Raw genomic sequence first — 288,358 nt, 5'->3', positions numbered from 1 at the left:
TCAGAGCTCTATAAAATAATAAAACATGTTCTTCCCAACTTCTTCCTCAGCACTGCAATTCCATTTGTTCGTGAAAAAGCATGATGATAATCTTAGGTCATTTTCCAATACCTCTTAAGTAAGCCATTTAGAAAAATCAGCTTGGGAACAGTTTGCCATTTAATCGGTTTCTCTTTTCCGTGATGGTGTTACCGGTCATTGAAAACAGTCTCTCTGCTGGGACACAGATCGCTATAATGCTCAAGTATTGCCTAGCTAACGTGTAAAGCTATGCATACAAGGTATGCATGACGAATGATTTTTGATATTATCACTGTATTTACCGAAGTGAATTGAGAAATGAAAATTCAAATTTCGTAACTGTAGCATGCAAATATTGAAAGGGTCTGAAAAAGAATCAAATCGTAGCCAAAAGTATTAAATTAGATATAAATATCGATATATTGAGCACAAAATATCGGTATCGACAATATTTTGGACCTCCAAATATCGATGTCTATATATCGATATTTCCATATCAAAATATCGATATTTCCGATATATCGATATTCGTTTGCCATCTCTAATTACAGTAACATTATATATGTTGCTATTGCCGGTGGTGGTGATGATTACTGTTTTACGAGGAGCACGTTCTTGGCACCATCCTTTATTAAGACTCATCAAAAGGAAACTGGAAGTGGTCAGACACTTCGAAAAATGGAGGTGTCAACAAAATAAAGGTAAGACTCCCTAGGCCTCGTAAACCTAATACCGTCGGGATCGAAAGAGAACAAGAGTTGACCGAGAGAAGTCGGATACGAAAGATGAAAGTGAAGATCCTGGCACAAATAAGCGGAAACAATGCCAGACACCACTAGGGAATCCATGCTCCCAAGTTGAGAGACTCCGGTCGTTAGTGTTCGCTTATACTAACGAGTAAACTAATTTTGCCTAAGTTGTTGTTCGTTTGTTAACAAACCAGTTGAAGAATGAGCACGCTGTTCTACGGAAAGCGTTCGGAGGCTACAGTTGTACTGTTGCGACTGCTAAGCGTGCTTATCCATACCTGAGAACTGTTGTGGGCTGTAGTTTATTTATTTAGCCATTTTCACTATAATTGAGGCATTGACATGGAAAAGGTAGTAAGTCATAAAATGTGAATTATATAGGAGAAGCACAAATAATTTTCCAAACATTCTGAAGCAGATGTCACCGAAAATAAATAATATAAAACCAAGGAGTAATCCATTTATCGGTTTAACACACACATTTATGCTAATTATTATTCAGGCACAAATTTTGCGATAAAATACGTTGAGAAAAATCACTGTGTAATCAGTTTGTCAGCTGACGTGTATGTTTCAAGCGATATTTCACAATATATCTATATATATATATAATCCAAGAAATCCAGCATTGACAATAAGTCCTTTTTTTTGGGTTCGATGATGGTTAGTCCCCTTCCAAGTGGTTGTAAAGTCTATATGTTGTTGATCGTGTGATAGGGCCTTCCTCTTGCGAGGAGATTGTGCTCCTTCCAAAGTTCTAACTCGTTGAATGATTGCCTTGTCTTGACTGAGGGAAGTTCCGCTCTTGAAATCCATATCCAGCTCACAGTCCTATTTTTTCTACAATTTTCTTTACGTCGCGCCGATACAGATAGCGACGATGGGATAGGAAACGCCTAGGAGTGGGAAGGAAGGAAATAAATAATAATGTTATTTGCTTTACGTCCCACTAAGTACACTTTTACTGTTTTCAGAGACGCCGAGGTGCCGGAATGTAGTCCCGCAGAAGTTCTTTTACGTGCCAGTAAATCTACCGACACGAGGTTGACGTATTTGAGCACCTTTAAATACCACCGGACTGAGCCAGGATCGAACCTGCCAGGTTGGGGTCAGAAAACCAGCGCCTCAACCGTCAGAGCCACTCAGCCCGGCTGGGAAGGAAGGGGCCGTGGCCTTAATTAAGGTTGATCCCTAGCATTTTGCCTGGTGCGAAAATAGGAAACCACGGAAAACCATCTTCAGGGCTATCGACAGTGGGGTTCGAATCCACTATCTCCCAGATGCAAGCTCACATATGCGCGCCCCTACCTGCACGGCCACCTCGCCCGGTAGTGCTAATATTAAGGCGTTGAATATTTAAATATCACTTGCTTACCACGGCGAAGACATGAAATCCCCAGGCGTCATCATGATTACATGAAATGTTCGAAAATGTTTACCCTCTCTGATTATTTCTGCATTTTCTTCTGGAACCATTGTTGTCCACACGTAGTACTCTGTTTTTTTAAAACAAAGACCTAGTATGAACGTCATGTCAAGATTCTGGCAATAACGACTTATCATTTTGAATGGAATAGGTTTCGGAGGCATTCTGGCAACTGAAGTATAACGATAACGCACTATAATAGCAAAAAACAAGGTTTACACGCAGTTGAGTTTCAACAAACGGCAAAGGATACTCGATTCCACCAGAGGCACGGGCTGACTTACTGCCTTCTCCATGTCAAACCTTGTGGACAAAACACAGGTTACGTCTTGCACCAATTGTAGAAACTAATCTACCGTGCCAGCTGACTTGCTTTCTTTTCCATGCCATTGACATGAGCGTTTACAACGCTTTCCATGTAAAATCTAAATTACGATTCTCTTTTACTTAATACCTTTCCCATGTCATGGTACCATGTATTATATATATCAGGGTGCCCGCCAGCGCCGACTTTCTACTTATATGAATCCCGCATGCACTAATGATGAATGGGATGTCTAACACCAAATTTTCAAATTAAGAACTATTCCAGTCGAAATAAGCTCAAGGGTAAAAATGTCCATAAGTCGAATAAAAAATATTTATTCTTCTTTATTGTGTTATATTGCAATTGAGCCTTTTAGAGCAGTAATTACAATTCTTGCAACAAAGGCATTGTCCAGATGGAAGTCCCTGAAAAATTTTGCAAAGAAACCCTTGATCGCACCTCTTACACCGATCATCAAAGCGATGGCCTTAATGTTGTCAATTTCATGTTTTTACTTGTAGTAAAAATCGTTACGAATGGATTATAGATGGAGCATTTCTCGGTGTGAACATCTGGTGTTTGGTCTATTCTTATGGTTCGGTATGCAACAGTACCTGTTCTCGTCTCAGGTAGATGACTATCATGTTCATACGCCTCGTGCGGCCTGTTTTCGAAATTCCATGGACTTCTTCGTTAACAAGAAAAATCTTTCTCTCTTATAGCATCAGCAATGACAGATCTTGATGGGGTGAAATTTCCGTATATCCAAATATTCAATGAAAAAACTATTTAAACAATTCTATTAAAGTTTTCCATATGAATGAGGATCAGTACTGTGAGTAAGAACCAATAAACGTATGTAAAATAATTCATATATCTAATTTTTTCATTGAATATTTGGAGATTTTTTTAACTATCTCCTTCATCAAACTGACTCTTCGAGGATCCACAGTATCAGTGTGCAATATACATTATATGGAAAAATAATAATTATCGAGATACCTTCAGTAGCTCCTGAGAAAACGGGGATTTATTTTGAAAAATGTAATTTTGAGAAAAATGATGTTAAAGTAAGAGTTCCATATAAACTAGCGAAATCATAATTTTACTTAAAAATCCTCCTAATTGGTAATCATCTTCTCCATCTTTATCACCAACTGCTTCTCTCCTTCTTTTGGATATGGCCTGTTTGGTCATGTTTGTTGCAGCTGTTGCAGCCTTCATAATTCTCTGTCTGTCCAACGCCCTGACATTGTTTACAGTATTGAAACCCGCTAACTAACTATGATTTTCCAATACTTGTAGTCTTGGAGTATATCCATAATTAAATGTAAGAACTGCATCATAGACACCCAACTGCAGTGTTTACAAACCCACAAATACATTTTTGGGATTCTAGACCATACAATGCTATTGAAAGATTCATTCGTGTTTTGAGTTTTTCCTTTCAAACACTTCTCTAGTAACTCTGGGTGGGCTGGATCCTTATACAGGCTTGATGGCAAGTATAACAGATTTTGATATTGTATTTTTGTGTGTAAATAAACAGAATGCACCAGCTTCTTTGGCCTTCAGTTATTTACACCAGTTTGCAGCTACATCGTGCTGTACCCGTGGATATGTTCTATAATGCTGATTGCTTTTGTTCTTTCTCTTTTTAAACACACCTTCAAGCTTTATCATAGTGAAAACAACACAAAATGAGGAGCGCAATGTACAAATATAGAAACAAATCAAATACATTACCACTCGTTTACATTCAAACCAAAGCCATCTACAGTTTAAGCCGGAAGGTACGCTTGGCAAAGCTGTATCTGTCTGTCAAGTGGAGGCCGAGAGAAAAGGGGCGTGTCCGACTTTAAATGACTTCACCCATGTTCACTACATTTTGACTAACAAGGTGATTATGATAAATGGATACTCTTTGTAAAATGATACTAAAAGACACACGTCAGTAAATGTATTCACTGAAGTTAGAAATACAAATTTTACATGAATAAAAACAAAACACTTTAAGAACAGTACTCACAGGTTCAATTATTGTGGAGCGTTGCTAGCTTCCTCCGCTTAATATTTTTATCCTCACTGCTGACATAACTCCTGTTCTTCATCTGATTTCTATAATTATTTAACATGACATTGGAAAATGTAGACAATAAACGATCCATCAGGCCATTATTTTCACACCCACAATGACCACGTTCAAACCAGAACTATTGACTTTTCATATGTTCCTAAAGCAGCTCTGGATAGAGAGAAGAGACATTCTTTATTATTTTCACAATCCAGGTAGTCTTCCCTGTAGTCTTTACATACCAACAAGGTAAATATTCGTGTCACTGTTAAGCAGACACACACAAGGCAATCTGATGGCACCACTAACCCACCTCTCTGTAGTTCTTCAAAATGGGGGTCATCTCTTTCCTTACTCTGCTGGAGACCTAAACATGTATCACAACTTATCCTTCTGGATATTATTCTTACTGAATACCCAGAAATGTATATTAACCCTGGCATCTCAAAATACCCACCAAAGAATTCACATGATAAAATTGAGTCTAACTTGTTTATTACTTCCATGCTGGGCCTAATATCATTTGATGGAATCGGACATTTCTAATTGACTACAGCCAAATTGCACTTTTCCATACCACCACCACTGCAAGCTAGAACACCCTTAATCCTAATTTTCATCTCACTTACTAGGACTTAAATTGTAGTAAAATTGTAGTTACAACAACCACTAAGGTATCGGTACTGGCCAAACCTTCATTCTAAGTTATTATTTTGAAACTTCCCTAACAGTAAATGATTTGCTTTCACAGTTTCAAATAGAAAATTTTGAGTAACTCTTCTTCTTTTTAGTGTAAAGTTCGAATCTTTCCCTTAAAAATATAAGGTAGGACAAATAGTCTGTGCTTTCACTGCTTACCTAACGAAACTTAATGTGCTTGTCGAGCATTTTTAATACATTTATTTGTACACATTCAACACTAACACTACTAGCGGTGGATCGGGTATAATTTAATAAATATTCATTTAATTGAGACCACTTGGATATTTCATCATCAGCTAAACGTGTCGTTCCTTTTACCACACCTGATAACTATTAACGCAAACAGAGACATTCATAACTTGGTGAATTTTGAGTAAATGGCTTACATTTGGCAAATCATCCATCTTCTTGTTTTTAATACTAATCATTTCAAGTCTCCTGTCCTCAGGATCTATTCTTTTAACACTTTTCCATGAAAAATATTTTGGCAAATTCGGAAAAAATTAATTGGACATGCATCAGGAATAAGCTCATTAGGTTCAGGTGGTAGCACAGTTACGTTGCCTTTACTATCACAAATTGTATCCCCTGTTGAAAAACTTTAGTCCGTGGAATGTCTTATGCACAAGACTGAATCCTTACCAGGTTCCCCAATTATCCCGTTTAAAGTGACAAATCCACTTTTGTTTTAATTCCTCGTCTGAAGGAAACCTGAACGAGGTAACAAAATCTTATTTTTTTATGCTATACTTGCGACGACACAAATTCAGTCTGCGCCTTCAGTCCCAGTAACTACTTTTAGGCTTTTGGGAGGCACCAATATGTCAGGATTGTCCCCCGTAGGAGTTCCTTAACGTGCAATAAATCTACCGACACGAGGGTGACGTATATCAATCGATCAATCAATCACTACTGATCTGCATTTAGGGCAGTCGCCCAGGTGGCAGATTCCCTATCTGTGTTTCTCCTAGCCGTTTCTTAAATGATCGCAAAGAAATTGGAAAATAGGTGTGCAGTAAGGATGTAGAGGTCATACACGTTTCTGGTAAGACCCCAATTAGAGTATGGTTCCAGTGTATGGGACCCTCACCAGGAAAACTTGATTGGAGAACTGGAAAAATCTAAAGAAAGGCAGCTCGATTTCTTCTGGGTGATTCCCGATAAAATAGTAACGTTAAGAAAATGTTGCAAAATCTGGGTTGGAAAGACTTAGAAGAATGGAAACGAGCTGCTCTACTAAGTAGTATGTTGCGAGGTGTTAACGGAGAGATGGCATGGAATGTAGTTAGTAGACGAATCATTTTGAGTGTTGTGTTTAAAATAGAACATAATATAACATATTGTAATTAAACAATGCACATTGTAATAGACAAAAGTCTAACAATCCATAAAAAACATGATCTAAAAATCGTGACTATAGACATACTGCACTATTAAACATCATTCACTCCCTTGTAATATATTCTGTACTATTTTATGCTGTATCAACAAGAAATATATTTACACATCTTTACTTAGTTATATGGAGGTGCACAGGTGATCTGCGAGAATGGGGCCCTACCTATGATTAATTCTATAACTGATGATGACACATATACCTATTCCCGGAACCATCGGAATTAAGCTATGAAGGTTAAAATCACTGACCCGTGCATGAATCAAACTCGGGTCCCCTGGGACCAAAGACCTGAACGCTAGCCATTTAGCCATGGAGTCGGACAAGTAAACTCGTTTCCTCGTCCTGAGGTAGCACAGTTATTTTCAGGTATACCCCGAATGGAGGTGAGTTGCATGTACCATTTTGACCATATACCAGCCCTGCTGCTATTTTTTAATCTCTGGTAGTACCGGGGATCGAACTCAGGACATCGCGGATTGCAGCTTTTAATCCGTTACGCTACACAGGTGGACAGAATAATAATGCGAAGTTATAGCTGCGGACATTTTCATATCATATGCAGAAAATTACGAAATGAAATTCAACTTACGTTGCAAAATATAGAAAAATTAAGCTTACGTTTGATTAATAAATTATTAACGTCAATTTAATTAATTTTTCTGGACATTTTATGTTACACTCTATTTAACAAACGCCATTTAATTGCAGTACACAAAATGGCAATTTAATGACTGGTGTGGACATTTCTAATATAAGAGCTAAAGCATTTTAACATGGATATTATGTTTTCGGGTTGGAGGTCTATCTTGAATTAGGGCCATAAATTCAGCATAGACAATTTTATGTAGACAGAAAAGCAACACCGTGGTAAATAGGCAACCAGTGTTCGTCGTCTGTCTATACTAAGTCTTCGTCGTCTTCTTCCTCACGTTATTACCATGTACCAGAACTGTACTACTACTACTACTACTACTACTAAATTGTTTTCATTCTTCCCCCTGAAGGGGGAAGTGGGCCTCTTCTGCCTTCTATATAGCCTACAGTAGGTACACATGCTGCCGTGTTTACATGAATATGCCCCATGGCTGGGGGTCAACCGAAAATTTGTGTAATGTGGCAAAATGTGTGACTGAAGTGACGTCACATTAGTCATTGCCGAGGCCGACGGGAAGGACAGGCCGCGGCGCGCACGTCATACACTGAATGTCATGTGACTCGGCCGGTCTTACTGTAGAGAATGCATCCCATGCTCACGCGAGAGACCATCGTAGCGTGGTAAATAAAATACATTTCAGCGTACTAAAATAACAGTCCTGAACTACAGATTAAATGAAACATAGTTTCTCTTACTATCCTTGGTTGAACAAACACTAAAAATCTTACTGAGGTAAAGATATACACACTCAATAATATTAATGGTTAATGTACAAGTAATCCTATATTCGCAATAACATTTATGTAAGAAATATCTTATTGAATCCAGTGTGAAATGTAGGCCTATTGTAAGCTATTTACAAGTCTTATATTTGTTCCACTCCATACCTGGCTTCAGCATCATATCTAATACTTAAATTTTGTTACCTTCCTGGAAGTTGTCTTCGAACCACCCTATTCATTTAGAAATTAAATGAAATAGAGTGTATCTTACTAGCCTTGGTTGACAAAATCTAAAAAAAATTCTACAGTAAAGAGATACACACTCAGATAAGTCAAATGTTGCTAATGAAACTGGTTAATGTACAATTAAGCCTATATTTACAATAACATTCATGTAAGGAATGTCTTTGAATCAAGGGTGAAAGGTAGAACTATTGTAAGCTATTTACAAATCTTATATCAGTTCCACTCCATACCTGGCTTCAGCATCATTTCTAATACTTAAATTTTGCTACCTTCCTGGAAGTTATCTAGGCCTATTGTAAGCTATTTGCAGGTCTTGAATTTGTTCCACTCCATACCTGGCTTCAGCATCTTATCTAATACTTAAATTTTGCTACCTTCCTGGAAGTTGTCTTGGAACCACCCTATTCAATTAGAAATTCTAGCCTTGGTTGACAAAATCTAAAAATCTTATTGCAGTAAAGACATGCACACTCAGGTAAGTAAAATGTTGCTAATGAAAGTGGTTAATGAACAATTAAGCCTATATTTACAGTAACATTCACGTAAGGAATATCTTATTGAATCCAGGATCAAAGTTAGGCCTATTGAAAGCTATTTACAATCTGGTTTCAGCATCATATTTAATACTTAAATTATGCTCCCTTCCTGAAAGTTATCTTGGAACCACCTTATTCAGTTCGAAATTAAATGAAATAGAGTGTATCTTACTAGCCTTGGATGACAAAACTGAAAATCATACTGCAGTAAAGATATGCACACTCAGATAAATGTAATGTTGCTAATGCAACTGGCTAATGCACAATTAAGCCTATATTTACAATAACATTCATGTAAGGAATATCTCATTGAATCCAGAGTGAAAGGTAGGCCTCCATACCTCCATACCTGGCTTCAGCATCATATCTGATACTTAAATTTTCATTTTCACATATCTGTAATTAAATAGGATATTAAATTATTGCCTCGAAATCCTCAGCACTGGTGTTGTAATTTATCCAACTCGTGTACTGCAGCCCAACATTGCTGAATGATGTGAACAACGTTGGGGTTATATACACAATTTTGTAAATGAATACTTACACTTCCGCACACAACACTATGAATGTAAGGAACTGTTGCACAACAACAACATATTCACATAAACACAAAATCTCCGTTATTTCCTGCCATAATCCACAATAAACTAGCAATAACACCGCAAGAACACATGTAATAACCGGCTTCACTCTACCATAGCTGGGAATGGTCTTGTCACATGACTTTAACGGGCAATGGCCTGTATTTCTCGTCGGCCTCGAGTCATTACCGTAGGCCTTAGTCACTGATGTCCAGGCCTTACTCTAGCGAGCGCGCGAAAGCAATCAGCTGATATTTAGGGTGGAAACATGGTACGTGGGTTGGTTGAGTTGGTTGTGAAATTTTCGCTGCCCTGTTGAAATTTCAACGTTGGTCGCACATTTACTCAAAAATATAAGAGACTGAGTCGCCATCAATAGCATTTTAGAGTGTAAAGTGCTTAAATATGGAAGAACACTTTTGTGTGAGCGTGCATTCAGGAGAGCTTAGAGGTTTAGAAACTCGCTCTTCACTGTTTTAATTTTGTAGTTTAATTTTGTAGTGTGATATTCATAGTTTGAACGGACTCGCCTATCTGCGTCGTACTTAATCGTCCTGGTACATGATATCAGCAACAGAAATCTTCGCATATAAAAGAAAACTAAGATTAAAATTATTCCAAATTAATTTGGGACACATAATCCACAAGAATGCTTAGTTTAGGACTTTCTGATATCCCCAAAAGACATTGAAGCTAATATGAGCCCGATATCATAATCAAAGATGAAGATAGAACCTCACAACCACTAAAATGCATACGAGCTTTTACCTTAGCAATTTAAAATAAAATGACAAACACGAACATTGAGACACAACAAACAGCAACAATAAACAAATCATAAATATTCCACTGGATCTGAAATAAACACATAAAATCCACACTGGTCTTGAGGGATTGTTTGGGACATGTTTTTGATAAACAGGCGAACATTAAATTTGCCTAGTTCCTTCATATAAATTTACATATACTAAATATCTTACACTTCTATATACTAATTTTATCATTATTACATTTACATTTATATTACGTAACTCACAATGAAGTTTGGAAAAATAATAATGAATTTCAGCACACGTCTAACTTTACGTGAATATCGCCAAAAGAATAAACCACCATCACAAAAATCCACACCGTAATTCTAGGGCGAGGCCCAAAAATCGCCTACCATCTCACTATTCCAAACATTCATATCCATAAGCTATCCAGTGAAGCGAAATTCCTTGAATCTACACAACCAAACTATCACTTTAATAACGCCCAATATCTCCTCCCACAATGTTTCCGATTTAATGATAATTTATCGTCTCGTAATATATGAAATTTACTGAATAGAAATATGTTACAACAGTTAAATAACACCAACCGTGTATTCAGAATGCCCTTCTATCCTTGAGATCGCGTACTATAACATGCATTATGCTGACTTTATATAAATCGTCATTTGGACTTAACCACCAAGAGCTACAATCTTCTACATAATTTTTTTTTCACGGGGAGTTTTTGAATTGTAATCATAATGTTCGTCACAAAGCACTCTCTTCGAACCAACCTTCATCCGGTCAGCTGTTACGGATTGCTAATGGAATCTCAATACAGCCTGCCTCAGAAACATCACATTTAATATACAGCCTGTCTCAAAAATTCTTCGCAATTGAAAAATATAGTCTGTCACAAAAATTCATATTCATTGCCTATCACGGCGGTATTACTCATGAAATACAGGCTGCCCTTACCTTCAACATCTACACAACTATTCTCTCAACATACCATTCCGGCACAATCCATTCCTTCCTGTTTCAAAACTTTTCATACCTCAATACTCCCGTGACTAACAATTGTATAAGGATCTTCTTTCTTTCATTCATTTTATTACAACTTTCGGACCTCAAGAACACAATAACACACCGTGATTTCCTACATCACCGATATACACGATGTCACAAAAATTAACTTCCCACGAATAAATATAACTTTATCAGACTTCACTGGATTTCGAGACGAACGCAAATCTCACTCAACATTACTGTTAAATACAAATTTAACACCGAAAATTTTATCCGGCCGTTGTTATTATTATTAATATTATTATTATTATTATTATTATTATTATTATTATTATTATTATTATTTCGAGTAAAAATTTTCTGAATTCATACGATATTCGAAATTATTGCATTTACCAGGACTACATTATCGTTAACACCTTCCTAACTTTACTCAGTTTGAACAATATCTCAAAGAATGTTAACACATTATTCAAGCTTCGCATTTTACAGTTTCTCGACGTGAATTTTATTGCCCTGAAGAGTTTCACACGATGACCAGAAATGTAACACATTCGCCTGATCATTATTAAATATTAATTCGACACATGCACTGAAAATTTTATTGAGGTAAACAAATTAAAATCTACAACATTAATACAAATATAAACACAGACCTGTAACAGCAGTCATCTTGCAGATTCCGGCCACATTTAGCCAGCTGACCTCGTATTTAGCCGCTCATGGCTACAGGATACATCATCTTATATATATAACTTAAAAATACACAGATTTTACACTCGCTATTGATTAACACCGCAAATGACGCACTTCCTTCGCGTTTTTTAACATGCGACGGACTTGCCTCTCTACTGGCGACTGCGACTGTTTTCCCAGGACTCTGCTTTAGTCCACCCTAATAACCGGCCAGGTGTTGCAATAGATAACAAAATCAGACCGCTCTCTGACTAGCCTCCAGAATCCCTTTTACAATATCACACACACACAATGTAATACGAGAGGAAATCAGCTACGTATTTTAGACGGATATCACTATGCCTTCACAGTTTTCGTTGGCGGAAGCTCGGGAAAATTTATATCACCTTCCATTTAATACTCTACTTGAACCATTGACACGAATATGTAACTTAAGTTATTTTAAGAAATAAACCCTACACTTTCTTGTAGACGAGCGACGTGGGTTCCACCGTCCAGACCTTCAGATAGAAAGTGTAAATGTAGGTGGAGGGGATTTCTTTTATACCCTCTGGGAGTACGCCACTCCCACCATGAAGCTTGGTGGTGCAATCTGCTAAATCAACATCCACTGGATCAACTTTCTTGAAATTTATTCCACAAATTCAGACAGAATTATAATTCATTATGGTGTTAATTTTATATTTTTCCCATACTTTCAACGGGCGTAATAAATTTATTTCTGGCATTCAATTTCGCGGTCTTTCTTCAGAGATGACCTCGACACGTGTCGCAAATCCACGAGTAGGACGCCAACTTTTCTCCAGGCTTAATTGCATTTAAATTCACCCTGGAGATTCTATCTTCGCGTAATGTTTATTAATAATTTATATCCTTTATTCCTGGATTAACCATGTTGCCAAAATCTCTCGTTATGAAGGATTTTCCGATATTGATAAATTAGTCAGTACTCGATGTGAACCGAAGTATCCCGGCATTTCACGAGATGGTGGCTCGCTTTTCACGGTGAGTTCTGTTCCCACGGGAGAGCGAGACTCTTGAAATAAAACATGGCTACTCTCAAAAATGTTATTTGCAGCTGAAATAAATATCGGCAATTATTTTTCATCGTAGAATTATGGGTTCAGTGTAGTCCATCATGCTCCTGTCTGCTTGAGCGCTGGTTTGTAGGATCCTATATACGATCTCGTACCATGTGACCTTAATTATATTAGTAAACACTCGTATTAATACCAACTTCACACTTTACTCTTCACTGATAATAATAATAACACTAATCATTTACTCTCACATATCATTGGAAACATTACGATCGAAATATCACTTGGTGACCACGCCTACTAATGGATCTGACGTTACGCATAGATGAGTACTTACTTCCTACAACCTCACCTAGACGTTTGTCTACGCACTGTCTTCGCACGGAAGTACACATATCGACATTTAATTATAAAAAGGTAATGTTCTCTTACTTACGAAAACGACTCAGATAATGGACTTAGCTTGTCTTAAGGTGGTCTCGATATCTTCTCATCTCAGGTCATCTGAGATCAGGATCTCATCATCTGGTTCCTTCACGAGTGATCGGGTTCATCGTAGCTCCTCACAGCTGATTACTGGTCATCTGGGCTGATCAACATCGTATCGCCTCATCAAGGTCCAAGTAGCGTTGCCTTGCTTCTTTACAGGTTCATAGTGGAGTCTCGTATGTATGGAACAGAGCAACAACAAAATATGTGATTCATTGCAGTCATTCTTCAGTTAATATATCTCTTGGGAAGCTTAAATTGTGTAGGTTCTGTTATGGTACAGTTTAGTTCAATATGACAGCTTCAAATCGGCTAGGATAATTGCTAAGTGTTTATTCTGTTTGGAAAATGAATTTCGCTCCTGTATGTTTTTGTTAGTGCAAGTGCACTCGGCAGCTGATCAGTACGTATTCTTTTTACTATTGAGCGGTATCCGATAAATTTATATATGCTCTGCGTCAATTCGTGACGTATCTCTATTATAATCTGGGTAATCTCCTTTTTATTGTATTTTAAATTTCGCGCAGCGATTAGATCTTGATAATAGATGTTATGCGTGTAGCCGCGAATTATAGTTTCTTCTAAATTACGCTGTTTGCTTCAGATAAGTAGATTCTTTCAATCTAGTTCGATGGCTTCTTGCTGCTTCAAGGTCTGATTGCGTAATGAATGATGAGAATTTTTTTTTTATAATAATAGGTTTAAATAATGTCCATTTGTCATTCTTTTCCTGCGCCTTCTAGACATGGTTCTTTCCGTAACCAACCGATGAAAATAACTACATTTCCGTCCGTATTGACGTTAAATGCATTCACATTAACATCTTAATCTCTGGGACTCCATATTTGTTCCCACTTGCTCGCATAAAGAACTGTGAAACGTCACAATATATTTCTACCAAACTTCATATTTAAAATCCACCTTCCTTGGGTAGGTTTTAGGGCAAATATTGTTTCTAAATCACTGAATTTTCTGGGGTTTATACGAAACCGAAACCGTGATTTGGCACTCCTACGAAATATATACGACCAAACTTAATGGAATTCAACCAACGGTTAATGAAAATCAATTTATATTTTTCCCATATGCATCATTTCGATATGAGGATTAATAAGGGATATATGATTAACGGATCGTTTCTCATTCTAAGTTCGAGCGGACTTTTTTAAAGCTTTTTGGTCGATTTGTCTGTTCGTCGATTTATTGAGTTCTTATAACTGGGAAACTACTCTATATATTTGTATCAAACTTTATATCTCACCTTCAGTAGGTATTAGAGTCAATATTATTTCTAAAGCCCTGACTTGTTTGGGATTTTATAGGAAGTCGAAACAGTGATTTTTTACCCTCCCTCAAAATATACATGACCAACATCAACGTAAAACTACTAGCCTTAATCGAATCAATTTCTAAAAATGTTTTTCTCATGTGCACCTTTTAGATAGGAGGATAACAAGGGAAGTATCTTTATCGGACTCTTTTACAGGCTGTCATGTTATTTGTAGTTGCTTTAAATGGTCTAACTAATGAGCCGTTTTATTCTTTTCGATAGAAGAGATCATAAGAGAGGTAAATGAAATGGCGTATGGCTTTTAGTGCCGGGAGATACCAGGACGGGTTAAGCTCGCCAGGTGCAGGTCTTTCGATTAGACTCCCGTAGGCGACCTGCGGCTCGTGATGAGGATAAAATTATGATGAAGACAACACATACACCCAGCCCCTGTGCAAAGGAAATCAACCAATGATGGTTAAAATTCCCGACCCTGTCGGGAATCGAACCCGGGACCCCTATGACCAAAGGCCAGCACCCTAACCATTTAGCCATGGAGCCGGACTATACAAGAGGTGATCGTCAACGATTGGTTTCTTGAGTCTTCAGACACAGCGTCACTCCTGGTTTCAGATGAACAACAATGTGTAATCGAGAAATAGGGAGAATTACGCACAACTTCGGACCATATCGGACTATATCGTTCAATAAACTCTGTGACCTACTCCATTCCGTCACCACTCTGTTCAGCTTTATCGTACTTCACGTTACTGCCAGGTATAAGAATATCAGTTTAACATGTCGTGTTAAATGTTTGAATACAGGCATAAAACTTCGCATAAAATCATTAAGGTGTCATGAAATCGATTGCCAATTCACGTATTAAGAACGGGTACATATGCTAGTTCAGTATAAACCCGTAGATACATATGATTCAATTAAGCGCTATATATGCTCAAAAACGGTATTCTCTATATCTCGAAATTTCGATAACTCGACATAAAATTTAGCTCCCGAGGTGATTCGAGATATCGAAGTTCCACTGTATGTTATTGAAGCGGAACGAATGCTTATAATCTCCAAGTCCCACCCAAAGTGTGACGTCATCAGAGCTACAGTACGGCCTGAACATTACGAAGATAGTGCCTTGATCACTAAAGATGCTGCAGCTGTGGATTTGTGTAAATAGAGTGTGTTGAAATAGAAAGCATTTATCGCTAATAACGTCAGATTAGTCGTTATCGTACGTCTTGGTCGCCAAAGATGCTGCAGCTATCGTTATCAACATTTGAGCTTTTGAGTTCCAATAATTGAAAGAATATTCATGAACATTACTTTTTTCAAAGGAACTTTTTGTTTTTGTTTTAAACGAGTTTCCCCTTTCTTTGACTGTTTTGCCTGGGTCATGGCGGAACCCATTTCCGCGGTAACGTCACCGAAGGCAGCAGAATTTTTTTCATAATGCGTAACAGCCCAAGTAGAATATTGGTAAAGTGTATGGTACACTCACCAGGATTACTTGATTCAAGAACTGGAAAAATCCAAAGAAAAGCAACTCGATTTGTACTGGGTGATATCCGACGAAAGAGTAGCGTTACGAAAATGTTGCAAAGGTACAGACTTGGGAGAAAGGAGACGAGCTATTCGACTAAGTGGTATGTTGCGAGCTGTCAGTAGAGAAAGGAGACGAGCTTTCGACTACGTGATATGTTCCGAGTTGTCAGTGGAGAGATGGCGTGGAATAATATTAGTAGACGAATAAGTTTGAGTGGTGTTTTTAAAAGTAGGGAAGATTACAATATGAATATAAATTTGGAATTAAGAGGGCATACTGGGGCAAATATTCCGTTATAGGAAGGGGAGTTAGGGATTGGAATAATTTACTAAGGGATATGCTCAATAAGTTTCCAATTTCTTTGCCATCATTTAAGAAAAGGCCACCCGGGAGACTGCGCTAAATGCAGATCAGTAGTGATTGATTGATTCTTCCGAATATTTATGGCCATAAAATTGTGTGTTAAGTCAGTTATTATTTTGTTGTGTATAGCTCTTGATAGGTGGAGCTATCTTGTGACGTGACGTGGAATGTTGCGTGCTCGATCAGCTCCCATATTGTTGAACAAATATCATGATGCTACATATATATATTTGGATGTATGGGAAGTCTATACCTTCCCTGTGAGTGGCGTGAAAGATTGCATTATTCTTACCCACTGTTTGTGGTAAAAGGCTACTAAGAGGGGAACAATCAAAGAATCTTTACTAACTCTCTCGTCTTCTAAGCCCAGAAACATATCGTTGTTGAAGAAACCAAAACCTCGTATCCCACAATGCTCTTCCCATTCATTATTTTCCTTAATATTGGTCACACCTCCCAGCCACATATCGTTATGCAGTCCATCAGAACTATTTTCGTTGTGTTCATTTGCCTATGCTTTACTTTACCGTACTGTGGGAATCTATGTTTGCACGACGAATTAACTTACTCCAACAGTGTACTGTATTTAAGGTTCATTTTCCTTTACACGCTCGCATAGCAAAATTAACGTGACGAACATTGTACTGATGTACTGGATATCCATACGCGGCTGATGACGGGATCAGTCTTAAGGAAAACAATGGAAGAAGAACATTGTGAAATACGACGTTTGGTTCTTCACCGACGATATGCGTGATTCTATGTTTTGCCGAGTAGCGGAGAAATTTACATATATATTTCTGCAAAGGACATATAACCACTACAGAGAAATGTGGAATCATTATTTGACATGCAATCTTAAACGGAAGTGCCAAAGTGCATAGTGAATAAAAAACATATAAAGGACCTTGCATCGTTGCCAAAGAAGCAATACCTCGTATCTGCCAATGCTCTTCCTATCCATTATGTTCCTTAAGACAGGTCACGCCTCCCAGCCACATGTGGATAAGTTTAAACAGTCCATCAGAACAATTTTCCTTGTATTCATTTTCCTATGCTCACGTGCAAAGGAAAATGAACCTTACCGTACCGAACTGTAGGGATATATGCTTATGGTTTTGTTTTTAGAATTGGCTTTACATCTCATCGACACAGATAGGTCTTATGGCGACGATGGGATAGAAAAGGCCTAGGAATGGGAAGGAAGCGGCCGTGGCCTTAAGTAAGGTACAGACCGATGTATGTTTGTATGACGTATTTACTCACTCCTACAATATACTGTATATAAGGTTCATTTTTCTTTGTGCACAGGCATACCAAAATGAACGGAAATTGTTCTGATGGACTGTATATCCATACGGGGCTGGGAGGTGGAACCAGTCTTATTTTGCTAGTTGCTTTACGTCGCACCGACACAGATAGGTCTTATGGCGACGATGGGACAGGAAAGGGCTAGGAGTGGAAAGGAAGCGGCCGTGGCCTTAATTAAGGTACAGCCCCAGCATTTGCCTGGTGTGAAAATGGGAAACCACGGAAAACCATTTTCAGGGCTGCCGACAGTGGGGTTCGAACCTACTATCTCCCGAATACTGGATACTGGCCGCACTTAAGCGACTGCAGCTATCAAGCTTGGTGGGACCAGTCTTAAGGAAAATAATGAACAGAAAGAGCATTGTGAGATAAGAGATATTGCTACTTAGGGGTCGATGAAGTTCGTGCCCACGAGATGGCTACAAGTAAAACCTTGTTGATATGTCACTGAATTATCACAGACACTAGAAGATCACTCACCAAAATATTCAAATCGACGGTACCCGTACTTTACGTTCGAGTAGAAAATCCTCTTATCAATAATGCCTTTGTATCACATACATGAACTCCCAGTTAATTCCCCTCACATTTCATTTATAAAAGGTCTCGAATACTGAAAATGAAATGCTGTACGTGTAGCAGCCATAGCAACCCGATTTCCACCAAAAGGTAAATTGAGCACATCACACATATAAATAACTTCGCCCTTACTAAGTAAAAAAATACAATTAACATGGCCATATTTTCAATATCCGCACGTCAGTGTCATGGAAATGCATTTCAAACACATCAAGCAACGAGATAGATAGATATGTACACATATTTTTATTTTCTTCGAAGTGTGTCTAGTTGATTTTTGCTACACGAATGACATAAATGGCACGATAGATTCATAAACAGACAAGGTATTATATTCACAATATTGATAGTCTAAAAAGGCCTGTGTGTTTTATTACATATTTTGACAGTTTTCAAAATGAGTACTTCAATTTTTTTTTTACTATAAACTTTTGTCAGTTATATGACAGTAGAGTGTGACAGACAATTCTACGGAGAGTGTTGCCAATTTCCGGCCCCGTGATTGGCTGAAGCCTGAACCATATAAGCTCTCTCACTCTCACACCCTCATTTCTGTTCCCCTCTCTCTCTTTTCCTCTCTCGTTCGCGCTCCCCATTCTAAAGCGCATTATAAACTACTTATCAATGCCAAAAGTTGTGAAAAGGGAACTGATGTATATATATACAGAGAGAGAGCTACTCTAAATGTATAAACGTTTCCAAAGTAAATGGCTACGTGACCATTTCAATTCTAGTAACAATGAAAGTAACGTTATGTGTGATGTGATGATGAACAAATGTAAAAATATCAGGCGATATAAACTGAAGTCACTTTCGTTCACGTATATTTTCTACTGTGATCTACATTTAGTCTGCAGTATCGTAGAAAAGACCGGGAAACGGAGAAATAATAATAACGGAGAAATAATAATAATAATAATTATTATTATAAAGAGATTTGGGGTGATAAGAAGGCAAAAACAATCAGGTCAACGAACAAGTTCAAAAGCGCTCTTCGAATGGGCATAACGAAGAAAGAAAGAAAGAAAGAAAGAAAGAAAGAAAGAAAGAAAGAAAGAAAAAAAGAAAGAAGAAGAAGAAGAATAAAACTCGTGTCTTCGTCCTGTGAAGGTGCAACTCTTTCCAGGCACTTCCCCAAAGGAGGTGAGCTACATGGACCATTTTAACGACATACTAGCCCTCCTGCCATTCTTAGATTTCTGGCAGTACTGGGAATCAAACTCAGACCCCCGGGGATGGTAGCTAATAGTGAAGACCGTTAAGCATTTTAATTTGACGTCATCTGGGTGCTTGCTCGTCTATTCCTAAGTTCCGTTTTACTTCAAGCCTACTAGATGGCAGAGCAAAACGAATCTGTCTCGGACCCTAGGGCGGAGATTTTAATGAATTTTGTCGGGTAAACTCCAAATGTGTAGCAAGAGGTCTTTTAAATGGCGACATCGTACGGCATGGAGTGTCGAAACAACTTTAAAAATCCGACCACTTCTCCCGGGTTTGAACCCGCTATCTTGGGATCCGGAGGCAAAAATTCTACCGCTGATCCACAAAATGAGCTTTAATAATAATAACAATAATATTAAGAAAAATAATAATAACTTCCTCTGCGGTGTAGTGGTTAGTGTGACTAGCTGCCACCCCCGGAGGCCTGGGTTCGATTCTCGACTATGCCACAAAATTAAAGTGCTTTGAGGGCTGGAACGAGGTCCACTCAGCCTCGGGAGGTCAACTAAATAGAGGAGGGTTCGATTTCCATCTCATCCAGCCTCGAAGTGGTTTTCTATGGTTTCCCAATTCTCCTCTAGGCAAATGTCCGGATGATACCTAACTTAAGGCCACGGCCGCTTCCTTCCCTCTTCCTTGTCCATCCCTACCGATCTTACTATCCCCCCACAAGGCACCTGTTCAGTGTAGCAGATGAGGCGGCCTGGGCGAGGCACTGGTCCTCCTTCCCAGTTGTATCCCAACCCAAAGTCTCACGCTCCAGAACACTCCCCTTAAGCAATCTATAGACTGGTGATCCGACAACAATTTCTATAATCCAGTACAAATGTGTCTTATTTATTTATTTATTTATTTATTTATTTATTTATTTATTTATTTATTTATTTATTTATTTATTTATTTATTTATTTATTTATTTATTTATTTATTTATTTATTTATTTATTTATTTACTTACTTACTTATTAATCCGTTTACAAATTATTCGTCGGACTCGGCGAGGGATTCCATCTCTACCGCCTCAAGGGCAGTATTCTGGAGCGTGAGACTTTGGGTCGGGGCGATACAGCTGGGAGCAGGGCCAGTACCTCGTCCAGGCGGCCTCATCTGCTATGATGAACAGGGACCTTGTGGGGGACAGGAAGAATGGAAGAGATAAGCAAGGAAGAGGGAGGGAAGCGGTCGTGGCTCTAAGCTAGGTACCATTCGGGTATTTGCCTGGAGGAGAGGTGAGAAAACACGGAAAACCACTTCGAGGATGGCTGAGGTGGGAATCGAACCTCCCCCACCCTCTCTACTCAGCTGACCTTCCGAGGCTGAATGGATCCCGTTCCAGGCCTCATAACACTTTTTAAATTACGTAGGAGAGCCTGGAATCGAACCCGGCCCTCCGGGAGTGGCAGTTATTCACACTAACCACTACACGACAGAATTATTTACATTATTATTATTTAATATTTATTATTGAATTCATTATTTATTAATTATTATTTACATTATTATTATTTACAAAGAGAAATTGTTTACGCTTCGCGGAGATTTTGCTCTGCGTCTCCGGAAGAGAAAGCACATCTGTCTGAAAGACTTCTCTCACAACGACGGTTGGAACTTGACAATGCTTCACCGTTGATCATTGTAAGTGTTGCTCGCGATCGTCACTAGATGGCTCACTGTGTGCTATACTTAATAATAATATCAATGTTATTGGCTTTACATCCCACTAACTACTCTTTTACGGTTTTCAGAGACGCCGAGGAGCTCGAATTTAGTCCCGCAGGAGTTCTTTTACGTGCTGGTAAATCTACAGGCACGAGAATGACGTATTTGAGCACCTTCAAATACCACCGGACTGAGCCAGAATCGAACCTCCCAAGTTGGGGTCAGAGGCCCGCGCTACCCTTACGAGCCTTACGAGTAACTAGCGACGACGCAGCACAATCCCGAAAGATTATCATGTCTGTCAATACGCATCGTGAAAGGAAATATCTAAATATTGACAATGCAATATGTTTCTTTGGCTCGTAAACAAAACATTATGTTCATCTTTTGGTAGATGCAATAGCGCAAAGAAAAGCTTTTTTTTTTTTTTTTTTTGCTAGGGGCTTTACGTCGCACCGACACAGATAGCTCTTATGGCGACGATGGGATAGGAAAGGCCTAGGAGTTGGAAGGAAGCGGCCGTGGCCTTAATTAAGGTACAGCCCCAGCATTTGCCTGGTGTGAAAATGGGAAACCACGGAAAACCATCTTCAGGGCAGCCGACAATAGTGGGATTCGAACCTACTATCTCCCGGATGCAAGTTCACAGCCGCACGCCTCTACGCGCACGGCCAACTCGCCCGGTAAGAAAAGGTATAGAACAAAAGTTATACAGTAGGTGTAAAGCACCAACTCTTTGACGTCGGTGGATGCAGAGTGGGTCTCAGCCCATAAGTGACCATGCCTCGTCTGTGGTCCGACAGCTCTGCACTCCGACCGGCCAACCGAGCAGGGGAGGGGACGGCCATGGCTCCACCGTGGCTCTTCGCCTCTCTATTCAGGAGACGGAGAGGTAATGGTCCCCTGCCGTCGGCTGTCCTGAGAGTGGTTTTGCGTGGTTTTCCATTCTCCTGCACTAAGGCGAATGCCGGAACAATTCCTAGTGTAGGCCACGGCCACAAACCCTCTCATCTTCACCCCACATCTCATTCTCCGATACAAATCTCCTGGCCTGAGAGACGGCGTCACCTTCTGATAGGCCCCCATCCCCCTCAGGGGAGGAATGAACACATTTAGTAGTATTAGTCTTTCAATTAGACGAACTTATGTAATACTAGCAGAACGTAGCCTACCAGTCGTTGGGTTGGCGACGTCACCGACTTCTGTTTGTACCCTCGCCACTGATCTAGATACTCAACAGTAGCGTAGCCAGGATCGACCGATGGGAGTGGTGGTGTTGGTGGGGATTATAGCTACAAAATGACGATATAACATAATCTTACATTAAAATACAGAATAAGAACAATGTGATCAAAGTGAATAGTTTTATGGCGAATGATATGTTCAGATTACAATCTAAAATCCAATTTTCGAGGCTTCTTAGAAAATAGATTTAAGAGACCCATTGTGTTTACATTTTTTTCTCTGTGAATATTCAAAAAAGCCAACCCTTTAAGTCGACTTTCACTTGTTTGTTGTCAGAATCTGTTTATATTTTCATTTGTAAAAATTCCATGGGGATTACCCCCCATTAACGCCAGCTGTCTGCGCCCCTGACTACTAAATCATTGGAACCGGGCGAGTTGGCCGTGCGGTTAGGAGCGCGCGGCTGTGAGCTTGCATCCGGAAGATAGTGGGTTCGAATCCCACTGTCGGCAGCCTTGAAGATGGTTTTCCGTGGTTTCCCATTTTCACACCAAAAATGCTGGGGCTGTACCTTAATTAAGGCCACGGCCGCTTCCTTCCAACTCCTAGGCCTTTCCTATCCCATCGTCGCCATAAGGCTTAACTGTGACGGTGGGACGTAAAGCCACTAGTTAAAAAAAATGCTAAATCATTTGTTTTAATCTACAGCAACCTCTGCACACTCTGATGTCCAGTCTGTGAAGTACCAGGACCTACCAAGACCTGGCCAAACAACCGCTCGAACAACGCTCGGCAGGCGGATACTCTGGAACGCGTGCTAACGTGTGAACGTATAATTTCTTGGAGAACCATTACAGTTACAAAGAAAATGTTTTGGTAGAAAACTGATTTTCAAGTCATAAAGCTGGACTTAATTTTGCGATAGGACTAACCATTTCTCCATTACATTGGTATTTAGTGAATACACTACGCACAATTTTAGTAAATATCTACATATTAATGGCCGTCATAGTGAAAAAGTTAACAGGGCCTACTGCACATCCAGAATAGTCTTCTGTATGAAATGGATACCTGAGATATAACCAAACAAAACGTCCACCTCCGTAGCGTCACGATTAGTGCTATTACTTGCCGTCCTGGCAGGCCCCGGGTTCGACTCCCGATACTGCCAGAGATTTAAGAATGTCAGGAGGACTGGTATGTAGATGAAATGGTACATGCAGTTTACCTCCCTTGGAGGTGTGCCTGAAAAGAGCTGCACCACCTCGGAATGTGGACGCGAGTTCGTCCGGCTCCATGGCTAAATGGTTAGCATAATGGCCTTTGGCCCAGGCGGTCACGGATTCGATTCGCGACTGGGTCGCGGCTTTTAACTTCCATTGGTAAATTCCTCTTAGGGGCATTTTTGCTAATAATTTCGCAAGTAATACATTTTGAGATTAGCATTTTGAAACAAATCGTAATTATTCATTTGTTAGTTTCTTCTAAGAATGTGTGGGTAAAGTTTTATAAAAATCCCTGCAGCGGTTTAGACGGATTGTCATTTTGAAATGTAGACAGATGTCATTTCATTTTTACATACAGTTTGGATTTTTTCCTCTTAAACATTGTTTGTAGTAAGAAAACAAACTCTAATTTCACTTAAATCATAAATGTGGCATAATAATTTTAGCTAACTAAATGTAAACAGATGACAAAAGCAGGTCTCAAATTTCAAAGTTCTAGCTGTAGAGGTTATGAAAGTTGAAGGACATTTTACATTGGCAAGGTACGATATTCTAATCCGTATTAAAGTGCTACACTAAATTTATATAATTCATATACAAACTTCAAATTAAATTTTTGTTGTGCGTTGATTGAAAATTATACTACTGGATCATAGAAAATAAACAGACAAAGGATTAAAGACAAGCTTAACTTTACAAAAGGGGCTCATTGCCCACAACCCCTCCACCCTGGCCGTTTCCCGTTCCTGGTATTTTTTTAAATAACGTTAAGCTCGCTTGGCCAGACAACTCATTTCCTTTTAAAAACTGCGTTTTGCGACGGTTTCCGGACGTCCCTATTCCGATAGCTGCTGTACGTTCAATTCAGCTGAATGATTTGTTTTTTCAAGCGCTTTGAATTATCCCTATGATCAGCAGAAGTGGAAATAAACTTTATGTTGGCTAAACATTCATAGAAACAATGAAATGAAATAGATATATTTCTGATATATTTACCAGAAAGTAGTGACGAAAAGCACTTTAGCTTCTTATGTAACTTTCTCAGCAAGGAATTTTAGCAAATTGTCTGACAGTCGAAGATATAGAAAGTTCAGCTGTAAAATTATGCTAGTGGATCATAGAGAAAAAGGAAACAAGCCTAGCTTTACAAAAGGGACTCATTGCCCTTAACCCCTCCAACCCGGCCGTTTCCCGTTCCTGGTACATTTTTAGCACCCTGTACCGAAAATTATAAAGTCTTGATAATAAAAATTGTTACAGTGAGGGTAAAATAATTATCTCTCTCCCAGTGTTAAAACCAGATAGTATCTGGTTTTATCTGATTGGATAAGACTGTTCGGTTTTGCTCAAATACGTCGCCCTCGTGTCGGTAGATTTACCAACATTTAAACTAACTTCTGCGGGGAAAAATTATTCTTCGAAAATCGTGAAGATAGTGGAACTTTTTACGTTGTTACGCCCAACTCAGGATCATGTGAATTTATTTAACTGATGTGCTTTTCCTTTCTTTTTTTCAAAATCTCTCCATCTCCTTGAAAGTTTACTTGCGTTCTTCTATCAAGGCTTTTTGGTACTCATTTTGAGGCAGTCTTTAAACTGTTGTTTGTCGGCTAGTATTCCGAATGTAGATCTCTCCTGCAGAACTTCGCCTGTGATGCCGAACTCCTGGAAGTTTCATTCAGTGAGAATAGAGGCTAGAGAATTATTTTGGCCAGTCTCTCGTTGTTAATTCTAAGAAAGTGATCATAGAATTTCAATGGTCTTTTTGTTGTAAGTGTCTGAGATATTTTTCAGAATGCCAATATAGCTCACGAGATTTTCTTTTCAGTCAGATTCTCTCTATGTAGACTTGCCCGAAAATTTTCATCAGGACACTTCTTTCTTGATTCTCTATGCCTTCAATTAGTGATCTGCATCCAATAATCAAGGTTTCCGGTGTGTATAATGATTCAGGTTTGATTGCCGTTTTATAGTATTGCTTTCCTAAATGTTGTCTTTTTTGTTATGTCTGTTCCAGGTGTTTCTATAGGCTTTCTGTAATATTAGAGATTGTTTCTGTATCTACTTCACGATTTAATTCTGGAGGTTGAATGATTCTCCTAGGTAATTTAGTATTTGAGAAATACTGCCGAATTGAGTTGCCATAGTCTGTTCATCTACATTAGGTACCAAGAGGATCTTTCCATGTACTGAAGCTTTTCATATGAGATACTAGCTGATGTACCCGTGCTTCGCTACGGAATTCTACATTGTATACAGAATTCTAGGTTAGGTAGTGTACACGTTGTGAGCAAGATTGTATTATATTGTATAGTTCTTAACGTTATCCTAGAAACGCGACGGGAAGTCACCAAACGTCTTTTCTCATTTGAAGATAGGATTAGGGAATTTACATTGTAATGGTAGACCCGCTTGCCTACCATCAGTCACAATCAGGTTGGGAAGTTATCATTATAATGGCAGACACTCACTCTCCACCTTTTTTTTACATCCTCAGAAAGACTGTCATAGTGGTTTTCGTAAGTGAAATGAACATAGGTCATTACAAAGACGTCGGTAGAAATGGTGCGATTTAAAGCAATATGAAATACTCGATCAAATGAAAAACAACGCATTTTCTCACTTTTATCGAACAGTAGTACGCTGCCGATCTACCAGTCCAAAGTTCCAGAGCTGGAAAGACCAAGCCGCAGATACCCGTGATCCGTGAAAACTCTTCGCCTTTTCTCGGCGGGGGGTTGGGGGTCGAATAGTGGAGAGTCTCAGTGCAAATCTATGTCCTTTCACTAATCTGTTTCCTAGGAGTACCAGATGAGTCGGAAAAATCTCATTTCACTACACTGGCGGTGGAAAGATCTGACTTGGAGGCAAATTTTTCCTCCAAGCCAGAAGAGAAAGCCCCTGTTCGCTGCTAATCTATATATATAAAGTAGCTTGTCCTGACTGACTGACTGACTGACTGACTGATTCATCATCGCCGAGCCATAACTACTGGAAATAAAGAAATGAAATTTTGGGGATATATTCATATTAAGATGTAGGTGCTCGCTAAGAGAGGATTTTTGGATATTCCGTCGCTAAGGGGGTGAAAAGGGGGGGTGAAATTTTAAAATTAGTGTGTCTATATCTCAAAACTTTAAAAGTTTACAGATGTGAAAATTGGTATTTAGAATCTTCCTTAAAAATAAGGAAACACGTATTTTTTTGTTTTCAGAAAATCCCAATAGGAGGGGTGAAAAAGGGTGAAAAAGGGGTTGAATGCCTTTAATCAGGATACCGGTACTTATATCTCAGAAACTGAAGATATTACAGACCTCAAAATTGGTACTTTTAATCTCTTTCAAAAATAAAGAAACACGTATTTTTTTGTTCTTGGAAAATCCAATTAATGGGAGGGTGAAAAGGGGGTGAATTTTTAAAATGAGTGAATCTATATCTCCAAACATTTAAAGTTTGCAGATGTAAAAACTGGTATTTAGAATCTTCATTAAAAATAAAGAAACGCGTGTTTTTTTGTTTTCGGAAAATCGCAATAGGAGGAGTGAAAAGGGGTGGAAAAAGGGTTGAATGCCTTTAATGAGGCTACTTATATATCAGAAACTGAAGATATTACAGACCTGAAAATCGGTGTTTGAGATCTCCTTTAAAAAGAAAGAAACACGTATTTTTTTGTTTCTGGAAAATCCAATTAAGGGAGGAGGTGAAAAGGGGGTAATATTTTAAAATGAGTGTATCTATATCTCAAAACTTTTAAAGGTTATAGATGTGAAAATTGGTATTTAGAATTTCCTTTAAAAATAAAGAAACACGCATATTTTGTTTTCGGAAAATCCTAATAGGAAGGGTGGAAAAGGTTGAAGAAGGGGTCGAATGCCTTTCATGAGTCTACTTGTATTTCAGAACCTGAAGATATTACAGACCTGAAAATTGGTATTTGGGATCTACTTTAAAAGAAAAGAAACACGTATTTTTCGTTTTTGGAAAATCCAAATATTGGGGGGGTGAAAAGGGGGGGGGGGATTTTTTTAAAATGAGTGTGTCTACATCTTAACACTTTAAAATTTACAGATGTAAAAACTGGTAGTTAGAATCTCCTCTAAAAATAAAGGAACACGTATTTTTTTTGTTTCCTGTAAATCCCAATAGGAGGGGTGTAAAAGGGTGAAAAATGGGTTGAATGCCTTTAATGAGGATACATATATGTCAGAAACGAAACATATTACAGAACTGAAAATTTGTATATGGGATCTCCTTCAAAAATAAAGAAACACGTATTTTTTAGTTTTTGGAAAATCCAATTAATGGCGGTTAAACAGGAGTGACAAATTGGGGTGAATTTTTTGAAAGACTATATCTACAGAATATCTTGGAAACGTAAAATGTTACAGACATAAAAAGTGGGTGTTTGGAATCTCCTGTAAATGTAAAGAAACATAGGTGATTTGTTTTTGGAAACTCCACTTAAGGGGAACTCAAAGGGGGTGAAATTTAAAAATGAGAATTTTTATAGTATATCTAAGAAAACTTAACATGTTACAGAAGTGAAAAATGGTATTTTTTTATCTCTAATAAACATAAAGAAACGTGTATTTTTAGTTTTCGGAAATATCACTTGGGAGGAGGGGGGGTAAAAGTGACTGAAAATGGTGTTGAATTCTTTTAATTCGGCTACTGATATATCAAAAATGAAGATGTTACAGACGTGAAATTTGATATTTTCAATCTGCTTTAAAAGTAAAGAAACACGTATTCTCTTAAAATCCAATGAAGCGCGGGGGGAAGGGGTGAAAGAATTGAAACATTAATTGGCTTAATTGTATGAGAATACATACATCTAATAAAAACTAAAGGAACACGAATTTTTTGTTTCCTGTAAATCCCAATAGGAGGGGTGTAAAAGGGTAAAAAAATGGGTTGAATGCCTTTAATGAGGATACATATATGTCAGAAACGAAAGATATTACAGAACTGAAAATTCGTATTTGGATCTCCTTTAAAAACAAAGAAAAACGTGTTTTGGGCGGGAAACCATCTTGGAGGGCGGGAGTGTAAATGAGTTGAATTCCTTTCATGAGGACACATAAATCAAAAACTGAAGAAGTTAGAGTCATGATAATGGGTATTTAGAAGATCCTTTACTATTAAAGAAACAAGTATTTTTTGCGGGAAAGTTCACTTAGGGGGAGGGGGGGGAGTAGTGTGAAATGAAGTGAAAAAAGTAAATTACTTTTATGGGGATACTTATATCTCAAAACTGAAGGTAATAGACGTGAACATTGGTGTTTGGAATCCCCCTTAAACATAAAGAAACAAGCCTTCTTTTAATTTTTTTTGGGAGGGGGTGGCGGTAAATAAACTTAACGGCGGTGGGGTGTAGAAGGAGGTGAGATCAATTGATTTTACTCTTATTAATGTTCTTATAAGGATCCTCCGTTGCTCAGGCGGCACCGTGCCGGCCTCTCTTAGCTGGGTTCCGTGGTTCAAATCCCGGTCACTCAATGTGACATTCGTGCTGGACAAAACGGAGGCGGGACAGGTTTTCTCCGGATACTCCGGTTTTCCCTGTCATCAGTCATACGAGCAACACATAAGAGTAATAATAATAATAATAATAATAATAATAATAATAATAATAATAATGTTCCGGACCGTCGTCAAATGTGCGGACCGCGCTGGTAACGGCTCCTGGACGGGTAATGACCAAGAATGCAGTCCGGCCGCGGGTTCAGTGCCGCCAAGGCCCCCAATATGACACCACTCCGGATCTCCTGAAGGATTTTATCCATATTAAAAATGATTAAAGGAAAAGATGGCAAAGATTTACGGACCCAACTGACCAGGAGGAATACCTGAGCCTAGCCCGGGAAGTACGAAATCGATTGCTGGAAAGGAATATTGAAAAATGGGAGGAAACGTGCTGTAAAATAATAGAAAACGAGTCAGATCGCGAATTTCGGCGGATTATATATCTAAAACAATAAGCATTCAATTATAAATTTCAGTATAATACCGTAGCGAAGCACGGGTATCTTGCTAGTTTGGAATAAAATGAATGCAGAATTTAATAAAAGTGAAGAGGAAGTCGCTTTTCTTAAGAAGCGGCTCTTTTCAGGGTTGAATATTGAATTATTCAGTGAATTGTAGTGCTATAATTTGGAATAGGCCTAAATTGTAATTCTAGACCAGGTCATACTACTATTACTAAGTGAACCTCTGCCAAATGTGCACGCTGTTCATTCAAAACACCGCGTCCGAGTAGGGATCGAATAGCTGGAATACTATGATGAACCAGTGTATTACGTACCGGCAGTATCAGACAGTGTGTGATGCAGAGGAATGTCATGCTGAAGAAAAAAGTTTCCTAACCACCCAGCTATTTCCCGCCTATGTTCAATCAGGCTGTTATACTCGGTACGCAACAGTAATCCCATCTATTGGAGTTGAGTGGCAGCATAACAAACAAAGAACATCACAACAAACAATGGTCAAGGTAATGTTATTGTTGATCAATGTTATGCGCTTTCGATATTGTAGGCCTTCACATTTAGTTTTCTTCCGACTCTGATATACTACTCTTATCATAGTCGGTACAGTAAAACTGAATAAAACCTTAATGATCGGAAATTGTATTCTCTATAACTTTTGTTATGTAGTACTTTTCTATAGGACCAATAACAGAGGTAGGGTATTAAAAGATTAAATTTTAGTTGCTGCCCCTAAACTACAATTTAATCCAGGGTCAGTAAATTTTTTTATAGCTTAGGCTATAGTTTCTTCTTTCTCAACTCTATATACCGATTTTCATTAAATTCTGTTCACCCATTTTCCCGTGGCTCGCGTTGCTGCGGACTTGGCAACAAAAATCGAAATTCATGAATATCTCGGTTATCGTAACCGGTACGGTAAAAGTGTATACGATATAAATGGTCGGAAATTGAATTCTATGTAACTTAAGTTATGTAGTATTTATTGATAGGACCACTAATAATATAAATATTTGAGAATTGAATTTTAGGCCTTCCCCTAAACTACCATTTCACTCAGCGTGAATAAAATAATTTATAGCCTAGATTGTAGTGGCTCATCCCCCGACTTTACATACCGATTTTCATTAAGTTCTCTTTTGCCGTTTTCTCGTGATGCGTGTACATACATACATACAGACAGACAGACAGACAGACAGAAATTACGGAAAAGTAAAAAAATGCATTTCCTTGTTACTGTGGACATGACTGACACAGAAATACCAATATTTTCAAATTCTGAGCAATGTACAGACAAAACTCTTATTTTATATATATAAAGTTCGATGTTGATTGCAATTTCATGGAGTTTACCAATGGAGTGAGCTGTTTTTATCTATTGTTGGCTAATAATAATAATAATAATAATAATAATAATAATAATAATAATAATAATAATAATAATAATAAGCCATTTTCCTAATTTGGGGGGTCGACACTTTATGTGGACCCAATTTTACGGATTCCCTTCCTGCCGCCAACCGTATGTGAAGGAACGTATTCACTGTAGCGTGTATCTGTGGGTGGTGTGTTGAGTGAATATGAAGAGGTGTGTATTAACATCGCCTTCTGATACGCACTACACGCCTTTCCACTCCGGCTGAGAGCGTGAACATTGAATTAGTGCACAATTTCTCCAGTACTCGCATCTCAGCGCTGCTAGGATGTCGGTCGGTCGGCTGGCCAGCGCGCTGGCAGGTACTAATTTCTTCTTCTCCATGGTGTAAGGTCTTTACTAAAAGTGATGTCCTGACGTGTTTAGGAATGTGACACTGGTCAAAGGCTAGGAATAAGGATTGGTCTTGATTGATAGGGCAAGGAATCTGAGGCTTCAATACTTTTCCTTTGGATAGTTGTCTCACCATATTCACATTTGTCTTGTGGTTGTCTGTAATCAATCTTAAAATTTACGAAACCAATAATTTCAACCTGTTTGACTGACAGTGTGAGATTGTACACTTCAACACCAGACAGCCTCTTCGAAAAGAAATAGGCAACTGGAAGTTTTTAAAAGGTTGATAGTCGCCATAAGACCTATCTCTGTCGGTGCGATGTAAAACCAATAGCAAAAAAAAAGTTGATATGCCACATGTAAGGTAGCATAATAAACTATTGGCTTTCGATTGAAATGGACATACCGCTAGAAATGTATACTTTTCGACTAGCCTCGACATGTGTTGATGTATCCACATGGCCAAAAAATGTGTCCAACCGCTTGTCATATAGCAACTGCTGCTTTATTGCCATTGCATCAATAATTAGGGAACACACTTTTTGGCCTCATTCATTCATTCATTTTCTATGATAAGTAGTTTTTTACGAGATCTGTCACTCCTGTTCGCACGATGTGTCTCCTAGGTAAAGACTCAATGTGCTTCTAGAAGGCAACTTGGATAAACGAGTTCGTGTGGAGAAATGTGATTTTTATGTAGTTTTCTGACAAACGGAGTGAGAGCTTGTGTAATTTAAAATTTGGTCCAATATGAATGAGGTCTTCGAGTCTTCAGGGTTGAGCTCATTGGTATTCATGATTGTTTTTAAATGAATATGATACTGATTGCTGAACTCGTCCATCTTCCCCTTCTCTATTTCCAAATCAGCTTCCAGTTTCTTTATTTTCTGATCGGCGCGCCAAAATATCAGCCCCAAACGGTCTTTTTATTTGTTGGCTTTAAAACACTTATTGGTTGTCTGCACTCCAATAGACTTACTGGCACTATCAGCCAGCTGGCATAACCATAGTTATCGTAAACATCTGATTCATAATGGAAATTCTCGTCTCCCTTCCTCCTCTTTCCAGTGTTTTGCCCTAGTTCATGCTTCTTTATTAGTCATCTTTCTAGTGTTGATTTTGAATTTGGCATCTTATGCTCGGGATAATCTTTAAATGCGGAAGAAACAGCATTGTGTTTCGATTTCCTTATTTTTAGTCCGGGAAGGTAATCTGCTTCATCAAAATGCAGACTACAAAGAAAGGATGTTCTGGATTGAAAATTTGGAACGAAACTATTCACTGACACGTTTTTCAGCCATTTCTGTCTTAGATCTGCATCACATAGGAATTCGTGAAACGAAATGCCTTTACTTTTCCCGCGTTGGCTCTTGCAATACGGCACAGCAATAAACCAATGCGTAAGTAATATGCCGGTACCTGCAAGTAAAAAAATATACTTTAATTAGAAGATTTCCAGTTTTCATTTAAAAAATATGCCGTACATGTTATTAAATTAATTCAAAATATTAGGTACAATGTGGCCTGTTTATTTTGCTGGGTCTTCGTTCTATCAAAGTAATAGTGGAGTGAATTAATCACTACCTTAAACGGGCATGCAATTTTAGATACACATGAACACAATGTACATATGTGTAGACTGCTATACGCACCGGTTCACTATTTCTGGAATTATGATAAATTCTCGTATATACCACTCAGAAGATAACTAACAATGCAGTATTCCACACACGCAATACGTACTGTTACAGTATAAAACACCAGCTCATTTCAACTTAAAACCACGGTTTCAGCTTTAAGCAACAGCTTTCTTAGATCTTATACACGCAGAGAGATGATATCATGCTAGCGCTCCTGCGGGAAATTGGGAAACCATCACGTGTTCGCTCGAAAGCACAGGAAGAGTGGATAGTGGAGAGGCGTGTAATGCAAAGCAGAATGCGATGGTATTAAGAAGAACACAAATACCCAGTCCCCGAGCAGAGAAATTAATCAGACGTGGCTAAAATCTCCCAACTGACCTTGAACCAAACCCGGGACCTGTGACTACTCAGCCATGGAGCTAAAATTATTATTATTTAACAATCAATCAATCAATCAATCAATCAATCAATCAATCAATCAATCAATCAATCAATCAGTCAATCAATCAGTAACCAATGATCTGCAGTTAGAGCTGTCACCCAGGTGGCAAATTCTCTATCAGTCGTTTACCAAGCTTTTTCTTAAACGTTTTCGAAGAACTTTGAAATTTATCGAACATTTCTCTTGATAATATATTCCAGTCCCTTACTCCTCGTCCTATAAATGAACATTTTGTCCAACCTGTCCTTTTGAATTCCAAATTTATCTTTGTATTATGATCTTTCCTGCTTTTGAAAGCTTCGCTGAAGCTTATTGCCATCTCTCCTCTGACAGGTCGAAACATATCACGTAGTCGAGCATCTCATCTGCTTACTCCCAAGTCTTCCCAGCCCACATTTTGCAACATTTTAGTAACACTACTCCTTAATCGAAAATCACCCATCACAAATCGAGCTGCTTTTTTTGGGGGGGGGGGGATCCTTTCCAGTTCTCGTATCAAGTAGTCCTGGTGAGGGTCCGAGATCTGTAACCTTTCTTAACAACCTCGTTGATATGGTTACCCCGATGAAGTTCATTCCTTACATTAACACCTGGTCAAGTAAGAGTGACATAAAAATGGTAGCGTTAAACTGTAGAAGTATGGTAAAGAAAGAAATAGAATTTAGTAATTTGATAGACATGCCTATACATTTACCAGCCATTGTAACAGGAATTGAGTTATGTCTATCACAATCCAAGGAGAGGAAATCGAAACTATGAGATTTGCCGATTATATTGTTATTTTATCTGAGACTGCAGAAGATCTCGTGAAGCTGCTGAATGGTATGGACGAAGTCTTGGGTAAGGAGTACAAGATGAAAATAAGTAAGTCCAAAATAAAAGTAGTGGAGTGCAGTCGAACGAAGGCAGGTGATGCAGGAAATATTAGATTAGGAAATGAAGTCTTAAAGGAAGTAGATGATTATTGTTACCTGGCTAGTAAAATAACTAACGATGGCCGAAGTAACGAGGACATAAAACGCAGACTAGCACAAGCAAGGAAGAGCTTTTTTAAGAAAAGAAATTTGCTCACTTCAAACATTGATGTACGAATTAGAAATGTGTTTCTGACGACTTTCATCTGAAGCGTAGCATTGTATGGAAGTGAAACATGGACGATAACGAGCTCAGAAAGAAAGAGAATAGGAGCTTTTGAAATGTGGTGTTACAGAAGAATGCTGAAGGTGAGATGGATAGATCGAATCACGATGAGGAGATACTGAATCGAATTGGTGAGAGGAGATCGATTTGGCTAAATTTGACGAGAATAAGATATACAATGATAGGACACATCTTAAGACACCCAAGACTTGTTCAGTTGGTTTTTGAAGGAAGTGTAGACGGTAAGAACGGTAGGGGTAGACCAAGGTATGAATATGACAAGCAGATTAGAGCAGATATAGGATGCAATAGTTACGTAGAAGTGAATCAGTCTATGGATTGATGACTCAAACAACAACAACAACAACGCCTAATATTATTTATTCCGTAGTCTGCATGACATATCTGAATCTTGTTCTCAACTTTCGAAATTTGCAGCTACCAACGCATTGTACCTTTAGCATAATTTTGAGTTTGAGGTCGATTATACAACTCATTCTTGTAGTAGGTTAAATTTCTTTAGGAGCAAGGAATTTGCTTGGCATAGTGTCGGTGAATTCAGCCAACTATAAGAACTCTATGGATACTAAAATGTTGTTACTCATCCACAGCATCATTTATGGTGCACACAATACGTTGTAACAATCATTTAAAGCGGGTGTTGAAGGGTCCGATTTGGTTGCTATAGCGACTCTCTCTCGTCGACAAAAGAACTCTAATAAATTACCTGTTGCTGGTGACACGTCGTGGGTCGAACAGAACGGTAGCAGCCACCTAAGAATATTTCGAGTTAATGTTGTGTGACTCTATTAACCACTGTCTAACTTTGCAAAAATGTTTGCTTCTAACTGATTTATGAGGTGCTTTGAGGTTTCTCAAAGTAGATTTTAATTCAACGAGGAATTTTGCCTTTTCAGCATCTCCCTCACTGCAACTGACCCTGCGTATTCAATTGTCATCGAAATGACCGTATGGAGTCTGAACAGCAGTGAAAGGTGCTGCCATGCAGCTGTGACAAATAGAAACGTCTTCATTATAGCATACCAATTGAATAGTCCCCGAGTGCTTGACCGCTGTTGGAAAGGGGATGTTTGTGAAATGTACCACACTAAATGAAGGCAGTGTGGTGGGAATTTCAGTGTGTTCTCATGTGGAGAGGAAATAGACGTTCTTTTCTTCAACTCTCTTTATGTTACTTATTTAAGAAATCGTTCCTGAAGGAATGGAATGTAAAACTCGTGATTGATGATGCGAGGTGAAGAGCAATATCTTCATACGACGTCACATGTAGATAACAGTGAGTCACTTATCACATCACTAGTTTTATAGCTAAATACGTTACAGCCTTCAGTATCAAGTGGCCGAGAAAGTGCGTTTCGAGTTGTATTTCATTTCAAAGGTGGCCATTTCAACTACTGAAGGGTGGAGTAAATATACTGTAAGCATTATGCCCAATAGTAATGTGTTTTCTTCTCGATAATAACAAGAACAAGGGAGCCTCCATGGCTCAGACGGCAGCGCGTCGGCCTCTCACCGCTGGATACCGCGGTTCAAATCCCGGTGACACCATGTGAGATTTGTGCTGGACAAAGCGGAGGCGGGACAGGTTTTTCTCCGAGTACTCCGGTTTTCCCTGTCATCTTTCATTCCAGCAACACTCTCCATTATAATTTCATAGCATTTATCATTCATTAATAAAAATCACCTTGGGAGTGGCGACCCCATTGTAATAACAGCCTATATATGTTTCATTCATTACATCCCTGACCCGGTCAATGACTGGAAAACAGGTTGTAGATTTCCATTTTCAATAACAAGAACAAGAAGAAGAAAAAGAAGATGCTTATGATGATGCTTGTTGTTTTAATGGGCCTAACATCGAAGGTCATCGGCCCAGAATAATAATAAGAAGAAGAGTCAACTAGGATTTCATTAAATGGTGGACATGATTGTGCATACTTTTGTACATCAAGATCTGAGGAAACGAAGAATTCCCCAAAGTTGCCCTTAGAATAATTCAAATAACACCAGGTATAATAATAATAATAATAATAATAATAATAATAATAATAATAATAATAATAATAATAATAATAATAATAATAATAATAGTCCGCCTCTGTGGTGTAGTGGTTAGCGTGATTAGCTGCCACGAAATTTGAAAAGTGGTACGAGGGCTGGAACGGGGTCCACTCGGCCTCGGGAGGTCAACTGAGTAGAAGTGGGTTCGATTCCCACCTCAGCCATCCTGGAAGTGGTTTTCCGTGGTTTCCCACTTCTCCTCCAGGCGAATGCCGGGATGGTACCTAGCTTAAGGCCACGGCCGCTTCCTTCCCTCTTCCTTGCCTATCCCATCCAATCTTCCCATCCCTCAACAAGGCCCCTGTTCAGCATAGCAAGTGAGGCCGCCTGGGCGAGGTACTGGTCATACTCCCCAGTTGTATCCCCCGACCAAGAGTCTGAAGCTGCAGGACACAGCCCTTGAGGCGGTAGAGGTGGGATCCCTCGCTAAGTCCGAGGGAAAAACCGAACCTGGAGGGTAAACAGAAGATGATGATGATGATGATGATGATAATAATACAGTAATATTAATAATGAATGATGATGCGAGGTGAAGAGCAAGGAGACGACCTATTCGACTAAGTGGTATGTTCCAAGCTGTCAGCGGAGAGATGGCGTGGAATGACATCAGTAGACGAATAAGTTTAAGTGGTGTTTTTAAAAGTAAGAAAGATGAAGATAAAGTTGGAATTCAAGAGGACGAATTGGGGCAAATATTCGTTTATAGGAAGGGGAGCTAGGGATTGGAATAACTTACCAAGGGAGATGTTCAATACATTTCCAATTTCTTTGCAATCATTTAAGAAAAGGCTAGGAAAATAATAGATAGGGAATCTGCCACTTGGGCGACTGCCCTAAATGCAGGTCAGTATTGATTGATTGATTGATTGATTGATTGATTGATTGATTGATTGATTGATTGATTGATTGATTGATTGATTGATTGATTGATTGATTGATTGATTGATTGATTGATTGATTGATTGATTGATTGATTGATTGATTGATTGATTGATCATGATACGACGTCACATGTAGATAACAGTGAGTCACTTATCCTATAAAATCACTAGTTTTATAGCTAAACACGCTACTGCCTTCAATATCAAGTGGCCATGAAAGTGCGTTCGAGTTGTTCTTCATTTTCAGTGTGGCCATTTCAACCATTTAAGGGTGGCCTACACTAACCACTACATCACAGAAAAGAAATTGTCAGCAGGAAACCTCCCGATTTCGCGTCGGTTGCTCTGCCAGTTAAGTTATGGTGGCTTTTTTATTTCTGTACTTAATATCGTCCGCCTCTGTGGTGTAGTGGTTAGTATGATTAGCTACCATCCCCGGAGACCTGGGGTTCGATTCCTGGCTCTGCCACGAAATTTGAAATGTGGTACGTGGTATGAGGGCTATAACGGGCTCCACTCGGCCTCGCGAGGTCAATTGAGTAGAGGGAGGGGGTTCGATTTCTTCCTCAGCCATCCTCGAAGTGGTTTTCCATGGTTTCCCACTTCTCCTCCTTGCAAATGCGGGGATGGTTGCTAACTTAAAGCCACGGCCGTTTCCTTCCATCTTCCTTGTCTATCCCTTCACATCTTCTCATCCCCCCGCAAGGCCCTTGTTCAGCATAGCGGGTGAGGCCGCCTGGGCGAGGTACTGGTCGTGCTCCCCAGTTGTAATCCCCGACCGAAAATCTCACGCTCCAGGACACTACACTTGAGGTGGTAGAGTTGGGATCCCTCTCTGAGTTCGAGGGACAAGCCAACCGTGGATGGTAAACGGATTTAGAAGAGGTAGAAGAAGAAGAAGAAAAACAATAGTAATAATAATAATAATAATAATAATAATAATAATAATAATAATAATAATAATAATAATAATAATAATAATAATAATGAAGTACACTAACCACTAGATTAAAGAACAAAAATGGTCAGCCGGAAACCGCCCGATTTCCCGTCGGTTGCTCTACCAGTCAAGCTATGGTGACCATTTTCTTTCTGTACTTAACATCGTCCAGCTATGTTGTATAGTGGTTAGTGTGATTAGCTGCCACTCTCGGAAGCCCGGGGTTCGATTCCCTCCTCAGCCATCCTCGAAGTGGTTTTCCGTGGTTTCCCACTTATCCTCCAGGCAAATGCCGGGATGGTACCTAACATAAGGCCAAGGCTACGTCCTTGCTAATTCCTCGCCCAATCCCTTTCAATCTTCCCGTCCCCCACAAGGCCCCTGTTCAGCATAACAAGTGAACCTGCCTGGCGAGGTACTGATCCTCGTCCACAGTTGTACACATGACCAAATGTCTCACGTTCCAGGACACTTCCCTTGAGGCGGTAGAGGTGGGATACGTCGGTGAGTACGGGGAAAAAATCAATCGCGGAGTGTAAACGGATTAATTAAACAATAATTTATATCGAAATAAAATTTCAGCCTATTAGATCGTGTTCAGTACATATAGTACATCTTGAAGAGATGTTAAGTACAGAATAAAAATGGCCAACCAGACAACAGTGCGATCCGAACCAACAACCTCCTGATTTCGCGTCGGTTGTTCTTGAGTTATGGTGGCCTAGGTTCTTGTCGTTCTATTGGAAAACATCCAAGCTACAGATCTGGCACTACTGCCATTAGACTTTAGAGTGCGTGCAAGACGCCCAAGTAAATGAATGTTGAATTTTCACGACCGCATTGTAATCGAAACAAACTTTCAACCTATGCTGGACAGGGGCCTGGTGGGGAATGAAAGGTTGGAAGGGAGAGGGAAGGAAGCGACCGTGGCCTTAAGTTAGGTACCAACCCGGCATACGCCTGGAGGGGAAGTGGGAAACCACGGAAAACCACTTCGAGAATGGGAGAGGAGGGAATCGAATACCCCCTCATCTCAGTAGACATCCCGAGGCTGAATGGACCCAATTCCAGCCCTCGTACCACTTTTCAAATTTCGTGGCAGAGCCGGGAATCGAGTCCGGGCCTCCGAGGGTGGCAACTAATCACACCAACAACTAGACCACAGAGTCGCACAATAATAATAATAATAATAATAATAATAATAATAATAATAATAATAATAATAATAATAATAATAATATATTTTTTAAGATTTTCGATGACACCGAGTTTTTTTTTTACTTACATATAGGTACACCGACACGAAACTGGCGTATTTAAGCACCTTGAAATACCACCGAACTGTGCTAGGATCCAACCGGCCATTTTGAACTCAGAAGGCCAGTGCTCTACCGTCTGAGCTACTCAGCCCGGCTACATATGTACATAAATACACATGCATGTATTTTTTCAGTACCATATTCGTAAAATTCCCAGTTAGTGGGATATCCAGGCTGTCGCTCTTTCCTGTGGTCGACCATTCAGACCCCGTGGCGGTTTGTGGGAAGCGGAAAACGGCGCTCAGCCAACGATAAACCAAACCAGTTCGTGTGATATGTGTACATATGCATTCTATAAAACAATTTCCCATCCCCTGTGCCGACATAGGAAGACTCCCTTTGGAGTATGACAAAGCCACTGAATAATCTCAAAAACGAAACTAGCGCCGTATAAATCTTCCGTGCAGACATCCCGTCCATTACCGAGAATAAACTTTCTCACAGATATAACTGTAGTGAAAGGTGATTGTCTGTGGAAGACGTATAAGATGAGATGTAAGTGAGCAGAAGGTAGAAAATTTGTCATAATAGGTGAATTATCTACAGGTTTCCTGAAACGTTGCCGGCCCCGTGGTGTAGGGGTAGCGTGCCTGTCTCTTACCCGGAGGCCCCGGGTTCGATTCCCGGCCAGGTGAGGGATTTTTACCTGGACCTGAGAGCTGGTTCGAGGTCCACTCAGCCTACGTGATTAGAATTGAGGAGCTATCTGAAGGTGATATGGCGGCCCCGGTCTAGAAAGCCAAGAATAACGGCCGAGAGGATTCGTCGTGCTGACCACACGACACCTCGTAATCTGCAGGCCTTCGGGCTGAGCAGCGGTCGCTTGGTCGGCCAAGACCCTTCAAGGGATGTAGTGCCATGGGGTTTGGTTTTTGGTTCCTGAAATGTTAGTATTTAAGTTCTATACACTCAAGAAGTTTATGAACTTAAAATTGTGACGGTACCTATATCATATTCACGCACTGTGTCATTATTATTATTATTATTATTATTATTATTATTATTATTATTATTATTATTATTATTATTATTGTTAGGGGGATTCCGTGGATCACAGATAGGTAAAAGAGGTGCGGGCTTGAATGGGTCTATCTACAATATCAAAGATTCATTTAAAACTTTGAAATAAAGGTTATATTTCTTTTCAGAAAATCAAACTTAACAACAGTGTATCAGGTACAGTGACAATTTTGACATAAAAATAGAAAATCCCAGAATAGGGAATTTAACACCTTTGGGCTTCAAGCCCCTAATTTACAAATTTACTATGTCGCCAATGTAGCGTTTACTTCGACACGAGATTCCAGAGCACTTTGCTTCAACTGTTAAAATTACGTCCTTCCAAAGGCCAAACACAATATTACATAAATACCAGAAAGTCAGACCATCAGTTCTCTACGCAGCAGAATGCCTATCCCTAACTTTAAAAAAAACCCGCTGAGAGCCCTGGAAGTGCGAGAACGGAAATTCCTGAGAAGAATAACAGGGCGAAGGATCCTACCAGTTGGAAGGCGATGGTACAAACCCAACAATGAGCTCTACCAGCATCAAGAAAACCTCATAGATGCCATCAGGAGAAAACGTCTGACTTTCTATGGACACCTATACAGAATGGATCCTAATAGATTATCCCGTAAGATCTTCAAGGTTGCTAACAAAGGCAAAGCTACTGGATTCCCCTGGACCAAAGAAGTGGACAAAGATCTTGCAGAGCTTAATATTAATCAAGCCGCCATTACTGACAGAAATGCATACCGTTTAATGGTCAAAACGAAACCTTTCCTAACATCCCTTACATCAGCTAGCCACAAAGGAGCCGGGAATTGGTCAGAGGAGCGCAGGAAAGAATTCGGCGAGAAAATGAAGGAATACTGGGCCAACAGGAAGGCTCAAGAGGCCACTAAGAACACAATCCAGTACGCTAAAAGGGGCAGACGACGACAGAAACACAGCTAGAACACAAGCACCGTGGTCCATAGAGGGCCTAAACGCAAAGAAAAAAAAATACCAGAAAAGAGCTCACAAGCTCTCCAAATTCAACCAAGGAGACTGCGCTCCCAATTTCATACAGCCCACTCAAGGCAACATTACACAAAAATCTTACAATTTCTGGCCTCTCTAGGCAGAACCTACAATTTACAATTTTGTACACAGAGGTATCTATTACCCAAACTACTGGGTTTTCGTGGAAATAAAAACAGGTTAAATTGCTGGCCCAAACACAAAATGTATGGAGGCGTACACTTATGCTCCTAGAAAACCAAGTATAAAACACTAATTGGGCTCGCGGCCCGATGATACAGAGGCTAATCCCAAGCTACTGAGGTGACTAGAATGAAAGGTTAATATAATGCTTTACAGAAAGAGGAACAGCTACAAAATCATAGCCACCTCGAGATAAATTGAAGGGGAGCTCAAGAGGGTAACGCACTTTCTATCCCGATTTACAGTTTAAAACTTTATGAAATTTTACATGAAAAGGAAGAAGTTTACATTTTAGAAATCAAACGGTTTAAATCCGGACACAACTTCTCATTTTTATTGGATAATCCAAAAGGTACAAGAAGCCTTTTATTGGCTAAAAAATAATTACAGAAAATTTCTGATTGGCCAGATTCGAAAGCTGGCGGAATGAGAACGAAGTGTTGCAAACCTTGAAATATTGAAATAAATGAAAGTTAGTTTAGCTGTGAAAACCTAGGAACACAAAACTTCTTTAAATCTACCTTGCACCAGAGTGCATTACCTCAGTTTTTTTAAATGATATTTATGGAGAAAAGTTCAAACTTCTTGACGTAAACCAAAACAAAACAAATAAATCCAGTCAGTTCAGGCAGCTTCAAAATCACACATCACTCAATTTTTCAGTGGTGACATCTTCTGGTCAATGTCCCAACTTCATGCATTAGTGGTTTCAAGTTTAGTTTGATAGATAGAGTTCCTTGAAGCGCTTATTTTAAATGTACGGAGTCTAGGTGTACCTACCGGTACAATTATTATTATTATTATTATTATTATTATTATTATTATTATTATTATTATTATTATTATTATTATTATTATTATTATTATTATTATTATTATTATTATTATTACTGTACCGGGCGGTACACCTCCACGCCGCTAATTTAAAAATTGCGCCAGTTGAAACTCCTCTGCTGGAGGAAGTCTGAACTTTATCTACGCTATTAATTCTTTACCTTCTCAGAAGATGTCACCACGTGGAAAATTTTGAGTTTTTGAACTGTGTCATTTTTGATGTGTTTTTGTTTCGCTTGAAGTAAGAAGTGTGAACTTTCTCTTCTAGAGGACACTACTGAAGATCAACAATAGTGCACCCTAGTGCGGAGTCAAAGAACTATTTTGTTGGAGAAATTTTTATTTCAAATGTTTGTTTCTTGTTAAATTTCTTTCTGTTATTGTTTAAGTTGGCTGTATACCCCTCTTTTCCCCCTTGTTTTAGATTTATCCAATCCCGAATTTCTTTTAGTAATTTCCGACCAATCCGATGTATCTTCCCCCAACTTGGATATGTTTCTGTACCCTAGCCAATAAAGTAATTGTGGGCGGGTGTTTTCATTCCCCTAACGCCTAGAACCTTCCGCGAGAGGATATAAACTGCTGATTTTTGGGTCTCTGCGCCACTTCTGTTCCATCTTTCAGTGTGTAAAGTACATAGCAGGGGGCGGGAAGCGCCTCTTTCCTCGGCAGCGGTCAACAACAAGGTAATGGCCGATTAATAACTTCTTTCTTTGCTAGCTCAGCAGTTTAACTCTCGGGGCGGGTTCGAAGCGTTCCACCATGTAACCTTTTCCTAAATGTAACTACTCTTTTCATATATTCTCTTTTAAAGCTACATACTGGGATAGAGAGTGCTAACCCTCTCGAGCTCCCACTCATATTGTTTTGAGGTGAACTTATTTTTCTCAACCTATTCTTCGTTAACGTAAAACAAATTATTCTCTTTTTAAGTCACCTCTTTAGTATGGGATTAGCCCTTGTATTTACGGCCTAGTGCCAAGTAGGTCTTAATCAAAGTGTATTAGGAGTGCAAGTTCGCCTCCTCTCAAATTGTTATTTTAGAGGTCATTTAATTAACCTCCTTTTCATTTAATAGACCTCAGTAGATTGGGTATTTTACCCCTGTGTTTACGTCCGTTGAGGACAGCTTGAAGGTGGAGTTTGGTGTGGCCTGGGAGAGGCTTAAATTTGAGAGCGAGTGGCTCTTTTGAAAATTGAGTATTGTATGCCTCGTGGAGGCTTTTCAGTGTAATTTGGAGCAAGGGCTCCTAGGCATGAATGGGGTTTTCTGCCCCTCTGTTGAAACTTGTGTCTGTGGGGTAAAACTGAGCAGATTGCCCTAGCATTGTGCAGTCAGGGCGCGAAGCCCAAATCCTGTAAATATTGTAACTACCCTGTGAACTTGCTACCTTGTACCTGCCATGCTTGTTATTTCTTTGTTTTGAAAAGAAAATATAACCTTGTTAAATTTTAAATTAATTTTACTCTTAGTAGCTTGAGACCTGTTCACCACCCCGCACCTTCTTTCACGCATAACTACCACAAAAACTCGGTAACAAGTGGTAGCAGAGCGTGGTTGAATGGGTCTCAATTTAGCCCCTTTTGACGGCTAAACATTGTTTGTTCCGAACCCTAACCATTTTTTCAGTTGCTGGAATTTTTGAGTTTTTCAAAATTGTTCTGTCATCATGCCCGGCCCTCGCGATGTTCTCCATCTTAACTATTTGCGCAAGGAGGAGTTGATTTACGAATTGACTATTAGAAATGTGCAATCTGGAGGCACGGTTGCAGTAGACACAAATAAGCTTAGAGAGTCCCTTGATTTGCCCATTTCCATCCCCACCTTGGGAGAGAAAGAAATTGACGACTCTCTTTCCACGATCACGGAGAATATTACTGGGCTAGCTTCTGTAGTTAGTTTTTTTGATGAAAATGATCCTTCTCCTAATCAAATTAAGCGTGTGCAAGCTAGGCTGTTTCATTTTTCAAATAGAGTTAATGATCTGTTGTCTCTAAAGTTGAATGACGTTCAGAAGAAGGAAGCTAGTACGCTGCTTGAAAATATGTCTGAATTATCTAGCAAGGTCACTCAATTGTTAACTGGGGAGGTTCCTCCCAAAACTGATCAACCCGTCACGGTGAATGTAGGGAGCGGGGAAGAGCCTCATAAGAGAGAAGTCAATAGGAAAACCATTGCTGCTCAAACAACCTCTGCCCCATTGGACGAGTCTGAACGCCGGAACTCATTAAATAATGTACGTTCTGAATTAACTACTTTGCCATTGAAACCTTTACCTACTATGTCACCCGGGTTTAGTAGCTTGCCTCATCCCTTGGCAATGTTGCTCAGAGGTATCTCTAAGTTTTCCGTTAATACCACCAGTGACGTAATTTCATTTTTAAGATTTCTAGTTGAATTTCAGGATCATGCCCTTGTTTTTTCTCTTTCTCCATGTCAAATTTTGCAAATTATCTATCCGTATGCTATTGGTATTCTCTCTGATAAAATCGTAAGAGCCATTGCAGAGCAATCATCTATTGAGGATTTTCATGCACACTTGCTTGCAAATTTTATTCCCGCCCGCGCGAGGTCATCTCTGATTCAGAAGTACTATTACCGTGTACAACGCTTGGATGAAAACTTGGCTGATTTCATACAGGACATTAAGTTTTATACTAGGGTGTTTGCTCTTCATTTTCCTGAAGATCAGATTGTACAGGCTATTGTAGAAGGCATTTCACCATCTTATAGGTCATACTTGTGTTTCGCGGCGTGCCCGCAAACTTTCTCTGAACTTGAAGCATTGGCCGTCTCAGCGGAAGGAGTTAGGTACGCCGATTCCTTGCGTGTGGCAAAAGAACCCCCTCCTTCGTTTAGTAATACTCGGCCTCCACCTCGCCGACCAGTCACACCCCGTAAATGTTATGCTTGTGGGTCGCCTGACCATCTGCGCAATAAGTGTCCACTGATCAAGTCTAGTAGGGCAAATAATGGAGCTGGGTCAGCACAAGGCTGTTTTAAATGTGAGGCTTTCTCACATATTGCCAAGAACTGCCCAAACTCGAATAGCACCCCTTCCTGCTCAACTTCTGGTGCAGATTCTACCTATGCCAATAATAATAAGTGACTAGTGGCTTCGGCTGAGTCGACTAGTCCATCTTCCCGAGACTCAGCCCCTGGTAAACAGGTTGTAAATTCAGGGAACGAGCAATTTTCAAATTTATCTTTTGAAGGTCGAAAAGAGTGTCTTAGGATTACGGCGGATTTCCCCGCACCTGTTCCTTTTCTTAAGATTGAGCTAAATAACGAGCCTATAACAGCTCTCTTAGATTCAGGCAGTGTTTGTTCGATTATTTCGGCTGAATGGTATTCTAAATTGAAATCTGTTTGTAAACTACCTGACTATGTCTCATCTCCTGTTCAATATGTTTCGGCTAATTCATCCCCATTAGAAATTCTAGGTTCCTTATTGGTCAAAATTCGTATTTTTAAATTCACATGGAAAGTTAAATTGTTTGTGGCCAAGCTCTTGTCTTGCCCCATTATATTGGGAGCGGACTTTATTTCTCACACTGGTCTTGTGCTCGATCTTCAGAGTAGGTCTTGCACTTTCAAATTTGCCTCTAATTGTAATATCCCTCTATTAAAGTGTAATTCTGTATCATGTTCATCTATTTCGCCTACCCAGGATGAGATGTCGTTAGACCTTAGACATCTACCTGAGGAGCAGGCTGATAGTATTCGTAAGCTGTGTCAGTCGTTTTCAGAGGTGTTCTCGGACACTCTTGGTGTTACTGACCTTATTGAATACAAAATTGAGGTCACTGATTCGATTCCTGTCCGTTTTCCACCGTATAGGCTATCTCCACCTAAAATGAAGGCTCTGAAAGAAATTATCGATCAGATGTTGAAGGATGGTATTATTAGGCCCTCTAAGTCGGCGAATTCTTCGCCTATTTTTCTAGTTCCGAAACCCCAAGGAGGCTTCAGGCCTGTCATTGATTATAGGGCTCTCAATCGGAAGGTGGTGTTGCAATCTGTGCCCCTTCCTGACCTTCATTCTTGTTTTTCATGGTTTCGTAAGGCCAAGTTCTTTACTATCTTGGACTTGAATCAGGCCTATAATCAAATTCCCCTTGCCGAAGAGTCTAAACATCTTACAGCGTTTGCCACGGACTGAAACTTATACGAATACAACCGCGTGCCTTTCGGGCTCCCCACGGGAGCAGCTGTACTCACTAGGCTACTAGATAGGGTCTTCTCCGACATCAAATTTGAGTACTTATATCACTACTTGGATGATGTCGTCGTATTTTCAGAGACTTTTGAGGAGCATCTAGATCATCTGCGAGAAGTTCTCGATCGCCTTCGTAAGGCTGGGTTTACTGTTAAGTTGCCCAAGGTTGCCTTTGCTAAGCCCTCTATGTCTTTCCTAGGGCACATTGTGTCACCTGATGGTGTAGCCATCGATCATTCTAGAACACAGGCCATCCGTGATTTTAAACCTCCCAAGGACATTAAAGGCATCGCCAGGTTTATTGGTATGGTGAATTTCTTCAGAAAGTTCATTCCTAACTTTGCTAATAGAGCGGCGCCCTTAAACCTTCTTCGTAGGAAAGGCATCCAATTCGAGTGGGGACCTTCTCAACAAGCCGCTTTTGAAGATCTTAAATTGGCTCTCTGTAATGCCCCTGTACTTGCTATGCCTGATTTCTCGAAGAAATTCATCGTCCAAACTGATGCGTCGTCGTCAGCAGTAGCTGCAGTCCTTCTTCAAGAGACTGAACTAGGGAGGCGACCCATCGCCTATGCATCTAGGACATTGTCGGCTCAAGAAGCCAAGTATTCCATATATGAGCTCGAAGGTTTGGCAGTCTTATTCGCCTTAGAGAAGTTCCGTCTCTATCTGGAACATGTTAAATTCGACCTGGAGACAGATAATCAAGCCTTAAGCTGGGTCTTAGGTAGGCCGCGTCGTACTGGTCGCATAGCCCGCTGGGCCATCCGTATTTCTGCCTTCCAATTCGATGTCAGGCATATCAGAGGTACTGAAAATGTTGTTGCTGATGGACTCAGTCGTATGTTTTCTAACGACGTCGAGACCCACGACCCGGTCGACAGTTCATCACCTCCCGAGTCCATACTATCTGGTGTTAATGCCATCTTAACAGATGCTCCCATGCTTTTTAGGGATATCGAGAAATACCAACATGAAGATCCGACGCTGGCTCCGATAATGAAAACCCTTTCTTCTGGGGAACATGTTGTCCCTTATGTTCTGAGGAATGGTGTTTTATGTTGCCCTTCGAGGCATGACAAGATGATGAAGGTTGTCGTTCCAGCTGTTCTTGTGCCTATGATCTTCAAGTACTATCATGAGACCCCATTAGGGGGGCATCTTGGAATCTTTAAAACTCGTGAAAAGATTCGTGAAAGGTTCATTTGGAAAGGTATGGACGGTGAAATCCGTGAACTAGTAAAGGCTTGTAAAACCTGTTTGATTAGTAAACCAACCATGTCCACCAAGGTAGGCCTTTTGTCTTCCCATCAAGCGTCGCGCCCCATGGAACGCCTGTACATTGATTATGTAGGACCCTTCCCCCAGTCAAAGGGTAATGCTAACAAGTTTATCTTTGTATGCGTAGATGGTTTTACCAGATTTTCTTGGTTATTTCCGACTAAGCTGGCTACCGCTCAGTCCACCATTACTTGCCTAAATTCTATTTTTGCTTCTTTTGGTCCGTGCCAATATATTGTGTCTGATAACGCTAAGGCGTTTACATCAAATCTTTTTCGTAAATTCTGTTTTGATTTATCCATCTCTCATGTAACTACTTCCGCTTATTACCCTCAACCATCTCTGGCTGAACGGGTTAATCGTAATCTCAGGTCCTCACTTATTGCCTATCATCATGAAGATCATTCCAGGTGGGACACGTCCCTGCATTGGTTAGCTTTTGCTTTGAATTCGGCGGTTTTGAATCACATAAATTTACTCCAGCCTCTTTAATGTTCAAATTTGTTCCCAACTCGCCGCTCTCTAACCTCTGGTCTCTGAGTGACATTCTACCCGAGGCAATAGATCCGGATAATATTAAAGATCTTTGGAAGAAGGCTAAAGCCAATCTTAAGGTATCTCATGAAAAGGTTAGGGAAAGGTATGATCGTGGACGGAGACCCACCCCTTTGAATGTAGGTGACCAGGTGATGGTCAAGAACTTTGTTCCCGCGGGCAAGCTTGTCCCCAGATTTCATGGGCCTTGTATCATTCTCGATTTTCTTACGCCAGTTACGTTGTTAGTAAGCAATCCAGCCACCGAGAGGATATTTAGGGTTCAACTGTCACAGGTGAAACCGGTGTAATTTCTGTGTTAACTTGCTTCATATTATTGTGAAAGGGGATATGAAGGTTATATTTTTTTTTTCAATTTCTAGGCATTCTGCCCCTTCTATAATATTTTGTTTTATATGTAAGCATTTGTGTGAAACCTCCCCCGATTTGTTAAACTGCCATCCTGTCCTTGCCTCGGCCATTACCACGCTCCCGTCTCCTGCTCCAATACACACTGTGGCTTGATTAGATTAAATGCCATGGATATTTGCACGCCGCTGGCCCCTCTACCTCTCCAACAAGACTGTGCCCTCAAAAAATGATGATGGTCCAACAATATTCTGCCGCCTAGCTTTAATGTTTCAGTGCCCCCGCAGCCGCGCGGCGCTGTGCCGCGACTGGGTTCGAGGACGGGCCCCCTCGGCCCCAGCGAGGACGACATGTGCACGGCGAGCCGGAGCTCTCCTCCCGGCCAAGGCTGATGTGCGGCGCACGACCTGCTACTTGCCCGCAGCCTGCATATGTTCACCGCGGGCGCGGCGTGTTTCAACACCACTGCTCCCCTCATAGTGCGGGTGAGCGGTATCTCAGGGTACTTGAGGGGTCCGAGCGGCCTCCTTTGGACGCAAGCTGCAACGGCCGGTCTGGCCATCCAACTTCATCAACATCAACTACATGAACAGTTACTATAAGCATTGACTACACTTGGGAATTCAACAGCAATATTTGGTGGACATTGCAAAATTTTTCATCACTTTTAAGTATTAAAAGTTTATCTTCAGAACTCAACTTCTACAAATATAAAGACTGTACTTCACCTGCAACAACAAAATTTTGAAACTGAATCAAACCAAATTAAGAAAGTCTTATAAATTTTTTTTTTGGCAATTAATCTCCATATCTACATCAAACTTGCACCTTGTTTTCAAACAATTTTATGTGTCACCCCTGGAGGAACCTTTGGGGGGGGGAGGTCTGTACCGGGCGGTACACCTCCACGCCGCTAATTTAAAAATTGCGCCAGTTGAAACTCCTCTGCTGGAGGAAGTCTGAACTTTATCTACGCTATTAATTCTTTACCTTCTCAGAAGATGTCACCACGTGGAAAATTTTGAGTTTTTGAACTGTGTCATTTTTGATGTGTTTTTGTTTCGCTTGAAGTAAGAAGTGTGAACTTTCTCTTCTAGAGGACACTACTGAAGATCAACAATAGTGCACCCTAGTGCGGAGTCAAAGAACTATTTTGTTGGAGAAATTTTTATTTCAAATGTTTGTTTCTTGTTAAATTTCTTTCTGTTATTGTTTAAGTTGGCTGTATACCCCTCTTTTCCCCCTTGTTTTAGATTTATCCAATCCCGAATTTCTTTTAGTAATTTCCGACCAATCCGATGTATCTTCCCCCAACTTGGATATGTTTCTGTACCCTAGCCAATAAAGTAATTGTGGGCGGGTGTTTTCATTCCCCTATCGCCTAGAACCTTCCGCGAGAGGATATAAACTGCTGATTTTTGGGTCTCTGCGCCACTTCTGTTCCATCTTTCAGTGTGTAAAGTACATAGCAGGGGGCGGGAAGCGCCTCTTTCCTCGGCAGCGGTCAACAACAAGGTAATGGCCGATTAATAACTTCTTTCTTTGCTAGCTCAGCAGTTTAACTCTCGGGGCGGGTTCGAAGCGTTCCACCATGTAACCTTTTCCTAAATGTAACTACTCTTTTCATATATTCTCTTTTAAAGCTACATACTGGGATAGAGAGTGCTAACCCTCTCGAGCTCCCACTCATATTGTTTTGAGGTGAACTTATTTTTCTCAACCTATTCTTCGTTAACGTAAAACAAATTATTCTCTTTTTAAGTCACCTCTTTAGTATGGGATTAGCCCTTGTATTTACGGCCTAGTGCCAAGTAGGTCTTAATCAAAGTGTATTAGGAGTGCAAGTTCGCCTCCTCTCAAATTGTTATTTTAGAGGTCATTTAATTAACCTCCTTTTCATTTAATAGACCTCAGTAGATTGGGTATTTTACCCCTGTGTTTACGTCCGTTGAGGACAGCTTGAAGGTGGAGTTTGGTGTGGCCTGGGAGAGGCTTAAATTTGAGAGCGAGTGGCTCTTTTGAAAATTGAGTATTGTATGCCTCGTGGAGGCTTTTCAGTGTAATTTGGAGCAAGGGCTCCTAGGCATGAATGGGGTTTTCTGCCCCTCTGTTGAAACTTGTGTCTGTGGGGTAAAACTGAGCAGATTGCCCTAGCATTGTGCAGTCAGGGCGCGAAGCCCAAATCCTGTAAATATTGTAACTACCCTGTGAACTTGCTACCTTGTACCTGCCATGCTTGTTATTTCTTTGTTTTGAAAAGAAAATATAACCTTGTTAAATTTTAAATTAATTTTACTCTTAGTAGCTTGAGACCTGTTCACCACCCCGCACCTTCTTTCACGCATAACTACCACAAAAACTCGGTAACAATTATTATTATTATTAATCATGTTGGTGTATTAAAATGAGAATATTTTGTATTTGCTTTAGAATATGCTGTACGTCGCACCGACACAGATAGGTCTTATGGCGACGATGGGATAGGAAAGGCCAAAAAGTGGGAAGGAAGCGGCCGTGGCCATAATTAAGGTACAGCCCCAGCATTTGCCTTGTGTGAAAATGGGAAACCACGGAAACCTTTTCTTTTTGCTATTTGCTTTACGTCGCACCGACACAGATAGGTCTTATGGCAAGGCATTTGCCTGGCGTGAAAATTGATGATGCATGATTCAGTCTCAGTGTGTATTTTGATCCGTCAGGCTACTTGATATAGTTCTCAGATACATATACCGTGATTGACATCGATACTTGTATCACGACAGATGTCAGTTTGTATCATGAGAAGATTCCACAGCCGAAATTCGGTGTTCAGAATAGAGCTTATCTCTTAACTGGGCGGGTAACTCTTGTAGGAAATTTTATTAATTCAACCAAAATCACTGAATGAAAGCGAAGATCTCATTGAGGCAGCGTGGGATAGAGATGGATTGCTCTAGAGGTTGCTAATCTCCAATAAATAATCAGTACTAAATAAAGATTATTCATTCTAAATTAAACTATAAATTAACCCTTTTTGACATGTATTCATTGCTAAATGTATTTCCAAGTTGAAGATACATTATCATAGAGCTTACCGCAGTGACGAATGCTTACTTGCCTCAGAGACATTCCTAAGCGCTATAACTGCAACTACACTACTTCCAGGTAGCGCGGGAATGCAGTTTAATCACTCAGAGTGACATCAGTGTTAAATTACCTGAAGCATCACCAATAAATTTATCTACAATTTTGTCATTAAAAAGAGGCCTTGGAATCTGAAGCCCGTGACCTGATGAGTGGAATAAAAATTGAACATCGCTGTATCTCTCATCAGCTTGCTGCAGAGGAAACCGCTATGAAGAACAATAGCGTATGTACGAGGCAATATTATCGCTGGTGGAGGAATGTACTGTATCACCATAAGTTAAAGCTGTTTGTTTGAATTTGTTACCACAGATTGCTCATACTTTGTAAGCTGTAAGAGGCTTCTTCTTCTTCCTGGCCTTCCTAATTAGTTGGGTTCGGCAGTAGATGTGAATATGGCCACGTTTTACAGCAGGATATCCTGACACCATGTAGAGAGATGTATTTGTCATTGCGGGTCTCAGTGGTGAGTGGTATTGTGATGATCTGTGTGTATACAAAAATAATGCCTATTAATATAAGCATAAACGCCCAGTCCCCGAACCAAAAAATGAACGAGACGCAGCTAAAGGAAACCCGGCCTGACCAGGAATTGAACTCGAGAGTGGTGTTGGTGGTTATCGTTTTAAGAGGTACTACTAGGCAACCATCCTCTATATAAGACTAATCAGAGATAAACAATGGAAGGGGTCCGACACTTCGAAAAATGACAAGGGCCACGAAGGGTGTGAAAATGAAAGACCTCATAGGCCTCGAGTGCTCTAATACAGTCAGGGTCGGAATGGAACAAGGGAGATCGGATAGGATAGATGAAAGTGAGGAGTCTGACACAAGTAAGTGGAAGCAATGCCAGGACTCAGCTGAGAGCCCCGTGGTCGCCAATCCACGCTCCCAAGTTAAGAGCCCTTGGGGCTTGAACTCGAGACCCTCTGAACCGAAGACCACTATGCGGGCCACCCACCCACGGAGTCGGATATAGGAGGATCTTGTCAGTGTCGAGACCATAATTAGAACATGTAATGCGATTCAATTTGCCAAATTTATAACATCTTGCGGATAAATGATTAGAGAATTCTCGTCCACACATACAGGATGTTCGGAAACAACGTGAACTGGCTATATGAGCGTTAGAGGGTTGGTCATACTGATAAATAATATTAAAGAAATAATGGGAAGTCTCGTACCGTCGTCATGTTATAAGCTGCTGAAGTTAGCCAATCTGATCACTTAGCGGGCAAATTCATATGGACTTTGTGAGGTGGTGTTACGAAATCTGCACATGGCTTAAGACCGGCTTTAGAGCCATGCTGAGAAATAAGCATCAAACACAAGGTAGCCTTCAGCCAGTGTCACCGTAGAGTAGTATAATTGGATGGTTCTGCGGCCTCCGCCTCCGCCCGCCTCCTCCTCCTCCTCCTCCTCCCGCGGGAAATTTGAATTTTGGCGGGAGATTTGAATTTTGGCGCGAGATTTGAATTGGTAAACAAAGCCACGTGCTTTTTGACAGACAACAACGCATCGCTAACCTCACTGCTGCCATCTTGACGGGCCTAAACCTCAGTGGTACCAACTTAACCTAACTAGCGTGAGGTAAACAAAGCCACGTGTTTTTGACAGCCACGTGCTTTTTGACAGACAACAACGCATCGCTAACCTCAGTACTGCCATCTTGACGGGCCTAAACCTTAGTGGTACCAACTTAACCTCACTAGCGTGAGGTAAACAAAGCCACGTGTTTTTTGACAGCCACGTGCTTTTTGACAGCTGTCATCCGCCATCTTTAATCCAGAGAGCACCGTGCTGCCCTCTTTATCGTAGTAGATGTAAATTCGTCACCTGTCATCCGCAGTGCTGCCATCTCGGCGGGCCTAAACCTTAGTGCTACCAACTTAACCTCACTAGCGTGAGATAAACAAATCCACGTGCTTTTTGACAGCTGTCATCCGCCATCCTTAGTCCATTGAGGACAGTGCTGCCCTCTTTAGCTACTTACCTTTGAAATGTGGTGGCGGATAATTTGAAAAATGCTTTTTGACAGCAGCCATCTTGCATCGCAAACCTCAGTGCTGCCCTCTTTAGCTAGATACCTGTGGTGGCAGACAATTCCACGTGACAGCAGCCATCTTTAATCAAGAGAGCACCGTGCTGCCCTCTATGTGGTGGCGGCAAATTGAAAAATTCCACGTGCTCTTGTTTGGAAACAAACTCACGTGCTTTTTTGACAGCTGTCATCTGCCATCTTTAATCTATAGAGCACAGTGCTGCCCTCTATGTGGTGGCGGCAAATTCCACGTGCTGTTGTTTGGAAACAAAGCCATGTGCAGCTGTCATCCGCCATCTTTAATCAACAGAGCACCGTGCTGCTATCATGCGGGCAATTTCATCACCTGTCATCCGCCATCTTTAATCCACAGAACACCGTGCTGCCCTCTTTATGGCTACTACCTTAAGCACGTAGTAGCGGGCAATTTGAAAAGTTCTGATAGCTATCATCCACCATCTTTAATGAAGAGAGCACCGTGCTGCCATCTTTAGCTAGATACCTTTGAAATGTGGTGGCGGCAAATTGAAAAATTCCACGTGCTCTTGTTTAGAAACAAACTCACGTGCTTTTTTGACAGCTACCATCCGCCATCTTTAATCAACAGAGCATAGTGCTGCCCTCTATGTGGTGGCGGCAAATTCCACGTGCTCTTGTTTGGAAACAAAGCCATGTGCAGCTGTCATCCGCCATCTTTGAGCACCGTGCTGCCCTCTTTATCGTAGTAGATGTAAATTCGTCACCTGTCATCCGCAGTGTTGCCATCTTTAGCTAGATACCTTTGAAATGTGGTGGTGGATAATTTAAAAAGAGAAATTCTACAGCAGCCTTCTCTCGACGCTAATTGCATAAGATGGCGGCTATACATGACTCCTTATGGGTGCTTACGCAAGATGGCTGCTATAAACAGACGCCCTTGGGATGCTTGCGCAAGATGGCAGTTATACATGGCTCATATGAGATGCCCTAGGGATGCTTGCTCAAGATAGCGACTGCTCTTATGGGACGGCTTAAGTGTCCTTGCACAAGATGGCTTGAGACGCCCTAAGGATGCTTGCGCAAGATGGCGGACACAAGATGGCGGCTATACACAACTCCTTATGAGACGCTTTAAGGGTGCTTGCGCAAGATGGTTGCTACTCTTATGAAGAAAGCTAGCTTAGAGGCTAACGTGTCGTGCTAGTGCGATTCATTAAATTTAGGGCTTAAATGCAAAATGTTAAATATATCGAAAACGGTGCACCGTAGAGCAAAACGGACAAAATTTTTCTGCCTAATACCTAGGTTCGCAGTATGAGGAACAAGAAAACCATAGTCTAATGATGGGATCAACGGTTCGGTTCCTACTTAGGCCCTTTGGCATTCGCTCTGTTTTAGCTTGTATTGAAGCAAGTATTCGTAACATGATCAGGTTTAACTATGGTAGAGAGTATAACGTGCCGTGCAGGTTCGATTCATTAAATTTGGGGCTTAAATGCAAAATGTTAAATATCTCGAAAACGGTGCATCGTAGAGCAAAACGGACAAAAATTTTCCGCCTAATACGTAGGTTCGTAGTATCAGGAACAAGAAAAAAACATAGTCTAATGATGAGATCAACGGTTCGATTCTTACTTAAGCCCTTTGGCATTGGCAGCTATCTATTTCTACAAATTGGTGGCTGCTCTTATGAGACACAAGATGGCTTGAGACGTCCTAGGGATGCTTACGCAAGATGGCGGACACAAAATGGTGACTATACATAGCTCCTTATGAGACAGCCTAGGGGTGCTCGCACAAGATGGCAGCTACTCTTATGAAGAAAGCTAGCTTAGAGGCTACTGCGCAAGATAACCGCTGCTGTTATGCATGTGGTGGAGGGCAATTTGAAATTCTATGTGCTTAATCAACAGAGCACCCTGCTACCCTCTTTAGCTGAAATGTGGTGGTGGATAATTTGAAAATTCTTTTGACAGCTATCATCTTTAAACAATGGCGATTATACATAGGCTGTTAAGGCCTTATCATTCTCCTCCTCCTCCTCCTCCTTCTCTACCTCCTCCTCCGCCTCTTATGTCAAGGCATAGCTTTATATCGAACAAGTTTAAACCTGCATCGCGAAGGCAAGCGTGTGCAGCGATAACATTATTATGCATGTTTAGCTGTACTCGATACGACATGTGATCAGAACATTGATTGATGCGTTCAGAAAACAAAATAAGTGATCAAGACTAGAATCGAACACTGTATTCAATACATCATGTGTTTAGAATATGTCTTCTTCTTGCTAGGGGCTTTACGTCGCACCGACACAGATAGGTCTTATGGCGACGATGGGATAGGAAAGGCCTAGGAGTTGGAAGGAAGCGGCCGTGGCCTTTATTAAGGTACAGCCCCAGCATTTGCCTGGTGTGAAAATGGGAAACCACGGAAAACCATTTTCAGGGCTGCCGATAGTGGGATTCGAACCTACTATCTCCCGGATGCAAGCTCACAGCCGCGCGCCTCTACACGCACGGCCAACTCGCCCGGTTAGAATATGTCAGGGGATACCCTTGTTCTAAGAAGATAAGATTGAAACATAACAAGACTAGAATAGAACACTGTAATCGATGTTGCTAACTTCAACATGTGATCAGAACATTGATTGATGTGTTCAGAACACAAAATAAGTGATCATGACTAGAATCGAACACTGTACTCGATACAACATGTGATCAGAACATTGATCGATGTGTTCAGAACACAAAATAAGTGATCAAGAATAGAATCGAACACTGTACTCAATACAACATGTGTTTAGAACATGTTAGGGGGTACCCTTGTTCTAAGAAGATCAGAATGAAACATAACAAGACTAGAATCGAACACTGTAATCGATGTTGTTAACCTCAACATATGATCAGAACATTATTTGATGTGTTCAGAGCAAAAGTACAATTTTGATGATTTGCTTAGTGTAAAATCAAAAACTATGGAAACTCACTGTGCACATATCGCATAGCTAACTCGCTCAGTAAGCAATATTGCAAAACTACAACTTCAATGATTTGCCTAGTGTAAAAATCAAAAAACACACTGTATCCATACTGCGCAGCTAACTCGCTCGGTAAACGATATAGCCAAAGTATAACTTCAAATTATTTACCTTCCATCATTCGTCTTGTGTTAAAATCAGTCGAACAAGTTATCGCATAAACATGTAACATGAAATATCAGTCAATCTGTTGGCATGGGTTACAAGCATGTAGCTTATGCGGGAAGTAAAATTAAACAGAACGCTAGTGCTATAAGAAATACTCTGCTTACATTTAAGTCCCTAGCTGTTGAACAAGTTATTACATAAATATGTAACATGAAATATCGGTTCGGAAACATATTGTTTCAAGGATGAAAGGACTCTTCCTCCTCCTTACCGCACATTCCTTGTAGGGCTAAGGGGCTAATGGGCTAAAGGGCTAATGGGCAAAAGGGCTAAAGGGCTAATGGGCTAAAGGGCTAAAGGGCTAAAGGGCTGAAGGAGCAACAACCTCATCGATCGCTATCAGCAAGAACGCTTGTACTTTGTTAAGTGTAGAAAATTAATCTTTATTTGTAAATGGTTTCATGTTCAGAACAAGGAATGGAACCTAGGGGTTACGTCTTACCTAATAAAATCCCCGAGGTGCGATGAGTTACGTTTTTCGAACTAGTGTTTGGAACACTGAACTTTTCAAGATGATAGCAGAGAGTTTAGCAATGTTCTGTTGTTGGATTATAAATTCCGCGCTACAACATGCATAAGGTGGCAGCCTTGAGGTTTACTGCCGTAAAGATGACAAGAGTGAGGTTAACAATGTTCCGTTGTTGGATTTTAAATTCCGCGCTATAACATGCATAAGGTGGCAGCCTTGAGGTTTACCGCCGTAAAGATGGTAGCAGTGAGGTTAGCGACGCTCTATTGTCCTTCAAAGTGAGGTTAGGGTTCGTCAAGAAGACAGCTGTCAAAAAAAGCACGTGGCTATGTTTACCAAACAAGAGCACGTGGTAAACATAGCCACGTGCGTTTTTTGACAGCTGTCTTCTTGACGAACCCTAACCTCACTTTGAAGGACAATAGAGCGTCGCTAACCTCACTGCAACCATCTTTACGGCGGTAAACCTCAAGGCTGCCACCTTATGCATGTTATAGCGCGGAATTTAATATCCAACAACGGAACATTGTTAACCTCACTCTTGTCATCTTTACGGCAGTAAACCTCAAGGCTGCCACCTTATGCATGTTGTAGCGCGGAATTTATAATCCAACAACAGAACATTGCTAAACTCTCTGCTATCATCTTGTAAAGTTCAGTGTTCCAAACACTAGTTCGAAAAACGTAACTCATCGCACCTCGGGGATTTTATTAGGTAAGACGTAACCCCTAGGTTCCATTCCTTGTTCTGAACATGAAACCATTTACAAATAAAGATTAATTTTCTACACTTAACAAAGTACAAGCGTTCTTGCTGATAGCGATCGATGAGGTTGTTGCTCCTTCAGCCCTTTAGCCCTTTAGCCCTTTAGCCCATTAGCCCTTTAGCCCTTTTGCCCATTATCCCTTTAGCCCATTAGCCCCTTAGCCCTACAAGGAATGTGCGGTAAGGAGGAGGAAGAGTCCTTTCATCCTTGAAACAATATGTTTCCGAACCGATATTTCATGTTACATATTTATGTAATAACTTGTTCAACAGCTAGGGACTTAAATGTAAGCAGAGTATTTCTTATAGCACTAGCGTTCTGTTTAATTTTACTTCCCGCATAAGCTACATGCTTGTAACCCATGCCAACAGATTGACTGATATTTCATGTTACATGTTTATGCGATAACTTGTTCGACTGATTTTAACACAAGACGAATGATGGAAGGTAAATAATTTGAAGTTATACTTTGGCTATATCGTTTACCGAGCGAGTTAGCTGCGCAGTATGGATACAGTGTGTTTTTTGATTTTTACACTAGGCAAATCATTGAAGTTGTAGTTTTACAATATTGCTTACTGAGCGAGTTAGCTATGCGATATGTGCACAGTGTGTTTCCATAGTTTTTGATTTTACACTAAGCAAATCATCAAAATTGTACTTTTGCTCTGAACACATCAAATAATGTTCTGATCATATGTTGAGGTTAACAACATCGATTACAGTGTTCGATTCTAGTCTTGTTATGTTTCATTCTGATCTTCTTAGAACAAGGGTACCCCCTAACATGTTCTAAACACATGTTGTATTGAGTACAGTGTTCGATTCTAGTCTTGATCACTTATTTTGTGTTCTGAACACATCGATCAATGTTCTGATCACATGTTGTATCGAGTACAGTGTTCGATTCTAGTCATGATCACTTATTTTGTGTTCTGAACACATCAATCAATGTTCTGATCACATGTTGAAGTTAGCAACATCGATTACAGTGTTCTATTCTAGTCTTGTTATGTTTCAATCTTATCTTCTTAGAACAAGGGTATCCCCTGACATATTCTAAACACATGATGTATTGAATACAGTGTTCGATTCTAGTCTTGATCACTTATTTTGTTTTCTGAACGCATCAATCAATGTTCTGATCACATGTCGTATCGAGTACAGCTAAACATGCATAATAATGTTATCGCTGCACACGCTTGCCTTCGCGATGCAGGTTTAAACTTGTTCGATATAAAGCTATGCCTTGACATAAGAGGCGGAGGAGGAGGTAGAGAAGGAGGAGGAGGAGGAGGAGAATGATAAGGCCTTAACAGCCTATGTATAATCGCCATTGTTTAAAGATGATAGCTGTCAAAAGAATTTTCAAATTATCCACCACCACATTTCAGCTAAAGAGGGTAGCAGGGTGCTCTGTTGATTAAGCACATAGAATTTCAAATTGCCCTCCACCACATGCATAACAGCAGCGGTTATCTTGCGCAGTAGCCTCTAAGCTAGCTTTCTTCATAAGAGTAGCTGCCATCTTGTGCGAGCACCCCTAGGCTGTCTCATAAGGAGCTATGTATAGTCACCATTTTGTGTCCGCCATCTTGCGTAAGCATCCCTAGGACGTCTCAAGCCATCTTGTGTCTCATAAGAGCAGCCACCAATTTGTAGAAATAGATAGCTGCCAATGCCAAAGGGCTTAAGTAAGAATCGAACCGTTGATCTCATCATTAGACTATGTTTTTTTCTTGTTCCTGATACTACGAACCTACGTATTAGGCGGAAAATTTTTGTCCGTTTTGCTCTACGATGCACCGTTTTCGAGATATTTAACATTTTGCATTTAAGCCCCAAATTTAATGAATCGAACCTGCACGGCACGTTATACTCTCTACCATAGTTAAACCTGATCATGTTACGAATACTTGCTTCAATACAAGCTAAAACAGAGCGAATGCCAAAGGGCCTAAGTAGGAACCGAACCGTTGATCCCATCATTAGACTATGGTTTTCTTGTTCCTCATACTGCGAACCTAGGTATTAGGCAGAAAAATTTTGTCCGTTTTGCTCTACGGTGCACCGTTTTCGATATATTTAACATTTTGCATTTAAGCCCTAAATTTAATGAATCGCACTAGCACGACACGTTAGCCTCTAAGCTAGCTTTCTTCATAAGAGTAGCAACCATCTTGCGCAAGCACCCTTAAAGCGTCTCATAAGGAGTTGTGTATAGCCGCCATCTTGTGTCCGCCATCTTGCGCAAGCATCCTTAGGGCGTCTCAAGCCATCTTGTGCAAGGACACTTAAGCCGTCCCATAAGAGCAGTCGCTATCTTGAGCAAGCATCCCTAGGGCATCTCATATGAGCCATGTATAACTGCCATCTTGCGCAAGCATCCCAAGGGCGTCTGTTTATAGCAGCCATCTTGCGTAAGCACCCATAAGGAGTCATGTATAGCCGCCATCTTATGCAATTAGCGTCGAGAGAAGGCTGCTGTAGAATTTCTCTTTTTAAATTATCCACCACCACATTTCAAAGGTATCTAGCTAAAGATGGCAACACTGCGGATGACAGGTGACGAATTTACATCTACTACGATAAAGAGGGCAGCACGGTGCTCAAAGATGGCGGATGACAGCTGCACATGGCTTTGTTTCCAAACAAGAGCACGTGGAATTTGCCGCCACCACATAGAGGGCAGCACTATGCTCTGTTGATTAAAGATGGCGGATGGTAGCTGTCAAAAAAGCACGTGAGTTTGTTTCTAAACAAGAGCACGTGGAATTTTTCAATTTGCCGCCACCACATTTCAAAGGTATCTAGCTAAAGATGGCAGCACGGTGCTCTCTTCATTAAAGATGGTGGATGATAGCTATCAGAACTTTTCAAATTGCCCGCTACTACGTGCTTAAGGTAGTAGCCATAAAGAGGGCAGCACGGTGTTCTGTGGATTAAAGATGGCGGATGACAGGTGATGAAATTGCCCGCATGATAGCAGCACGGTGCTCTGTTGATTAAAGATGGCGGATGACAGCTGCACATGGCTTTGTTTCCAAACAACAGCACGTGGAATTTGCCGCCACCACATAGAGGGCAGCACTGTGCTCTATAGATTAAAGATGGCAGATGACAGCTGTCAAAAAAGCACGTGAGTTTGTTTCCAAACAAGAGCACGTGGAATTTTTCAATTTGCCGCCACCACATAGAGGGCAGCACGGTGCTCTCTTGATTAAAGATGGCTGCTGTCACGTGGAATTGTCTGCCACCACAGGTATCTAGCTAAAGAGGGCAGCACTGAGGTTTGCGATGCAAGATGGCTGCTGTCAAAAAGCATTTTTCAAATTATCCGCCACCACATTTCAAAGGTAAGTAGCTAAAGAGGGCAGCACTGTCCTCAATGGACTAAGGATGGCGGATGACAGCTGTCAAAAAGCACGTGGATTTGTTTATCTCACGCTAGTGAGGTTAAGTTGGTAGCACTAAGGTTTAGGCCCGCCGAGATGGCAGCACTGCGGATGACAGGTGACGAATTTACATCTACTACGATAAAGAGGGCAGCACGGTGCTCTCTGGATTAAAGATGGCGGATGACAGCTGTCAAAAAGCACGTGGCTGTCAAAAAACACGTGGCTTTGTTTACCTCACGCTAGTGAGGTTAAGTTGGTACCACTAAGGTTTAGGCCCGTCAAGATGGCAGTACTGAGGTTAGCGATGCGTTGTTGTCTGTCAAAAAGCACGTGGCTGTCAAAAAACACGTGGCTTTGTTTACCTCACGCTAGTTAGGTTAAGTTGGTACCACTGAGGTTTAGGCCCGTCAAGATGGCAGCAGTGAGGTTAGCGATGCGTTGTTGTCTGTCAAAAAGCACGTGGCTTTGTTTACCAATTCAAATCTCGCGCCAAAATTCAAATCTCCCGTCCAAAATTCAAATTTCCCGCGGGAGGAGGAGGAGGAGGAGGAGGCGGGCGGAGGCGGAGGCCGCAGAACCATCCAATTATACTACTCCGTAGCGTACTTGCTTTGGCGTGATCCTGTCAGCTCGGAGGTCTGTATTCATATCCCTGCCCAGGCGAAGTTTTGTTTTTCGAATGGTGCTCTCACGCCGGTCTTCAGCTACGTTCAAATGTACTAACATCGCCTCGTAAAGCCCATTTGATTTCTCCCACGAAGTGATCTTGATTGGCTAACTTCAGCGGCTTATAAAATGACAACGGTACGAGAGAGATATCGAATTATTTTTTCAAATTATTCATCAGCACGACGAACCATCTAACGCTTATATATCCAGTTCACGTTGTTTCGGACCACTCTGTATATGACCTGTTGAATGGAAAGAGACTCAAAGTCGGCAATGGAAATTTTACAGCAAAGCTGAATAAAAATGTCTGGGGTGCAAAAAGTGCATTTCTATGTTTTGACTTGTTGCGCTAGTTATGGGTCTTCATAACAAGCTAAGTTACTCAGCAGTTCGACTCTTCACCACTCGATGTCATGAAAACTTTTCTACAATCTTTCTTCCTTTTTTCTTAATCTGGTTACCCTCCAGGGTTGGTTTTCCCTCGGACTCAGCGAGGAATCCCACCTCTATCTCCCCAAGGGCAGTGTTCTGGAGCGGAAGATTTTGGGTAGGGGGTACAACTGGCGAGGAGGACTAGCACCTCACCCAGGCGGCCTCACCTGCTATGCTCAACAGGGACCTTGTAGTGGGGATAGGAAGATAATAAGGAATATACAAGGAAGAGGGAAGGAAGCGGCCGTGGCCTTAAGTTAAGTACCATCCGGGTATTTGACTGGGGGAGAAATGGGAAACCACGGAAAACCACTTCGAGGATGGCTGAGGTGGGAATCGAACCCACCTCTACTCACTTGACCTCCCGATGCTGGGTGGACCCCGTTCCAGCCCTCGTACCACTTTTCAAATTTCGTGGCAGAGCCGGGAATCGAACCCGGGCCTCCGGGGGTGGCAATGAATCATATTAACTACTACACACACACGGCAGACTTTATACAATTGCTAAGTAAATTAGTGTCCGCCTCTGTGGTGTAGTGGTTAGCGTGATTAGCTGCCACCCCCGGAGGCCCGGGTTCGATTCCCGGCTCTGCCACGAAATTTGAAAAGTGGTACGAGGGCTGGAACGGGGTCCACTGAGCCTCGGGAGGTCAACTGAGTAGAGATGGGTTCGATTCCCACCTCAGCCATCCTAGAAGTGGTTTTCCGTGGTTTCCCACTTCTCCACCAGGCGAATGCCGGGATGGTACCTAACTTAAGGCCACGGCCGCTTCCTTCCCTCTTCCTTGCCTATCCCTTCCAATCTTCCCATCCCTCCACAAGGCCCCTGTTCAGCATAACAGGTGAGGCCGCCTGGGCGAGGTACTGGTCATACTCCCCAGTTGTATCCCCCGACCAAGAGTCTGAAGCTCCAGGACACTGCCCTTGAGGCGGTAGAGGTGGGATCCCTCGCTAAGTCCGAGGGAAGAACCGAACCTGGAGGGTAAACAGATGATGATGATGATGATGATGAAATTAGTGAAAGCTGTCAATGCGCTTCTCTCAATATACTATTTTCTTAATAGCAACAATCAATGATTAATATTATTAATTAATTAATTATTAATTAATAATTAATACATAGAAGTATGAAATTGTTTAAATGCTCAGTACCTTATGCCAATTTTAGAATCATAAAAACCTCAAAATGAAAATTCCCTTTCCGCGCAACGGGTCACATCTGGCAAGGATTTGAAAAGGTTCAACTCTCTTTTACTTCTTCCCTTTCCTTGGTGGTGCCCTGTGTGTGGTCACAAATGAAGATAAGACGTGTATCAGGCAGGCAGAAAAAATGATCACACGTCTCTGGAGAGCGACGGGCTGTAAGGTGAGACAGCGACTCACTTGTCGTCGATAACATCACCTTGTGTTCATGGTCATAAGAGAATGATGACGGTTGCCCAGCTGCTGTAAACACCAAGTAGAACACCTTTACACGTTTAACTAGCGAGAGTGTAAGAATAAAATTTACCGGTGTCAATTAAATCATTAACTGCCACATTGTTCCATGCAATTTAAACTGTTTCCTAGATTTCATAAAGCGTTTGTTAACGGGGAACACCAATACCAAATATGCAATTTGATTAACTGTTATATATCATAGTCCCCTAATGGGAGATCAGATTTAAAGTACCCCACACAGAGACAGTAAATTAGTTGTGTAAACAATAGCCTTTTTTTTCTTTTTTTTTTTTTTTTTGCTAGTTGCTTTACGTCGCACTGACACAGATAGGTCTTATAGCGACGATGGGACAGGAAAGGGCTAGGAGTGGGAAGGAAGCGGCCGTGGCCTTAATTAAGGTACAGACCCAGCATTTTCCTGGTGTGAAAATGGGAAACCACGGAAAACCATTTTCAGGGCTGCCGACAGTGGATTCGAACCTACTATCTCCCGAATACTGGATACTGGCCGCACTTACGCGACTGTAGCTATCGAGCTCGGTGAAAACAATAGGAGACACGTATTGACAAGTATCTCGGAGGAAGGCCCGGCATCTTTTGGCGAGAGTTGATATTTTGCTGAAATTTCGCGATTTTTTTAAAATATTTATCTTAAAAGTACAGGCAGTGATAAACACTAATTACGGGAGTATGACAGTAGCCTACATGCAAATTACTGTTTAACGTGCATTGTCGAATTATTATTATTATTATTATTATTATTATTATTATTATTATTATTATTGTCGTCCAACTCGTTGGCTGAATGGTCAGCGTACTAGTCTTGATTCAGAGGGTCCCGGGTTCGATTCCCGGCCGTGTCGGGAATTTTACCCTTCTTTGGTTAATTCCAATAGCCCGGGGGCTGGGTGTTTGTACTGTCCCCAACATCCCTGCAACTCACACACCGCCGGGCTGAGTGGCTCAGACGAATAAGGCGCTGGCCTTCTGACCCCAGCTTGACAGGTTCGATCCTGGCTCAGTCTGGTGGTATTTGAAGGTGCTCAAATACGTCAGCCTCGTATCGGTAGATTTACTGGCACGTAAAAGAACTCCTGCGTGACAAAATTCCGGCACCTCGGCGTCTCCGAAAACCGTAAAAGTAGTTAGTCGGACGTTAATCAAATAACATTGTTATCAACTCACACACCACACATAACACTATCCCCCACCACAATCACACGCAGTTACCTACACATGGCAGATGCCGCCCACCCTCATTGGAGGGTCTGACTTACAAGGGCACCACTTGAGTAGAAATATCCACACGGAATTGTATTATTATTATTATTATTATTATTATTATTATTATTATTATTATTATTATTATTATTATTATTATTATTATCCTGTCCGAAAAAAATTAATGCAATGACCGGCCGTCCGTGAAGGAAAGAAATTATGCAACTACAGCAGCGGAGACCTCAGGAAGAGGTTGCTCGTACGTTCACCATAAGGCGACTGATATCTGTCTGGAAAAATCTGTACACAGTACGTGGTCATGTGCACAATAAACCACAAGGTCGATCTCGAAAAACAACCGAGAGAATAGATAGGCAAATTAGAAGGCAATCAGTACCAGACCCTAGAAAGACAGCTCCACATATCACTGCTGATCTGAGGCAGAATTATGGAGTAGATGTCCGTGTATCTACTGTAAAATATAGGTTAAAAGATCAGAATTCGTTAGCTCATCGCCCTTGCAAGAAATACTTCATAAGTGCACGGAACAGAAAGAAGAGGCTTGCCTTTACCAAAGAGCACCGTAACTGGATACATGAGTGGTCTATGGGATTATGGAGTGACGAAAGCCAATGTAATAATGATGTCATCTGGTGGTATTCAATGTGTTCGTCACATTCGAAATACAAACGGTAGAAGCTACAATCCACGGTACGAGGTTCCTACTGTAAAACATGGGAATGGGAACGTCATGGTCTGGGGATTCTACTCCGCTAAGGGCGCATGTCCATTAGTGCGCTAAGATGGTATAATGAAGGGCCTGACTACGAGGATATTTTGGACAAGCATCTGCTACCATATGCTAGATACGTAAAATATGGTGTTTTTAGCATGATAATAACCCCAAACATCGATGTAAAACTGTAACAGATAATGTGCAAAATAAGAAGATAAAAGTTTTTCCATGGCCAAGTCAAAGTCAAGATTTTAAATCCAATAGAACACAAGTGGGAACTGCTGGGTACACGTGTAAGGACGGGATTACACACGAATAAAAAGGAGTTCTTTGACATTTTGAAATCTGAATGGGAAAATATCACTGCAGGCCAAATTAGTTCCCTTACTGCCTCCATGGCCTCCGTGGCGCAGGCGGCAGCACGCCGGCCTCTCACCACTGGGTTCCGTGGTTCAAATCCCGGTCATTCATGTAAGATTTGTGCTGGACAAAGTGGAGGCGGGGCAGGGTTTTCTCCGGGTACTCCGGTTTTCCTTTCTTCTTTCATTCCAGCAACACTCTCCAATTTCATTTCATCTGACAGTCCTTAATCATTGCCCCGGAGGAGTGGGACAGGCTTCGGTAGCCGGCAACAGTTCCTATCCTCGCCACTACAAGGGGGCTTCATTCATTCCATTCCTGAACCGGTTGAAACTGGAAGCAGGCTGTGGACTTCCTTGCTGCTTCCATGCCCGTGAGATGTGATGCTGTGATACAAGAAAAAGGCAATGCAACGAGATATTAGTTACCACGGTCAGAAAATGAACACTTACTTGATTTATTTGTCCAAAAATTCTTTGTCAAAACATTTATCAGCTTTGAAACACACAATTTAATTTTGTTACAAACATTATCCAGCCCACAAGAAGTCCGACTCCTTGGCTGAATGGTCAGCGTTGAGGCCTTCGGTTCTGAGGGTTCCGGGTTCGACTCCCGGCATTGTCGGGGATTTTAATCGGTTCTCATTAATTCTTCTGGCTCCGGGACTGAGTGTTTGTGTTTGTTCCAGCACTATTCTCTTCATATTCAGACAACACACTACAGAAATACGCTGTAGTGAACATATCCCTTCACATAGGGCTAGCGTCAAAAGGGGCATCTGGCCGTAAAACAGAATCAAATCCACATGTGCGACACAGTTCGCACTCGCGACCCCATAGGTGTGGTGAAAGCGGTAGAAGAGAAACAAGTAGAAGAATATTATACCACCAAAAGCTTAGTTTGTATTGATGTATCGTCGCTGCGCGAGCAAAACGTCGTAGTATCTCCCACTGCTCTTTCTATCCATTATTCTCCTTAAGTTTGGTCACACCTCCCAGCCACATATAGATATGCAGTCCATCAGAACAATTTTCGTTGTGTTCATTTTCTTATGCTTGTGTATAAAAGAAGGGTGTATTCTGCCCGAAAGCATGTTCGAACCTCCGCAGAGGTGTGGCCTGAGCCGGAGTTTGCGTACGGTAGGGTGGCCAGTTACTTACCGCTCCTCCATTCCCTTACCCCTCCACCAACAGTGCACGGCAACCCGTTCATATCTTGACCACGCCCAATGTTGCTTAACTTCGAAAATCTCACGGGATCCGGTGTTTCAACACGGCTACGGCCGTTGGCTGTATAAAGGAAAATGAACCTTAAATGTAGTATAATGGAGGAGTACGTTATTACATCATAGAAACACATGTTCCTACAGTGCGATACGGCGAGATTATTATTATTATTATTATTATTATTATTATTATTATTATTATTATTATTATTATTATTATTATTATTATTATTATTATTATTATATTGGTTTTACCTCCCACTAACTATTCTTCGGGTTTTCGGAGACGCCGAGGTGCCTGAATTTTGTCCCGCAGGAGTTCGTTTACGTGCCAGTAAATCTACCGACACGGGGCTGATGTATTTGAGCACCTTCAAATGCCACAGGACTGAGCCAGAATAGAACCTGTGAAGCTGGGGTCAGAAGCCCAGAGCCTCTACCGCCTGAGCCACTCAGCCCGGCTTATTATTATTATTATTATTATTATTATTATTATTATTATTATTATTATTATTATTATTATTTCTCGGAATACGTCATCGATATAACGTTTACGAGCAGCACGTGCACTGTAAAGTAAGGACAGCGACAGATATCTTGAGTATTACTTCGACAGAAGCTCAATTGTGTTGTCAAATGCTGCATAAAAGACTGACGAGTTGAAAATTCATCACCAGCCAGAAGTGCAGTCGGAAAATATTCATTTCTAAACGTTGTGACAACAGAGTTTATGCTTCCGTACGCTCTGTTCCCTTCATCTCCGGTGCGAGTTGTCTCTCCCCTGTGCCACGGGCCCCTCCATCCCCCGTAGTGCGTCTCGGCGCAGAGTCGATACGAATTAATAGACGAAGTTGAAAATGTTGTTCTGAACATCGACACAACAAATGTCAAGTAAATAGTTTTTAGTGGTTCCAAATGGCTATTGCCAGGGGTAGACTACTTTCAGGAAGAAAATATATTCTGGATATTTTACAGCTCTAGAAAGAGAATATAGAATACAGACGCCCTACTGTTACTTGTCTAGAAATCTATAACTCTCTGTAAGGTTATTAATACTCTAACCGTTCATCACTATGCCATAGGCATGTTAGGAGGTTTGGTCAATTAAATATGCCGTTTTCTGCGACATTCTGTGACATATAATGTAGTAATTAGCAGTCTACATGCCGAACCGGGATGTGATTTGCGATATCCCAGCCCGAAGGGAGCAGTTTTCTGCGCTGTAACGAGAAAAGGATAGCGCAGTACCGCTGAACCTTGAAATCGCGCTCTCTTTTCGTGTGAGCGAGATGAAAGGATGACGCTACGCGTGGAAATGCAGGTTATCGGAGAGTGGGCTGAGTTAAGGTGTGTTAACCCCTGAGAAATAAATGTCCTTTACTAATTCAACACCGCATTCATGGGCGCCACTTCACCATAATTTATAAAAAGAGGAAGAAGAAGAACACCTTCATCAGAAATAATTTTTTGGAAATTTATGAGTCAGGTCTCATTCGAACCGATGTATCGATGTATTTAAAGCTAATTGTTGATGCATATAAATGCAATACTTGAATAGTGGATCGTTAATGACGCTTGTCATACAGTGATGACTGCTGAAACCCGACAACGTGTGGAAAAAAATGGGAGATCTTGCGTGATGAACCATGACGCGTGATTTTCTAAAAGCACGCTTTTGAGATTGTGAATGACCCACTGATCGCTTTAGTTTTATATGCGATCAGTAGAAAGTAGAGGTCACAAGCTATAATTTGAGTGTTTTCACGTTGCTGAAAGATTTCGATTACCGGACCTTCAAATTCAGCAGGGGCATAATTTACCTCCCCCCTGATAATTTTGTCCGGAGGCTATAAGTAGAGCCAGGACCTAGATACAGTAGCCCATTGTCATTTGTGTACCTGCAGTACTAATTCGTTAGGAGTGAACTTGGATATCAGTTTATGAAGTGTTGTGTCATAGAAGAAAACCACATCAGTGCGATGTAAATATATCGCGGAATAAGCCGTGTGGTACCAGACAATGTACAGTAATGATGAATAGAAGTCTTATCTCAACATTCTACATTTAAAATAACAACAACAGTCAGTTGCGGCTCATGATGCAATAATCAATGAAAGGACAAATGCGTCAGGTTGTTTAGAGGTAGTGAGACAGTTAATTACCTCAGTAATTGGCAATAACCGATCCAAAGAATTTTACGAGTGAGTGACGTTCAGTAAAATTGAAGACTTATTCCTGACAAAATTAGCGTTTGCATACTCCATAGACATTCGTGGTGATAGACTGTGTGATTAATGGGGAAATGAACAGTGATTTCTACAAACTTGCCACTATTTTCATCAATCTATTTAAAGTTATGAGTGGTTTTTATCAACAGTAGACCCCTTTGAAAGTACATAAACAGTGTTTAATAACTGATTTCCCATTTTTCCTCTATGTTCGTGAGTGGTCGTCGAACCCGAGATCTGGAGCCTACAAGAATCGCGCCTAAGTGCCTGCAGTCATTTCTACAGGTAGCATCCAGAGACTCAACTAAGAAGACCACAGTTCGAGACATGGATCGTGGTAGTACGATGAGGAACCAAGGACTATCAAAGAGAAGACCACTCATCATGATGGAGTAAAAACCTAAGATGTACCTCGAGATGACGGCAAACCATACCCAGTATTTGATAATTACAATCCATTTGAATATATTAAACCACGAGATTTGCATGCCAGTAGCAATTTTTATTTTGTAAATATTAAAAATGTATGATTAACAATATTAAATGTAGGGAACACTATACGCGTGTGACTGGGAAAAGATTTATTATTTTAGTTAGGATTTTCAAGTGATTTAAGAATAATCATTGATATTTAGTAGGTTTATTTGCATGAATTATTATATCGATCCCATAAATTCTTAGTTTATATGAAGCACATATTTGGGAAGAATAGCGATTTAGCTCAACTTATTATAATTTCTTCGTAACGTTATTATCTGGTAAAGATTTTCATAGTAGTTTGAATATAAACTATGTGTTTGCTTCAAGGTGATTCAGGTATTATAAATCCCATATGATAATAGATGATCATTGAAGATGTCCCAAACCGAGGTATTTTGCGATTTATATAGATATGCGAGAAGAATGAAATAACCTGTAAGAATGGAGTCTTCTCTGTAAATTAATGGAACGGATTTGAAATGCGGTGATATGATATGGAAGGATGAAGCTGTAACATGTTATGCTGTTGGAATGATAAAGGATAACAATAATTATGGCTGTTTTGATATATTGAATTGGGCTGAATATATAGCCAAATAATGAATAATAAGAAGTAATGGCTCTCAAATGAATGCGTACCTGAGAACAAGCCGAGATGATATATAAAAGAAAGAAGGAAAGAAAGAAAGAAATAAATAAAGAAAGAAAGATAGAAAGAAAGAAAAAGAAAAAGAAAAAAAGAAAGAAATGACGAATTCAGTGTGTTTTTGTAGCCACGAAGCTGGACACACAGCTGTTGTCATGATTGACAGTTTTACTACGTGCGACTTAAGGTCGAGGAAGATTTTGTAGTTTCCCAGCAAAGCTTAAGGTTTACCAGCGAGATCCTTTTCATTCGCCAAAGCAGTCTCAATTCCATTCTAATGATACGTTATAAGTAATGCGGATAATTTTCTGATTTTGCGAAGGATAGATCCCTTCCCATGTTTATGCATTAAATTAGCTCGTGATTGGAGTTTTAAATTTTTTACCTTGGGAGCTGGAGTACTTGAGTTCGACCCATGTTGGAGCGAAGAATTTAACTAGATACTATGGCTTGGTTAAGCCATAATCTTCGAGATGTATTGTGTGATATCTGTTTGATATGTTTTTATGTAATGTGTTTATGTGTTTTATTATTTCCCAAAGTGTTCTGTGGTGATGGGTTCGATTCCAGCGTTGGCTGATTTTTCTTTGAGTATAATTTATTAGGTAAACCCAGGGTATGTGTTCAGTGTAAATATATAATTGTTGTGGTCAAATGGACCATATGTTTGATATACGGCGATGCAATCTCGTGTTTTAAGGGAAATGTACTTATGGGAATGAATACTTTCTACAATTATGATAATTAACCAAATGATTTGAGGTATGCCGAGGACAAACTACAACTATGAATAAACTACAAGGACACGAAAGCATACTATATATATAATTTTTGCACTATTCTTGACTGTTTCTTGTTCATGTGTTGTAGTATGGCAACATTTCGTGTGATTTTATCAGTATAATAAAAATGTTTAGCAAATAATATTTTAACGAAAATTCTTCTCATTTAATAATATTATTGTATTCCTCTCACATTATAGAATCCTACTTTCGTTATATTTTATGTAGTGCCTATTTTCCTTTTTCGAATATTCCATCGCCCGTATGCTTTATGAGTTGAGCCGGTGACGAAATGAAAGTAGGGAGGACGAGACTTTAAGCCTGATAAGTGACTTCCGGAGGTTCTCATCCAACTATTCCATCTATGTATCTGTTTGTGAAACCAAATTATGTAATAGTTGCCCTAAATTACCCAGTATGGGTACAATACCAAAGCAATTTGTCAAGGGAACGATGCTCCGTCAATATATTCACGCCTCATTAACTTAAAATAACAGTTGAGTTTTCCATGAACTGAGTTTTCTGTGAAAAGGAATCCCTTCCCAGTACATCGTGATATTAACTACATGATAACGAAGTTATTCCCTGTAAGTAACCATCATGTGCACCAACTTATATATTGAAAAAAATTGGGGCACAAAGGTCAAAAGTTGTTCCGTCAAAGTTGTTGCGGAGTCAAGTTGTGTGTGTCCTGAATATCCGTACTACAACGGAGCTAAATTTAAAACAGATAAGGAAATGTACTTATGGTCATGATATTGTATAGGCTTTTTGGGCTTATGCCATGTCAAGAAAATAAGGTGAAATTCTTTACGTTTCGCAGAGAACTGTGCTCTGCGTCATCAGAAGAAAAACTCGACTGTCCAGGAGAAAGACGTTTTAAACAATGACTTTTAAAATTTAGACGTTATAACAGAAGTGGAAATGGTACGTTCATTCGCCACCAGATGGTTCCCGGACTTGGCACAGAGCTGGCGTTGAAAGCGGAAGATGACCGAACCATCAGAATCAGTCTAAGAGGTTCACATGACATGTGTACGTAACATATGACACTGACAGGGGTATGACATTGACCCAAGCCTAGAATGAAACATCTGGCGATGAGGAACGTACGAATTTGGAAAGCACCGAGACGAAATAACAATAGTGAAGGGACAGGGAAGGGAACTACCTACGTAAATTCTTAATGGCTTGCAACCAGGTATTACTTAAATGATAGCCAGTGTCCCTGTTGAAATTGTTAGGATTTCTACGTATTTCCACAGATTCCCGTATAATCCTGGACCTGTAGTGTCTAATGTGGGTAAGAGCTCGAGCATCTTGGAACATGACATCATGACCCGACGATAAAGCGTGCTCAGCTATTGCCGATTTGTCTGGCTGGTTGAGACGAATATTACGTTCCTGTTCCTTGATAGTGGTACCAATGGATCGGCATGTTCGGCCTATGTATACCTTACTGCAAGTACAGGGAATTTCGTATACCCCAAGATGTAAAAGTGGGGACAATTTGTCCTTGGTTTTACTCAGACTGTGAGCAATTTTAGTGGCGGTGCCAAACACGGTTTTTGTATTGTGTTTGCGGAGGACCTTGGCAATTCGATCTGTGGTGTTGTGAATGTAAGGCAAGTAGGCAGTTCCCTTCACTTCTTCCTTCTGTGAGCTTTGCTTGGTCGTTTCTCTGGGATACAGGGTTCTATGAATCTGAAAATCGCTGTAACCATCACCCTTGAACGCGACTTTGAGCGTGTCCATCTCCACCTGGATATTTGATGCCACACAAATTCGTCTCGCCCTCTTGGCGAGTGTTGTGAGACTGCCTTGTTTTTGTGCTGTATGGTGGTGAGAATCTGCATGAAGATAGCGATTTATGTGGGTAGGTTTACGATAGACGGTATGTCCTAAGGAGCCGTCCAGTTTCTTTCTTAAAAGAACATCCAAGAAAGAAGGCATCCATCCGACTCCATCTCCATAGTGAATTTAATTGAAGGATTTTGCTGATTTAGGTGGTTCAAAAATAGATGAAGTTTCTCAGGACCTTCTGTCCGGACCACAAATGCATCATCAACACACCTCCACCATATCATAGGTTTGACGGGCGCCGAAGCAATAGCCTCCTCCTCAAAATGCTCCATAAAGAAATTAGCCACTACGGGTGGAAGTGGACTTCCCATAGCCACTCCATCCGTCTGTTCGTAAAAATTCCCACCCATCAAGAAATAGCTGGAAGTCATGCAGTGGTAAAATAGCTTAGTAAGTCCTCAGGGAACAGGTGTTCAATGAGAGACATGACCGAGTCAGGGGGCCCCGTCGTCCTGAAGGAACAAAACTGCAAAATGCAGAAAAACATTAATCCATTATGCATTTAGAAGAAATGCCAAACATTGAAGTTAAAGAAAAGTGATAAGTCACTTGAAAATGTTCTTACTAAACCAACTTTCAGGTTATAAAACAATTATGTCGTTAAGTTTGTTAACATACAAATCTACAATATAACACAAAAAGAAACTTTTCCAATTTTCTATAACTACGACTGCCATTACAAATCTGTCTGCCAACACTTCTTGTCCCATTAAACTAGAGTCTCACGAGGACGACGTAACGTAAGATCGCCTTGGATCAAGTTGTTGTTGGTTCCTTCTGAACATCTGTTTTGGGTGACGCATGTTTCAGCATCGGAATTCTTCTGCAACTTAAGGGTGTCACGAGATGACAATACATGGTGGAATTTTATTTTTGATTGTGGCAATTGCTGTTAACTTCTAATGAACACCATACCATGCTTTCTAATTATATTTCGCAACCTATCCAAAGCAACTGGTTTGGTTCAATTAAGGGCACATTCGGGGGCTGTTCCAATATCCGATAGGATAGTAGACTGGTGGATAACCTTAATTAAATGTAAATCTGGAATTATATTTGTTGAAGGTCAGATTTTCCGCGGATCGTGTGGATTAAATCTCAGTTATCGTTTGGATCAATGGTGCCCGATTTTCAGGCTTTATTCTAGTTTTTCTGCTTTTTGGTGTCCACGAATTTTATAATACCTTTTTATTCTCTGAAATATAATGTTAAACAATAATAAAAATATAACACTCACGTTATGCATTGTGACTGAGTTAAAACATGTTACAAACATTTTAAATGACTTTTCTGGCTAATTTAATAAATATTTTTGTCGTGATCTAATTTGATTAAGTATTTTAGTAAGCACATTTTTTGCTCCTCCTTTAAAGTAGTTAGGCTCTTTTCTGAACCCTATTGTTTGGTCGATGAAGTGACAGAAGAAAAAAAAAAACTCGCAACGACCCCAAGATTTAATAGTTCGATATTGCTCTACTGAAGCAGCCGAGGCAGACGACCAACGATGGAACGGTAAGGTCAAGGGTCCATTATAGTCGCCTTTTACGACAGGCAGGGGATACTCTGACAGTTATTCTACCGTCCCCACCCACAAGGGGCGACGATGGGATACAAAAGGGTTATGAGCGGGAAGAAAGCGGCCTTGGCATTATTTAAGGTACAGCTCCAGCGTTTGTCTGGTGTGAAAATGGGATAGCCTACAATTTTCAGAGCAGCCGACAGTGGGATTCGAATCCACTGTCTCCTAAATGCAAGGTCAAGCTGCGCGTCCCTAGCCACACGGCCAACTCGCTCGGTAGGGTTATTGTTAGCTGAGGTGTGCTCTGTCTCTCCTGCTGTATCTCGTCTCCGTTCATCTCCTGCAATTACAAAAGCTAACCTGTGAACGACAGGTTCACAACTGCTTTTCACCGCTAGAATTCGCATACTGATGGCTAAGATATCCTTTGTTAATAGAACAACATCTAGTTTCATACAGATTAAGTACATCAAAGTACCTTCAATTCATTTCGAATTAAACTTTTCTCTTCATATTCTAAAGCTGAAGTTTAAAGACTATTCCAATTATAGCGAGCATAAAATTGAATTTTAAGTGGCACTTGTGGAGACGTAATGAGGCTAGATTGCTCAAAGAATGGTATTAAAAGTCTAGCATGTTATAAAAAGATGTGAAGAGCTTTCGCGTTTCTAAACAAATTGATAATAAAATTACAGAAAGAGAGATCGTAAAACCGCAATATAGACCCTATTTACTGGTGGTTGGCAGGCTCACCCACATTCCACATCGTGAAAATTGTGCAGGTTTTAGTGTGAGAAACTGAAATATATGTACTAATGACAGAGATTCGCTCACACCAGATACAAAGATAATTAACTTCGTTTACATTAACGTCCAGTTTCATTTTTCGTTCCAGTGATAATAATAATAATAATAATAATAATAATAATAATAATAATAATAATAATAATAATAATAATAATAATAATAATAATAATAATAATAATAATGTCTCACTACAACGGAGCAATCGATTACTCGTTAGACTTGTGTTCTCTAGATGTCGGGTTAAGTTCCGGCTGAGAGAAATTTTACACAAATTTACACCTTCACATTCGTGTGATCTGTCATAACCGATAATTCGTCGCTGTTCGGGCAAACGGTCGCATCTCCCAATGCTCTTCCTCTCCATAATTTTCCTTAAGACTGATCACACCTCCTAGTCACATATCGTTATTTAGTCCATCAGAACAATATTCGGTGTGCTCATTTTCCTATGCTTACGTGTAAAGGAAAATGAACCTTACCGTACCGCACACTAGGAATGTATGTTTACATCACTTATGTACGTACTCCTACAGTATAATATACTTAAGGTTCATTTTGCTTTATACATTAACATACAGAAATGAATACAACGAAAATTGTTCTGATGGACTGCTTATCCATATATGGCTGGAAGGCGTGACCAGTCTTAAGGAAAATAATGGATAGGAAAAGCATTATAAGATATGACCTTTTGCCCGAATAGCGACGATTTTTTCTAAATTTCTTTGCCTTTATCATACGTTAATATGTACCGTAATTACACAAAATTTTAATCATTCAGTGACATATACTGCTGAAGTCCAGTTTGCTTTGTTTTAAAGGCTCAAACACTCTCTATTTTTCCATTATGTAACTCATCAATATTTTACAATCATATGCTGCAGTTACTTATCGGTTACTGGAACATTAACCACTTGAAACAGAGAGATAAAAGCCTACAAAAACATGCGTTCGAATTTTGAACTGTCTAGCGGGTTTATTATTTATTTATTAACATATTACTATATCACTAAAAATAATATTTACAATTATTTAAAATTACAAACTAATATCCAGGCCACGATTGTAGTTTATTTCTCCCTCCGTCATAACCAGGAACACTGTTGGATCGCCAGGGAGACCTCTCAGAGGATATTCTTGAACTACGTGGTGAAGAGTCTGCTTTTCATCACCACAGTCACAACTTGGAAAAGTTATTTTCTTCCACTTGTGCAGGAAATTGGTGCATCTGCCACTGACCAGATCTTGCGTAGCAATACAGAGCCAGGTGGCTCGATCGATATGCACGGCATCTTAAATTGTTCCGTCGTAGCATTGATCTATCGGGTAATTTGAAGCCAGTAGAAAACCTACTTCCTGATCTACATACATGTGTGGGCAGAGTTTCAGTGGGATAGAACTTCCTTTCCATTTACCGATACCTCGATTTCTTGAAGGATCGGATCACTTTTTCTTTCTCGTATGATTAAATAATGATAATGATGATGCTGCTTGTTGTTTAAAGGGACCTAACATAGAAAATGATAATAATAACCTTATTAATAATCTTATTGATTTTTCTTCTCATTGACTATTGCACGGTTTTCAGTGACGCTGAGGAGCACGGATTTTGTCCCGCAGATTTCTTTTACGTTCCATTAAATCTGCCATCACGAAGATGACGTCTGATTACAGTTAAACAGGGCTGGTTATGTACATCGCGTGTCAGACGGGAAACTGGTTCCGTTACGGTAGATTGTATAAAATAAAACAATAAAACAGCGCAGTGCAATGAGTGGCTGGGAAAACGCTATAACATAGCAGCCGTTTGATCGGACAATTCTGAGTAGCCTCTTAAAGCCAAAACGCTTCGCATTTGACACAGTCTACAGTTATATTTCACCTTAAATTAATAATAATTGGGCTGAGACTTGAGTGCGCTGGCTTTCTGAGTCCAAATTGATGGGAGGAGGGGGGAGGTTTCAATCCGAGTTTCCTTCTGCAGTATTGAAGGTGCTCAAATACGTCAGATTCGTGCAGTCGTTCCATCGCTCTATGTAAACGATTCAGTCCTTCATTAAAACGCCGGAAGAATGGCGTTTGCTGAGAAACAGCCTCAGCAAGCTATTAACCGAGTCAACAGATTGGCCCTGCAACATGGTCTTCGATTTTCAGAGACGAAAACTTCAGTTGTACACTTCTGCCGACGTCGGCTCGTGCATCCTGAACCAGAACTCCACTTGTGAAACAGTGCCTTACCAGCAAGGGACACCTGCAGATTCCTGGATCTCAATCTTGATAAGAAATTAACGTGGCAACCACACATCTGTCAGTTGAAGGTTGCCTGCATGGCGAAACTTAACATGCTTAAGTTTCTCTGCGGGACCTCCAGGAGGACTGAAGGTGCGATGCTGCTACGTTTTTACACGGCAACAGTTCTCCCCCGTATCGACTACGGTAGTGAGCTTATGGTTCAACATCAAGATTTACGTTCAACCTTTTAGATAGTGTTCCCCATAGTGAAGTTAGCCTGGCAACGAGAGCTTTTCGTACCAGCAACATTCCCAGCCTACACGCCGAAGTTAGAGTTTCATCTTTACGAATAAGGAGGCAGCAGTTACTCCTCACGTACGCTACCCAAAATTCGTGAAGTGCCGCATCCATATTATCAATGTTTCTTTAGTACCTAACACCATCGGAGGTACCAAAACCGGCCGAATACTACACAGCCAGTTGGGATTCGAATTAATAGCTTGTGTTCTGAGTTAGACGTGGCTATCGGTGGTTGTCTTAAGCATACTTCTAGCGAGGTACCTCCGTGGTTAGTTTCGCATCAAGATATACGGCTAGATCTACTCCATGACCCAAGGTGAACACGGATGCCTCTACTCATCGGAGGTATTTCCAGGACTTAGTTCACCAGTACCCGGCCTCAGGACATGTCTTCACGGATGGTTCTAAAATCGGAGCAAATGTGGATTTCCCTTTCGTCACCGACAATGTTAGCATGAAGATCTCGCTTCCCAGTGTCATTAGCGTGTAGACTGCGGTGCGTTCTGCCATCTTAGAAGCTCTGCAATTTGCGCTCGGTGACTTTCTCGTATGTACCGATTCATTAAGTTCTCTGCAGTCTATTGAAATCTCTTTCGTGCAATACCTACTCGTACAGCAGATTCTTGACCTTCTATTCAGGTTGTGTGATGCTGGCACCAGAATCACTTCGCGTGGTGCCCAAACCACGTTGGAATTGCGGGAATGAAGCTGCAAAAGGAGCGGTACTTTTACATCCTAGACCTGTGATTGTACCAGCTATGAATATTTGTTCTCAACCTCGTCGAACCATCGTGGCGTCCTAGGAATCAGAGTGTCTAGCTATCCGAACTCCTAATATTCTAAGCTGAGAGCAAATAAAAATGAACTACCGTGTAGCGGTCCTCTTTCTGGACTTCGCAGAGGGAGGCCGTAGTTTTGTATAGGCTAATTCATGGAATCTCTGTGTACTCTTACCTCCTAAAGAAGGAAGAACGCCGACTTCACCGTGGCGCGTATCCGCACACAGTGCGCTGATCACCACTGGCCTAAGACGGAACCTCGGCCTGCAGGAGACACTCAACTTCTACTAGCCGATGACGTGACTACTGCTGATCTCAACATTCACTTTATGTGTGAGAGTGGATTCATAAAGGCCATGTAAATTGTTAGTGTTCTTTTGCTTAAGGAACACAAGTTCCCTTTTGATGCGTTTGTGATCTTTTCGGCTTAATAAAACATTTATTTAAAATTTGTTTTCAAATTCTTCCGTTCGTTTTATTTGTATTTTATTTTCCACTTAATTTGTTCAGAGAGGATGATTGCCTAGTTGTACTTCCTCTTAAAACAAAATTCACCACGACCGTCACTACCAGCAAGTGATATTCCACGGGACAAAAGTGGCGTCTCCTAAAATCGTAACATTTAGATATGCATGGGTGGTATTATATTTTCAAAACAATAATCACCTTCAAGACGACCATCACCGCCACAACCTTCAACTCTTGTTGTTTTCTAGGCTACAATGATCACTGTTGTGGCTCCGAGGCTAAATGGTTTGCGTGCTGGCCTTTGGCCGAGAGGGTCCCGGGTTCGATTCCTAGCGGGGTCGAGGATTTTAACCTTCATTGGTAAATTTCAATGGATTGGGGGCTGCGCGCAGGTCGCCTGTACGGCGTCAACTCAAAAATCCTGCACCAGGACTCTTGGGACGCCACACGCCAATATTATTATTATTACTATCATGGCTCTTTTCTTCCAGTACACGAGAATCTAAATTTATGAGACAACGGGTCTTTTTCTTTTCTTCGACCTCCTTTAGTGACGAACTTAACGGTGCCACTCATACTGAATCACCAATCATTCTATCACTCAAACAAACAAAATGTTTGGTTACTTCACTTTTAAGGAGCTTCCGTGGCTCAGACGGCAGCGCGTCGGCCTCTCACCGCTGGATACCGTGGTTCAAATCCCTGTCACTCCATGTGAGATTTGTGCTGGACAAAGCGGAGGCGGTACAGGTTTTTCTCCGGGTACTCCGGTTTTCCCTGTCATCTTTCATTCCAGCAACACTCTCCATTCTCATTTCATACCGTCTATCAGTCATTAATAAATCACTTTGGGAGTGGCGACCCCATCGTACTAACAGCCTATATTTGCTTCATTCATTACATCCCTGACCCGGTCAATGACTGGAAAACAGGTTGTAGGTTTTCATTTTCACTTCACTTTAAAATAGAACGCTGATAGAATTGACAAAGGTCTCTGTGTGGATGTTTCTACTCTCTGCCATGAATATGCGATCACACTGGACAACCATTGTTTAATTTTTCTGCCTTTCGAAAAAACAGCGTAGATTACGATTGGTATGCAGGATGCAGTTTTAAATCAAAAACAGGAGGGGGAGGGAGAACAAAGCTAAAAAATAGAAGATATAAATATGCAAATTAATTCAAGCCTTCTCTAATGTTGGTGTTTCATATTAATGACAATGATGATGATAATCGCTCGGTATTGACACCCTATATTGTACTGCAGCAGCGTAATGGGGGTCGTAGGACTCGCATCAATTGTCATGTCCATTTTAAATGCAGAGATAAAAACAGGCTCGTTATATTAACATCAATAATGCGCAGTTTATTGTAGCAGTATAAGCAGACTTCTGTCTACTAAATTTAATTCTAATGAGGCAAGAGAATAAAAGTCAACCTGAGAACACATAAACACATGTCAAGATCAGATGCCCATGTTCATTAAAGCTGAGGTATACCGTGTTCATCTCTCTCCCATATTAACAATTACCGTGTTTAAAACTTGCTGAATTTTAATTTTTTAAGTCCATATAAATTATAGAATGTCAGAGTCGAGGTATATAACGCTATTTTACACATTATAAAGTGTATTTTTTATGATGTCAATTAAATGTTGGTGCTATTTTTGAAACGCCACACTAATTAGCATTTTATGTTTTTATTTCCAAAGTATTACTTCACATACACATTTTCCGCACAATTTATACAAACTGGGAAGTTATGATAACAAAGTCAAATCGGCAGTGATGACGTGGCTGTTAGCACAGGCCTTCGTTTCCCGATGAGTGTTTTTTTTTTGTGCTCTTTTTGTAGGTTCTGTATTTGTTCGTTTGCTCCTAAGTTTTGCGTTTTTCTTTTGTATTAACGTGAATAGATCTTATAAAACGGGATATCAGCTTGGAAAACCGAGTGAGTATTAATTCCGAATGCCATCAGCTGCCATACATGGCTTAGGCGTCACTGAAGAGGTAAATGAGGAGTGAGGTAGTTTCCCGTTGCTTTCCTCATCGAGCCGGAAGTAGCTATTATATATCAATATGCTGCATCGACTAATTTTAAAAAGGCAAGTCTTCTTTAACAAATGTATCCAAAGCGATATGTCTTTTCCTGATAAAGGAACGGTCATTTACTCCATATATACAGGTGAGGTGGTGGTGGTGGTGATTATTGTTTTAAGAGGAAGTACAACTAGGCACCCATCCTCTATATAATACTAATCAGAGGGAAAAATGGAAGGGATTCGACACTTCGAAACGTGAAGATATCGGCCAAAGAAAGACAAGGGCCTCGAAGGGCGTGAAAATGAAAGTCTCCCTAGCCCTCGCAAAGCTAATAGCGTCGGGGTCGGAAAAGAACAAGAGTTGACCAAGAGAGGTCGGGTAGGATAGATGAAAGTGAGGAGCCTGGCACAAGTAAGTGGAAGCAATGCTAGGACTCAGCTAAGGGCCCCGTGGTCATCAACCCACGCTCCGAAGTTCAGAGCCCCTGGGGCCCCTTTTAGTTGCCTCTTACGACAGGCAGGGGTTACCGTGGGTGTTATTCTACCGCCCCCACCCACAGGGGGAAAAGTGAGGAGCCTGACATAAGTAAGTGGAAGCAATGACAGGACTCAGGGAGGGCCCCGTGGTCGCCAACCCACGCTCCAAAGTTCAAAGCCCCTGGGGCCCCTTTTAGTCGCCGCTTATGACAGGCAGGTGGTGGTGGTTTTGATTATTGTTTTAAGAGGAAGTACAAGTAGGCAACCATCCTCTATATAAAGCTAATCAGAGGGAAAAAATGGAAGGGATCCGACACTTCGAAAAATGAAGATATCGGCCAAAGGAAGACAAGGGCCACGAAGGGCGTGAAAATTAAAGACTCCCTAGCCCTCGCAAACCTAATAGCGTCGGGGTCGGAAAAGAACAAGAGTTGACCAAGAGAGGTCCGATAAGACAGATGAAAGTGAGGACCCTGGCACAAGTAAGTGGAAGCAATGCCAGGACTCAGCTGAGGGCCCCGTGGTCGCCAACCCACGCTCCGAAGTTCAGAGCCCCTGGGGCGGAGAGGCGTGGCCCAACCAGGTGAAACATCCAACGAGGGACTGTACAAAAATATGGAAGAACTTTCGAAATAGATCGCTTCCAGCTGAATGGCTCACAACCATGTATGAGTGAATAAATGAGATTGTGCCTGCAGCCGAAAAGCTGAAAAGGCACGGTCAGAGTATGGATGATGCCTGCCAAACATATGATCCCTCTGGAACATCATGTCGCAGTGCAGCAGTGATATACAGATGGACACACAATGCGACCAGTAGCATCAGTAAGGGTAGGGTAGACAATGAAGGTAGCAAGAACCTCCAATATTTTGAAATCAAGCGAGTGTCAACTGAGAAACTCAATTCTATTTTGTGGCTCACAGCTGGAGAAATCCACTTTAAGATTTTTCCTCCTAACTCACAGGAATACACCTTTGCAAATATTTTAGAACCTATCCGTAATGAAAGGTGGAAAGTAGTGAAACAGTGTTCACTTCAATCAGTATTTGGTAAGAACTTGTATACATTTTACGAAGTGTTAAAAGTGACCAGGCAGAGTTACCCAGGATAATAAAATTAACAAACCGAAGAATATTGTTTTGTGACACGATATAGGAATGATGGTTGTTATTTTTCTGTTGTTTAACTGTATTATTTTAAATTGTCATGTAATTTGAGAAAATATTGTTAAAAATCTCCCGCGCCCACTTAAGTGCACGCACCAACACTATTCATAACAAGGATTGGCTGCATAAGGAATGACATTACTAGCATCGCTCATACCTCAGTCACTTTCGTGTTGTCGAAGCCAAGGGTGAGACTCGGACAGGTCTATGAAAGTAAGAAATTTGTTCCAGCTCATATCAGCACTGTAAGCACTAGATCTCGTCAGTAAAGCTACAGACAAAAAGTGGGAAGATTTTAAATTGACCACGCACAGCTGTGGCTGCTAATGTGTTTCATGATGATGATGATGATGATGATGATGATTATTGTGACATGATTTTGCCTCACGTGAGACTTAGGTAACACATCCGTGCATCTTGTAGCATGCTCCTGTGCCGTCTTATGTAGCTTACCCGAAACACCAGGCAAGATTTTTTTTTTGCCCTGGATTGGCAACACTCCAGAAAATTTAGGGTGGTACATACAGCGCCAGATCTTAAGACCTTGCACATCTTGCAGCACGCCCCTGTGCCGTCTTATATAGCTTACCCAAAACACCAGGAGAGATCTTCTTTCTTCTTCTTCTTTTTTTGCCCTGGATTGGACACACTCCAGAAAAATTAGGGTGGTACCTACAGCGCCAGATATTAAGACCTTGCCAGCCAGCTATGCAATGCCAAGTGTCATTCACTGTATGCCGGCTTTTCCTGAACTTAAATATCGTTTTCGAGCATTTATATAAAGCCGTTTTCCCGTGTTGTAATAAACAAACAGACATACAAAGACAAAAATGAAACCCCTTTGGGAAAAGCTAATGATAATGAATACGTCTTTCATAAATGGAACTCAAATATTGATAATGAACGATTTATTTGCAACATTTCACAGTGTATCTTTGGCGACCAAGGCCTACGTTCACGACTAATATGATGTCACTGACAGTACACTTTCTATTTCAACACACTCTATTTATACAAATCCACAGCCGCAGCATCTTTGGCGACCAAGACCTACGGTAAGGACTAACGTGACGTCACGTCCATCACACATTTTGTCACGTTACGTTCCACACATTTTCGAATAACTCCCAGCCATAAGATATATTCATCTCAAAATACAACTGAACCTACTCTCGATTGTTATAGAGGTGGTGGATTTTTTGCAATAGCCACAGTACGAGTAGTGTCCATAAGAACTGGTACATTCGCGATCACAAGAATTCCGGGTGGAAAAGGAAACAGATAACGTTTGGGCGAAGATTTTGGCAAACCCTGAGGATGAAGGAGAAGTAACCAAGCCAACGTCACATGTGTTCGTCTTCCAGGAGGTGTGGCTTGCGACGTTGCGCACTCGGGGTCACTCCCAACTCTATTTTTTCGGTAACTGATTAAGATGTTTCTATGGTTAAACATTTTGGCCATACTAGCTTTTCCTAACAAAGGAAAACAATTAATTAATTTAATTGTGATGAAGTGTGCACGATGTAATCCCACCCCATTTAATTGTTTGATCGGCTCTGAAAATAACTTCACAGGAACAGTTTTTGAAACACCCTTGCGTCTCTGACAATCATAATTATTTATTGCCAGGTTATATTTACTTTGGTTTTTGAGGATGGGAATTATTATTATTAGTAGTAGTAGTATTAGTAGTATAACTAGTAGTAGCAGTAGTAGTATTTAACAGGGCCTGTATTGACGAAAATAAGGGTCATTCTTTCTTGCAGTGGTTGAGCGCGATGCCATATGATAATGAAGTCATTAGCCGAGACCGCTAACATTTCAGTTAAACCTCGCACACTAGAATTACCAAGAAACTGGACAATTTGACCCTCAATGATTTGACATACACATTATGTCTGTTGCCTTGAAGGAGCCGTGTGGTTACTCCCTTCATTCCCCTCTCCCTGCATTGTCGAGCCAGTGGGACGTGTGGGCAGGCGGGGAAGTAAGTATCTTCCCCTCCGCGTGTGTTTCGTTCATGCTAGATATCCTTGTACTTCGTTTTCTCCACCTCCCTTCACTCTTCAGATGTGGGCATGTGTTAACGCGTCCAATGGATGTGACCAATGAGAGAGAAAGAGTGTGTAAGCAGGTAGTGGGTGGTTCTGAGGGCTGTACTGATTTCTCGCCTGAAAAGAATATTTCTGACCACGAGATACTAAAAATTTCGATTGCAAAAATGTATTTTTCATACGTCACGACCTTTAAACCACTTTTTAACGTGTTTTGGATACGAGATATGATATAAAATGTGTACTAAAATGCAGTATAAACGAGAAATCGATCATATGTTCAAATAAAATTTCATGGTATTACGCTAATAATGTTTGTTCTGGAAACGTAAATAGTGGAGTTAATACATCTTTGAAAAATTTGTACACTAGACCAATGTTCTGGAATGTGAAAGTAAGTCCTTTTACAAACCTTTAAAAATACAATTCAATTGTAACTGATAGAACACAATGTTTACGTAATGCCTATGATTGACTTAACAGTCTCACTGATTCGTGAACATGATCTTAGTTCATTTTGTATATTTTCTTTTTGTTATTCTGATTTTCCGTAGCCACTGTGGCTCAGGCGACAGCGCGCCAGACTCTCGCCGCTAAGTGCATTGGTTCAAAACTCTGTCACTGCCCGTAGGATTTGTGCTGGACAAAGCGGAGGCAGGACAGGTATTCTCCAAGTACTCCGTTTTCCCTGTCCTCTTCCATTCCAGCAAGACTCTCCAATATCATTTCACCTGTTAGTCATAAATCATTGCCCCAGAGGAGTGCGACAGGCTTTAGCAGCCAGCACAATTCCTATCCTCGCCGCTAGATGGGGGCTTCATTCATTCCATTCCCGACCCGGTAAAATGACTAGAAACAGGCTGAGGATTTTTATTTTCATTCTGATTTTCCATCACTGTAAATTCCTTCATTTTTCAAGTTATGCTTTAGCCTATATCAATTTAAAATTAATATACGGCTGTATTATACTTTATTATTTTATTCAATTTGTTTTACGTCGCACCGTCACACATAGGTCTTGTGGCGATAATGGAATAGGAAAGGTCTAGGAGTTGGAAAGAAGCGGCCGTGACCTTAATTAAGGTACAGCCCCAGCATTTGCCTGGTGTGAAAATGGGAAAACCGAGCTCGATAGCTGCAGTCGCTTAAGTGCGGCCAGTATCCAGTATTCGGGAGATAGTAGGTTCCAACCCCACTGTCGGCGGCCTTGAAGACGGTTTTCCGTGGTTTCCCATTTTCACACCATGCAAATGCTGGGGCTGTACCTTAATAAAGGCCACGGCCGCTTCCTTCCCATTCCTAGGCCTTTCCTGTCCCATCGTCGCCATAAGACCTATCTGTGTCGGCACGACGTAAAGCAACTAGCAAAAAAAAGGGGGGGGAACATGGAAAACCATCTTCAGGGCTGCCGACAGTGGCGTTCGAACCCACTATCTCCGGTATGCAAGCTCACAGCTGTGCGCCCCAAACCGCACGGCCAACTCGTCCGGTACTTTATTATTTTGTAATAACTCCATGCAAATGCTGTTTTAATTTCATATTAATAGTATCTAAAGATATTGCGTATTTATCAGAATTAACTAAAATTCAACTCTTACCTTCCACCCTCTACGAAGTGCTAAATGTACAAGTAATAATTTCGTGTGGCTATTTCCAGCCGGATGCAGCCCTTGCAAGGCAGACCCTCCGATGAAGGTGGGCGGCATTTGCCATGTGTAGGTAACTCCATGTTATTGTGGTGGAGGATAGTGTTATGTGTGGTGTGTGAGTTGCAGGGATGTTGGGGACAGCACAAACCCCAGTTACCGAACCAAGGGAATTAACCATTTAAGGTTAAAGACTCCGACCCGGCTCGGAATCGAACCCAGGACCCCTGTGGCCAAAGTCCAGCACACTAACCATTTAGCCATGGAGCCGGACAATGTACAAGTCAAATTGTAATGTTTCTCATTTCAAAACATTAAAAATAATATCCCTGCTAATATGAGGTACATACTGCACAGTGTGAGGTGAAGTATAGAGAATACACTTTATATATATATGGATAGCCTGCTTACACTCTGTTCCCTTCAACTTTCTCTAACCCTGAGGAACATTAACGAATTAGCAGTTGTCAGAGTGAGTGAAAACAATAACAAGAGGTCCGGATTAGAAGTGCGTGAAAGTGTAAGAGTGAGAGTGAAAGAGGAGATTAGAAGAGAGAGAGAGAAAGAGAGAAGCAGGAGTAGGAAGGGATATACTTTTTCTGTCGAGCATAATGAATGACCACATATCGTGCGCGGGTTTTATCTGCATACCTGCCTGAGCAAGCACTGGCAGATCCAGATGTAGTAATTATATAAAAGCAATAAAAATTATTTTAATATCTCCTGTTCCATTGAATGAAAAATTAATTGTAACCGTAAAACATTCCGCTTCAGCGTTTGTGATAGACAATCAGTATTTCGAACTTACTGCGATATATTCGGACACTAATTAGAAAAGAAGATAAGAATGCTTTCAGGCTTGAAACGATTAAGCATTCACTGATGGATTGATAATTAGGGACGATAGCCATTTGATGCCGAATATATCAGAACTGGACACAAACTAAGAGATATTCATATTTGATCTAAAATGAAGGAAGATTATTTTTTTAACAGACAAGTTACCTGAGGTTCCCTTGTGTGCGATTATTGCAAACGATGGGCTTAAATATATCCGGTAATAGCGGTAAAATCAATTAAAAAAGTGACCAACTTACGGAAGGCCAAACCGGAACTATGACCTGTCATTAATATCCATAATAATAATAATAATAATAATAATAATAATAATAATAATAATAATAATAATAATAATAATAATAATAATCACCTCATGGTCAACTTGGGATGACTTGGAAAGGCTTGGTCAAACGGCAGCGAAACCCTTCTAGACAGTAGTAAAGAATCACAGAAGGGGGGGGGGGGGACAGGAAATTAACTGTATTTAGAAGTAAATCGGTTGAACTCGAAGTAACGACCCCCTAGAGCAACGGGACAGGGAATCACTGGACAGGTGAAAGGAATATTATGAAAATCTTCTCAACGTAAAAGAAAGTCTTCCTGTTGACGCCGTGAACAACCGAGGTTATGGGGAATCGGGAAATGGTGTTTAGTAAAATTAAGCTTGAGAAAGTGGAAAGGATGGTAAACTCCGTTGCTACAAAGCAGAAAGAATAGATGAAATTAGGCCTGAAGTGATGAATTATATAGGGAAAGTAGGGATGAAATGGCTAAAGAGAATAATAACATTAGCAAGGAATGTTAGTAAGGTTTCTGACTGGACGAAAGCAGTTATTTCACCTATCCATGAGCAAGGAAACAGGACAGATTGCAATAGCTACGGAAAGTATTTCATTGATAGTATATCAGAAAACGTGGTCATTGGCATTTTTGAGGGTACGATCAGTGGTTGAGAGTAAGGTGGATGAAAACCAGTGTTTCTTCAGACAAAAGAGGGGCTGTCAGGTAACTGAAAAACGCTGATAGAGGAACAGTTACGTTTAAGTTTCGTAGATCCAGAGAAGGCATTTGACAGAGCACCGAGGGAAAAGACGTTAGCCGTACTGGGGGACTATGGGATCTAAAGCAATCAAAGGCGTGCATGTTGAAAATTTGGCTGCAGTGGGAACTGATGGTAGAATGAGTTCTTGGTTTAAGGGCCTTAACAGTAGTTAGACAAGATTGTAATCTTTCACCTATGCCGTTCATAGTTTACATGGATCATCTACTGAGAGGTATGAAGTTGCAGAGAGGGATTCAGTTAGGTAGGAATGTAGTAAGCATTTTCGCGTATGCCGACGACTTAGTCTTAATGGCACTCTGTGCTGAAGGCCTGTAATCTAATATCGTGGAACCTGTAAATAGGTGCAGTATGTATGGTATGAAAATTTGCATTTCCAAGACTATAGTGATATCTGTACCGAAGAAACTTAAGAGAAATGAATACCGGGTTGGGACTACAAAACTTAAACAGGTAGATAATTTCAATAATAATAATAATAATAATAATAATAATAATAATAATAATAATAATAATAATAATAATAATAATAATAATAATAATACCAGGGGTACACCTTCCCTTTCTATTTGTTTTGTGCTCCTTCTCTATTATGTTCACCCCTGATAGCAACCAAGAACTTTTGTAATGTTGAAAAGGTTTTCCCTCCGACGGTTGGATGGCTCTGAAGTCTAACATATATTTTGGGATGAAGTCTGGAGGGAAAAGCCTAAAACTAATTTGTGAGAAAGTTTGAATGTTGAAGATGGTAAAGCTATCGTTATGCTTATGTTGCATTTCGTGTTTCCAAAGTTGTCAATAATATCTCCGACGCCTCCTCTCATACTACCAGCCTATCATAAGCTAGAAAGTTAAATCATTCACGAATCATGGACCTGTTTTGTAATTTGTAGTTGTCCAATCGTATCTCTGAATTTTAAAGATCTAGATGTTCCCCCATTCTCCCTTTATAATATTAGCGTTTTTTGGGCTCCGGGTCTTATCTGGCTAGTATGGTAGTGTGTGCATCGTAAAGGAGGATTGAGAGAGGCTTCCTCGTGCGCTAAGGAGGCAGGGGTTACGGACTGAAGAAGGTTCAAACTAACGAGGTATGGCTGAATAAAAGTTAAATAAGTGACTGTTCTTGAGAGTGAATTGTGGGGAAGACTTGATATTTTAGGAATATGTGAAACAAGGGGGTCAGGAAACGGGGAAAACTGTTCAAACAGATTTAGAATAATTCACATTGGACGTGAAAAGTCGGGAATGAATGGAGGCCCTATTATCTTGCAATGAAAATGGTCTAATCATGTGATCAACATATATCATGCAAGTGGCAGATTGATAATGATCAAAGTGAAAGCCACTCCAGTTGATCTAGTGACCATTCAGGTATACTGCCTAACTTCTAACAGTTCCGACGAAGAGGTAGAGGTAAGTCTACGGGCAAATTGATAGCTTGTTGGAGCTCGTAGGGAATAAAGATAATGTGATCGTAATGGGTGATTTCAATGCCTGAAACGCTTGAAATATTCTGGTAAATACGGACTAGGGAACATGAACAAAAGAGGTCAGAGACTTTCAGAATTTTGTGAAAAACATGGCATGGTTATAAACAAACACATTCTTTGAAGTACCTGTCCAAAGAAGATACACGTATAAAGCACCTGGAGGTAATGCTCGAAATCATATTGATTACATTGAAGGTCAGACAGAGATATTGAAACCAGATTAAATCTAGTCCCAGCTATCCAGGACCTGATGTGGACAACGACCACAATCTCACTAGCCAAGTGTGACATTAAGCAAAAGAAGAATATGAAATTGATTCCGCTTAAATGGAACACGCAAAATTTAAAGAACACTGACGTACAGAAGGCATACACAATGAAAAATAATCAATTATCAGACGCTCTTCATGACAGCGCAAAATGGGAGGAAGTAAAGAATGGTATAACTGAGGCTGCTGACGAAGTGCTGGGAAGGAGACACTTACAACCAAGGAAGCTATGGATGGCTCACGTAATCATAAACCTTATTCGTGAAATGAATAAGAAGATGTGAATAGGGAATAAATAAAGGTACAAAGAAATCAGAAATCAGATCATAACAAAGTGTTGCAAAGTAAAGGGGAACTGGATGAAGGAGACAAGTGAGATTATAGAAAAGGACATGATCAGAGGACAAGTAGAAAAGGCATTTTTCAATATCTGAACCCTACAACACAAGCCAAAAAATCAGAAGCTACATAGTGAAAGATAAAATGGTTAACGTCCTGTTTAACAACGAATGAAGTTGTGATTGTTGGAAAGAATACATTGAAGACCTACACAAAGGAAATTATGTAAGTAATACAACCAGCTACATCGCAAAAGAACACGAGATCGACGAATGAAGAAAGGGTCCCTGAATCACATCTTTAGAACTTAATGCAGCATTACACAGTCTCCGGGAAAAGAAATCACCCGGTCCAGGTAACATTCCGGCAGAACTTCTGAAACACTCGGGTGACGATATGAAATGTTACAGTTTTCAGTGGGTATCATATTGTTATGAGAGTGGCATAGTCCCTCCTGACTTTTGTAAAAGCAGGAGTGTTGCAATACCGAAAAAGAGGAATGTCATGTACTGTTCAGATTATGGAACTATCACTCTCCTGTCTCAAGCTTCAAAAATACTGCTCAACATCATCAAGAACAGAATCAAAGGAAAGTTAGAACACTATATCGATAATGACCCGTTTAGATTTCGATCAGGGAGGGGTACTAGGGAAGCAGCTCTGGCATTACGTTTATTTCTGGAAAGAAGTACGCAATCTTCATCAGCTGAGAGAAAGCCCCTGACCGAGTCGACTGGAAACAGCGCTTCCTTACCATGAAATATGCAGGAATGGATTAGAAGGATAGATGCCCCATACTAGATGTATACAGAATGCAGAACACTGATTTTGAAATCAATGGGACAAAGCTAAATGACAAAACTGGAAGAGGAGTTAAGAAAGCATGTCCACCCTCTCCTTATCTCGTCAATATGTTCATCGAAGAATCCATCACAGTCATGAAGGAGAATACAGCTGGGAGCGAAATGAATGGCAAACAAATACATTTTATAAGATTTGCTGACTATATTGCCGTACTAGCAGAAACAGGAAAAAGTAGGAAGGGAAGGATCAACATACTACCAGGAAGTTTAGGCAAATGGAACCTCAAAATTAATGCAAGGAAAACAAAAACCATGACGATATGTAAGTCCAAGAAAACACTTATTACACACATCAAAATCGGCCCTGATAAAATTGAAAAAGTGAAGCTTTCACTACGTACGAACCCTAATCACGGGTGATAATCGGAGCATATCAGAAGTCACAAAATAGGATAGCAATGGCAAAGAGAGCCTTTCAAGATAAAAACATCTGCTGGCCAACAAACGTATACATATTCAAACTCGGAAGGCCTTTGAAAAAACCTTTGTACAGAGCGTGCGGTTGCGAAAACTGGACATAAGGAGAGCAGGAAAAGAAAATACTAGAGGCAATTGAAATGTGGATCTGTAGGAGAACGCAAAGGATAAGTTAGACCGAAATGAAGAGCAATACCGAAATCCTTAGACAGAAAGAAGAAAAGTGGAGTCTGGTAATTCAAATTGAAAAACGGAAAATAAAACGTATTGGTCACATTCTGTGGCATGAAGAGTTCCTTTGTAACATATTTGAAGGAGTCCGGCTCCATGGCTAAATGGTTAGCGTGCTGGCCTTTGGTCGCAGGAGTCCCGGGTTCGATTCCCGGTAGGGTCGGGTACTGGGTGTACGCGTCGTCTTCATCATCATTTCATCCTCATCACGACACGCAGGTCACCTATGGGTGTTAAATCGAAAGAGCTGCATCTGGCCAGCCGAACTTATCCTCGGACACTCCCGGCACTAAAATCTATACGACATTTCATTTCACCTTTGAAAGAAGAATTGTGGGGAAAAGAGGAAGAGGACGACCCAGAGTGCCTTATTTCAAGAAGCTGCTTCAGAGAATGAACTGCAAAACCTACGCCGAGTTGAAAAGACTGGCTTAAGATAGACATCTATTACTGTAGCGACAAGGCTTATCCTTTGGAATATGATGATGATTGTTACAAACACTGTTCGATATGACCTCCCAACTCAGCAACATCCGTAACACGGGATGGTCGACAGTTGTCCGCAGCATATCGTGAGAAATCCGAGCGACATGTTAGATCAGGAAGAGACCGCTTATGTCCCTGATAGACACGATCCTCAAAAGATATCCCCACAACCAGGAGTCACATGGTGTTTTTGCTGTGCAGTACTGAAATATGCTGAAATATGGAATATGCCCAGAGATGATGCGGTTGTTAATGAAGGATTCTCGCAGCAAAATATTTACCTGGCGGGCGACATGTGATGTTTCCCTATCTTGCATGGAAATAACGGTGTGGTCACAATTGCGTTCTTGCAAAGCTGGAATCACGTTGCACAGGGAGGCTTCTATAACGTACAGATGCCTCTGTACACCTAACAGACCTACGGGGGGTCATCTCCTCAAAGATAAACGGACTAAGAATGAAGGAGCTTATAAAACCACACGTCACTTAAACTGACCGCGGTGGGTGTTCCAGCAATAGCCGAGGAACTAACACAACGCAATTCCATCGGAAGAAAATTCTGACGTCAGAGTTACATAAAATCGCACGTTCTGGCTGGTTGCAGCGCCATATTTTCGCCTGGTGACAAGACTTGGAACTAATCATTTATTGTTTTCATAATTCAAGAGGGCATTTCTTAATTAGCATATCTACGAAATGTCACACTCCTACGATCATTAAAACCTGTGCTGTGCCGCGCTGAACACCGTGAACTTAATTGCGGTCACCTGGGACTATGAGTGTCATACTTTGGAGAATATTGACCATTGTATGATAGCACCGTACAAGTGTGAGGAAGAAGATAGTTGCCATGACTTGTGCTCCACCCTTCGTATCTATCTATCTATCTATCTATCTGCTCCGTTCTTTCATACCTTCCATCATTGTAGCCAGCAGATATTTGCACTGTGTTACGATTCGTGAACAATTCTACAGATTTGCACACACAAAAGTATTGGTATAACTGTTGCCTAGGAGATAAGTAAAGGCCTGTACATGCACGGGTTTTTTTTTTTTTTTTTTTTTTTTTTTTACTAAATTGACTGAGTAGCAGCAGTTCAAATAGCGCCGCTAGATGTCAGGTTATCCCTCCATTTCTCAGCACGATTCCAATTGGCATGACGAGAATAACTTGCACATAAAAGAACATTAAAAAGATAAAACATTGCGTTTTGAATAGAAAATTGATATTTTTATGACGAGAAATAAAATGTACCACCTAGTAATTCAAGAAGAGCTCATACGGTTAGGTAATATAATTGCAACGGGAAAGTTCACGCCCTAGTAAAAATGATAATACCCCATAGTATATTTTAAAACACTCCAGTATTAACATAGCCTACTTATGCCATGCAAATAGGATATATACCCTGAAAAAATGTTGGTATTGAATGCGGCTGTTTTTTTTTTTTGTTTTTTTTTTGCTAGGGGCTTTACGTCGCACCGACACAGATAGGTCTTATGGCGACGATGGGATAGGAAAGGCCTAGGAGTTGGAAGGAAGCGGCCGTGGCCTTAATTAAGGTACAGCCCCAGCATTTGCCTGGTGTGAAAATGGGAAACCACGGAAAACCATTTTCAGGGCTGCCGATAGTGGGATTCGAACCTACTATCTCCCCGATGCAAGCTCACAGTCGCGCGCCTCTACGCGCACGGCCAACTCGCCCGGTACCGGCTGTTTTAGTAGAGATGCTAAAGCACGTGCTTTAAAAATGTTCACTACATACTACTAATGTTGCCACATGAAATTTTTTTTCGTCATCCCGACGCGATATAATTTCGACCCATTTTTCTCGTAGTTCTACATTTTGCTCGTCAAAAGAAATTTCCTGAAGTTTAGATTTGCAGAATGGTACACAGAAATAAATCATTGTTTATCATGCGCAGTAAACATCCTGTGAATAGAGAACCTTGTATATTTTTCAATATGCACCAAACATTTTTCTTAATCATCATCATCATCATCATCATCATCATCATCTGTTTACCCTTCCAGGGTCGGCTTTTTCCCTCGGACACAGCGAGGGATCCCACCTCTACCGCCTCAAGGGCAGTGTCCTGGAGCTTCAGACTCTTGGTCAGGGATACAACTGGGGAGAATGACCAGTACCTCGCCCAGGCGATCTCACCTGCTATGCTGAACAGGGGCATTGTGGAGGAATGGGATGATTGGAAGGGATAGGCAAGGAAGAGGGAAGGAAGCGGCCGTGGCCTTATGTTAGGTACCATCCCGGCATTCGCCTGGAGCAGAAGTGGGAAACCACGGAAAACCACTTCCAGGATGGCTGAGGTGGGAATCGAACCCACCTCTACTCAGTTGACCTCCCGAGGCTGAGTGGACCCCGTTCCAGCCCTCTTACCGCATTTCAAATTTCATGGCAGAGCCGGGAATCGAACCCGGGCCTCCGGGGGTGGCAGTTAATCACGCTAACCACTACACCACAGAGGCGGACACATTTTCTTAATATTATGTTTAAATATAAACTATATACTCACCACAAGCTGAAGACACGAATCATCGCCTTGCATAATTCATGTCAAGGCCTATCTCACCTAAAACTTACTGGCTTAACTTTTTGCTCCACTGTTTAACACGAAGTCTAGCGGCGACTGGAACTAGAAAGTATTTCGCGCTGTTAAAACTGCCATGCGGAGGCCTCACCGTACCGCACTCTAGGAATGTATGTTTACACGACTTTACGCACTCGTACAGTATAATTTACTTACGGTTCATTTTCCTTTACACGCCAGCATACGAAAATTAACACAACGAAACTTGTTCTTAGACTGCCACAAGAATTCTTTTCCTTAAAAACTTAAATTAAAATTAATCCAAGAACTACTATTCCCAATTTTAGACTACTGTGATACAGTACTAGTCAATCTAAATGCTGAACAAGCTTTGAGACTTCAGCGAACACAAAACTCATGCATACGATATGCCTTCCAACTGCGACATGACACTCATGTTACACCATATTTCAAAACATTGGAATGGCTACGCATAAATGAACGAAGGAATTTTCACCTAATGACACTTGTTTACCAAGTGCTCTCGACGAACACTCCTACTTACCTCTCTTCTAATTTTCGTTTCCTTTCCTCATTCCATGAAATTAGTACCCGTACACACTTCAAGAAACACATTGCGAGAATGAGTACCAACTTCACTCCAGATGTAAACTACCAGGATTCAATCTTGTTGCAGCTACCTTCCACAAAACCTATGGCATCTCTACGCACATTCGAAATAATATTGAGCAAGTAAAAATTCTTGACATCAGCTCCGATAACATTTTCACCACCAGGATTAAAGTTGCAGACTTGGAAATAGTAAACATTTACAAACCACCATCTCAACCTTGGTGTAATGAAGCCATCAAGAATGTAAATCATCCGGCAGTCATTATGGGAGATTTCAACAGTAGGAATACTTTCTGGGGGTATGGAGATACTAATTCAGATGGTCTTGGTGTGTTATAATGGTCTGAAACAGAAGATGTTTTCCTTGTGTACGATGCAAAAGAGAGAGGCTCCTTTCACTCAGGAAGATGGAAGAAGGACACCAACCCAGACCTCTGTTTTGTTTCAAGGGACGAGCACGGAAGACCTTTACAATGCAGCAGGAAAGTACTGAACAATTTTCCCCGAAGTCAGCATAGACCAATTCTTCTAAAAATTGGCATTGAAGTCCCAATAATAAGATCAACACCTGTACCTCGCTGGAATTTTGAAAGAGCAAACTGGGAAGCGTTTACTAAGGAGTTGGATCACAATATCCAGTGGATTCCACCCAAACTGGACAACTATAAGCGATTTGTTAGTTTAACATGCTCCATAGCAAAGAAACACATTCCCAGAGGATTTAGAAAAGAATATATCCCCGGATGGAATAGAAGATGTGATGAGCTGTACAAAGAATACCAAATCAGCAACAGAACAGAAGTCGCTGATGAACTATTGCAAAGCCTAGATTCTGCCAGAAAAGATAAATGGAACTCATTGACAGCAAGCATGAATTTCCCACACTCAAGCAGAAAAGCATGGACTCTTCTTAGAAAACTTGGTAGTTGTACTCCCAAATATATTAATAAGAGTTTAGAGGTATCTCCAGTAGATGTAGCTAAAAGAATCATCAAACTGTCCAAAATACCAGAAAATGTCAATAAAGATGAATCAAAAAAACTCAAGAAAGAGCTAAAAACTAGGCTATCCTCGACTGAATCAACCCCCCAGTTCTCAGGGGAATTCACAACTTCAGAAATCTCAACAGCTCTAAAAGAAATAAAACCAGGCAAAGCAGCAGGAGTGGACGGGATATATCCAGAATTCCTGAAACATTGTGGACCTAGAACCATACACTGGTTACTTATGTTCTTTAATGACATCTTAAGAAATGGTAGGCTTCCATCTTTGCTTAAGAGAACTAAAATAGTTGCCGTTCTAAAGCCCGGAAAAAGTGGAGATAGTCCTGAAGATTATAGACCAATAGCACTCTTAAGTATTTGCTACAAGTTAATGGAGAGAATGATTTACAACAGAATCTCAACCACAGCCTTCCAACGCATACCAACCGAACAAGCAGGATTCCGACCTAACCGAAGCTGCTGTGACCAGGTCTTGGCACTCACCAGCCACATTGAGAATGGATTTCAAGACAAGAAGAAGACAATCGCTGTTTTTGTGGACTTGACATCAGCTTATGACACCGTATGGCGACAAGGGATGATTTTGAAATTCTTGAAGATCATTCCCTGTAAGAAACTTGCAACACTGCTGAACAATATGCTATGCAATAGAGCGTTCGAAATACATTTAAACGGCAATAAGAGTAAGCCCTATATACTAAACGATGGTTTACCCCAGGGATCAGTTCTTGCTCCTCTACTATTCAGCATCTATACTGCAGATCTTCCAGAAACTACTTCCAGGAAATTCATATATGCAGATGACATAGCTCTGGCTGCCCAATCGAGTCACTTCAAAACAGCAGAAATTACACTCACAAAGGATCTCCATAACCTGAACAAATATTTCAGTACTTGGCGACTCAAACCTAACTTGAAAAAAACTGAAGTAAGCTGCTTCCACCTAGACAACCAAAATGCCAACTATGTACCTCAAGTCGAATTCAAAGGCCAAAAACTTAAGTATAACCCATATTCAAAGTATCTGGGCGTCACAATGGACCGGACACTCTCATATAAGCAACATCTCTCTAACACTGCAGCCAAGATAAAAACAAGGAACAACATATTACACAAGCTCAGTGGAACAGGATGGGGAGCAAATGCGACAGTACTACGAACATCAGCTCTTGCCTTGATCTATCCAGTTGCAGAATGCTGCTGCCCTGTGTGGCTTAACAGTGTATATACTTCAGAAGTTGATACACAACTGAATGATACCATGAGGACAATATCAGGCACCATCAAATCGACACCCCTAAAATGGTTACCCGTTTTATCCAACATCCATCCCCCTCACATACGAAGAGAACTGGCTCTAGTAAGAGAATGGCAGAAATGTCGCAGTAACCCTCAACTGCCCTTACATCAGGACTGCAACCCTCAGAAACCGAAGAGATTAAAGTCCAGAAACCCATCATGGAAGTTAGGCGAGAAGCTCCTGGAAACACATTTTGATGCTGATGAAATCTGGCGCGAAGAATGGACCTCTTCAAATCCTGACCACCTGTGTTTAATCCTCCATCCTTGTAGAGCTCCTCCTGGTTTCAACTTACCGAGAAGGGAATGGACATCTCTAAACAGAATCAGAACAAACCATGAAAGGTGTAAATTCTGGCTTCACAAGTGGGGAAAATCTGAAGACCCATTCTGTGACTGTGATAATGTGCCTCAGACCATCCATCATGTTGTTATGGACTGCCCAAAAAGAAGATTCAATGGATCCATTAAAGAACTACATAGTGCCTCTACAGAAGCAGTGGACTGGCTGAAAAGTCTGGACATTAAGTTTTGAAGGCTGACTTGTAATCACATACTTATTTAAGAAATATGTATTTATATGTACTTATAATGTATCCTTGTTTTGCCATACGAAATAATAATAATAAGTACCCGTTCTGGTTCCTTACTTGAAATTCCACTAAGTCGAACGAATTCCTACAATCATTCCTTTTTAGTTACCACATCGAGACTCTGGAATACACTCCCAATGGACATTCGGCACCTTACTTCCTCTCATAAATTCAAATCTGCCTGCAGAAAGTTTTTCCTGGTAACATAAAACTGAGTTGTGTGAGTCATTGTGTGTATGTTGTGTGAATGGGTTTTCTTCAATTATTATTATTATTATTATTATTGTTATTATTATTATTATTATTATTATTATTATTATTATTAGTAGTAGTAGTAGTAGTAGTAGTAGTAGTAGTAGTAGTAATTATCACATTAATTGCTGTACTGATATGTAGGCCTAACTTACCGGTAGTCTTAGAATTATCTGTCTGTAATATTATTTCTTTTTAGAATTTCTGTCTTACTTTTATGTTTACATTTTTAAATTCTGTTTATAGTGGTTAAGTGTAAGAGAGGGCCGTGAGCCCTAACTTCGCCATAAATGTAAGTCAGGAATAAATAAATAAATAAATAAATAAATAAATAAATATGTGTTTGGGGGGCGTGACCAGTCTTACGGAAAATAATGGATAGGAAGAGCATTGTGAAATATGACCTTTTGCCCGAACAGTGACGAATTATTAACATGGACTCAAGGGCGCCCATGCCCGGGGCAAGGGTGGGGCGCCTTCCCCCCCACCTCCCCTAGCTCTCAGGTGAAGGCAAAAATCTAATGTAGTCAGGTGTTTTTCTTTCAAGAAAATGATTTAAAAGTCAGTATTACGTACAAGTCGTAGTACCGCCCCCCACCAACAGGCAGGGGATACCGTGGGTGTTATTCTACCACCAATCATCTTCCAAAATACTACATACCCCCAGGTCTAGCTCCCCCCCCCCTACAAACTGTCATATGGGCACCCATGCATGGACTAATAAAAGACTGACTCTAAACTTAACATGAAACGCGAATAAAATAGTGTTATTTCGAATTCGAGTTTCAAATATTACTTTGATCAATTTCATTCTTCTATTTTAGGTTATCAGACAATCGCATACAGTGTAAATAGCATAAGTAGGCCGAATTTGACCATAGATGTCCTCCTCAGCTGATCAGCGTAAACCAACTAGTCATCACCATAGCGAGGTCCGGTTCCATGGCTAAATGGTTAGCGTGCTGGCCTTTGGGCACAGGGGTCTCGGGTTCGATTTCTGGCAGGGTCGGGAATTTTAATCATCATTGGTTAATTTCGCTGGCATGGGGACTGGGTGTATGTGTTGTCTTCATCATCATTTTATCCTCATCACGATGCGCAGTCGCCTACGGGTGTCAAATCAAAACACCTGCACCTGGCGAGCAGAACCTATCCTCAGGTACTCCCAGCACTTAAAGCCATACGCCATTTCATTTCATCACCATAGCGAGAGGATGGGAATAAAAGTAACCACACACACACTGCGAGAATGCGTTGTGATTGGCCAGGTCGTATTATCGTAGACGCTTGTTTGCACACTGTGCAGTACTTGGTCACCCCTAAGTTAGTGTGTTAGTCGAATAAAATATTTTTAGAGAGGAGAGGATAAATAAGTTTGGTTCATCGTGGGTTTCAAGGAACAAGACTATTGCCTTGAATTATGCATCAACTATGAAATCATAATCCACTCGATGTGGTTTGTGTTAGAGTGTTAAAACTTGATCCCATATTTGTTTGGAGTAAACATTTGTGTAACTTAGTCTTGATAGAAACGAACACCGTGTGCGAGAGATTTTTGTTACTTAACTTCCAATTTAAAGTACGACAGAAGTCGTCATGTACTTCGACAAACCTTGTCTTATAAATTATCATAATGTCGATAATAAAACAGAATCAAGATTCTGGAATCCAAATTAGTTAAACAAGCCCAAGCTGCAGGAATAGAGCGATATTTCTTGGCGTGATGAAGCGGGCTTGGAAATCGGAACGGAATGTTAATAGTCAACAAGCTACCGTACTTCGCCTTCAGATGTCTCTGTGTGTACAGTCACCTCAGAACAAGACAAAATGAGAAATAATGTTAACTGTGGAAACGGCTCCAGATGGTATCGTGGTATTAATACGCCCAGAGGCTCGTTAAAATAATTGTAATGGGACAAATGCGATCAACAAAAAATAATAAAAGAAGAAAAGAAAGCAGATAAAACAAATCTCAGGGTAAAAAGATAAGCACAAGGAAAAAATACCAAAAAGTAGTTGTGGTACATTCAAGAAGGGGAGAGCAAGGGGCTACCAAACTAACTGAAGAAAAAATGTGGGAAAAAGGTAGATAGAAATCATTATTTAAAAGAAAGAACGACCGAGTTCAGTGTACTGAAGATAAGAGCCGAATGGAACAAGACGTTGGTTTCTTGAAGACATGTTCTCCACGTTGGCAGTACCGCAAGGAGGCTAGTAATATGTAATCAATTTGTCCGCTCCTTCAAGGTTGTTGGTGATTTATTTTTATTATTATTGTTACGGAGTTATCCGTGGAAGGCAGAGGTGAAAGAAGGTGCGGGCTGGAATGGGTCTAACTACAAGTCTTAAAGACTTAAATTTAAATAACGGTTATATTTTCAACAGATAACAACATTTAACAATTAACTAAGTGAAATAACAAAGAAAATCAGGTACAATGCAACTTTACGAAAGAAAGCACAAGTTACGGGGTCAATTTCTGGGCTATGAGCCCAAATTCGTCAATCCTTGAGCTCTCAGCTCACAACCACAAAATACCAAAGGGCAGAACGCCCCTAAATACATGGAGCACTAGCTCCCAGCAATCAAAATGTCACGCCTCCCCGAGGCACCTTTTCAAAATACCAGAAAGAGCTGATCCGCTCTCAATCTTTCAAGCCTATTAAAGGCAATAACAGACTATTACACTAAACTGCCATCAAGGCACAACTTATAAAGAAACAGGGGTATATCGTACCCAATCTACTGGGCCTTAGTGGCCAAATACAAGGTTAATTTCAATGGCCCAAAACGCAAAAGGAATGGAGGCGTGAATTAGCACTCCTAAATACACATTTTAAAACCTAAGAGGCACTAGGCTGATTACACAGGGGCTAATCCCAATCTATGGAGGTGACTAGTATACAAAATAAATTTAACACATTAAGAAGGAAGAGAAAAACTGTTACGAGAACATACTCACCTAAAATTCAGAATGAAGAGGAGCTCGAGAGGGTAAAGCACTCTCGATCCCTGATCTACAGTTGAATAATTTTGTAGTTTTTACATAGACTGAAAAGGGATTTACATTTTAAAGAGATGGGTTACATATGAAAGGTTTCGAACCTTCCCCGCGAGTTAAACTGCTGAGCTAGCAAAGAGGAAAGAAATATGTTAATCGGCCATTACCTTGTTGAAGAGCTGCTGCTCGAAGAAAGAGGCGCTACCCGCCCCCTGCTATGCTTCTATACACTAAGCAAGATGTTGCTGAAGTGGCGCGGAGACAAGAAAATCAGCAGTTTTTATACCCTCGCGGAGAATTCGAGACCTTTCATGAATGATTAAGACCCGCCCACAACGTTTATTGGTTAACAGCGAAAGTTACACACAAATCGATGAAGAAACACCTAATTGGTGGGAAATTAATTACAGAAATTTAGGATTGGTTAAATTCAAAACAGGCGGAAAGAAAGCTTAATATTGCCAACCCCCTAATGAAAGAACAAAATTTAGTAAAGACAAAACTTATGAATACCAAATTTCTCCAAGAAAGTTCATTCCCTCGCACCAGAGTGCATTATCATAGTTTTCTAGTAGAGACACCTGTTAGAGAATGTCCACACTTCTTGATCAACAAAAGCAAATCAAAAACACCAGTGACATCTTCTGATAAACGGGAGAGTTGATTCGGTTGTTACAGTTCAGGGTTTCTCCTGTAGAGGAGTTTCAATTGGCGCAAGATTAGAACTTGCGTCGTAGAGGTGTACCGCCCGGTACAATTATTATTGTTAGTAGTAGAAGAAGAAGAAGAATCCGGCCCGTGGTATAGGGGTAGCTTGCCTGGGGTTCGATTCCCTGCCAGGCCAGAGTTTTTAAAATCTGGATCTCAGGACTGGTTTGAGGTTCACTCAGCCTACGTGATTACAATGAGGAGCTATCTGACGGTGAGATGGCGGCCTCGGGTTAGAAAGCCAAGAACATCGGTCGAGAGGATTCAATGCGCTGACCACATGACACCTCATAATGTGCAGGCCTTCGGGCTGAGCTGCGGTCGCTTGGAAGGCCATGGCCCTTCTGGGCTGTTGAGCCATGGGGTTTGGTTTGGTTAGTAGTAGTAGTCGGATAACGACTAGGAAAACCGTAGTTACAGGGTGAGTGGGCCATGCGGTTAGGGGCGCGCAGCTGTGAGCTTACTTACGGGAGATAGTGGGTTCGAACCCCACTGTCGGCAGTCCTGAAGAGGATTTTCCGTGGTTTCCCATTTTCACACCAAGCATATGCTGGGGATGTACCTTAATTAAGGCCACGGCCCCTTCCTTCCCACTCGTAGGTCTTTTCTATCCCATCGTCGCCATAAGACAAATCTGTGTCTGTGTTTTAAAGCAAATTGTTAAAATAAAAAACTAGTTATATAATATTGGTGTATAGTATAGTATAGTATAGTATAGTATAGTATAGTATAGTATAGTATAGTATAGTATAGTATAGTATAGTATAGGAAAGTGTAAATTAGCAAAGCGTGTGTATCGATGTGTTTACAGGGTGTTTCAAATATACACGGCATAATTTCAGGGTTTCATTCGGCACAACCAGAGAAGAGAAAAGTGAATATATACAGTACATGGGTTCAGAAATGTGTACTTTCCCAGATGTAGGGTGTATGATTCTGTCGTAGGCTAGATCCTCAGGTGTCGAGGGCTATCTTGCATGTGCTGATGTATTCCGGTCATTACTTTTCATGAGGTGTTCAAAATACTCACCTCCTGCCATACTGCAGGCTTGTGCTCGCCGTCGTATTGAGTTTAGAACACGCTTGAATATGTTTGAAAGGATCTTACAGTTCTGCCTCTTACAGTTCTGCCATGAACTTTTGCTTCATCCTGCATAGCAGTCGCGTACACGAAAATCTTCGCATAATCGTACACAAAGAAGTCGATCGGGTTTAGATCAGGTGATTCTGGAGGCCAAGAGAGTGTTTATTTCAGGATCCATGTTTATATACATTATTTATTTCTTTGAATGAGAGGAATCCAACCCTGAAATTATGCTGTTTTTTAAACACCATGTATTAACACTTAGGGTGCATCTAAGCATCTGTAATAAATACTGGAGTTGATTGCTGGGGTCAAAACAATTAAAAATTGTCTTATGAACATATATCCTACAATATACTTTTATAGAGTTACATGAGATGGAGTTTCAGGGTGTAGATTGGCCATAGCACAGGAGATATTCAAAGTGTCCGTATTGAACAGCCTCAGTATTGACTGGCGAAGTCCAGCGAAGATACCTGGGTCCTGTCGAACAGCTGTACAGGCATTACTGATACGTCGCTTCAGGTCGTTGATGTCGTCAATCGAACTATCGTACATCACACATTACATGTGTCCCCATATATAAACGTCCAGCGGATTAAGGTCAGGAGACCGGGCAGGAAAATGTACTGGATCTCAACGCTCGATCCACCAGCTGGGAAGGTATTGTCTTAAACTGGATTACGTACAAACTGAAGTGCGCTGGATCCTCATCATTCATGAATCACATAGCGCTGCTAGGGGCACAGGCAGCGTGTTCCGTAAGGAGGTAAGGCATGCTGCTCTATTCAGTCGTTGATGTATGGGTCGATCAGTTGATCATGGATAAAACCACACCACACATTGTGTCCAAAACGCTATTGATGATTAGCGGCAAGCATACAATGGGGATTTTTAACCGGCAACATGTGTGTGTGTGTGTGTGTGTGTGTGTGTGTGTGTGTGTGTGTGTGTGTGTGTGTGTGTGTGTGTGTGTGTGTGTGTGTGTGTGTGTGTGTGCCATGCAACTTTGATGGCATCTCTTCCGAATGTGGCCTCGTCGGTGAATAAGATGTCAGTATGATAGTGGCCGTGTGTGACGCCTGTACTTCAGTACCAACAAATTGTAAAAACATATCGATGGTTTACTTCTAAAACCTCATATCTCGCAATTCTGTTCTTACCGCTTATATTTCTTAATAATGGTCACGCATTCTCGCCACATATTTATATGCAGTTCATGAGAATAATTTTCGTTGTGTTCATTATCCTATGCTAATGCATAAAGGAAAATAGACCTTACCATACCATACCATATAGTAGGGGTGATGTTTGCCCAGCGAATTTACGCACTTACACTATAATGCATGTACGGTTTATTTTCCTTTACACATTCGCACAGGAAAATGGACCCAACTAAAATTGTTCTGATGGGATGCATTTCCATAAGTGGCTGGGAGGCGTGACCAGTCTTAAGGGAAATAATGGTTAGGAAGGGCATTGGGAGATACGAGGTTTTAGAAGTAAGCCATCGATATGCTGTTAGCGACAATTTATTTTTGATCACAAGAATACCCCGTCCCATGGACGTTTGTTACAAATATTGAGATACATGCTGCATAACAGAATAATTTTCTCAATCAATCATTATTAACCAGCTCTCGGTCAGAGAATAGTTATGAGTAACATATGCAGCTAGTCATTTGAGAGTAATAAATAAGTTACAAGATTGTGAAGAACTGCAACATGACCTCGGTAATGTTGTGAAATGGACAGTACGCAATGGCATGTTGATAAACGGGGTTAAAAGTCAGATTGCCAGTTTCACAAATAGGAAAAGTCCTATCAGTTTTAATTACTGCGTTGATGGGGTGAAAGTTCCTTTTGAGGATCATTGTAAGTATCTAGGTGTTAATATAAGGAAAGATTTTCATTGGGGTAATCACATAAATGGGATTGTAAATAAAGGGTACAGATCTCTGCACATGGTTATGAGGGTGTTTAGGGGTTGTAGTATGAATGTAAAGGAGAGGGCATGTAAGTATCTGGTAAGACTCCAATTAGAGTATAGTTCCAGTGTATGGGACCCTCACCAGGATTACTTGATTCAAGAACTGGAAAAAATCCAAAGAAAAGCAGCTCGATTTTTTCTGGGTGATTTCCGACAAAAGAGTAGAGTTACAAAAATATTGCCAAGTTTGGGCTGGGAAGAATTGGGAGAAAGAAGACGAGCTGCTCGACTAAGTGGTATGTTGCGAGCTGTCAGCGGAGAGATGGCGTGGAATGACATTAGTAGACGAATATGTTTGAGTGGCGTCTTTAAAACTAGGAAAGATCACAATATGAAGATAAAGTTGGAATTTAAGAGGACAAATTGGGGCAAATATTCATTTATAGGAAGGGGAGTTAGGGATTGGAATAACTTACCAATGGAGATGTTCAATAAATTTACAATTTGAAATAATTTAAGAAAAGGCTAGGAAAACAACAGATAGGGAATCGTCTGTCACCTGTGCGACTGCTCTAAATGCAGATCAGTATTGATTGATTGAAAATAACAAGAAAATGTTTCATGAATAAAATATGTTATAAAGTTAAAAATATCCCCCCATCCTCCTCCTGTGAGTGGAGGTGAAAAAATACTTTTCGTTCCTGTCGAAAAGGTGACTAAAAGGGCACCCCTAGAGGGGCGAAATATTTTGTCCCAGGGGTTTTTTTTTCGTATACCAATAAATCTCCCGATAAGAGGCTGACATATCTGAGCACCTTCAAATACCATCCGACTGAGCCGAGACCGAATCCTCTAACTTGTCTGATAAATCCAGAGTGTTATCGTCTAAGCCAGTGAGCCCGGCCGTTGCCCGGGGAACCAACCTTGTAGATTTACGTGACTATTGATACCATGATCATAGACAAGTTACCTCCAGTTTTACATGGAGTGTGACCCACGGGGATGTGACTTGTAACTTCAACTATTCCTCTTGCAATGTCTTTGAGCTACATCTGATCGTCCTGAATAAGTTGTGACTCCGTAGGAGTTCGATTTTGAAGTGAGCTCTTCTCATCCGTACAGTTACTCGTTCATCATTCGCTGCTCATGGTCTAAGTCAACAGTCTGATGTGATCATTTTGCGAACCCCGACGATGGACACGCTACGAAATATTACTCCTTTCACTTATAGACCATCTTCTTATTCACAGGGAGAGGAATTCCACACCACCCAAAAATAAACTTTCCAACATTCTTCTCCGAACAAAGAATTTGAGTAGTTGCAGGCAGTAAAGGCGACTTGGGATCACGTAAAAGGATGTCGATTCGTTTCCCCGTCAGAAAGCAAAAAATGGTAGAATGGATATTTCTGCTTCTGGAGAGGTCTGATGTTCTCTCAGCCTGAGTATCAGGTTAATTCCTGGGGACGAAGGCAGCTGGACATGGAACAAACCATTCTATCTCGTTTAGAACGGAGGTTACAAATAGTGGAAGCCTTTACCTTTCACTCCTCCAGCGGCCTTCGCGTGTTTTTATTGCAGATGACGTTTATTGTTCTTAAGAGGAAGTGCAACTGGTCTACCATCCTCTACTAACATTAATAAGAGTAGAGAAAGGAAGAGGTCCAACACTTTGAAAGGGAAATGCTGCAAAGGCCTTGGAAACCTAACACCGTCAGTGTCAGAAAAGTACAAGAATTGTCTAAGGGTGGCAAAATTTGAAATTTGAAACTGAGGAGCTCGACACAAGTATGTGGAACCTATGTCAGACTGAACTAAAGGAAGCGTGGTCACCAAACCTCGCTCGCAATTTCAGAGACCCAGGTTCCCATTTTGGTCGCCTCTTACGAAAGACAGGGGATATCATGGATGCTATTTTACCGACCCCATCCAAACGGGGACAATAATTTTCATTAGTAGCTAATTGTGTGCGTGAAAATTCGACGCTCTGTGGCGCTTGCAACGATACCAACAACATCGTATTTTAGTTACAAGGACCATAAAGATCCCGAATTCTAAATTTACACATGGTGGAGACCAAAATGTCACGAAGACTCTTCAGAGACATTGATTCATCTTTAGTTACGGAGGTTCTGACATAGGGAGGTACAGCAGTAGTAGAGGTGACAGTGAAGTCCTTGAAAGTGCATTACCGAGCAAGTGACCGTGTGGTTTGAGTCACGTAGCTATCAGCTTGCATTTTGGAGATAGTGGTTTCGAATCCCACTGTCGGCAGCCCTGCAGATGGTTTTCCATGGTTTCCCATTTTTACACCAGGCTGTACCTAAATTAAGGTTACAGTCGGTTCCTTCCCGCTCCTATCGCATTGTCGGTGCGACATAAAGCAAACTCTGAGTTACGACCGAAATATTGTAAATTACGCAGAGGAGGAGATCGTTGAGAGGTTGATCGCTGCAGAAAGTTCTGAAACGGATGACTATGTCCAGAATGAAACAAGTGATATTATTATCCCCAAGTCAAACTTACTGAAACTAAAGGCCATCTAAATATTTTCATTAAATACGTTGAAGATAACGACGATGAAAACATATCTGTATATTACGAATATTTGAGGCATCTGCGTGAGTTAATTATTAAATAAATTAATGTCAAATGAAGGCAAAAAAAGATCAGCAGTTTCTTCAAACCAGTAAGCGTGTCAAGTGTGGTCAATGAAGGCGTGCCTTGATTTCTATGTTCTAATTCTGTACTGCACTATTTATTCTGCATTTTGTAGGGCCTAATACTGTATTGCATTATATCTTGTATACTAAATAACATTTGAATATTATAAATTAAAAAGTGTCTAAGTGGCAAAATTGAAAATTGTAGATTTTTCAGTTAAAAGGGTTCTACGTAACAACACAATACATGTGTAAAGGGCATGTAGCCAAAACCTCAAAGGAAGTAGTTTGTAGATCAACCTAAGGATGGAACTGCTTGTGTCAACAGGACTACATGTAATTAAAAAGTGTCCAAGTTCCACTTATTTTCATTAGATACAACAGCCTTCGTTGTGATCAGATAACTTTATACAGATTTCAGTTGATAACATCAGAGTGCAGATGGATGTTTGTGCCGAAAGAGTTAGAACCTTCGATCATATTTAGCTGACAGAACAATCTTATGCTGTTGTAGGCTAAATATGGTGTGAACTGATTTCAGCGGTAGGTAACTTTTTGAATACTGGATAGTTCAATACTTCTCAAGCTTTCATGTAAAATTGTAAACTAAAATCAGTGAGTTGCTTGTAAGGAAGTCATTTAATGATATTTCTACCCACAACATTGCAAAAACTAGAAAACGACGTCAAGATCTAGCAGCTAAGGAGAAACAGAAAATTGAGTGCATAAATCGTATCACAAGTGACAACAAAAGGGACTTGCAAAAAACGATCTCTTATTTGCCAGAAGAACTCGAACAATACAATTACACAATATCATGGTAAAGGTTCGCACTTTTGCGTGTACTAAAATTGTGTCTGTATCAAAATTACAAATATAATAATTTTGAGACAGTGATTAGTTTTAGGAACAGATCCATTCTTAATTTACAGTTTTCATGCATGTGTTTTTTTGCAGTGAAGTATGTTTTTTTAACATATGTACTTGCTTAATATGTTCCTGTGTATCTGATTTTATAAAAGTTTAGTGCTAATTTGTTTTAAAACATTACCACGTATTCATTTTTTATTCTTTTCTCTGATTTTATATTTTGGCACTTAGATTTCTTACATTTAAATTTAAATTTACACTTAAAATACTATACTCGTTCTTTTTACTTAACAGTGTTTAAATAGGTACCCTGGCTCATTTCATAAGTTATGTTGTTTAGTCTGGACTTCTATTAATTCGGACAACCAAGAGCCCCAATCAGCCAGGATTAATGAGGTACTACTGTATTATGCTGGATGTTAAAGATTTTGAGGATATACCAGAAATATTTCTTTACCCCTCTCAAACCCGTTCCTAAGACAGGTAATTTACATTTTACTTAAATAACTCTACTATATGTGATATCTCTTAGCACAGGCCAGAGTAAAGTGTAGCTTCCCCCGAAGTCCCAGTCTCATCCATGGCTGTGACAATATGGAAGCTGCTGGGGTATGGGTAGTGCTGAGTAATAGCATTCAGAGCACGACTAGTGCATCTGAGTGTTATGAAAGGTGTTGCTCATAGGATCAGTCGTGCTGCAATAGCACTTTCTGACCCAGTGAGTAAAGCAATGGCAAACTACCTCACTCCTCGTCTTGCCTAGTACGCCTCATTTTGGTGCTACCATTGGTTTTTGCGGTTTCCTTATAACCGCATAACCTTTGCTGGTGCTATTTGAGGATCCAACCAGCCTCTGGACTGATGACCTAACAGACAGATATGTGATACATGGTTCACACATATTCTTTTTATTACCAATTTCCATGGCCTGGTCACTTTCAAAGCTGGTCATTGGATCAAGTATCACTGCTGTTTATTCTTGTTAATCAAAATTGCCATTATTCAGGGTTCTCGATCTTCAGATAAACTGACGAACCCACTTTCACACTGGAGTGAAATGCTGGATTTTTGAAGCTTGACAAACTTCAACGCAATCTCCGTTTTCATTATGATGTTCTCAGTCGGCAACACAAATGCAGTTTTTTTCTTCAAAATAAACCCAATTTCTGGGTGGTAAAATGTCATCCCTTCTGGTAGATCCATTGAGAGGAAGGCTTTAGGTTTCACATGGCAGACCGCAGACTTGTTTGGACTTTATGAAGCGCGGATTTGAAGTGCAGTAATTGAGGATAGATTCCTCGTAAGAAAATAATATTAATTGAATTATGGGCTTTTTATTATTCGTATATGTCCTTTATCCCCAAGTCAGCAGACTGTGAAGCATTAAGACTCCTAGCACACAGTTTGAGCTACTTGCAGTTCAGCTCATTAGCATTCAGAGAAACGAGTGAAGCAACCATTTTAATTGACACCAGTTATCTATGTTGGGAAGTGGAATGTGCGGCAGAAACGGACTGTTGGCCTATAAATTCTTAAACGATTAGCTTGAAAATGAATAGGTTATTCTGTCAAGTAATTAGTTTTAAAATATACTCTAATTGACCAATTTCTAAAAGTTAGCAGTTGTGCTTTTCCTCAGCAATTTACTTAAGGTTGTGTAATCCATTTACATGGCTACCTAAATAACCACTTCAGTTTTACTGGATTATAACTTGCCTGCTCGCTCGACGAGCCAAAATAATGTAGTGTCTATTTACGATTTTTTGTTGTTGTTGTTGTAGGGAATCTACACATGTTCATCAACAAATCGTTCTTGAAAAAGTTAATGCAGTTGCGATCAACGGTTCTTTGTAAGGAAGAAGTCAGCTCCCGGACGAAAATATCATCATCATCTGATTTCACACCAAGTTTGCTGAACGGGAGTGAAGACTGGGCGGAAGAAGTAGACATGAGAGTAACGAGGAAGATTGTTGGTAAAACAGGTGGGAATAATGGCAGGGACTACTCGAAATGAGGAGATCAGGACTCTTATTATTATTATTATTATTATTATTATTATTATTATTATTATTATTATTATTATTATTATTATTGTACCAGGCGGTACACCTCCACGCAATTAATTTTAAAATGTGCGCCAATTGAAACTCCTCTGCTGGAGGAAGTCTGAACTTTATTGACGGTATTAATTTTCTACTTTCTCAGAAGATGTCACCACGTGGAAAAGTTTGAGTTTTTGAACTGTGTCATTTTTGATGTGTTTTTGTTTCACTTGTAGTTAGAAGTGTGAACTTTCTCTTCTAGAGGACACTACTGAAGATCAACAACGGTGCACTCTAGTGCGAAGTGAAAGAACTGTTTTTTGGAGAAAATTTAATTTCAAGAGTTCGTTCTTTGTTAAATTTCTTTCAGTCATTGTTTAAGTTGGCAATATTCACCCCTTCTTTCCCCTTGTGTTGAACCTAACCAATCCCGAATTTCTTAAATTAATTTCTATCCAATCAGATGTATCTTCCCCCAACTTGAATATGTTGCTGTGTCCTACCCAATAAAGTGTTTGTGGGAGGGTGTTTTCTTTCCCCTAACGCCTAGAAACTTCCGCGAGAGTATTTAAACTGCTGATTTTTGGGTCTCTCGGCCACTTCTGTTCCATCTTTCAGTGTGTTAAGTACATAGCAGGGGGCGGGAAGCGCCTCTTTCTTCGGCAGCGGTCAACAACAAGGTAATGGCCGATTAATAAATTCTTTCTTTGCTAGCTCAGCAGTTTAACTTTCGGGGCGGGTTCTAAGCGTTCCACTATGTAACCTTTTCCTAAAATGTAACTTCTCTTTTCATCTATTCTCTTGTAAAGCTACATACTGGGATAGAGAGTGCTAACCCTCTCGAGCTCCCACTCACATTGTCTTGAGGTGAACTTATTTTCTCAACCAATTCTTCCGTAACGTAATGTAAATTGTTATTTTCTTAAGTCACCTCTGTAGTATGGGATTAGCCCTTGCACTAACGGCCTAAGGCCAAGTAGGTCTTAAACAAAGTGTATTAGGAGTGCAAGTCCGCCTCCCCTCAAATTGTATTTTAGAGGTCATGTATTAACCTTCTTGTCATTTAATAGACCTCAGTAGGTTGGGTATTTTACCCCTGTGTATATGTCCTTTGAGGACAGCTTAAAGGTGGAGTTTTGGTGTGGCCTGGGAGAGGCTTAAATTTGAGAGCGAGTGGCTCTTTTGAAAATTGTATATTGTATGCCTCGAGGAGGCTTTTCAGTGTAATTTGGAGCAAGGGCTCCTAGGTATGAATGGGGTTTTCTGCCCCTCTGTTAAAATTGTGTTTGGGGTAAAACTGAGCTGATTGCCCAAGGATTATGTTTCTGACTTTTGAAGCCCCAAATGGGGTACCTATGTAAATGTATTTTTCAACCGTGTTTCGGCTACTAAGTACCTGTTCTATTTGTTGTTACCTAATTTTGCAAAGAAAATATAACCTTGTTAAATTTTAAAATTAATTTCACTTTAGTAGCTTGAGACCTATTCACCACCCAGCACCTTCTTTCATGCATAACTACCACCAAAACACGGTAACAATTATTATTATTATTATTATTGTTATTATTATTATTATTATTATTATTATTATTATTATTATTATTATTATTAGACTATGTTCATCTCTTGTCCCGTTCCTCTACGGGATCGGGTATGAGGTGGGATGAACCTGACGTGGCTGATTTTTATGACCGGATGCCCTTCCTGACGGCAACTATATCAGAGGAGTTGATGAGATGAGATGAACTGAATGACGTGCTGTATGATAGTAGGAAGGGAGAGAGTGAAATCCGGTGCCAGCACATAGCCTACTCCTGTCGAATAGCACCAAATTGTCTGCTCAAGATTTGACGTCCCTATCACCCGACGGACGAATCACGTCAGCAGCGTCATATCCCCTCACTCTTATGAGCACTGTGAAGAGGTTTGGAATTTAATCCCGGCTTTTAGCACGCAATCTAGTGATTAGAAATTGTATACTACCACCTCCCCTAACCTGCCGGCCAATATTCTGAAGCTGAAATTGTTTTCGAACAACGGAACTCGAACCGGCTACCCTCGGTGTCAGTCTGTTTAGACTTCAACGCCTTAACGATCATGGCCACCAGGCGGGCTCTTGCTGCTGCTACTACTACTACTACTACTACTACTACTACTACTATTATTATTATTATTATTATTATTATTATTATTATTATTATTATTATTATTATTATCTGTCTCCATGGCTAAATGGTTAGCGTGTTGGCCTTTGGTCCACATGGTCCCGGGTTAGATTCCTGGCCGGGTTGGGGATTTTAACCTTCCTTGGTTAATTCTAATAGCTCGGGAGCTGGGTGTATGTGTGCCGTCTTCATCATTAGAATTCATCATAAGTAGAGTTCCATCCTCATTGACATGCAGGTCGCTCATACGGCGTCATATCGAAAGACCTGCACCAGGCCACCTCGGAGGCCATATGCCATTATTATTATTTATATTATTATTATTATTATTATTATTATTATTATTATTATTATTATTATTATTATTATTATTATTATTATTATTATTATTATTATTATTGAAAATGAAAACCTACAACCTGCTGTCCAGTCATTGACTAGGTCAGGGATGTAATGAAGGAATCATATATCGGCTATTATTACGATGGGGTCGCCACTCCCAAAGTGATTTATTTATGACTGAGAGATGCTATGAAAAGAGAATGAAGAGTGTTGCTGGAATGAAAGATGACAGGGAAAAGCGGAGTACCCGGAGAAAAACCTGTCCCGCCTCCGCTTTGTCCAGCACAAATCTCACATGGAGTGACCGGGATTTGAATCACGGTATCCAACGGTGAGAGTCCGTCTGAGCCACAGAGGCTATTATTATTATTATTATTATTATTATTATTATTATTATTATTATTATTATTATTATTATTATTATTATTATTATTATTATTATTATTATTCTACCGCATTTCCTACATCCTGGTGGATTCACGGGTGCGGAGTGGACTTACGTATCAATTTGGCTCTGTTTTTCGGGCCGGATATCCTTCCTGACGAAAACCCTATGTGGAGGGATGTACTATATTCACTGTTACGAGTTTCTCTGGTGGATGGTAGTGTAGTGTAGTGTAGTGTAGTGTGTGTGTGTGTGTGTGTGTGTGCAGAGGAGAGTGTTGGGACAAATTAAACACCCCCACTCCGAGTCAGAGGAATTAAACAGGTGTGATTAAATCCAGAATTGAACCGAGACCCTCTGAATCGATGCCCTCGAAGCTGACCATTCAGCCTGACATGGGAAGGTAAAGGCTAAGTTAGGAAAAATATTGATGGATGAAAATGTACACATCAATCATCACAGATCTGTCCGGCTCCATCTCTAGATGGTTAGCGTGCTGGCCTTTTGGTCACAGGGGTCCCGGGTTCGATTCCCGGCAAGGTCGGGAATTTTAACCGTAATTGGTTCATTTCGCCGACACAGGGGCTGTGTGTATGTGTCATCTTCATCATCATTTCATCCTCATCAAGATGTGCAGGTCCTCTACGGGCATCAAAGCAAAAGACCTGCATCCGGCGAGCCGAACTTGTCCTCGGGCACTCCCGGCACTAAAAGTTATACGACAGTTCATCGCAGATCTGCGTTAAGGGCTGTCGCCCACATGGCAAATTCTCTATCAGTTGTTTACCTTTTAGGACCTCAACAGGGTTTGGAGAAATTGGTAGAAGAGGGAGAGGAAGAAGAATGATCTACTTTTGGAAAATTAAATCTCAAAATACTCTGGGATGCTTGTATGGCAATAAGTCCATAATCCATCATAAAGTTGAATGAAGATGATGTTCACTATGCTAATAACCCGAATTCATCAGCTTCGTTATATTTCCTTATCAAATTAAATTGTAAACAAAACATTCAAAAATCCAGGTAATAGTTCTATAGGACCTCCAATCTTCACGTGGAATTTGAACCGACAGGGCCATGTCTTTTCATTTCAAAAATTCCACATGTATTAACCAAGATTCGAATCGCGACCACTTTGTTAAGAATAGAGTGATGATATCACTTGACTATCGAAAAACTTTTATTCCATCATATGTTACTACTTGAGTAAAACGTAGTGTGCCAGTTTTCTAAAATTTCATTGAAACGGATTATACCTAACAGGTATATTTAAATTGTAGTCAGTGGTAGTACAGCTAGTTAAAACGCAGGTTCGTTTTCAAAGGCCGATCAAAGATTGAATGCGTATTCCTGATGAGAGTTTAGTTTGGCCTGTTTTAAATTGCATTCGACAGCCATATGTCAGCAACGACCGGACCATCTATCATGGGGGACAGTCAGGTCCGCACCCACCACCCAAGTAGCTCAACCAACCCATTCTGTTGAGCGAGGTCGTTTCTGCGTTATCTAACTTATCCCATTCAGACCAAGTATTCTCATTACTATGAACACAGATTTTTAAATATATTTTCAAGTACGTTATCTCAGTTTACAATTTGTATGAATGGATAGTCTCCGCTCCTGACACATCAGTTGAAGCAGTGTAGCTGACGAAGCATAGGATAAAGCAATCTCGAATTGTTGAGTTTTATTGGTAAACAAGTGCCTTTTCATATTTAGAATAGACTTGTGTGTGACGATGTACCTAGTGAACTATGTTCTTGCAAGATGTTTCTGGAGGGGTAAAGAAGTACCAGTTACACAGAAGTTACCAGGAATTAGACTAGGTAAAAATACGCTGCAATGAATTCAGTTGTGGAGTTTCAGCTATTGTAATACACCTAACTGTTGAAACTGATATTCTTGTAGTAGGAGCGTAGAGATATACAAGTGTAAATTTTAAGACTTCCTTAAATCTAAATGGAGTTTCTGGAAGGCACAAACATATAATAATATCAAGTTACATTAATATTGATTGACTTTCACATGTCTGGCTACTGGAAATGTTCTTAGGTATTGTTCTTTAATCTTAATCATTTAATTAGGGAAACCAAAGGGAGACAGAGAATCTCAGACTTTACTAGACTACTATAATAAAAAACCATCCCTGGAAAAATAAGCGGAAGTGTTCTAGCCGAGAACTTTACTTCAGATCATCGTGAACAAGAATTAGATATTTTTCATTCTCTTAAATCTAAAATAAGTAAGCAGGCAATAAGGGAATTCATGATAATATGTCTAAAAGTAATATTAATGAACTCCGTTATGTGAACTGGGATGACTTCTAAATTATAAAAGATGTTAACTCAGAATGGGAAGACTTCTGTTCGAATTTTTGTTCTGTAGGTACCTCAATAGAGCCTTTACAATAGAAGAAATAATTGTATTACCTAGTATTAATGAACATTGCTGTACCTACTATAAATTATCAACTTAATGGCTGATAAGAAAGCAAAATATGTTGGATGTTTTTGACTCTTACGAACAGATAGGCTGGAGGCTATACAAAGAAGTATAATATTATAATAATCCAATGAACTCAAAAAAAATATAAAGCACAGAACTATCAAAAGAAAATTTAAATTGGGACGTTTGTAAAATTGCCAGAGACGTGTCAAGACTTGCCAAGAGCAACAGCAACTTCCATAAAAAATATGTCTATTAAAGTAATTGATAATGTCATATATAATCCTCTGAAAGTAGTGGCTACATTCAATGAATATGTTATTAACTCTTCTCAAAATAGAGATAGTCGTGAAGTCAATGGTAATGATACAGATGTAAGTAGTTGCGTTGATATTATAAATAATTGTGTTATCAATAATATAGGTGTGGTAATTCCCTTCCATAAACCAATGAGAATCATAACAATAAAGCCAAACGAAGCTTTTTTCTACGATGAAATTTCACCAAGGGTCTTAAAGCAGTGTTTTGACAAAATTTAAAAATAACAGAGTTTATGAGAATGACTTAATTAATAAGAAGCGGTTTGATTTAAGAAAATGGTCATCAACTGTAAGTGCAGTTAATAGAGATTTTTGAAGAACTACTTGGTTCTCTCGAAGGAAATACATGTTCATTAGGAGTATTAATGGTCCTATCAAAATTATTTTACACCATGGATCACAGTACATAGCTATATAAGACAATTTACTTCATCAGAGGGATAACACTAGATGTATTAAAATTATCTATAAGGTCAAAAGTAAGTTTTTTTCATGATACAAATATTCATACCTCCTCTGATTAGGACCAAAATTTACACCAAGGCGTATAAGGCACTCGGATGGATCATAGAGGTGACTATATTGTCAAATTGGAATTTAAACTCCATGTTGCAAGGCGGAACAAAAACCAAAATCCATAAAATAGGCAAAATATCGAAATCGTTTTAGAAGGGCCGATAAAGATCGTTTCACGCCCCACACTGAGAGGAACAATACTCGGCGCGTTCCTGAGGCACCCCGAAAACAACATTTTAAGGCCTCAAATCAACCGTTTTAGAGATTTCCTTAGAATATGATCAAGGAATGGCCAGCCGTGAACATGGTAACGCCAACTCAAGATGCCCCATTCAACTTTCCCTCTATGTCTGTATGAAACAAGGCTGAAAAATGGTGGGGCTAACTTCAACAACTGTGTACTTTGCAGTGCCATATCTCGATGTCCACAAAAAAATGTGTCTTTAATTCTTCGAGACCTACTGTGACAGCTTACTTTACAGCTGAATTTTGCTCTATGTTACAATCTAGCAATTCATTCTCTATAAAATCAACCTCAATTCTATAAATAACTATGATTGCTTTCGGGTGCGGGTTACTTGCTTAAATCGTATGTACCATAGTTTTGTATTCCTCTTCGTTTCTTAATTCTAAAACGATGCTTTAATTACGTATTTTCTTGGCTCTGTTTATTCCAATCCGTAGATACTTCGGTTTATTCGTAGATTGAATCAATTGGAAAGTCTGCTCTAAGTATTTCCCTTTAACCTTATCATTAGGTGAAATCACAACTACATGCTTAGTAGTAGAAACTGTTGCTCGTTTATGTGATTTTACTACATCAGCGTAACGAAGCTTTCACAGTGACTGTAAACAAAGCTCAACAACAATCCCTGGAGGTCGCAGGTATTAATTTGGAAACTCCGTGTTTCCCTTGTGGTCCATTTTATGTAGCTTGCTTTAGGCTTGGATCTCAGAGGAATTTATTCGTTTACTCTCCTTACAGATTGACACGTAATACTGTTTATTCTACGGCACTGTAATAATAAGTTCGTAGTTATAAAAATTAACGAATCTACAGTATATAAATAAAAGAAAACCTACAACCTGTTTTCCAGTCATTGACCAGGTCAGGGATGTAATGAATGAATCATATATAGGCTATTAGTCCGATGGGGTCGCCACTCTCAAAGTGATTTATTAATGACTGATAGATGCCATGAAATGAGAATGGAGAGTGTTGCTGGAATGAAAGATGACAGGGAACACCCGGAGGAAAACCTGTCCCGCCTCCGCTTTGTCGAGCACAAATGTCACATGGAGGGACCGGGATTTGAACCACGGTACCCAGCGGTGAGAGGCCGACGCGCTGCCCTCTGAGCCACGGAGGCTCCATACAGTATATCAATAATTCGCAATAAATTCAAAAGTTACCAAACTGCAGAAAAAATGTAATTCAGTGTCTATTTGTAATGTAGTTTCAAGTGTTTGTTGATATGTTCCATTCCATTACCACATCAGTTCATTAGTATTATTTCAATACCTCTACACTTTGTAAGTGGGAATATTAATGAACAACATGATTCAATGCGGTCGGACCCTGCGGGAAATTGTTAGTATTTGAATAATAGATGAATATTAACAGAAATCATTTACTGAAAACAAATAATATTCTAAATTTCAAAGTAATTTCTTGCTGATAAAGGTGTACCACAAGGCTCTGTTCTTTTCTTTTTACTCTTCATACTGTATTAATGTTAGCTCTTGGCTTCAATCCGGTATAAGAATATCGGTCATTTCAACCAATCAACAGCTGTCAGTCACCATAATGTTACCAGTCTGCTGTTATCACTTTCATTTTATCGCACCTCGTGCGCTTGTTTTTATATAAACTAATCAGGCGAGCACACTGAAATGTCTTAATTAATACATTTGACCACAATCCGCGCAATCAATAGGACGTGTTATTCTGATGAAACCGACAGCTGACATATTGAGAGACTGCGGCCCAAATAACACTGATTTACAAGGGGTAGATATCTGACATGATGTTTACTGTTTCAGGGGCAGTTTTTCGTGCTGATTTCAAATCTAAAAACCGTTTTGGGTATCATGTCAGATTTCGAAGATAGTGACAAAGTTTTGTGTTTCATGGCGCAGCGTTCATTGAGAATTACTTTTTCATAGTTTTCCGTTATATTTCATGCCAATCCCAATATTTTCATTGTTTTTCCTTTATTGTCAGTGGCAGTGGGCATTATGGGGGCCATAGATTGCATAAATTACCCAGATCTGTTTTGTTACGTGTGCAGCTATGTGAAAAACAAATCCAATATGTGCCGTGTGGTGCATTTTCGCTAATCTTAGCTAAAGACATGTCCATTAGTTCTGCATGTAGCAATCAATGTTCTAGTGAATCTTCTGTCAACGAGTTGGTTTCCTTGATACAATGTTAAACATGTGTAAATGGTTGATGCCGTATATTTCAAAAACAGTGGGTGATAGATACAAATGGTTTGCATATTTTGAATCAGCATGTCTCAGTTGTCTTAGCACGCGTGTTGGATACCAAAAATATCCACCGAAAGTCATTTTCATATCCATGCTAATTGCCTTGTTCTCTATTGAGTACCTGTGTATGCGATTTTTTTTATATGTATGCACTTTTATTACCGTCACTCATTAAATTTTGTAGCTATTAGCTAAATAGTCAAAAATAAATATAACTCAAGCTTCAGATTCTTTCTAGATAAATTCTGGAGTGCTCGTTATACTACTGCAGGTAATATAGATAATTATATTATAATGGTTTCACTGTGTCATCTGAATTAATACTGGTTTAAGTCTGTTATTTCTATCTGTTACCGTATTTTTGTGGTAGGTAGAGGTGAAAGAAGGTGCGGGTGTGAACGGGTCTCAAACTACGAAATTAAAGTTAATGTAAAATTTAACAAGGTTATATTCTCTTTCCAAAATTCAGAAATAACACGAAAGACAGGTACAGAGTAGCAAGGCAATAAAAGTACAATTACAATATTTACAGGATTTGGGCTTCGAGCCCCGACCTCACAATTCTTGAGCAATTAGCCCAGTTTTACCCCAACACAAGTTTCAACAGAGGGGTGGAAAAACCCATTCATACCCAGGAGCACTTGCTCCAAATTACACAGTAAAGCCTGCTTGAGGCGCGCAGAAAACAAAATTTTCAAGAAAGAGCAACCCGCTCTCAAATTTTAAGCCTGTCAAAGGCCACACCTAATTCCACCTTCAAGCTGTCCTCTAAGGACATAAACACAGGGGTAAAATACCCAACCTACTGAGGCCTATTAAGTGAGAAAAGGTTAATTATATGGCCTCTAAAATACCAACTTGAGAGGAGGCGATCTGCACTCCTAATGCATTTGTTTTAAAACCTAATCTGGCTCTAGGCCACTAATGCAAGGGCTAATCCCATACTACAGAGGTGACTTTAGAAAAGAACAATTTACATTACATTAAGGAAGAATCGGTTGTGAGAAATAAGTTCACCTCAAAACAATATGAGTGGGAGCTCGAGAGGGTTAAGCACTCTCTATCCCAATATGTAGCTTAAAAGATAGAATAAATACAAGGTGTCTTTATATTTTAGGGAAAGTTACATGGTGGAAACGCTTCGGACCCGCCCCGAGAGTTAAACTGCTGAGCTAGCAAGAGAAGAAGTTATTAAATGGCCATTACCTGGTTGTTGAACTGCTGCCCGAAAAAAGAGGCGCTTCCCGCCCCCTGCTATGTACTTTACACACTGAAAGATGGTACTGAAGTGGCACCGAGACCCGAAAATCAGCAGTAATATACTCTCGCGGAAAGTTCGAGGCGTTTTTTAAATGAGCACACCCTCCCTCAAGGATTTTATTGGTTCACCAAGAAAACCCCTACACAATACGAAGAAGAAACATATTATTGGTGGAAAATTAATTCGAGAAATTCAGGATTGGCTAAATTCAAAACAAGGGGAAATAAAGGGGTATACAGCCAACTTAAACAATAACAGACAGAAATTTAACAAGAAACAAACTTTTGAAATAAAAATTTCTCCAAAAAACAGTTCTTTCACTTCGCACTAGGGTGCACCATTGTAGTTTTTCAGTAGTGTCCTCTAGAAGAGAAAGTTCACACTTCTTACTACAGGTAAAACAAAAGTACATCAAAAATGACCCAGTTCAAAAACTCCAAAATTTCCAAGTAGTGACATCTTCTGAGAAACTTGAAAATTAATACCGTAGATAAGGTTCAGACTTCCTCCAGCAGAGGAGTTTCAATTGGCGCAAATTTTAAATAAGCGGCGTGGAGGTGTACCACCCGGTACACTATCATTGTGAACATTTCAATTATTTTTACTATGTTACTTTTCAAATATAAATCTTATATCTTAAAATGATTTTACTGTAAGCTTTGTCAATTCAAGCAAACTATGTTTAGCAGAAAGCAGAACAATGTTCGTTTAAAACAAAATCGAATGTCTCTCCATTCACGTCACATTCTGAATGCAATACTGTAAGTTATGTAATGACTACTTCTCTTAATTAAAGCATTCGTCATCAACAACACAAGTCTTATCGCGCTTTTCCGTTCAACGTTCCGTAAAGTTCTAATTTTAAACATTAGAAATGGTTTCTCCATCCAAACTAATATTTGTCACCTACTTTATCTTCAGGAAACGATACTTTCCAGACAATTATATGATATTAATTTCTCCCATCCCTGTGCCCCTTACCCAAGAGAACACACCTTGTGAGACCTAATTCACTACCATTGAGCACCCCTTGACATTCCTACACCCACCAGGATCCTGCGGTTATCAACCCAATTGGTCTGTTCTAAATCACTGAATCCACTCTCATTCTCGTCCACCATTCTTCGAGGGATCGTACCTCTAAATTTCCTCATCCAGTTAATGATAGTAAGGGGCGAATACTCTCTTAAAACAACAAATCAATACCCCTCCTCCAGCTAGGTGCCGTTGGAAAAACCTTTTTTCTTTACTGAATCACCACTGATCTGCGTTTAGGGCTCTCAAATTTATGGCAAATTTCCAGGCTTAGGTAGTAACTGAGTAAAATTAATTTAATTACTTGTAAATATTACGTTTTTTAATAAATTTTACTTTTTATCGATACTTTTCACAAAATGTAAATAAAATTGTAATCGTTACATTCTAGTAATCGAGATACATCGCATCGAATGTTTAGCAACTTTACAACCCTAGCATTCGCAAAGCGACGTGCCAAGGACGTATCCTCATTTATCTGCTCATTTACTCGCGGTTTTTTGTGGTAACTGGTTGAGATTTAGTCAATCGTCTACTGCGTTGTCGAGAATGGAGCCGAAATAAATATGGCACGGTGAAGGGGTTAAGAAATTTCGATTCCGCTTTTTGAACAAATTTTGAGAATTAGTTATCCTGAAACTAACGAAATCATGAATGTGATATGAAAACTTTGCTTTGTTTAGTCGCTTACTGATACTAGACACTTAATGTCTCTATCCTCAAAAAAACTCCATATGGAGTAATATCCTTTTCCTTGCAAACTTTGCTATTACTCCATCCCCATGTAAATATATCAGTGATTTCCTGAACACTCCAATTCTATGAAGTAAATGAAGTAATTGTACTGATTACTTGTTGAAAAAATAAGTATTAATCGTAACTAAGAAAGATATTTCTGAAGCAACTGTTATTCACTTTGACTTTTATCATCACTGAAGATTTCCTTTCAATATTTTTCTTGATCTTTTCTATGATTTCAAAAGTGTGGAGATCTATCGAACATTGCCCTTTGTAAATTATTCCAGACCTCAATTCCTCTTCCCATTAACGAATATTTTCAAGTATAAATAAGTCTTCCTTAATTTTCCCATACGACACATGATACTTATCCCTCGAAGGTCAGAACTCTCCATGTTTCTCCTTCATTTCATGTTAGCAGAAACTGACAACTGACAAGCTCGATAATTACCTCCTAAAACAAAAATTTGCATCACGAACGTCCTCACTCCCAGGCACAAATCCCTCTTCCTTTCTTTTTTCCTTCCTTATGACTGCTGATCTAGACTTATTTGTCCTTAAACTTCCTGCGTAATCATTATTTTCGTCATCTGAATTGGGGACAGTTTGTTTCACCTAAGTTACACTTTGATCATCCCATGAGCTCTTAGACTGAGAAGGTAGGATGACGATCATAGGACAAGGAGGTGACTCTGACTACGGATATTTGAACCAGGTTCTTCATATTCATCTTCCTTGTCCAGTCGCTTGGTCAACTCTACTTCTTTTCTGACCTCCATGGTATTAAGTTCGGGAAGCATATTCGTTTCCACGAATTTCAGAGCTCTTCCTTTTTTTATATTTACTTATACTGAACTTCCGTGGCTTACAGAGGTGTAAGAGGGTGGCGGGGTTAATGGGCGGACAAGAAAATGGCCAGACCAAAAGTTAAAGCACTAAATTTTGAAATTTTATTTCTTTCCAACTTTTTACTTTAAATTTTGATAGACTGAAGATTTGGAACAAAAACAGTTAAACGGAATAACAATGATCTCATCATCTTTGATAAAAACAGCGGACTATAAGTTAAAAAATCAGGTACAATACCTGATAATATACAAGGGATGAGCATTGCTCTGAACAGGTACCGTACACTTTTTTATAAGAGCATGTTAGCTCCACTCACTTACATCATCTAGGAGTTTGAGCTCCAAAAGTAAATACAGTCCAGCCTACAACGCACTTACAACTTGTATGTTATTCTTAATTAGAGCCCTTACAGATCTTTGCCCTGATGTGGACTTATTTATCGCTCAACAGTTTGTTAGACATTGGTCTATAAACAATTACAAAATAAACAGGTGCAATGAGTGCCCATTCTAAATAGCTTTAAAGTGAAAAGAAATGGTTTAACATGATTGGCCGTGAACAAAAGGATAGGAGACGAAACCTGCACTTCTTCTAGAAATCTCTTAAAACCCTAAGTGGGCTTATGGCACGAAGTTACAGAGGCTAAGCCTATTCTACAGAGGGGTGACTAAACAGAAAATTATAAATACCAAAAGAGTGTTGAGAATTCAAAGGTTCAGAAAATTTTAGTCACCCCATACCAATTTGAATGGGAATCAACAGAGGGAAATCTCTCTTTGTTCCTTTAATTTACATGTTTCCCAGCCGGGATTAGAACAGAGTCCGTAGAGTCGCCAAAATCTACATTTTAACTATGAAATTAGAACTGTATGAATTATAGAAGTTTGAAACCTTCCCCCCAAGCTATCTGCCCGAGCAATCATATGTTAAGAAAATTCTGCCATTACCCTGAGTTGCTGGGCCTTACGAACGCCGACCTTCGGCCCCTGCCTCCTTAGTACACGCCGCACACAATCAACTGGAGTGATTAACATGACAATACGGCCTTAAAGCGCCCAGCTTTTACAACATTTCGAGGGGAAGTTTCCAGAACTCTTTGAAGATAGACTGGGTGCCTGTACACACCCCCAGTTTTAATTAGCTAGAGAAAATATTCCAAAAAATTTTTATTCGTTGATAGGTCCAGGAGTTGGGGGGGAAGAAGTGTTGACAACCTTGACATAAGGACAAAACAATCTTCACAATCTTAAGGCTTGCCATCTGTCACAAAACAAATTTATTAATAAATCAGTTAGAGTTCGACCCGCTAGCGGGAGCAACAAAACCGAAAGCGGTTGAAAATCCTAGTATCTTGCGTAACATTAGTTCATGATCAATTACATAGGTGGCCTTATAGAAGGCGCGCAGTTTAACTGGACGGAGAAGGTGTAACCACGGTACATTTACATTCGAAGGGCCAGCCATCTTCTTCTTTCTCCTATAGCTTGAGGTTATATGTGTTATTATTATTATTATTATTATTATTATTATTATTATTATTATTATTATTATTATTATTATTATTATTATTATTATTATTATTTGGCTTTCTTCACAACATGGTATAGTCGCGGTTCGAGCTATGTCGCAAATGTGGATTAGGTCATTTTCTACAGCCGATGACCTTCCTGACGCCAACCCTATGTGGAGGGATGTATTCACTGTTGCAGTTTCCATGGTCGTTGGTAGTGTATTATGCTTCGTGTGTAGTTATGTGAAGAGTAGTGTTGTAGCGAAAGCACAAACCTCCACTCCCCGAGTCAGAAAAATTAACCATATACGATTAAAATCCACGAATCGGCCGGGAATCGAACCTGAGACCCTCTGTAACGAAGACCTACCAAACCATTCAGCCAAATTATTATTATTAGTAGTAGTAGTGGTAGTAGTAATATGATATTGGCTTTGCGTCTCAGTAATTACTTTTACGGTTTTCAGACACACCGATGTGCCGGAATTTAGTCCCGCAGGAGTTCTTTTACATGACAAAAAATCTACCACACCAGGCTGACGTATTTGAGCATCTTCAAATACCACCGGACTGAGTCTGGCTCAAACTTGGCAAGTTGGGGACAGGAGGCCGGTGCCTCAACCGTTTGAACCACTGAGCCCGGCATTATCATTATTATTATTATTATTATTATTATTATTATTATTATTATTATTATTATTATTATTATTATTATTATTCAATGGCCATCATTATCCGAACGATAAGCCAAAACCAAAATATATATAAGCTAAAACATGTGTATTTTGAAAGTGATATAATTACAGAGAAGTCCATCACGTGAATTGGTGGTTAGATTTCTTTCAGTGAAATGTGCTTTTTCTATACGTTTCGTAACTGACCTGATATCTTAAATAACGAAAATAAAATTGAAATAACCCACCTTGTAAAACGCAGCCGAATTCTGCGGTTCATCGTCTGTGTGTGTGTGTGTGTGTGTGTGTGTGTGTGTGTGTGTGTGTGTGTGTGTGTGTGTGTGTGTGTGTGTGTGTGTGTGTGCGTGCGCAGTGAAGCGTGCGAAAGCAATCGATGTTTGGTGTTTGTTTTTACGCTTGCCCTAATTATCCGGCTTCTCTCTCTCTGTAATGTCTTTAATTACGATTACACCAGCGAGGTCGAGCACTCCTTGTCGTGAGCAGAACATTGCTTCTTTTGCTTCACACAGCCTGTTTGAAAAGAAAATTACCTTATAAAGAGAAGAAAATATGTGCGAGACTCATTTGTTAAATGTTCTGCTCATGTTAATTATGAACAACGTCAACCTACATATCAACACATTTTCTACTGCCTCCAGACTTTTGTTTACAAAGCTTTGACTATTTTTGTCCTTTCTATCACATCCTTTTATTAGAACAATGCTGTTGTTACAACATTTCTGAGAAAATAATATAACTGAATCGATTTATTTAGAGAATGGTATGTCATATTGACTAAAATTTTTGGAAAAAAACAAATATCTGTGTGAATAGTAAACCCAGTATAATATATGCATTTCCGTAGATTTATCTTATCGGTAAGTTCCAAACTGATGTTATATCAAACAAATTTTCACCTTCAAGTAATCATGCTATTTTTTGTTTACTTATAAACTTTACTGGCTTACGCACTTCTAAACAGTGCAACCTTTAACTGAGAATTAGGGTAGATTTAACTGGAATTAAATTAATTTATTTTAACGAATTTCATTTGATAATTATTCTAAGTAACACGTACATTGTTTAGTACTTAGAAACGTAGGCTAATTTTCTTCAGACACAATGTTTCTGAAAAGATGGCTGAGTAAGTTTTAAGTTCAGCAAACAAAAACTAATACTTTGATATCACTGTTGCGTCTTACTGTATAGAATACTTTAGACAAGAAAAATAATATCATTAACACAATATTTTTATCCAAAGTGTTCTGTTTTTTTCCGTGTTCTTATTCTGTGCCTTTTCGTGTTCCGTTAGCCACGAAAAGTTTTTGTGTAGAAGTCCTTGTGAGGAATGTGGGTCTGGATTTTCAAAAGGTCCTGTATCTTTGCTTTTCTAATGGGAACTCTTCCAGTTGGGTATGATGTGATGATGGTGGCAGGGGTGTCCATGAAGGAAGTTTGGTTGATGATACCGCTTACCTCGATGTAAACTTTTCTTTCATGAAAGTGAATGGTAAAAGGTACTGACTGAAAAGTTAACTTTCTCGTTTCTGGGTTTTTGTTTTGTATCTTCAGCGATAAGTCAATGAAATACACCCGTTTAAAACAAATTGCCATTCTTGACCCTCAGTCCTCACTCAACCTGAGGCATGAAAGACGCCTATTTAAAAGTAATCGTTAAGCCTATGTTTAAAGTTTCCGAAATGCGCAAAAACAGAAAATAGACCAAATAGTGAATTACGCGCGTTTAAAAAAATGTATTCACCTGGACATTGTCATTCCTCCTAATTATTATCATCCTCTAAATAGTAGAGGAGACTCGGCTAATTCAAAATATTGAGGCAAAATCAGAAGTGTGACGCATTTTGAGAATGATATTCAATAGTTATATAACGAGTGTGTTTCATCTTGAAATGTTTAATAATCATATTAGCCGGGCTGAGTGGCTCAGACGTTTAAGGCGCTGGATTTCTGCGCCCAAGTTGGCAGGTTCCATTCTGGCTCAGTCCGGTGCTCAAATACGTCAGCCCCATGTCGGTAAAGTCACCAACGCGTAAAAGAACTTCTGCAGGATAACATTCCAGCACTTCGGCGTCTTCGAAAGCCATAAAAGTTGTTAGTCAAACGTAAAACCAAAGTTATTATTATTATTATTATTATTATTATTATTATTATTATTATTAAACAGTGTTAATAAAACGAAAATAATATTGTATTTTATATAATAGGCCTATTAATTGAATTTATTGCGTATCAATCTGACAATGTCGTTTCAGGAAATTTCTTTATTATTGCTGCCATATCGTCGCTTCTGTGCCAAAACCTATGCGCGAGTATAGGCTCAAGGAAAATGACCCTTAAATACTTCATACTCTAGGAGTGGATAAGTAAAGCGAACATTCATTCCTACTGTACGGTACAGTAAGGTTAATTTTCCTTTACGCATGTGCATAGGAAGATTAACTCAACGAAAATTGTTCTGACGGACTGCATGTCAATATGTCGCCGGGAGGCGTGACCTGTCTTCAGGGAGATAATGGATAGGAAGAGCATTGTCACATTCGTAGTTTTGGCATAGAAGCAACGATATGAGACTTGTTGTGAATGACATACGTGTAAATATGTATGCGTAAGTTCAGTCCACAGCCCTAAAACTGGTTGGATCCTTAACAGCTCCGCCATCAGCTGTCAGAGATGGCCTAGGCATCACTGAAGAGGTGTGCTAGGGAAATGAGGAGTGAGGTAGTTTCCCGTTGCTTTCCTCGCCGAGCCAGAATTTGCTATTACATATCAATCTGCCAAGCCCACTGAACTGCATGCATCAGCCAACCCCATGAGCAACATTTTCGCACCATTCATAGCAGGCACTTGCTGCATAAGGAGTGGAATAACTAGCATCGCTCATACCTCAGTCACTTTCATAATGCCAAAGTTAAGGAGAAGGCTTAAACAGGTCAATGAAAGTAACAAAATTGCTCTAGTTTATACCAGAAGACTTAGTGTACTGTAAACACTAGGTCTCGCCAGCAAAGGCATGCGTGCAAATATTAGAAAATTTAATGTGTGATGCTTTATGCTTTTCACTCTTTTCATACGGTGATTATGTACGAAGAAATTAATTACGAATTCAGATTGATAGTTGTTTTTCTCAAATGCTCCATCTTATATCGTCGCTGCACTGGTGGAACCTTGTATCCCACAATATCCTTCCTGTTATTCTCCTTAAGACTGGTCACGCCTCTCACCCACGTATGGATATGCAGTCTATCAGAACAAATTTTGTTGTGTTCATTTTCGTATGGTTTTGTGTAAAGGATAATGAACCTTACTGTATGAATGTTTGTTTGCATGATGTGTGTACGTACTCCTACAGTATAATACATTTCAGGTTCATTTTCGTATAACCACCAGCATAGGAAAACGGACACAACGAAAATTGTTCTGATGGACTGCATATCCTTATGTGGATAGGAGACGTGACTAGTCTTAAGGAGAATAATGGATAGCAAGTGCATTGTGGAGTACGAGGCTTTACGGGTGCAGTGACGATATAATATGTTGCTATAGTCTAAAGGTGCTCTATTGTTATTTTTTAATTTCCGTGGCTATTAAAATGGTTCTCAACTCTCAAGAGTGATGTTCTTCGATAGAAGAGTAGATATTACGTTTTCTGAACAACGCACTAAATGAGAGAACGGTGAAGGTGAATTTGGACGGAGAGCAGTGGAGTTGAAGAGAGAAAACGGCTTGCCTCTCTATTTACGAAAATGCCTACCTCGACAAACATTGGCGGGAGGAAACATGTGGCTTCTCTCTATTAGTGGAGTATTCAGCGTCTTCTTTGCGTTAGGATTATCTAACAATAGTACTGATCGGTACGGACTTCTTTTTCCTCAAAGGAAGATTGGTAATTACGGTTTTCGATTCCTGAGAGAATGTGCATGTGGGTATAGGAAGCTGAAGTAATGTATGAACAAGATAATCTTCATTTCAACGACATAGCCTTTTTCTAAAGGATACGACAAGAGCGCACATAAAATACGATTCTCACATCGTCGTTGAAGAAACAAAATCTCGTATTTCACAATGCTCCTCTTATCCATTATTTTCCTTACAGTAAGGCTGGTGACGCCTTCCCGCCATAGAATATATGCACTCTATCAGAACAATTTTCGTTGTGCTCATTTTCCTATGCAATTGTATCAAGGAAAACGAACCTTGCCGTACCATACTGTAGGGATGTATGTTTGTATGACGTATTTACACACTCTTACAGATATATTTAAGGTTCATTTCCTTTTGCACGTTAGCACAGAAAAATGAAAACAACGAACGTTGTTCTGATGGACTGCATATCCGTTTGTGGCAGATAGGCGTCATCAGTCTTAAGGAAAATAATGGATAGGAAGAGCAGCAGTGTGACATAGGAGGTATTGTTGCTTCACCGACGATATCTTCCCTCAAATGGCATGCCCTGAATTTACGAGATTGCAGAATGAAAAGTCCACAAAAAAGTGTCGTTGCGTCAGAAAGTACCGTTACGTGAAGATGTTGTTGAAAAAATACTGGCCCGCGGCACATATATCATTAAAACTAGAATATTTTGATAATACAGTACAATATTGAAACTTATATGACAGAAACTTACCGACCAGAGTTCCAAGATGAAATATTTCCCGTAGAGGTCTTCGCAGGCGGAACGACCATATTTATTTACAAAACAAACGTAAGAGAACTTCAGTTTACCTGCTGGTTACCAGTACTGCCGCTGCAATTCTTTTCCAACAAAATGGTGATCTAATGGGTTATACCACCTTGCAAACAAACGTCTGTGAAAGTTAATGACATTACCTAACCACATCGGATATTACGGACTCAGTTCAATTGGAATTCGAGTTCATCTTCATTATGACTAAAGATGGAAAAATATGAGTTTAGAAATCCTACATGAGTCGCGATATCAAGCAAAGAAATGGAAAAATTATAAAAGTTAGATAATCAAAGGCCTAAAAAAATCTCGCAAAGCTAGTAAGTTATCATAGGTACCGTAAAGAATAAGAATTACCAATCTGGTGGTGGCAGAGGGTGGGGTATTTACAGGAAACACAACAGGACTATAAATCCCTTTTTAACATTAATCGGAGTAGAAAGAAGATGAGCTCAAACCTTTGGAAGAACGGGGATATCGGCCAAAATAAAATAAAGACCACAAGGAAACTTGCTTTAGGAAGACCCATGGTCGAGAAAGAGCATGAGAGTCGAACAACAGAGGATGAATAGTTAACAAGTTGCTTTACGTCGCACCGACAAAAATAGGTCTTATGGCAACGGTAGGATATTAAAGGGCTAGGAGTGGGAAGAAAATAGCGTGGCTTTAACTCGGGTGCAGCCCCAAAATTTGCGTGGTGCGAAAATGGGAAACCACAGAAAACTACGGAAAACTATTTTCATAGCTGCCGACAGTGGGGTTCGAACCCACTATCTCCCGAATACGTGGATACTGACCGCACTTAAGGGACTGCAGGTACCGAATTCGGTAGGATGAATAGTAAGCTAAATATTATTGTATTATTATTATTATTATTATTATTATTATTATTATTATTATTATTATTATTATTATTATTATTATTATTATTAGCAAATGTACCCGTGCTTCGCTACGGTATTCTACATTGTATTCGAATATCGAAGTTAATACTGTACATGCAGTAAATAAGATTGTTTTAAAATTGCATATCTCTTGGCGTTATCCGAGAAACAGCATCGGGAGGTCCCCATACGCTGTTTCCAATGTAAAGTGTTTGTTACGGTTTTGTGATATAACGGCAGGCTCACTTGCCCACTGCCATTCACAATCGAGTTGGGTAGTTTACATTATAATTGCAGGCCCCATTGCCTACTGCGCGGTCACAATCGGTCTGGGGAGTTTTCGTTACAATGATAGACCCCCTTTCCTACTTCCAGACAGATAACAGTTGAGGAGTTTCTATTATAATGGCAGGCAACTACCCCACCATCAGTCGAAATTGAGTTGTGCAGTTCTCATTATAATATCAGGTAACTTTTCCTACTGCCAGACAGCTTACTGCCAGTCACACCAAGTTGGTGATTTTCCATTAAATAGCAGGCCACTATCCCTACTGCCAGTCACATTTTAGATGAGGACATTTATTTATAATTGCGGGCACCCTTGCCTACTGCCAAACACAATCAGGTAGAGGAGTTTTAAACGAAACTGCATGCTCCCTTGCCTTCTGCAAGTCAAATCGAGAATTGAACTATTCATTACAATGGTAGGCCTACCTTACTGCTGCCAGTTACACAGGAGTTGGAGAAGGACCCCATTCCTACTGCCAGTCAAAGTCGGTGTGGGAGTACTGATTACAATAGCAGACACACCCTTTCTCGATCGCTACAAATCAACATCAGCGAATATATATAGATCGACATACGGAAGTATATGCGTGTTTACAACATTGCAGACCTTCATTTACAGATTAACTGCTGATAAACGTACGTCATATCGACAAAGGATTGTACCGTAAGACGCCGTATTTAGTGGCCTAAATGGCTGGTCCTTTGATATCTCATCTATTCTTGGGACATATTGAGTTAGAAACGTTGAACAGGGTAAAGTTTTTGTAAGATTATCTCACATTACATTTCGGATAATTATGTCACAGCTACATACATAGCATTTGGCTCACATATGGCTACTGGGTGGGCCAATTTTCGTGAAGAGTTTGATGATTCTATATTTCCTATAAGAGATTCAAAGTATGAATTATGCATGTGAAAAGTCCAAATGTACTTAACATCGATTAATAGAGAAAAATCAAACGTAAAAGGGATACAGATACGACAAAACGTCATAAGACCATGGTTGTAGATCATTCCAAACGGAGATTGTGCAATCCGTTATGTGATAGGACTTCCCGAAGGTCTCCACCATCATTAAAATTGCCTCCATATTTCGATATTCTTCGGGGATAAAAAGTGAAAAATTGAAAGATCTTGGAAATTTTCGTCCGTTACAGGCTAAAACGTATAATTTTGTCAAATTTCAGTTTTCTTTTTCGTCTGGCAGATTATGCCGCAATCTGAATTCTGGGCGTGGAGGGTAAAAACTAAGACTTTCAGGAAACTAAACCAAAAAAATATTCAGATGGTCATTATTACCCCTTAAACGAGTAGCTGTGCGAAAATTTCGCCAAAATAGTCAATGTAGAGGCACACAGTCGTTACGATTTTTCTTATATAGATAAGGAATCTGCTCCACGTACAACACCTTTTGGGCTATGTCCGCTGGACTTAACCTGCAAAACTGACCATTCATGATATCTCTCTTGTTAATCTTCCTGACGAAAAAATGCACATGAAAAAAAGTTTTAGAGATGGAATTCCATCACGTTTGGTCGATTTCCAGTCAGGTTGGTCTTGTACTGCATATATTGTGGAAGAGTAAAATCACCATATCGGATCCCTATAAACCACCAATCCATTCCGGGAACATGAAATGTTATTGACCTTTAAAAGCTATCTTTGGACAGGTGGATGCTAGATATAAGTTTAGTTCGAATATCTTCAGTAGTTTTCAAGTTGTAAGAAATACGTTTTACACGCTCCCGTCCTTAAGTCCGATGGGAACGGTCCGTTAATGATATCTCCCTTATTAATCCTCGCATCGAAATGATGCACATGAGAAAAAAGTTTTAGAAATTAATTTCCATTAAGGCAGGTTCCATTAAGGCAGATTTAAATTAAATTTGGTTGTGTGTATTTTGTGGGAGTGCAAAATCACGGTTTCGGTTTGTATAAATCCCCGGTCAGTTCAGGGATTTAGAAACAATATTTGCCCTAAAACCTACACAAGGACATGTGGATTATAAATATGAAGTTTGGTGGAATTATATCCAGTAGATTGTAGCACTCGCGTACATACGGAGTAATTAAGGAAGAAAATAATACAGTTAAGAAAGTTGAAATTAATAGAAAATGGATTATGACTGAGGACAACCGGATAACGACAAATATGTAAATGCCAAGTGAATATATTGGAAAATCAAATGCTCCTCAATAAATTATGCTAGTGTGAATTATGGATATAACAAAGCGGTAACAGAGGAGAAATTTAGGCTCAGTGATTCTTAGGTAATCAGATAAGAAGATACCTAATGGTGTTATTACTTATTCTATTCGAGGTCGGTTATAACCTCCAACGATATTCCGCCAATATCCCGCAGATAGGCCGATTGACGCCTTTCTTGCCTTCTACCCAAGGAACAACCATGAATTTCAGCGCATGGTGAGGAAAATGGCAATACGTTACTTCCCTGCTGGCATGCAGTCAGAGACGTTTCCCTGGTAACCTGTAGGTTCGTTGTCAGTCTGTCCGTCACTCAATGCAGAGCATGATACCCGCAGAAAATAGTAAATTTCTCCGTCATGTGAAGAGTAAGGTAAGTTATGAACATAACGAAAGTTGTTTATAATGAAGAGACGTTTCACTTACGGTCCACGGAGTTTACAGAAAATCAATAGTATAAGAGAAAATGGAGGAAAACCGTTCTGGTTTACCTATAAACCCCCCGTCTATTCAAATATTGTAAAAGACATGCATATCTAAACCTTCCCCGGGATGAGTATACTCTAAATATGAAGTTTGGTTGAGATCTATGCAGCCGTTTCGACGTAATGGTGGAACAGACAAACAGACAAAAGACAAACAGATACGAAACGTAAAAACCACCGATTTGGTCTTGAGTTGACCTAAAACGGATAAATAGCTGAAAAATTGGCAAAACAAAAGAAATTACAGACAGTGAACCCCCTACAACTTTATTTGTATTATTATTATTATTATTATTATTATTATTATTATTATTATTATTATTATTATTATTATTATTATTATTATTACTGGTTTCGTTTCAACCACCTATGGGTTGCGTTTACACAACTTCCATCATTTTCTCAAGTTCTCTACCTCTCCTCTTTCGCCAGTACTTCATCCGGTAGCTTGCTTGTGCTTCTTCTTCTGTTGAGAATACTCCGTTCCTTCTCGTTTCCTCCTCAGACACATCCTTCACCTCCGCTACCCTTTTTCTGAAGATTCTCAGTTTCGCCCGTCTTCTGCCCTGATTACACATTTTTCTAGATCCAGGTGAACTTCTTTCACCTATGGGACTTGCGTTTTCCTGTTCTGGAAAGTGGGAATTCCATTGGCGACCCTTTCTGGTACCATCGTTTCTTAATATGTCCAGACTATTATTATTATTATTATTATTATTATTATTATTATTATTATTATTATTATTATTATTATTATTAATTGAGGTTATTGCTAGCTTGGTGCAGCCCCTCTAAGGCAGACCCTCCGATCAGCGTGGGCCGTGTCTGCCGTGTGGTTTATTGTAGTGGTGGATGATGCTGTGAGTGGTATGCGAGTTATAGGGATTTTCGGGAGAGAAAAAGTATTCAGCCAATGGGATTACCCCTTTGGGATTCAAATCTCTGACGCGACCGAGAATCCAAAGCAGGGCTTCTTCAATTGAAGGCAAAGACGCTGACCATTCAGACATAGAGCCGGACCAATGCCAGACTCAAGTTCAGTATTTTCATTTCTATCGAAAATCTTACAAATTGTGAGACCCTGGGGAAGATAGACTGAGTTGATCAAAACCTAACTACAGTACTAGCAATTCAGTTGAGGTATCGTCTCCTAAGATATAAGTCCATGCGGTAAAATTAGAGGCGTTTTCGTGAAGGTTCATCATGAAATGGCGTATGGCTTTTAGTGCCGGGAGTGTCCGAGGACAAGTTCGGCTCGCCAGATGCAGGTCTTTTTATTTGACACCCGTAGGTGACAAGCGCGTCGTGATGAGGAGGAAATGATGATGAAGACGACACGTACACCCAGCCCCCGTGCTAGCGAAATTAATCAATGATGGTTAAAATTCCCGACCCTGCCGGGAATCGAACCCGGGACCCCTGTGACCAAAGGCCAGCACGGTAACCATTTAGCCATGGAACCGGACAAGGTTCATCATGAAAGACGGGAAAAAGAAATCTTTCTAGATTGTCTATGATATGGCTTTACGAATAACGTCACCACGTAAGTCAATATATAACCAACCTAATCTATCATAGGTCATGGAAATGTGCGCCTTACATTTCTGTGAAAGTTCGCGTGACATCTATGCACCAAACGGCTTTATATTATTTCTTTATCTAGTATGTCTTTATCTAGATAACCCTCCTTCTTCTTAATGTATTATTAAAAAAGCGCGGTAAGGCCCGTCAACCATAAATAACTGGCTAAAAAAGCAAGTGCGGTTTGTCAGCGTGAATGAAACTATTAGACAGATGATACGAAACTAAGAATGAGAAAGGCTTTATTTATTGCTGTGGAGGACAATCCATTTCCTACTGAAATAAGAAGCCGTGATGCGTACAATTACACATTCTCTGCAGACAGTGAATGTTGCCGGACGCTTGCGTACATCTGGAAACTCATCTCAGTAATGCAGAACACACAGGGAGAGCAATTTCTTTGTTATGTCAGCCGCTGTACTGCGACAGAGTCCGTTGCTTACAAATAGATCACTTCTTGAGATACTTCAAGATGTTAGAGAAGAGGAACTCGGCATAGAATGCTAAAGTTGAATTTTTAATGTCAACATCAAGTAACTGCAAAATTACCAAGTTCTCACGGAGACCCTAGCCGAGTGTGGCATAACTACCACTTCAATAAATCAATCACTACTGATCTGAATTTAGGGCAGTCGCCAAGGTGGCAGATTCCTTATCTGTTGTTTTCCTAGTCTTTGTACCAGGTTCCTCAGTTTCATCTTTCCTTGACCATTCTCGAATTATTCTTGTGTCCTGAGAGATTTGAAGGCCTAGGGAGTTTTACATGTTACTGTCTTTAAATGGAAGTCTCACAGATCAACAATATAATCGTGAAGAAAAAAACCTCGTATGTCTCAATGCTCTTTCTGTCCATTATTATCCTAAAGACTTGTCACGCCTCCCAGCCACATATTTATATGCAGTCCATCAGAATAATTTACGCTGTGTTCATTTTCCTATCGTGACGCGTAAAGCAAAATGGACCTTACCATACTGAATTGTAAGCGATGTTGTTTGCATGGTGAACCTACACTCTCCTACAGTATAATGCATTTAAGGTTCATTTTCCTTTACACTGTTGCGTAAGAAAAAGTGCACAACGAAAATTGTTCTGATGGGCTTCATATACATATGTGACCAGTCTTGAGGAAAATGATGGGTAGGAAGAGCATTGGGAGATACGAGGTTTTAGAAGTAAGCCATCGATATGCGGTCCATCAGAACATTTTTCGTTGTGCTCATATTCCTATCCAAATCTGTAAAGGAAAATGAATCATAACCACAGTATACCGTAGGAGTGTGTAAATACGTCATGCAAACATACACTCCCTCAGCGCGGTACGGTAAGGTTCATTTTCCTTTACGGATATCCATAGGAAAATGAACACAACGGGTATTACTTGATAGATTACATTTACAAATGTAGCTGGGAGGCGCGACCAGTCAAGTAAAATAATGGATAGGAAGAGCATTGTGACATACGAGGTTTTGTTTCTTCAACGATGACAGGTTGAGTCCTCAGCCTAAAAGCTAGTTGGATCCCAGAAAACTCCACCATCAGCTCTCATCTAGCCCAATTTCATCTGTCCTTTAGGGAACTGAGGCTTGAGGTAGTTTCACTTGCTTTCCTCACTGGGCCAAAGAGTGTTATTACGTATCACTGAAATTCACACACCAGCCGACCCTGTGAGTGACACTTTCCAACCATTAGTTGCAGTTAAATAATGATTTGACGTTGGTTTTATTTTAGGCCCTTGAGACTTCGTAGAAACAGCCTCACATATTGCCTTCAGGGCCCCAAAACTTTTGATCGTGAAGTGTTGACCACGGTCCACAAGCCGAGTCGAACATTACATCCACAGGCTTGTGTCAAATTCATATTCGACTTCACTTACTCAGATTCCGTTTTCTCCTGACTCTATAAGATTCTGCAAAGCCTGGGGAGTCGTTGTTTTCATACTTTTCCTGGCCTTTCTCCTGATTTATCACACACTTTCATTCTTCTAAGAATTGAAACCCTTCCTCCTTCGATGATAAGCGTTTACACAGGCTCACAATGTGGTTGTTTCTGCCCTTACTTGACATGTTCTCACAACTTGTGAATGTGTAGTAGAGGCTACGGGAATCCAGCTATGTCCCGTATTCCCTCCATTTTATTACAGCACCTTCCTCTCGTTCCCTGTTCAAATCTACATTTCTAAATCATCGTTATTAATTTATGAAGGTAGAGTCTTTCATTTTTTTACCCTTTTAAGCCCCTCTTCTGTTGTATGAGGCGACTAAATGAGGGGAAGTTGAGAAAAGGAAGAGTAAGCTGAGCTGAATCATGCGTTCCTATCACTGTCTAGTGTTTTAGACTGATTACATGGTTATGACGGTATTTAGGGGTTGTAGTAAGGATGTAAAAGAGAGTGTGTATAAGTCTCTGGTAACACCCCGACTAGTGTATGGGATTCATACCAGGATTACTTGTTACGAGACCTGGAAAAGATCCAAGGGAAAGCAGCATGATTTGTCCTTAGTGATTTCCTACGAAAGTGTTACGAAAATGTTGCGAGCTCCGGACTGGGAAGACTTTGGAGTAAGGAGACGAGTTGCTCGACTAAGCGGTATATTCCAAGCTTGGAGAGATGGTGTGGAATGATATTAGTAGAAACATAAGTTTGAGCGAGCCTTTAAAAGTAGGAAATAGTTCAGATGGGTAGAACGCTTTCTCAGCTCAAGTTGGCGAGTTCGAACCCAGCTCAGTCCATCGGTATTCAAAGCAGCTCAAATACGTCAGTCATGTGTCAGTATATTTACCGGCACGTAAAAGAACTCCTGGGGACAAAATTCCACCACATAACGTTGGCGTCAGGAAGGGCATCCGGTCGTAAAACAGGGTAAAATGCATATGTGCGACACAATTCGCACCCTCGACCCCACAGGTGTGGGAAAAGCGGTAGAAGAAAAAGAAGAATGGTTCCTTTTTAATGATAGAAAAAATCAAAGTCATCTCTGTATAGGTTATGAAGGACCTTGGAGGGATGGAAAGTAAATACTTCCTCTAGCCTACTATATGCGTAACCTCGGCACTTGGTGGGGATGAGTGGTTTTATCTTTACGCTCAGCTGCCTTTGCCCAGGGGAATTGTCCTGGTACTCATTTTTGGTGTAGGCTGACCGAACCTCGGGGCACTGTGCACTTCGCTTGACCCAGAAAGACGTGGGTTCGATTCTTCATCATCAAGACGAAAGATGCAGAAGAAATCCATTTCTTGAGAGGTAGACCTACATGGCCCCGAGGTTCACTCAGCGTACACCACAAATGAGTACCTGGTTAATTCTTAGGGGCATAGGTGGCCGGATATCCCATTCTATACCTTAGTGCCGAGGTTACCTTCGAATTCTCCAAGGGCCTTCTTAGCCTGTTCGGAGATGACGCAACGACAAGCAGAGTATTCCGTAGGGGTGTTCTACGACCTCCATCCATGGAGGGTTGTAGGGGATATTTTCTACATGTACTCTCCCTTAAAGCAATAATCACCATCAACAGCATACCCTCCCACTGCCATCAGGGATTTGAGACATCGGGGATTTGGCATACCCCTCCTCAATAACTCTTCACCGAGCAAATGACCGTGCGGTTAGGGTCGCGCAGCTGTGAGCTTCAATCGGGAGATAGTGAGTTCGAACCCCATCGTCGGAAGCTCAGAAGATGGTTGTCCGTGACTTCCCATTTTCACACCAGGGAAATGCTGGAGCTGTACCTTAATTAAGGCCATGGCAGCCACTTACTTGTGCCAGTCTCCTCACTATCGTCTATCCTATCCGACCTCCCTTGGTCAACTCTTGTTCTTTTCCGACGCCGACGGTATTAGGAGGCCTAGGGAGTCTTTCATTTTCACACCGTTCGTAGCCCTTGTCTTTCTTTGGCCGATACGTTCATTTTTCGAACTGTCAGACCCCTTCCATTTTCTCTCTCTGATTAGTATTATATAGAGGATGGTAGCGTAGTTGGTACTTCCTCTTAAAACAATAATCACCACCACCACCTTCCTTTCCACTCCTAGCCCTTTCCTATCCCATCGTCGCCATAAGACCTATCTGTATCGGTGTGACGTAACGAAAATTGCAGGCAAATAATCTCTTCACCAAACACAACTTCTTCAATTGTCTCTATGTGTTAAAATTCAAGCCTGAATACGAAGCTACACCACACAGCTAAATTAATAACCTTGAATGGAATCTCCGTGTTAAGAAGACAGTTTTCGATACTCTAATTTTAAAAGTAATTACACCAGATAGTTGTGAGAAGAGCAAGGTTCGCTGGGGATCGTAATAATAAAATGAGAGTTAAACCATTAATTAGCAGACTGATACGAGCTGGGCTGAGGTGTGGAGTGGGCTGGCTAACTGATGTTTTATTCAGTACCAAGCTGCTTGTGATGTTATTTAAATGATGTGGTTAAAATGCTAGAGAACTGATTGTAGCACATGTCCTCTTGGTACAGACGTACTAAATTACTGTGGTCGTGACGATCACAGTTCTTCTGTTAATCAGCTGTTTCGGAGCTTCCGTACGAATGCAACTACAACAGACTGCTTTCAGATGGGAGAACAAACCTCCTCAGAATGTACCTATTGATTACAGTGTAACAGATCAACAATACGCTGATGTTGATTTTATTCTAAGAAGGCGTTCTCAACCTAGCGCTCCCGAACACTCTGTTGCTCTCATCATGGTATACAGTAAGAGTGCTCGCGAACACTCTGTTGCTCTCATCATGGGGGTAAAAGAGTGCTCGCGAACACTCTGTTGCTCTCGTCATGGGAGTATAAGAGTGCTCGCGAACACTCTGTTGCTCTCAGCATGGGAGTATAAGAGTGCTCGCGAACGCTCTGTTCCTCTCATCATGGGGATGAAAGAGTGCTCGCGAACACTCTGTTGCTCTCACTATGGGAGTATAAGAGTGCTCGCGAGCACTCTTTTGCTCTCACCATGGGAGTAAAAGAGTGCTCGCGAACACTCGGTTGCTCTCATCATTGGAGTATAAGACTGCTCGAGAGCACGAACGCTCCCAAGACCTTTATTTCAATTCGAACTTTGTTATACGAACCGGAATAATAGTGGTGCTATCTATGTTTTATTATATTTTAAGAAGGTAGCTTTTTTCAATGTCGACTTAGTTTAAAGTGGCATGTTTTCAGGTACGTTATAGTGTACGAAGTGTAAAGGCGCATCCAGACTCGTTACATATCTCCGTTGCGTATCAGTGTGGAGTGTACCCCGTGTCATCATATCGTTCCAAAATGTTAATACGGTGATACGCAACGGCTTGTTCTCTCACATGACGGTCTTTTGTCGTCATTAGCGGCGAGTGGGAATGTGGGGGAGGTGGGGGGGTAATGTATAGACAAAAAAAAAATACCGGTGTCTTCAGGATATAGCGGGGAAGAGAGGTGTAGGACATCAAATTTAAAAAAACACAAAATGGTTTAGTTTTTGATGCTCTCTCGGCGAATTTTGATAAAGATCTAAAAGTTGACAGTTAAGTGCAGTAATAATAGTACTATACAATAAAATACTCACCGAAGGAACATTTACGCATGTATTACAGTTAAATAGTAGTATGGCGTGATATGACAATTAAAAGTCATTTGGCCAGTTACCCTTAGTCGCTGCACATGCTACAGATCTCTGGGCGGGTTTCCACTACTTGCTGTGGTGCTGTCCAAATCGGTTAACCGCGACAAATGACATTTTGTGCGTCTTTCCGCTAAGTTTCCTCTTGATAATGAAATAAATCAAAGAAAAGAATTAGCTTAGATAAAGGGTTTGTACAAATTGCTCTTTCTTAATTGCTAGCTTCAGGCAATTTGTTTTATTAACTGTTAGTTTCTTCAGTCAGTTAAGTTTAGTCATGGCTGATTGAAAATTGGCGCGAAACAGAGCTCATTTGATACGCGTTCTCGAATACGGGTACGCATGGATGATATGGTGGAGGAAAATTCTCGTTTTACATCGTATCGTATCACCGGATGATACGCAACGGAGATACGCAACAAGTCTGGACCCGCCCTTATCACTTCAGGTTTCGATAGACTGCAAAGTTTACGTTTGATATTTTAGCATTTTGTGACATCGAAATTACTAATTTAGTTACCTACTAGCAGGAAATGAAGTCTTAAAGGAAGTAGATGAATATTGTTACCTGGGTAGTCAAGTAACTAACGATGAAGAAGTAATGATAATAGGGTACCGTGTACTTCTTTTTTTTTTGCTAGGGGCTTTACGTCGCACCGACACAGATAGGTCTTATGGCGACGATGGGATAGGAAAGGCCTAGGAGTTGGAAGGGAGCGGCCGTGGCCTTAATTAAGGTACAGCCCCAGCATTTGCCTGGTGTGAAAATGGGAAACCATGGAAAACCATCTTCAGGGCTGCCGATAGTGGGATTCGAACCTACTATCTCCCGGATGCAAGCTCACAGCCGCGCGCCTCTACGCGCACGGCCAACTCGCCCGGTCCGTGTACTTCTGTTCGCAATACAGATGAATGACCATTAATAACTCGCCAGGAAGTAGTATGCACTCAAGAACTGCAAAAATAGAAAAGCACCTGGACCGGTGGTATACCTATAGAAATATTAAAAATTCTTCAAGAAGACCAATCACTGGATATCCTGACAGAGCTATTCAGTCTGGTATACACCAATGTGTCGATCTCTCATGACTGGTTGACATCAATTTTCATCCCTATTCCAAAGAAAACAATGGCTAAATCTCATGCATATTGCAGAATCGTAAGCAAAATAAGCCATGTTCTCAAAATCTTCCTAAAAGTAATACATGCAAGAATATACAGCAAATGTGAATCATAATAGGTAACACCGAGTTTGGTTTCCGAAATGGATTTGGCACCAAAGAGGCATTGTTGGGAATGCAGGTTTTAGTGCAAAGATGCATAGACGTGTCTGTGGATGTATAAGCGTGTTTTATCGATTATGAAAAAGCTTTCGACCATGTGAAGGAGGGCATCGTTGTTAAGGGGATTACAATGAATAATCTTGCGATATGCAGATGATACTGTTCTGCTTGCAACAAGCACTGAAGATCTGCGGATACTGTGTGGTTGAACACGGTGCTGCAGCAGGTCTGCGTTTAAAAACGGAAATGACCAAAGTAATGGCTATAAGCAAACATTCCATTCAATTTAACTTGACAGTAGATGGCACATCAATGGAGTAAGTCCAAACGCTGTAAGTATCTCTGCAGCGTACTTATTCCCAGCTAGAACAATGCTGTTGAAATTAGGTCCTGGCTTGAACAGACAATGACTTAATTCAAGAGAGTGAGCAAACTTCTGTTTAACAGGGACTTTAAGATCGATCTCCATCTCCGTTTACTTCAGTGTTATGTATTTTCTGTCTTACTTTATGGTACCGAGACTTAACGTATTGCCTTGTTCGCACGGTCAGTTCATTCATTAATATTTGAATACCGCTGTTGAAGGCAGTTTACTAAACTGTGAAATTAAAACTAATTTTTGGATCCTAGAATCTGGTTGGTTTTCTTTCAACTAGTGCTAATTAGATTAATACCGTACCAGCTTTGTTTCTCTGTATTTACGGCAACTCCTAGTGTACTCGAGGTAAGTGTCTCTTGCCTTTGCCCTTATTTGTGTGGGGTATGTGCCCATTGCTTCCGTTCACCTTTTAAAATTTATTTAACCTTGTCTTGTAGTCGTACCAGCTAAATGCACAGTACCGGCTAGTACAGATGTAGAGGGCGACTTTAAACGATATCAGGATTGTACGACTAGCAGAGGTTCAAATAAAAACAGGAAAGTATTGAATTGGCCCACCCATAGAGAAAGAGTAATAATTAAGGAAGATAATCATCACAAAATACAAACAACAGATACCCGAAGACTGGAATATACTGTACATAGACTTTTTTATTTAAGACCAAGTGTTTTTAAAAAGTGCCTCACCATAGACTCTTGAAGATATTTTTCAAATATGTTTATTAGTAAATAAGTTTCTTTAAAATTATGTAGACGCGAATTTTAATTTAAGTATCCTTCTCACAAATGCCTGAAGACTGTTACAAACACCGACTTTTTTTTCATGCCACCTAGCGTTATTACGAAAAATGTATCGCCACAGACGATTTTAAATATTTTAAATATGTATATTAGTTAAGAAGTTTTTTAACACAATTGTAGACGCGAATTGTAATATAAGTATCATCCACACATATTACCTTACCCCCACCCCCAACCTCCCCCAACCCCCCTCCCTTCTTTTAGAGCACCTAGAGCAATAGTTTTTAGGATCCCATGGGACATAGTTTTAAGGTATAATGTGCTTACTGTCCAATATTTTTCATCTAAACTATCTTTATACAGCTGAAGATGACCACTAAGTGGTCGAAACATGTTCTGTGTGTGCTAATGTATTTTTAATTTTGCCAAAGGCAAAAAATAAAGTATCGATTAGGTGGTTTTTAAATTAATTTGTTGATTGTACTCATCGATACGGTCATGAAGTGGACGGTTTTTAACACTTGGATGAGGTTATTATAGTTTATGGTTAGCGGAGACCGCTGGTATGTAAACATGTGCAGTAAGAGGCAACAAAAGCGTTATTATAATGAATACGAGACAAACGATAGTCTAGATCAGGGCCTCTCAAACGCCCAAAATCTCACGTGTGCAAATCGAGGCGCAAGAGCTCCGTGCACTGTGCATCGCTTACCCTCGGCTCGGCTCGGAGCAACGCTTCGTCTCTGGGCTACTCGGCTAAGCTTGGCTTAACTCGGCTCAACTCGGCTCGGATTTGGTACGCTGCAGACCAAGTGAGGAAGAGGGAGACAGGGGGAGCGAGCGAGACTGGCGTGGGGAAAGAGAGAGACAGCGCTATTGCTCCAAATCGAGGAGTGGGGGTCTGCACTCTGGTAAACCAAGCAAAGTCGTCTTTTGCACCGTGCACAGTGCATGCACCACGCGCATGCACCCTGAGAGGCACTGGTCTAGATTGTGTAGTGGAAGTGAATCTTCTAACCTCAAGAAGCATAGAATAATGGCATTATATTCGTAATGGAATAACGAAGAAATATATGTTTCATTTGTTTTTTTATGAATATTCATGTTGCTTTCTTATTGTAAGTTATGTGTAGAAGAATGTAAACAAATAGTTACAGGTCTAGCCTAGTGTGTTTCTTATGGTTAATTTATAATTTTCCCCCAACAAATTGGTGACACCGACGTGATGTCGCAAGATAACGAAGAAGTAAATACCGGACACTAACATGCATTAGCACGTGTAAGTGTTAAAGTGCCACCTTTTTGGAAGCCAGATCATAGGATGTGGTTCATACAACTTGAAGCTCAGTTTCATACGAGCAACATAACTCGCGATCAGACTAAACATGACACAGTGGTGAGTTCAATCGACGCGGAAATATTAACCAGGTTGCGGATATCCTTGGTAAACCGCCCCATTGCGCAAAACATGTTACTATTAAAGAATAATTGGTATCAGTTTTCGCGGACAGTGACACACAAAGAACACAGACACTATTTACGGAACTGGAACTTGATGATCGCAAACCCTCCCAACTTCTGTGTGAAATGAGAAACTTAGCCGATGACAAGGTTGGTGAACAATTTCTTAAGAAATCATGGTTACAACGCCTACCTCGTGGCATGCGTCAGCGAGCAGTGACGATCTGGCTAGACTTGCCACCATGGCAGATCAAATTTGGGGACTGAAACCAACCCCATCCTTCCAGGTAGGACCTAAAAATGTTGTCAGTCCCCACCGAGACGACACAGAGGAGTTAAAAAAACAGGTATCTGAACTTCACATTCAAGTTTCAGATTTAAGCAGGCGACTCCAGTCACGCGGTACAGATCACATTCTAGAAAGATATCCAACAGCCTTAATTCCCGTGCAACTCCACACCTATGTTATTAGCACTCGAAGTTCGGTGAACGTAATTACAAGTGTTTGCAGCTATGCAGTATGAGTACAGTACTTCAAGCCCAGTCAGGTAATACGGAAAACTAACTGTCCGTCCCTCGACGCCGACATAGAGCCAGTAAACCAAGCTGAGTCGCCTATATGTAAGTGACAGGGAATCAGCAGCCCACTTTCTGATAGATGCTGGAGTTGATGTTTCAGTGTTCCACCTTAAACTAACGAAAGGCACACTGTAAATAAACTTCAACTTTTCGCAGCTAATAACACTAAAATTAAATCATATGATCAGAAGTTATTAAAGCTCGATCTTTGGTCACGCCGGGAATTCCAGTGGCCTTTCATCACAGCTGATGTAAGCGGACCCATCCTTGGAATTAACTTTCTTTCACATTTTAATCTACTGATCGACAGATAACGCCAACGTTTAGTCAATGGCAATACTTCATTGATTACTAACTGCATAACTTACCAAAACAGTGTAGAAGAAGTTAGAGATACAGAGCATTGAAACCCATACCAGTCCATTTTAAATGAATTTCCAGACCTGACACGTCTCAATACAGTAAACAGGAAACCACTACATGAAGCATTACATCGAGACTGAAGGCCCTCTGTAGTTGCTAAGCCAAGGAGACTCACATCTGAGAAGATGAAAGCAAAACGACAAGAATTTGAATATATGCTCAAACAAGGATTATGTAGATCTTCCAAGAGTAATTGCTCCAGTCTCCTACATCCATTGACTTGATCCGTGATTTCCAACAAATACCTGTCCACGAAGTCAACATCCCTATGCAGCCATCACCACTTCATACCTTTTGGACTGAAAAATGATGCTCAAACCTTTCAAAGTTTTATGAAAATTGTGTTGATGGGACTCGACTTCGTTTGCTGTTAGTTGGATGATATACTCGTTGCTTCATCTTGACAAAGAAACACATCAGCGCCACCTTCGCATTGTTTTTGAGATACTTGATAAGTGTGGTCTGTGTGTTAACGCCGTAAAATGCGACTTTGGTGCAGAAGAAATTCAGTCCTTGGGCTACTTGATAAATCAAGACGGTCTGAAACCGCTTCCATGAAAAGTAGAAGCCATCAAGAACTTCCTCAAACCTCAATCAGCCAATTCATTAGGGCGTTTTCTTCGCATGCTTAATTTAAGCCACAGATTCATTCCAAATGGTGCAAAATTACGGCAGCCACTAACCACCAAGTTAACAGGATACAAGGAAAACAGCACCAAAGCACTGGAGTGGAGGGCGGAAAAAAGAAACGCATTTACTGCAGTCAAAGAGGTCCTTTGCAGAGCAACGCTACTGGCTCATCAGCAACACCATGCTCCGAACACTGCTATTGGGGTAGTACTCCAGCAAGAAATTACCAGAAACAACCCTTACATTTCTTCTCCAGAAGCTTAACCAATACACATATGAAGTACAGTGCATGTGACCGTGAATTGCAAGCCGTCTACAGCTCAATCAAACACTTCCGATGTTTATTAGAAGGGCAGAATTTCACAATCTTTACAGATCATAAACCATTAGTCTATGCATTCCAGCAAGACACCTCCAAGGCAAGCTCGGCAATTGCAGAGTATTACAGAGTTCACCACAGGTATCAGGCATATCTCAGGAACCGAGAACGTGGTTGCACGTGAACTGTAGCGCATAAAACACCATTAATTCACCTACACCCCTCAACTATGATGGCATGGGAGATAATCAGGAAGGTGATGATACAGAACTACTTAAGAAAAGTAACGCACTGAAGATGACAAAACTTCACATACCTAATTCCACTAAACTTATCCACTGCGATATATCAACTGGTCGCATTCGTCCTTACATACACCCACAGACTTACGCAAGAGAATATTTTCAGCAATCCACAGCATATCCCACCCTGGAATCCGAACGAAACAGCAAAGCATGGAATGGCGTTCTACGGGATCCCCTCGTCGGAAAAAGGTCAGAGCCGAAAAGTCACGCATCAAACTCGCTCTGAAAGGAAAGATATTTGACGATATTCCTGGCATTCAACGAAACATGACGAGGCTTTTGAACACCATCTCAAAGGAAGCCTTCTTGCAAAGTTTCCAGGACATGTATCGCCGACTTCAGCAGTGCATAGTTATAGCAGGGAGCTACTTCGAAGGACAATAAGGTCACTGTCGTGCATTATTCATCTATGTTGATAGTACAGGACTATTCACCGAAATTTATTGTCACAGGTTGTATTTTCAATTTACTCTAGAAACTTATTCATTATGGCTTCTGTAATTAGGTGTCCTTGTAGAAAATTTTCTTCTGAAAACTTTAAACTTCGTCTTCTTAAGTTTATAGATAATTTTCATACAGCAGTAGGGATGCCATATGTGCTCTTTTTCTCGGACATGTCCTCTTTATAACAGCACGAAAAGCGTTTTGCCGGATTTTCGAAAAATTTGACAAATATGCTCTTTTTGAGGGGTTTTAATAAATTATTTAAACTTCACGCGATGTTTAGTTCTCAACTTCTCCCCCACATTTAGACAGCAATTTCTGTTTACAACTATTGTTTGCTTCCGGTTTCTTTCTAGCTCAGTGCTGTTTAGAGGTTGAGTCTGCCCATGAATTGTGTGTAAATTGAGTTCTGTAAGTTTTTTAAGTATTATTTTACCGTAAATACGAAAACACAGAGCGAATATTTTCATTGCCTAATTCACAGTGGATCAAAAACAGAAACAGGTTCACAATTGCGACTGTGAAAGGTGTAGTGTGTTTGCAGAGTAACTTCAAACAATTCAGTTGCATCCAGTTTTAGCACTATTTGTTTCAGAACAAAATAATTTTACAGAATATTTCATCTTCAGAAAAGTACGGATGGGACAGGAAAAATAAACATTAATGACAAATGTGATAGGCCAATGGTCTGTGATGAAAGTGAAGCCAATAAAAGTGATTAGAGTTCAGTGATGTCATCAGTAGTCTGTGACCTCTTTTTCCGGGACTTTTGTACTATTTTTTTCAGGTTAGTGATACGGCATCCCTATACAGTAGTACAGCTTCAAACTTACGTCTTATAGATGCTGCCATTTTGAAATTTTAACAGCTGTTTATAGGTTTGAAATTGGGCCGATGCCATGCTAATTTAACACGTGTATTAACAATTTGTTAGTGCTAACATTTCTCGATGAGGCGATCATTTTGTTAAATTGTGTGTTAAATCTATTCAGCAGTAGTGTTAACACCTAACATTAATTGATGAAACCGGGCCTAAGTCGTGAATCCAGATATTTAGTTCGACTTTCACAGTGTAATAGTTTCATACCAATAATATACAGCCTAGTGTTATGGTATAGGTGAGCAAATACAACGTTTCAGTGATTAATAACATGTTCTGTATGTAACCAATTGCTAAGTAATACCTGTCAGTGGGATTGACGGTGATATAGTGCGCTCTCTGTTACAGTATTACCTAAGGCATTTCATGAACGGAAATCACAAGAGGCGTGGTGCGTTTCCCAATTAACACTTGACAGCCTTGTGCCCGTAGATCACTAATTAACAACATAATTAGTTCGGCTTATTAAAAACACATGCTACATTACCTTGTCTATGAATCTCAAACGAAAGTTTGTTCCAAGAATTCATGATAACACAGTTGACATACAACTCGATGTATTCAAATTTCTATAACAGAACTGGTGAGTCAAAGTTGAGTGGTCGAACTCGAACCAGAGTAACATTCATTATCTCTTCTTTGGGAGCCTTGTTTCAAAATTCTTCCCAGGAATACACTGTTCTGACTCGAGGAGCAATTATTCCAATGATAGGAGTATGAACATCTCCAGACATTGTATTCAAACAACTCAGCCCGGCTCCTTGACTTATTGGTCAGCGTAGTGGCTTTCGGTTTAGAGGATTTCAGGTTCGCTTCCCGTTCTTGGTAGGAATTGTAATCTTGTCTAGTAAATTTATCTTGGTCGGAGACTGGATTGTTCTGTTTTTCTTATTAAACTTCTTCATTCACACACAACGCATCTCATTACCAGCCCCCACAATAACACGCAGTAGAGAATACATCCCTCCACACATGAGGCGTTCAGAGCACAAGGAATTCAAGTCCATTTTTGATTAATTTGGAGATATTTCACCTCTAAGTAGACTATATCTGAAGCTGCTTTCTTTATCTTTCTTTTATCTTTTGTACTCTGTTCATTCTCGTTTTCTCGTCCGACAGATCCTTCTCCTCCACAACTTTTCTTCTGAAGACTCTCTGTTCCGTTTGTCTTTGCCCTGATTCCACACTTTTCTAGATCCCGATGGACTTACAGGTATTTCACCCATGGAATTTGCGTTTTCCTATTCACCTCAGAGTGAGAATCCTGTTGATGAGTCTTTCCGGTTCCATCCCTTATCATAAATCCATAGAAAGGCAATGTTATTTTCTTCATTGTGGTAGTGATAAGTTATTTTCAAATCTTTGGGGTAGTTCTTGGTTTGATCTTAAGCGGAATGTAAATTCACCTGTTGGTTTCCTGGGTCCAAGAATCTTCCTTAGCTCTTCCGATGTCATATTATTATTATTATTATTATTATTATTATTATTATTATTATTATTATTATTATTATTATTATTATTATTGCCGGCCCCGTGGTGTAGGGGTAGCGTGCGTGCCTCTCGCCCGGAGGCCCCGGGTTCGATTCCCGGCCAGGTCAGGGAATATTTTCTGGACCTGAGGGTTGATTCTAAGTCCACTCAGCCTATATTATTACAATTGAGGAGCTATCTGACGGTGAGATAGTGTCCCTGGTCTAGGAAACCAAGAATAACGGCCGAGAGGATTCGTTATGCTGACCACACAGCACCTCGTAATTTGCAGGCCTTCGGGCTGAGCAGCGGTCGCTGGGCAGGCCAAGGCCCTTTCAAGGGCGTTAAGTGCCGTAGGGTTTGGTATTATTATTATTATTATTATTATTATTATTATTATTATTATTATTATTATTATTATTATTATTATCATGTCCGGTTCCATGCCTAAATGGTTAGAATACTGGTTTTTGTCCAAAGAGATCCAAGATTCGATTCCAGGCTCGGCCGGTGATTTTAATCTTCATTGGTTAATTTCGATCGCTCGAGGACTGAGTGTATGTACTGTCTTCAGTATTAGAATTCGTCTTAGTTAGGACCTCATCATCACAGTCGAGCAGGTCGCCTATAAGACGTCAACTCGAAATACCAGCACGAGGCTTTTCCAGAGGCCACACCTATTATTATTATTATTATTATTATTATTATTATTATTATTATTATTATTATTATTATTATTAAATTATGATTATTGTGAACTGATGAATATTAATAACAAGAGTAAAATCATTTATCTTCAAATTTTGAGTACAACCTTCTCATAATTGTTAAAATGTTAGAATATATTTTAATTATATACTCATGTTCTTCTTCTTATTGTCTTCTCAGAAGTCCAGCTAGGAACCCTAAATTAGTTTCGACGAGGCTAAAGAACCTAACAGTTAGAGTAAATATCTCTTCAAAGACGAAAGACATAGAACAAAACGCTATATTATTTAGCCTTAGTTCTAAACGTTCTTGACTTATATTGGTATATGCTTGTGAATATACAGCCTTAGCCTTAGTTCTAAACGTTCTTGACTTATATTGTTATATGTTTGTGAATATACAGCGTACAAGAAGTAGATCCACCTATACGGCTACGTAAAAGTTGTAAAAACATTTAACAGTCAAAAATAAGAATGTATTTGAAGTCTGGTATTGGTTATTGTTTGCTTCTTTGCCTGTCCCGACTGTGGACCGAAACATATGTTAACATGAGGATACTTATTTATGTATTTATTTACTCATTGATTTATTTAGGTATTTGTTTAAACACTATAGCATTTTTCGCCTTACAGTGGCATCAGATTTACACAAGATGATATTTGAACAACTAATTATAAATGAAGATCTAGATAACAATGACATTTATTAAAAATGAAGATGACTATTAAAACTAGAAAGTGAAAATCAAAACAGTATTAAGTCGTCGCTGGAAAGGTAAAAGGTTGTATTCCACAAAGCTCTTCCTATCAATTATTCTCCTTAAGACTGGTCACGCCTCCCAGCCACATATGGATACGCAGTCCATCAGAACAATGTCCGTTGTGTTCGTTTTCCTATGTCGATGATTAAACGAAAATGAACCTTACATGCATTGTACACTAGGAGTGCGTAAATACGTAATGCAAACGTACATTCCTACAGTACGGTACTGTAAGGTTCATTTTCCTTTACACATGGGCATAGGAAAATGAACACAACAAAATTTGTTCTGATGGACTGCATATCCATACGTGGCTGGGAGGCGTGACCAGTCTTAAGGAGAATAATTGATAGGAAGAGCTTTGTGGAATACAACCTTTTACCTTTCCAGCGACGAAGTATTAATGAGTCCCTCTCCTCCGCGTGAAAGATTTGACTACGTGTGAATTTTTTAACCCGGGATCGGTTCCATTGTCAGAAAACGTCTGACATCGGTAGTCTTTTCGTCGCTATATTTTCAACGCCCACATCTGCAGGTAGATCTAGCTGAGATGCTTTCCCCTACGGCTTAGCGACGCCATGTTGTTATTTTCAGGGGTATAGGGGTTGCACGTGATTTTCTAGAGCATTCTGAAGTGGACACCACTCACATAATAGTTGGTATTTAGCCGCGGAACTGCTCGCTACTTACGATTCTGAATGAATGAATGAATGATTGTCTACACTACTATGCGGAGTTTGTTTCATTAATGGGATGTGTTAAATGTATGAATAAAGTGAAATATTCTTCTCTTCAAGTGCCATATCCAGTCCCTCTAGACGTCGGCGATCACCCTGGAGAAAGCATCCCTTTCTTTAGCTAACACGAAGAGCTGTTTGGTGTTGTTGATGCAAGTCCAGTCTTTGATGGTTTGGAGCCAAGAGAGCGGGGGTCTACCACCTCCTCGCTTTCCTTCTGTCTTTCCTTCTAATATCAGGTGTAGAGCCCGTACTTCTTACCGCGTAGAGAATGGCCTAAATAAGTTGTTTTCCTGGCTTTTATGATGTTTGCCAGCTTATGCACAGCTCCAGCTCTCCATAACACTTCATTATTGGTTACAAAATATTTCCAGGTTGCTCTGAGCATTCTGCTACGTAACCACATTTCAAATGCCTCTGATCTGTTCTTTGCAATGAAAGATTAGCCTATGAAAGTTTTAGTATTTTTTCAGAATGTGCATGCTATATTTTTATTTATAATTAAGACATGTTGAAGAAAACAAAAATTGTAAATAATCAGAGATTAGCCTTAATGCATTTTTAAAGTACGAAAATACCAAAATTAGACGGAATTACAGTAGATCGTTATTAAAAGAAAAGAACGTGTTATATAAATAATATATCGCCAGTGTTGCCAACTCAGCGGATTTTCCGCCAAATTTGGCGGATTTTAAACTGGAACAGCGGATAAATTTTCCATTTAGCAGACAGCGGATTTTTGACGGATTTTCAAACTGCTTTTAGCGATTCTCAGCGGTAATAATCTCATCTTTCATCACCAGGAGAGAAAAATTAGAACATAGTATGGCATATAGTGTAATTATTCATGTTTTATCGAACTTATGCTGCATATGCCAACGGTCGTAGCCGTGTTGAAACACCGGATCCCGTGAGATCTCCGAAGTTAAGCAACATTGGGCGTGGTCAGGAGTTGGATGGGTTGCCACGCGCTGTTGGTGGGGGGTAAGGGAATGGAGGAGCGGAAAGGAACTGGCCACCCTACCGCACGTAAACTCCGGCTCAGGAACACCTCTGCGGAGGTTCGGACCTGCCTTCGGGCAGAATAACCCTTACCTATGCTGCATATTACCACTCGTTTTCTAGACCAGCTCTGGCCCACAGCCTTGGTCAGTACAGTATTTGTTACAATCGTTACTGTACTCTTGATGAGCCGGGTAGTGTCGTGTTTGATAACGTGTTTCTTTTGACATCAGGTTCTTTTTGGTACGTCGAAAGAAAAGCTTAAAAACTAGTGAAATATTTCGTAAAGAGTGGTTAAATAATTAAACTTTAAAATACTAGTTGGTTGAGCTTCCCAGTGATGTCAAATACGGACGGTGCGTCTATTGGCAGTGCAATATAAATGCGAAATTGTTTGATATTAATTCTTTCCGCACTTATCAAAAACAATTAAAACAGTAACGAAAGTGAAAATAACTTCGAAATAGATTTGAAAATTTCCGTATCGTGTGAACTGCCAGCATATTCTTTGAAAACGAATAGTACCTTGTGGCTTCATATGAAACAATACGACCTCAACTCAGCACATCATCTTCAGAGCATATAATGCGCGGAGATGATGAACTCCTGGTCTGCAACTGGTGAGTATTGAGTTAAAACAGCTGGTATATGCTATTTTGCTTCAGTTCGAAATTTAGTTGAATTTAGCAGATTTTCAACTAAAATTTAGCGGAGAAAAGATTTATGGGTTGGCAACACTGCGGCTATCGCGTGACGACAGACAGGTCAACCGCTCGCTGTTTAATATGAAGACAGATCTACCCTTAGTTTTAACCCTTGAGATACAATTCAAATATGCGGTTTCTAACAGGGAAATTTCGTTTGCTCACGGAAATGCGACGCGGAACAACCTTTTTTTTTTTTTTTGCTAGGGGCTTTACGTCGCACCGCCACAGATAGGTCTTATGGCGACGATGGGATGGGAAAGGCCTAGGAGTTGAAAGGAAGCGGCCGTGGCCTTAATTAAGGTACAGCCCCAGCATTTGCCTGGTGTGAAAATGGGAAACCACGGAAAACCATCTTCAGGGCTGCCGATAGTGGGATTCGAACCTACATTCTCCCGGATGCAAGCTCACAGCCGCGCGCCTCTACGCGCACGGCCAACTCGCCCGGTGGAACAACCTTTAGTCTATTTGTAATTTCTTTATTTATAAAGTATCGTTTGGTCTATTTTATTAATTTTTTAGATAAAGGTTATTTGACTGCGGAGGGCTGGGGGAAAAGTAGTTCAGGTATGTCCCGTGTCGAACTCTCAATCACCGAGCTCGATAGCTGCATTCGCTTAAGTGCGGCCAGTATCCAGTGTTCGGGAGATAGTAGGTTCGAACCCCACTGTCGGCAGCCCTGAAAATGGTTATCCGTGGTTTCCCATTTTTACACCAGGCAAATGCTGAGGCTGTACCTTAATTAAGGCCACGGCCGCTTCCTTCCCACTCCTAGCCCTTTCCTGTCCCATCGTCGCCATAAGACCTATCCGTGTCGGTGCGACGTAAAGCAACTAGCAAAAAAAAAAAAAAAAAAACAGAACTCTCAATCTAGGTAAGAACTATTCACTTTTCTCCTCTGATTAATTTTAGGAAAGGATGGTTACCTCATTTTATTTCAATCTCTTATTATTTAAATAATTTCGCCACCATCATCATCACTAGTCATGAACTAACACTAACATATGTTAGTTAGGTTACTTGTGTAGGTTACTTACACAACGGTAGGAACAGTAAACTGGGGAGGCTGTCAACCGTAATTGGACTGAGCGAACAAAACGGTAGCTCGTAGAACACAGTTGAATTGCTGAGAATGGAAAACACGACTAAGAACGCATTTGGATAGCTTCCAAGAAAATTAGTATAATTGTCAAGAATTATCACTAAACGACCAACTCCTAAAAATGAGAGCTTCGAGATGTGATAATAACGGTAAAAACGTGTTTGTCGTTCGTATTTCTAGTTTACGACTGACTCGATTAGCCATCTTACCTCTGTGAACCCGTAAATAGAAACTGGTTCAGGTCCTATTCATCTTCCCACACCGTTGGTGGTGTTAAACAGCAGCCATGTAATGTACAAGCTTTCAACCTAATAATGCACTGCTTAAAATGTAGTAACAAGTTTTATGAAAACAGAAACAGTCCTTGAAATAACATAATAAGTGGAAACGGTTTTAAGAGTTCGCAGTACTCTGACTTGCTTGTGTAGCAGAGTTGATTTGATGTTTTCTTCCTATGCTGAAGGTCGTAAGATCGAATCCGGCCGCAATCGGTTGGCATTTATAACTGCTTAACTGGGAAATAAACATTTATGAGCTTAAACTTAGTAAAATTCCAATTTTATAGCTCAGAAACAGTAAATACTACTTCAAATATTTCGTGCTTAAGATACATATATTACTCTTCATGAAATATTGTCAAGGTGTTTAAAAGACTAGTAATTGCCTGTAAATGTTTTATTAAACTTGTATATACAGGGTGTGAGCCGGCCCTGCGGTGTAGGGGTAGCGTGCCTGGTTCTTACCCGGAGGTCTCGGGTTCGATTCCCGGCCAGGTCAGGGAATATTTCCTGGACCTGAGGGTTGGTTCTAAGTCCACTCAGCCTATATTATTACAATTGAGGAGCTATCTGGCGGTGAGATATTGTCCCAGGTCTAGGAAACCAAGAATAACGGCCGAGAGGATTCGTTATGCTGACCACACGACACCTCGTAATCTGCAGGCCTTCGGGCTGAACAGCGGTCCGCCTGGTCCGCCCTCCGGGGCTATTGCGCTATGGAAACGGCTTTAAGAGTTCGCAATACTCTGAACTGCCTTCGTAGCAGAGTTGATTTGATGTTCTCTTCCTATGCTGAAGGTCGTAAGGTCGAATCCAGCCGCAACAATAAGGAATGGCCAAGCTGTCAGGACACGTTCTTAACACGCACAAGAAAAATTATATTATATGGACATGGACACGCTTAATTTTCATGTTACATTTTATTTTCTAACCACACGGCCAGCTCGCTCAGTTTGACAAAATTTGCCATGCTTCACAAAACTCTTCAAATAAAAGACTAACTATACAAAACATGCGTGAGTGAACTTAAGTCCATTAGAGATCGAACAAGACCAAAAGTACAAGTGTGAAAGGAAAGGAACGGCTATGGGAGCGTCACAAATTTGAGCCTGCAGTGATGGCAGCTCAGTCAATTCACCATTCTTCTACAATATTTTGACAATTGTAAAAAAAAATGTTCAAATTAAAATATAAATTAATGAATAAAACGTCTTCGCCTCAGAAGGCCAGCGGTCTACCGTCTGAGTCATTTTGCTCGGTTATCATGGTCGAGAAAGAACAGAAGTTGACTAAAGGAGGTAAAATAGGGCAGATGGAAAAGGAAGCCTAACTCAAGTTAGTTGGAGAAAAACTAGACAGATAAAAGGAGCCTGTAGTGTGACGGACACCGAGTTTCTCGAGCTTTCGCAAAAATCTGCGCCGGTAAAAAATCAATACCTAGGTAAGAGTTTAGTATTCTTCCATCGATCTAATATATAACCGTAAAGATTCGACTGTGGGGTCGCCAAAATAGGTTAGAGATCTAACATAGCGCTGCTCTAGCTCGTTGGACGCGGCTCAGACGACGTCAGAATAGTAAACAGGGCTGCCATCATCGACGTATTAACATTCACAGCAGCGTGAGCATATGAGCGTTAGAGCGTTGGTCATACTGATAGATAATTTGAGAAAAATACATCTATTTGTAGTCCGATTCGTTGGCTGAATTGTCAGCGTACTGGCCTTCGGCTCACAGGGTTCCGAGTTCGATTCTCGGCAGGGTCGAGAATTTTAACCACCATATGTTAATTTCTGTGGCACGAGGGCGGGGTGTATGTGCTGTCTTCATCATCATTTCATCCTCATCACGACGCGCAGTAGCCCACGGGAGTCAAATCAAAAGACCTGCACCTGGCGAGCCGAACATGGCCTCGGACACTCCCGGCACTAAAAGCCATACGCCATTTCATGTTTCATCGATTTGTCGCTCCGTTGTCATTTTATAAGCTGCTGAAAGCCAATCAGATCGCTTCGCGAGCGAATTCAAATGCCCTTTACGAGGTGGTGTTGCCTTGCGCTAGGTATCGACACCGAGTTTCACCCTTTCACTTCCTCATCATCATTATCAGCATCATCATCATCACAACACACTATTGACCTCAACGGGAAAGACCTACACCAGGCCTTTCCTGAGACCACTCGACATCAGTCTATAGAATGTTGTTTGTCCAACCCTTGTCCCGTTTCCCTACGGGGTCGGGTATGAGGTGAGATGAATCTGTCGTGACGGGTTTTTATCACCCGATGCCCTTCCTGACGTCAACGTCATCAGAGGAGTTAATGAAATGAAATGAATGACGTGATATATGGCAGTAGGGAGAGGGTGAAACCCGGTGCCGGCACATAGCCTACTCCTGTCGAATAGCACCAAGGCATACCGACCCCATTCGACGAACGAATCACCATCAACAGCGTCATATGCCCTCACTCCATATGAGCACTGCGGAGAGGTTTGGAATTTAATCCAGTCTTTTGGCACGTAAGCTAGTGATTAGAAATTGTATACCACCACCTCCCCTACCCTGCTGGCTAACATTTTGATGGTGAAAATTCTTTCGACCATCGGGACTCGAACAGGCTAACCTCGGTGTCAGACCGTGTAGACTTCAGCGCCTTAACGATCATGGCCACCAGACGAGCACATCAATCTGTAGAATGTGATGTTATAACTAAGCATTAGAATGAAATAAGTTATCAATAAAAGGATGCGCTGGAAAATTACACACAATCAAAGAATGAAATGGCGAATGGCTTTTAGTGCCGGGAGTGTCCGAGGACATGTTCGGCTCGCCAGGTTCAGGTCTTTTGATTTGACTCCCATAGGCGACCTGCGCGTCATGATGATGATGATGATGATGATGATGATGACACATACACCCAGCCCCCGTGGCAGCGAAATTAACCGATGATGGTTAAAATTCCCGACCCTGCCGGGAATCGAACCCAGGACCCCTGTGACCAAAGGCCAGCACGCTAACCATTTAGCCATGGAGCCAAATACAATCAAAGAGAACTGTGTGGAGTAAAAATAATTTTTTTAGATATGTTATAAATTGATTTGATGAAGACCGGAATCGGTGCAGCTTACATTACGCAACCAACACCTGGACCACTATACTACAAGAACGTTTTCCTGAACGCTGGCTGTTATGACTGATGTTTGAAAATTGAAATGCTAAAATTTCGAAACTAAGAGAATTTTGAAATAGGTATTGTTTTTATACCCATGTAGATTAACCTCTCGAAAGCCGGACAAAATCGATGTCCGACGCACTTCTTGGTTAGGAACGTCTGGGTGCGTTTCCACATATATTTTACAAACCATCACTACCTAGTGGAAATTTAGTTGACCACCCAAAGCGCCTTTGCACATCCCTTGTTTCTCTCCAATCCACCCCTTCTGAGATATAACTCCTGTCAGGAAGTGCGAATTCCAATTTTATTAAGGGTCGCTTAGATTTACTTTTCTATCTGAAGTGACTTTACTTCCCATTAAACCTCCTCCTCCTGTTTTTTGCTCTCTTTTTTATTTTACGGCGTTTTATCTATGGTAATAAAAGTAAAAAAAGAAAGAAGGAAGGAATGAAAGAAAGAAAAAGCGGTTAGAACCGTCTCTATCCTTAACAAGGCTTCCTTACGGTAGCGCAATGTAATATCCTCATGCTACCAATTGGTTGAGGGAGGCCCTTAAAAATGGAGCGGTCTCTGATAGCGCGGGCCAGGACGATTTACGAGCTTCGCCTCTTGCTCGGCTACTGTTCTCGGCGACCAACATGGCTGTCCTGCCATCTCGAAGAAGAAAGAAGAACAAGGACCGAGTTATCGAATAATTGCCGTTAGCTTCAACTTGTGTTCACAGAACACAACACTAAAATAAGTAAATAAATAAAAAATAATCAGTGAATACAAATGTGCTAACACATAAAAACTGTAACAGCGCTAATGAATGGGAGGAGAAAAGGCCCAAAGAAAAGAAGAAAAAAAGTAATGAATGAGAGATAAGAAAAGAAGATTAAACAAAAGTGAAAGAGAACAGGGAATAATTAATTGGGAAATCTAAAAGAGGAGATAAACCTGTCAAATTAATCGTAGAAGAGAACGATAAAGAAGTTCGGCCGTGGAGGGAAGCAAGGGAGAGGACAGCAGTTTGAAATTAAGGTTTAAATATAATTTATTAATTCCTACCTGCATTTAACGACCTGGTCGTCCGTGGCTCAAACAGTTAGACACCGCCTAGTTCAAATCTCAGTGACACCATGTGATATTTGTGCTGGACAAACAGGAATAGAGACACGGATCTTCTCAGGATACCAATCTCTATAATACGTTGTACAGATATTTTCTTTCTCCTGATGTCCAGAATGTGCAGTATCCGTTTTCTGGATCGCAGAACGCCATCTTGATTTATTAAACACATCAGCTGAGTCCAAGCTGGCACATTTTATATCAGAATTGTGTCCAACCATCATTGCATAGATCTTCCTCGCGAGTGTCGATCACCGACTACAAAAAAATTTCATATATTTGTGTTACACCCATTCACTGCCTGATTGTGCCATTTAAGACCTGGTCCAGCCGTGAAATTCCAGTATTCCCATAATAATCAAACGGCATTCCCCCACAGGTTTTGAAAAGTTTATTTTGTATTTGAAAAGTCTCAATAAACTGAAAATTACTTTTCACACATTATAAATAATTGATTTTCTTTTTTGAACTGAAATAACATCAGTCATTATGCGATTTATAACTATTTTAAAACTTAAATAAAACTGGTGTATTCATGACCATGCTTTTGAAGCTAATAATTGTGTTAAGTTATAAAACAGCCGATATAGTATAGACCCTTATATTTTATTTTTATTATTATTATTATTATTATTATTATTATTATTACTATTATTATTACTATTATTATTATTATTATTATTATTATTATTATTATTATTATCTCAACAATGTTCTGTCGAGAAGTTAAATAAAAATAACTAATATTGTATTATTTCACCAATTCAGTTGTTTTAAAATTCTATAATAATATTGTTACAGTTTTTAAGTCCCACAAACTACTTTTGAAGGTTTTCGGAGACACCGAGGAGCCGGTATTTGGTCCCGCAGGAGTTCTTTTACATGCCAGTAAATCTACCGACCTTCTGAGCCACTCAGCCCGACTGTTATAATTCCGCTATTGTAAGCAGCAATAATATGAGACAATCAGAACAAGATAACATTCACATTCTGAAGTCGAATTGTTAGACGATGATGATAAATGAGAAATAGATTTTCGGTTCATCGCCATTAAACAAACGTAAAAAAAAAAATGTATATTAACAGTAGTAATAAAAATACACCGATGTCCCGTAGGATATTGTAATTGAATCACACGCAAATGGCCTTAAAACTCGCCATTTTGTTCTCAACTGTCAAAAGTTTTAAGGGGAGGACGTTACTCCACCGTATACTTATCTAGAGTGACCTTTAACCCACGATGCAGATGTTCAGTAGCATTGCATGGTGTAGCAAATGTGCTACAAACAATACTCGTCATGGCCGTGTCTCCCGTTTGACGTGACGATCCCTGCTGGAAGAGCATCACTCACTGTTTAAAATAATAATAATAATAATAATAATAATAATAATAATAATAATAATAATAATAATAATAATAATAATTTTGTTTCGCTATTGCTAACCTGGTGCAGTTCTTGTGAGGCAGGTCCTTCCGCGAGAGTAAGCGGAGTCTGCCAAGTATGTAAAAACTGCGTATTAGTACGATATAGTGTTGCTTGTGATGTGTGAGTTGAAACATTATTGGGAACAGCACCAATATCCGGTCCTCAAAGCAAGGGAATTAACTGTTTTATGACAACAATCCTTCAACCCGGCCAAGGATCTAACCCGAGGGCCTTCTGAACCGAAAGCCGCTTTGCTAACCATTCATCCAAGGAGCCAGAAATAATAATAATAATAATAATAATAATAATAATAATAATAATAATAATAATAATAATAATAATAATTTGGCATGCTGCCACCGGAGAGACCTGGTGCAGGTCTTTCGAGATGACGCCTTAAAGGAGACCTGCGTGACTGTGAGGTCCCAAGCCAGAGGAATTAGCCAATTAAAGTTAAAATTCCCAAACCGGCCTGGAATCGAACCCGAGACCCCTCTGGCCTTGGGAGGTTTCATTTTCACGGCCTTGGTAGCCTTTGTCTTTCTTCATTTTTCGAAATGTTGGGTTCCCTTCCATTTTTCCCTCTGATTAGTGTTAATAGAGGATGGTTGCCCAGTTGTATTTAATCTTAAAACAAAGGATGGAATGCCAATCATTTATCCATGGAATCGGGCATAATAATAATAATAATAATAATAATAATAATAATAATAATAATAATAATACCGAGCTCGATAGCTGCAGTCGCTTAATTGCGGCCAGTATCCAGTATTCGGGAGATAGTAGGTTCGAACCCCACTGTCGGCAGCCCTGAAGATGGTTTTCCGTGGTTTCCCATTTTCACACCAGGCAAATGCTGGGGCTGTACCTTAATTAAGGCCACGGCCGCTTCCTTCCCACTCCTAGCCCCTTCCCGTCCTGTCGTCGCAATAAGACCTCTCTGTGTCGGTGCGACGCAAAGCAACTATAATAATAATAATAATAATAATAATAATAATAATAATAATAATAATAATAATAATAATAATAATAATAATAATAATAATAACTCAACATTTAGAGTTCTCTTTCCTGTTCCTAGTCTTAAGGGACGCCAGATTATCGAAATATGCCCAGAAAGAAACATTGGGTTGAGATTCGAACCAGCAGCCTTGGTGACAGGAGGTGAGTTAACTTTCTACGTCACAAACTCAGATAAGGGTTAAACACTTCTCGCCTATCCAATCATTCAGCTGAGGGAGACGAGGAGAAGTTTCGGGATGGGTAGTAGCGTCTTCTCGGAGCGCGTTGAACCACAAGGCACGAAGATAAGAAAAGCCGCCAAGTTTTAAGGTGGCAGCAAAAGCGTGGTTCTGAATTGGAGCAAATTCTGAGCCCATCTGGGGAAGCAATAAAGAGCTCGCTATTATGGCTTAATGCCTCAACCCCTGCTGGGCTCTTTAGTGACCTCCAGCCAGGAAGAAAGAAATTGCTTTCCGATAGAGAAGTGATTCTCTTCCTCCACAAAACCAAAGCATTAAAGAAAACTCGAAAACAAATACGTCATTCTTGGCACGCTCAGTGTATACTGAAGTGCTGCTCGCGATTATACGGTACTGCTGGTGATCGTTGTTAGAAAGAGGAAAACAAGTGGCTTATCTACTCCTCGTAGACTTGATGGAATGAGGAATATTTCTAAGGAGAGTATCTGCTATTAAATACAAGGTTTAATAAAGGGAATAAGAAAATATAAAAGAAACATGGGCCTAACAAATTTAATACCGTCAGAGTTAATAGCAAATAAGAATAGGTAATAGTAGTTTTGCTCAATTTTTAAGGGGAAAATACAATATTAAATGTTTCTGTCTAACGTTCGTTTTAACTACCGCCAATTTTAACAGACGCCAGTATGTTGGAATTTTGCCCCATACAGCAAAATTTGGCATCAAGGTAAACGTTAAGTTATTCATCACTTTATGATTTGCTGAAGACTTAGCCCTTATCATATAATAATAATAAATTTTATTGCGCACAATGAGCAAAATTTGCATATTACATCAAGTAAATTACATTTCACTCAAGGAGAACTTTGCTCAGAGCAAAATTGAGTCAGAGAGATTGTTCTCTTCTTGCATTTCATTACGTGATGCCACAGATACGGTGGTGAAAGTCGTGTATTGCAAAGCGTGTGACCAAATGTCTCAACTCATATTCCTCTTTCAGCCAATCCTTATTTATCAGTGCGTCTGTACTGTAAAAACCTTCCTCGATCAAGTCCCTTTTCTCTCGTAGTTCTCGTAACAGTTCCTCGTATGCCGGAGTTTACTGTAGCTGCATTTCATCATCATCATCATCATCTGTTTACCCTCCAGGTTCGGTTTTTCCCTCGGACTTAGCGAGGGATCCCACCTCTACCGCCTCAAGGGCAGTGTCCTGGAGCTTCAGACCCTTGGTCGGGGGATACTGTACCCTGATGAGAGAGGCCCTAGTTTCATGATTTGATTTTGATATGAGAAATACAGATATATTGGAATATTAAATAAATACAGTGTCAGTTTTGTGTGGACGGGAGAATTTCCACATGTTCGCGACAGTCCGGCGCCACCGTAAGCTTGTCATTAAGGGGAAGAAGGTTTCCTGGTCAAAAGATAAGAGGATTAAAATCTAGAGCTCACAACAACAGAATAATTACTACGAGGAAGTAAAAGAGTATATATTTCGGACCAAGGCCGAGCAAGATGCATCGCCAATACCGAGAATATGACGTACGGGTTTCGTCCACGCCCGAGGCATTTGGTGTGGCCACGTTTCACAGGGAGAGATTTCAAACTAACCAAAGCGGTCCTGACCAATGAGAAAATGTATCGTAGGCCCGCAGATAAACCAACATAAGAAAAACTCAGAGTGAACTCCAGTTAGCTTCTCCGATAACAATAATTAAATTATTCCAACCACATGATTGAATAGAGGGGATTTTTGTGATATCATTCCCATGTTGATTAATGGTAATCATAATAAATTCAAGTACTGAATTCGTGGAAATGACCCACGCTATCTCGCCATTGGTCGAGATGAGCACGCCATCAGGGACGCCGAGTTAGCGCGCGAAAGGTGGAGGACAGAAATTAAGTGATATTTCCATGATCACCGAACGATAGGAGTTCAGAATACGACACATGAATGTGTATCGCCAGTGTATTAAGTAGGATAAAGCAAGAGATCCAAATCCACCTGCATATGCCAATTTAGGAAACCAACCCCCCCTCTCCAGGAAGTGACCGCGGATGACCCCGGCGGGAAATCAAATCGTCCATAAAAGTCCAGTAGTGAAGCTTCACATCACTCAGTTCTTACCAGTCACCAGTCGTTATCGGTCACCAGTCGTGTCAGTCGTATGAAGTAGTTGAGACTCTGACACGTTGACTCTGTAAGTCAGTACCTCGGGACGCAGTCGAAGGCAGTTAGAGCTGAAAGTACGTGAATTATTAGGAGAATGAATACGAACAGTGAAATTATCCATAGTACCGAGTGTGTATAATCAGTACAATTTGTATGTTGAATTTAATGAATGTCATGTGTTTAAATAATAACTAACTAACGGAACGCCGATAGTACCTTTGGAAGGCAGTGTGCGGAGCCTGAAGTAAACACCTCAAGATAGACGGTGAATAACTATCCGAGCAGGGAATTATAGGAGCTAGGCGAGGATCAAGACGGCTTGAAAATAAACCAGGAAGTGCCGATTGAAGACGCGATACGCGCCGGTTCAAATGAACGACATTTCGTCGTAATGTGTCACGACGTGTGTTTCGGGCGTATATGAAGAGCATATTGTGCGAGTGTCAGGGGTCTAGGAGCACCTATAAGTGTTTTTTTTTTGTTATTAGTATTCTTGTGTAAAATAGTGTAATAAGGTATTAATCATGGGTAGTCACCCAGAAGTGTTTTATTGTGTAAAATTTGTATTGTGCGACATGATGGACGTGTAAATCACCATGGGGCCGTAAAGCCTATATCTCCTCCGCTACGAGACAATGGAATTCTACATAGGAATGAGTACACAATTTTGATATTTAGGGGATGTTATCGCGACTAAACGGGGTTCAGTGTAAATTAATTATGGTTACTTAACATGGTCCGCTTCCCGAGTCCATGATTTTTATTTTTTTGTTAGACGGACGAACTAATTTATATTAACGTAATAATGGGTTAGATTAATTAATTTGAGTAATTGTTTGTTGTATATGATGTAAATATGGGATATATTTCTTTCAATTAATGCATGCTGTTTATAATACTTTGAATTAAGTTCATTTCAAGTGTTAAATTCTTTTTTTGTGCTAACCCATTTATTTGAATTTCATTCACTGCGGTGATCATTTGTATTTTAATTAGGAATAATTTCTATTAGACAGCCAGATTATGAAAGAGCCAGAGTATGGAAGATTTGTGTTGCGTACGGAAGGTCATTAAAATGCTAATAATAATCATGTTTGTGAATCGACAAAGGAAAGTAAAATAATAATAATAATAATATTTGGGCGTGTGCAAGTTAAAGTATAATAATAATAATAATGGCGGTGCTTTGCGAGTTAGCCAGTGCAGATATAATAATCAAAGTGGAGATGATATGTAGCGTTAAAGACTTTCATTCGCGTAGTCAGTTTGATTTTACATAAAATTTTGATTTTACGTTGTTTTTTTTTGGACTTTAATTTAACCATTAAAATTTTGTTTAAGAGCGATGTAGGCACGTGAATTAGAATGGTCACGATATGTTAAAAGCCCAGAATGATTTGAGCCCATATTTAGAGTTGGAAGTCATGAGGGACGAATATCCGGCGTGAAATAAATTGAGCCGTATTGTTTGTAATGATGAAATAGATGAATCTCAAGGCCTAAGATGATATAAATGCATATGCCGGTGTTCTTAGTGGTAGAATCCACGCACCGAGGATTATTTTATGAATTAAATGTTTGAAGAGTTCCGATGAAAGGAAATGGACTTCAAATTTGAAGGAATAGTTTAGCAATCGCCGGCATTGGAGGTATTTGCCCAGCCGCGATGTGCCATAGGTTGTGAGATGTGTCTTGGGAGGACGTGTGTCCCCATATAAAATTAACGGCAGTACGAAGTTGAAGGTACGGTCCCGAATACCGTGTTGTCCCGACCAATATAAAGCAGATCTTAGTGGTTCATAACGGGATTTAACATATGTGACTAAATTCTAAAGAGTGGAAATTAAAATATCATCTTTCCATTTTTAATAATAATAATAATAATAATAATAATAAATATTAAGAAAAGTACTTTTTTTTGAAGAATTTACTTTTTTTATTTTGGACATAATAATGATGTTGGGAGATGAAATGAAAGATTTGAGATTTTTAACTAAAAATAATAATAAATAAAATATTTGAAAAAGGAGAAGAAGAATAACCAATGAAGGTACTTTTTTTTTAACTTATTTTTTTTGATGAATTTAATAAGAGCGAGAAGTTGAAGTATTATAGCGAGGTTGATTACGGGTTACGATAATCACGATTTCCACTATTAATAATAATAATAATAATAATAATAATAATAATAATAATAATAATAATAATAATAATAATAATAATAATAAAAATATTTATGAGGAAGCTGATCATTATATTGTGCGGATAATTTAGGAGGAAGAACTAACCTTCGTTTGAAACGTCGGCAAGGGTTGGTATATAATCATCCCGGATGACAAATGATAATAATCAAATAGCGGATTAAAATTGAAATTAATGATAATAATAAAATTAATTGATGGTAGTCAAAGTATATGCTAATGATCAGACAGAGAATGGTAATGATATTATTTGATAATCATAGGAGGGTATGCTAGGGACAGTCATCCTGTGTCGAACTGCTCCGAACCACATGTTGGGTTTTCACGGGGAGATAGCGGTAGATACGTAAATAACCCACGGACGGCACATGTTTGCAGGGTCAGAGCAGAGTAATGAACCTTTCCGTACGTCTTGTCGTATTGACAAGTGTAAATATTAAAGTAGCTTTTGAGTTAATGAACTCTACCTGGTGTGTTTGTGAATCTGGAAATAATAGGCTAGAGTTTGTCCGTATTATAAATTCCCGTTTTTTCAAGGCGATAACATTTTCTACGGTGGGTGTCCGGCTCACCAGAATGTACATACCGGAAGTGTCTCATGTCCAAACGGAACGAGGAGACGACAGTAAAAAGTTACTGTCGTGCCTTCGTTTCCGAAAGAAGATCTCCAGCGGTGAAACGTCCAATCATACGGATGTGAATTCGATCCCCAGTAACCAATTGGGACGAATTCACCAGATGTTTACGCTACCAGAGTAGTGAGGTAAAATCCAAGTATTATGTCATTTATTTTTCAGGATTAAAGTGTCACAATGTAAATTTGTCATCATGTGTAGTATGCAAAATAAGTGAATAAATTGCTCCTCATTGCAATTTCAATAGGAAACAGCTTCCATATCTTTTCATTGTAGTTAGTCTAGTATGCCCATGGAATTTAAGTTGTCACTTCCCATTCCTATTGTGGAGTCAGAATTTTGTATCCATGAATGAGTCGTCCCCCGTAACCTTAAAATTTCATGCCCCGTTCATCCCTGTGTTCATTTGATGCGCCGATATATATATTTTTTTGATATAACATTTTTTTATTCGTTTTCGAACTGATCACCCCTGAGATAAATGCTAGTCTGGGACTCAGGAGGTGGGCGGGTGCATAATGGCGCCCAACGTAAAAGGGCCTATTGCATCATGTTTGAACAACGGGTGACTTTATAATTTTTTACAAAAAAAAAAATCTGAACTTTTTGTTGTATTAGCGACGATATCATTAGCGAGCAGCTCAGTGCCCGATTTCATTATAAAGAGGCCCAGTTGTTTAACTTAAATGTAAACCCAATCGGGATATTTAATTAAATTTTGACCGCATCACGGTTAAGTTAAATAGTGGTTATTGATATGTCAAGTAGTAATTCATGTTAAAGTAAGGTTAGTTTCGAACGGGGCTAGACTTGATAATTATACAAGAGTAGTTATTGCTATAAAGGCTCATTAAATTAATAATTCCCTATTCTATGAAATTAAAAGTTATTGTGATTTAGTGAGACTCCACATAAATGTAACTATCCATGGGCAGGAATTTTATATAGGCAAAATTTGTTAGGAATACTGTATTTGGTAAAAATGTGACTGAGAACCAGATTCAAGTATTAATAAAAAGATAATGGAACTGTGTAAGTTAAATTTAAATTATTTCAAGACAGGTGACTTCAAGGTTTTCGTCATGGTATTATCGATTGTTGTTGTTGTTGTTGTTGTCATAGTCGGGAATGACTGATGATATATAATTCAGGCATAATAAGCACGTGATGGCAATTAATATGCAAATTTGAATTAGGTCATATAAATTATTCGCTATGTAAAAGCGAAAAATATTGTTTTGGTTTTGAATTTGGAAATTTAAAATTTTTAGAAATTAGTAACGAGGATATAACCGTATGATAGGGCCTAGACCCAAAATTGTCGTAATCGTGTGCGATAGGATGAGAGGCTGATCGGCCCTCTTTTCTCATTTGATATAATGTCAGACGAAGGTGGGGAGCGTCCCCAAAGTGAACAGTTAGAAGGACAGGGAGAGGTGAAAGCTCTCACTTTGGAAGATTTAATGCGAGTTTTGGCTATAACTACGGAACAAATTCAGGCCGCTAATGTTTCTACTAAACAGGAACTGACATCTATAGTTCAGGCCGCTAATGTTTCTACTAAACTGGAACTGACATCTATAGTTCAGGCCGCTAGTGTTTCTACTAAACAGGAACTGACATCTATAGTTCAGGCCGCTAGTGTTTCTACTAGACAGGAACTGACGGAACAAATACAGGCCGCTAATGTTTCATTAGAAAATAAAGTCGAGATGGTACAGGCCGCGTGTGAATTTAATAAAATAAAACTCACAGAACAAATAGCTGAGGTTCATGCCGCCAGTATATCACTAGGACAGGAATTACGGGACCGAATGACCCAAGTCCAGGAGGCGTGTCATTTCGCTAAGGACGAATTGAAAGGGCATATCGACTCTTGTATTATTAGTGTCAATGAAAAGGTTGACCGATTCAGGGATGAGGCGTTACTAGAGCGTAACGAAATTAAGGAGAAATTAAAGGCCAGTATTCAGGAGATTTCAGCTCAGAGGTTGGTCGACCGCGAAGATTTAAAGGCGCACATCGAAGAGGTGAGGGGTGAATGTCGCAAGGAAAACGATATCATCCGAAGCCACGTGGAAAGTAAATGTGCACATACTGCAAGTACTTTGGACAGGCACGAAAAGGGAATCGATGAGTTACGAGGTGAAACTGTTCGTACCCTAGTACTAGTAGCCGGTCTCAGAAATGAAATTCAGGATATAAAGACGAATTCGGAAGATCGTAGCCGTAGACTCACACAGTGTGAGGAGGCAAATATAGCATTGTTCAGAAAGACTGATGGGTTAACGGAACAAAGCCAGACGATCGCTGACACAGAGGTCAGAATAGTGGAACAATTTAAGGTCCACACGGGGCAGAATTCAGTGTCCAAGCAAATGCCCGACAGTAATACCGAAAGGCTGGAAGAAATTAGAAAGGATCTGGAACAGGTCAAGGCCAGGTTAGAACAGCCAGGGTCACTTCAGGACTTCCATCTCCAGTACCGAGAGTTCGAGACCCCAGACAATCAGGGCTTTCATAAAAAGGAAGGCATGTCACAAGCCGATACGACCGGACTTAAGTTTGAAGTAGGAGACGGATCGTCATCATCATCAAATGCCCTTCCGACGTCTGTGGTCCACGTCATCAAAATGTCAGACGACAAACCACCTAGATACGACGCTCGAGGACATATAACCCCTAAAGGCTTCATCCGCGAGATCACTAACTATATTAGTGAAAATAAAATTCCGGCGGAGCGGCAATTACGAACTGTAGAGAAGTTTTTGGACGGAGCACCTGCAATGTGGTTCAGGGCCTTCTTATACACATTCGAGGATTTCATAGGATTCCGACAGGCGTTTTTGCAAAAATTCTGGAGTATCCAAGAACAGCAAGATCTTAGGTTGGAGTTGTATTCTAGACGTTATTCAACATCGTCCCCAACTAAATATTCAGAGTATTTCGTATCCCAATTTCATAAGATGCGGGAATTAGACAATCCGGTCAGTGAGACAGAACTCATTAGCGCTATCGGGAAGCAGTTACCATTTGAGGTCCAACGGATGATGATTGCGTCGAATATTCAGACTGCAGTGCAAGCGGAAGCTTTGTTACGTCAATTAGATCAGACCACGTATCACTCTAACCAGAGGCAACCCAGGCCTAGAGAGCAACAGATAAATAACGTCGAGAGGCAGACGGAAACTAGAACCATCAGTACTAGAAGTCAAGGAACGAGTACCGATCCAGAACCCAAGAGGATGTATGATCCAGGATGGAGACCACGACAATGGAATCACGGAGGAGGATTTGCGGAAGGCAACTGGCAAACGAAGCATGTTAAATTCCATGACGAAAGGGGATACCGTGGATATCGGAATGGAAGGAGCGAAACTCAGCCGTACCACCGAAGAAATCAGAATAACCGAAGGCATTACACGGAGGAATACCGTAGAAATGGGGATGATCGACACCCAGAACCCCAGCAGTACCTCGATGAGCTGAAGAAGAGGAAATGGAAGGAGGCAATCCAAAATCATGACCGAAAGGATGACAAGCCATGTAGTGTTTGGGACCGAGACGATGGGAAACCATACATAGAGGCGACGATACAAACTATGGAGGAGCTACATCAGGAGACCAAGCAATATTTAGAAGACAAATGGAAGAAGGAGGCAAATGGTGGTCGCAACGGGGAAAGGAACGCGCCGTTGTCACATCCTCAATACAGTAGCCAGCTAAATCCAAACGCCCCTAGATTCGAGGACGAACGACAACTCGGAGCTAGGAGGAAAACGAGAGAATTTGAATAAGGCAGAGGACGACCAAGAAGAAGATGAGGACGAAGGAGAGGATGATGAGGAAGAAGACGGAAGAGAAGAAGCAGTCCAACTGATCCATAGGCAAATACAAGCAAGACCATGCCCAGAATGCGGAGAGATCGACAGTGATGTCCAAGATTTCGTTAACAGGATCCACATGATTCAACGAGAGAATGAAGAATTGAGACTCAATAACCACAATCTGCGGGACAAGATCAGTCACCATCAAAAAGGAACGAAAGCAGTAATCAAATCATGATGAAAGTATGATGCGGATATATAAAAAAATCTCATGATTATCACAAGATTTTTTTTACCGAGCAACAGGAAAATGTACCCTGATGAGAGAGGCCCTAGTTTCATGATTTGATTTTGATATGAGAAATACAGATATATTGGAATATTAAATAAATACAGTGTCAGTTTTGTGTGGACGGGAGAATTTCCACATGTTCGCGACAGTCCGGCGCCACCGTAAGCTTGTCATTAAGGGGAAGAAGGTTTCCTGGTCAAAAGATAAGAGGATTAAAATCTAGAGCTCACAACAACAGAATAATTACTACGAGGAAGTAAAAGAGTATATATTTCGGACCAAGGCCGAGCAAGATGCATCGCCAATACCGAGAATATGACGTACGGGTTTCGTCCACGCCCGAGGCATTTGGTGTGGCCACGTTTCACAGGGAGAGATTTCAAACTAACCAAAGCGGTCCTGACCAATGAGAAAATGTATCGTAGGCCCGCAGATAAACCAACATAAGAAAAACTCAGAGTGAACTCCAGTTAGCTTCTCCGATAACAATAATTAAATTATTCCAACCACATGATTGAATAGAGGGGATTTTTGTGATATCATTCCCATGTTGATTAATGGTAATCATAATAAATTCAAGTATTGAATTCGTGGAAATGACCCACGCTATCTCGCCATTGGTCGAGATGAGCACGCCATCAGGGACGCCGAGTTAGCGCGCGAAAGGTGGAGGACAGAAATTAAGTGATATTTCCATGATCACCGAACGATAGGAGTTCAGAATACGACACATGAATGTGTATCGCCAGTGTATTAAGTAGGATAAAGCAAGAGATCCAAATCCACCTGCATATGCCAATTTAGGAAACCAACCCCCCCTCTCCAGGAAGTGACCGCGGATGACCCCGGCGGGAAATCAAATCGTCCATAAAAGTCCAGTAGTGAAGCTTCACATCACTCAGTTCTTACCAGTCACCAGTCGTTATCGGTCACCAGTCGTGTCAGTCGTATGAAGTAGTTGAGACTCTGACACGTTGACTCTGTAAGTCAGTACCTCGGGACGCAGTCGAAGGCAGTTAGAGCTGAAAGTACGTGAATTATTAGGAGAATGAATACGAACAGTGAAATTATCCATAGTACCGAGTGTGTATAATCAGTACAATTTGTATGTTGAATTTAATGAATGTCATGTGTTTAAATAATAACTAACTAACGGAACGCCGATAGTACCTTTGGAAGGCAGTGTGCGGAGCCTGAAGTAAACACCTCAAGATAGACGGTGAATAACTATCCGAGCAGGGAATTATAGGAGCTAGGCGAGGATCAAGACGGCTTGAAAATAAACCAGGAAGTGCCGATTGAAGACGCGATACGCGCCGGTTCAAATGAACGACATTTCGTCGTAATGTGTCACGACGTGTGTTTCGGGCGTATATGAAGAGCATATTGTGCGAGTGTCAGGGGTCTAGGAGCACCTATAAGTGTTTTTTTTTTGTTATTAGTATTCTTGTGTAAAATAGTGTAATAAGGTATTAATCATGGGTAGTCACCCAGAAGTGTTTTATTGTGTAAAATTTGTATTGTGCGACATGATGGACGTGTAAATCACCATGGGGCCGTAAAGCCTATATCTCCTCCGCTACGAGACAATGGAATTCTACATAGGAATGAGTACACAATTTTGATATTTAGGGGATGTTATCGCGACTAAACGGGGTTCAGTGTAAATTAATTATGGTTACTTAACATGGTCCGCTTCCCGAGTCCATGATTTTTATTTTTTTGTTAGACGGACGAACTAATTTATATTAACGTAATAATGGGTTAGATTAATTAATTTGAGTAATTGTTTGTTGTATATGATGTAAATATGGGATATATTTCTTTCAATTAATGCATGCTGTTTATAATACTTTGAATTAAGTTCATTTCAAGTGTTAAATTCTTTTTTTGTGCTAACCCATTTATTTGAATTTCATTCACTGCGGTGATCATTTGTATTTTAATTAGGAATAATTTCTATTAGACAGCCAGATTATGAAAGAGCCAGAGTATGGAAGATTTGTGTTGCGTACGGAAGGTCATTAAAATGCTAATAATAATCATGTTTGTGAATCGACAAAGGAAAGTAAAATAATAATAATAATAATATTTGGGCGTGTGCAAGTTAAAGTATAATAATAATAATGGCGGTGCTTTGCGAGTTAGCCAGTGCAGATATAATAATCAAAGTGGAGATGATATGTAGCGTTAAAGACTTTCATTCGCGTAGTCAGTTTGATTTTACATAAAATTTTGATTTTACGTTGTTTTTTTTTTTGGACTTTAATTTAACCATTAAAATTTTGTTTAAGAGCGATATAGGCACGTGAATTAGAATGGTCACGATATGTTAAAAGCCCAGAATGATTTGAGCCCATATTTAGAGTTGGAAGTCATGAGGGACGAATATCCGGCGTGAAATAAATTGAGCCGTATTGTTTGTAATGATGAAATAGATGAATCTCAAGGCCTAAGATGATATAAATGCATATGCCGGTGTTCTTAGTGGTAGAATCCACGCACCGAGGATTATTTTATGAATTAAATGTTTGAAGAGTTCCGATGAAAGGAAATGGACTTCAAATTTGAAGGAATAGTTTAGCAATCGCCGGCATTGGAGGTATTTGCCCAGCCGCGATGTGCCATAGGTTGTGAGATGTGTCTTGGGAGGACGTGTGTCCCCATATAAAATTAACGGCAGTACGAAGTTGAAGGTACGGTCCCGAATACCGTGTTGTCCCGACCAATATAAAGCAGATCTTAGTGGTTCATAACGGGATTTAACATATGTGACTAAATTCTAAAGAGTGGAAATTAAAATATCATCTTTCCATTTTTAATAATAATAATAATAATAATAAATATTAAGAAAAGTACTTTTTTTTGAAGAATTTACTTTTTTATTTTGGACATAATAATGATGTTGGGAGATGAAATGAAAGATTTGAGATTTTTAACTAAAAATAATAATAAATAAAATATTTGAAAAAGGAGAAGAAGAATAACCAATGAAGGTACTTTTTTTTAAACTTATTTTTTTTGATGAATTTAATAAGAGCGAGAAGTTGAAGTATTATAGCGAGGTTGATTACGGGTTACGATAATCACGATTTCCACTATTAATAATAATAATAATAATAATAATAATAATAATAATAATAATAATAATAATAATAATAATAATAATAATAATAATAATAATAATAATAATAATAATAATAATAATAATAATAAAAATATTTATGAGGAAGCTGATCATTATATTGTGCGGATAATTTAGGAGGAAGAACTAACCTTCGTTTGAAACGTCGGCAAGGGTTGGTATATCATCCCGGATGACAAATGATAATAATCAAATACCGGATTAAAATTGAAATTAATGATAATAATAAAATTAATTGATGGTAGTCAAAGTATATGCTAATGATCAGACAGAGAATGGTAATGATATTATTTGATAATCATAGGAGGGTATGCTAGGGACAGTCATCCTGTGTCGAACTGCTCCGAACCACATGTTGGGTTTTCACGGGGAGATAGCGGTAGATACGTAAATAACCCACGGACGGCACATGTTTGCAGGGTCAGAGCAGAGTAATGAACCTTTCCGTACGTCTTGTCGTATTGACAAGTGTAAATATTAAAGTAGCTTTTGAGTTAATGAACTCTACCTGGTGTGTTTGTGAATCTGGAAATAATAGGCTAGAGTTTGTCCGTATTATAAATTCCCGTTTTTTCAAGGCGATAACATTTTCTACGGTGGGTGTCCGGCTCACCAGAATGTACATACCGGAAGTGTCTCATGTCCAAACGGAACGAGGAGACGACAGTAAAAAGTTACTGTCGTGCCTTCGTTTCCGAAAGAAGATCTCCAGCGGTGAAACGTCCAATCATACGGATGTGAATTCGATCCCCAGTAACCAATTGGGACGAATTCACCAGATGTTTACGCTACCAGAGTAGTGAGGTAAAATCCAAGTATTATGTCATTTATTTTTCAGGATTAAAGTGTCACAATGTAAATTTGTCATCATGTGTAGTATGCAAAATAAGTGAATAAATTGCTCCTCATTGCAATTTCAATAGGAAACAGCTTCCATATCTTTTCATTGTAGTTAGTCTAGTATGCCCATGGAATTTAAGTTGTCACTTCCCATTCCTATTGTGGAGTCAGAATTTTGTATCCATGAATGAGTCGTCCCCCGTAACCTTAAAATTTCATGCCCCGTTCATCGCTGTGTTCATTTGATGCGCCGATATATATATTTTTTTGATATAAATTTTTTTTATTCGTTTTCGAACTGATCACCCCTGAGATAAATGCTAGTCTGGGACTCAGGAGGTGGGCGGGTGCAATACAACTGGGGAGTATGACCGGTACCTCGCCCAGGCGGCCTCACCTGCTATGCTGAACAGGGGCCTTGTGGAGGGATGGGTAGATTGGAAGGGATAGGCAAGGAAGAGGGAAGGAAGCGGCCGTGGCCTTAAGTTAGGTACCATCCCGGCATTCGCCTGGAGGAGAAGTGGGAAACCACGGAAAACCACTTCCAGGATGGCTGAGGTGGGAATCGAACCCACCTCTACTCAGTTGACCTCCCGAGGCTGAGTGGACCCCGTTCCAGCCCTCGTACCACTTTTCAAATTTCGTGGCAGAGCCGGGAATCGAACCCGGGCCTCCGGGGGTGGCAGCTAATCACGCTAACCACTACACCACAGAGGCGGACGTAGCTGCATTTGCTGCCTTAAATCCTCCATTAAGAATGTTTTCCGGGCTAAAACATACGTACCGGGATCGGGTGAATTTAGATACCCCTAGAACCTCCTTTTTGTTTTTTTGTTTTGTTTTTTTGCCATTTGCTTTACGTCGCACCGACACAGATAGGTCTTATGGCGATGATGGGACAGGAAAGGTCTAGGAATGGGAAGGAAGCGGCCGTGGCCTTAATTAAGGTACAGTCCCAGCATTTGCCTGATGAGAAAATGGGAAACCACGGAAAACCATCTTAGGGCTGCCGACAGTAGGGTTCGAACCCACTATCTCCCGGATGCGAGCTCACAGCTGCGCGCTCCTAACCGCACGGCCAACTCGCCTGGTAGAACCCTCTTAAGGTATCTCGGTTTCATGCTTTCTAGTTCTCATAGCATACCGAACTCGACAGCTGCAGTCGCTTAAGTGCGGTCAGTATCCAGTAGTCGGGAGATAGTAGGTTCAAACCCCACTGTCGGCAGCCCTGAAAATGGTTTTCCGTGGTTTCCAATTTTCACACCAGGCAAATGCTGACCACGGACGCTTCTTTCCCACTCCTAGCCTTTTCCTGTCTCACCGTCCCACCTATCTCTGTCGGTGTGACGTAAAACAACTAGCAAAAAAAAAGTTCTCATAGCTGTTGACGTGATAGGTACTCCCATATTACTTCTAATCCGTATCGGAGCGTTGGTAGCACTTTGACTTGGAAAAGTTACATGGCCTACCCGCCCGGTCGTACCGAGTGTAACAGTCTGCCTAAATATTGGCGGGAAGTACCTGAGGAGTTAGGTAACTTTCTTATTTAGCATGCCATTATTCTGTTTCATAAATTTTCCGATATTACCGGTACGTAACACACTGGTTCATCATAACATTCGAGCTATTCAATCCCTACTCTGAGGCACTGATTGGAATGAGATGTGTGCATATTTAACGGAATAATAGCAGAGGAGTGTTCACGGCTGTCTGCGGCCTGGTCATTCCAGCTCTGCAACTTTAGACTGTTGCATCGGCACCGTAGTACTGTTCGTTAAAAGTGAGAAAATGTGCAGTTTTAAATTTGATCGAGTATTTTATATGATAACATTGCTTTTAATTGCTACATTCCTACTGACGTTTCTGTAATGACTTATGTTGACTTCAATTAGAAAAACCATAAAGTCAGTCTTTCTGAGAATCCCGTAGCGAAGCACGGGTACGTCAGCTAGCATGGCATAAGAACAATTGTACGATAGTTGGAACAATCTTTAGAGTCGCCTTTCTTTGGAATGGGTATGAACACTGATTGCTTCCCTTCCCTTGGCTATTAAAAGGCTGTCCAGATTAGTTGACACAATGTTGTCGGTGCTAATGGTGGTACTGACTTCAATATTTCTAAAACAAATCTCTCAGTGCCTGGTACTTTGTGATTGGTTAGTTGTTCCATTGCCCATATGACTTCTTATTCAAGGGTATAAGGTTCTTCATTTCCTTCGGGCTGTTGATCAGGTAGGCCACTATCATACAGCTGTGTTGATTATTCCTTCCAGAGGTCTCGTATTGCCTTCCGTTCATGCAGTTCTTGAACAAAGTTTCCTCGGATAGTTACTTTACGAGCACAAATGAATGTCTAGTCCTCATGGCATGACATCTCTGTTAGAACGAAAGTCAAATTTATCGTCTGTCAGTAAAATAATCAGAAGCAAAATAAATTAGTGGCAGTCGTAAGTTGAACTAAAAGATATAACTGCTCAGAGTCCTTAAAGTTGGGAGAGAGCAGCGGCAACCTCGGGGTCTAGCTTAGTCTGGTATTGTGACAGTTCTTCACTTTCATATTTTCCATTTGACCTCCATTGACCAACTCTTCTTCCCGTCTGACCATGAAGGTATTAGGTTCGTGAGGGCTGGAGAGTCTTTCGTTTCAATCACTTTTCGTTATCCTTCCCGTTTCTTTTGCAGAGAGCTTCATCCTATTTTTTTCTATTTTTATTATAGGCGAGAAATTAATAATTACCACCATCAAATATAAATTAGCAAAGTTTCACTTAAAATGCATGTGTTTACTTTAATACCATGCGTGTTTTCTAGTAGTTTAAACTCACAACAACACATCGATCGACAGTTCCCGGCCACACTCAGTATTTGTATCAAACAGGTACCAAAATCAAAATTATAATCTTCGTTAAAATCATACGACATACTTCTTATCATTTGACATTCGTATTGTAAATGCAATCCTCCACTCTAAGCCGCGAAGCCAGTCTGAATCCGGTAACTGTTCGGCACACACGTGTTAGTTTTCTGATTATTCTACTTCACTGTAAACATTCGTTGCAGTTCTCCTGTCTCTGCGCAGTTTTTATATCTGATATTGAAATAAAACTAAAAGGTCATTTTCTGCATTATGCAAGATTATTTCATCATCGAAGACTACATTTAATACAACGAATGTTTTTGTTGTGTTATTTAAGCATTAAAATATATGAACAAGAACTCGATGAAAATGAAAAGTCACAGCCTGTTTCCAGTTTCAACCGGGTCAGGGATGGAACGCTATTTTTTTTGCTAGTTGCTTTACGTCGCACCGACACGGATAGGTCTTATGGCGACGATGGGACAGGAAAGGGGTAGGAGTGGGAAGGAAGCGGCCGTGGCCTTAATTAAGGTACAGCCCCAGCATTTGCCTGGTGTGAAAATGGGAAACCACGGAAAACCATTTTCAGGGCTGCCGACAGTGGGGTTCGAACCTACTATCTCCCGAATACTGGATACTGGCCGCACTTAAGCGACTGCAGCTATCGAGCTCGGTAAAGGGATGGAACGAATAAGGTCCCCATCTAGTGGCGAGGATAGGAATAGTGCTGACTGCCGAAGCCTGTCGCACTCGCCCGGAGCAATGATTAATGACTGATAGATGAAATAAAATGATACTGGAGAGTGTTGCTAGAATGAAAGATGACAGCGAAAACCGGAGTACCCGGAGAAAAACCTATCCCGCCTCCTCTTTGCCCAGCAAAAATCTCACATAGAATCACCGGGATTTGAATCACGGAACCCAGCGGTGAGGGGCCAGCGCGCTGCCGCTTGCGCCGCGGAGGCAACTAGAACTCGATATTTGTCAAAAATTGGTGTTGTATTTTATGCGCTGGGCATTTACAGGCAACAAAATTTATGGCAAGGTAATGATATAGAAGGTGCGGCCAGTATCCAGTAATCGGAAGATAGTGGGTTCGAGCCCCACTGTCGGCAGCCCTGAAGATGGTTTTTCGTGGTTTCCCATTTTCACACCAGGCAAATGCTGGGGCTGTACCTTAATTAAGTCCACGGCCGCTTCCTTCCAATTCCTAGGTCTTTCCTCTCCCATCGTCGCAATAAGACATATCTGTGTCGGTGCGACGTAAAGCAAAAAAAAAAAGATATAGAAGAAAAATCGCCCCCACCTTCTACACTTGCCACTTTCTTATAAATAAAGTTTTAGGAGCTCCGCTGTCTATAATTTCATTTATTTCTCTATATTTTGATATAACGTATTATGTATCCATTTTAGGTCAACTCAATATCGTACCAGTAGAGTAGACTACCGTATAGCTTCCGTTTATGTTTGTTTGCTCCCCCAACACGGGTAAACGGCTGAATAGATCTCAACCAAACTTTATATTGAGAGTCTACTTATCATAATCAGGTTTCGATATGCATGTTATTTTAAAATGACTGAGTAGAATGGGGGTTAATAGGAAGACCAGAAGAGCTCTTTCTTTCTTTTTTTTTTTTAATTTTCTCTTACACTATATGTAAAATCTGTTCACTACGTGTGAAACGTCCCTTCATTTTGAATCATTTCTGTTATGTATAGGCCTATAATTTTGCTTATTCTTCAAATGACGGAGAAAGTTACTGTTTTCAATGGGTGTCGTGCTCTGCAGCCAATGACACACAATCGCAGAACTACAGTGAATCTACCGGTTGTCATGTCAACGACTCAGTCTCCTTGCCAGCAAGGAAGTAGTATCGTCTCCTACTTAATACTGTAAAGGCCGGAAAATGGAGAGATTTTCATCTGTAAACCTTGGTTCTATGGAGTTCCTCAATTCACTGCTGGAATCGCTCATATGATCCCTACAGCACACTAATCGGAAGCCTTACCAGCAAGCTGTCATGGGACACAGGACTAGAAATGATCGGTGGTCCCACCATTCATTATCCACAAGGGAGTCACAGAGAGTTCAGATCAGTAGATGCTCAACTGCGTGTCTGATTTTCTTTGGCTATTGCTAAACCTGGTGCAGTCTTTGTAAAGCTGACCTCCGACTATAGGGAGTACATTCTGCCATTTGTACAAGATAGCTTCAAAAAATAAGATAAGATCTATTATAGAGAAACTTCAACTTTTGTAGCCTACATACATAGTACAAAGGCATTGATACGCTTTGCTATTGAACATACTCACCATTCTTGTCCAAGCACTTGTTCAGCCGTACGCCAAGGCTTTGATGCCGGCATGGAAGGAATCTGAGTCCAGTATCTGAAACCACGTCATGACGGCCGTATCGTCGCTGAATCGCTTACCAACAAGGTACTTCTTCAACGGCCCGAAGAGATGGAAGTCACTGGGTGCTTGATTCAGGTTTTAGGGAGGATGGTCATCGTTCAGCCAAGCTCGACTAGGTTTTCTTCGTTCTCGGTGAGGTAAAGTGAATAGTGCTGTGTTACTGTATGTCCTTGTTTTGTATTGGAGTGCTGTGAGGCTCCGAACCCGCCTCATAGCACGTGGTGACCTACCCGTTTGGACAAATGACCAACAAGTGAATACTAACGCAGGAACATAGCCCAGTACAGGAGTAGAGAATAACTTGAGATACAAAGGCTAGTCTTCTGCCAGCTACTCCCACCCGTCCGTAAAGGAGAAGTTATGAGAAACCGTCCTAACCACACCAGATAATCCCATATCCCCTTTCGGCACTGGTTACCCTGTCGCGGTCGTACCCAGACATCCCGGCGTTAGACCACTACCGCTCAAGCGCCACTGTCACCCCCGGTCCATGGCCACCTGTAAGGCTTTCAAGGTGGAAATTCGAAAAGCTACCAGTAGGTAGTCAGTAACAAAAATTTTGGCGTGCGGTCAAGAGAGAATTGATCCTAGAAACGATAGTCTTGCAAACGCCCTTGCGGATGGCCAGTCATACAAAAGCTCTTCCCTACGAAACTACTTCGCATACCCCCCTTCAAATTACTTCCCGGCCCATGGCTAAATGTTTAGCCTACTGGACTTTGGTCACAGGGCTTCCGGGTTCGATTCCCGGCAGGGTCTGGAAATTTAACCAACATTGGTAAACTTCGCTGGCACGGGCGCTGGGTGTATGTGTTGTCTTCATCATAATTTCATCCTCATCTTGACGTGCAGGTCACCTACGGGCGTCGAGCCAAAAGACCTGCACCTGGTGAGCCGAACATATCCTTTAAGGGCGGGCCGCACAGAGAAGGCAAGGCAATGCACACAGGGCAAGTGAAGATATTACATATAATAATAATAATAATAATAATAATAATAATAATAATAATAATAATAATAATAATAATAATAATAATAATAATAATGTCCGCCTCTGTGGTGTAGTGGTTAGCGTAATTAACTGCCACCCCCGGAGGTCCGGGTTCGATTCCCGGCTCTGCCACGAAATTTGAAAAGTGGTACGAGGGCTGGAACGGGATCCACTCGGCCTCTGGAAGTCAACTGAGTAAAGGTGGGTTCGATTCCAACCTCAGCCATCCTCGAAGTTGTTTTCCGTGGTTTCCAACTTCTCCTCCAGGCAAATGCTGGGATGATACCTAAATTAAGGCCTCGGCCGCTTCCTTCCCTCTTCCTTGCCTGTCCCATCCAATCTTCCCATCCCACCACAAGGCCCCTGTTCAGCATAGCAGGTGAGGCCGCCTGGGCGAGGTACTGATCATTCTCCCCATTTGTATCCCCCGATCCAAAGTCTGAAGCTCCAGGACGCTGCTCTGAGGCGGTAGAAGTGGGATCCCTCGCTGAGTCCGAGGGACAAACCGACCCTGGAGGATATACAGATTAATAATAATAATAATAATAATAATAATAATAATAATAATAATAATAATAATAATAATAATATAATAGCTATGGCGCGTGGCCTCCAAAGAGGCCTGGTGCAGGCGACCTGCGCGTCTATGAGGATGGGGCCCCACCTATGATGATTTCTAATTATGAAGATGACATATACACCCTGCCCCCGAGCCATCGGAATTAACCAATGAAGTCTAAAATCCCCAACCCGGCCGGGAATTGAACCCCTCCCCACTGGACCGAAGGTCAGCACGCTAATCATTTAGCCACGGAGCCGGACATTAAACCTCATGACCAGGCGTTACTTCAATATATTAAAGCTTCCACAACTTTTACGTCTGGTATAGAAGAAACAACTGATATGGCGAGTTTCACATCTCGACTAACATTCAGCTCTGGTCTTCTGGAGGGAATTCCACGCAATGTTCACATTGCACCGCTGGATATTTGACCAGTAACTAACGAATGACACAGGAAAAGGTATACAAACCCTGTTCACTGTCGGAAATTTAAAAGCTTCTCTTAAATGGTAATAGTGAGAAATAGAGTAATCTGGAATGAAGTACAAATAAAGAAGCACCGCACGGGATAACTGGTGGTGGTGGTGATGTTTACTGTTACGGGACGTACAACTAGCCTACCATTCCCTCTTAACGCAGCTGTATCAGAGCCACGTATCACCTGATCTACAACCTGTCTCATCATGTTTGAGCATCGCAATAATATGCATAATATGCAATGTCTGCGAAGTTTGGCTTTAATACTCACTACCTGTATGAACATCTGCACAAAAATTAACGTTGCATAGTTTAGAAGAAATGTAACAAGCCTAACATATGATGCTCTTTTAGCATTACAAAAACTTTAGATTTGATGTTGTAGTGTGTTTCTGTTCAAACAGGCAGCTAATATTTCAATGGGTTGTATATCTAATCAGGCACATTGTGGCTGGCATGATATTTGTATATGGTTAACATGAGGTTGTTCTTACCTTCATTCTCTCTATTACAAAACCCCACAGCGGAAAATCGAATCTTTCTAATTCCTCTGTGATTAAAATAATAATCGTAATAATGAGGATTATTGCTCAGGCGAAACAGTCTCATGAACGAAAGAGAAATGGTTTGGAACAGGTAGTATTTCAGAATACACGTGCTTGCGATTGTTTTCTGCGACTTCCAAACACGGTGAGACAGGCTGTATTTCTGTTGAAAATGTTTCTGTGGTTAGGGTATATCTTTGTGTTCTTTTTTAAAAATTAATTTACTATAATGAAATGTTATTAGCTATAGCGAGTGTAGTAAAGGTTTAAGATATAAAATGGTGTGTACTGCATACTTCACTTTTGCAAATCGAGAAAAAAGGGTAACCAAAGCGGCTGTCGTTCCATAAATTCCCATCTGGAGCCGCAAGAAGACAACAGTGGATTCTAGCTACTTCGCGGCAAGGCAACAAGTTTCAACAACTCTGCTTCAGTCATTTAAGGGTTAAGGCGGGTGATAGCGACATGATGGATGTAAGGTCTTGTATATACTGTGTTAAGTCAATACTTTAGACTGGTCTGACAGCTGCCTCGAAATATGGGAATGTTGAACTAAGAGATCGTGCGGCAAATTATTAAGAAAATAGACTGCATTACAACAAGCCCCTGTGTGTGCGCACTGAAATTTCTACTGTTCCAGCACATGTTCTTTAAATATTGGACAAATCCATGCAAAGTAATCATAGATAAATAATTTAAATAAATTAAACTATTGAGTTACTTTAATTTCAATGTAATTAACACTTATTATTATGTTTCAGAAACTGCAGCTAACATGGCCAACATTTCAATTGCTATGGTAGCAGGTCCCCATAGCAGAAGAAATAACAAATTCTGATGGTTGTTTAGAAAAAATATCGAGTCCTGCAATTCAAAACCCAGCACTATGCTTAGTAATATTTCAAGTCCGGGGAGGATTGATATATCCAAAGTAACCTTTTGTATCCCAACTGACAATTGTCTCTGATTTGTTTATTGCAGCTGTGCTTTGCCTTCCTCAAAGAGAATTACTAAATAACTGTTCCAATCTACTGAAAGACAAATTCAAACGAGAAATAGAATGTGACACTTGTGATAATGAAATGGCGGATGGCTTTTAGTGCCGGGATATGTCCGAGGATTTCGGTTCGCCAGGTGCAGGTCTTTTGATTTGACGCCCGTGGGCGACCTGTGCATCGTGATGAGGATGAAATGATGATGAAGACGACACACACACCCTGTCCCTGTGCCACGGGAATTAACCAATTATGGTTAAAATTCCCGACCCTGCCGGGAATCGAACCCGCGACCCCTGTGGCCAAAGGCCAGCACGCTAACCATTTAGCTATAGAGCCGGGCACACTTGTGATGATAGGCTTCCACAGCTTCTTTTAGAAAAAATACTTAAGCCACTTTTAACTAACATTGGCACAAATCATTTAGGGTCTACGGAAGTGCGAGCGATTTATAAAACTCACTAAGAAACCTCTGAACGGAAAGGTGTTAAAACTTCAGTGAAACCTTCACGACACAATCAAAAAAGCGGCGCAAGTTCTATGAAAAATATGCAACCTGAATTTGGCATTTGTTAATTTCTTCATCTTTCATAAACCTTGGCCTACTGAAGTTGCATGTTCAAATTAACTAGATAGTGTAGGAATGAAGATTTGTAAATATCAGTGTGAGTTATAAGGGGATTGAATATAAAAATGCTTCATAAGTACGAACTGTACGCATTTAAAACTTGAGAAAGTAGGGAGCTTAACTACGAACCTGGTGAGTGATTGTCAAACAATTAGCTTGGCGCCGACCGTCAGCCGCGTATCTGCCAGCCCGGTCGTATTTCGCCGGCGACGAGTAACATAATACCCTTTTTGATCACCATTCGAGATTTTAATCAGGCTGAGTGAAATGGTAGAGAAAGGCCTAAAATGTAGTTCTCAAATATCTACGTTGTTCGTGGTCCTATCGATAAATAATATATAAACAAAGTTATACAGAATTAAATTTACTATCATATACGTCAGGTACCATAATTTATGTATAATATATTTTTATCGTACTGACTCTGTTAACAGAGATGTTCATGAATTTCGATTTTTGTTCCTAAGTCCAAATCATGCCGAACAACGAGAAAATAGGTTAACAGAACTTAATGAAAATCGGCATGTAAAATCAAGGAATAAAGCACTACACTCTGAGCTATACATAATTTTATTCACGTTGGATGAAATGGTAGTTTAGAGGAAGGCGGTGAAAAATTGTTTTTAATGCCTATGTTATTATTCCTATCGAAAAGTACTACATAAAAAGTAACAGAGAATACAATTTGTGATCATTTACGTCTTATACCGTTTTACCGTACCGACTATGATTATAGAATTCATGAATTTATGAATTTAAACTTTTGCTGCTTAGTCCTTATCAACGCCGAGCATTGCTAACATGGAAATACTGTTCAATCGTGTTAACTGGCGATGTTTTTTTTTTAATGATCGTCTTAAGGAGTAAAACCGCATGGTCATCCGTATATAACTTCTTCTTCTTCTTCTTCTTCTTCTTCTTCTTCTTTATCTGTTTATCCTCCAGGGTCGGTTTTTCCCTTGGATTCAGCGAGGGATCACACCTCTACCGCATCAAGGGCAGTGTCCTGGAGCTTAGACTCTGGGGCAGGGGATATAACTGGGGAGGATGACCAGTACCTCGCCCAGGTGGCCCCACCTGCTATGCTGAACAGGGGGCTTGCGGGGTGATAGGAAGATCGGAATGGATAGACAAGGAAGAGGGAAGGAAGCGGCCGTGGCCTAAGTTAGGTACCATCCCGACATTTGCCTGGAGGAGAAGTGGGAAACCACGGAAAACCACTTCCAGGATGGCTAAGGTGGGAATCGAACCCACCTGTACTCAGTTGACCTCCCGAGGCTGAGTGGACCTCGTTCTAGCCCTCGTACCACTTTTCAAATTTCATGGCAGAGCCGGGATCGAACCCAGGCCTCCGGGGATTGCAGTTAACCACACTAACCACTACACCACCTTCCGTACATACCGAAAAAGAAAATTGTGAAGATGATTATAAAAAATAGAAAAAACCGTAAAGGAATGATAGCGTGAAAAATAAAACAAGAGGGAGTCTTGAAAGAAGGAAGCATTCCTTTTTACATTAGATGCCCAAATATCACAGGGTCGGAAGAAAACTAAATGTCAATGCCTAGAATATCAAAAGCTCTTAAAACCAGTCAACAGTAACTTCACATTGACCACTGTTGTGAAGTGATTTGTCTCTTCTGCTGTCACTCATCTCCGATATGTGAGATTACTGCTACAGCATGCCTGAATATTGGCGGGAAGTAGCTGGGGAGTTAGATAATTTTTCACATGCTATATAATTCCCCAATCAACGACGGATACTACAGCTAGTTTATCAATGTTCTTAAATAAATGTGCCCGGCGCTTCTCGAACGTATATTTTCAAATACTTAAAGACAGTCCAGAAAATAGCTTTACTAACTCATAACAATATTCTGCGACAGATAATTTAGGATCACTCAGCTGTGAGCTTGCACTCGGCAGAGAGTGGGTTCGAAATCCACTGTCTGCAGCCCTGAATATGATTTTCCGTGGTTCTCCATTTTACACCAAGCAAATGCTGGGGCTGTACCTTAATTAAGGCCACGGCCGCTTCCTTCTCACTCCCATCCATTTCCTATCCCATTGTCGCCATAAGATCATTTGTGTCAGTGCGACGTAAAGAAAATAAGAAAAGGATGCGCATATGTAATTGAATATTTGCAATATTGTTTTCTATTGTCGATATCATGCCCCTGAAGGAAAGTGTAGGCCTATTATAATTTATATATGGCTCTATTCTTATTTCTTTATTTTTATAAGAACGGCCATTGGAGTTAATGCAATTTTAAGTTCATTTTCTTTTCACTTACGTAATCGTGTATTATAGATAAATAAATAAATAAATAAATAAATAAATAAATAAATAAATAAATAAATAAATAAATAAATAAATACGCACCGTTTTTATAAAAGACTACCTGTAATATCCGGCGTTGCCCGGATAGTTTTTGAATGTTTACCTTTAAGATTGGTATTACCAGTAGTTAAGTGTGAGGTAAATTTTTATAGAATTCCTTTTTGAGATGTTGATTGATATTTTTCGATCTATTATGTAGTTTTAGAGTTATTGAGATTTATTTGATTTCAAGTATTAGATTATTTAATTTTTGAATATAACCTTGTCCTTGTGGAAGCTCGAATTAACTGGGAAGTATTTTGATCCTTTAAAAACATTGATAACTTACCCGTCGCGCTATAGATATGATGTAAACGATTTCAGCTGCCATTGAGACTGTCAACAATTAGCCTTGCGACCCCAATAGCAGTGGATTTAACACTAATCTCCGTCATTTTGGACTATTTACTTCTAAGCCCCTCTGAAGATGTTATGCAGGGGCAAGACATTAGAGTTATTCCAGCGGCCTTTCCACTCCTCTAAAGCATTGAAGTTGGTGGACGTCTTCAGAGTAGCATCACAAAGAGGTGGATGTCGTGATTTCAGTCTTTGGAGACTATGAGCTGGTATGTCGTCTATAACAAGCATCAGAGGATTCTTGCAGATCGTGTTGTACTCTTGAACAAGAGCACTGGATCTTCGTAAGTCAGGTGGCAATATTCCAGACAAGAATGCGAGCCAATGGACCAGAGTTGATCTGATGGTGCCAGATATAAAACAAATACTGGTATATTGTGGGACAATATACTTCGTATACGGGCTATTAAGCCACACTGGAGCACAATAGTCTGCAGTAGAGTAAGGTTGAAAAGTCAGGATGTTTGCAGTAGATTTCCAAGTAGTACCAGTTAGCTTCTGAATAATATAGTTTCAGATTTTCAGTTTCTTCGGCAAGTTCAAAGATGTTGCTTGAATGATAAAGACCGGGCCAAGGTTCGTAGTAACACTGAGATATTTTTGGACAGCTATTGTGATTAAGTAGGCCTACACGATTGGAGAAGGTAATATTTAGTTTTAAGTTAGCAAGTCTATTACTCGAAGGGAAGAAAGAAACCTCCGATTTGGCTGTACTAGGTCTGAGACTCCATTTCCTGAAATATTATGCCAGGGTGGATAAGTCCTGAGTCAAAATGTCTTCAGCAAAAGACCAGTAATCTACTATTTTAAATCACTACAAAAACAATTTTTAAAATTACGCAAAGCCAGAGTTTTCAGAATATAATAACTTAAAGATGAATGCAAACTTACCAGTCACAGAGGTTTTCGTCTTAAGCCACCGGTCAAACAGTGCAGGGATTATGATTTATGACAAATCAAAGCTTTTGCAACAGCCAAGGTACTTGCATTTCCCAAGGAAATGTACAGCTAGTAGATGTCAGACAAGCCGCTCGCCTGCAGAGATAATGGTTAACAAGGTTAAGGTCACAGACATGCCGTCAGCCAGCAGCGATATCTCGAGAAACAAAGTCATTTTGAAAGAACGTTATAATGAAAGGTATTGCCGATAAATGTTCTTTACTTGACTGTAAGGCCACACAGGTGTTATGTTGTTCTAAAACCAAACAGTGAAATAGTGTGCAATCTATGTTTAACTGTTCAAAGCATCCAAAAATAAATTGCAGGAATTAACCAAACAAAACAAAATAGTGTCTCTGTGACTCAGGCGGCAACGTGCCACCCTCTCACAGCTGGGATCCGTAGTTCAAATGCCGGTCACTCCATGTGAGATTTATGCTGGACAAAGCGAGGGTGGGACAAGTATTTCTCCGGGTACTACGACTCTCCCAGTCATCTTTAATTCCAGTAACATTCTCCAATATAATATAATTTCATCTGCCAGTCATTAATCATTGCCCAAGAGGAGTGCAACAGGCTTCGGCAGTCGGCACAATTCTTATCTTCACCGCTAGATGGGGTCTTCATTCATTCCATTCGTGAGCCTGTCGAATGACTGGAAACAGGTTGTGGCTTTTCAGTTTTAACAAAAAAATATTTTAGCCAAATTTTTACGCCTCTTAATGCCACCGTCCCTTGGCACGTGCCTAGTGGCCCTATATTATAAATTCACTGTGAATACTCACAGTCTCCCCCCCTCTCTCTCTCTCTCTCTCTCTCTCTCTCTCTCTCTCTCTCTCTCTCTCTCTTTCTCTTTCAATTTTGTTTTACGTCGCACCGACACAGATAGGTATTAGACCCCTATGGCAACGCTGGAATAGGAAAGGACTAGGCGTGGGAAGAAAGTGATCGTGGTGTTAATTAATGTACAGCCCCAGCATTTGCCTGGTGTGAAAATGGGAAACCATTGAATGGGCTTGGCGGCAGTGGGGTTCGAACACACTATCTCCCGAATGCAAGTTCACAGCTGCGTGCCCCTAACCGCAACTCACCCGGTACTCACAGTCTCAAATTATCCTCCAAACAAGTTTCTTAACTTTGGTATCAACAATAAAACTGTCCGACTCATTGGCTGAATGGTCAGCGTTGAGGCCTTCGGATCAGAGGGTGCCGGCTTCGATTCCCGGCCTGGTCGGGTACTTTAATCGTGTTTGATTAATTATTCTGGCTCGGGGACTGGATGTTTGTGTTTGTTCCAACACTTTCCTCTTCATATTCAGACAACACACTACACTACCAACCACCACAGAAACACGCAATAGTGATTACAACCTTCCATATAAGGTTGGCGTCAGGAAGGGCATCCGGCCCTAAAACAGGGTAAATCCACATGTGAGACACAGTTCGCACCCGCGAGGAAAATGCGGTAGAAGAAGAGGAAGAAGAAGAAGAAGAAGAAGAAGAAATATCAATAACCAAACTGGCAACATTTCAATGCATGGTTATTTTAAATCCTCTGTCTGTTAGGTCATCAGCCCAGAGGCTGGTTGGATCCTCAAATAGCACCACCAATGGCTATGCAGTTATAGGGAAACCGCAGAAACCAATGGCAGAGCCCAAATGAGGCGTACTAGGCAAGATGAGGAGTGAGGTAGTTTGCCATTGCTTTCCTCACTGGACCGGAAGGTGCTACCGCAGCACGACTGATCCTATGAGCAACACCTTTCATAACACTCAGACACTAACTGTGCTCCAAATGTCATTACTCAGCACCACCCATACCCCAGCAGCTTCCATATTGTCACAGCCATGGATGAGACTGGGACTTCGGTGGAAGCTACACTTTGCTCTAGCCTGTGCCTGGAGACGGATAAAAAAATATTGCATCAATCAAGAAATGGCAACAGGCGGTTAAATCCACTAATAATAATAATAATTTCGTGCTGCTATTTCTAGCCGGGTGCAGCCCATGAAAGGCAGACCCTCCGATGAGGATGGGCAGCATCTGCCATATGTAGGTAGCTGCGTGTTATTGTGGTGGAGTTATGTGTGGTGTGTGTGACTTGCAGGGATGTTGGGGACAGCACAAACCCCCAACCCCCGAGCCACTGGAATTAACCAATGAAGGTTAAAATCCTCGACCCGGCCGGGAATCGAACCCGGGACCCTCTGAACCGAAGGGCAGTTCGCTGACCATTCAGCCAACGAGTCGGACGTTTAAATCCACTTACAAGTTGTGAAGGGTATATAGGGGTAATTGCGCTAATTGCACTTCAATACAAGGTAATATATCGTCAAAATAAAATGAGGGCACTCAGAGTATGCCGTAATGTCAATGGAATGGAGAGTGGTATTACACAAGTTAAAACACACCTGTTTGCTTCGGGCTCCTTAACTTATGGACACATCAAATTATGAGATACAATAAAATGGGCTCTTCTGACGAGAATACTTCGTATTGTTGTTTACTACAACCAACATAGGACAACTAGTTGTTCCTTGAAATTATGAACCCAACATTCTATTCGTGATAGTAAACACAGAAACTGAGATGTTGTAGTTGGTTGTGGTGGTGGTGATTATTGTTTTAAGAGGAAGTACAACGAGGCAACTATTCTCTATTAACACTAATCAGAAAGAAAAAAATGGAAGGGATCCGACACTTCGAAAAATTAAGGTATCGGCCAAAGGAAGACGAGGGTCACGAAGGCCATGAAAATAAGAGACTCCCTGGGCCTCGGAAACCTACTTCCGTCGGGGTTGAAAAACAACAAGAGTTGACCAAGTGAGGTCAGATAGGATAGATGAAAGTGAGGAGTCTGGCACAAGTATGTGAAATTAATACCAGGCTCAGTTACTGGCACCGTGGTCACCAACTAATGCCCTTACGACAGGACTACGCAGCTGAAATCTTGCGTTCAGGAGATGATGGGTTTGAACCCCACCTTCAGAAACACTGAAAATGGTTTTCCGTGATTTTCCATTTGCGCTACAAGCAAATACCGCGGTTGTGCCTCAGTGTTAAATCCATGGTCCAGCCCGTGCCCATCCCTGTCCCATTGTTGCCAAAAATATACACTGTTTGTGAGAGTTGCCAGCAAAATGAAAGTGAAGAGGAGGACAACCGAGCGAGTTGGCTGTGCGGTTCGGGTCACGTAGCTATCAGCTTGCATTTGGGAGATAATGAGTTCGAATCGCACAGTCGGCAGCCCTGAAGATGGTTTCCCGTGGTTTCCCATTTTTACACCATGCAAATTCTGGAATTGTGCCTTAACTTAATTAAGGCCACGAACGCTACTTTTCCAGTCGTAGCCCTTTCCCATACTTGCATCGCGAAAAACCTTCGATGTGTTAGTGCGACGTCAAATCACTAGCAAAGAAAAAGAAGAAAAGGAGGTGAATATTTTGTTGATTTCCTCACAAAAAAGATCAATTAATAGGCCTATATCCAAAATGTAATGGTAATAATCAATTTGCCGTAAAGTTAAAAGTTTTAAATTCATTGGTGAAATCAGCTGGACGACTCGGAGCAGTTAACAGACTTACAAGGTCTGATCCAAACGTTCTTGGACTGCTTCTGTAGTACACCAACAGATAGCAGCACATGGTTGCACTAGCAGCTTTATAAGACAGTGTGCCAGTTTACATCGTTGTGGTAACATTGAAGATTGTATAGTGATGTAGTCGTGTAGTAGACTGCGACTATATGATGGGTAGAAAGGTGGAACATCGAAGCAATGTGAAATTTTGCGTTAAACTGGGTAAATCGGCCTCAGAAACAATTGAACATGCTTCGCTGAACTTTGTCTCAGGATCGTACCCCGAGACCAAGACTCGTCATCGGTGATAATCCTCGACGTGAAGGATGGATCATCTGCAGCATGCTGACGGAGATCTTAACACTGCGACGCGATGCTCCTTCTGCTCAGGGGTCAGCAGTCGGGGCACAACCTTGGAAGTAACAAGCCGCATGTTCAATTCCGGCGTTAGAATTTTCTGTACTGACCCGTGTGACACACTAACAATTTCTTCAATATTACTGATCGTCCTAGGGGCTCCCTGTCCTAGATGGTAAAGACCTGCTCGATTCATCCGGAAGAAAGAGGGTTCGATTTCCTCTCGGGAGGTCCAAAAATATAAGACACGAGATTTCCAATTCCGGAAGTGTACATCGTCCTGAGATTCACTCAACCTACACCAAAAATGAGTATCAGATTAATTCCTGGGAGCAAAGGTGGCCCACCAAGTGAAGAGGTTTCGAATAATGGAAGCCTTTACCTTCCATCCCTCCCAGGGCCTTCACGGTCTGTACGGAGATGACAACACAACAATTTTCGAGAGTTATGTTCATGGAAGATCTTCCAAATCGCTGCACGTCTTCAGACATTCCTTCACCCGTGAAGTGTCTGTGTCACTCGAAACAACACATACGATTCATTACCTCACCGTTGTGTTCTTACCGAAGGATGTTCAATGACTCTTTAGCCAATTTGTCCAGTTTAAATTTCACGTTGGCTCGTTGTTCCATCTTTCTCTCCCTGATGTAATCGCAGGCTACCAATCACACACGTGTTCACATAAACACCACTATAACAACTCCCACTGTCTCCTTGCACACTTGTCTTATCAAGGCTGAAGGTCACTGAAGCTGTTAGTGCAACCCTATGCTGCCATCTCTGTTGGCGCACTACAGAGCTAGTCCGAGACTTTTTGACTCGACCTTGTAAAATGGACTTGCGTATGCACTGTAGAAATATACCGACAGTTCTTCTTTAAAGTTATATACATCATTTTGTACAGATAATGAGATTTTGATAACACGATCAGAGCTTCGTACTCAACAAACATTAATTATATTTTATTAGAATCTTGTCAAATTAGGAATTTTTACAAGTGCATTTTGCGCAACATCTGTATAATAAATAAATAATTAAATATTATGTTTCTAGAACGAAGTTTTAAAGCATAATACGAAATTGGATCCAACGATCGGGGACTGCACGCACTTGGAGGAAACACGAACATGTAGATCAAATTATTATTATTATTATTATTATTATTATTATTATAATTAACAAATACATCGCAATTGGGAAATATCCCGGTGGCAATGATCACTTTCAGTAGTGTGGTAATAAAGTAAAGTTAAAACATAATTACACAACAACAACAACAACTACTGCTGCTGCTACTACTACTACAAGAGTAGAACAACAATTCCACGGAAAGATAATATTACAAGAAATACTAAAACCAAACCAAACCCCATGGCACTACAGCCCTTGAAGGGCCTTGGCCTACCAAGCGACCGCTGCTCAGCTCGAAGGCCTGCAGATTACGAGGTGTCGTGTGGTTAGCACGACGAATCCTCTCGGCCGTTAATTTCGGCTTTTAGACCGGGGCCGCTATCTCACCGTTAGATAGCTCCTCAATTCTAATCACGTAGGCTGAGTGGACCTCAAACCAGCCCTCAGGTCCAGGTAAAAATCCCTGGCCTGGCCGGGAATCGAACCCGGGACCTCCGGGTAAGAGGCAGGCACGCTACCCCTACACCACGGGGCCGGCACAAGAAATACTACCCTAGTTTAACACTACAAATCCAGCATCATCATATACAAATGCGCACACAGCTTAAGTATATTTCCATTGATTAACACTACGGCTTACAATAAAATAGCATCAACTTACTTCTAGCTTAGCATTACAACACAGTCATATAAAAATTCACACGTGCTTTAAATATTTCAAAATTTTACACTATGACTTACAACAAAACAACAACAACAAGAATACATACAACAAGCTATTCAATGTAAATAAAATATTACAAGAAATACTGCTAGTTTAACATTCTAAATTCAGCATTATCAAAGATAAATTCACATATAACTTAAATATTTATAGTGCTTAACACTACAGCTTAACAATACTATAGGTTGAGCTTACTACTAGCTGAACATTACAACACTGTCGTATAAAAATTCGCACGTGCCTTAAGTACTTCACTCACAGAAGATTGAGCGGTCCAATTACTAACTATTATCTTAGTATTGTAAATACAACACGTTCATATACAAATTCACACATACTGTACCTTAAATAATTCAGATGCCTTAATACTACAATTTACAGTGGGTTGAACGTTGCATTGAACTATGACACCATCATATAGAAATTTACAAAAAAATTACAGAATGCTGGAGTATATTCTTGAAGCATCTTACATACTTCAATTGTTTGTCTAGCCCTTGTTTCTCTACAGGGCCGGGTACGAGGTGAGATGAATCTGTCGTGGCGGGTTTTTATGACCGGGTGTCCTTCCTGACGTCAATCTCATCAGAGGAGTTAATAATAATAATTTCGTGTGACTATTTCTAGCCGAGTGCAGCCCTAGTAAGGCAGACCCTCCGATGAGGGCGGGCGGCATCTGCCATTTGTAGGTAACTGCGTGTTATTGTGATGGAGGATAGTGTTATGTGTGGTGTGTGAGTTGCAGGGATGTTGGGGACATCACAAACACCCAGCCCCCGGGCCATTGGAATTAACCAATGAAGGTAAATGAAATGTCGTATGGCTTTTAGTGTCGGGATATCCCAGGACGGGTTCGGCTCACCAGGTGCAGGTCTTTCTATGTGACTCCCGTAGGCGACCTGCGCGTCGTGATGAGGATGAAATGATGATGAAGACAACACATACACCCAGCCCCCGTGCCATTGGAATTAACCAATTAAGGTTAAAATCCACGACCCGGCCGGGAATCGAACCCGGGACCCTCCGAACAGAAGGCCAGTACGCTGACCATTCAGCAAACGAGTCGGACAGAGGAGTTAATGAGATGAAATGAATGGCATGATATATGATAGAACGAACATTAACCTGCAGTATGTGAATATTTATATCAAAATATTAGGGTTTTAATACTTCTGTATCGTTTACAATGGAAACTCGGTAGTGCATGCTATCATTAATCTCTTATCAGCACAAACTGCAGTCACTCTTTAGTCACTGCAGCAAAATGGGTAAACTGACGGATACTTGTTAGGAATCATTCATTTTGTCATGCTATGGTCAGTTTTGAACAACAGCAGGATTGTAGCGATGTTCTGATGTCTTAATTGATCACCCTACTAAGTAATAATAATAATAATTGTACCGGGCGGTACACCTCCACGCCGCTAGTTCAAATATTGCGCCAGTTGAAACTCTTCTACAGGAGAAAGCCTGAACTATAAAAAACTGTGTTAACTCAACAGTTTCTCCGAAGATGGCTCTGTGTGAATTTTGATGTGTTTTTGTTTGTAATTGATCAAGAAGTGTGGACGTTCTCTACCAGATGTCTCTACTAAAAACTATGATTACGCACTCTGGGGCGAAGGAATTAACTTTCTTGAAGAAATTTTGTATTCTTAAGTTTTGTCTTTACTACATTTTGTTCTTTTATTTTTTGGGTTGGCAATATTAATCTTTCTGTCCGCCAGTTTTGAACTCAGCCAATCCCAAATTTATTTAATTAATTTTTGACCAATAGTGTATGTCTTCTTCGATATGGATATGTAGCTCTAAGCTATCCAATAAAGTTGAGGGGGTGTGTCTATTCATTCTTGAAAGGTCTCGAATTTTCCACGAGGGTATAAAAACTGCTGATTTTCTTGTCTCGGGGCCACTTCAGTAGCATCTAACTTAGTGTGTGGATATGTAGCAGGGGGTGGGAAGCGCCTCTCTCTTCAAGCAGCAGCTCTTCAACAAGGTAATGAATGGCCTGTTAACATCTTTATTTCTCGCTAGCTCAGCAGTTTAACTCTCGGGGAGGGTTCGAAACCTTTTAGTATGTAACCTACCTTTCAAATGTAAATTCCTTTCAGTCTATGTAAAAACTACAAATATATTTTACTGTAAAGCGGGGATAGAGAGTGCTTTACCCTCTCGAACTCCCCTTCATTTTGAAACTGAGGTGACTACGTTTTTATAACCGTTTCTTCTCTTCCTTAATATATTAAAGTTTTCTCACACGGGTCACCTCCTTAGCTTGGGATTAGCCCTTGTGTTTCGGCCTACAGCCACTTAGGTTTTAAAGGTGTATTTTGGAGTGCAAGTTTACGCCTCCAGTTCCTTCCGTACTTTGGGCCAGTAACTCATCCTCATGTTTTGTTTTCTTCATGCAAAGGCCCTGTAGGTTGGGTATTAGATACCCCTGTTTCACTGTATGTGTGCCTCGAGGGCAGTTAGAAGTAAGGGTTGTTGTGGCCTTTGATAAGGCTTGTAAAATTGAGAGCAGGTCCGCTCTTTCTGGTATTTTGGAAAGTGCCTCTAGGAGGCTTAACATTGTAGTTAGGAGCAAGTGCTCCTTGGCATGATGGGGTTTTCTGCCCCTTTGTTTAATTCTGTACTTTGGTAAAATTGGGCTAATAGCTCAAGGATTGTAATTGTGGGGCTCGAAGCCCAAATCTTGTAATTATCCCCTAACACTTATAATTTCTTTGTACCTGATTTTGACTTGTTGTTGACTTGTTAAGTTTTCAAATTCTATGTCACCATCGTTAAGTTTTGAAAATATAACCTTTGTTGAAATTTTAATTCATCTTTCGAACTTGTAGTTAGACCCGTTCCAGCCCGCACCTTCTTTCACCTCTGCTGATCCACCAAAACACGGTAATAATAATAATAATAATAATAATAATAATAATAATAATAATAATAATAATTTTTAAATCTTATTGGTTTGAGGCCCCGCCAACTACTTTAACGGTTTTTGGAGATGCCTATGTGCGGGAATTTTGTCCTGCAGGAGTTATTCAACGTGTTAGTAATTCTAAAGACACAAGGCTGTCGTATTTGATCACCTTCAAATAAGTTACCACTGAATGGAGCCAGGAACGAACCCGCCAACTTGAGCCAGAAGGTCAGCGCTCTACAGTCTGAGCTACTCAGCCCAGCATCCTGCCAAGTTTCAGTGCAGCTGGTCTGATCCAATCTACACCGTTTCCTGGTAAAATCATTGTCCAACCGTAGTTGCTGGTTGGTAATGGTGAATATTGTTTAAAAGGAAGAACAACTAGGCAACCATTCTCTGTATAACACTAATCAGAGAGAAAAATTTAAGGGAACCGACACTTTGAAAATGAAGGTATCGGCGAAAGGAAGACAAGAGCCACGAAGGGCGTGAAAATGAAAGACTCCCTAGGCCTCGCAAACCTAATACTGTCGGGGTCGGAAAAGAACAAGAGTTGACCAAGGGAATTCGGATAGGATACATGAAATTGAGGAACCAGGCACAAGTTAGTGGAAGCAATGCCAGGACTCAGCTGAGGGCCCCGTGATCGCCAACCGACGCTTCCAAGTTCAGAGCCCCTGGCGCCCCTTTTAGTCGTCTCTTACCGCAGCTGACCATGGTATCATGTTAGTGGAAACTTACTCTGGTTACTACTCACTTGCTCCATGCTCCTTTACATCGGGAGATGATTGCCCAGAGAACTATTCCAATAACTTAAATCTACACTTACACAGTGTCTAGCCCAGAGATAGGTAGTGGATCGGCAATAGTATATTTTTATCATTTAATTTGTTTTTCTGTTGTTTTTTTTCATATAGGGCCCCTGTTTCATGCCTTTTAGTGGCGCATCACAAGAATGTATACAAATTACAAAATTAAAGTTCTGATATTCAATAATCAGATTATTACATTCCATACTTGATTCAATCACATATCACATCACTCATTTCATCTCATTAATTCCTCTGATGAGGTTGGCATCAGGAAAGGCATCCGTCCGTAAAGACTCGCTACGAAGATTCATCTCACTTCGTACGAGACCCCGTACAGAAACGGGATAAGAGCCTGACACATACTTAATTTAGAGAGTGAAGAATTTTGTTTTTTTTTATACCGGAAATGAAGAAGACATTCGGACTTTTCCAGGAAGTGAACTGTACACATTTGAAGAGTATTTCTCTATAAATACGGAATGGGCAGTAAGAAACCTCGCATATCCGCCTATAGGAGGATATCTCATCGCAATCTAATCGTTCGAGTAGCGATTCAATCAGGGCTGGAGACAGATTATCTCCTCAAGAACAGCCATTTTCCTCAGTTCTTATCATCTGTAACTAGTAACCAAAATGACGGCGGAAGGAGAAGTGTACTTCTCAGAACCAGGCCGTGCGGTTAGAGGCGCGCAGCTGTGAGCTTGCATCCGGAAGATAGTGGATTCGAACCCCACTGACGGCAGCCCTGAAGATAGTTTTCCGTCGTTTCCCATTTTCACACCAGGTGAATGCTGGGGATGTACCTTAATTAAGACCGCGGCCACTTCCTTCCCACTCCTAGGCCTTTCCTATCTCATCGTCGCCATATGACCTGTCTGTGTTGGTGCGACGTAAAACAAATTGCAAGAAAAAACGTACTTCTCAGGCTTAGAGCCAGGGCGTAATACTTCACTATCGAGAACCTAACGCTGCTGTTCATGTAATAATAATAATCTCTATATATAAAACCCTAATTCTGTCTGTCACTCACAGCGATATTGAGAAAACGAGAAAGTTTCAAGACCTAAATTTGGTACCAGTTATAAATTGTTACGTCTTATTTTTCAAGAAAAAGACAATGAACCTCTCATGACCACGTCTTTTGTACTTTATTAAAGAAAACTACGTTTCTATCTACGATGACGTTGTCGCAGTTGACGTAGATACATAGCTATATCAATCGGCATAATGTCGTCATGCGTACATCCTGGCTTCTGTTGCCTTCTGAACATATTTGAGAGACTTTTAAAGTGGTACCAATTATGGGTTACAAGAACAATGCAATGATGACCATCACACTTGAACTGTTCAATGAAAAATATCTTTCAGTAAAATGAATTAATCACATTTGCCATTCTGGGGTTTATCTCTATTGATAAGCACGGAATAGAGCAGCCTACCTAGTGGCCATGATCGTCTGTGTCGTCTGACACTGTGGTTGGCCGGTTTGAGTCCCGTTCGTCGAAAATACTTTTACCAACAGAATGTTGGCCGGCATGGTAGGGGAGGTGTTGTTATACAACCTCTCCGCAGTGGTCGTATGGATTAAGGGTATATGACGCTGTTGGTGATGATTCCTTTTGGTCCTCTTCTTCTTCTTCTTCTCCTCCTTCTTCTTTTCTTCATAGGGCCTCTAAATATTAGTTCCTAATTAGCGTCGACCTCTAAGATATTTTGCTACCACGTTTTTCCTTCGTTACCACCTAGATATACCTGCTCCCTTCACAAAACTGCAGGTTGTTCTTATTGGGTCTTCTTGGATTTTTCTCTCTCTTCACCTGGTAGTCCTAGAGTGAGAGTCTGGCTCTACCCAGCGCCTCACATTCGAAAAGTATGTGTTCAGATGATTCCTCTGCTTCATTGCATTTCCTGCGTATATTGTCTCTTAATACTCCAATTCTATGTAGGTAATTTTTCAGATGGCAGTGTCCTGTCAACAGTCCTACTACCCATCTTATTTTCTCTGTTGAGTTTCAACAGTTCTTTAGTATGCTTCTTGTTTGGTCCTTTTATCAGTTCCTTTACAAGCCTGCATCCTGGAGTATTTTCCAGTTCTCCATTTGTTTCTTTTGCACCCATTTTGCTATGTATTGCCAGGCTTATCCATAGGAAATTCCGCATACAGGTGCTGGGCTTACAAAATGTGTTTCTGTCCCTTTGCTGGCCAGTTTATCTATCGTTTTGGTCAGTTGTATGTATTTTTCTCAAGAGTACGCATACCCATAGACGTCAAGTACAACTCCGAGCTACAAGTGCACTCAATATAGTTTGTAAGGAAATACCAAAATACCTGTTTTTCCCCAATCGAATGTCGTAAAAAACATTGAAAGTGTAACTTTTATTAATAAATATCTATTAATAGTCCATTTAGAATTTCCAATTACTGTATAAATACTAATTTCTACTGTCTAAGAAAGGCTTATGTACTAATAATAATAATAGATATTAATTTCAGTATGGTCACTCTCTCCATGTTACGTGAGAGCAAATGTTTTTTGAGTCGTTAGTATAGACTATAATACCGTAATGGCTTCCAAGAGCCAGGCGGTCTGGTGTGCTGCAGTCTTTGGGGCGATCAATTTGCCAGGAAAGATTACTCCCTTCTTCCTCCCCTGCAGCAACAATAGAGCACCCTGCCACCCCGAGACGCCGCCTTCTGCGTGCAAAAAGCGAATAAACACCATTTATTCCTTATTTTTTCTCTTCATAGCTCGAATACTGCTACTATAGTAAATTCATCATCATCGTGTCCATCGTCATCATGACATTCGTGACAGTTTAATTAACACAAATTATTATGGAAGGATTATAACTTTGCGTGACTGTTGTTATCGTGTTCATGGCAATAGGACCGCCAATTTTATTTATTGTTATTTATTGACTTATTTTATAAGGCATGGTTCAGGCTATGAAGCCTGCTGTTATACCAAACCATCTTACATGTGCTACATTGTACAATCTACAGGGTCTTAAGGTCCCTAATTACATATAATTAATTATGAAATTAAACTTAAATAATAGTTATAAACGAAAGGTTAATTTCTGAGAGTTACTATAAGTTGCATTATATACTAATTTCTTAAGTCTTTGTACCATTTAAAACACCTCTTTTTAAATACATTTATGCTATGTGTGTGTATAATTACAGCAGGAAGGGTTCCAGGAGTTATTGCTATTGGTTTTACGTCGCACCGACACAGATAGGTCTTATGGCGACGATGGGATAGGAAAGAGCTAGGAGTGGGAAGGAAGCGGCCGTTGGCCTTAATTAAGGTACATCCCCAGCATTTTCCTAATGTGAAAATAGGAAACCACGGAAAACTAATTTCAAGGCTGCCAACAGCGGGGCCCGAACTCACTATCTCCCGAATGCAAGCTCACAGCTGCGCGCCCCTAACCGCACGGCCAACTCGCCCGGTAATTCCAGGAGCGTACGGTTGCAGGTATGAATGGGTTGATGTAACTTGTTGTCCGCTAAATTGGGAAACTCAACAGGGAAGAGGTGTTCGACCTTGTTTTACGTGATCTCCGAACCATAGGCACGTAAATTTTCACTTCAAACTTCCCCCATGTTTTGTCCTGGATTCAAACTACGGCTTCCTTGGTGAGAAGCCCGTCAAGATGCCACTGGGCTATCACGCTCACTCAAAAATTATCTCTTCCTTAAGTTCCGAGCTGATAATCTCATCGTCTTGTTCCTTAAAACAATAACCATTGCCATCACGTATTGTTTTAGGTACCGGAACGAGTAACGTAAATTTCCATGTCTTCTGAAACTTTTCTCAGAAATTTCATTCCCATCACTTGTACCCAATGTTCGCCAATTTTCATCATTGGCCAAATCACAGCTTCTTATGTCATTACAGATGGTTGAAGGCAATAATGACCAATTAAGAATATCCATAACATAACTATCCACACACAAAAAAATGTGTACAATACACAAATGTCCAATATATTTCAATGTCCACAACAAAAAATGACTACTGTACCTAATTCCATGCTCAAATATTTATTGCATCATTGTCCAATATCCATAAACGTCAAATTTATTAAAAACTTTATTACACTTCATGGTCTTCATTTTCTAGCATCCTATTCATTTTTAAATGGTACGATGGTGCACAAAGATGTGCCTTGATTTCGTTGTTGTTTTCATTATAACTTCTGTTTGCTTTTTCTATTTTCCGTTCTCGTGTTGTTTTCATATGTCCATTTTTTTTTAAATTTTGAATGGGCCTAATGTTTATATAACCTGCTCGAATTTGAAAAAGTAGAGTTTCATTCTTATGTTGTTCTTGTTTTACAGCACATCGTCGTTGCGCCTAGAAAGGCTGCTATGTGATAATATTTCAGCTTAGAACTCTGACCAGAAAGGTTCTGTCGTCTAAGGGTCAGAATTGCATGTACTATGTAAACGAATTTTAGTTCTAAGTGATATGTACTGCGGGTCAGTATTTTTCTCCTCAACGTTGTTACATGCAGTAACGGTATTTCGAGGTGCAACAACGATATGCTGCAGAAATCTTCAAATGATAACATCACGGAAATTATTGCCATCTACTCTACAAATAACGACACAGTGAAGGAGAATTGGAAAACGGAAGTGGCGGGTGGGGGTCGGCTGGACTTAAAGCAAATCGAAAAATATATATACCACGCTTGCCAGCGGCACATGGAAACTTTTCGGCCCGGGGTTCAATCCACCACATCTGGAAAACATAAGGAACATGACAGATGGGTTAGCAAATGCCCCTCAAATACGACAGCCTCGTGTCGGTAGATTTACTGGCACGTAAAAGAATTCCTGCGGGACAAAATTCCGGTACCTTGGCGTCTCCGAAAACCGCAAAATTAGTTAGTGGGACGTAAAGCAAATAACATTAATTAATTAGCAAATTCTCCAGTGGTCGTGCGAGGTTCGAACATGGAATGACATTAGTAGACGGTAAGTTTGAATGGAGCTTTCAAGAGTAATAAAGATCATAATATGAAGATAAAGTTGGATTTCAGTCAAACTGGGGCAAATATTCATTTACAGGACGAGGAGTAAGGGATTGGAATACATTATAAAGGAAATGTTCGATAAATTCCCAAGTTCTTTGAAAACGTTTTAAAAAAAAGATAGGTTAACAAATGATAGGGAATCTGCCACCTGTGCGATAACCCTAAATGCAGACGATTGATTGATTGATTGATTGATTGATTGATTGATTGATTGATTGATTGATTGATTGATTGATTGATTAATTGATTGATTGATTGATTGATTGATTGATTGATTGATTGATTGATTGATTGATTGATTGATTGATTGATTGATTGATTGATTGATTGATTGATTGATTGATTGATTGATTGATTGATTGATTGATTGATTGATTGATTGATTGATTGATTGATTGATTGATTGATTGATTGATTGATTGATTGATTGATTGATTGATTGATTGATTGATTGATTGATTGATTGTAACCCACTATCTCCCGAATGCAAGCTCACAGCTGCTCTACGCTAACCACACCTGCCAACTCGCTGGGTATATTATTATTATTATTATTATTATTATTATTATTATTATTATTATTATTATTATTATTATTATTATTATTATTATTATTATTATTATTATGGAGTCTGCTTGGGTTGTATGTGCGAATAACAGGGAAGCAATCGTTCAAGATTCAGTATTCAAATTGAGTGCCTTTGGGATCTGCAGATTCTTAACCTTTGTCCTTACTGGATCAGGCGTGCTTAGTGGTTGTAAGAATTACTAGACATAACAACGATAGTTCTACGAGGAATATGATGCAAGAGGATGTGAAGTTTCATTTTAGAAACCCGACAAGTATTATCTATGTTTGAAACTCCAGTCACCTTTGTCAGAAGACTGATATTTTCCTCTTCCTCTTTCTATATATCTAACTCTTCGGACAAAACGTACTGTTGTAATAAAATTATGATAATTAAAATATTATATCATCTCTAAAATGGGGCTCAGTTCAAAGTTGACCTCTCGTAAAATCAGGAGTAATAGTGACTTAGTCCCTTGTTGCTCGGTAGGAGCCGGCTAACACCTCACTTCCGCAATTTTCTCTGCCGGCTTCTCTGGTCCATGAGATGAAGACTTGGTGCTTAGAGAAGGAGGAGGGTGAAGAGATGGAGTGGAAGAAGGGGAGGTGGGGGTTGCGATAGGTTGGCTGTGTATCAAGCTTCTTGAGCTCCTCATCTTACGCAGCCCAACTTCACAAGTACATATAATGAGTTCTAACCTCATTTCTCTCCATCATGTAATTTTAAGTGAGGTTCTTTTTTCAAACTCCAAGTATGGTTGATCTGCTAGAGGGTTCGCTGGACTCAATAGCTATACGAGACAAACTTAGCCACCAGAGACTATGGACATTAGTGGTGGTGTGGGTGGTGTGGGTGGTGTGGTGATGGTGGTTGTTACTGTTATTGTTTTAAGAGGAAGTATAACTGGACAAGCATCCTCTATAAGCACTAATCAGAGCGAAAAATGGAATAGGTCCAACACTTCGAAGACTGGAGGTATTGCCAAAAGAAAGTGACGGACAACGAATGGCGTAATTATTATTGCTATTTGCTTGTACGTCGCACCGACACAGATAGTTCTTATGGCGACAATGGGATAGGGAAGGCCTAGGAGTGGATTTGCCTGGTGTGAAAATGGGAAACCACGGAAAACCATCTTCAAGGCTGCCGACAGTGGGATCCGAACCCACTATCTCCCGGCTGTAAGCTTACAGCTGTGCGACCCTAATCGCACGTCCAACTCGCCCGGAGAACAATATTTGATCAAGGAAGGTCGGAGATGAAAGCGAGGAGCCTGAAACAAGTAATTCGAATGAATGCCAAACTCAGCTAGGGAAACCGTGGTTGCCAACCCAATCTAAAAAGTTCGAAGCCCATGGTCCCTCCACACGGAGGATCGCCCTTGAAGATTCCATAAATTGGTATAGGTGAATGTTGGGGATTTGATTTTGAAACATTCAGATTTATAAGGCGTGATCACAACATTTCCGTTTGTGAACATGAAACGTAGCGTGACTCTTGGACGGGTATATAAGCACGGACATGTAAGCAAAGGGATTAGTGTGGCAGTCGTGTCGTGCTGAAGTGCGTGCGCTAAATGCATTCACGTGAACTATGGCGATGGTATTACCAAATGCGTCCAAATAGGACCAACGTGCTGTTATTCTATTCTTGGCTGCCGAACGACAAACATCGGTGGATATCCATCGGAGAATGAAGACTGTGTATGGGGCAGCATGTCTGTCGAAAACCACCGTTGTGGAATGGTGCACCAAGTTCCATGCCGGTCGCGTTTCAACACAAGACGCCGGTCGATTTGGGAGGCCAGTCTCATCCATTACGGAAAACAACAAGCGGGCGTAGAGATACTCAAGCAGACGCCCTATAGTTCTGATCTCTCCCCATGCGATTTTCACGCCTCCGGTCCCCTCTAAAAGGGATTGGTTGGTTCGACGCTTCCCGTCGAACGAAGATGTGCAGCAGGCGGTTACGGACTTCTTCACGCAGCAGGACACGGTGTTTTACCACACGAGGATCTTCAACCTGGCGCGTCGGTGAGATGAGTGCCTAAATCCCCACGGCGACTTTGCCCGATTGGCATCCCGATTCAGGACTGTACGGCCATCGAACGGAAATTGTTTGATCGCCCCTTATATCTTGCTGTTTTCCTAATGGTTATTAATGCTACTTTAGGGGTCAAAATTTCTTGATCATCATCCCTCACGTAGTATTAAGTGAAGAAATATCAATCGTTGTCGTTGTTGTTGTTATTATTGTTTTTGTTGCGATGGTGTTGGTGGTAGTCTGCGTTAGTAAGTTAACCGTTATTATTAAGATTGTGGTGATTTTGCATCATTTTATTGGAAAGCACAATTTATTGCATAGATAACAAATCAGTTTCACAGTAAACGATGCTGAATTAAGGGTGTTTCCATTTCTCTCTAGGTTTGTGGTATAAGGCATTTGTTTAGGTTTCCTACTATTTTTTAATGAATTCATGCTTTATGTCTTCACGAGTAAATGGTTTGGTGCATTGTCTTCAATTAAAGATGTTCTGTCCGGTGAGAACTTTTCTCCTTGAGAACTATAAGGAGATTCAGCAGCAAGTTATACAGTTTACTTTAAGTCTGTTCTTCTGATGTCAGTAGAAGTGGAAAGGAGCTCCTGAATATATAAAGCCTTGTTAGTGGACAATAGGCCAGTCATTGTCTTTGAAAATCTATAAATGGTGTTAATTCCGTATTGCAATGAATGACAGATGAAACGGACTCACAGTTAAGGCTTGTTATATAAAATAGGAATTATTAATTAATTAATGTTGTGTATTGAATGATATTTTAAATGCAAACGTGATCGTCGCTAAATTGTGTTGATTTATATTTAAATATTAATTAATATCTGACAACCAAATAAAACATTACAATAAAAATATGTATAGATTTAAGTAAATATTGTCAAATTGTATAGGGAATTCTTGAGTTTTTGGTTTTTTGAATGTTTAAAGAGTTTTATGTTTAGTATTTTATATATATTGAAATTCTAGTTTAGTTATAATTGCTGGTTTATGTAACTAGAGACATAAGCTCTTTTCAGAGCCCTGTTTTCTGCTGTTCCAATACTGTTTCATATTCTGTATTAATGAGATAGTAGAACCCCGGTGATCAGAACTAACCTGGTCTATGGCCGGTTCAGAATTTCTGAAAAAATAAATTTAAGAGAGCGTATTAGAAACAAGCATGGAGTTTAGTTTTATCTTAACTGGGCCCTCGTCTTGTGAATATTCTATGTTCCAGGGTATTTGTGGGCCGCAGAGGTGAAAGAAGGTGCCGGGATGAATGGGTCTAATTACAATGTCAAGAAAAGAATTTAAAACTTAAACTGAAGGTTATATTTTTGAAAAACAACAAACGTACAGATACAAAATAGCAGTTTAGAAACAGCACTTAGAAAAATCCAAGATTTCAGAACTTTAACACTCTTGGGCTACAAGCCCTTAGTTTTACAATTTTGAGCTCCCAGCTCAAATTTTACAGCGAGCATAAATTTGCTCTAAGGGCAGAAATCCCCTAAATTCATGGAGCACTTTCTCGCAAAATACAACATCTAGCCTTCAAGAGGCATATAGTAACCTTACTTTGAAAAAGAGCTAACAGGTTCTCAGTTTTCCAAGGCAACATCAACTTACAAATTCTGGCCTCTGAAGGCACAACTTACAATAGGAAAATGATTATACAGGGGTATTTTATACCCAACCTACTGGGCCTTCATGTAAAAGGAAAAACGGTTAAATAAATGGCCCGAACACAAAATGAATGGAGGCGAATGCTTGCACTCCTAGGTATGAGCACTTAAAACCTAAAGGGCACTAGGCCGGAGAAACAGGGGCTATTCCCAAACTGCTAAGGTGACTCGTATAATGATAAATTAATGCATTAAGAAAGGAAGAAAGCCAGTTACAAACGTAGTCGCCTCAAACCAAGATGAAGGGGAGCTCGAGAGGATACGTTACTCTCTATCCCCGATTTACAGTTAAAGATTTAATGAAGTTTTTACCTAAGCCGGCTGAAAGTTACATTTTTAGGAAAACTAGGTTACATAGTTAATAATTCGGACCTTTCCCTCAGGTTAAACTGCGGACCAAGCAAGAAATAAAGATGTTATGTGGCCATTACCTTGTCGGTGTACTGCTGCCTGATGAAAGAGGCGCCGCCTGCCTCCTCCTTGGCACACACACTAGGTCAGATGACGATCAATTGGCCCTTGGGGAAAAGTTCGAGATCATTCATGAATAATCAAGACACACCTACAGAATTTTATTCGTAGATTACAAAAATAACTCTCAGGGTCGAAGAAGAAGACTGTGATTGGTAGAAAATTAATTACAGAAATTAGGGATTGGCTAGATTCAAAATTGGCGGAAAGAAAAGATAAATATTGTCAACCCAAGAATAAATGAACATCAATTAGTAAAAAGAAACTTGTGAATACAACACTTCTTTAAATCAGGGTGCATGATCATAGTTTTTTGTAGTGACATCTATGGAAGAATGTTCAAACTTATTGATGAATGTAAAACAAAACAAGTATAAATTCACACAGTTCAGGAAACTTCACAATAACAAAATTATATCAGATTTTAGTAGTGACATCTTCAGAGTAAAGTTCTAACTTGTTGTATTATTGGTTTCACATTTGGTAGATAGAGGAGTTCTTTTAGGCGCTCATTTTGAACGCGCGGCGTAGAGGTGTACCTCCCGGTACATTATAGATCACACTATTTCCAATCTCCATCGACTCCATGAGATCCGCTTGAGCAGGGCCACTCAAATTAAGTCCGAAAGCCACATCCAGCCAGCCAAAAAAAATGCTGTGGTCCAGCTGAACTGAAGCCATTTTACTATCATGCACTTTTGAGTTGTTGTTTTTTTCTATCTTCATTGAAATAAACGACTTCAGTTTCAACTAGAATGACTTAACCGCACTGAACCATTATTATAATTTTTTGTTTTGTTTAACCAGTCGGAGTCTTCTAACAAATCACATGTGTGACCTTTCTCCTCTAGAAATTTGCGGATTTTCCCTCGCAAAGCAAACAAATATTGCTAACGTTTTTACCATGACTTGGCCACCTTCTTCGTGGTAAACTGTGTCATCAGATATCAGAAACTTATTAAGTTCAAAACACCACTTCCACACTTCTCATCAGGCGAGTAATTTTTCATGCGCTTTAACAGCTGTATTTCCAGTCTCTGCATAATTGTTTAATACACCATACGAAATCGTTTTAGAATGTTATATTTAACTTCCTTTATTCTTTATATTCCATAAAATATTACACAGAATTCCAGGCCCGCATATTACGAGGTGTCGTGTAGAAGGCACAACGAAACATCTCGGCCGTTATTCTTGGCTTCCTAGACCGGGGCCGTTATCTCTCCGTCAGACAGCTCCTCAATTGTAATCTCGTAGTCTGAGTAGACTTCGAACCAATCCTCATATCCAGGTAAAATTCTCTGACTTGGCCGAGAATCGAAGGAGACAGACACCTTCTATGTTGCCATAGCAAAGGAAGAGGTGATACTCCGAGGTGGTGCGTCCCAAGTGGCGGATTGAGGAGTCCTCACCAACTCGCCGGTGGACTTAAGCAAAATAAAACACTCGTAGCTCTCATGGACCAAACAATCTTTTTAACAGGAAGGTTAACGGCTCTGATGGCGTAAGAGGTTTATATATACCCAACGGCAGAAGACGCGGAGAAATTGTCCCTCAAAGTCCTCAACGAAGTCCTCGTCGCCATTCCCCGATCGCCGGAGGACTTGGAATACGCCTGTACATTTATAAGTTTTTAATGTGAAAAGGCGCGTACGTTACATCTACACCGCGGGGCCGGCAAAAAATATTACATTTTACATAATTTCATTAATCTGTACTCGAGACCCGCGACCAATCGCTGAAGTTAATAATTACTCGCTCCGCATCTATAAGATTTGGGCCAGCCCTACTCATGAGTGTTTTGGGTGTATCTATCTCCATACGCTAGACGGGATCTGTAGTCGTAGTCGGTGGTAAATCACGGCGCTCGGCCACCTCGGTAGTCTTGCTTTGTCTGTAGGCCCTCTTACGCCGAGCCTCGAACATGCCGTGGATTCCCTTGGACACTTTCACATGGAATATTAATACGTTACGATGACGATGATAATGAAAATGGCTGAATAAATAAACTACAGTCCACAGCATTTCTCAAATATGGATTAGTACGCTTAGCACTCTCAACAATACAACTGTAGCCGCGAAGAGCTTTACACAGACATCATCTGGCCTGTTAACAAACGAGCAAGGACATTACGCGAACGACGATGAACATGGCTTCACATGAACCCCATTTACGTGCAAAATGAGTATATTATTAATTAATGAAGGCGACTATATCCAAAAACACAAGAAACCTAAATTTTCTCGAAACCTGTTAAAGTTACGAATAAAACGCAAGGGACGTTTCACGCTACACGGTGCACTATAGTTTCCTAAAAGGCCAGCCGTTTACCCGTTATTTTAGTTGATGTTGGGCAAATAATGCCCAAATTTGGGGCATATACCTCTAAACCCCCACTAGTTCGAAACGGTGAAACATGTCAAAATCATTTTTTTTTTGCTAGTTGTTTTTACGTCGCGCCGACACAGATAGGTCTTACGGCGACGATGGGACAGGAAAGGGCTAGGAGTGGGAAGGAAGTGGCCGTGGCCTTTATTAAGGTGCAGCTCCAGCATTTGCCTGATGTGAAAATGGGAAACCACGGAAAACCATTTTCAGGGCTGCCGACAGTGGGGTTCGAACCTACTATCTCCCGAATACTGGATACTGGCCGCACTTAAGCGACTGCAGCTATCGAGCTCGGTGTCAAAATCAAAAGTATCCTATGAGTGACTCGGCATTTCTTCATATCCTTCCTAATTTTCAGCTCAATCGGCTCAATAGTTTTCCAGCCTATACACAACAACCAAAAAACAAAGAAACAGACACCTTCTATGCTTTCATAGCAGGGTAAGAAGTGATACTCCCACGTGGTGCGTCCCAACTGGCGGATAGAAGAGTCCTCACCAGATTGCCGGCGGACTTAAGCAAAATAAAACAGTTCTCGCGGACCAAATATGTCTCTTTAACAGGAAGGTGAACGGCTCTGAAGGCGGAAGAACTGTCCCTCAAAGTCCTCAACGATGGACCAGGGGCAGGATCAGTTGGCTGGCTACAGCGGCTGGAAAGGTGGAAGAAGGCTGCAGCACTTTAAAGATTGCCCGACGATTAGGAGCATCTTTTCTCTGTCAAGGATCGTACATTTTTAGTTGTGCAGCAGCATATTTACATTAAACTAATACACGCACAGGCGTCTTCCAAGTCCTCCGGCGATCGAGGAATGGCGACGATGGCAGGATTGTGGGGTTCGGAAACGCCTATCTACGAACCGAACGTAGGCGGTGGATATGTGAACAGTCACTTTGTTCTGTAAGTCTGAGACTGCAGACCAACTCGGTTGCTGCATTCGTGACTCAGCAGCCCTATATTGGATCCACTCAGTTCACCCCGAATGGGGAGGGGTTTAAAAATATACCCTAAATATAGCCAGTCTCATCTCCTTTGCTGACTGGATGTATTTTGCAACACGGATCATAAGGAAATCACTAGACAATCCGAACAATGACAGATCTGAGCGTTGTACAGCCCAAATTTCTCGTGAACTCAAAAGGTACAACATTGATTTTCCGATAATAATAATAATAATAATAATAATAATAATAATAATAATCGTATGGCCTCAGCTACCGTGTACAGACATTTCAATTTGACGCCATCTGGCTGTCTGCTCGTCAATTTTGACGTTCCATTTTACTCTAGGCCCCCACTAGATGGCAGACCGAGTAAACCGAAACTCTCTTGGGCGTCTATGGCTGAGATTTAATGAATTTTATCGGGTAAACACCAAATGTGTCACCAGAGATATTTTACATGCCGACATCGTACGACATGGAGTGTCGAATGGACTTTTTTCCGCCCTTCAAAAATCCGACTACCTCTGCCGGGTTTGAACCCGCTATCTTGGGATCCGGATGCCGACACTCTACCGCTGATCCACAGAGGCAGATAGAGAACAGACGTAGGGGAAGGATACATATTATTTTGGAAAGGAAAACCGTCAGATGAGACTCGCTTTAGATTTGCGTCAAGAACGCTTTACTACTGTAGACTGTCTCTCTGAAGTCCCAGGAGCATTAATTAAAGGCGCATGACGGTGAGAATTAGACTCAATGACAGTCAATATGCATCAGCTGTCAGTGCCTACGCCCATGTTCTAAAAGCATAAGATGATGTCAAGGAGCAATTCATTCTGTGACACATTCCTAGGCAATATAAAAGAATACTCCTAACTAACCCCTGGCACTACAGTCCTGAAGGGCCTTGGCCTACCATGCGACCACTGCTCAGCCGAAGGCCATCAGATTACGAGGTGTCGTGTGGTCAGCTCGACGAATCCTTTCGGCCGTTATTCTTGGCTTTCTAGACCGTGAAAAGAATCCTCCTCCGAGACATTAATGGTAGAGTAGGACGAAATTACGAGCTCTGTGAGAGAACAGTTGGGAGAAATGGCATTGTTTCATCAAACTCCAATGGGATTTTGCCCATAACCAAATTTGCGGAGAATGGTTTATTGATCTTCAACATTCGCCATATCCAAGCAGTGGCACTTATAGAGTACATAATTGTCAAAAAATATATCAAAGGGACGTTTAAATAACTAGAGCATTGACTCGGGCCGACAACTGTTGGACATACCTCCGACTTACACGATCTATAATTAATGTATCCTTCAGAGCCAAGAAGAGAATGCAGCAAAAGAAAACCAAGAAAATTTTCTACCTTTATAAGTTAAAGAACTCTGAACTTAAACAACAGTTTCAGTAGGTTCTCACTAAGAATCTTCCTCGATATTAGACACAGAATCCTACGGAACACTGGGAAAAACTAGAAGGTGCTATTCACTTGTAGCAAACGCTTGAAAATAACCAAAGAAGCCTCAGGATTGGTTTGAAGAAAAGAATTGCTTTCAACTCACGGTTAAGAGGTTAAAGCAGTATACATATAGAAAGAAACATGTCAACAAACAAACCTCACAGCCAACTCGCCCGGTTTAGTTTATTTATTCAGCCATTTTCATTATCATCGTCATCGTAATGTATTAATATTCCATGTGAAAGTGTCCGAGGGAATCCACGACGAGCATCATACGTAGCTCAAAAATGACTAATAGAAGTTTAAGGCAAAGAAATACAGCTTTCGGCGGATACTAACAACACTCACGCGTTCTTCAAGACGATTAAGACTATAATATTGACCAGCCAAACATTGAATGACTCCTCTTGGATCAAAGGATGGAACTCATATTCCTAGAGACAATGACTCAATTGGCAGTCGCTGGAAAAATTATTTCCACGATTTACTAAGTCAAAAACATTTATGTTGACAATTGGCCTGTAGTGAGAATTGAGTTCTTGGTTCAGGATACTTACAGGGGTTAGACAAGGCTCTAATATTTTACCTTTGCTGTTCGTTGTTGACATGGATCATCTGCTAAAAGGTATTAAGTGTCAGGAAGGAATTCAGGCAGGTGGAAATGTAGTAAACAGTCTGGCCTATGCTGACGACTTGGTCTCAGTGTCAGATTGTGCCGAAAGCCTGCAGTCTAATATCTTGGAACTTGAAAATAGTTGCAATGAGTATGGTATGAAAAACATAGCCTTTCGAATACTAAATTGATGTCAGTAGGTAAGAAATTCAACAGAATTGAATGTCATATTGGTGATACAAAGCTGGAACAGGTAGATAATTTGAAATATTTAGGTTGTGTGTTCTCCCAGGATGGTAATATAGTAAGTGAGATTGAATCAAGGTGTCGTAAAGCTAATGCAGTGTTCTATAAGAATGAAGTCATCTCCCGGACGAAACTATATTTACATCGGTCTGTTTTCAGACCAACTTTGCTTTACGGGAGCTAAATCTGGGTGCACTCAGAATATCTCATTCATAGGTTCGAAGTAACGGACATGAAAGTAGCGAGAATAATTGCTGGTACAAACCGATGTGAACAATGGCAGGAGGGTACTCGGAATGAGGAGATAAAAGCTAAGTTAGGAATAAACTCGATGGATGAAGCTGTACGCATAAACCGGCTTCCGTGGTAGGGTCATGTGAGGCGAATGGAGGAGGATAGGTTACTTATGAGAATAATGGACTCTGTTATGGAAGGTAAGAGAAGTAGAGGGAGACCAAGACGACGATGGTTAGACTCAAGTTTCTAACGATTTAAAGATATCAGGTATAGAACTAAATGGCCAATCTCATCTCCGAAGCTTAGACGTTCATTGATACATTTTCAAATGATTTTTGAGAACTGTCCATTTTAAAACCTGTAAAATCACACATTAGGTAGAAGAAAAATTTAAAATAAATAAAGGCGCATCAAGCGTTTAGATTAAAATTAATTTCCCCCAGAAAAATATTACAGAGTCGCCGAAGAAGTATTCGGAATTGCCCGGTAATACAAGGTGGCGCACGATAGGCCACCTGATTGAATTTTGATCCTACAAGTATACTATTGGGGCAATAATTTTCAAATTGTGCGCTCAACGTCGTGCAGTTCATGGAAATTACTCCAGATGTCGTTACGAGTTCATCGCTTCCGTTTTGAGTTCGCCATTTCAGTATGCCGCGATGGCGGACAAAAGACGGCTGACCGTCGCACAAAAGACAAATATTGTGTTACTGTTCGCGGTGACGAAAGTGTTACATTGACACAGAGAAGGTTTAGTGCTCATTTCGGCACACGGTGGACTTCCAGCCCACAGCCAATATACAGATTACATCACAAATTTGCAGGTACTGGATCTGTTTTGGAGTGTAAGCGGCCACATGCACGTACCGTACGTTCGCCGCAAAACATTGAAGCAGTTCGAGTGGCTTTGACTCGTAGTCCTAGTAAATCAACAAGAAGAGCCGGTGCCGAGTTGGGAATTTCACGCCGATCTGTACCAAGAATTATTCAATCCGAGCTTCGCTTGTATCCATACAAGATGACTACAATACAATCAATACTGATCTGCATTTAGGGCAGTCGCCCAGGTGGCAGATTCCCTATCTGTTGCTTTCCTAGCCTTTTCCGAAATGATTTCAAAGAAATTGGAAATTTATTGAACATCTCCCTTGGTAAGTTATTCCAATCCCTAACTCCCCTTCCTATAAACGAATATTTGCCCCAGTTTGTCCTCTTGAATTCCAACTTTATCTTCATATTGTGATCTTTCCTACTTTTATAGACGCCATTCAAACCTATTCGTCTACTAATGTCAATCCACGCCATCTCTCCGCTGACATCTCGGAACATACCACTTAGTCGAGCAGCTCTTCTTCTTTCTCTCAATTCTTCCCAACCCAAACATTGCAACATTTTAGTAACGCTACTCTTTTGTCGGAAATCACCCAGAACAAATCGAGCTGCTTTTCTTTGGATTTTTTCCAGTTCTTGAATCAGGTAATCCTGGTGAGGGTCCCATACACTGGAACCATACTCTAGTTGGGGTCTTACCAGAGACTTATATGCACTCTCCTTTACATCCTTACTACAACCCCTAAACACCCTCATAACCATGTGCAGAGATCGGTACCCTTTATTTACAATCCCTTTTATGTGATTACCCCAGTGAAGATCTTTCCTTATATTAACACCTAGATACTTACAATGATCCCCAAAAGGAACTTTCACCCCATCAACGCAGTAATTAAAACTGATAGGACTTTTCCTATTTGTGAAACTCACAACCTGACTTTTAGCCCCGTTTATCAACATACCATTGCCTGCTGTCCATCTCACAATATTTTCGAGGTCACATTGCAGTTGCTCACAATCTTGTAACTTATTTATCACTCTATAGAGAATAACATCATCCGCAAAAAGCCTTACCTCCGAATCCACTCCTTTACTCATATCATTTATATATATAAGAAAACATAAAGGTCCGATAACACTGCCCCGAGGAACTCCCCTCTCAACTATTACAGGGTCAGACAAAGCTTCACCTACTCTGACTCTCTGAGATCTATTTTCTAGAAATATAGCAACCCATTCAGTCACTCTTTTGTCTAGTCCAATTGCACTCATTTTTGCCAGTAGTCTCCCATGATCCACCCTATCAAATGCTTTAGACATGTCAATCGCGATACAGTCCATTTGACCTCCAGAATCCAAGATATCTGCTATATCTTGCTGGAATCCTACAAGTTGAGCTTCAGTGGAATAACCTTTCCTAAATCCGAATTGCCTTCTATCGAACCAGTTATTAATTTCACAAACATGTCTAATATAATCAGAAAGAATGCCTTCCCAAAGCTTACATACAATGCATGTCAAACTTACTGGCCTGTAATTTTCAGCTTTATGTCTATCACCCTTTCCTTTATACACAGGGGCTACTATAGCAACTCTCCATTCATCTGGTATAACTCCTTCGGCCAAACAATAATCAAATAAGTACTTCAAATATGGTACTATATCCCAACCCATTGTCTTTAGTATATCCCCAGAAATCTGATCAATTCAAGCCGCTTTTCTAGTTTTCAACTTTTGTATCTTATTGTAAATGTCATTGTTATCATATGTAAATTTTATTACTTCTTTGGCCTTAGTCTCTTCCTCTATCTCGACATTATCCTTGTAACCAACAATCTTTACATACTGCTGACTGAACACTTCTGCCTTTTGAAGATCCTCACATACACACTCCCCTTATTCATTAATTATTCCTGGAATGTCCTTCTTGGAACCTGTTTCTGCCTTAAAATACCTATACATACCCTTCCATTTTTCACTAAAATTTGTATGACTGCCAATAATGCTTGCCATCATGTTATCCTTAGCTGCCTTCTTTGCTAGATTCAATTTTCTAGTAAGTTCCTTCAATTTCTCCTTACTTCCACAGCCATTTCTAACTCTATTTCTTTCCAGTCTGCACCTCCTTCTTAGTCTCTTTATTTCTCTGTTATAATAAGGTGGGTCTTTACCATTCCTTACCACCCTTAAAGGTACAAACCTGTTTTCGCATTCCTCAACAATTTCTTTAAACCCATCCCAGAGTCTGTTTACATTTTTATTTACCGTTTTCCACCGATCATAGTTACTTTTTAGAAACTGCCTCATACCTGCTTTATCAGCCATATGGTACTGCCTAACAGTCCTACTTTTAAGACCTTCCTTTTTATCACATTTATTTTTAACTACCACAAAAACAGCTTCATGATCACTAATACCATCTATTACTTCAGTTTCCCTATAGAGCTCATCTGGTTTTATCAGCACCACATCCAAAATATTTTTCCCTCTGGTTGGTTCCATCACTTTCTGAATCAGCTGTCCTTCCCATATTAACTTATTTGCCATTTGTTGGTCATGCTTCCTGTCGTTCGCATTTCCTTCCCAATTTACATCTGGCAAATTCAGATCTCCCGCTACAATCACATTTCTTTCCATGTCATTTCCCACATAGCTGACTATCCTATCAAATAATTCCGAATCCGCATCAGTGCTACCCTTTCCCGATCTGTACACTCCAAATATATCAAGTCGCCTATTATCTTTAGAAATGAGCCTAACACCTAGAATTTCATGTGTCTCATCTTTAACTTTTTCGTAGCTTACAAATTCTTCTTTCACCAGAATGAAAACTCCCCCTCCCACCTTTCCTATCCTATCTCTACGATACACACTCCAGTGCCGTGAGAAAATTTCTGCATCCATTATATCATTTCTCAGCCATGATTCAACTCCTATTACAATATCTGGTAAATATATATCTATTAAATTACTTAATTCTATTCCTTTCTTTACAATACTTCTACAGTTCAACACTAACAATTTTATGTCATCCCTACTTGATTTCCAGTTCCCTGTTCCCTTATCACCGCTCCCTAGGCCATCCCGTTTCCCTGAATGTACCTCCCTATTACCCTTCCAAACAAATTTCCTAACTTATACGTACCACTGCGGTTTAAATGAAGGCCATCCGAGCGCAGATCCCTATCTCCTACCCACCCATTAGGATCTAGAAATTTCACTCCCAGTTTCCCACATACCCACTCCATAGTCTCATTTAAATCCCCAATCACCCTCCAGTCAGTATCCCTCCTACACAGTATTCCACTAATAACAATCTCCGCTTTCTTAAACTTCACCCGTGCTGCATTTACCAGATCCCACACATCTCCAACTATGTTGGTACTTATATCAGCTTGCCTTACGTTGTTGGTACCAACGTGAAACACTACCACCTTCTCCTTCCCCTCCTCCCTCTCTTCTACTTTCCTCAACATCTGCCTCAACCTAATTCCTGGATAACATTCTACCCTGGTTCCCTTTCCTCCACACACTTTCCCCACGTGTCTAACGATGGAATCCCCCATGACCAGAGCCTCAACCCTACCCACCTCATTTGATCCCCTCCCCTCCTGGTCAGCCCTATCTTTCCTGATAGCTGCAAAAGCTACTTCCTCCTCCCTTTTCTCCTTCCCATGACCCTGTTCCACCTGTCTTTTCCTATCCTCTACTCTACATTTCCCTTTCCTACCTTTTCCCTTCCTCCTGCTTCCACGCATCTCAGAAACAGTTCCCTGTCCCTCATCTTCCCTCTGTTGTTCTACCTGGAGTGACTCGTACCGATTTCGCATAAGCTGTGGCGCATAAGCTTATTGTGAGAGATAAAGGAGCTGAGACTACAGTTTGCAAGGTGGGCAATGAGCAAGAATAAGAGGCAGTGCTACACAACACATCGATTTCGGACGAAGCTTATTTTTACGTGAACGGTGTTGTGAACAAACAGAACGTTCGATTTTGGGCACGTGAACCTCCGCGAATAATCCACATGAAAGACACCTACGGGGAGAAAGTGTGCGTGTGGGTCACGATGTCAAGCTATGGAATTATCGGTCCGTTTTTCTTCGATGCTACATGTTACAGTAACCGATGAACGCTATTTAGACATGCTGCGTAACCAGTTCTTTCCTCAACACATGGCCACAGGTCTTCCACTGCGGACACAATGGTTAATGCAGGATAGAGCATGTCCCCATCCTGCCAACGTTGTGCTTAATTTCCTACATGAAAGATTTGGCCTTAGGGTATTGTCAAACAGATTTCCAGAACGTTCTGAAGGAGAAGGAATGTGGCCGCCTCACAGTCCGGACATTAACCCATGTGACTTCTTCCTTTGGGGGCTCCTTAAAGAGAAGGTGTACCACAGGAAATCCGAGAATGCAGTGCAACTTAGGGCCATCATTGTGGAGTTATGCAGTGCCATTCCAGAAGATTTGTGTCGCAGAATCGCCACAAATGCACGTGTGAGACTTGAAGCAGTTGTAAAACAAAACGGCAAGCATATTGAATATGTGATACATTAGGTTGTATTTCTAAGCTGTATTCTTCACTTCTACATCAATAATGTACAAATCTTGTCAACAATAAATGTGTTATTCATGAAACAAATCAGGTGACTTATCGTGCGCCACCCTGCAGTAGCAGTAGGAGAACTGACATAATTGGCTACAGGGTACTGAGATAGACCACAAAGTTCGCCTCGAAACCTCAGCCAACTACCCAGAGGACGTTGGAAAGGAAAAGAAGCTTATCCATGAACAAAACATTCTTTATTATAAAGACAAAGTATGGACTGAAAGAGATTAAAGTGATAGGATTAATGATAAGGGCTCGGAAGACTATTCTTTGATTCATTTGAAATGTTCTGAAGCAGTTTAATTTGGACATAAACCTACCAGAATTACTAGCTAATGTTAGCTTTACGACGTTGGATTTCATTACTGAGAAATCATTGTCATCAGTTTCACAAGATGAAGGCCCAACTTAAGTCCTTCGCGGGCCGAATGTTTCTCACGGGCCGTATTTTGGGGAGCGGTGATCTAGACTATTGAGATAGATAAGCCTGAAAACACTAGATTTTAGGATAATCGAAAGTGATTTCACAACATTCGGAAGACGAGAGTGTATACAAACAAATAAACCCTCTTTAAACCGTAACTTGGGCCGATAACCTTCAATGTTAGGCCCCTTAAAACACCAAACATCATCATCATCAGTAAACCGTAACTCTGTCGATTCTGTGAATCAGTAGTAGAGTGTCGGCCTCCACATCCCAAGGGCGTGGGTTCAAACCCGGTAGAGGACGTCGGATTTTGATGGGCGGAAAAAAGTCCATTGGACACTTCCTGCCGTGAGAGATCGGTTTGTAAAAGATTTCCGGTGAAACATTAGGTGTTTACCCGACGACGAAATTTAAACTCAGTTGTAGACGCCCAAGAGAGAATTAGTTTACTCTACCGTCTAATAGCTCCAGAGTAAAACGCAAAGTCGAAATTGAGGAACAGGCAGCCAGACGTTCTCAAATTAAAATGGCTACACACGCCTGCTGAGACCAGACGATTATTATTATTATTATTATTATTATTATTATTATTATTATTATTATTATTATTATTATTATTATTATTATTATTATTATTATTATTATTATTATTATTATTATTATTATTATTGTTCCGGGGCATCTGTGGAACGCAGAGGTGAAAGAAGGTGCCGGGATGAATGGGTCTAACTACAATGTCAAGAATTGAATTTAAAACGTAAACTGAAAGTTATATTTTCAAAACACAAAATTTAACAATTTTACAGGTACAAGTAGCAATCATTAAACAAGTCTAGGAAAGACAAGATTGGTGGTATAAACAGATCGTGGGCTTCAAGCCCTCACTTTACTCTTCCTGAGCTCCTAGCTCAAATTTACAAAAGAGCACCAATTTATACAAGGGTAGAAATCCCCTAATACATGGAGCACTTGCTCCCTAAATTAAAATATCAGGCCTCCCAGAGGCACTTTTACAACACTTGAAAAAGTGCTAACGTGCTCTCAGTTTTCAGGGCCTATTCAAGGCAACATAGCATGAAACGCTAATAATCTCTGGCCTTACAAGGCACTATTTACAAATAGAAATCTTATTACACAGAGGTATCTAGTACCCAACCTACAGGGCCTTAGTGAAAAAGAACAGGTTGAATAAACGGCCGGAGTGCAATTTGAATGGAGTCGAAGACTAAGCTGCAAAAAAAAATTTAAGCTATAGGGCGCTTGGCCGACGAAACAGGGGCTATTCCCAAACAACTGAGGTAGCACGTATGGAAATAACTTTAATACATTGCAGAAACGAAAGGTTACAAAAACGTGGCACCTCAAACCAAGATGAAGGGGAGCTCGAGAGGGTAGATCACTCTCTATCCCGATTTACAGTTAAAGATTTTATGAAGTTCTTACATTAGCCGGCAGAAAGTTACATTTTTAGAACGAAGGTTACATTGTTAACGATTCGGACCTTTCCCTCGGGTTAAACTGCGGAGCTAGCAAGAAATAAAGATGTTATGTGGCCATTACCTTGTCGATGTACTGCTGCCTGATGAAATAGGCCGCCCGCCTCCTGCTTTGACACACACACTTAGTAAGATGACGATCAATTGGCCAAGAGACGTGCAAATCCGCAGTTTATAAACCCTCGGGGAAAGTTCGAGAACATTCAAGATTAAACTAGCCACACCCTCTCATGTTTATTGATCAGTTTAAAGTTACACTCAAAATTGAAGAAGAAGGCTGTGATAGGTTGAAAATTAATTACAGAAATTTGGGATTGGCTAGATTCAAAACTGGCGGAAATAAAAAGGGAATATTGCCAACCCAAGAATAAATGAACATCAATCCGTAAAAAAAAAACCTTATGAATACAAAACTTCTTTGAATTATAACTTCTTATACCTCGCACCAGGGTGCATGAACATAGTTTTTAGTGGTGTCCTCTGTGGAAGAACGTCCAAACTTCTTGATGAATAGCAAAGAAATCTAGTAGAAATACAGTCAGTTCAGGAAAAACCACAATAACAAAATTACATCATATTTTAGTGATGATATCTTCTGAGTAAATTTCTAAGTTGGTGTAGTTTCAATTTCACTGTTTCACCAATAGGGGAGTTCTTTTAGGCGCTAATTTTGAATGCGCGAAGTAGAGGTGTACCTCCCGGTACAATTATTATTATTATTATTATTATTATTATTATTATTATTATTATTATTATTATTATTATTAAATAACAATAATGCCCGACTCCTTTGCTGAATGGTCAGCGTTGAGGCCTTCGCTTCAGAGGGTCTCGGGTTCGATTCATGTCTAGTATACTCTTACGTTAATGGGGAATGAAGACGGATCACATGTTTCTTAAGTTGCTTTACGTCGCACTGACACAGATTGGTCTCATGGTGACGAAGGGATAGGAAAGGGCTTCTAGTAGAAGGAAGTTACTATGACCTTAAAGATGGTACGTTAGCGGCATTTCCCTGGTGTGAAAATGGGAAACCACATAAACTCATCTTCAGGGCTGCCGACAGCAAGTTCGAACCCACTATCACCCGAATGCAAGCTAACAGTTACGTGATTCAAACCGCGCAGCGACTAGTTCTGTCTACTGAGACTCAAAGCTTGATTTGTGGCCCTCGGGTTCCATTCATTTGGAGACCCAGCAGTAAGATAGCCCTACTCAGCTGTTTCGGCTTGGTGATACGTTGTCCACAGGCCCTCTCGTTCCCGGTCACGGAAGTTTTGCACTTGTTCAGTTTCCTTTGACACATTTTTTCTACTTGTGTTCACCTTCATTAAATTAACATAATGAGACATTTCGAAAATGTTCACAGATTTTTCAAGTATTTCATAATTTTTCACACGTCTAGTCCAGTTTTCTCACAAATAAAAAAATATTATTACAAATATCGATAGATCTCGCGTAGATGAGACGGTCAACATCTCCTGCAACGTAGGCCTACTATAATACTAATTTTATTACATTTTCCAACCTCCGATTTTAACACAAAACGGCGGATGTAAGCACCGTTCACTCTTGCGCCATGTAACCTTGAAAGCTATTTGGGTTGACCCTTTGGACCTTTCTCTTTTCAAGTCAGTTTATAACAGCTTTTATAGTTTCGAAATTATTGATGATGGTGGTGATTGCTGCCTTAAGAGGAACACAACTAGGCAACCATCCTCTATTAACACTAATCAGATGGGAAAAAATGGACGGGATTCAACACTTCAAAAAATGAAGGTATCGGCCAAAGAAAGACAAGGACTGTGAAGGGAGTGAAAATGAAAGACTCCGTAGCCCTCGCAACCTAATACCGTCGGGGTAGGAAAAGAACAAGAGTTGACCAAGGAAGGTCGGAGAGGATAGATGAAAGTGAGGAGCCTGGAGCAAGTTAGTGGAAGCAGTGCCAGGTTTCAGCTAAGGAAACCGTGGCCACCAACCCAAGCTCCCAAATTGAGAGTGCTTCGTCCCCCTCTTAGTCGCCTCTTACGACAGGCAGGGGATACCGTTGTGTTATTCTACCGTCCCCATTCACACGAGAGCTGAAATTATTGAATAAAGTCTGGTACCGTATATACATTTTTGAAGCACACCCAGTTTTACCGAGGGACACAGCTCTGGAACGAAGGGATAAATGTATCCTCCATCAAAAGAAGGAAACGGCTCTTGTTTGTATGTCAGGTAGCATCCCGAAATTCTTTATAGCGGGAAAATCACTACTAGGATGACCAGATGTGGGATACTTATCCACTTCTATAGTCAATAATTTTGTTACCCTAACCCAGATTACAATTTCACAAACCAGTGTGCAATTCGTGGCAGAGTCAAGAATCGAACCTGGGCCGAACAAGAGGAGATCTGCCTCATTAAACCCTAAACTACGAATGTGGTACGTGTCCAAAAATAGGTGCTCTAATAACAGAAGTCAGTGGTTAGAACCCGGCACGAAAATGAGAATCCTCGGCCCATTTTCAGGGCTGTTGACGTTGGGGTCGAACCCACTCTCTTCCGAATGCAAACTCACATCTACGTGACTCAAAGTGCGTAGCTAACTCACTCGGCATTACATGTACGTGTCTATGAAGACATGATAGTATGGAGAAAATGAAAAGGTGCGTGCTTAATGATTTCGATCCTTTCCCCCCTGTGGTTAGAATATACATACACCGTATCCCCTACCTGTCGTAAGAAATGACAGGAAGATAAAATCCTAGAGCCCTGTTTCATAAAACTAACTCATGATATTAGAACTCATACAAATAATTAGTTAACCAAATTCGGTTTCATAAAGATTTACACATGATTAATAAAATGTCTTCACTCATAATATTAGTTCATAGTCATCATCATCATCATCGGCTTTTCCCTCGGACTCAGCGAGGAATCCCACCTCTACCGCCTCAAGGGCAGTGTCCTGGAGCTTCAGACTCTTGGTCGGGGGATACAACTGGGGAGAATGACCAGTACCTCGCCTAGGCGGCCTCACCTGCTATGCTGAACAGGGGCCTTGTGGAGGGATGGGAAGATTAGAAGGGATAGACAAGGAAGAGGGAAGGAAGCGGCCGTGGCCTTAAGTTAGGTACCATCCCGGCATTCGCCTGGAGGAGAAGTGGGAAACCACGGAAAAGCACTTCCAGGATGGCTGAGGTGGGAATCGAACCCACCTCTACTCAGTTGACCTCCCGAGGCTGAGTGGACCCCGTTCCAGCCCTCGTACCACTTTTCAAACTTCGTGGCAGAGCCGGGAATCGAGCCCGGGCCTCCGGGGGTGGCAGCTAATCACGCTAACCACTACACCACAGAGGCGGACTAGTTCATAGTCACCTGATACAAATGTTGGTTAGAATAGATTTCTTGCATATGTTCTTGGTGCTTGACTACATCATCATCATCTGTTTACCCTCCAGGTTCGGCTTCTCCCTCGGACTCGCAGTACTCTGACTTGCTTGTGTAGCAGAGTTGATTTGATGTTTTCTTCCTATGCTGAAGGTCGTAAGATCGAATCCGGCCGCAATCGGTTGGCATTTATAACTGCTTAACGGGGAAATAAACAGTTATGAGCTTAAACTTAGTAAAATTCCAATTTTATAGCTCAGAAAACAGTAAATACTACTTCAAATATTTCGTGCTTAAGATACATTTATTACTCTTCATGAAATATTATCATCCGCCTCTGTGGTGTAGCGGTTAGCGTGATTACTGCCACCCCCGGAGGTCCGGGTTCGATTCCCGGCTCTGCCACGAAAATTTGAAAAGTGGTACGAGGGCTGGAACGGGGTCCACTCAGCCTCGGGAGGTCAACTGAGTAGAGGTGGGTTCGATTCCCACCTCAGCCATCCTGGAAGTGCTTTTCCGTGGTTTCCCACTTCTCCTCCAGTCGAATGCCGGGATGGTACCTAACTTAAGGCCACGGTCGCTTCCTTCCCTCTTCCTTGTCTATCCCTTCCAATCTTCCCATCCCTCCACAAGGCCCCTGTTCAGCATAGCAGGTGAGGCCGCCTGGGCGAGGTACTGGTCATTCTCCCCAGTTGTATCCCCCGACCAAGAGTCTGAAGCTCCAGGACACTGCCCTTGAGGCGGTAGAGGTGGGATCCCTCACTGAGTCCGAGGGAAACGCCAAACCTGGAGGGTAAACAGATGCTGATGATGATGATATCTTCGGTAGGCCACTTGATATCTTCGTTGTTGTGACTTATGCATATGATAATGGTTAAAGGAAGTGAAAATAATGTGAGAGAAGTGTCTTTACGGAAAGTGCTTGCGTTAAATCGTCAACTCAATAATCATTTTACATTTTTATTTGATGTGTTTTTAACCCTCAAACACACGCGTATGGGGTGGAATCCACCCCAGGTCATTTTATTTCCTAGAGAAATGTACAAATAACTTTTCTGTGCTCTCCCCGCTCTTATACCTTTCTGGCTGGATCCCCGCAGAAAGAGTCATTCTTACATAATCCATCTTAAAATCTCCAATTAATACAGTAATTCATATTTTACAATACAAAGATATGTGTCTGCGTCCTAAGATCTGGCGCATGTGCCTGAGGGTTAAAAATCTCTGTTGAGATGTAATCTTGGTTTACTGGTGGTATAAGCCAAGATTTTAAACGATATATGGAGCCCCCGAGTAGAACTGCACCAGGGAAAGGTCTCCAACTATTAGACTATCCATCTTATTGTTCAAGTCACCCTAGCATCGCTGATACTACCAGGCCAATTCGCACAAACATTGTAGAATTCTAAATCTGATTCACATATACAGGGTGAAGCGAAATTCGCGCACTCAGGCATCGCAGCGCGATTCCTCACATCCCAGCAATAAAAAAATGTCTCTCACAAAAGTTCGCCCTGCGAGTCTATCCGGCAGAAAAAGGACGTTGAAGAGTGACAATCTGGCAACACTGCAACCACATGTAGGGTAACTATCTCTGTCAGCACACATTAGTCGCGCTGTACGGTTGGTGCTTAGAATAGAGTTGTGGGTTAGCATGCAGAAGGCCGAGGGTTCGATACCGGTTTGAGGCGCGTTTTTATTTGCTAATTTCCATCGGGCATTACATACTGTAATACAGTAAGACACCTTTTCTTAGGTCACATGTATCCTACATTTACAAAATTTTGGAACGCTGAACACGTTGTAACACATCTAGTAGATGAAGTGGTACGAAAAAATTCACGCCCACGATGTGGAAAGGGCGTGTTTCAAAGCTGACCAATGAAAACGATTGTTCGTCCATTTCTAGGATCGTAGTATGTAAGTGCAAATGGTTTCTAGAGGACCCGCTGCAATCGCTGTTGACGACTAAGATGCCAGATACCACACCACCTGGACTACATTTACGAAATAAAAAACATACTCCTCAACCCAGGATCGTTCCCTCGAACTTCTGCATGCTAACCCAAAATCCTACCCACTGCACAAACTGTACAGTACGACGTATATATGCTGACAAAGGTAGTTACCCTACATGTGGTCGCAGTGTTGCCAGATTGCCACTCTTCAACTTCCTTTTTCCGCCGGATATACTCGCAGGACGAACTTTCGTGAGAGATATTTTGTTATTGCTGGCGTGTGAGGAGTCGCGCTACGACGCCCGAGTGCGCGAATTTAGCTTCATTCTGTATAAAGAATATCTACTAATAATTTTGACTCATAAACTAGTTACTAATAATATTAACTAATAATTCTATGAAACGTAATATTAATCATATTATTGGTTACTTACTAATAATAATAGCGTGAGTTGACGACGGCGGGGTCGCTAGTTCAATCTAGTATTTATTTCACTTATGTCAGGTTGCTTGCTTTCATCTTTCCTATCAGACCTATCTTGGTCAACACTTGCTCTTTTCCGACTCCGACGTTATTAGGTTGGTGAGGCCTAGGGAGTGATCGTGACTCTCACTTTTCTTTTTCCGATACCTTCATCTTCTAAGGATTGGATCTTTTCCTTATTACTCTTCTGATTGGAGTTATTAGAGGGTGGTTCACAAGTTACAAGTCTTTGCAGCACCGGGTGAGTTGGCCGTGCGGTTAGAAGGGCACAGCTGTGAGCTTGCATCCGGGAGATAGTGGGTTCGAATCGTATTGTCGGCAGCCCTGAAGGTGGTTTACTGTGGTTTCCCATTTTTACACCAGGCAAATACCGGGGCTGTACCCTAATTAAGGCCACGGCCGCTTGCTTTCGATCCCTTTCCTATCCCATCGTCGCCATAAAGTCTATCTGTGTCGGTGCGACGTAAAGCAAAAGAGCAAAAAAATTTCTTTGAAGCATGGAGGCATGAAATACCTAGGGTACATACAACCTTTTTAATTCATTCTGTACCGGGCGAGTTGACCGTGCGTGTAGAGGTGCGCGGCTGTGAGCTTGCATCCGGGAGATGGTAGGTTCGAATTCCACTATCGGCAGCCCTGAAAGTGGTTTTCCGTGGTTTCCCATTTTCACACCAGGCAAATGCTGGGGCTGTACCTTAATTAAGGCCACGGCCGCTTCCTTCCAACTCCTAGGCCTTTCCTATCCCATTGTCGCCATAAGACCTATCTGTGTCGATGCGACGTAAAGCCCCTATCAAAAAAAAGTCATTCTGAGGATGCTGCATGATGGTAAATTTCTACTACCACCACGTTGCACTTTTCTGCTAGTTCTTAACTTTGTGGATAGACTGCGCCTTATGTTCAGTTGTTCTTATCGGCTGCCTAAGAGTGTTGTCACTTCAGCGAAATGTCCGACTCGTTGGCTGAACTGTCAGCGTACTGGCCTTCGGTTCAGAGGGTCCCGGGTTCGATTCTCGGCCGGGTCGTGGATTTTAACCTTAATTGATTAATTCCAATGGCACGGGGGCTGGGTGTATGTGTTGTCTTCATCATCATTTCATCCTCATCATGCGCAGGTCGCCTACGGGAGTCAAATAGAAAGACCTGCTCCTGGCGAGCCGAACTCGTCCTGGGATATCCCGGCACTAAAAGCCATACGACATTTTATTTTACTTCAGGGAAATGAACCTTGGTGTGTCACCTGATGTTATTTATCGAATTGGGCTCTAGAAATCTACCTTTATGCTGTTTATTTCTGCTTAACAATTCACTAGATATGAGAACTAATATAAGTGAAAATAATTTGGTTTACTTTAGAATGTTTATGTATCTCGCTTGGGAAAAATGAGGGTATGTTTTATCTACCACCATGCTTGTACCACACAAATATGGACAGTGAGGATTATAAACTAACTTTTCTGTATTCCCTTATTATGGATGCTATTTCAGTCAATTATTGCACAAAACAATCACAGAGAAGTGAAGTTCAGGTAAAGAAACATAAGCCACATGTTCTACAGGGTGCACGACTTCAGAATTCAACTCAATAACCAGAACACTCAACAGCACGGCGCTGTACCAAACGCAAGCACGTAGAACAAGCAAGTTCGCACCATGTGGATGTGCAAAAAATGTAATATTCCGTTCTAAGACTTGAGTAAAAACAAAACATGGTCCAAGATTTTTCTCAAATATTACGATAGTGTTGCTCGTAATTAGAGAAACATTGCAATATTTTTATGAATAATTTATTTTTTGTGCTTGGTTTATTTTATTTGTGTGCGTGTTATTTCTGTTATGCGTTTTGCCATCAATAAATATAATTCAATTTAATTCATTGTTGCACTAATATTCACTAAGGTTTAGGACACGGAAAATAATAGTAAAACGCGACAAATTTCTAATCTTTAACATATATTGCTTTGAAATGGCACAGACCAACTGGCACGGTGATTATATATACCAACTTATACCACCCATACCAAAACACTAAAAAATTCAAAATCATTATTAGGCTTATTCTAAGTGCATATTGAAGAAATACACATGTCTTGAACAGTTTCACAACAAATACGCATATTGTGCTTCAAAGAGTAAAACGACATTTTTTGTATGTGTTTGGTTTATTTTATTTGTCTGTGTTTTATTTCTGTTATGCTTTTTGCCATAAATGAATATAATTCAATTGAATTAATTGTTGCACTAATGTTCACTAAGGTTTAGTACACGGAAAATAGTAGTCAAACGCGACATATTTCTAATCTTTAGCATATATTGCTTTAAAATGGCACAGACCAACTGGCACGGTGATTATATATACAACCTTATACCACTCATACCAAAACACTAAAAAATTCAAAATCATTATTAGGCCTATTCCATTTATTTATTTATTTATTTATTTATTTATTTATTTATTTATTTATTTATTTATTTATTTATTTATTTATTTATTTATTTACTTATTTAATAATGTACATAACAGGCTTTCGCCCAATTACAATGTTCACAATATACAGTACAGTACAATATTAATAGTTACACTGAAATGAAATGGTGTATGGCTTTTAGTGCCGGGAATGTCCGAGGACAAGTTCGGCTCGTCAGGTGCAGGTCTTTTGACTTGACTCCCGTAGGCGACCAGCGCGTCGTGATGAGGATGAAATGATGATGAATACAACATATACACCCAGCCCCCGTGCCAGCGAAATTAACCAATGTTGGTTAAAATTCCTGACCCTGCCGGGAATCGATCCCGGGTCCCCTGTGACCAAAGGCCAGCTCGCTAACCATTTAGCCATGGAGCCGGACAATTGTTACACTACTAAACATTAACTGAAAAAATACAATACAAATAATACAATGAACTACCCAAACAATACAAAGTTGGTAATACAAAAAAGAAGTATACAGTTACTATATTAATACCGGTAATTATTTTACAGTGGTGCCTAACACAAAGCAACACATTCAATTATACAGTTAAATTATACAGTCTTAGTCTTAAAACATGACACATTATGCAAAATAATATTCTAAAACGAGAAATGAAATGTTTAATTTATAGGTCATTTGAAAATTGTGAATTCAAATAGAAGAAGATAAATAAAAGAACAACTATAAGAACGAAATAAGACATGTAAGGCCTACAGAAAACGGAGATAATATTCAACAGTATGTGTATTATAGGAAAGTATCACACGCCAATTCAGAGGTGATTCGATTGATGTAAAAGATATCCAAATTATATCTACGGTATTTATTATAAAGTTTCAGAAATTTATTAAGAGGAGAATTCTTATGGGCTTCTGTGTGGCATTTCTTAATGTAAAATAAATTCTTGAACCTGCCAGACTTCCGAGGAGCGTAAAATGGTATACTTCCAAGTAACTCTTCATCATTAATTTTACTATTCAATATTTTATACAAAAATAACATCTTGAACTTTTTACGTCTTTGTTCCAAAGTTTTAACACCAAAGTTTGATAAAATTATGGAGTAGGACAGAAATTTCGGGTACTCGTGTGACTGTTTCCAGTACACAAACTTTAAGAACTGCTTTTGTACTGTATCAATTAATTTGATGTACTTAGAGTCTGAAGGACTCCAGTTAATAGAACCATATTCTAGTTTTGGTCTTACAAATTAATTGTATAAAATGAATAACGTTGTACGTTGAAAATTTAATGAATTTCAAAATACGGAACTCAAATTCCTATAGGCTTTATTAGCTATATATTCAATATGACTTCCAAATTTCAAATCAATATTGAACTGAATACCTAAATCTATTTTTTGTTTGACTTCTTTCAAGACGGAACCATTGATGTTATACGTATACCCGATGTGCTGGCGAAATCTTGTAAAAGACATTTTAACACATTTATTTACATTGAATAGTAAATTATTTTCTTTACTCCACAATGATATATAGCATTTAGATCATTTTGTAAATTCTTACAGTCATCAGTGGATTTAATTGAAGAAAATACTTTCAGATCATCGGCAAAGAGTAATACTTCAGACTTAAACACGACATTTACAACATTAACATAAATTAGAAACAGTAAAGGTCCTAGATTTGAGCCCTGAGGTACACCTGAATTGGCTATAACATTTTGAGATGAATATCCCTTATAACACACATGTTGTTTTCTGTTAGCTAAGTAAGATCTTTTCAAGGAGTAAAAGCCTTGAGAGAAATTCAGGGAGTCGATTTTCTTCAAAAGTAGCCTATATCATGATCTAATTTGTCAAAAGCTTTTTGAAAGTCAGTAAATACAACATCAATTTGGCCTCTCTCATCCAAATGCTCTGAAATGTACTCTGAAAATTGGATTAAATTTGTGGTGGTAGAACGCATTGGCATGAAACCATGCTGACGAATAGAAATAACAGGTTTTACATGATTCATTATAGGTTCAAAAACAATACTTTCAAATAACTTTGCAGGAGTTACTGATCTATAATTACTGATTAAGCTAAGGTCACCAGTTTTGGGAATAGGAGTAATTTTCGAATATTTCCAAGCATCAGGAAAAATCGAAGAACTAACAATCATATTGAATAGTATTGCCAATGGATACAGTAATTGATCTTTGCATCCCTTGAAAATAAACGGAGGAATGCCATCTGGTCCTGACGATTTCGTTGGCTCGAGTTTCGTTATTGCTTTCTCGATCTCATAGATAGTTATTCTACTCAAGAGAAGCAAATCCAACTGTCCGTTCGAGTTACCATTTGAGCAGAATGGATTGTATGATGCAGTATTTTCTAAGTACACTTTAGAAAAATATTCTGCGTAACAATTCCCAATACTTTAATTACTATTGAATACTTTACCATCTAATTTCATCACTTTACTTTTATTCCAGTTTTTCTTTTGTTTTTTATAAAATTCTAGAATAAATGTATGTTCATTGGTATTTCTAACTCAATACTTTCAATGTATTGTTTGAACGCAATATTGCCCGAGTCGTTGGCTGAATGGTCAGCGTACTGACCTTCGGTTCAGAGGGTCCCGGGTTTGATTCACGGCCGGATCGGGAATTTTAATCTTCATTGGTTAATTCCATTGGCACGGAGGCTGGGTGTTTGTGCTGTCCCCAACATTCCTGCAACTCACACACCACACATAACACTATCCTCCACCACAATAACACGCTGTTACCTTCACATGGCAGATGCCGCCCACCCTCATCGAAGGGTCTGCCTTACAAGGGCTGCACTCGGCTAGAAATAGCCACACGAAATTATATATTATTATAAGTCGATATTCATTACCTTCTTAATATTTTCTCTTAATTCTTTATACATCATCATCATCATCATCATCATCATCTGTTTACCCTCCAGGTTCAGCTTTTCCCTCGGACTCAGCGAGGGATCCCACCTCTACCGCCTCAAGGGCAGTGTCCTGGAGCTTCAGACTCTTGGTCGGGGGATACAACTGGGGAGTATGACCAGTACCTCGCCCAGGCGGCCTCACCTGCTATGGTGAACAGGGGCCTTGTATGGGGATGGGAAGATTGGACGGGATAGACAAGGAAGAGGGAAGGAAGCGGCCGTGGCCTTAAGTTAGGTACCATCCCGGCATTCGCCTGGAGGTGAAGTGGGAAACCACGGAAAACCACTTCGAGGATGGCTGAGGTGGGAATCGAACCCACCTCTACTCAGTTGACCTCCCGAGGCTGAGTGGACCCCGTTCCAGCCCTCGTACAACTTTTCAAATTTCGTGGCAGAGCCGGGAAGCGAACCCGGACCTCCGGGGGTGGCAGCTAATCACGCTAACCACTACACCACAGAGGCGGACAATTCTTTATACATAACCAAATTAATTTTTTCCTTTTATTTTCCTATTTTTTTAAGCTTCAGTTTACGTATCAAATCCTTAGTGAACCAGACTGGATGCCTCCGTTTATAGTGCTTAGTTTTTGGAACGCATTTACTAAAAACTGAATACAACCTATCGTAAAATACATCTACAGCTAGATTTACATCATCACAATTCAAAATATCATTCCAGTTTTCTTCCCTAAACAGAACATAAAGGTGTAAAAAATCTGCTGATTTAAAATTAAATCTATTTTAACATCCGTGAATTTTACTTTTATTTTCTGTATATTTGATAGAGGCTAACAAATGAGGATGGTGTTGATCAGTGGGAATTAGTATCTCTGATTCTTCGCTCAGATCAATTGTATCTATATTTGAAAGCACAAGGTCAAGGGTTCTTCCATTTTTATTTCGTACATAATTAATTGATTTTAAATTAAACAAGTGTAAATACTTCAGGACTGCTTTAACCTTGTTGCTACCTTCACTCATATCATAATTGCTACCTGTTTTTTCAGGTAAATTAAAATCACCCATTATAATAATATTCGATGTAAATATACCTTTGATTTGAATTAGACTTTCAAAGAAGAAACTATAGTCTGTCAGATCTGAATTTGATGGAAAATAAGCTACGAAAATAATGTACCTTACATGTTACTAGGGAATGAAATACATAGTGAATCAGCATTTCCTTCAACTTGATTTATTCTTTCAGTAATGATACTATTCATTACACCAGTCAAAATCCCTCCACCTCTGCTCATATTAGTGAGTTGTATATTTCTGTCCTGGCGATATACATGATACCTATCGTCAAACACTTCTGAATAATAAATATAATTATGGAGCCATGTTTCAGTTAATACAATAAGATCGTAAGAATTACACAGCACATTGTGATAAGATAAGTTTGTCTTTGATCTGAGGCCTCTGACATTCTGATAATAAATATCATAGAGTGAAGTTAACATTTAAGCTTATTTAAATCACTTTCACCTTGAATTCTAATTATTTGTGAGCCAGCATCTTTCCTCATATAAATTTTTCCGTTTCTGATCCATTTTTGGAAATCTTGACTTCCCTAGCTTTTGAAAACAGTTTCCTAAGAGTAGGACAAAGACTCTCGTTTATATAGATAGAATTACTGAATGTGTGGCCAATATCCAGTGTAGAAAAGTTCCTTTTATTCTCCTTTGACGGAGAAGTTCTTCCTTGAAATACCTACGGCAAAATCGAACAATTATGGCAGGGGATTTAGGACTGTTGTTGTTAGGGAGCCTATGGCAAGCATCAATGCCAGTTTCTTCAATACTGGCATTGAGTGCTCTACAAACAGCCACCACTTTTTCACTCACATTTTCGTTCTGTTGATGAGAAGCTCCATGGATTTCTAAGGTATTCACCCTGGAATATTGTTCACAGTCAGTAATCCTCTCGCTTAAGTTTTCAATCCTTTTGTTCATCTCATTCTTTTCATTTTTCAGGGACTCGATCATGAATAGAAACAAGTCAAATTTTCTCCCATGCTCAGCAGTCATAGCAGAGTTACTTCCTAGCTTTTCATGACATAGTTCTAAAGATCTGCCCATTTCCCTTTCCTGAATTTTCTGCGCGTCCTTAATTTGTTCGATTTCTTTCTTTAAATCCACTATTTTCTTCCTTACATCCCTTCCTTCCTTCCTTCCTTCCTTCCTTCCTTCCTTCCTTCCTTCCTTCCTTCCTTCCTTCCTTCAAAGTCTCTGTGCCTTCATTTTTTGCTTTCTCATTTCTACTAGAAAAACATTCTGGACAATTCCACTGGCCACCGACTGCTCTAAGGTGCTCAATTTCCACTTTCTTCAAGCTTACACACTTAGCATGCGATGTTCTTTTACATTCAGAACACTGTAATTTATTAGATTCATCTAATTTGTTTGGGAGTTTCAAATTACGTACACAGGAATCTCTCATTATAATTTAGGTTTATGGGATACTCCTAAGTAATTCCTAACGTGCGTTCTTATTATTCAACTGAAATGTTTATTGAAGAACAAAGCTGTAACGGCAAGAAATACGTCACATGCAATTAGGATAAATTAATTTTAGTAACACGGAGTATACACAGATATCTAGCGGCAACAACTAAAACTGTACCTTGCGAGAAAAAGTCGTTTCAAAAGTGGTAGCATGCGCTAAGTTGGTAGAATGATCGCTGTCAATAACTTTCCATTTTCGAGATCATATAAGCTCCAAAAATGAGTTTGTCACTATACAAAGCGAATTTTGATCTCATAACTTTTTATATAGAGCCAAGTGTATTAATTTGTTATTTACTACTTACAGGAGCAGAAGACACCGTTTACAGCTAATGAACAGCACACGTTACATCTAAATTATACATTTTAATCGGAGCACTACCCACATACGTCTCCATATCGCCATTGTTGGTATGGAAATGGATATGAAATGATATGGATATTGTAAGTGCATATTGAAGAAATAAACATACCCTGGACAGTTTCACAACAAATACGCTTATTGTGCTTCAAAGAGTTAAACAATAGTTACCCCCACCACCTTCTGAATCGCAGTATCATAGCCTGTTTAACTATTAAGAATTTACTGGACCCTATCACTGACTTCGTGATGCACTTCACGAAGGCAGTGACCCTAACCATGACTGTTTTCTAGCCTGACATGTCTACCACCCTTTGCATACCTATTGGCAGCCGCTCCACTGGAAATCAGACGCCACCATGTATTCTATTTCGTTTCGACTGTGTTTTGACCGTGATGTGTGTTTACAGGTTGAAACATCAACCAATCGTGGTGAGAGATTGGATTGAACATCAAAAGATCTATTTGTCTGTGTTTACAATCGAAATACCAAGACAATTGCTTATTATTGCCGCCTCACGTGTTTGGCAGACAAGGGAATTCCGGACGAGAGTATCATGACTTGATGAATGGATTATAATCCCTGCGACTAGACTTTGCTGCGCATGCCTAGCAGGTCTTGTATGTCGGAACGCCCAAGCTATTCGTGATGCTCTCAGCCCCCACTCTTGCTATGTGCGTGCTCCAGAAATAGCTCCACAAGTTGGATGTTGCGAGTTCTAATCTGCCAACACAGAGTTCTAACCACCGCTTTAGTAGCTCCTAATAGCTCACCTAACTTACGGTGCAAAGAAAAATTAATCCTTCCCCGTTCTTTTTCTTCCTTTTTCCCCTTTTTACTACTCCCGCTTTTTCGAGCAAAGGAAGGTAGGCAGGCAGGGAAGCCATTTAACATGTCGCTGCGACAGTGTTTTTATAGCCAGTTTGTTTTAACTAAGACATACTTTCAGTTCACTCTTTTACCTTGTACAAAAAGCTAATGAATGAACTGAAGGTTTTAAATTTAAACGTCCATAATTCTTATCTAAAATATGTCCTATGCCATACTTAAGAGGCTACACTATTGGTAACATAAGACAATGCTTCTAATGTAGGCCTATTTAGTTATTGATTTATTTCTTCGGCTCCTTGACTGATCAGGGTGGTGGCCTTCAATTCATAGAGTAATTGATTCAATTCTCGACCGGATTGGGGGCTTTAGAAGCGCTTGGTTAATCCTTCTAGTTCAGGGGCTGAGTGGTGATGGTGATTATTGTTTTATGAGGAAGTACAACTAGGCACCCATCCTCTATATAACACTAATCAGAGGGAATGGGCCCGACACTTCGGAAAATGAAGGTATCTGCCAAAGAAAGACAAGGGTCACGAAGGGCGTGAAATGAGAAACTCCCTAGTCCTCGGCACGTAATACCGGTGGGGCCGGTAAAGAGTTGACTAAGGGAGATCCGATAGGATAAATGAAAGTGAGGAGCCTGGCGCAAGTAAGTGGGAGCAATGCCAGGCCTCAGCTAAGGGCCACGTGGTTACCAACCCACGCTCCCAAGTTCAGAGCCCAGTTTAGTTGCCTCTTGCGACAGGCAGAGGCTACCGTGGGTGTTATTCTACTGTCCCCACCCACAGGTGAATTCAGGGATTAAATACATATTTTCATGTACACACGACACATCGCACTGCGACCATCACAGAAACACACAAGACCGAATGATTTGGCTGCGCGGTTTGGGCCGTGTAGCTGTTAGCTTGCTTTCGGGGGATACTGGGTTCGAACCCCACCGTCGACATCCCTGAAAATGGCTTTCTGTAGTTTCACATTTTCACACCAGGCAAATGCTATGGCTGTACCTTAATTAAGGCCACTGTCACTTCCTTCCCAGTTCCAGCTCTTTCCTATCTCATCGTCGCCGTAAGACCTGTCTGTGTCAGGGAGACGTAAAACAAATACGGTATTTAAGAAAAACACATATAATGTACTGGCGTGACATTGTTCTTTTTCTCTTTTTTTTTTTACAGTTTGCTCTACGTCGCACTGACACAGATAGGTATTTTGACGATGGAATAGGGAAATACTAAGAATGTGAAGAAAGTGACCTTGGACTTAATGAAGATACAGCTCATTTTCCTGGTGTGAAAATAGAAAATCACGAAGAACATTCTTCAGGGCTATCAACAGCGGGGTTCGAACTCCACACTTCATATATATTACTAATTTTTTTTTTAACTTTTCCTTCTATAATAGAAGTGGAAATGGTACGTTCATCCGTCACCAGATGGCTCCCTGGAGGCGGTACACCGCTAGCGTTCGAAGCGGAAGCTGACGGAACCATCATAATCAGTCTAAGAGGGTCACATAACATGTGTACATAACATTTGACATTGAAAGGTGTATGATATTGACACAAGCCTGGAATGAAACATCTGGCGATGAGGAACGTACGAATTTGGAAAACACCGAGACGAAATAACAATAACGTCCAAATTCTAAAGCTCATTGTTTAAGAACCCTTTCTCGTGGACAGTCGATATTTTCTTCTGATGACGCGGAGCACAGTTCTCTGCGAAACAAGAATTTCACCTTATTTTCTTGACACGGCATAAGCCCAAAAGCCTATATCATGTCTATATATACATTGTACTTTATTTTACTCCTAGATGAGTATAATAATATATAATGGCACCAAATCCTTCAACTACCGGGCGAGTTGGCCGTGCTCGTAGAGGCGCGCGGCTGTAAGCTTGCATCCGGGAGATAGTAGGTTCGAATCCCACTATCGGCAGCCCTGAAGATGGTTTTCCGTGGTTTCCCATTTTCACACCAGGCAAATGCTGGGGCTGTACCTTAATTATGGCCACGGCCGCTTCCTTCCAACTCCTAGGTCTTTCCTATCCCATCGTCGCCATAAGACCTATCTGTGTCGGTGCGACGTAAAGCCCCTAGCAAAAAAAATCCTTCAACTTTTCCTATGAACTTCTGTCAACAATGGCTTTCCCGGGTGGCATGCAAGAATACATTCCAAACAAGCAAAAAACATGACGCAACAGCTTCTAAGTGCCGTGGCCTATCAAGCGACCGCTACTTAGCCCGAAGGTCTGCAGATTACGAGGTGTCGTGTGGTCGGCACGACGAATGCTCTCGGCCTTTATTCTTGGCTTTCTAGACTGGGGTCGCCATCTCACCTTCAAATAACTCCTCAGTTGTAATAACGTAGGCTGAGTGGACCTCGAACCAGCCAGGGGCGGTTCGTGGGGATCATACAATATGGGGCACAATGTTTTAGGACTTAGTCTCTTACCTACCTAACAAAATACACAGGAAGCGAAATGATAATATTAATGTTATTTTGCTTTACGTCCCGCTAACAACCTTTACGGTTTTCGGAGACGCCGAGCTACCGGATTTTTGACCCACAGGAGTTCTTTTTTTACGTGCTATTAAATCTACCGGCACTAGGCTAACATATTTGAGCACCTTCAAATACCACCGGACTGAACCAGGATCGAACGTGCTAAGTTGGGGTCAGAAGTCCAGTGCCTAAACCGTCTGAGCCACTCAGCCCGGCAAAGCAAAATGGTGAATTAGTTAATTTAGTTAATTAACAACCACATATCCATTCCCATTGTTCGTCTACAATTTTTTTAAGTTTCTGTTATGTGTTCTATTTTTTATCCCAAAACACCTGAGTTATACAAAACTATGGTTGTGGTGAACTTAAATAATTTGCAGGTAATCAGTCCTCGTAATTTAGAGTTTTAGTTTGTAAATATCTTACCTGATGTATTTCACTTCCTTCTCAGACCCGCTGTCCTCTATAGGGGACATTTAATTTTGAAATTCCTTGTGATTCTTTCTACCTCTACTGTTGTGTTCTTGCATTGTTGTTTTTCTAATGAATGCAGCCCTGTAAGAGAGCAGTACTTGAGCGCCAAGTGTTGACGATTGTTGGGTGGTAACACTCCCAGTTCAGAAGAAATGTCTGCTGTCCGAGCATATGCTGCGAGCAGATGTAAGTGTAACATTTTCTGTACTTCACATTATTGAGTATTAATTTATGGTAACGAAAATCACCTTATCAGTGTTGGTGGAATATACATTGGCAGTAATATAATTGATACTAAACCTTACTTTGGAACTAGTACATGTTAAGTTTTGAACCCCCTATAGGGGACGTTGAGTCTTGGCCTCTGTTAATATAGTGAACATGTATTCTTTGTTTTGTGTCTGGTTGGAGAGAATTATGGGCTATGAGCAGTGTGTGTGTGTATGTTGGATGTGTGTGTGTGTGTGTGATAACCTCATTTATTATAATATTTTATCATGTGTTTCGTCGTTCTTTAGGCTTGTCGGATAAGGATATCAGTGAAACTCTAATGTATCATTGATATTTCGGACGGTGAAGAATATGGAGAGAAGAAACAGACCTTACACTTCAATCACTTCAACAGTCGGACTCTTCTTCCACTGAAGAAGAAGGAGAAGAAGAAGAGGGTGAAGAGAATAGTGAAGCTCAAGTCCACGACGTCTCTTACGCTAACGAAACACAGCTGGTTCGTAGGAAGCATACCGAGGATTTTGAAACTCTTCCTCCTGCTGCAGAGTATCAGCCAGATGTTTTGATTATGTCATGAAATATTTTCCACTAAAGTTTTATGAACTTGTGAGTGAGAAGACTAGAGTGTACATGGATCTCTATTTTACCCCAATTTCCTTCTAGACCTTCTCCATTCAGAAAGAAAACTGTAAGCTACGGGAACAATTTAGAACAACCGAATGCCTGAAGGAGATCGTCCGAAGACAGACAAGCAGATGAAACAGGAAGGTGGAGGAACAACAAATAAAATGGCACGTAGTGATGGAAGGGTGGCAACTGTAAAGTGGTTTGACAATAAATCTGTAACCTCGGCATCCTCAAAAGAAGCATCGGAAACCATCTGATGAGTATCTCCATTGGTGTAGGAAAAGAAGAAAAAAGGCGTATCAAAATCAACTGACCACTGAATGTGAAGAATTATAAGTGTAAAATGGGTGGTGTTGACCTCTTCAACAGAATAATTGCATTCTACAAGATCATGAACAGGACAAGAAAGTAGACTGTTAGACTTATTATGCATATCGTCGCTTCACCGGTAAAAGGTTGTAATCCACAAAGCTCTTCCTATCGATTATTCTCCTTAAGACTGGTCACGCCTCCCAGCCACATATGGTTATGCAGTCCATCACAACAAATTTTGTTGTGTTCATTTTCCTATGCCCATGTGTAAAGGAAAATTAACCGTACTGCACTGTACTATACGATTGTATGCTTGCATTACGCACTCCTATTGTATAATGCATGTTAGGTTCATTTTCGGTTACTCGTCGGCATAGGAAAACGAACACAACGGACATTGTTCTGATGGGCTGCATATCCATACGTGGCTGGGAGGCGTGGCCAGTCTTAAGGAGAATAATCGATAGGAAGAGCTTTGTGGATTACAACCTTTTACCGGTGAAGCGACGATATGTTGGACTTCGCAATTGCAGCACGGTGGATTGAAATGAGAAGGTATGAAAAGACCAGGGAAACTCCCAAGAAGAACAAATATGGATTATTGGACTTCAAGAAGTCCGTTGCTGATAGCCTTCTGCATTGTGAAAATGAGTCACAAATTGTTTTGGATGGCACCAGTGAGGAAGAAAGTAACCAGACCCGCCTACCAATTTGCCAGAGCAGGAAGGCGGGAGTAACGTGTACTACTTGCAAGGTGCATTTGTGTTTGGTTACAGGACGAAACTGCTTCAAGCTGTATCTTGAAATGCATTGAAACGCAAGTGTGATTGTTAGATAAAGTGTAGCATTGTAACAAAATTTCGGACGAAAAAGGTGATTACTGATTAACACTTGGATCTCACAGCTTAAAGCCCAATGTTCCCTACAGGGGACATGCCATTTTTCCGTCAAAATTATTTCAGACTTTCGTAATACATATTTTGTTGTTATTTCTTAAACATAATGCAAATAAATTCCCAATGATAATGTTTAATTATGTTTTCAATTTCCTGTGGTTCTGAGGAGGGTAACTGTCACACCTCACACAAATGACACTTGAATATTCACAGAAACATTTTCTAAAACGGATCGGACAGGCGGCGTAACCGCACATTACAGTAAACTAACCGTGTGGTTACTTATCACTTGTGTTTAGTTCAGCCTAACGAATATTCTCTAAAAATTACAAAACTGGTAGTTTCACGGAAAATGGTTTTAAAGTTAAGCTATATTCCTCTTCTTCTTTCCCCCCGGACTCAGCGAGGGATCCCACCTCTACCGCTTCAAGGGTAGTGTCCTGTAGCGTGAGACTTTGGGTCGGGGAAACAACTGGGGAGAATGACCAGTACTTCTCCCACCTGCTATGCTGAACAGGGGCTTTGTCGGAAGATGGGAAGATTGAAAGGGATAGACAAGGAAGTGGGAAGGAAGCGGCCATGGCCGTAAGTTAGGTACAATCCAGGCATTTGCCTCGAGGAGAAATGGGAAACCACGGAAAACCACTTCCAGGATGGCTGAGGATGGAATCGAACCCCCCTCTACTCAGTTGACCTCCCGAGGCTGAGTGGACCCAGTTCCAGCCCTCGTACCACTTTTCAAATTTCATTGCAGAGCCGGAAATCGAACCCGGGCCTCCGGGGGTGACAGCTAATCACTCTAACCACTACACCACAGAGGCGGACTATATTAATTATTACCTTACAAAATATTAGAAAATTTTTGTTGAAGTTTTCAATAAACTCAATTGGTGCTACAAATGTTATAAGCCCACAAAACACATTTAGTAAGTTCTGTCACAAAATTATACTGTAATTTAATAATAATTCTCCGAAAACCGTAAAAGTAGTTAGTGGCTACGCAGTTTGCGTCACGTAGTTGTCAGCTTGCATTGGGAGATAGTGGGTTCGAATCCCACTGTCGACAGCCCTGAATATGGTTTTCCATAGATTCTTATTTTCACACCGGGCAAATGCTGGTGCTGTACCTTAATCAAAGCCACGGTTATTTCCTTCAAACGCCCAGCCGTTTCCTATCCCATCGTTGCCGTAAGACCTGTCTGCGTCGGTGCGAAGTAAAGCAAATTGTAAAAATAAAGTAGTTAGTGGGACGTAAAAACAACAACAACAACAACAACAATAATAATAATAATAATAATAATAATAATAATAATAATAATAATAAATGTGCATTATCTTCACTACATTGAACTGATACTGATCTGCAAAGAGATATAAGTTTCTGCATAGCCTTAGTTCTGCAGAAATTAATGAAGCATAGTTGTGATAGCACTGGTTCCTTTTTTTTTCATGACGGGAGACTCTGGAATGAGAAAGTTTTGCTGTTTGAGAGTATTCGAAACACGATTCCAAAAACTTCCACGCCAATTCGGCAGTGTTAATTTTGGACGTCAGAGATAAGCTTCTTCTTCTTTACCTGTTTAACCCTCCAGGGTCGGTTTTTCCCTCCGACTCAGCGAGGGATTCCACCTCCACCGCCTCAAGGGCAGTGTCCTGGAGCTTCAGACTGTGGGTTGGGGATACAACTGGGGAGGATGTCCAGTATCTCGCCCAAGCGGCCTCAAGTGTTATGCTGAACAGGGACCTTGTGGGAGGATAGGAAGATTGGAGGGGATAGACAAGGAAGAGGGAAGGAAGCGGCCGTGGCCCTAAGTTAGGTACCATCCCGGTATTTGCCTGGAGGAGAAGTGGGAAACCACGGAAAACCACTTTCAGAATGGCTGAGGTGGAAATCGAACCCAACTCTACTCAGTTGACCTCCCGAGGCTGAGTGGACCCCGTTCCAGCCCACGTACCACTTTTCAAATTTCGTGGCAGAGCCGGGAATCGAACCCGGGCCTTCGGGGGTGGCAGCTAATCACACTAACCACTACACCACAGAGGCGGGCAGAGATAAGCTATCGTAAACGCAAGTGTGACGATTTTGGAATTTTCATCGTATTTGACTTGTTTTGGTCGTATCTTCTTATGGGTAAACTATTGTTTGTTTCGCAATAATGAAGATAAGGTGTGAGATATTATTGTATGTGCTAAGAGAAGCAGCGATAAACAATGGTAAGGGATCATAAGCTCATCGGCCAAAATATTAGTCATCCTCACGCACAGATGGCTCGTTAAGCCTGTACAGATGGCGCAGCGAACGAGTCCCTATTCAACCGCACACACACTGCCTCTACATGAACATTAAGCAATAGCGATCAGCGAGACATTGATGTTTCAAGCGAACAGTGTATGTCTACATGGTTAGATGTAAGGATATGACAGAGTGGCGAAAACGGGCAATCGTGTTTGGCCTTGCCCATGGCCATACGGTGCGTGAAGTTGCTGGATTTGTTGGTGTTTCTCAGCGGACTCTTTAACGTGTCTACAAGCAATGGTGTACTACAAGAGGTCACGAAACACAACGTCAGAATTGTGGTTGGAGAAAGATCCTGACTGAGAGGGACCGGAGACGCGTTTCACGGCTTGTGAATCAAAATCGCTTCCAAACCCGACATTAATTACTGCAGTCAATGAATGAAGATCCATCCCAAGCTGTTAGCGAGATAACATTGCGACGGGAACTCCATGCAATGAACATTTGGAGCAGATCACCTCGCAAGAGGCCATTGCTCACACAGGCGCATCAAGCTGCGCATCTTCATCGAACGTGGACACTAGCTATCTGGCGGAACGTAACGTGGTCTCACGAATCACCTTTTTGCCTGTATTCCAATGATGCACGTCGTCGAGTGCACCGAAGACTAAATGAAGCATTTCATCCTGGATGTGTGCAAGGTCAAATTCAAGCCGGAGGTGGATCTGTGATGTTTCGGGAAGCCTTTTCGTATCATGAATTAGGCCCGCTAACTGAGATGACCACTAACATGAACCAGCATGTTTATTTAAACATTCTGAATGATCAGGTGTTGCCTTTCAGTCAACATCTGCATGATGAGTATGCCATTGACCCCGATTTTTCAAGATGAAGACAGCAAAGTTCATCGGGTTGGACGTATATGTGACAGCCTTTATGAACACTCCCCCGCCCTATTACATCTCAATTGGCCTGCAAAATCACCTGACTTGAACCCCATTGAAAATCCATGGGAAACTGTTGGAACAGCGGGTAACATGTCAACACAAGCATCCCCGTAATTTGGTGGAAATGAGCGATCAAATCCTCAGCGAGTGGCTTAACCTGGATGCGACATACCTTCACAACTTTGTGGATCCACTTCCTAACCGAATGCAGGTGGTTATAAAGTCCAGAGACGGAGTAACACGGTATTAAATTATGCTTGTTATGATTTCCCCAGAGGTGACTCTTTTTCTTGTCCAGTGAGCCTACAACAGTATTGGTCTTTACGAGAGTTTATCAGGTCAGAACTGTCGATTCCACCTGCCCTAAAGGTAGCAAAAAATGCGCCTTGGCAGCTTCTTTCTGCTCTCATAAAAGTTACTGATATGTCTTATATCTGAAGTCCAGAAATATCCATTACGAATTGGCGGTCTATTTCAGAATCATACAGTCCTTTACAAAAATAACATGTCCAATGTATTGTCAACAGAATCCACATTGATGGCGTTGTCCTCGCATAGTTTAAAGTTTGATCTGACAAATGGAGAACAATAAATCTATATTTTTCACTCGGAACGCGTTTTACTCTCTCTCCTGTAAAAGTAAGAATTTCGAATTGGCGAATCTTTTCCTAGGCCAGACTTTTTCATTTAAAAAATAATAATCATAATAATAATTTGGTTGTAGCCTCCAAGTGATGGTGATGGCGGTGATTATTGTTTTAAGAGGAAGTATAACTTGGCAACCATTCTCTATATAACACTAATCAAAGGGAAAATGGAAGAGATCCGACACTTCGAAAAATAAAGGTATCGGCCAAAGAAAGACACGGGCCACAAAGGGCGTGAAAATGAAAGACACCGACACAGATAGGTATTATGGCGACGATGGGATAGGAAAGACCTAGGAGTGGGAAGGAAGTGGCCGTGGGCTTAATTAAGGTAAAACCCCAGCATTTCCCTGGTGTGATAATGGGAAACCACGGAAAACCATCTTCAGGGCTGCCGACAGTGAGGCTCGAACCCACTATCTCCCGGATGCAAGCTCACAGCTGCGCACCGCTAACCTCACGGCCAGCTCGCCCGGTAGAGGCCTCGGGTACTCTAACACCGTCGGGGTCGGGAAAGAACAAGAATTAACCAAGGGAGGTCGGACAGGATAGATGAAAGTGAAGAGCCTGGCACAAGTAAGTGGCAACAACGCCAGGACCCAGCTAAGGGGCCCATGGTCACTAAACGACGCTCCCAAGTTGAGAACCCCCGGTACCCCTTTCAGTCGTCTCTTACGACAGGCAGGGACGTGGGTGTTATTCTACGGCCCCCACCCACAGGGGAATGTGGCCTCCGAAGAGGCCTGGTTCAAGTCCTTCGAGCTAACGCCTATAGGCGACCTACGCGTCTGTAAGGATGTGTCCCGTCCCGCCCCACGGTGTAGGGGGCAACGTGTCCGCCTGTCACCCGGCGGCCCGGGTTCCATTCCCGGCCGGTTCAGGGGTTTTTAATTGTAATTATTAATATCCCTGGCCTGGGGACTGGGTGTTTGTGACGTCCTTACTCTTCCTTTCATCACACACAACATTCCACACTGCCGCCATTCCAATTACACGCAGGTTCATACAATATGATGCCAGTAGGAGCAAACGATCCACATGGGTCGATGCCCCTAACAAATACCATTTTTTTTTTTTAAGGGATGTGTCCCTTCCTTTGATGAATTCTACTTCTGAAATTGGCACATACCCAGCCCCCAAGCCATCGGAAGCAACCAATACGGGTTAAATTCCCCGACCCAGCCGGTAATCGAACCGGGGCTCCTTGGACCAAAAGCCAGCACGCTAACCACTTAGCCATAGAGCAGGACTATAAACAGATGTGAACGATTATTTCTACATGAAATAATGATAAAGTACAGAGCATGTGCAACATATCATCATTCCAGTTTGCAAGCAACAAGCAGCAGATTAGTCTGCATGTTACTGGAAGGTATGCATCATAGAAACACGTAAATAACAAACATGTGCAACGAATAGCAGTCAGCATGCACATTAAGCTGCTGTTTGTTACTAGCAAATTGCAATGATGGTATATGTCGCACATGACGTACTGAACCTTTATCATTAATTCTCTCATGTAACAATAATCGTTTACGTCTGTTCATAAATCTCCCGCATTGTGAACTTCAATATTCTGATATTCACAACAAAACGAGTGCGGAATGCGAATCTAACGAATCTAACGAATGCGGAATCTAACAGACAAATGGAAATATGCAGATGGGAGTGGCGAGCGTAAGGTGCTGTGGAATACACGAATAACGCCGCGTAGGTTTACCAGGTATAGGAAACTGTCAGCCATAGAATCCTTGTGCTACATAATGGTTATTCTCAGATAGTACAGGGGCTGCCTGGCCGAGGCGGTAAAGGCGTGCTCGGTTCGCCCGGAAGGACGTGGGTCCGAATCCCCGTCAGGAAGTCGTAAAATTTAAGAAACGAGATTTCCACTTCCGGAGGTGCATATGGTCCTGAGGTTCACTCAGCCTACACCAAAAATGAGTAACAGGTTATTTCCTGGGGGCAAAGGCGGCCGGGCATAGAGCTTAACACTCTACCCCATCACGTGCCGAGGTTAACAATGGTGGAAGCCTTTACCTTACACTCCTTCAAGGGCCTTCGTGGCCTGTACGGAGGTGACTTTGGTTTGCTTTGCAGATAGTACAGTAACATTTACGGTAAACCCTCAGAGTAGTCCCCGACATTGTCCACATCACGTTGCCAATGATGCGGGGAACGTCGGATATCAGTCACCTGACCATGTGTGAATGTTGCCGTCACATGTTTCACAGCGTTGGTAATGTTCTGTAGTGTCACAAACCATCTCCCATGCAATGATTATTTCACTTTGGGGATGAGGTCAAAATCGCACGGAGACAGGTCCGGTGAGTATGGCGGGTGTTCTAGTACTTTCCACCTTCAGCGCTGAAGTTGCCTCGTCACATCTATTCTTCATGGAGCCTGACTCTCTACCGCAGTCTCATCACCCTCTGCGTGGTACCTGTCTAACGCACTGTCATCTCGTGCAGCAGCCATGTACTATGAGTGTCATGCTTTCTAGAGCATATGACCACCGTGCAAATGTGAGGGAAAAAAATAGTTGCCGTGACTAACGCCTCAACACTCGTGCATGTCTTTCATTACAATATATATTCCCAGTTTCAAAATTTCTGCATGATATGATGTTACACAAACCTAAAAGAAACGACTGTATTGGGGTTTGAACTTGGAATCCCTCATTTTTTAGCTCTGCATTTTAACGTCCGACTCGTTGGTTGAACGGTCAGCGTACTGGCCTTAGGGTCAGAGGGTCCCGGGTTCGATTCCCGGCCGGGTCGGGGATTTTAACCTTAATTGGTTAATTCCAATGGCACGGGGGCAGGGTGTATGTGTTATCTTCATCATCATTTCATCCTCATCACGCCGCGCAGGTCGCCTACGGGAGTCAAATAGAAAGACCTGCACTTGGCGAGCCGAACCCGTCCTGGGATATCCCGGCACTAAAAGCCATACGACATTTCATTTCTGCATTTTAACCACTGGATGCAGCGCACGATGTTTAGTTATGTGCATAGAGTAGTATGCGCCGTGGTTACTAGTTATATGGCAACCTATCTGTACGTTAATTGCTTGCACACTGTTGGGTAGTGGCCTCGACTTCGAAGGTGCTACGTCATTCGGTATCGTTGTGTCAAGTTTCATGATACCCTATCTACATGGTGTATCATAACTGTACCGCGAGGTACACCCTAACGCCGCGCATTCAAAATTAGCGCTTAAATGAACTCCTCTATTGGTAAAACAGTGAAACTGAAACTACACCAACTTGGAACTTTACTCAGAAGATGTCACCACTAAAATATTGAGTAATTTTGTTATTGCGAAGTTTCCTAAACTGACTGAATTTCTCCTAGTTTTGTTTGCTATACATCAAGAAGTTTGGACATTTTTCCACAGATCACACTACCAAAAAACTATGATCATGCACCCTGGTGCAAAGAGTAAGAACTTATAATTTAAAGAAGTTTTGTATTTCTAAGTTTTGTAACTGATTGATGTTAATTTATTTTTAATTTATTTTTGGGTTGGCAATAGTTCCCTTTCCTTCCGCCAGTTTTGAATCTGGCCAATGAAAAATTTCTGTAATTAATGTTCAACCTATCACAGGCTTCTTGTTCGATTCTGAGTGTAACTTTAAGATTAACCAATTGAGAGGGTGTGGCTGGTTTAGTCTTGAATGATCTCGAACCCTCCCTGAGGGTTTATAAACTGCGGCTTTTCACATTTCTTGGCCAATTGATCAACGTCTATCTCAGTGTGTGTGTTAAGCAGCAGGCGGGCGGCCTCTTTCGTCGGCAGCTAGAACATGGCCACATAACTTTAGTCTTTCTTGCTACCTCCGCAGTTTAATCCGAGGGAAAGGTCCGAATCGTTAACTATGTAACCCACTTTTCTAAAATGTAAACCATCTTTCGGCTAATGTAAAAACTTCGTAAACCCTTTAATTGTAAATCGGGGATAGAGAGTGAATTACCCTATCGAGCTCCCCTTCATCTTGGTTTGAATTGACTACGTTTTATAACTGTTTTTCATTCTGTAATGTGGTAAAGTAATTTCTATACGAGTCACCTCAGTAGTTTGGAAATAGCCCCTGTTTCATCGGCCTAGAGCCCTGTAGGTTTTAATTTTTCATTATCTTGGAGCGCTGTGTACGCCTCCATTCCTTTTGTGTTTGGGCCAATTATTTAACCTGTTCTGTTTTCATGAAGGCCCCGTAGGTTGGGTATTAAATACTCCTGCATAAAGTTATTTTCAAATTGTAAGTTGTGTCGGCTTGGAAAACTGAGAGCCTGTTAGCTCTTTTTCAAAGTTTCGTAACTGTAAAGAGTGCCTCTGGAAGGCCAGATATTGTATTCAAGGAGCAAGCGCTCTGTGAATTAGGGGATTTCTGCCCTTGTAATAAATTTGTGGTCTTTTGTAAATTTGAGCTGGGAGCTCAATAATTTTAAAGCCAGGGGCTTGAAGCCCAGGACCTGTAGGATTCACTAATTTTGTATTTTCGTTGACTTGTTTCAAGATTGTCATTGTACCTGATATATTATTGTGTTCACTCAGTGAAAGGTTGTTACGTTTGAAGTTCTAAAAGAAAAATATAACCTTTTACAATTTTAATTCAATTCTTGATATTGTAGATAGACCCATTCACCCCGCACCTTCTTTAACCTCTTTCTGCTCCACGGGTAACCCCGTAACAATAACTATACCGACAAGAAAGCAGTGATGCTCTTCGCGTTATATTGAGAACGATGGTGTCATCAGATTGGTGGAGATTTTTTTTATTTTCCAAAAATTAGGTTACTTTATTACTTCAGGGGTCGCGATTCAAAATTGACAAACTCGCCGTATATGCTATATCAGAGCGCAAACCGCTGCCTCGCTTCAGGGAAGAGAAGGGGAGAGAGAGGAATTGGGGTGTATGCTGTAGACAGAGATAATGCTCTTCGCGTATGCACAAGTTTCCTCGTTCGACTCGCACAGGATTGTCCTCGTCTCTTACAGGCAATATTCACAGATTGTTTATTAAACAGCCGTAATTGCACTCACAGTACAAGTACACATCGCCGTGGTCGCAGTAACATTCTCCATTATTTAACATGCTCGAATATGCAACGCTGCGCCCCCTCCCCTCCCACGGTTGAGTATTCCTTCACTCACCACATTGTAAATGGAATGAAGTACTGAACGAAGGAAACAGTACGCCCAATGGTTTGTTTACAGTAAATATTCAATATGTACCCTCCTACTTTGATGCACAGTTCACAACGATGTAGTAGCGACATTTGGACACTGTTCAGGATGTGTGGTGTGTAGCGCATTACCTCTGTCTCCCACTTCCCACTTCCCCTCGTCTGACGCACAGCTACAGGCACGACTGTCTCTCTCGCATATCAAATACGTCGAGTGCGTCAATTTGAATCGTTCGCCCGGAAGTAACAAAATAACCTCGTTTTCCCGAAAATAATTTTTTTTTCGCCAATCCGATTACACCATCGTCCTTAACATAACACGAAGAGCATCCCTGATCTTTTACGGTATAGTTATGGTACACCCTGTGTATGGTGGCCTCTCCTTGTTAGTGTCGCAACTGCAATTATTGCACGCGCATTACCCGTTACAAAATTTTCTTTTGAAACCTAGTGTCGTCGTGTAAACTAGTCTGGAGGTTTCATAGAACTGTTGTCCGACTCGTTGGCTGAACGGTCAGCGTACTGGCCTTCGGTTCAGACGGTCCCGGGTTCGATTCCCGGCCGGGTCGGTGATTTTAACCTTAATTGGTTAATTAATGGCACGGGGGCTGGGTGTATGTGTTGTCTTCATCATCATTTTCATCCTCATCATGACGCGAAGGTTGCCTACGGGCGTCAAATAGAAAGACCTGCACCTGGCTAGTCGAACCCTTTCTGGGATATCCCGGCACTAAAAGCCATACGACATTTCATGGAACTGTTTTTTGTTTGTTTGTTTATTTGTTTGTTACCGGGCGAGTTGGCCGTGCGCGTAGAGGCGCGCGGCTGTGAGCTTGCATCCGGGAGATAGTAGGTTCGAATCCCACAATCGGCAGCCCTGAAAATGGTTTTCCGTGGTTTCCCATTTTCACACCAGGCAAATGCTGGGGCTGTACCTTAATTAAGGCCACGGCCGCTTCCTTCCAACTCCTAGGCCTTTCCTATCCCATCGTCGTCATAAGACCTATCTGTGTCGGTGCGACGTAAAGACCCTAGCAAAAAAAAATATTTGTTTGTTTGTTCGTTTGTTTGTTTGTTCGTAGTCCCCTCGAAATAGAGGATTTGTTTGTTTTTCTAACCTGCTCAAAATAGATTACTTTTGTTTGTTTTTGTCGTCTCCTTGAAATAGATAACATTTCAATGGGCAGTCTGAAAATGTAATTTAGTAGAGGTGTTAGTTGATTGATACGTTCTGTCGTAATTTCGCTGGTTTCCAATCACATCGACGTTATGCCTTATGAGTACCATCGTTTAATACTCTTTCCTAAGAGAAGGGTGATTGGTGGTTGATGGTGATTATTTTAAGAGGAAACACAACGGGGCAAGCATTCTCTATTGACGCTAACCAGAAGAGAGTACTGATACTTCGAAGACTGAAGGTAGCGGTAAAAGAAAGCGAAAGACCACGAGGGTCTCTAGGTCTCGCATACCTGATATCTTCGGGGTCGGAAAAGAACAAGAGTTGACCAAGACAGGTCGGATAGGAAAGATGAAGGCGAGAAGTCTGACACTAGTAAGTGGAAGCAACGCCGGACTCCTCTAGGAGACCCATGGTCACCAACTCATGCTCCGAAGATGAACGCCCCTCGGTCCACTTTAAAATGCATTTTATAACGGGCAGGGGATAGCGTGGATAAATTCTACCGTCGCCAGTCATAGCAGGTTGTGTATAAGAGCCAGCGGCCCGACTACGAAAGACAAGCAATACGGCTGTCGAAGGCATTACACTGACCACGTGGCACTCCAAAATCTGCGTTTAATCTGGCTGGGCAGACCAATAGACCGTTGCACTACGGCTTATTTTATATATATATAGAAAATGAACGATTCATCGTGATCCCAAAGATGAAGAGCATACATTATATGCAAGCTCACTTGGCGGCTATGACCGTTACGGGATCAAGTCTGCATGGTCTGAACACCGTGGTTAGCCGGTTCGAACCCCGTTGGTGGAAAAAATGTCACTATCAGAATGTTGGTGCAGAGTAGGAGATGTGATGGTGCACAGTTTCTAATCACCAAAGATCGTCGCCATAAGACCTATCTGAGTCGGTGCGACGTAAAGCTACTAGCAAAAAAGAAAAAAAGCTAATCACCAGATAGCATGACAAAATCCTGGATGTAGTTACAAACCTCTCCCCTGTGCATATTAGGCTCATGATATTTTAACCTACGTATGCTACTTAACATTGCCATACGACGCTAGTGATGGGGATTCGTCTATCGGATGGTGACGTAAATCTTTGAGCAGACCCCTTGGTGTTATCCCAGAGAAGTCGGCAATGTACTGATACTGGATTTCAGTGGTGGTAGTGATGGTGGTGGTGGTGGTTTTTGAACAAAATTATTTATTCAACGAAGGATTTCCAAAATGAATTACAAAATAAAACAAAAAGTATTGTATTAAGTCTGAAAGGTCTTTAACGAACCAAAAGGGAACATAAGTTCGCTGAGTAACAGAACACTTAAAATGTACATACCCTTGATTAATCCACTCTCACACATATAGCGAATAACAAGATCAGCAGTAGTCGCGTCATCGGCTAGTCTCCTGCAGGCCGAGGTTCCGTCTTAGACCAGATGAATCGGCGCACTCTGTGAGGATGTGAACCACGGTGAAGTCGGCCTTACAAGAACAAGGGAACTCCCTCCGTGAAGGGCGGAAAGAGGACCGCCACACGGTAGGTGTCTTCTAAATTGCTCTCGGCTTGTTGGGAGTTCGGATAGCTAGCCACTTCGATTCGCAGGACACCAAGATGGTTCGACGTAGCTGAGAACAAATGTACCTAACAGGTACATTCAGAGGTCTACGACGTAAAAATACCGCTTCCTTTTCAGCTTCATCGGAAAGTATATTTCCCGCAATCCCACCAGGTTCCACTCTCTGCCTACATCATCATCATCATCATCATAATCATCATTTTCCCCCACATCCAGATGTGGAGGTCACCCATGGGCGTCAAATAGAAAACCCACACCAGGTGAACTGAACATGTCCTTGGTCACTCCCGGCATAGAGCATAATAGCACTAAATTAGAAAATAAGTATCATACTCCAGACGTTCAGCTCAGGAATTATGTATCATGGAGGAGTCTCATATTATAGTATCACCCTTTTATGCAATATTTTTATTCTTTCATTGCTACATCTCTTTTGTGTATGCAAATCAAAAGCTGTGACTCCCCTGTCCCCCTTTAACCACGCCTCTTTTAATATCCTGTTCAGCACAACCTATAAAGTTCCACATAACCTTAAAGTTAATTAAATTCCAATGAGGAATTAATGAAGGTAGAGGCGTGATGTGAGAATTATTGCCTCACTGTGCTCTCCTCTCGGCGTGCTGCGAGGGATGAGTTTATGAGCTCGTTAAAGGGACTCACTCGTATTTTAATAGCCCCAATCTCCATTCAGGCGATAATAAACACAAAATGACGGGTCCGCTTATAGAATGAGAGGGAGGGAGGTATGCCATGTAAAAATGATCAACTGGCACACTTTTATGTATTTTTGTTTTTACAAAAAGCTATTATTATAATACCGCTTTGAACATCATATAATGGTACTTCTGCTTTTCTTTTCTACGCTCGTGGTTTAGGCTTGTTATGTGATAAAGAGCATTTTAAATAATATAGACGTTAATAGTATTTTAAATGTCTGATGTCTTCATTAGGCTCATGATATTTTAACTTAAGTATGCTCCTTAACATTGCCATAAAACTGATATTAGTTTACGGCTATCATAAAAAATGCAGTTAAAATGTAAATTGGTGAGTAAAAGGCAGGGCATGAATTGAATGGTTATGGATGTTTACATTCCTTCTTATGATGATCAACATGTGCGAAATAAAATTGCGGTACCTATATGCTAAGATATTCCGCGATATGAATGTAGTCTAATGAAATTAGAGATTTGTTTATTTTCATATCCAATTCGATACTCTATTGCTTCTTTTATCAGGGTCTTTTTAAATCTTGTCCATTCTACCTCACCACTCTCCACTTCTTCCGTAGGTCCTGATAGTCGGTCCTTTTTCCAATCTGTTGTAGTTCCCACACCTTAATCTTAGGTAATTTCCTGGTTGTTTTCTTTGGTACATGAATGTCTTTCAGATCTGCTACTAATAACCGGTGGTCGCTATTGGGGTTCTCACTTGGAATCACCTTGACATAAGTCACAAGTTTACTTCTTTCTTTATCTGTAATGACATAGTCAATGGCCGTCTTGCTCTTTCCATCCGAGCTGTAACGGGTAATCTTGTGACAGACTCTTTTGTTGAAGCAACTTTTTTTTTACTACCAAACATTTTCTTATGCAGAAGTCTAGGAGATGTTCGCCTTTTGAATTCCTTCTCCCATAGCCATGTGGTCCCATCACCTTCTCATAGCCATTCCTGACTGTCCCGAGCTGTGCTTTGAGGTCCCCGATGATGATTGCCCTCTCTTCACTGATGATCTCTTCTAGGTCTTTGAGAAACGTGTTCTTTTCATCTTGATTGCAGCCCGTCTGTGGGGCATACACTTGCACTAGTGTCCGCTTCTCTTTCCCAAGGTGAAGTGTTGCCTTTATTATCCTCTCATTGTTGTAATGGATCTCTGTAATACCATCTAACTCTTTAGACAATATCAATCCTACTCCACTTCTCATCTCTCTGTTGTTACCATTCCAGTACAGGGTATAGCTGTTTTTCCTCAACTCTTTCTTCCCTTTACCTTTCTATTTAGTTTTATTCAGTCCTAGGATTGATATTTTCCTTCTCTCCATGATATCCACTAACTCGTCACATTTCTCAGTCAAACTCAATACACTGATTGTTCCTATTCGAGTGTGTTGTCTTCTCCGGGGTTGTTGCATAATCGCAAGGCTTGGCCTATCATCAGGCTGTAAGCCATCATACCTGGCGTGGGTATGCGGGTGTTGTTGTCTACTCCGAGTTCATTTGCATCCGAGACTTGTATAACTTGGGTAGGTTTACTGTAAAGATGACTAGCTCAGAACCGACTCTTCGCAGGGCTCCCTACTTGCAACCGACCTCTCCCTTAGCCGAGTGAGGTTGGTGCTCTCTCTTGTTGGAACAAACGGTCTGCACGCCGTGAAGCTGTTTTAGACTGTCCTAAGGCCTGACTCTGTTTTTCACAAATCGATTACAGACGTTGGGATTTCCACTCTTGTTACTCGGCATCAGATTATAAGCAAGGAACCTTTTCCAAGGTTATTCACATACCCAATGTCACTCAGGGTTCATTCTTAAAAGAGTCTGTCTTGGCATCAAAAGTTCAAAATTGAAGAGTGAGTGTGTGGTGGTGGTCGTAATTATTGTTTGAAGCGGAACAACAACTAGGCAACTATCCTCTCTTAATACTGATCGGAGAGAAAACTGAAGGGGTCCGACACTTAGAAAAATGAAGATATCAGGATAGATGAAAGAGAGGAGCGTGGCACAAGTAACTTAAGTGTAAGCTATTCCAGAACTCATCTAAGGACCCGGTGGTTGCAAATAAAAAACCCACGCCAGGTGAGCTGAACAACTGGTTAACAAGTTAAGAGTAGTGGTGATGATTGTTACAACTAGGAATTACAACTAGGCAACAATCCTCTATATAACACTAACCAGAGTGAAAAAATGGTAGGGGTCCGAAATTTCGAAAAATGAAGGTATCGACCAAGGAAAGACAAGGGCCACGAAGGGAGTGAAAATGAAAGACTCCCTAGAGCTCCCGGAACCAAACAGAGTCGAGATCGGAAAAGAACATTGGTTGAACAGCGAAGGTGGAATAAGACAGATGACAGTGAGAAGCCTTCCACAAGTGAGCGAAAGCAATGGCAGGACTTAGCCAAGGGAACGATGGTTGCTAACCCAAGTTCCCAAGTCGAGAGTCCCTTTCAGTCGCTTCTTACGACAGGCACCGCATACCGAGGGTGTTATTCTTCCGCCTACACCCACAGGAGGAAAGTACTACCCGAGCTAGAGAGGTTGGCTAGACACTAAAAGAAATAACATTTAAGAAGTTTAGGATAGAAAGTTAGAAATATAAATGAAAAAGAGCACAGACACCTCTCAGGCAACTCGGGGGACACCTTGTTAGTCTGGCCCTACACATAGGAAAACCAAGCATGAGTAACCGTGAGCCGGCACCCCCTCTGAGGACACCAAGACCTTGACGTCGGTGTGAGGGCTTGTGTTCTTGTTGATCCCGAGGGCTGTGCCAGCTCAGGGTTATCCACACTGAATTGGCCTCGGTGTAAGGCCAGACTTACAAAGTGCTTCCGAGCTGCCTGTGCTCTTTATTCTTCATTACTATTTCTAACCTTCTATTTTAACCTTCTTAAATTTCATTCCTCTTCCTGTATAGCCAAAAACTCTCTGCCTCGGGTAGTAAAGTTCTACGGAGGTTTATTCCTCCCCTAATCACAAGTTTCGGGTCGTGGCGAGGTGATGCATTGCTACTGGGAGAGTAGTTCTCAGCGACCCCCATCCAGATACCGGGCGCCCTCGGGAGTATATAGTCTTGCCTTCGGCACATTAGGGCTCTGCCGAAGGTCGATTTTTTATATCCCGAGTACTCGTGAGACTATGCATGCTTTTCGAGTTTGGTTTTGATTCTTTGAAGGCTGCAGGCCTTAGAACTGCGTCCTTTAATTGTTCAGTTAGGAAACACAAGCGTTTCATTCGTGTTGACCTGTCTAGTAAGGAAGATTCTGAAGAGCGTCTGCCATGATTTCTGGTTGCGACCAGAATCGATGGACAGAGCTTTCTTCAAGGAAACCCGTTCTTATTAAGCAATACTGTGGAAGGTCTTGTTGGTGAAGTAGATGATATGAGGATATTGCGGGATGGTAGCGTACTCATTAAGACTAGTACGCTCGAGCAGAGTAAGAAGTGATTGGAAGCCACAATGTTCGGGCCAGTGCCAGTTAAGATTGAGAGCCACAAGTCCCTTAACTCCTGAAAAGGAGTTATCTTTCATAGGGACTTGATTAAGGCCTCCGATGATGACCTTATCCGGAACCTTGCTCGTAGAGGTGTGTCCGAAGTTAAACGACTTGAGAGGCGTGTCGGTGACACCCTCTACGACACGGGGGCTTTCGTCTTAACTTTTGATCTTGATAAACTGCCCGAACGTATTAAGGTATCCATGTACCCTCTTACTGTTCAGCCATATTTTTATTCCCCTATGAGGTGCTACAACTGCCAGCGGTTTGGCCACACCTCACCATGCTGCCAGGGATCGGCGATATGCGGGGCATGTGGAAAAGGGTAGAATGCCGTTGCGGAGTGCACACCGCCAACAGTGTGCGTTAATTGCACTGGAGAGCATGCCCCTCGATCCAAGGAATGCCCTACATTTAAGCAGGATATAAAGATCCAGGAGACGAAGACTCTGGATAAACTATCTCACCCAGAGACATGGAAGAAGTATAAATCAATGGCTCCTCCAGAATTCTTCGTCTCCTTTGCAGAGAAGGCCGCTATTGTACGCATATCTCCCGTAAGTTTTGTACCCTTTGTTCCACCGTCAATTCTGCAATCAACATCAAGTACCCAGCAAGTAATCGTCAAACCACAGGTTCAATAGTCAGTAAGTGCGTCATTCCCAAAGACGTCTGAAAAGAACTCTTCCCAGACACATTCCGTTGGGAAGTCCTCCCTCACGAGGGCGGGGGAAAAGACTTCCTCAACAAAGACTGGAAAATCACCTTCCAGCCGTCCTTCAACTGGCCAGAAAAAAGAGGAGAAAGGGAAGCCTAAATGCTCCCCTACATGTTTGGAGAAGAAACCTTCTCCAACGAGATCGGGGGTCCCAGGATCCCCAAAAAAGCCTCGCAAGTTATCTGCCAGCCTCCCCCAAAATGTTCGAAAACGGTGGATAAGAGTGAGAAAACACGATGTCCCTCCACTCGATTACCTTCTGCAGAACAAAGTTCTCACAGGAAGAAAGTCCACCGTTCGCGGAGTGCCCAGTCACAGCGTCTCCCTATTCTAAGGAGACGTTGGAGACTGAACCACTCATTGCCGTGTACGGTGACGACAATATCGACAAGAAAGGCTGAAACTGGCGATAGTGAACCGAACGTAGGGCAAGAAATTGTCCTAAGTTCGTTTCGCTACCTATCCACACAATGGCACTATTGCAGTGGAACTACAATAGTTATCACTGACGCCTAGCTGAGTTACGTCAATTGATATCGGTCTCTGCGACCCCCATAGCCTGTCTACAGGAACCTCGTTTGAGACCTGGATACACATGACTTTGAGAGGATATCGTCTTTATTCTAAAGAAAGAGTAGCTGTAGATGGCGTTGCGACTAGGGGCTAGTTCGCTCCGACATCTTCAGCGACGAAGTACCGCTCCATATTCAGCTAGATGCAGTTGCAGTTCGCGCTCCGTTGTCGCCAATGACAACGGTGTGCAACGTATGCATTCCACCGGACTATCCTCTTCAAATGCATGCATTACAAGATCTGATTGCTCAGTTACCTACTCCGTTCGTTATGCTGGAAAACGAGAACACCCGTAACACACTCTGGGGTTCTCCGTCTTCCGTCTTCCTGTGCTAGGGGGAGGATGCTCGAGCGACTGATCAACCAGTTCGATCTTTGTGTGCTAAACACAGGGGAACTGACACATTTCAACAGCCCACATGGCACATTCTCACACCCTACTACGGTGGCAAGCACATGATGACCTCTGTGATAGTGACCACTTCCCGATAATTCTTTTTCTTTTGAATCAAAGAAAATCCGAAGTACCCAAGCATGGTTAATTCGGCGGGCAAATTGCTAGAATTTTCCAAACGCACAGTGATGGCCGATGATATTACTACTGAAATTTTGGCTGCCGCGGAGGAAACAATTCCTTACTCGTCCGGTTTTCCTCTCGGGAAACAGGTCCCATGGTGGATCGACGAAATTCCAGCAGCCATACGTGATCGCCGACAAGTTTTTAAGCATTATCACCGGAATCCTACTATGGCCAATCATAACACATTGAAGCGTCTGCGCGCTAAGGCCCGTTTTTTCATTCGAGTAGTAAGAAAGCGACATGGGAAAAGTATGTGTCATCCATGACGGCACATACTCCGCCATCACAAGTATGGATAAAACTCCGCCGTATTGTCGGAGTACACAATGTGCCTTGAGTCCCTGGAATCTCCATTACTGGAGATATTATTGCGATTCCTTCAGTCATTGCAGACCACATCGCGTGACATTTCCCAGATACGTCCAGTTCGGGGAGATACAACTCTGCATTTCTACCAATTATTTCGTTCCATCGCTGTATGTGGACGATTTATCAGTACACTACAGCTCCGCAAGGGTGGCGTTTGCTGAGAGAGAGCTGCAGCAAGCTATTAACCGAATCGACAGATGGGCCCTGCAACATGGTTTTCGATTTTCAGCTGCGAAAATCTCAGTTGTACACTTCTGTCGACGTCAGCTTGTGGATCGTGAACCAGAGCTCCGCTTGCGAAACAGTTTCTTACAAGTAGTAGACACCTGCAGATTCCTGGGTCTACATTTTGATAAGAGACTAGCGTGGCAGTCCCTTATCCGTCAGTTGACAATTGACTGCATGAAGAGACTTAACATGCTTAAGTTTCTCAGCGGCACTTCTTTGAGGGCTGACCGTAAAGTGCTGCTACGTTTTTACACGGAAACGGTCCTCTCCCAACGGACTGTGGTAGTGCGGCTTATGACTCAGCATTAAAATCTACGCTGAGCCTTTTAGACAGTACTCACCATAGTGGAGTTAGGTTGGCAACGGGCGCTTTTCGTATTAGCCCCATTCCCAGCCTACTCACTGAAACGGGAGTTCCATCTTTACGGATAAGGAGGCAGCAGTTACTCCTCACGTACGCTGCCAAAATTCGTGAAATGCCGCTACATCCAAGCTATCAGTGCATCTTTACTATCCAGTACCACCAGAGGTACCAAGACTGGCCGAATGCCATACGGCCGGTCGGGATTCGAATTGATATCCTGTGTAGTGATTTAAATATAGATATCGGTGGTTGTCTTGAACAGACTTTTAGCGAGGTACCTCAGTGGTTAGTTCCGCGACTGGATATACGTCTCGATCTACTCCGTAGTCCCAAGGTAAACACGGATTTCTCCGTTTATCGGAGGTATTTCCAGGACTTCGTTCACCAGTACCCGGCCGTGAGATATATCCTCACGGATGGTTCTAAAATAGGAGAAAAGGTTGGTTGCTCTTTCGTCACTGATGATATTAACATGAAGATCTCGCTTCCTACTATATGTAGCGTGTATACTGCGGAACTTTTCGCTACCATACAAGCTCTCCAGTTTGCACTGGGTGACGAAAGAAAACATTTTCTTATGTGCACCGACTCGTTAAATTCTATTGAAACCTGTTTCTCGCAACACCTACTGGTGCAGCAGATTCATGACCTTCTAGCCAGGTTAAGTGATGCTGGCACCAGAATCACTTTGGCGGGGATTCAAAGCCACGTTGGGATTGCGGGAAATGAACTTGAGGATGAAGCTGCAAAGGAAGCGGTACTTTTACCTCCACGACCTAATGTACCTTCTAAAGATATTTGTTCTCGCCTACGTCGGACCATCTTGGCGTCCTCGGAATCGGAGTGGCTAGCTATCCAAACTCCCAACAAGATGAGTTAAGAAGACGACAACCGTGTAGCGGTCCTCTTTCCGGCCTTCACGGAGAGAGGCCATAGTATTGTGTAAGCTGAGGATAGGTCATGGACGATCTACGCACCCGTATCTCCTAAAGAGGGAAGACCCCCTAGTGTGTTCCTGCGGTGCCGACTTCACAGTGGCCCATATCCTCACAGGGTGCGCCGATCTCTCTGGCCTAAGACGGAGCTCAGCCTGCAGGAAACACTGGAACGCATACTAGCCGATGAGGCGACTATTGCTGATCTCGTCATACACTTTACGTGCGACAGTGGATTAATCAAGGGTATATAAATTATAAGTGTACATTTACTCAGGGAACGCACGTTCCCTTTTGATTCGTTAGTAATTTGTCGGCCTAATTCAATAATTTTTTTGTTTTATTTTGTATTTTCAAATTCCTTCGTTGAATAAATAATTTCGTTTTATTTTATTTTATTTTCCACTAATTTGTTCAGAGAGGATGATTACCTAGTTGTACTTCCTCTTAAAACAAAAATCACCACCATCACCACCTGCGCAGGCACAGCCTTCGAGATCAACAAGCACACAAGTCCCCACACCGATATCACGTGCAAACGGGCAACCAACCGCTGTTATCACCAATCAGAGAGGAAAATGGAAGGGGTCCGGCACTTCGAAAAATGAAGGTATCGACCAAAAGAAAGGCAAGGGCCTCGAAGGGTGTGAAAATGCCTCGAGTGCTCTAATACCGTCGGAGTCGGAAAAGAACAAGAGTTGACCAAGGGAGGTCGGACAGAATAGTTGAAAGTAAAGGTATGGGGAAAAGAAGAGGAAGAGCCACGAAGGATTTGAAGATGAAAAATATCCTTTACCTCGAAACTTAATACCTGCGGAGTTGGAAGAGAAGAAAAGTTGACCAAGGGAGGTTGGATAGGATGATGATGCTTGTTGTTTAAAGGGGCCTAACATCTAGGTCATCGGCCCCGGCTGGGTTGGAAAGTTTAACGTGAGGAGACTGGCACAAGTATGTAGAAGTAGTGATTGACTGAGCTAGGAACCCCGTGGTCGCCAACCCATAATTCCAAGCTGAGAGCCCCAGGTTATGTTAAACATTCTCATTGCCCTGTTATATGTCTTCATACTGCGGCTATAGAGTTAATTTTCATACTGACCTCTATGTCTCATTAGAAGAAGTTAGCGCAGGTCGAGGAGAGTATCCTCTTGGCTCTCAGCCGAAACGTTCCTTCATTGTCTATTTTGTTGTCTCTCTTGAATACTCCAAACAGCCTAAAACCGACAATGCGCGTGTTTTCTTACCCGTTATTTTCACCCTTCATCGACGTAGTTAGAGAGCTACTTCCTCGTCTCACATTCTTAGTCTCTTTCTTTTGAACCATTAATTCGTCATTAGTTCTCCCAACGATTCTACTGCGTGTATGGCTCCGATCCAATGTTACACTTGCGCGTATGATCCTTAGAAGCGGTAGTCATTTTAAGATCATCATAACATCAAGTGAAAATAGAAAATTTAAAGAGTTCCATCTATTCAAAGAACGTTTTAGTGGTGATTATTATTTTATAAGCAAGTACAAGTGGGCAACCATGCTCTCTTAACAATAAACCGAGGAAAAAAAAAAGAGGCCCAAACCTTCGGAAAATAAAAAAGTACCACGAAAGGGCGTGAAAAAGAATGACTCGCTTGACCTCGCAAACCTAACACTGTACCTTCAGAGATCTGAAGAGAACACGAGTTTACCAAGGGAGATGGGGAAGCAGAGATGAAAAGGAGTCTGGTGCAAGAAAGTGTAAATAATATCAGACGAAACTAAGTGTCCCATAGTCGCCAACCAACGCTCCAAAGACGAGAGCTCCTGGGGGGGCGGGGAGGAGGTGTCAATTTCCAGTCGCCTCTTACGACAGACAGGGGATACCGTGAATGTAGTCCACTATCCCTCACACACAGGGAGACACTCAAAGAAAGAGTAAAACGGGTAAAGAATGAGCTACGCCATGAAAGGCTTCGTAGGTCTCATAAACCTGTTGGTGTGAAGAAGGTAAGTCAGTCTTTCACGACGAAAATGTGAGCCCATTCAACGTGATTGTGAAAGATGATAGTGTTCTCAAGACCTAAGTACCGTACTGTAGACATTCCTTCAATATTAAAATGACGAGTGACGAACAAGTGCAGGTGTATTTTTACAATCACCATCAACAGCATCATATGCCCTCACACCATACGAGCATTTCGGAGAGGTTTGGAATTTAATCCACGCTTTATGTACGCAATCTAGTGATTAAAAATTGTATACCACCTCCTCCCCTACCCTGCCGGCTAATATTCTGACGGTGAGATTTGTTTCGACCGATGGGACTCGAACCGGCTAACCACGGTGTCAGGCCGTTAAGACTTCAACGCCTTAACAATCATGGCCACCAGGCGGAAGTAATGATCTTGTCTGGTCCGCATGCTTGTTTGTTTGGCATGTTGTCTAGGGCGTCGTTGATGTCTGCTCTGTTTTCATCCTCTTTAAATTTCTTTTTCCACATCCTCTTATAATATTACATAGTTTTACTGTTTTCCCTGGTGTATTCCATTCTCTGTTTAATAACTTAACAAGAGTGTAAATGTAATGTTCGCTTTCGATTTTACCTGTCTCCTTCCCAATTATATATAGATGTCTTACTTCTAAAACCTCGTATCTCCCAATATTCGTCCTATCCATTTTATTTTTTAAGAATGGTCACGCCTCCCAGCCACATATTTATATGTAGTCCATCAGAATAATTCTCATTGTGTTCATTTTCATGTGCGGAAGTGTAAAGGAAAATGGACCTTACCATACCGTTTTGTAGGAATGTTGTTTGCATGGCGAATGCACGTACTCCTACAGTATAATGTAGGGTGGCGCACGAAATGTCATACACTGGAAATTGTTTATAGAAAATGTAATATACAACATATTGAATACAAAATGGCGTTACAACATTCACTGACATGTGCATGGTTAGTCTGCGTGCAGTACATGTTCGATATGTCCACCTTCTCGGTGTACAACAGCTTCGAGACGAACCCGCATGTTCGTGATCACTCTACGACAAAAGACCTCACTCAATCCTCGGAAGTAAGTCACAATGGCCGCTTGCAATTGCTGTACATTTTCTGGTTTATGGCGGTAGATTGTCTCCTTCAAACATCCCCCACAAGAAGAAGTCGCAGGGGTTGAGATCGGGGCTATGCGGTGGCCAGATTGAGCCGCTCTAAAAACGCTCGGGATATCGATGGGACATCACACGGGGCCCGAAATGTTCATTCAGGAAGTCCAGAACAACATTTTCTGTGTGCGGACGAGCTCCATCTTGCATGAACCATCGTGTCTCCATTGGTAGTCGTGATGCAAAGAGTTCTGGAAGGAAACTGTTTGTCAACATGTCCAAGTAACGCGCACTATTGACTGTGTCATTGAAAAATATTGGCCCAATAATTCTATGACTGGAAATTGCAGCCCACACACACACTTTCACACCATGACCTTCAACCTCGTGCACAATAGCAGGCCGTTCTTTCGCCCAGAACCGGACATTCTGTTTGTTCACTGCACCATCGAGATAGACGTGTGTCTCATCACTGAACCATGTGTTGTGCAATACGGGATCACCTTCTGCAATAGCCCACGCAGCAAACTGTACTCGCCGTTGCTTGTCAAGCGCCGTTAGTTTATGACCTGCTGTGATTTGGTATGGAAACACGTTAAGGTCAGACTGCAGTATTCTCTGAATAGACCGGCGAGATATGCCCAGCTGAACACATGCAGTCCTGGTGGATTTGGAGGGGCTCCGAGCCACAGCCGCTCTCACAGCAGCAACGTTCTCCGGTGAACGGACCGGCTTGAGGCGGGGCCATTTTCTCTCCAGTATGTTGCCTTCTGTTTCAAATTGCCTGGCCAGTCTGTGTACCGTCTGAGCCCATCGAGTACGGAAATGAACACGAAACCTTTCCTAGGTCCGACCTACGCTCTTTGTTTCCGCATAAAACAACACTATCTTCACCTTCTGTTCACGCGTAAATCTCCCGTTGTCCGCCATGCTGTATAACTGGCAGCCGATACGCATGCGCGACATGAGGTGCTGCCTGTCGGATCGCGCATGAAATAAGGTTTCTGTTTACGAAAGGACATGGTTGTGAGCCCGGATTTACACATTTTATAAAACATTTCCGATGTATGACATTTCATGCGCCACCCTGTATTTAAAGTGCATTTTCCTTTGCACATTGACACAGGAAAATGAATACAACGAAAATAGTTCTGATGGACTGCATATCCATATGCGGCTGGGAGGCGTGACCAGTATTAAGGAATAAAATGGATAGGAAGAACATTAGAAGATACGAGGTTTTAGAAGTAAACCATCGATATTTCTCTCTGGTCTCTCTTGATTCCTTACAGTCTTTCATTAGGTGTGCCTCTTCCATATGCATAAAATGCATAGATTTTCTTCATGTTTGTCTTAATGCTTTATTCTTATACCGGTATACTCCCATCAGCAACAAAATTATCCCTCTCACTTCCCTTTTGTGTTAACATTCCTTAGTGGCATATTTTTAGTTATGTTTAAAAATTCAATAAGTGTTCTCTTGATATACTATTCTGTCGTTACTTTTGCCTCTCAATGTATTTCACTCTTTGGACCACCTTCTTACACAATCCCTTATCACCCCTTGATATATTTATTTTCCAAAGATACTCCATTCCTATGCCATCTAATAGTTTCTTCACCCCATCCACCCAGTAACCCTCATTTTCATGTAGCGGTGGTGGTGATTTTTGTTTTAAGAAGAAGTACAACTAAGTAATCATCCTCTTCGAACAATTAAGTGGAAAATAAATTTAATATGATTTATTCAAAAGAGCCTCCGTGGCTCAGACGGTAGAGAGTCGGTCTCTCACCGCTGGATACCGTGGTTCAAATCCCGGTCACTCCATGTGAGATTTGTGCTGGACAAAGCGGAGGCGGGACAGGTTTTTCTCCGGGTACTCCGGTTTTCCCTGTCATCATTCATTCCAGCAACACTCTCCATTACGATTTCATAGCATTTATCAGTCATCAATAAATCACTTTGGGAGTGGCGACCCCATCGTACTAACAGCCTATATATGATTCATTCATTCCATTCCTGACCCGGTCAATGACTGGAAAGCACGCTGTAGGTTTTTTCATGATTTATTCAACGAAGGAATTTCGAAATTAATTACAAAATAAAACAAAAAATATACACTGACTGACAGAGCAAATGCAACACCAAGAAGGAGTGGTCTGAACTTTATGCCAATTGCAGGGTAGACTGACGTCACTGAGGTATGCTCATGATGTGAAATGCGCCGCTGTGCTGCGCACGTAGTGAACGATAAATGGGACACGGCGTTGGCGAATGGACCACTTCGTACCGTGATTTCTCAGCCGACAGTCATTGTAGAACGTGTTGTCGTGTGCCACAGGACACGTGTATAGCTAAGAATGCCAGGCCGCCGTCAACGGAGGCATTTCCAGCAGACAGACGACTTTATGAGGGGTATGGTGATCGGGCTGAGAAGGGCAGGTTGGTCGCTTCGTCAAATCGCAGCCGATACCCATAGGGATGTGTCCACGGTGCAGCGCCTGTGGCGAAGATGGTTGGCGCAGGGACATGTGGCACGTGCGAGGGGTCCAGGCGCAGCCCGAGTGACGTCAGCGCGCGAGGATCGGCGCATCCGCCGCCAAGCGGTGGCAGCCCCGCACGCCACGTCAACCGCCATTCTTCAGCATGTGCAAGACACCCTGGCTGTTCCATTATCGACCAGAACAATTTCCCGTCGATTGGTTGAAGGAGGCCTGCACTCCCGGCGTCCGCTCAGAAGACTACCATTGACTCCACAGCATAGACGTGCACGCCTGGCATGGTGCCGGGCTAGAGCGACTTGGATGAGGGAATGGCGGAACGTCGTGTTCTCCGATGAGTCACGCTTCTGTTCTGTCAGTGATAGTCACCGCAGACGAGTGTGGCGTCGGCATGGAGAAAGGTCAAATCCGGCAGTAATTGTGGAGCGCCCTACCGCTAGACAACGCGGCATCATGGTTTGGGGCGCTTTTGCGTATGATTCCACGTCACCTCTAGTGCGTATTCAAGGCACGTTAAATGCCCACCGCTACACCCAGCATGTGCTGCGGCCGGTGGCACTCCCGTACCTTCAGGGGCTGCCCAATGCTCTGTTTCAGCAGGATAATGCCCGCCCACACACTGCTCGCATCTCCCAACAGGCTCTACGAGGTGTACAGATGCTTCCGTGGCCAGCATACTCTCCGGATCTCTCACCAATCGAACACGTGTGGGATCTCATGGGACGCCGTTTGCAAACTCTGCCCCAGCCTCGTACGGACGACCAACTGTGGCAAATGGTTGACAGAGAATGGAGAACCATCCCTCAGGACACCATCCGCACTCTTATTGACTCTGTACCTCGACGTGTTTCTGCGTGCATCGCCACTCGCGGTGGTCCTACATCCTAATGAGTCGATGCCGTGCGCATTGTGTAACCTGCATATCGGTTTGAAATAAACATCAATTATTCTTCCGTGCCGTCTCTGTTTTTTCCCCAACTTTCATCCCTTTCGAACCACTCCTCCTTGGTGTTGCATTTGCTCTGTCAGTCAGTGTATTAAGCCGATAAGGTCACTAACGGATCAAAAGGGAACATAAGTTCCCTGAGTAACAAAACACTTGAAATTTGCATACCCTTGGTTAATCCACTATCTCACATAAAGCGAATGAAGAGATCTGCAGTAGTAGCGTCATCGGCTAACATGAGTTCGAGTGCCTCCTGCAGGCCGAGGCTCTGCCTCAGGCTAGAGAAATCGGCGCATTCTGTGAGGATGTGGACCACGGTGAATTCGGCACCACAAGAACACGCTTAAGGGGGCGCGGGGTTCTTCCCTCTTTAGGAGATAAGATTGTGTAAATCGTCCATGACCTATCCTCAGCCTACACAAAAGTACGGCCTCTCTCCATGAAGGCCGAAAAGAGGACCGCCACACGGTAGTTGTCTTCTTAATTACTCTCAGCTTGTTGAGAGTACGGATGGCTAGTTACTCCGATTCCCAGGACGCCAAGATGATTCGACGTAGCTAAGAACAAATATCCATAGCTGGTACATTCATAGGCCTTGGAGGTAAAAGTACCGCTTCCTTTGCAGCTTCATTCGCAAGTTCATTTCCCGCAATCCCAACGTGGCTTGGGAGCCACGCGAAAGTGATTTTGGTACCAACATCACATAACCTGGCTAGAAGGTCATGAATCCACTGCACCAGCGGATACTGCAGGCAACACGTTTCAATAGACTGCAAAGAACTTATCGTATAGGCAGGTACACAAGAGAATGTAGTTTCTTTCGTCACCCAGTGCAAACTGCAGAGCTACTAAGATGGCAAAAAGCTCCGCTGTATACGCGCTACAGACACTAGGAGGCGAGATCTTTATGCTTATATTAGCGGTGACGAAAGAGCAACCCCCATTTTCTCCAATCTTAGAACCATCCATGAAGACTTGCCTCGCGGCCGGATACTGGTGAACAAAGTCCTGGAAAACCTCCGATGAACCGAGGCATCCGTGTTCACCTTGGGTCCACGGAGTAGATCTGGAACTAACCAAGGAGGTGCCCCGCTACAAGTACGCTCAAGACAACCACCGATAGCCACACCTGACTCATGACACAAGCTGATCCCGACCGGCCGTGTGGCATTCGGCCGGTCTTGGTACCTCTAGTGGTATTGAGTACTAAAGATGTCTTGATAGCTTGGATGTAGCGGCATTTCACAAATTTTGGCAGTGTACGTGAGGAGTAACTGCTTCCCACTTATTCGTAAAAATGGAACTCCCGCTTCAGCGAGTAGGCTGGGAATTGGGCTAGTACGGAAATCTCCCGTTGCCAGCCTAACTCCACTATGGTGAATATAGACTAAAAGTTTCAGCGTAGATCTTGATGCTGAACCATAAGCCGCACTACCATAGTCTATTCGGGATAGGACTGTTTCTGAATAGAAACGTAGCAGCACAGCACGGTCCGGCCCCACGAAGTGCTACCGAGAATCTTAAGCAGGTTAAGTATCTTCATGCAGACAACCTTCAGTTGACGGATGTGGGACTGCCACGTTAGTCTCTTATCAAAATGGAAACTCAGGAACTTGCAGGTGTCTACCATTGGTAAAACACTGCTTCGCAAGCGGAGCTCTCGTTCAGGATGCACACGCCGACGTCGACAGAAATGTACAACTGAGATTTTAGCCGCTGAAAATCGGATGTTTCATTTGGCACTCGTATGCTATCCTTATAATTTTACCCACTCCCCCCGTCTTAAGCCTCAGCCAATATTCAATTATTCGTTAAACAATATCTTCCCATATACTCACCCCTTCACAGGTAGTTCTCAGTTCACTTTTTGCAGTACAGTTTGGCAATCCCATTACTATTTTGGCAAATGTACTTACAACTACATCTAATGTTACAATTCCATGATCTACTCACCAAATTTCTGTTCCATACAAAGAATTCATTTTAACTACTGAATTAAATACATTTTTCTGAATTTCGCATTCGATGTTCGGCTTCTTTTTATCCCGTATTTTTGTACTAGCCAGAGCACTTACTCCCTTCAATTTTGCTCTTTCCGTCTAGTCTGTCCTAGGTATTCATTTTTTTAACATCTTCTAGTTTTGACTTACCCATCTACCACTGTAGATTATTTTGAGAGTTTGTCACTGCTTTTACACACCATAACTCTGGTTTCCTGTGGATTAATGTTTTGATTCCACTTTTTTACTATAATTTACCAACCCGTTGATACTATTTTTCATTTTGACAGGTGTTAATGTGAGCAGAAGGATACCGTCTGCGAAGATCAGAACCGAAATACCTTGGTTCTCGAGACATGGAGACTTTCCTTTCTCAAAGCCTTCCGATTGAGAAATGCCATAAATAAATAATTAAAAGAATATTGGTGACAATTAGCAACCCTGTCTAAGACTGTCGCGAACTTACAAGCTAAGTATTTCACAACAGTAGTTGCACGATCAGGGAAACAAATTAAATAAATCAGAACTAATTTTCCCAAAAGAAGATCGTAGCAAGCGTGGAAGCAACTAGGCTAAACAGAGGTCAAGTGGATAGAAAGAGAAATAATGCTTACTGACTAAAATCATAATTCATTTTCGGATTACACCAAACTTTATTGAGAGAAGGTTAAATAATAGTAACTAAATTTCAATTTCAGTCAGGCAAATAAAAGGGATAAAATTAATAGATGGTAATTAAAGCTTAACCTCAAATCAAGAGAGGAAAGTAAAAAGAAATTAAATTAATAAATCGTAGTTAAAGATAAATTTCAAATTCAATGGAGTAAAATAGAAAGGAATAAATTAATTATACAACCTTCAGGTTCTTTAAAATTAAAAACATGGAAACCAATTAAAACGAAAATAATCTGAGCTCGCAAACCAGTACTTTCGAGAAATCTTCAGAGAGGGTAAACTAGGAATAGGAAACAACCCAAAGAAATGAACCCAAGAATGGAGTACTTAATTGATCACTTTTTCCAAACCAGGTTTTCACACAACAAAATATTTCAGAGTGAAAAATGTTCCTTAATGACCACTTCAACTGCAGAACCGGAGCAGTAACATATGAAATCCGCAATAAATAGATTCCACCAAAAACATTAGGAAGAAGAAAACAGATAAAATATTTAAGTGATCCACAGTTAGAACAAGTCGTCAAGGACCAAAATTATCCGCATTAAAATTTTAGTAAATCACAACAGCCAAGCATACGGAGAAATAGAGACGCATTACAGAATCACGTCTCATCCCAAGAGCCGAAATCAACAATCTCCTCGAAAAACGCCCGTCAGCTGTCTGCACATAACAAAGGACAGAGACGGAAAATGTCAAAATAACAGGGGCAACGCCCACACACATGTAAACACTGCTGTCATGGCGACGGGGTCACATGACGAAGGACCACAAAATGGCTACCCACCCAGAAAGAAAAAAACACACAGCCGAATGGTGACAAGAAACAATTTCCAACTCTTAATGACTTCCCTGATGGGGATTTTCAGATTATAAGGAATTAACACGTTGAACAACATTACAACCAGTTACACCAAGCCCCAAATAATTGATAATTAATTTACAATTAAAAAAATCTAGATTACAGTCTTTCATTGGTAACGGCAGAATACTTTTCTTGTGCACAAATATGATTTAGACAGTAAAGTATTATCCTTTGAAGTACTTCATTAAGCCAAACGAATTTAACTTGGGTTTATCTGGTTCCCTTCTCACATCGTTAGATTTCCTGGTAACAAAAGTGGATGCTTACTTACAGATTGTACTAAGGTCGTAGAGGAAAAAAAATTAATAAAAGGAAATAGAACGGCGATAAGGACATCGCCCCTTGGCAATGCGATCACCCAGGGTCAATTACAACCCACATCCTTTCTTCTTTCTTCACATAAAACCGGTCAAAATCCAACAGTAATCACAGAAGCAGCTCCGTCGTGTCTTCACTTTTCAAAACAAAACCAGTCGCCTATTATCGTGCGTGCAAGGAGTAAAAGTGAGTCTAGTTCCGTGGTTGCTCCTAGGTGGCAGCACAGACTCCACAGCATGCCTACCGAAAGCCGGCGCTACAGTGGCGGACAGCGTAACTATTATCTCAAGACATAAGACACTCCTAGATCAATTTCCATGAGTCGAAATAATTATTAAATTTAGCCTTGATCAAAAGGCAACTTGACAAGTCTCCAGGCACACCACAATACGCGTCCAAATTCCGTGACAGTTCCTCCTCCCCCGAAAGACTAACATGGGGTAGGACGAAACGAAGATGATCGGAGATAAAGGAGCACTTCAAATATACATGCAATAAAATTTCTTACTTGACGTTTCTAGGAGAAGCGAGGTTACCGGTTAGAACAAGATCCTTGAGCTTACATGATAAGCTGATAACTCAACAGGCAGTTGAAACAGATCAACGTGCGTCGAAGTCCATAATTAGATTTGTAGAACAACTTCACATCACTCCATACGATAATGATCTGTTAACAAAGAAACAGTCTATTTTGAAGAAGTAATACACCAACCGTTATAGTCACTTCTGATATTTGCACGAGGTTTCATACTGAATTCCCGACGGCAAGAACCAGGTTTCAACAATCTTTGAACAATACTAAGAAATTAATTTTTCTAAATGAAAATTTGGGGCTTTTACTATAGAGAAAGGCACGATTCACATTTTAAAAAAAACATTTACATACACCCAGGAAGAAATAGTAAACAAGTAACCCAAGAAATTAGTGCATAAAAATCATTTAACCAAAGGGAAACAAGAAGCATCATGGCCATCGCTACATCATCAGGCATCCAACCACTCCACGAAAGTTACCAACAGAAGAAACAAAGAGATACAAAATAAACCCCAAAGAAGGACCCCAAGAAAGGAGTTACATAGGAAACCAAGAAAAAATTACCCCAGAAAATAATACATAGACCAAGAACAGGTCTCAAACAAATTCAATTAAATAGAAAACAAAGAAAGTTAAAATATACTTTGAGCATAATAGCACAAGCACTACCAATCAGTGAGTTAAATGGTCAATATTTCAAAATCTTCGTTGTACAACCAACACTACAGAATCATTTCAAAACTTGGATCAACATCTCACGGATTCAAGGCATCACAAACAGGAAGGGAAAGGAGAAAAGGATACAACTCAACCAATAGAAGAAAAACACAGAGAGCACAGAATTCAGATCAATGCCAATTCCATGACTATCAGATAAACCATTTTCAAGCAAGAGTAGCTCTGAGCCGATCGGTTGGAGATCTTTCTCAAATCAAGATGGTAGGGCTGCGCATAGTCGGTCCTCGACAACAGATCACCCAAGAAATACCAAGCAAGAATAGTTTACAGATCAACAGCAAACACTCCCCTGAGCATAATAAAGAACATGGAATTAACAGGACAGAAACGGAGCAAAAAAAAACTCAGGAGGGAATACAATCCGGAATCTAGTAACCAACCTATTATATGGCATCACTAAATAATTCATCCCACAATGGCACATCCAATCAAATCAAAAGGCAAAGGTGAGACCTCAGATTAGATAACCAAGCAGGAAGATAAGGAGCGATACCCTACACAACGCACACTACCGGATGTCCCTTACAGAACCACTGGGGAAAAGAAAACGCCATAGAGTGGCACATAACATAAATAGAACCATGTAGTAAAAAAGCAAACTCAAAATTACGTCGGATTAGCAGGTAACGCAGAGAAACGTGAGATGAAGCAACCAAGGTACACGAAACCAAGAAGAAATAAATAGCAAGACAAGTTAATTCACTATGAGTTGCAGATACACCTCTTAATTCCTCCCAGAATCTACTGAGACACAGAGGTGCAATTGAAAGAAACACACTCCCATACCAAAGTGCCATACCTACTAAATACCTTACACGATACCCATAGGAACGACCACAGACAAGACACATGGGTTAACTCATTAGAGTTTAAAAGGTAAACATCCTTCACACCATGATCTTCAGCCATAATTCCATCTCAATAAACATTAAATTAGAATTACTCCACCAAAACATCATAAATCAATGCCCTTAGGCATACCGATTAGGTCCAAGAAGATACATGCTTCGGAAAAGATCCCATTAGTAAAACCAAAATAACACTAACAACCAGTAGATAGGTAAATTACATAACACCAGCAGTGATCTGCAACTCAAGAATGAAAACAAACCCTAGATACCACTAAGGTTGAAAGTTAAGGAAATTCAACAACCATACTCAAGTAGTGCACAACCCAATTCCATTACACCAGAAGTAGTTATTAGAATTCCAATATAGTTTCCACCCAAGTAAGCAATGTAAATACATTTACCAAACAAAAAGATCAGGGAATGTTTCACGCTTAGAACAAACCCAGAAGTGGTTCACAAGGCTAACCAATGGGAGAACACAAGGTCATTGAGCTATAGATAAGTACAAGGTATCAGTATGTAGGAAATGAAGCTCGATTAAGACACAGAGTCCATGCACTAGGCAAACGAACCGTTATCTCCACCACTAACCAACCATACAACATCAAAGCTAATAACCACTCCAAAATAAACAACATACGACGTCACTCGAATCACTACCAATCCCACACACTCACACCCACACAATGAAAAGATGACAGATGGAAATCTTTCACACAGTAAACACACACGATTCATATCACCACAACTACTCTTTAGGATAGCAATGATCAAGTCACATCGCGATAAATTAATCTGGTGTTCAACATTCAATGCGGAAACAACCAGGACATGATTCCTTAGGTTAAATTACCCACTTAATGGATAGAAACTATCTGAGAAGTACAATTAGCAAGGTAAACACCATAAATTACTAAAATGGTAATTCAGAAGTACACCACACAAGCATCAGTTTTCAAATAAATAATGATGATAATTTGGGAAATAACACAAGAACACTAAAACAGAAAAGATTACCAAAATTTCACAAGTAACAAGTTCCCAATCAGAAAATCATCAATAAGTTACCAAATGAACCATCCGAAAATACTTAACACAAGGCAAATAATAAATTCACTCACCAATCAGTAGTATGCAAAACAACTTCAACAGAGGGTGTTAATTCTCCACCCACGTTACACTTAACAAAAGGTTTCAACAAGAAAAATTACCAGTTAACCAGGTTTAATTTGAGAAAGGTGAACACGCCTAATACGTTTAGCAATTGGATCACTGACTAAGACGGATACCGGAGTTAGAAACTGCAACAAGGTACAGGGCCCTTGATACCTGGGGGCAAGTTTAGCAGAAAACTTATGGACAGCCTTGCTGATGGGGTAACACTTTACATAGACCTGATCACCAACTTTCAATTCTGATGACTTTCTGTCTTTATCATACCTATTTTTAACCTTTTCGTAGGACACAGCCAAATTTTTCTTCGCCTCATCCCAAATTTTTTGGACATCTTTAGGTTTAGAGAATTCAGGCAACAGATCTTCAATAGACAACAGATTAGACATAGGAGAATATGGAGTATAACAGAACATAAGATCCATAGGTGTCTTCCGGTGAGATTCATGAGTAGCACAGTTGAAGGCGTGGGCCAGCCAATGCAAACAAGAATCCCATTTGCATTGGTTGTCGTGATGATATGCAATCAGAGCAGATCTTAAATTTCTATTTAACCTTTCAGCATATGAAGGGTTCGGATAATAGGGGGTGGTAGTAACGTGGGAGATGGACAATTCAAATAGATATTTCCTGAAAAAATTACTCGTGAAGGAACTAGCATTGTCCGAAACCAGAAACTTGGGAGGACCGAAGGATGAGAAGATGGAATTTAGGCAGTTAATAGAAGTACGGGAGTTGGTGGACCGGGTAGGGAATATCCAGCAAAATCTAGAGAAAGCATCAATACATACAAAGATATGGGTGTTTCCTAGGGAAGAGCGGGGGAAAGGTCCTACGTAGTCTATAAACAACCGTTCCATGGGGCGAGAGGCTTGGGAAGATGACAGCAATCCAATTCTGTTGTTCAAGTTAGGCTTACTAATGCCACAAGATTGGCAAGATTTGATCATCGTTCTAATGTCATGATCCATTTTCTTCCAAATGAAAAACTGCCGGATCTTTTGCCTGGTTTTGTAAGTACCTAGATGACCACCAATGGGTGAAGAGTGATAGTACTTAAAAATGATGGGTACAAGAACCTTTGGAACAACGATTTTTAGGTTACGGTCCTTTCGACCCTTACAACAAAGGACACCTTTAGACAAAGAATAGGGTTTTACTTCCGTACCATCATTAATTGCGTCTATGATCTTCTTCAATTCAGGATCCGACTTCTGATGATCTTCGAACTCATGATACAATAGAGGAAAGTCTGAAAGGATTGCGCCGACACCAACAGCATTGACTTCAAGTTCTCCCACATTAGGATTCAGTTCAGACTCGTCACTCCCTTCGAACATTCTACTTAAGCAATCTGCAATGACATTCTCAGAACCCCTAATATGACGAACGTTGAACTTGAAAGAAGAAATACGGAGCGCCCACCTGGTTATCCTTCCGGTTCTTTTGGGCCTATTTAGCACCCAAGAAAGAGCCTGATTGTCTGTTTCCAACTCGAAGTTCACATGCTCAATGAATGGTCTAAACTTTTCAAGAGCGAACAAGACTGCAAGACATTCTAGTTCATAGACAGAGTACTTACTTTCCAAACTATTAAGAGTTCTAGATACATAGGCAATAGGTCTACGCTCACCATCATACTCCTGCAAGAGTACCCCGGCAATAGCCTTATTGGAAGCATCAGCTTGCACAACAAATCGCTTGTTAAAGTCATGAATTGCCAACACCGGAGCATTGGTCAAGGCAGCTTTCAGAGAATCGAAGGCTACTTGTTGGGCGTTACCCCAGGTGAACATCACACCTTTGCGTCTAAGACAATTCAAGGGAGCAGCAATTTCTGCAAAATTTGGAATGAATTTCCGAAAAAAATTGACCATACCAATGAAGCGGGCAACACCTTTAACGTCCCTAGGAGGTTTGAAGTCCCTGATACCTTGAGTTCTAGACTGATCTATGGAGACACCATCTGAGGAAACTACATGCCCCAGGAAGGACATGCTAGGCTTTGCGAAGGCAACCTTAGATAGCTTGACAGTAAGTCCAGCCTTCTTCAGGCGTACCAAAACTTCCCTAATATGTTCTAGATGTTCTTCGAAGGTGTTTGAAAAAATTACGACATCGTCCAAATAATTATACACAAACTTGAACTTTATGTCCGACAGAATGGAATTTAGCAGCCTCGACAACACAGCTGCTCCACAGCTCAGACCGAACGGCAGTCTCAGGAACTCATACAGGTTCCAGTCGGTTATAAAGGCAGTTAGGGGAATGGATCTCTTAGAAAGGGGGACCTGGTAGTACGCTTGGTTCAAGTCCAGAACGGTGAAAAACTTCGCCCCAGAAAACCATCCGAAACAAGTGTGGAGATCAGGCAAAGGAATCGATTGGAGTACTATCTTACTATTTAGAGTCGATAGTCTATTACAGCACGGAAACCGCCAGAAGACTTGGGCACTAAGAACACCGGAGAGGCATATGGAGAGGTAGAAGGTCTGATAACACCATCCTTTTCCATCTGTTCCACAATCTTCTTCAATTCTAGCATACGTGGTGGAGACAGACGATACGGAGGAGATCTGACCGGTTGATGAACTAACAACTCAATGTCATATTCTAGGACATCAGTCAACCCTAATTTACTTGTTAAGACTTCCGGAAATTCTTTACAGAGGTTTCGCACTTGTTCAGCTTCAATTTCCCCTAGATGCCCCAGATCAAGGCAATTCAGATCACTATCCTCGACAGGAGATGGGTAACCCACACACGAAGAAATGGGTATCTTCAATGGAGCATCAACCAAAGCAAACTTAACGTCTGGAGAAAATTTAAAAAAGAAATTCCTACTCTGTAAGTCTAACACTAGACCTACACTAGACAGAAAATTCGAACCAAGAATTACGTTACAAGTCAAATTAGGCGTTACTAAACATCTGACCTTCCAGGTGAATCTGCCAATCCTCAACTTAACCTTGACTGAACCTAAAATTTTCAAAAACTGAGAGTTAGCAGTGACGCATTTGACTTTCGTAGATTCCAATTCCGGCAATTTACATGGAGATTTCATTTTATAGTACCATGTCGAATTAATTAGGCACACCACACTTCCGGTATCAAGTAAAGCGTTTACCGGTTCATTATTGATTTCTACGGGAGTACAAGTACCTTGGGAGGGAACATGAACAGAAATCTTGTTACACTGATGCGGGCAAATAAATTTTTCAGACGTCCAAGGATTTTCAACGCTAGGCCTGTTACATTCTAACTTGTTGTCTTCTAGTCATTGATTATTACTCTGAACTGACAAAGGGCAGTTTTTCTTGACATGTTGATTGGATCCACAGGAATAGCAACCACCAGAATGACGTTTAACAACTGGACAAGTGTTCCTCAAATGACCTCTAGATCCACAGTTAAAACATTTCCGAACATTTCCATCCTTAGCAACTGAAGAGACAGTAGGATTCTCAGGTCTAACAGGAGGAGGAAGGTTGACAGGTCTGGTAGAGTCACCATGTTTGACGTCCTCAGCGAATGAGCATGCCTCTTCCAGTTCTCGGAAATTGGTGGGACATCCGGTTAAAGAGAGGTAGGACCGATACGAGGGTGATATGCCTTTTAAAATCCTAGCCACCATCACGCTTTCCTGAACAGAGATCATAAATACCTTGCAGTAAAATCTCAAGTCCAACACGTAAGACAACAAATTTTCATGTAAAAACTGAGTTCTGAAACAGTGTTTGGGAATTAAGCTCTGGAGAGCAAGAGATGGAATGAACTTCCCTAGTACTAGCTCATGGAAAGCATTGATGGATAGGTTCCGTGATATAGCTTCCGAAATCTCTCTTTTCAAAATCCCTTCACAGTGAGGGAATAGAGCACGAAAAATACCCAAATCGTCCACAGAATAAACATTAGCTGACTCCGTCAGCTCCACAAGAAATCTTAAAAACCTGATGCTTTCCTCAATAGAGTTAACAGAAAAATTATTTACTCCTTTAAAAATCTCCTTCAAGCAATTAGGAGATGACGCAGAATTAACTCGAGTTAGCAAGTTTTCCAGAACAGAAGTTGTGATACCACAGTTACATGGGTTATGAGAAGAGGATACAATAGTATTTGGAGAAGGTTCAGACGAAGGCGTGATGGAGTTAACTTTCTCAGAATTTCCCATATTACTAACATCTTTGTTGATCAACAAAAGGTCAAGTTCGGCTGAAATGCCCGAAACAATAGTTATTAACTTGATACATTCTGTCATAATTTCGTCCTCAGGCTTAACAGCAAGAATGTCCTGGATGCGCCCAAGATAGTGATGAGCTCTGGCCTTTAACCTGTTCACTTGAGCTCTCGAAGGAGGTAATTCGGAAAATTCTTCCCTAATAACGTTAATTTCTTGCAACGAGTCACATATCACACTTAAAATTTCCCCACACTTAGTTCGATCAATAATAGACAGGTCAATGGGAACATGAACATTTGCTGTCAGTAAGGCAGCACACTCTCCTATGGTACTAGGTACCTCTAAATTCCGGATCGATAGTTCATATATCAACTCAGCCTTTCGAAGCTGATAGGGAAAAATCACAGTACGAGACATAGTTTTTTGGGTAAGGAACACACACTTCCTTCGCTAAGCTTATTTCCACTAAAGAACAGGCCGATCAACACCCCCAAAGAAAGGTTATGAGTGACGCATAAGAGCCTTCAGGCACCGAGAAAACAATAAGAGATCCAGTAACCTTTACTTCCCGGTTAATTTAGGGTATCCCAAACCCATAGAATCATCAAACACAAGACAGGAAGACACAGATGCACGCCAAGACAAATAACAGTGTGAGATGTTTTCACCTTTCTTCATGCAAATAAAATTCTCAGTTACAAGACTGAGAAATTACTAAGAGAAAATCAAATAAAATAACTCACCGGTTGTCAGCCTTATGATTAGATCAAAGCAAATTTCCAGCAGCAAGCTAGCATACCAAGCTCCCAAGCCAAAGAATCAGGAATACATAACCCTCAGATACCTCACACAGCAGCGATGGGCTCCCCCAAGATGACAAAATGCACATGGAACAGAAATATATTTGCATTAATACAAGTCGAATCTTGCCTTCCTCTTTACAATTAAGCACTTTCAAAATGTACCTTGTTATTATTTTAGTCAGTATTCAATAATTCTCAAGATAGGTAAAAAAACACTAACAGTTTACTAAAAGGGAAATAGAATCACAGAGAAAATTAAAATTCAAACAAAACAAAAGAACCACGCTCTGCTACCAAAATACTGTCGCGAACTTACAAGCTAAGTATTTCACAACAGTAGTTGCACGATCAGGGAAACAAATTAAATAAATCAGAACTAATTTTCCCAAAAGAAGATCGTAGCAAGCGTGGAAGCAACTAGGCTAAACAGAGGTCAAGTGGATAGAAAGAGAAATAATGCTTACTGACTAAAATCATAGTTCATTTTCGGATTACACCAAACTTTATTGAGAGAAGGTTAAATAATAGTAACTAAATTTCAATTTCAGTCAGGCAAATAAAAGGGATAAAATTAATAGATGGTAATTAAAGCTTAACCTCAAATCAAGAGAGGAAAGTAAAAAGAAATTAAATTAATAAATCGTAGTTAAAGATAAATTTCAAATTCAATGGAGTAAAATAGAAAGGAATAAATTAATTATACAACCTTCAGGTTCTTTAAAATTAAAAACATGGAAACCAATTAAAACGAAAATAATCTGAGCTCGCAAACCAGTACTTTCGAGAAATCTTCAGAGAGGGTAAACTAGGAATAGGAAACAACCCAAAGAAATGAACCCAAGAATGGGGTACTTAATTGATAACTTTTTCCAAACCAGGTTTTCACACAACAAAATATTTCAGAGTGAAAAATGTTCCTTAATGACCACTTCAACTGCAGAACCGGAGCAGTAACATATGAAATCCACAATAAATAGATTCCACCAAAAACATTAGGAAGAAGAAAACAGATAAAATATTTAAGTGATCCACAGTTAGAACAAGTCGTCAAGGACCAAAATTATCCGCATTAAAATTTTAGTAAATCACAACAGCCAAGCATACGGAGAAATAGAGACGCATTACAGAATCACGTCTCATCCCAAGAGCCGAAATCAACAATCTCCTCGAAAAACGCCCGTCAGCTGTCTGCACATAACAAAGGACAGAGACGGAAAATGTCAAAATAACAGGGGCAACGCCCACACACATGTAAACACTGCTGTCATGGCGACGGGGTCACATGACGAAGGACCACAAAATGGCTACCCACCCAGAAAGAAAAAAACACACAGCCGAATGGTGACAAGAAACAATTTCCAACTCTTAATGACTTCCCTGATGGGGATTTTCAGATTATAAGGAATTAACACGTTGAACAACATTACAACCAGTTACACCAAGCCCCAAATAATTGATAATTAATTTACAATTAAAAAAATCTAGATTACAGTCTTTCATTGGTAACGGCAGAATACTTTTCTTGTGCACAAATATGATTTAGACAGTAAAATATTATCCTTTGAAGTACTTCATTAAGCCAAATGAATTTAACTTGGGTTTATCTGGTTCCCTTCTCACATCTTTAGATTTCCTGGTAACAAAAGTGGATGCTTACTTACAGATTGTACTAAGGTCGTAGAGGAAAAAAAATTAATAAAAGGAAATAGAACGGCGATAAGGACATCGCCCCTTGGCAATGCGATCACCCAGGGTCAATTACAACCCACATCCTTTCTTCTTTCTTCACTTAAAACCGGTCAAAATCCAACAGTAATCACAGAAGCAGCTCCGTCGTGTCTTCACTTTTCAAAACAAAACCAGTCGCCTATTATCGTGCGTGCAAGGAGTAAAAGTGAGTCTAGTTCCGTGGTTGCTCCTAGGTGGCAGCACAGACTCCACAGCATGCCTACCGAAAGCCGGCGCTACAGTGGCGGACAGCGTAACTATTATCTCAAGACATAAGACACTCCTAGATCAATTTCCATGAGTCGAAATAATTATTAAATTTAGCCTTGATCAAAAGGCAACTTGACAAGTCTCCAGGCACACCACAATACGCGTCCAAATTCCGTGACAAGACCCAGTTTTAAAAATATCTCTCACACTACTGCCTTATCTTTCACTTTGATAGTGCATTTAAATTTATCATAAGTATTTTCAACTGCTCTTATGTTCCTTCACATTCCGATCTGGTCAATTTATATATGACTACCCGTCAACTCACGGAATCAAACGCTTTCTCTAAATATTTTCTTCTTCGTGTATTTATCCGTTGTTATTATTACCATTACGTTATCACTTATCCGCATTCATTTTCTAAATCTTAATTGGAGTCTTGACAGGATAGAGAACCTCTCTGCCCAATTCATTAGTCATTTTGCCAATATCCCTGCAGGCTGCATATCTTAGTGAATCTTCTAACGTTATCCCTCTATAGTTACTTAGATTTGATCTCTCACCCCGTTTCTTACTTATAGGGCAAACGACTCCCTCCTGCCATTATTGTGGTACTCTCACTCCTTCAAATATACTGTATTATTGAATGATTTCGCTATGCTTTCGAGGGTAAAGTTGATTTTTATATACTTCCTTCCAAAATTCATTATTGATACCTGCCATTTCTCCTGCTTTCTCTTTTCTCCCTTTCTTATTTTACCCAATTAATAGCCGCCTGAAATGTCTGATTCATTCACCATGATTTATATTCACTTGTAGTGAGATGTTTCTTTCTCTACAGATTTGGTTTATTCTTTTTTGCACACTGTCCTCACTTTCAGAATATCTATTTAGTTTGTCAGCTCGTTTCTTCTGCCTAAGTAGGTTCTTTGCTTTTATCAATAGTCCTCCATTCTCTTTTCGTTCCCTATAGAATGCAATTTTTACTTCAAGACCACCTACTACCGAGTATTTGTACGAGTTTTCTACAAGTAGAGATTTATCTTTGTGATATTTTAGTCCCTTGTGCTGTTTTGCCACCTTTTCTGAATATCATCTACACGGTTTCGTTTTTGTTTATGACGAACTTGTTCCTGTCCGTCTATTCTATCAGCGCATCGAAAACATTGTGGAGGTCTTGTTTATTTGTTGATCCTAGAACGATGCCATCAGCAAACATAAGTACCGTGGTTTCCTTTGATACTTTGCGGATGGTTCCTGGAATATCTGTAGTTATATTAAATACGAGTGGAGTGATTGTTTAAATCCACGTCATCGTGTTAACAAGTGTAAAATCAGTGTAAAGTGTGCTTTGTGGGACAAAAACACGTTTTTCTTCTTCTTCTTCAGGTCTCAACCCATAGGTTGATTTTCACAGTCTTCCATTATTCTTTCGGCCTTCCTTTTCAGTTACACGTAGTCTGCATATTTCATAACTTTTATAACTGTTAATCCCTTCAGTCTGCCGAAACTAACGTTGAATATTGTCCGGCTCCGTGGCTAAATGGTTAGCGTGCTGGCCTTTGATCACAGAGGTCCCGTGTTCGATTCCCGACAGGGTCGGGAATTTTAACCATAATTGGTTAATTTCGTTGACACGGGGACTGGGTGTATGTGTCGTCTTCATCGTCATTTCATCCTCATCACGACACGCAGGTCGCCTACGGATGTCAAATCGAAAGACCTGCATCTGGCGAGCCGAACTTGTCCTCGGACATTCCCGGTACTAAAAGCCATACGCCATTTCATTTCAACGTTGAATACATAAATAAAATACTTGAAAGAGAAAACATATGGTAACAGTATTGCATCAACTTAAATTGTTTAATACAGTTATAAATTACTGAATCGAAACTGAAAAGAGGTGGCTTTTAGATATTACATCTCGTATCTGACATGATTTGGCTCGTGTAATCCCACTGTTCATGTACAGGCGTGAGAACTGGACGTTGAAACAGGCAGACAAGAGGAAGATCGACGTTTTAGAGCTCTGGTATTGGCGAAGACTCTTACGAATACCTTGGACTACAAAAATCACCAATAAGGCAGTTTTTTAGTGCATCAAGCCCCGTACGACATTGCTTGGTATGATTATGAAGCTGAGACTAGCATACTTTGGCCACGTTATGCAATCAGATACATTGGGAAAAGCAACCATGATAGGAATGATCAGCGGTACAATAATACCAGTCGCCAGAGGACTCGTTGGTTAGACACCATTAAAACAGACACCACCCTTACCTTGGAACACCTAAAGGAGGTAGTTTGGAACAGGACAATTTGGAGAGCACTAATTCATAGAATCGCCGATGGACGGATTTGACTGAACGGACGATATCATCATCATTTCAGACGCGGCCTTCCTCCCCGATTTCACCCTTCTATGCAGCCCCCTCCTATTGTAATAATTTTTTTTATCGCCTAGTACAGGGATGGCAAACCTTTACCGACTAGTGCGTCAATTAAGTCTTTTTTTACGTCGTATTGTCTAGTATGCCACCGAAACATGTCCTGCTTGTAATTAAGTGGTTTTATCCTAAATATAAAGGACTATTGTGCATTGCAAAGGTGGTTTTATTTACATAATAACTTCTTATTCTGAAATCCCATACGGTTTTACAATGAGATTTATAAGTTGTAATGTAATAATTAGGTATAAATCAATAAATCAATTGAGCGAAGATTATTATGGTCATTGATTTACTACATTTAATCACTACATACTATAGTAACTGTTACGGAGTATTGTGGATGTGCAGAGGTGAAAGAAGGTGCTGGGGTGAACAGGTCTCAAAATACAAAATTAAAGTTAATTTAACAAGGTTATATTTTCTTTTCAAGATCAATAAATAACAATTATAACAGGTACGCAGTAGCCTAGCAACAATTCGAGAGTGTACAATTACAGTGTTACAGGATTTGGGCTCCGAGAGCCAGACACACAATTCTTGAGCTATAAGCCCAACCTTACTATATACAAGATTCAACAAAGGGGCAGAAGACCCCAATCATGCCCAGGAGCTCTTGCTCCCAATTACCCAGTAAAGCCTCCTCGAGGCACGCAGAAACGCATTTTAAGAAAGAGCGACCCGCTCTTAAGTTCAAGCCTATCAAAGGCCACACCAAACTCCACTTTCAAGTTGACCTCCAAACACAAATAACACAGGGGTAAAAATACCCAACCTACTGAGGCCTATTCAGTGAAGAAACAGGACAATTACGTGGCCTCCAAAATACCAACTTGAGAGGAGGCGAAACTGCACTCCTAATATACTTTACTAAAACCTACTTGGCACTAGGCCGCTAATGCAAGGGCTAATCCCATACTAAAGAGGTGACTTATATAAGAAAACGATTTACATTACATTAGAAGGGAAGAAACGGTTGTGAAAATAAGTTCACCTCAAAGCAATATGAGTGGGAGCTCGAGAGGGTTAAGCACTCTCTATCCCAATTTGTAGTTTTTTTTTTTTTTTTTTTGCTATTTGCTTTACGTCACACCGACATAGATATGTCTTACGGCGACGATGGGATAGGAAAGGCCTAGGAATTGGAAGGAAGCGGCCGTGGCCTTAATTAAGGTACAGCGCCGGCATTTGCCTGTTGTGAAAATGGGAAACCACGGAAAACCATCTTCAGGGCTGCCGACAGTGGGGCTCGAACCCACGATCTCCCGATTACTGGATACTGGCCGCACTTAAGCGACTGCAGCTATCGAGCTCGGTAATTTGTAGTTTTAAAAGATAGAATAGATACCAAGTGTCTTTACATTTTAAAGGAAGTTACATGGTAAATGGCTTCGGACCTGCCCCGAGAGTTAAACTGCTGAGCTAGCAAGAAAAGAAGTTATTAAAAGGCCATTACCTGGTGGTTGAACTGCTGCCCGAAGAAAGAGGCGCTTCCCGCCCCCTGCTACATAATTTACACAATGATAGATGTTACTGAAGTGGCGCGGAGACCCGAAAATCAGCAGTTTATATACCCTCGTGGAAAGTTCGAGGCGTTTCAGGAATGAGAACACCCGCCCACAAGCCTTTTATTGGATAATGGCAAAAACTACTACACTAAACGAAGAAGAAACACCTTATTGGTGGAAAATTAATTACAGAAATTCCTTATTGGTCAAATTCAAAACTGGAGGAAGGAAAGGGTTAACATTGCCAACTTAAACAATGACTGAAAGAAATTTAACAAAGAACAAACTTATGAACCCAAAATTTCTCCAAAAACACAGTTCTTTCACTTCGCACTAGGGTGCATAATTGTAGTCCTTCAGTAGTGCCATCTAGAAGAGAATGTCCACACTTCTTACTACAGGCAAAACAAAAATACATCGAAAACGACCCAGTTCAGAAACTTCAAAATTTACAAGTAGGGACATCTTCTGAGAAACTTGAGAATTAACACTGTAGATAAAGTTCAGGCTTCCTCCAGTAGGGGAGTTTCAACTGGCGCAAAGTTTGAATTAGCGGCGTGGAGGTGTACCACCTGGTACAGTAACATTTCATGTCATTCTTTCCATTTGCATTTTAAGCATTTTAATGATCAATATTTGTTTTAATAGACATAATATAATCTTATTGATTATTTTTAAATTGTTAAAATACGTATTTTATCAATGTATATTAGACGCTTTTTCATTATATATACCAGGATCAGGGCCCTGACCCACCATGCATTATGTTATCTATAGCTGATGATGCTCACTAAGATTGAGCGAAACATGTCCTACTTGTAATTAAATGGTTTTATCCTAAATATAAAGGACTATTGTGTATTGGAAAGGTGGTTTTATTAATATAATAACTTATTAGTTATTACATGTTAAAAACTGTAAAATGTGCTAGTATATTGTCTAACGTGCCACAGTAGTCGTGTCCACGTGTCGTCTAGTGGCACGCGTGTCATGGGTTCACCATCCCTGGCCCTAGAAGATGGCCTACCAGTT

Source organism: Anabrus simplex, chromosome 7, assembly GCF_040414725.1.
Source record: "Anabrus simplex isolate iqAnaSimp1 chromosome 7, ASM4041472v1, whole genome shotgun sequence".
NCBI classification, from domain to species: Eukaryota; Metazoa; Arthropoda; class Insecta; order Orthoptera; family Tettigoniidae; genus Anabrus; species Anabrus simplex.
Note: the sequence above shows the minus strand (reverse complement) of the source record.